The sequence below is a fragment of the Lytechinus variegatus genome, chromosome 13 (assembly GCF_018143015.1).
Source record: "Lytechinus variegatus isolate NC3 chromosome 13, Lvar_3.0, whole genome shotgun sequence".
Taxonomy (NCBI): domain Eukaryota; kingdom Metazoa; phylum Echinodermata; class Echinoidea; order Temnopleuroida; family Toxopneustidae; genus Lytechinus; species Lytechinus variegatus.
Window position 1 is genome coordinate 18,503,183 of NC_054752.1, and position 276,474 is coordinate 18,779,656.

The 276,474-nt window shown below is 36.2% G+C and overlaps 6 protein-coding genes across 6 annotated transcripts; 3 read left to right on the forward strand and 3 right to left on the reverse strand.

Moving 5' to 3' along the window:
• Positions 1–342: 342 nt before the first annotated feature.
• LOC121426836 (sodium-coupled monocarboxylate transporter 1-like) lies at positions 343–46,619 on the reverse strand. Its single transcript, XM_041623230.1, has 15 exons — positions 46,436–46,619; positions 44,051–44,116; positions 43,273–43,324; positions 39,183–39,250; positions 38,321–38,475; positions 17,706–17,843; positions 16,077–16,206; positions 11,271–11,359; positions 8,458–8,570; positions 7,998–8,068; positions 7,058–7,144; positions 5,276–5,493; positions 3,837–3,937; positions 2,847–2,971; positions 343–1,213 (listed from the first exon to the last, which is right to left on the reverse strand). The coding sequence occupies exons 1-15, from the start codon at positions 46,610–46,612 to the stop codon at positions 1,076–1,078; spliced, it is 1,728 nt and encodes a 575-aa protein (XP_041479164.1). The 5' UTR covers positions 46,613–46,619; the 3' UTR covers positions 343–1,075.
• Positions 46,620–64,441: 17,822 nt separating this feature from the next.
• Positions 64,442–94,806, forward strand: LOC121426683 (sodium-coupled monocarboxylate transporter 1-like). Its single transcript, XM_041623057.1, has 15 exons — positions 64,442–64,783; positions 65,221–65,286; positions 66,207–66,258; positions 69,467–69,534; positions 71,013–71,167; positions 71,714–71,851; positions 76,898–77,027; positions 79,790–79,878; positions 81,933–82,045; positions 85,550–85,620; positions 86,206–86,292; positions 87,975–88,204; positions 92,771–92,865; positions 93,635–93,774; positions 94,735–94,806. The coding sequence occupies exons 1-15, from the start codon at positions 64,442–64,444 to the stop codon at positions 94,804–94,806; spliced, it is 1,848 nt and encodes a 615-aa protein (XP_041478991.1).
• Positions 94,807–98,638: 3,832 nt separating this feature from the next.
• On the reverse strand, positions 98,639–103,666 carry LOC447798 (bindin). The gene is given in 6 exon segments (XM_041622683.1): positions 98,639–98,795; positions 98,797–99,092; positions 100,006–100,590; positions 101,437–101,603; positions 102,687–102,758; positions 103,464–103,666. Coding segments are annotated over 6 exon segments (1,389 nt in total). The 3' UTR covers positions 98,639–98,729.
• A 5,266-nt stretch (positions 103,667–108,932) lies between these two features.
• Positions 108,933–123,068, forward strand: LOC121426383 (inner centromere protein A-like). Its single transcript, XM_041622670.1, has 8 exons — positions 108,933–109,350; positions 112,414–112,495; positions 114,162–114,377; positions 114,865–114,942; positions 115,845–115,923; positions 116,321–116,367; positions 117,332–117,396; positions 121,839–123,068. The coding sequence occupies exons 1-8, from the start codon at positions 109,307–109,309 to the stop codon at positions 122,767–122,769; spliced, it is 1,542 nt and encodes a 513-aa protein (XP_041478604.1). The 5' UTR covers positions 108,933–109,306; the 3' UTR covers positions 122,770–123,068.
• A 7,426-nt stretch (positions 123,069–130,494) lies between these two features.
• LOC121426158 (sushi, von Willebrand factor type A, EGF and pentraxin domain-containing protein 1-like) lies at positions 130,495–214,882 on the reverse strand. The gene is given in 58 exon segments (XM_041622342.1): positions 130,495–130,689; positions 132,483–132,612; positions 133,981–134,142; positions 134,511–134,687; positions 135,682–135,855; positions 136,272–136,454; positions 140,779–140,949; positions 142,898–142,979; positions 143,960–144,126; positions 144,565–144,771; positions 145,456–145,626; positions 146,473–146,709; positions 147,325–147,498; positions 147,846–148,042; positions 148,595–148,805; positions 149,361–149,494; positions 151,119–151,239; positions 152,441–152,585; positions 152,911–153,198; positions 154,745–155,018; positions 156,571–156,726; positions 159,430–159,583; positions 160,460–160,690; positions 162,537–163,235; positions 163,952–164,161; positions 164,951–165,112; positions 166,765–166,926; positions 168,059–168,220; positions 170,292–170,542; positions 170,689–170,986; positions 172,946–173,140; positions 173,440–173,632; positions 173,634–173,689; positions 175,553–175,603; positions 175,606–175,803; positions 177,580–177,775; positions 177,777–177,793; positions 183,923–184,111; positions 185,358–185,597; positions 186,427–186,630; positions 187,397–187,588; positions 187,790–187,984; positions 188,608–188,723; positions 190,591–190,735; positions 192,017–192,214; positions 192,860–193,045; positions 194,187–194,420; positions 197,140–197,308; positions 197,823–197,926; positions 201,013–201,219; positions 201,840–202,049; positions 203,137–203,328; positions 205,767–205,967; positions 206,624–206,818; positions 210,659–210,922; positions 211,501–211,683; positions 212,873–213,070; positions 214,778–214,882. Coding segments are annotated over 57 exon segments (10,512 nt in total). The 5' UTR covers positions 212,895–213,070; positions 214,778–214,882; the 3' UTR covers positions 130,495–130,619.
• Positions 214,883–260,700: 45,818 nt separating this feature from the next.
• Positions 260,701–273,119, forward strand: LOC121426685 (P-selectin-like). Its single transcript, XM_041623058.1, has 4 exons — positions 260,701–260,719; positions 261,417–261,543; positions 262,442–262,566; positions 272,899–273,119. The coding sequence occupies exons 1-4, from the start codon at positions 260,701–260,703 to the stop codon at positions 273,117–273,119; spliced, it is 492 nt and encodes a 163-aa protein (XP_041478992.1).
• The last annotated feature ends 3,355 nt before the right edge of the window (positions 273,120–276,474 follow it).

Genomic DNA, 276,474 nt, shown 5'->3' on the forward strand with positions numbered 1-276,474 from the left:
TTATTAACTCCAGATCTCAAAGATATCTTAATCCTACAAGGTTTACATTAAAATCCATTGTAAAACACCTTTTCAATAATTAACATTAAAATCATGTTTAACAAACTTTTTATTTTGTATCATTTCTCAAGTTATTTTTCTTGAAAAGGGATTTGCACATAGGTTTACTAACTCCCGTGGGATTATGACATTATTGGCATCTGAATCCATTCATCGCAGCCATGCCTTATTTTGGCGCGAAAAAACTTTACATCACATTACATCAGGAAGCACTTGTAGTCATTGTAATCATGATTAACATACGCATCTCACTAATCAAATATTGCGAGCGCGTAGCGCGAGCTGAAACTTTAGGAAATTCAGACCTGAAGAGGTGCATTTTAAGGCTTGTTTGTAGGAATTCACGAAGGCGATACGCGTTTCACTAATTAAGCTGGAAAATATTTATATTCAGATAAAAAAAGTGACATTTTAAGGACTGATTTTAGGAATTCATGAAGAGCAGACATGTCTCACCAATCCACTAATGCGAACGTTACCATGAGAGGAAATGTTTTATATGAAGACCTTAGAATGGGGCAATCATTGTAAGAAGTCATGAAAAAGAAGCCTATGTCACTACATCAAGCAATGATAACTTGAAGTGCGAGGAATTATATTTGGTGTATATTGACTTGATTTGATAACGTCGGGTCTCTCAAATATATATGAAAACTATAGTGTCTCGAAAAAATATTTGATCTATTATATCTAGTAAAAAATGCGAGCATCAGGAACAATGAAGACATAGGCAAATTGTGTTTCATAAAGTTATGAACAATTGTTTCTTATGTTTCTTAATATACGGTAACATAACATAATTATAATATAACATTCTAATGAACAATAATTTCTTCTTTCCCACTTTCTTATTTTCCTCTCTTCATTTTCTCTCTTTTTTGCCAGCCGATATTTACGCCACGATGTATGTCCATAGAAAGTAAGATGACTGTACAAAAAAGCAATTTACAGTTGCATTTAATGACATCAGCTGGTAACGAATAATTCATATTAGTTTTCAATGAAAACTAATGCTTTACACTGGTGTACCGGAGTGTTTGTGGTCATCTGGCACGAACCCCATTTTGTTCTCATCGGCGTTTATTTCTTTCATTTTCCCATTTGTGCCGCTGAAGTCAGCACTATCCTTGACTTCGTCAGTGTCATCTTCGTCCTTCGAAAGTGGAATAAAAAACAACCACAAATATTATTGGCAGTTATGATAAAACAAAAACAGTTTATGTACGGCACACAAGGGTAATTCATGCGCGCAGAGCTCTGCACTATGTTTTGTGCACAGGCCTATAAAAAGTCTCGTAATATTATTGAACACGACGATTGACTTTGTACAAAACGTTTGTACAGTGCGTATCAAAAAAAAGTTTACACTTTGAAAAAATCCTGTAAAATTATACATTTGTAATATCCTGAAGATTGTTCCACATTTTAACATTGGTACAGGTCCATTAAAGCAAATGACGATATATAGCTTGAGTGAGCACCACTTACTTTTGAAAAGTTAGTGAAAAATGATTTGCGCAGAAATTTAAAATAGTTATGCGAATAAAAGTAGCCCTTAATCATGAAGAACACATGGAATTTAGCTAGTAAAATTGATTTGAAGATATCTTCTACATTGTTTGACTTGTTTTCTTGCCCAAAACACTTCGAAGAGTGCATTTTGCCCCACCCCACTGACTCCCCCACACACCGAGGCCATCGTGACGATATTGCTTTACACTGAGCTGTGATTTTCATGGAATGGCTTAAGCTTGATTTCCATTTTGTTAATCATTGCTAAGCTTGGGAAAAGTGTGGAGAAACAAATGTTAAATGAAAAATGAAATGTAAACCAACTTTCAATGACAAAAACTTAGTAAAAAATGCTGGAGATATCTGATATAAACTTTTGTTCAGATTCAGTTATGTCCTCAGATCCAGCTGGCACAAATAGGGTAAAGGTTGTGCTTATTGAGTGTTGAAATTTCAATTTGGGTGGCAAAATTGTCACAAAATGCTTGAATGTATCCGTTTTATTCCAATTGCCTAAAAGTGCAAGGAAAATGTATGATAAATTTTTCGTAGTGTCAGTTTGATTTCGTCCTTTCCCCTTGACACAGCATGAAAACGAGCATTTCTGCGCAAACAGATTTCTGCGAGCTTTACAAAAATGAACAGTGCTCACTCAAGTGTAACATTCTGACAAAACTTTTACTTTCATTAGATAGATGAGACCCAAACCCAAGATTATATGTGAAAAAATTACCAACGTGTTGTGTATTTTTTGATTCCCTTGACTTTTTCAAAGTGTAAACTTTTTTTGATACGCACTGTATAATTATATGAAATTATGTCAAGATTAAAATGGGGCCTGTATAGATATTTATTAATTATTTTGCCTTCTTAGAAAGCTAGGACGTGTTTTACTTTTGAAATGTTTCAATGCGAACATGTATCATGTGCGTATTAACTGACCAATATGTGATATTCCCAATTCAACTGAAAGTTAATTTCGATTCTTTAGTCACACTTGAATATGAAACACCCCCACATGGTTGCAAATAAATCTACGAAACGTTATCTTAATGGCTCTTTTATAAACATATGGCAGTGATTCAGGCATCATTTGTACCAACTTTTAGTATTTTTCTTTTACGTTTTCTTATGTGACTTTGCCATGGTTCTTAATATCCGAAGTTTGATTTCAGACCAGGCACTTTTGCCTTTGAGCAACGCATTCGGTAAAAACAAAATATTGTCTTATGCATGGACAAAAATAGAATGAATTAAAGATAAACTTTCCTTACATCATAAATGACTTTCTCCATTCCACATCGCATCCTAGTTTTCATTGATTCTGGGAACCACCAAAAGAGGGCGTCTGTCAAGTTGTTCTTTAGTCTCGGGTCGATGGTATTTGGGTCAGTGAAACCTGTGGATCAAGGAGAGATAGAGAACAGGATGGGGAGGGGGCTAGAAAAATGTAGGGAGAATTATGAAATGGGAGGGGGAGGGAGAACTTTTTTCACTCTAGCTTGTACTCGGCCATTTGGGGAGTAATTTTAAATTCAAAAAATGAATTTGGAAATACACGCAATCGTTTTCGATTGCTAATTTGCTGGAAATGGGTGTCACCTGGGGGGTGTTTCATGAACATTTTTGTCTGACAAGTTGTCAGATCTGACATCTTTCCTTGATTCTGATTGGCTGAGAGGCACTGTTGCTATAGTAACTGTCGGATAAAACTTCTGACAAGTTCTTTCATGAAACGCTCCCCAGGTGTTGTTGGGGTAGCCCTATAGTACGTGCCCAACCCCCATCAAAAACGTACATTAGTCTTTATAACTCAACCTGTGTTGGAGCCCAAAACATTATATTAAAATGAAATCCGTTTAGGAGATATTATAAAAACAGATATTTTCCTCTCAAAACATTTTTGTTTCTCTACACAATTTTAGGTCAATTTATTCTCTGTAGAATTAGTAGATATCTGAAAACGTATATTCTAAGACTGTGTATTTATAACACACAACTGGCGTTGTGGCGTGCGCCTGTAATCCAGGCTGTGGGGAAAGTTACAAATTGATGCAGACTGAGGTTCGAACCCTGGTCACGTCTGTCGGATGATGACCTTAAAGGTCGGTCCAGACGTAAATAATCATTACTGACTGTTTTTATTTATTTTGTTTTGTTTTGATACACGTCTGACAAAACTCAAACACACACACACAGTCAATGAGAGATCACACACAGTTCACTCCCTATTTAAACTAGCTGAAAAATAAAGAAAATGGTACCTGTGATCTTGCTTGCTATACCTCCTACAACAGTGCAGACGATTAGGCCAATGATGGAATAGTACAGAAACGATATAGCGTACAAATCAGCCATGCCGGGCCTGTATGATTTAAAAAAAAATTGAACAATATACAAGGCGACCGCACACATTGGGTTTGGTTTGAGACGCGATTTTAGAATAAAATTGAGTACAATTTGATGGTAATATTGACACTTGAAATATCTTACTGTTTGATGTTCTAAATAATCGTACGAATTCCTACGTTCAAATCTGTGACTATGCTCCTTTCCTCATAAGAATAAAAGAGAATTTAATATCTAGTCGTAATGACGTCATAGCAGCCGTACGATTGGCTTCGATTTGAAACAAATTTGGCCTATACTCCAAAAATAAAGGCTTGCGATCTTTCAAAATGGTTATTCTTTCAATTGATTTTAACTTCAAATAAAATGATATGTTCCATTCACATTTTCAGAAAATGAGCAAAATGCGATTTGTTCCAAAATCGGATCACGGACAGTCGTAAGGTGCGGTGGCCTTAATGAGGTGTTGCAAAAGTTACACACAACTTTACGCGCGACTTTCACAGGATTAATTTTCTTGGTTGTTTAGTCAGCTACTGTAACACAGGGATGGTATCTTATAGTAAAAGAAAGGGTCACCAGTCGTCCGCAAAGTCATTCGTAACAAACGAACAGCTTGATGAAACACCCACCCGATGCCCCTAATAGCCAATTCACACTTCGAATGAAAAGTAAGAACGCGATATGTTCAATTTAAAAACATGTGTTAACATTTTTATGGATTTCAACTTCGACGAAATTAGATTTTTTTACAGTTTACTTTTACTTTTAAATGCGTGGGCAAACTACCTCTGCTACTACAACTACTACTACTACTATTACTACTACTACTCATTCTACTATACTACCACTACTACTACTACTACTACTCATTCTACAAATACTAATACTACTACACATTCTACTACTACTACTACTACTACTACTACTACTACCACTACTACTTCTTCTTCTACTACTACTACTACTACTACTACTATTACTACTCATTCTACTACAACTACTACTACTACTACTACTATTACTACTCATTCTACCATGTTCTACTACTACTATTACTACTACTACTACTACTACTCATTCTGCTACTATTGCTACTACTACTACTACTACTTCCACTACTATTACTACTTCTACTACTACTACTACTACTATTACTCATTCTACTACTACTACAACCACTAATTATACTTCTACTACTCCCACTACTCCTACTACTACTACTACTACAACCACTAAATATACTACTCCTGCTTGCCCTGCTACTACTGCTTCTCCTACACTGTACTACGACACCTCACCTGGGTTGAGTGAACCACAATCTTGCTAAATGATGGGTGGGCGTCGGGCTTACCTTGATTCTGGTTTATCCTCTTGCAGTGAAAACACGTCTGTAATCTGTGTTGTAATCATGGTAACCGGTTCGCCGGTAACCATTGACTCGGTATTATTTGGGACCGGACAGCCTTCTACGGAGAGGAAATTCTTTCCTCTAGATGACGGATAAAGTATGGCACCGACTTTTATCCAACCGACGAAAAGCACGCTAGTCACGAGACCCGTGAGTGCACCCTACAAGAGACAAAACACGCAAACCATGATGGGTGGATTTTCAATATTACTCAATCCAGGAAGCTGTTAGGAATGAGCCGTAATTCTTGTAATTTATATAACACGCAAAAGTGGTCTAAAGCAGCGCTTCTCATCCGAGTGCCAGCGAAAAGCTCCAGAGGGAGAATAAAATAGGGGAAAAAACTATAGTATACTTCACAGACCTGTCCGAACATGTTATGTTCGATTGGTCTACGGGTGTCAAACAAAACTAATGCACGGTTATAGGTATCATGCATGATTGTTTCAATCTAACTTTGATGTGAACCTCGCGTGCATGCACATTAGTGTCGTCCATTTACCGGACATTAATTTTGCGAATGCAGATTTGTTCTCAAACTGTTATATCGAATGTGCTTCAGAGATTTGTGTTCAAATTTCGCGATCTTTCATTAAAATGGACGTTATCTGAAAATTTTTGGTAGTTGGCCTAAAAAAAATCTGAAAGTCAAGGTGGTCCTCGAGTAAAAAAAAAGGTTGAGAACTGCTGGTCTAAATGTAATGGTGGTATATGGCACTTGGCTTTCAAGTCCATGCGACATGCCGTCCTACTCCTGAATTATACCCCTTTCATAAACCCAATTATGCGGCTAATAGCAGCATAATTTGATCGTAAAATTGGAGGAGGACCAGAGTTATCCGCATTATTTTGATGCTGCTATTATCCGCATAATAGCAGCATCGGGACAAGATTTGGAGTTTATGAACGCATTTCCAAATAATGCGGATAATTGCCATGGTGCGGTCACAAGGTCACCCTTTTCCAACACAACCGCATCGGAGGGGGCGTGTCCAGTTGTCATGACGATTATCCGCCTTTTTCAGGACGGGCGCTCGTAAAAATAATGCGGCTTATTTTCGGAGTTTGTGAACGCAATTTTTATTGAATTATCCGCATTACTCTTAGGCGGCTAATTGGAGGATAGGTTTATTAAAAGGGTATAATACCCTTTTCATAAACCTATCCTCGAATTAGCCGCCTAATGCGGATCAGCTTAAATCACAGGAGAAAATCTGAAACTTATGAATGGGTTGTGCAGTTTGGCGCTGAAATCAGACATCAAACACCTTATCAAATTCAGTACTATAGGCCTTCCCATATTCTTAATTAGCTTAAAAATATTTCTTTACAAAAACTCAATATTTTAGTATGTTAAATGCGTTCCGATAACCTGCGACAATTAAACAATTTAATGCATGCTTACTCGGTCATTTGTCTTGAAAAAGTAATCAGATTTTTACGCAGACACCCGTTAGTGTAGACTCTTTTTTTTTTGGGGGGGGGTCAAAATTTATCGTATTTCTAAAGTAAAGAATTGATCCATTGCTGGGGTTAAACTTCTTGTTCGTGGAAACTTGATTATAATTATTGTCAGAGATTGCATTTTTATGACACTCCAATACTTCAATCCTTCCACTTATTTTGCTTTTAATGTACTTGATCGATAAAATGGAATATATATCATATCTATTGGTGTTTTGAACCAAATGAGATACCCCCCCCCAAAAAAAAATCAGTTTTCACCTTGGCGTTGCTCCGGTGCATGTAAATACCCAGTAAGAATACTCCAATTATTGAACCAGATGTGATACCGATGAGCGAAAGACACAGCTACAAGAAGAAAAGAAAAAGACGAAATAATATTGAATTATATTAAGAGTACATGTTATAAACTATTTGTTCTATTATAAAAAATAATGGTAAATATATTTCGTTTGTATTTAAATAGGTTTTTGCTATAATTCCAAGGGTTTTCACTGAGCCAGCGAAAATAAATTTAAGTGTATGCATGCATGTTATAAAAAGCTAGTCTCAAATATACTTTTTAAAGATACTCATCAATAATAGAGTGAGTAAATGAGCATAGATCTTTATTTCCAAATGGAAACTAAAAGTTTTGATTAAGAAGGCATTTTTTAATGTCATGATTATTGAGGTATGAATTTAAGGATTAATGAATTCAAATAATGTGCTATCATTCAAGTGGGCATAGCTTGTGCAGGTGCCGTGGCCAATTGGTCTAAGGCGCATGGTTATACATGGAAAGTCTGGGGTTCCATCCCCGGCCGCGGCACCTATGCCCGTGAGCAAGGCATTTAATCAACAATGCTCTTTTATCCTGCTTTCTATATTAAATGGAAATGCTATATGGTAACAAGGTGTGCACTTGTTTAAAAAATCAAACAATATGAATATATATATTTTGTGAAAGAAAGTTGCCAAAGCTGTTGTACATGTACAATTTTTCACATATACATATACATATATAAATATATATATATATATATATATATATATATATATATATATATATATATATATTACGAGACTACAGTACTCAGTTTTGAGTAGTTAAGGATTGTAGGTGGTGCAATTAAAAGCTGCTTATTCGTTTGTGCTTCACACTGTTTTTCCTGTATGACATCACAGTTTGTATTTTATATCATTGTTTTTTTTTCCTTACCTCTAATACACCTTGTCCTAATTTACTAGCAATGAAGGCAAATCCGATACTCACAACACCGTACAGTACAGCTGCAACATAAGACATAAGAACATACATGTAACTTAAGATGAAAGTTTTTTAAAGTAGCACATTATTTGGAATAGATTTAGGAGCAGGAAATTATATCTCTTATAAAAAGAACAATTGAACTACATCTACAACTAATCACTTCAAACGTGTGTATTCTAAATGGAAATACTTATGATTACAACAATAATACTATAATGATAATAATAATATGAATGTTAATTATTATAATATTGATAATTATAATGATTGTGGTAATGATAAAAATAATGATAATGATACAATAATGATAATGATAAAAATAATAATGGTGATGGTGATGATGATAGTTGAAAAAAACTACATAAAAAGAGCGTAAGGGAACATCAAAACTACTCCTGTGTTTAAGTACCGAGTAATTTGATAACCCTGGCGTAGTTCTTCTCGCTGATGTTAGGCCAGAAGACCTTCACGCCATCCTCGCCGGATATAGCTGCCAATGAGTTCACACCAGAAGACAATGTGCTGCCAAAAGAAAAAAAAATGAACGAGTCGAATTTTAGTCAGGCTTACCATCTTTTTTGTTTTTCTTTATGTGTAAAATCTCATTTACAGTTAAAAAAAAAGGTTTGATTTGTTAACATCCATGTAAACTTCTGTTTGATTTACTTTAATGTATGTATTTTTTCTTATTTTTCTTCTATTCCTCTACTTTTCCCAGACCATATAAACTTTATATGACTTAGGAGCAATTTCGAAATTAAAAGAAATATAGCTTTATTGTCAGTACACGTGTACAAGACACAGGCTCTTACACATATAAACAATAAAAAAGTATTTTTTCATTGCCGAACAGGTTCAACTTTGCGAGCATTTTGATAAAATGAAGTTTGACAGGAACCTGGACTATAATGTTGAAACTTGCACCCCAACAGCCCCTGCGGGCCTGCGCAGGCGCGGTGGCGAGTGAAAGGTGCTCGAATATTGATCGAATACTCGCTCTGCACCTTTCTTGCACTCATATTTCATAGTGTACTTTAGGTAGCTCGTCCTTGTCTTATTCATAATTGCCATACACATTAGTGGAATTAAGATGAAAATTGTGAATGAATACCGTGGGGGAAGTAATCATACATTAATTTTAAGTGGTTACCAGGCGCGGATCCAGGAGGGGGCCGAGCCGGCCCCGCCCCCCTGTTTTGTGACAACCTGCAGAAAAAGGTGTACTCTCTACCTTGATAGAAACTACGAAAAAAAATAAAGAAAAGTAAGAAAGAGGTATTTTACCCATGATGTGTAATTTACAGCCTCGTAACGACCGGCCCGACCCCGAAAGGAAACCAAAAAAAGGTGAGGGGAAGAATTGGAAAATAGACTTTATATAAAAAATTTCGCTCGCGCTTCGCGCTCGCATTGCCTGTGTAATTAATCCCATTCAAGAGGGTTAAATGACACTAATATATAACCAATATATATACAATATACAATATATCCAGTTCTCAATTTGGACAAAATTTCTTAGCTCGCACATCAAGCTTTCATTATTTTGTTTGATTTACACAAATTGTTAATGTGTATCAAAATGTTCAGCTCGCGCTGCGCGCTCGCATTGTTTGATTTGTGAGAAACCTATGCTTTTTAGAAATTCTTACCAAAATTTGTCAAAATGCTCCTTTATCATGTCAGTATATCAAAAAATTAAGCTCATGCTTCGCGCTCGCATTTAATTGTTTGAGACACACAGCTTGTTTATTTAAATAAAAACGCGCTTAGACTGTTCATTTTTTCAGGTCGGAATATCAGAAATTTTGAACTCGCGCTTCGCACTCTCATTATTTAATTGGTGATACTTGTATCCTCTTCATTAATCACTATAAACAGTCCTAATTGAGTCACTTTTCACGTTACTATATGATAAAATTTCGGCTCGCGCTCGCATTGTTTAGTTGGATACTTATCTTTGTTCATGATTATAAAAACTGCCCTGAATGTTCAGTTCTTAGGACATAAAATATAAAAGATTTTTAGCTCGCGCTCGCATTATGTATTAAGACCACATGAGATACCTTATATTGTTTATAGCAATAAAAACTAACATATACTTAAAACTTCAGTGTTTAGTTAGGACTACCCCCTGAAAAACCAACCCCCAAAAAAGCCAGATTGTAGCGGCCAATCGAGAAAAATGTTGATCAAAATATTTTTCGGCCCCCCTATTGGCGAAAGCTGGATCTGCCCCTGGTTACAGCATTGATACGGATAAAATCCCGGGATTCACATATGTGGACATTATACCTGTATGATACAAATTTGCACTTTTGTTGTGTCTGTCTTGCTTACTTTACGGTCACAAAGATCCGTACAAACGATGCCTTCGTACGACTATAATTTCACTATTCGTAGAGATTGTATAGTTAGAGATTGGGGTATAAATTCTTACGCCATCTTTTAGAACAACTTATGACCGTCTTGAGAAACGAAATGATACATTTAATGCCTCTAGAATTCTCATTTTTTTCGTCAAAACATCTCGAATTATTCTTTTGCCAAATGACAATCTTACCTTTTCAGTTGCACGATCGTCGTATGTAAAACTAACGGCACGCTCAAATCATTCGCAAGACGATTTACTTAAAAGTTGCACAAATTGTGTACCGACGCATTTTCAGTCCCTTATGTAAGTCTTGCAAACCCAAAGGGTCATTCGTGAGAGAGCCGTCCGAATCTTCATTCGTAATGCGTTCTCACGAACGCCGTAAGAGCCCTCTAAAAACAACCTTCATGACGAGTCCTTTCCATTATTGCAAGAAATTTAATGGCTCTAGAATTGTCTCTCGACCATACAAAATATTGTATGGTTCTCTTTACGATGTTCACATACGGACGCCTTACATCAAGAGAGTTTCGCACGACGCTACAAAAAGGAAATAAATCCTGGAGAAGACCACGGACCGATCAAGCTACACTCTTACGAAGGTCTACGGACGGTCTGCAAATACTAGTTTCGTATATACGGCCTTCTTAGGAAGATCTTGCGGAAAGGGCTAAATCGTTCGTACGGCGTTATTTTGTGACCGAGCAATGTTAATTTTATTGCCATTAACACTATAAGCAAAGGAAATAAGAAGGACTTCGATCGTGGATCTCATATGAAATTAGGCATATACATTCACTATTATTGAGATCCCGGGGATATTAGATACTATGTGCATTGATGTAAATTACCTGATGGAAGCACTGACCACAGCTGAAAGGAAGAGTCCCGGGAGGCCAGGCATATCACCAAGCAAATCCATAACCATCAATGGCATGATCTAAGAAGATGTTGGCATAAGACAAATAAAAAAAATGTGCTTTAAAAATAACCTGACCACTTCATGGAAAATGTGGTGCATTACCGATGGCCCAACGCCTGCTTGTGCATCTTCAGATATGGTCTATTCCTACTGCACTTTGACTTATTTCAGTTTGGCTATACCTATTTCGTCTCACGTCAACTTGATTTGACGCAATTTATTCTATAAGGGTTAGTTAAATGAACTTGAAGTTTATTTGACAAAGTAAAAATATGAATTACACGATTTATCACAAAATTGTGAATTACACTACCCCAATTTGCCTATGTCAGTTTAAAACAATTGGTAATAGACTAAATGGCTTGTGGCCATCTGGCCAAATGAATGTGAGTATTTCTCAGAAGTAGACCAATTTAGGGAGCTTGTCAAAATTCCATGCGCTGTTCTTCATCGTTCTTCCCGCATCCGGGTTTTCGCTTCGGCTTTCCCGCCCAACGTTCCCTTGTCTTCAAAGGAACGGCCTCCATCAAAGGCCCTTTAATGCCACCGTTCTTTTGTTCGTCTTTCCTGCAAGTCTTAATTTCTGTCGAAAGGCCGAATAATCTATTCTAAATAGCTCCCTCTACGACCAAAACAAATGTGTGCCTTCATCATGCAGTCAGTCGGCAAGCCCCTGTGTTAATGAGCAAATGGGCAAGATTTATCCAAGTCCTCTCGTGGCTGAATTCATGTCCCTGCAAAATCTCGTGAATTGTGAGACTTTCTTTCTCAAAGAATTTAACCACTTTCTCCTGGAGTAAAATTGATTATTTTTGTACCATTGGGAAGAGTAAATGTTACTCTTTCATATTAGTTATTTCTTTTGAATACAATATTTTGATAAATAAGTGAATTCGTTACCAGAAAAGATGCATCAAACAGAATTTTCTTCCTCTGTTTTCACTTGCAAATTGTGCAACATTTTGTGTTTTAGGTACCAACATTATTTATATCATCAGAAAGCTCAAACTCTATACTTTCTTACAATGTCACTCTTGATATGTGGCATCTTTTAGATGGGTCAGCAGCCAGCTTTTTCCATCAAGATGCAAGACGAGATTTCTAAAATTTCTGAGTAACATAAAATCCAGAGTTCTGATTGGCTGAATAATGTTTTCACAACAACAGGCGCGGGTTATTTGAAGAGATTACCACATGGTGAGTGTGACCTTGCAGAGGCCCAGTGTGGGGAACATTGGAATTTGCGTGGGTGTGTGGTCTCTGTGACCAATCAGAGTGCAGTATTCTTGTTTTTGAGATGCTAAATGTACGTGGCCTATGAAAAGCTGGCTGCTGACCCATCTAAGATACATCTTTTTGTACAAATTATATCATATTTAAGCGTAGATCTTCAGCTTTAATATGATCTAAAAATCATTTGTGCTCAAACAAAAATCAAGTGTGAAATCAACAACATTTGTTGCATGAAAAAAATTCATTTTGTTTCATGTTTTATATCAAAAGTTTTCCCTATATTACAACATTTCTTAAAAATTCCAAACACATGACCTAAAAGAATGATACTTCTTCTTTACAAAGATACCAAAAACATGAAATTTTGTTAATATTTAGAGCAGCAATGGCAGAATAAAAAGAGGTGTTTTGGTTCGCACCAAGCTCATTAATAATGCAAAAACCCTATAGTCATGAATATCACTTGGATAAAAGAAGCTACTTTTTCAGGGCTTGCCGACTGACTGCATGTTCATATTGGATCGAGAGTTCGGGTCACTGTTCTGAACTGTGGTTCGCATCTATCGGGTGCATTCATAAAGCCACGGTAGCTTAATAAAAAAACACGCACGTGTCAGAAATCGTTACTATCTTTCGAATTAGAGAGTCAATTCATGATGTTTTAGGTGGGAAAATAAGATTCCACATATTTTCGTTTCGTAGGCCCAAGCCATTCGTAGAAATCACGTCGACTTTGAATATTAATTATTACTCGCATCTAAAACAAGTGTCGAGAGCCCCCCCCCCCCCATAAAAAAGGAAATAGAATTATAAAATATACATGACTGGAACAGCTTGACGCTATTAGGCATAGAAAGATCAAAGATTTACAAAGAATTATTAGAAACTGTTTTAAATAGTTTCAAATTTTTGACGGGCAACCATTTCCCAGGAAAGCATCTTGTCTTTTAATTTTCTTTATCTCCATGTTTTAAAAAAGCGGAACCAAAAGGGATTGTGAAAAGAGGAAAAAGAAAACTAAGAAGTCAAAGGGAGAGAAAAGAAAGGGAAGCAGAGAGAAATAAGAAAATAATATTGGGATGGAATAAGAGGAAGGTAAAAAAAATGGAGGAAATGCAGTTGAAAGAGCGGAAAAAACTCGGAAATTTGAGAGGGGTTCTCCAGATGAGCGATTCCATGTCCCTCAACGTCAATGTCCGATTGTGTTAAAAACGACTGTCATCGAATAATATTAATCTTTTTCTTTTTTAGTTTGACCAAATGCGTGCGCATCCCGATTTCTGCCTCTGCATCGAAATCAATATTCATGAGAAAGCAGAGTTGTGTTCTCGCAGAGGCCGTGATCAGGTGGGGGAGGGGGGGGGGGTTGAAATTATTTTTTCCAATATTAATGACTTGCGTCTTCGGAATGAGAGTACGCATGCGCGTGGACTGGATATTTACGAAATTGTGGTCGTCTATTTCGAAAATTGTATGCCATGAATGAATCAGTATCCTCAAATTTCCGGTACCCTTCTATCACTGGGGGATTCAGGGGGGGGGGAGCCGCCATTTGCCCCCTCCCCCATTATGAGAAGCACAATTAAAATTTGTAATGCAAAATGCAGCCAAAACAGAAGAGTGCCCCCTCCCCTTGAAAGCGTAACTCTCCCCCCCCCCCTGTCACGTATCCGCCCCTGACCTTTAGACATTATGTTGTATAGACCCAATTCTTGGTTGGATTCACATTTACATAGGCCCCCCCCCATTGGCGGAGCAAAAAAAGGGAAAGAAAGAAAGAGAGAGGAGAAAAAAGAAGGGGGAAACATAAGAGGAGGAAGGCGAGTGAATAAGATAAGGCGAAGACTTAGAAAATAACTTTAATAATCATTACGTCATTATCATCAATTCAATATCTTAACGGTATGTTCTTCAAAATAAAACAACATGCTCGTGCTAAAGGGCTAAAGCTTAATTGTTCTATTAAAGAAATGAACCTTAATCTAATTGAATTTTGTCATATACTGAAACCCGAAAGGAAAAATTATCAAAAAAATGTGAAAGCGTAACTTTCGAAAATATATACCCTACCGGACTACGCACACCGATACAAGGACACAACGATATTCAGATCAGTGACTAGAGATCGCTCGTTTAATAGTTTGCCTAAGACGCCGATATCGTGGACATAGAGGGCGCTCATACAGAAACATCTTATCGGAGAGCCGACCGGGGTGTCAAAAGAAAAGATAAAAGCGCACGCTTCCGTTTTCGCTGCAAAAGGGCACGCTGGCGTCTTGAATGACAAGAGCAGCAGCACTGACCATGCTGACCCGTAGGAAAGAAAAATGGACAATGGCACGCTGAGCGGGTTCGCCGTAGAATATAAAGGTAAAGACGCACGCACACCTTTGACAAGCCGCCTTAAAGGGGAATGAAACCTTTGGAACAAATAGGCTTGTGTAGAAACAGAAAAATCAAAGAATAAGAATAAAGAAAGTTGGAGAAAAATCGGAAAAAATAATGACAAAATTATGAGCATTTGAATATTGCAATCACTAATGCTATGAAAATCTTCCTATTGGCAATGCGACAAGGATGTGTGATGTCACTGATGAACAACTTTCCCTTTGGTGGACTATAAAATAACCTCAAAATGTCTCTTTGCTTTTTCTTATGATGATACAAACTCTTTATCCATGATGTATTCTTAAAAAATATGTATTACACGCCCTCATGTAAAAATAACACATGATCTATGGATAGATGTGATAAAAGAGGCAATTCAAGTGAAATATATACTAAAGTAATGGGGAGAGTTGTTCACAAGTGACATCACACATCTTTGTCGCATTGCCAATTTGCTATCTCCATAGCATTAGTGATTGCAATATTCAGATGCTCATAACTTTCTCATTATTTGTCCGATTTTCTCAAACTTTCGTTGATCTGTTTGTTTGATTTTTCTGTTTTCACACAAGCTATCTTGTTCCAATGGTTTCATTCTCCTTTAAGTGAATATATAAAACCGAAAATGTGATGCGAAATACGGACTCCGCTATAATAGCAAGGACCTTTGTAGTTCCGATGGGTCCATCCCGAATGGCTAATAATATCGACCTTTATTGACATGAATAAATTGCTGAAGGTAGGCCATAATTTTTAATTTTATTTATTCTTATCTTTGCTCCAAGAAAGTAAAAGTAGGAATGATGTAACTTATGTTGTGAGAAGGGGGATATTTTCTTAAAATAGGGGAGCTGTGGAAGCGACGCGTCGTGATGTAATAGCGGTTCGGACTCAAGAGGGTCATGTGTTCGAATCCCGCCGTGGCCTAGAATCATTTGGTAAGGAGGTCAACCCACATTTCCACCTTGAACAAAAGAATCTTTAAGACAACTTATTTTTCCACTTGGCATTTCAGAAGATTGTAGTGTAGTTGTTTTTATAACAAGTTTCATGACATGGGCTCCTGATTGAAAACGGATATAATTCATTTAAGGATTAGTTTCATCAAACCTACCTGATCCCTTGACTTCACGAGTCCTTGTGTGTAGGGGTCACAGTCTACGTAGTACGCGTACATGACTACTCCGGAGAAGATGCATAGTCCCACAGTAATGAATTTGATGATGGTAGCTAGTATAAGCGCCCTACGAATTATCCAACATTACAATTAATAATGTACCATCATATATATTATTCGAAATGTACTTTGCATCTTATTAAAGGGATGGTCCAGGCTGAAAGTATGTATGGCTTGATAAATAGAGTAGAATTCACTGAGCAAAATGCCGAAAATTTCATCAAAATCGGAAAACAAATAACAAAGTAATTGAATTTTTAAGTTTAGCAATATTTTGTGAAAACAGTCGTCATGAATATTCATTGGGTGGGCTAATGATGTCACATCTGCAATTGTTCTTTTGTATTTTATTATATGAGATTAGGTCTATTCAAATGTTTTCCTCCAAGAACTACTAGAAAGCCAGTAGCAAAATTGGATTGACAACTGAATTAGTGCATTAGATATTTATTGCTGTAACTCATTTCATTATAAGAGAGACATATTATTCACACAAGTAGAAAATAATGAAAAAAAATGATTTTATGTAATAACATAAGAAAACGGAAAGTGGAGATGTGACATCAACAGCCCACCTATATTCTTGACGGCTGTTTTCACAAAATATTGACTTAAATAACTTTATTATTTGTAATCCGATTTTGATGAAATTTTTGGCATTTTGCTCAGTGAATTCTACTCTATGTATTAAGATATAAATATTTTCAGCCCGGATCATCCCTTTAAGAAACAAAACGTTATCATTTTTTATTTCCGATTCAGCATGCTCATTTCGGTAGAGTATTATTACAACCGAAATCCACAGCCAAACTTGGAATTAGTTCATGGGGTCCGGAGATGTTATCAAATAAATAGGTGCCTACATATAGGCCTCATTGAATTCAGTGTGCTGTATAGTGGCAATGGCCCTTGGATGTGGTACCCAAAAGATTTTCCTTGCCGGCGGCTGCGTATATTATTCTCCATAGGTAGCACACCTGGGATAATTCTCGTAGGTGATTTAAACGATGGAATGTAACCAAAATCACATACATTTTGTAGTGAAACCGTTTCTTGCTTGTCAAATTTCTCGGGAACACAATAACATTCCTTTGTAGTGAAACTTTTTTTTGGTGGGGGAGGGATTGCTTGTCAAATTTACATCACACTGCAAAAACTCCGGTGTTTATTTAACACCAGCCTGAAATCTATTATGTTAACACTAGAGCTCAAGTGTTAAACAACACCAATTTGGTTATGGTCTAACACCATATAGGCCCTATGTGTTTATACCACACCAATTAGTGTTAAAACAGCATCGGTTTGATTCCAAACTGGCGATGTTTTAATGCTTCTCTCGTGTGGACACACACACATAAATATATATATTCCGGTCTTGTGTTAAATCAACACCGGAGTTTCTGCAGTGCAGCAAAACAAAAAAGAGAAAAAGAATCGTTCCCAGCGGGCAGCCAGTTCGTAATTCTTTCTAACCGGGTAAATTTACACTGATTGAGATCGGGCTATATTTTTTATTTTATGCAAATCTCATGCAACGCCCTACAGCCCTAAAAGTACAGTACTCACTGTGCAGCCCTCCTTCTTGATCCACATGAAAAGAGTCTCTGGATGACAGTTTGGTGTACACCTTTCCCAATATTCGTTGTTAACATCCCCAACATCATACTCCAAACTGAGTAGCGGATTCGTGGGTCGACACTAAACCTGCATGAAGAATCATTGAACGGTAACAATTGTTCATATATCCTAAAACTGGATAGGCCCATGGATGGAAACCCTACTTTTTGGAAGGGGGCACAATAACATATCCCCCCCCCCCCTTGTTTGTGGAAGGAGCAAAAAGGAAAAAAAAGGAGGGATAGAAAGACCAAAAAAGGAACAAGAGAGGAGAAAAAAGGACGAGAAAAATAAAAATGAGGACGAGTTAATAAAATAAGGTGAGGGAAAAATATGTTTCAAGTCACTATCTAGCTTTGATCCAGCTGAGGCATGGCGGCTTGCCATTGTTCAAAACCCAACTTCACCCGACAAAGGAAATTCTAATTGGTATGGTGTCGAAAATCTGTCCATCTGACGGTCAATTGGATCAGGGTCGGCCTAACCACTAACCCGTCTCTGTGGTCTAGTGGTTAAGGCACCGGCGTTTAAAGCTGGGGGCCCGGGTTCGATTCCCGGCAGAGGCATTTTTTCGGCATCACCAATTTTTCCAAAGGGTAGATAGCTCTGGGGAACTTTGATTTAAGCTACGCCTACCATTGTTCTCTTCATCCATTTCTTTACACAATATTTAAAATAAAAAAGAGTTGCCAAAGCTGTTGTACATGTATACCCTTATGGAACAAACACAGTGTTACCACAGTGTGTTCACATAGTTGACTATGTGTAAACTATGTGTTAACTATGTGGTCACAGTGTTGTCACAGTGTGAGACTTCAGATCACATAGTTAATCACATAATTGCCCACATAGTTGGGTAACAAACACAGTGTTACCACAGTGTGTTCACATAGTTGACTATGTGTAAACTATGTGGACACAGTATTAGACTTCAGATCACATAGTTAATCACATAATTGCCCACATAGTTGGGTAACAAACACAGTGTTACCACAGTGTGTTCACATAGTTGACTATGTGTAAACTATGTGGACACAGTGTTAGACTTCAGATCACATAGTTAATCATAATTGTCCACATAGTTGGGCAACAAACACAGTGTTGCCACAGTGTGTTCACATAGTTGACTATGTGTAAACTATGTGGTCACAGTGTGAGACTCAGATCACATAGTTAATCACATAATTGCCCACATAGTTGGGTAACAAACACAATGTTACCACAGTGTGTTCACATAGTTCACTATGTGTAAACTATGTGGACACAGTGTTAGACTTCAGATCACATAGTTAATCACAAATTTTGCTCACATAGTTGGGTAACAAACACAGTGTTACCACAGTGTGTTCACATAGTTGACTATGTGTAAACTATGTGGTCACAGTGTTCGGACTTCAGATCACATTGTTAATCACATAATTGCCTACATAGTTGGGTAACAAACACAGTGTTACCACAGTAAGTTCTTCAATCATACCCGAGAAAAATTTAACAAGCAAGAACAAGGGTCTTCAAGCTCGCGCAGGGCGGGGGGGGAGCAGGGAGGAGTACTAAACTTGAAAAATTGTTTGATGCACTATTCCCAATACAATCTCCATTTAGTTTTTAATTTACACTGAAATTTTGCCGGTAATTTTGATATTTGATGATTTTTTATTTTCTTTTAAGATCATCATCGCAATGGATAAACTATCAGTAATGGCTATAACGTTAATAGAGTTATAGATCTATACTAGATATCCGGAACTCTTCGGTAAATCTCGGCCTCGGAAATCTATTTTCGGCGAGGCATGCTAGCGCGCTAGTGTAGTCATGTGCGTTTCAAATTCACTCGCTAAAGCTCACCGACGCCCGTTACAGTTTATCGCTTCATCCAATATTTACGCCCGTTAGAATCTGATCTTACTGCACTTTGTCTTAATCTTCTTGAATTGATAAGAATATCAACCATGTGCGTCTTAGTACACTGGGTGGAAACAAGGAACTGTTACTTCTAGCGATTTTGTAACAAACAAAAAGATGTCGGTCAACTTGGTGGACCCGAAGTTTGAGGGCCTGGTGGAGTCCGGAACCCCGCAGAGAAACGGCCGAAACATTGGCTGGGATGTGGAAGGCCAAGGTGTTAGTGGCCAGTGGTAAATATACATTATTATATCCTGATTTGTACCTAATATGTAATTATTTATGCTCTCCCTTTGTCCAGGGGTAATTGCCGAAGAACCGTATGTATATAGATCTATAGGCTATGTGGTGCTCGACTAGCCTGGAGGCGTCTGAAACTGAAAGTCATGATTTAATTTAGGCAGTGTATACAGCCACACGCGTGTGTCTTTACCATCCAGCCACACGCGTGTGGTTATATCCAGAACACCTATCTGTGGATACCGCCACACGCCGCCAGTAATAACAGTAAAACACGTGTGTAGGTCTGACCGTCTATATCACGATCAAAATAACCTCATTTCTTCATTAAATTCTTACATTCTAAACCCCTTTGATATCCTTAGATCATTTCAATTTCATTCTCACCGTCTTCTCTCCTTGCTTTTCTTGTCTTGTTACAAACGGTCGTCTGTTTAACAGCAAATTCTCTTTTTCTACTTGTGTCGATTCTGGCTTCCTTCGCGGTACGGTGGCAGACCCATACAGCGTTAGCGCAGCGCAGTAGACATATACAGTTTGGGTTACGTTTACGTTTGGTACGAATAATTTTCGTACCAAGCGTTAAGCATGCACGAATCCCGAGTTTCGTACGTACGCACGTACACGCACATAGCCTAGAGTCAGTAGAGAATCGACACAAGTAGAAAAAGTGTGGAAATTTGCTATTTAACAGGCGGCCTTTTGTAACGACAAGAAAAGCAAGGAAAGAAGACGGTGAGAATGAAATTGAAACGATTTAAAGAAATCAGAGTGGTTTAGAATGTAAGAATTTAATGAAGAAATGAGGTTATTTTGATCGTGATATAGACGGTCAGACCTACATACGCGTTTTACTGTTATTACTGGCGGCGTGTGGCGGTATCCACAAATAGGTGTTCTGGATATAACCACACGCGTGTGGCTGGATGGTAAAGACACACGCGTGTGGCTGTATGGTAAAGACACACGCGTGTGGCTGTATACACTCCCTGGACCAAAATCCAGTTGAAACCAATTAGAGCAAAACCAATTGAAACCAGTTGGCCAACTGGTTTCAATAGGGAAATTGGAACAACTGGTTCCAATTGAAAACCAGTTGCCAACTGGTTCCAATTGAAAACCAGTTGCCAACTGGTTCCAATTGAAAACCAGTTGCCAACTGGTTCCAGTTAAAACCAATTGGGCAACTGGAACCAGTTGGCTATTGGTTTCAATTGGTTTTCAATTGGCTTTCAATTGGTTCAAGTTGTTCCAATTTCCCTATTAAAACCAGTTGAATCCAATTGGAGGCAACTGGTTTCAATTGGTTCCAGTTGAAACCAGTTGGAGGCAACTGGTTTTCAACTGGAACCAGTTGAAACCAATTGGTTTCCAACTGGATCCAATTGGAACTTCCAGTTGGAATGAACTTAATTAGTTACAAATTAATTAGCATTTGCACTAACGATTGCTCATGCCAACACAGAAGCAGTGTTATTTGTCTATTAATACCAATGTAAAGGGCATTGATAAAATACAGACTTTCATATGCATATATTCATCTTGGAGTTCTTCAAATATATGTATTTTTATTTAATGTAATTTGGTAACAGTTAGTGGTGTACTAATTATCTTTGAATCTGTTTTAATTATAATCTTTAACATTTATGAACATGGTTTTCACTGCTAAGTATTGGAAACACTTATCTGAAAAAAGTGTGGAACTTCAAATCGAAAAAAAAATAAATAGATACATTGTAAATTATGATTAATCCCATAAAACATTAATCTGTGCACACTGGCAGAAAATATGAAATTAACTGGTTTCAATTGGATCCAGTTGGGTAACTGGAAAATTTCCAATTGGAAACCAATTGGAAATAATTTCCAGTTACCCAACTGGATCCAGTTAGGATTTCCAGTTACCCAACGGGATCCAGTTAGGATTTCCAGTTACCCAACTGGTTCCAGTTTTATTTCATACCCAACTGGTTCCAATTAGAATTCAGTTACCCATCTTTCCATCTCCAGTTATACCTAATTGGTTCCATTTAGGATTTCCGGTTACCCAACTGGTTCCAGTTATAAATCATTTCCAGTTGGAAGTCATTTCCAGTTACCCAACTGGTTCCAGTTAGGATTTCCAGTTGCCAACTGGTTCCAGTTAGGATTTCCAGTTACCCAACTGGTTCCAGTTAGAAATCATTTCCAGTTGGAAGTCATTTCCAGTTACCCAACTGGTTCCAGTTAGGATTTCCAGTTGCCAACTGGTTCCAGTTAGGATTTCCAGTTACCCAACTGGTTCCAGTTAGAAATCATTTCCAGTTGGAAGTCATTTCCAGTTACCCAACTGGTTTCAGTTAGGATTTCCAGTTGCCAACTGGTTCCAGTTAGGATTTCCAGTTGCCAACTGGTTCCAGTTAGGATTTCCAGTTACCCAACTGGTTCCAGTTAGAAATCATTTCCAGTTGGAAGTCATTTCCAGTTACCCAACTGGTTCCAGTTAGGATTTCCAGTTGCCCAACTGGTTTCAATTGGTTTCAACTGGAAATTGTTAAATTCCAGTTAAAACCAATTGAAACCAGTTGAAACCAATTGAAACCAATTGAAACCAGTTGGAAATCCAACTGGTTTCAATTGGATTTTGGTCCTGGGCTGCCTTGAATTTAACCCAGGGAACTCCCGCCCGCGTAGCGGGCGGAGTTCCCTGGCCTGGGTTACTATGAATTTAGCTCTACGTAGTCGTAGGGTTACTCCCCACTGACACCTGGGATCACGAGCTATATTCACCCACGTACTGGTACAAAACCTGAAACTTTCGCCCCCGAGATTTCTACTTTCCCTCTAAATCTAGCCCTAAAACATGTACATGTAGGCCTACCTGTCATGGGGTTCAACTTATTTTCCAAGTGAAGTAGATTACCGGGTGTAACATTTCTGCGATATTGATTTCATTTTTAAAGAAGAATTCATAAAAAACGAATCGCGCGATTTGCGTGCTGTCGCCAAGCGAAAGACAACAAAATCAAGATGGCCACATAAACACGGCCGTAAGCTCTTTCCATCTTTTCTACTAGCCAGGAGGCTTCTAAAGAGTAAAAAATCATTTACTAATACTATACTTACGTAGTCTTGAGGAAGCAATGATGATGATTTTTTTTAGATATGTCATATACTTCATCATTGACGTCTTGACACTCTCTCCATAGTGTCTTAAGCGAAGGACCAAAACAAAGATGGATTTCCCTAGAAAATCCATCTTTTTAAACCAAAATCACAAGAATTCTATTAATTCTATTCATTCTTACACCTTCCTACGCCTAAGGCGTAGGGACATGGGTGTCGATCGGTATTCTTGGTTGGGGGGGATGATTGACACAAATGTTCTTGTGGATGGGGATATTTTAACATTACCCCCTCTAAAATCACAAGTTAGGACATTTGGGAGTGGTTGATATGCATGGTGTTCTTGAAATTCCTTCATTGTTGTAGTGTACTATACTTGTAAAAAAAAAAATTTGAAATTCAATTTGTGTTACAAGTAAGCCTATTCTAAACTCATACCGAGAAAAAAATGACAAAAATTGACTGGACCATGTACATAGTGATCTGTTTATTGAGCATGATGTATACACAGGGGCGTCGATCCATTTTTCAGACGGGGGAGGGGCCAAATTATGAATCAACGTTCCAAAGGCGCTCGATCACAATATATATATATATATATATATAACTCATGAGAAAGAGACACATATCTCACCTTCACCAACAATGCGAGCGCGAAGCGCGAGCTAAATTTTTTTAGTATGTCGTGAAAACAGGAAAAATGTACCTGTTTAGGTTTGTTTGTAGTAACTCATGAGGAGGGTCGATACATGTATCTCACAAGAGAGCGAGCTGAAATTTCTTTATATTCTGACCTGAAAGCTTGATATTCTAAGCATTTTTGGTACCACTGATTAAGATGGGTATCTAGAAGAACAATAGATGCGAGCGCCAGCTGAAAATTTTGATATTTTGATCTGGAAAAAAAGACACTTTCATGGAAGATATATTATTAATCCAACAAAAGATTATTGCAAAATCAAAGTTCTTTTGAGGTTTAGAATTGAAAACTGGACATTATATTCACCTATATAATCATGAAAAGTATGGGATTTGGTACATGATGCGAGCGCGAAGCGCGAGCTGAAATTTTTATATTCCAGTCTGAAAAGCAGACATTTTGAGCACGATTTTAAATCAAAATCAAGTTGGTATCTCAATCTCGCTTGCTGATTTCAGTGTAGCATTACAATCTTATTTTATTCTTTAGTTGCACATGCGGAATTATTGGGGGGGGGGGCAAAACGATATGTTCCCCCCCAATATTTTCATTGGTGGGGCGATCGCCCCCTGCCCCCCCCCCCCACCCAGGATCGACGCCTCTGTGTATACAACTTCTCTCTTAAATCTAACCTGACTGGCAATATCTTTATTCTTCTTAATGCATGATGATAAAATGCAGATTCGGACCAATTAAGACTAGCACAAATTACAACCTGTGTGGCTTCTCGTGCGCCATCGGGCTTACCGTCATTCCTTTATTTATCTTGCCACCCTTTTACTCCCGTTTATTTTTCCACCCTTTTCAGTTAATGATTTATTTAAAATAATTTATTCACCACTGGTGGGATGGAACACCCTATCAACAAAAGTTGATTTTCGTTGGGGTCCTTTTATGTCATGTGTTAAAAAATATCAGATACATAAACATTTAATTCTTTTTCATCTTGAACCTCCACCAATCTGTTTAATAGTCCTGAAAAAGAATGTTTTCATTTAATAGCAATATACACAAATTGCGAGGGAAACAAACTGATTGATGGCATACTATAATCATCATGATCAAACTTTTCATTTTTTCATCATCATTATAATTTTTCTACCCTAAATTATTGGGGGGATGATAATACAGGCCATCCCCCCACTTGAAATATTGGGGGGATATATCCCCCCCATCCCCCCCGTGATCGACACCCATGCGTAGGGAGGTGTTAAATATTATTATATAAAAATATAAAATTTAGAGATAGAAATTAGAGATGAAAATTCTTATTCAACAAATCTTAAAATTTATTTCGTGATCATAAATAATTTATATATATAATATGAATTATTTATAATGAAAATATAAATTTTAATGGTTAGTTAATGATTTGTTAAATAAGAATTTTCATCTCTAAATGTTAAGACGGGATTGCTTTCCGGAAGTACGTCATACATAAGCGGTTCAAGGGTCGACGCTATTGTATTTCCATTGTTTACATGTGGAACGGGGTCTACGCGGCATCAGTTAGGTAAGAAATCTTCATTTTTTTATATTGTTTATAATATTTAAAACCTTCCAACGCATTAGGCGTAGGAAGATGTAAGAATGAATAGAATTCTTGTGATTTTGGTTTAAAAAGATGGATTTTCTAGGGAAATCCATCTTTGTTTTGGTCCTTCGCTTAAGACACTATGAGAGAGTGTCAATACGTCAATGATGAAGAAGTATATGACATATCTAAAAAAAATCATCATCATTGCGTCCTCAAGACTAATACTAACGTATCTTATGGTGTGTTTATGCTTCCATTGCGAGGACAGAATCAGCGATTTCAAACGTCGATTCAAAACGCCGATCGTAAACGTGGTTCTGGGAGTGCTGTTTATGCTTAACTTTTCAGAGCATATCATGATCTCCAGCTGGCTTCGCATCGTAAAGCGAGGTCAAACTGGGCGCGCCTTTTTTCAAAAGTTTTTTTTTTCCGATTGTTGTTTTTACGTAGAGATAACAAGGAGCAATACGACTGTATTTGCCCGCGGATTTTCATCTCACTGGAAGCATATACCAAATGACGTCATTTAAACACGTTTATGATCGTGGTTCTGTTTATACTTCCCCAGAAAGCCTGATTCTGGTCAAACAACGTTTACAAACGCACCTTTTGTGAGTTTACGATCGGCGTTTTGAAACAGCGTTTAAATGAAAGTAAGCATGGACGCAACCGTGTTTTGGACTAATCACGTTTGGAAACGCTGATTCTGGCCTGAAAAGTGGAAGCATAAACACGGCCTTACTCTCACCTAGCCAGGCGGCTTCTAGTTCTAGAGAGTAAAAATCAGTTACTAACGTAAGGTTACTCTCATCCGAAGCCAGGTCTTCCTTCTCATTGACCCACACGACGGAAGCCAAACCACCTGAAACTTTCACCCCCAAGATTTCTACTTTCCTTTATAGAAAAGATCTAGGCCTAAATCATGTACATTGAAAAAACTTCATTTCCGACATTTCTACGCTCTCGTTATTTTTGAACAAGAATTCATCAAAAAAAATGAGAGAAATATTGTGAAAAGACGGAAGAGACTTGCCCGATGTTTACGCCGCCATCATACTTCCTATTGTTCTTCGCCAACGTTACCCGACGCACGCGTCTATGAGAAGGAAGACCTGGCTTCGTATGAGAGTAACCTTACGTTAGTAAGTGGGCAATTCCATGGAAATGTTCACTTTAGAGAAAAAATGAATTTTCAGATTTCACTCAAGCAGTCAAATTTTCTTAAAAAGTAATCTATAAAGTCTCAATTTCCAATAGAAAAATCGCAATATTGATAAAATTTTGTAGTTTTTTTCCATCATCAAAAAATAGAATAGTATATTGCAAAATGTAAAAAATGTGGCTATTTTTAAACAATTCATCTTTCATGTCTCTACTAAAAGCAAACAAGGTCCCAGAGGTCTCTTTTAACTTTTGAATAGTTGATTAATGTTTAAATCAACAGAAAATAATCGTTAAATTTTATGCCATTCATCAATTTTACAGAAATCTGTCTTCAGATTTGTGTGATTTCTTTACCATTATCAGTGTCATGTCCGTTACGTGTTCACTTAAAGTTATCACAGCTTACAGAAAATTTGTCTAAAGGTACTGCAGATTCAGATTCTATGTTAGAATTAAACCCCCTACCATGTGTAGCAATCATTTTCCCTTACCACTTCTCATTTTCATAAAAATGGCGTAACGGACATGACAATTCGCGTAACGGACATGACGCCTTATATATGGCAAATGGCAACATTTACAAAAACAAAATATTAGGCTCAGTGTCACAGACTGAGGTTAGTCTCAATTGTTTGAGGATAGCTGAATGTAATATTTCCTAGAATCTGCATATCATTCAAGCTATTTTTAGAAACTGGTGAATGATGAAAGTTCAGCTCTTGTTCTGGTAGATTTTTCTGAGAATTAACGGTATGCCACATAATATTAGGATTAGATGCAGCTAGATCTGGCAACATACTCAGATCACAATCTGCATCATTCGTGTTTGAACAAACATTTGATTATCTTAGGTTCTTGCACTGACAGTTTGGAGCATGATAAAACTTGTGAATTCATGATCATTGATGATATTACTTCAAAGTATCTGACTTTCACCAACCTCTACATGTACTTCTTCAGTGATGGCATGGGATCACATTTAAAAGCAAGTTTGTATTTGGATATCTGTGTTTCATGATGTAGCTCTATGAATCCATGAATCTACAGTGGCACTTCTTTGCAGTATCACAAAGCAAAGGGGCCGTGGAAAGAATGTGGCGCGATCAATAAATTATGTCATCATAGTATTTTGGTCAGCCATAATCACGATTTGAATGATGTATCTTCAATTGTACACAAGCAGCGCGGACAATACAACAAAATTAGATACAGCCACATTTGTCAGCAAGCAAGATTGTAAGATTTAGAACATCCAAGACTTGATGAAAGGATGATTATACTCAGGATGATAGTTTATATTTTGAATGAAAAAAAATCTCAGAAGCTATTTACAAACATTCCGATTACCTTTCAACTCATACATAATCGATAATGAAAGACCGGTTTCCAGGTACTGCTATTAAATTTTAATACCATTTTTTGTAATCTTAAAACTGACATTAATACTAGTACATGTTCTTTATCATACAATACATTCCATAATATGTTCATCTTGGATTTATACAGGTCTGGTAAATTTTGTTTTCTTCTCACAAAAACTGAGAGTTGGTCTTCTCAGTGTGTCGTAGTGGTACGATAAACATTGTATTTTATATATAAAATTATCATGTAGGCTATAGCTATTAAATTAATGATACCTGCCAATTATATCTACATATTTTCTTTAGAGTGTTAGTAAAGGTACTTTGCTGTTACATAATTACATTCATTATTCATATTTCTTTCATTTTCAAACTAAGAAGTACTGATTAAGTTCACTTCGTAAGGGTCATGTCCGTTACGCTAGTATATTATCAAATATTAGGGCATGAATAAAAAATAATCTTTTCTATCAACTTTTTCTCCTTTAATTAGGTGTGGTGGATGGTAGTAACTGGAAAATATTCATTAACTGTTGTTAACCGGTGTAAAATAATTTTTTCTAAATATTTTTTTGTTTTATAAATATTGTACAAAAAGACCCCCTCTCAAATTGCAAAATAATAGGAGATATTACAGATTACCAGTTATGATATGTGTCTCTAACCTCTAGCCTTAACATGTAAACAATTAGACTTGTACCATATCTTGTAATAAAATAATTATATTCGCTTACAAAAAGTGGACGAAACTGTCATGTCCGTTACGCTTCCTGTGTCATGTCCGTTACGCTACATTTTGAGCTAGGAATACAGAATGCACTGCAAAACTGTTGTTAAACACCATTTTATGGATAGAGCATGATCTTAAGGTTAAATTAACACCAATTTCAGGTGCATGCAATCTAAGAATTCACAGGAATTTTGATAAGCAATAGGAGGTAAAAATGCTTCGTCCATTTCGTGTCATGTCCGTTACGCTCACAAAGAGTGCAATTTCTCCGCAACTGTTCAACGAAACGATTTGAAATTTTATGTGTATGTAACTGATACTTAAATGTGTCTGATAAGCTTAGTAACAATTATCAAAAGACTGCTAATTCTACTGTATCAACATTTGAATTAAAAAAAATTGTCTGAACGTCATGTCCGTTACGCTGGAATTGACCAAATGATTTTTACTCTCTAGAAGCCGCCTGGCTACTCTCACCCACGTTACGCGACTCAAGCGTCCGTATCGTGGGTGAAGAACAATAGAAAACAAGATGGCGGTGTAAACATCGGCATGTCTCTTTTTTTTCATGACAATTTTTCATTTTTTTAATGAATTCTTGTCTAAAAATAAAATCCATAGCATAGAAATGTCGGAAATGAAGTTGTATCCCAGGTACATGATTTAGGGCTAGATCTTTTAGAGAGAAAGTAGAAATCTCGGGGGCAAAGTTTCAGGTTTTGGCTGCCTACATGCACATGTATACATAGAAGCCCTGGCTTCGTATGAGAGTAAGTTACGTTAGTAAATGATTTTTACTCTCTAGAAGCCTCCTGGCTAGACTGGATTAGCATTACATCGGCTAATTAACAAATTTGGGGACAAATTTAATGATGTGAAAGATTCTTACTAGTTTTTAAATAATAATTATCTTATTTAGATCTACTGAAAAATATGTCTACAACTCAAAATAGTTTGTGTGTACAGAATTCAGATAAAATTATTTACGTCTATAACTTAAAAACTGGTGTCTGAATTCTGATTTGATAACTTGTCTATACTCTGTAGTAATAATTCTAATAATGCTAAAACCCCATTTTTACAATGCATTTCATAAATGGCTCTTTGAAATTACTCTGATTATTTATGTCTGTCCTTAATGTGCCTGTCCCTTACAGAAAAAAAAGCTGATGTACTAAAGAAAGAGAAGGAGTTCCTAAACACCGCAACCAGAGTAGATGAGGCTATGGATGAGTCTGATGCCACAGATGAGGACATGGAGGATGAGGCTTCAACCTCAAAAAAAAGATGTGAGAGAGAGGTACGTTGAAACTTTACATTCAACTTAAATTTTTAAGACGTGCATGGATCAGGAAATTTTGAAGCATACTAGCCAGGAAATTTAGTCCAAAGTGATAAGTGTTTACCTGAAGCAGGCCAGACTTTATTCTGTGATTTGCAAAAAAAAAAAGACTTATACATAACTTGATATCGCTGCCAGTGGTGATTCAAAAATTGCTCTTAAATTTCTACTTGAAAAAAAAATTGATGGAATTGGAAAGTATTGGTGGTACTACTTCAATAAAAGAAAATTCATTAGAAAAACTAAAAATAATGATACACTTATGAATTTTGTCTGGATTCCTAGTCTAGATACAGAATTGCATTGGGATTTGCACATGACCGCGTACCCAGGTGTCGCAAATTTGAACTCAGAAGATATGCGAGACTTAAATGTGAGTGGCGCGGCGCGGTCACCCCAAAAAAATCGTAGCTGGATGGTCTTGAAAAATGTTGAGCGGGGAGGGGGGGGGGGGGGGCTACATTAAATTTTAATTTTAAAAATTCTAAACATATTCCATATCTGTTCATATTTTATTTCCATTTTTGGTTGCAGGTTGGGAAAGCTGACAGATCTGCTATGGCAGAGCTTCTAAAGAAGAAAAAGACTGAAGACCAGCGGAACCATAAAGGTCAGTTTAAAAGTTTATTATTTACGGCAAGATTCTGTGGCCAATTAAATGAAAAATCATGACCAGAAAACAAAATTCTCATATGTCCAGAAAGAGTATCTTCTCCAGAGCATTGCATTCATGCTTTTGGTGCAAATAGAATTTTACATCACAACAAAGAATACCTCTTAATTATCGAAGGTTAAACATATACCACATAAAAAATGTATCTGAAATTATGATGGAGTAGATGCTCTTTCAGGACATACATCTATATGAGATGAGAGTTATGTTTTCCGGACATGCTTTTTCATTAAATTGGTGATTTTTTTTAAATGTTAAAGTTTTTTTCTGACTCTCTTGGTATATCATTGTAGGATATTGGCACTCTAAATGGATGAATTTCCATTGCTAGCCCTGGCATATCAACATTCACAAATAACACTGTGTCTCACACACAGATTTGCGTTATGGTAAATTCTAGCAGAAGGGGCTATGAAATGATGTGTCTGAGGATATATCCACCGCAAAAATAAAAAAAAAATCACTTTCAATTTTTGAAAAAATTGCATTTTGGCCAATTCATATCGTCTGTGATGTCATAAAATCATATTCTAAAAAAATCTCTGTTCTTTAATGATATTTATCAAACCTTCACTGATATATTTCTCAATTTTTTTTTGTTTCTTATTACAACCAATTATTCATCAGGGTGAACTTCCCCTTTGATAGCTTTTACATTTTCTTGTGTATTTTGCCAAGAATGATTGTCTCTGCGTGAATCTACAAATGAATTCAGAATATCACAATTACTGTAAATAGGAAGATGCTCTGTAATTTCTCATATTACCAAGCTTGTCAATAATTTCAAGGCGGAGGGTTAGGGTGAATCTCCCTGAAAGAAAAACTACATGTACTAGAATAGCACAGTCTCTCCAAATGGTAATCTACGGTGAAAATAATTTTTGATGTGGAAACAAAAACAAACTAACAGAAAACGGAGGAAAAGGACACCGACTTTGATTTGAATCTACGTAACCATAGAAAACATTTTAATGTTTTAAGTAAGTGATTGATCTTCACAAATGTCTTGTCATTTTACATTTTACAATGATGCTGCATGTCACCGGTACAATTTCTTCCAGAGCGGCGGACCAAAAAAATTAGAAATTCACAGAGTCAAAGGCTTAGACAATCAACCAGTTTAAGAACTTAATTTCCTTTAAGTCACTTCCTTGTCATTTCATAAGATATTTTCAATCAAGTAGGACTATAGAAATAAGATTACCGAGCCTGAAATCTTGATTTTCTTGCTTTAACTTATCCGCCCCTAATATTATAATCCTGTTTCATGGTATGCATGTTTTTTTTTGTTGTGTTTGTGACTCTTAGATACTCCACTGCAGCTGAGTAACCAACAGTCACAAACAGACGGAACTTGACTTGGCTTTAATTAATATTTATATATGATGTAGAGTCTTTGATAAAAGTTTGAGACTTTGAGCCAGTTTTTGTGTCCTTTCATTTTCTTATATTCAGCACACACAACAAGCATGACAACAATTTCCCTGCACTTCCACGGGCCAAGTACGTGCACGCATGGGCCAGAAGCTGAAAGATGTCCGTGCATCTCGAAGACGTGCAGAAAAGCAGGTTTAAGTGTGATACCTTTTTTTTGTTTGGAAATAAGCCTTAATATTGCCTCATACGAGTCATTAAAAAACCCATTTTATTCTGATCATGGGTATATATTACACGAAAATGTCTTTCATGTATTATGACATGTCTGCTAATACAGCCAACTCAGGTTTATATAGTGTGTGCTTTCAAAATTTATCATGACATGCCAACTCCTGCTTTATCACCTTGTGATATTCATCAAACTCAGATTGATATATTTTTATATTTATACTATGACAAATCATTTTCTTGCCATGTGCCTTCCGTTTGATACTGTTTCCAAGTTCCAACTAATACAAAGGAATACTTATATGCAGCTATATGGACGCTAGTATATGCACTTCATGCAAGAGATTTGTGGACATTTTTTGGCTCTTGTTCATATTTTTCTGATATTTGTATATAGGTGTGAAAAGGCAAAATATATGCAAAGTGTTCTTATTTTTGAAAAATAAATGTTGGTTACTTGTTCCTGTTTCGAAATTTCACAACTCTCTGTGATGGTAGGGATTTGCTTTACTACATGTATAGGCGTTGCTTTTCCGACTACGGCGGCGTCGTCGTCAACATTGAAATCTTAACCAAGGTTAAGTTTTTGAAATGTCATAACTTAGGAGTTAGGAAGTATATGGACCTAGTTCATCAAACTTGGACATAAGTGTAACGAAGTATCACTGATCATCTTGCATGAGTGTCCAGGTTGAATGATCAAGTTCATTTAGGGTCTAAGTTTTTTTTATGTCATAACTTTAAAAATATAAGGGCCTATTTTATGAAACTTGTACAAAAGTTAAATTGCTGATAATCTTACATTAGTGTCAGCCTGTCAGGTCACATGATCAAAGTCAAAGGTCACAGCACTGAAACCTGAACTGTTAATTTTTTTAACTGTCATCATCATGATCCTATTTCATGAACTTGAACATAAGGGTAATCAAGTACCACTGACAATGAGTTTCAGGTCACATTGTCAAGGCCAATGATCATTTATGGTCAATAAAATTTGACCATGTTTGGTTATCAAAATTGAAATCTTTAACCAAAGTTTTTGAGACATGTCATCTTAACTTTGGAATTTTATCGACCTAGTTTAGGAAAATTGGACATGAGTATTTAAAGCCTGTGTATAGCTTTGGTAAAGGGTCAATAATGTGATTGATAATCGAATATCATCTAATATGACAGTCTTACTGAAGCGTAGAGACCGTTAGATATTTTTCCAACTGCACTTCTCTGAGAGAAGATGCTTGTTTTAAATTTAAAAAATGGGCATTCAAGCGCTTATTTCATAAATTTAGTGATGAGATATCCAAAAGTTACAGACAAAGAACATATCTTGAAAGTTTAAGCCCATTCCATGATTTGGAATAGGATTTAATTGAAAGACAAAAACGCACAGATATTTTAATTTGATCGGGTGACCCGATCAAGTTAAATTTCCATGTAAAATTGCAAAATTTATCCTGTAAAACACATTTTCATTTCATATCCTCCACATCATAACTGTTATAGGGCATATCCATTCATATTAGCTAGCAATGAATTGGAATAGTGATAGGTGCATTTTGGTGGATTTACCAAAACTATACACAAGCTTTAAGTTTCACTTATCATCTTGCATGAGTTTTAGGTCACATGATTAAGGTCAAAGGTCACTTAGGGTCAATGAACTGTGACCATGCTCGAGATATTTTTTAAATGTCATAACTTTGAAAGATTATGGATCTGGTATTCTGGTTCATGAAACTTGGATATAAGGGTAATCAAGTATCATTGATAGTCTTACACTAGTTTTTAGTCAAATGATTAAGGTCAAATGTCATTTAACTTTGACTATGTTGGGAGTGATTTTAGAAATGTCTTCATAACTTTGAAAGTAAACTTGAACATTAGGGTAATCAAGTATCACTGTTTTTATTCAAAGTCAGCATTGTTGCTATATTGAATTGCGTGACGCAGGCGAGACTGTCAGAGGCGTTCCACTTGTTTTTTTTTTTCAAGTAACCTTTTCTTTTAAGGTTAAACAGTTATTTTAGTTCGGTGTTTTCATCACTTGTAACCTTGCAAATCTTGTTTCGAATGAAGATACTTGCATTTGAATGAAAGAACAACCTCAAAGATAAATTTGTCAGAATATAGACTCATAAATGTTAGATACCTTAAAGGGGTACATATCAAAATAAATATAGTAAAATCCACCGAGCAAAACGCTGAAAATCTGACAGCAAATAGTGAAGTTATAGAATTTCAAGCTTAGCAATATTTTGTGAAAATAGTCATATGCAAGTCATCATGAATGTGCAATAGGTTGACTAATGATGTCATGTCCCCACCTTCCTTTTTCTTATTTTATTTAATAAAATCATGATCATTTCATATTTTCCTACATGTGTACACGACATGTCTCCCTTGTAACAAAATAAGTTGGCACAATGATTTTCTTACAAACTAAATCAGTTGTCAATCCAATTTTTGTAATTATATTTGGTGACAAAATTTGACTAAATATAATTTTTTGAAATAAAATACAAAAGATTACGTGGGATATCATCAGCTTGCTCATTGCATATTCATGAAGACATGCATAGCACTGTTTTGCCCTAGTAATCCTTGTCAGATTTTTATGAAATTTTCAGTATTTTGTTTGTCTCATTTTACTTTATTTGTTAAAATTGTATTATGTCAGCCTGGAGTACCCCGTTAATATGTTTACATTTAAGAAATATTTCATACCAGGCTTGTTTTCCCAAACAATTTCATTCCACAACGTATGTTTACTTGTGAAAATCGAGGAGAAAAATTCATGTTTGTATTCACTGTGCTGGTATTTATGACCCAGTTATTTTCATGTTGCTTTTATTTTATTACTGTTTATTAAACTGAACGAAATGAATTTTTTCATTTTTTATTTCTAATTATATTTTCTCGTGTCTTGTGGATTGCTCTCCCTACTCTTCAGATTGGGACCAAAGCACAATGTCTACCATGATACAACCACCCAAGTACCTACAGCCAGTGACAACAGACAAATTCTCAAATCAATTATGTTGATCAGGAGGATGGAAATTTTTAGTGTTGATTTTTTTTTTCTTTTTTTACAACTGGGTATGCAAAATGATGAAAGATATATTCTAAAATTTGATTTGAATTGGTGACACTATTATTAGCTTCCACTCCTATTGAGATCAGCACTAATTGGCAATGATGGTATACTTTTGTGGTCAAGATTGCGGGACACTGTGCTTCGTTCCAGTTGGCCTATGTTGCAGTGGTCTACATGGTATGTGCTGCATGGGTATGTAGTGGACTGCATGTGGTAAATGAGCTAGTGGCACATGCATACCACAGTTTGGTGGATTGTGTAGTCAATGTCCGTGTGGTGGACTGTGTGGTAGACATCACAGTAAGATGAGCACCATAGTGTGGGGGACTATGTGGTGTATGTCATAGTGTGGTGGACTCTGTGGTATATGTCATAGTGGGATGGACTCTGTGGTATATGTCATAGTGTGGTGGACTCTGTGGTATATGTCATAGTGTGGTGGACTATGTGGTATATGTCATAGTGTGGTGGACTATGTGGTATATGTCATAGTGTGGTGGACTATGTGGTGTATGTCATAGTGTGGTGGACTATGTGGTGCATGTCATAGTGTGGTGGACTCTGTGGTATGTCATAGTGTGGTGGACTCTGTGGTATATGTCATAGTGTGGTGGACTATGTGGTTGATGTCATAGTGTGGTGGACTATGTGGTGTATGTCATAGTGTGGTGGACTATGTGGTGAATGCCACAGTGTAAAGGACTATGTGGTTATAAACGTGTGGTACACAGTGTGTTTAATATGTGTTTCGGACTATGTGGCGACTGTGTGGCAACACTGTGTTACACAGTGTTGTAAACACAGTGTTACCACACGTCCCAAAATAATATATTAAACACATGTGGTACACGCTGTGAACACACTGTGGTACACACTGTGTTACACACTGTGGTACACACTGTGTTACACACTGTGGTACACACTGTGTTACACACTGTGGTACACACTGTGTTACACACTGTGGTACACACTGTGGTAACACTGTGTTTGTTCCATAAGGGTAGCTTCACACATTTAAATATAATATATATATATATATATATATATATGTATATACATATTTGTATAGAGTTGCCAAAAGCTGTTGTACATGTATAACTTTACACATTTGTATTTCTTCTCCCATATGTGTACTGTATCGAAGCAATAGCTTTGATCCAGCTGAGGCATGGCGGCTTGTCATTGTTCAAAACTCACCTTCACCCGACAAAGGAATATATAATTGGTATAGTGTCGAAAATCTGTCTATCTGACGGTCAATCGGATCGGGCTCGCCCTAGCTACTAACCGTCTCTGTGGTCTAGTGGTTAAGGCACCGGCGTTCAAAGCTGGGGGCCCGGGTTCGATTCCCGGCAGGGACATTTTTTCGGCATCACCAATTTTTCCAAAGGGTAGATAGCTCTGGGGAACCTTGATTTAAGCTACGCCTACCATTGTTCTCTTCCCATTTCTTTACAATATTTAAATAAAAAAGAGTTGCCAAAAGCTGTTGTACATGTATAACTTTACACATTTACATGTATATGTTATATACATACATATATATATATATATATATATATATATATATATATATATATATATATATATATAATATATATATATATATATTTGTATGTATATACGCACGCACACACAACACACCCACACATGGGTTGGTGTGCGTAAGTGTATAAGAGTAAAAACAATGGAAAATTTGATTGTGTCCCCTCACCTTTGAGGAGGAATTTCCGTTCAAGAATATGCCCATGTCTGACTAAAGATTAAAAAAAATATATAATAATTTCGGTGATGTGAGTTTATGTTGCATGGCCATGGGAACGATTTTATTTCAAAGGGGTTGCTGATGTAAATTTTAAATGAAAAAAGGGGTTTCACGTCAAAATGAAGGTCATCTTGGTCCTGACAAACATGACAAATGTGACAAGCAAAGTTTCTTTACAAAATTTAGGCCATTTTAGTTAAATTGTCCATTTTGTCATTCCTACTATATAGATTTCCAGGGAGTGCTGCCTATATACACGTAGCACCCCTAGGTAAAGTTCAAGGCTGCTTCAGCACCCCCGCTTCCCAGGGCCATGTTATGTTGCGTACTAATTTTATCAAATAAAGAGATCGAAAGAAAATATATTCGAAGACAAATCCCCTGGAAATGCCATGCAGGAATCGAACTCTAGTATGTTTGAATATCATGGATATATATTGGACTCTCACTCGGTAAAATAATGTTTCAGTGTGTTCGGAAAAAGTTCAAGGGTATTGCGGTACGATATCAGGGTTATTCATGCCAATGTCATTAAATATAAACAGATGACCCAATTGAAAAGGAAATTGCCTCGTAGAATCACATTTCCCTCAACCTTACTGTATTTATCAACGGGAACATGACAGTGAATCAACTTACACCATTAGAGGCAATATAAAACCAAGAAAATTGATCGCTATTTTCATTACGACCAAGAGACATACACGCTAGCAAAACGGGGCGGGTGCTACCGTTTTGTTTTTTTCAATGATTACCCCTCCCCCCAAATATATATTTAAAGATAAAAATACAACAAAAAGTGATGAATAAAATAATTTAAAATATAACTCAATAAGGTTACGGGGAAGGGGGTGAATACTTTGTTTACGAGATGCATACGCTTACACCTTTTATATTTCCGTGCTACCAACGATGTATAGACGTTCCATGTACCTTCATATCTTTCCTCCCTCTTTCCGTTGTTCAGCTTCAGTGGGTCTGATTTGCGTGGATGCACAGAGGATACAGCGGACGTTTAATGGATGATAACTGACATGCAATGTTTCTTGTTCGGATTTGCATCGTACCGGCGTTCTATAATTTTTGTGCAGCTCAAACTTTTTCACAGTGAACGGATGCTCGATGGATAGAGCGCATGTAACACGTATGCAATGAGAAAACACAGGATGGTAAGATTTTTGTTTAGGTTTCATATCCGCTTTGCATCCGTAAGTGCAATGGAACCGAGCCTTGAGTATCAATTACGTGTGAATAAGTCCAACATGTAACACACTGTGAACACGTGTACGGCGCCTTTTTTCCAGCAGGGGTGGCCAAGTATTTGTTATATAATATTAAAAACTCACTGATCAAGCTTGATCCTTCCTCCTTGATGACCAATGCGGAAGACTTCCCCTACGCCACCGACGTCGATTGATCCTTTGACGATGACGGCGATCACGCCGAGCAGGATGATGACCGTCTGTAGTGTGTCGGTCCACAACACGGCCTTCATGCCGCCCTAGTTAATATTGAACACAATTGGAAAATGCCAGTAATAATCACGATGCTATGGCTTTTTGATGATGGTGATGATAAGGAAGAGGAAAATAAACGTGTGATGATGAAGAAGATGATGGTGATGTTGTTGTTGTTGTTGTTGTTGTTGATGATGATGATAATGATGGTATGTTGATGAGGATGCTGACATTAATGTTGTTGTTGATGATAATGATATGTTGATGACGTTGATGATGATGCTGATATTACTGTTGTTGTTGGTGATATGGTGATGGTGATACTGAGAAAGATGATGATTTTAGCAACGTTGTTGATGATAATGTTGGTGATTATTAGGATTTCATTTATACGCATGGAATTTGATATTATATTTATCTATGATATAAAACCGAACGAAAATGCTACAATGGTAAAACAAATTATTAGGAACAAGCATAATTTGATCATGATAACAATAGCGAGAAGTTCAAAGAGTGGCGCCATTAGGAAAAAAACAAGGAAGAACACGAAGTAGAACTTAGAAGAAATTAAAAACGTAGTACCATAATAGTAAAATTGAATAAGATTATTCAACCATCACTAACATTTTCTATAAGCACAAGTTAATCAAATATGCTACCTTCTTTATCAATCCTCTTTAATTTTCTGATCTGCATGAAAGCATACAAAATGCATAAGTGTATTCTTAAGAAAATACTAATAACTTACCACTGATGTGTAAAATATGCAAATGACACCAGTAGAAACAACGCAAGCCCACAGATCCATTCCAGTAACTGCATTTTGTACAAGAAATTGAATTTAAGGTTTAAATTGAATTCAAAGTTTAAATGAAACTATAGATACTAGATAAATACAAATCAAATGAGATTCAATTCATTTCAATTTTATTCAATTCAATTTTATTCATTTCACTTCCATCAAACAAAAACAAATTGTATACCATATATAAACATAAGTATTTGTATCCGTGCAAAGAAACAAAAATAATAATACATATGTTGTGAAAAACACTTACACAATTTGGACTACACATTGGAGGTTTTAAATAAGTATACTATTTTTCAATAGAAATTAAATTAAGATGGAAATGGAGCGACCCACTAAAAGGCAATGCTTGTACAATGTGGGTCCCTCAAAAATAGATAACAAAACCAATAACAAAGTACAAATACAGACATATGTAATCAAATGAGAAAAAATAAATAAATGATAGAGAAATAATACTCACAAAATAAATACGAAGTTATCAAATAATATAGTTTGTATAGGACAAAACAACCCGTCCTAAAATATATCCACCCTTCCCCACCCCCCCCCCCCCCGAAAAATAAAATAGAAAGGGGAGAATGCCCTGAGAAGATGGATAGGTGCTGCTGAATGTAGGTAGAACACATGCCATCGTGGACTCAAGCAAACTGGATTCAATGATGTGTATAAAAGGAGAAAAAATATATATAAAATGACCTGGAAAGAATATAATGCGCGAAAAATGTGATTGATGCCGTAAATAAATAAGCAGTAGGAAGGCGGATAAGCGGACAGGAGAGAAAGAGAAAATAGATGAGGATAGACACAAATTTTATAATGTATGAGGTGCAAAACCGAGCACAACTGAGAAGGACTTGTGTCAGATTTTTTTTTCAATTAAAAAAAGATTATTTATGTTTTAATTATAGTCTTGATAGTAAAAATGATGACTTGACAGAGATGATGAATTAGATTTAATTTGAGGATACATTATAAGATTTTAATAGATATAATTTGAATTTAGTCTTAAAAGAGTTCAAAGATTTTGCAGTTCTTATATCATTATGAAGTGAGTTCCATAACTTCGGTCCGTCATATATAAATGTGTTCTGAGCCAGCAAAGTTCTTAAAAGTGGTAAATGGAATTCACCCAATCGCCTTGTTGGATAGTTATGAATGGATTGATTTTTTTGGAAAGATTGAATTAAATACATTTGGGAGGTTGCTGTTGTTATAATTGTACATTATTACAATTTATTACATAATTGGTAGGTTTCGTGGCATAGTTAGCGTGACCGACATAACAACGGGTAGGAACTAATAAAGAATTCCAATTTCACCTCCTTTTAAATGATGGAGATTAATTATTATCATGAAATCGGGAAATATCATTTTAAAGAGTACCATAAACATCATTACATGTGTAAGAAAAATCGAGTTTTTATTTGTATTTGCCAGAATTATTAAAACTTGATACACCGTGTTCATCATGGCGGGAAGAGGCGATAATGAGGGTGTTATCAACAATATGCAGCACCTCCTGGAAATCAGTATCGACCGCACAGAAACGCTGTTAGCGTAACATTTCACCAACACTGCGCTAATAATCGGCCCCTGTTACAACGGTAATCAAGCCGTGATGGATATACTGCATTATTTAAATCTGAGATCAACGCTTGACATCACAATCTGTATAGTATTATCCATTAACAAATCAGCTCTTAACAACATGGGTAGAATTACCACACAGAAGGCAGAGAAAGCTGTTGTTAGGGGATTAGAGTTAGGCAAAATCTATAATTTGTGCGTAGTCTTGGTAGCGATCTAATTTTAACTTAGATTTAGTTATAATTATTTGCACATCCTACAAGTTTAAAATCATTTTTAGGAACGTGTAAAGGGATGTTTTTCATTATCATAATATAGGCCTACACAATTGAATTATTATTACATATCAAACATGAAATGGCATCAGGTAGTATTACTAATTTAATTTTTTTAATATCGAATACGCTTAAGAAAGATCAACAAAATTGCCTATCATGATATTACGATGGAGATTCTGTAAAAAAAATGCAATCCCACTTTTCATCAGTTTCTTTTGTTTGAAAATGCTCTTCACAGACTTCACCCATCATGCTCATGATAGAGTATTTGCCAATGATGGTTATCATGCGATAAATTTCATCAGCTATTTTTCTTCTTTCTAATGTAGGTTCTGTTCATAAAAATTTCTTTAAACACCTAAATAAATGATATATCTTGAATTATCTTGGCACTAATCAACATCCCCTGCTATATACTTATTCCCAAAGGGGTACTCCAGGCTGAAAAAAAGGTTCGAACAGTAAAGTGAGACAAACAAAACACTGACAAATTGATAGAAATTGGAAATTAGTAAAAAAAAATATGGTTTCTTAAAATTTTGCATTAGGCCCTATTTCGGTGAAATTTAATTCATGTCTCCAAGAATTTGCAATGAGGGTCTGTTGTTTCATACAAAGTTAGGTTTAATTAAATTTTGTCCACACAGAATATTGCTTCAAAGATCATCGTTTTGTTACTCGGGCGACATACATACATTTGAGTCAATTACGAGTTCCTTTCAATAAAATCAGAAAAAGGGGAAAGAGCTAGAGGATATGGCATTGTCGTTCAATTTATATTGCATACTCATGGCCACATGCTGCTCAATGATATCAGTTGCAAAATACAGTGTTTGATTTCTAATATTCAAGAATTTTGTCAGTATTTTTTACCAGATTTTGAGGAATTTTCAACTGTTTCCTCATCTAATTTTACTCAATTCATTCATATATTGTTTGGCTCAGAATACCCCTTTAATTCGGTCGTGGTATATTACAACTGTATAAGAAAGGGAGAAAAGTTTTAAAGAGAGAAATTATTCACTAACATCATCACTATTGGTGCCTTGGCACTATTAGTGATTTGTATTAACATTAGCACCACTGTTAGCCAAGTTCTGCTAAAGATTATTAGGAATTCGACTAAACTTATGTGAGTTTATCGGTACCGATAAGCCTATACTTCTAGTGCTCTGTTAGTAAAAACAATGCGTCTAGCGTTGGTCGCCCGTGAAAGGGAGCCTCGCTGAATCTTTCATAGATGAGTTGCTTAAACGTTTTTTTATTTTTTTTATTTTGGACTTTACGTTAAGCATAATTTGTAAGGAATTTGTCAGAATAGGCCTACATACATGACATATATCTGACGCTGTTTTGTTTTTGCTTCACTCACTTGAGATATGCACTTGCACTTGTATGCAGCGTTATTGTGCATGCAAAGCACTTTCGGATAAGGTCTCCGGATCGACACGGACCAGGTACACGAAGTGAGTGTAGGCCTTGCCCAGATGTTGGGTTAATAACTTTATTAAAAAGTTGGGCAAATTAATGTCCCCCAAAATGTAGTTCAAAATATTACCCAACAGTTGGGCACATTAATGCCCCAACAACGTTGGGTAAAATATTGCCCAGTAGTTGGTAGGGTTGACTATCGGCCCAACGTTGGGCAAAATATTGGGTAAAAATATTGCCCAATTTTTTTCACAGTGTATGTAATTAAAAAGAACATAATAAGTTTCGCATATTTTTCACTGCAAAAGGAAATAAAACTGGGGCTTAAGTCTTTCTTGTCATAAAATTTTATCAGATATCTTTGTGGGCTTTGCGCAGACAATTTAAACGCAACATTATGAGGAAGCGCTTGAAACATTTTGTTTACGACAAATAACATAAGACACTCATGAAATCATAATAGGGAAATGATATGACATATCATTATTATGATATTGATTTGTTTGATTTATGAGACCGTCGTTTTTATTTCTTATCAACAGAGCGATTTGGGCCATTTATGCACTAATAAAACAACATGCAATAAAAATGAAATGGTGTATGCTAAATCATGCACTACGACTATGGTGTTCGGATTTGATAAAGTCGTTTTTATATGACCCTTTTTAAGATAATCCATTTTGCGACTTCGTTTATTTCCATTTATGGCTTTAATATCTCAATCAACTGACCTGCATTGATCGCGAGTGCGGGTGTGTACATTGCAATCCCCATGTAGAGTACCTGCAAATAAAATCGTTGCCAAAACAAATACGATTAAAACTCATCCAAAATCAAACCTGACCTTGGCATCCTGTCGTACCGATTTGATCAACTATGATAAATGAAATGAATGCTTTCAGATTCACGACGAGGACGTTACCCTCGGTATGAAATACCATGATAGCAGCTGAGTTCGCACCCTAAGCTATTTTCAATTATTATCATATATAAGATTAGAAAATACAATTTAAATTGAGAAAACCACATGCTAGGAGCTATCCATCACCCTGTCTGTACTCCTAGATCTTGAAAAGCAGCCCATGAGATATTTGTTACATTGTGCGGATTCAACCAAGAATGTAACTCCAGTCCTTGATTCAATTGACACTCCCTTGCAAACATTATGATGCACCATTTTTATCTATTACATTCATAAACAAAAAATTTCCTATTTTGGTTAAAAATTTTCAACAAGGGTATGCCATCTAATTGAATGCTCCTTCGACAAACACTTCACTGAGATGTACGAATTATAACTCTTTTGTCCCGTATTTGGAACCCTCAAGAAAAAAAGGGGGTTTAAATTATTTTCTACGGGCTTAAGAATCTTAAATAGCTCTAGAAAGAACCTTAGAACTAAGGTTCCAAAGTGACTTTTTAGAATATGTTAGGAAACCCCTAAAAGGTACAAATACGGGACAAGCATGGAACTATCTAAGAACCAATTTTGCCTAGACTGTCGCTTACTGTTTGGATGGAGAATATAATTGTGCAGGCAGTTTTTACTGTTCGATTGAACCTCATCTCGAGATACTGTATGAAAAGAAAAGAAATGTCATGAAACATTAACTGGAATTTGGTCAGAACTTCATTCGATGAGAAACCTAGATGGGCTGCACAGGGGGAGGAAGTCTGACAATACTCATGTATAGAAAGATTATCTTGTTTCCTGTTACAGTTGCATGTTTATTAGAAAAAAAGTATATTAAGCTCTTTTTGATCTTACGATATAAAATGATCATATCTAAATAATAGCAATGAGCAACTAAACAGTAGAAAATTTGTGAATCAAACAGCAGTTTTGTCCTTGTTGATAATGGACAAACAACAAATTTGCAAATTTTCGCCACCTCCGAAACTTTGGACGAGACACTTCTGTTTGGATTCATCAACTGTCGACAAACACTTCTTTGTTGTTCTTTGTCATCATGTGCATTTCACAATAGATTTAAATTGTTCCTGAATCATCCGCATGTCGCTGAGCAAAATTAAAAACAAGAACTCCATCATGAAGTTTTTTTCCGCGATGCACGACGGATTTAAGAACACCGTGAAGTGTATTGTCATGTGACAAAGACAACTGGGGCCCGTTGCAGAAAGAGTTACGTTTAAACGCAAATCAAAAAATCAATGGCAAGTCAAAAATGCGCACTGTTGATTGGTTGAAAACCAAGTTGCGCATGATTTTTGGAATTGCGATTGATTGCAACTCTTTTTGCAACGGGCCCCTGATAATTCTTTGTCGAAAATTGGTGAAACGGAAGAGCAGCTAGTTTCATCATCGTTTAAGAGCTGTCGTTTTGTTTTTGTTTCCATGAATGGCATTTGACAATACATTTTATCTGTACTTGAACCCTCCCTGAGTCCCTGAGCGGAAACTGCATTGATAGTAAAGTCCGACAAAGTCGTTAATCAAGACTTCGATCTACACGTACACTAGCGGAAGTAACGTTAGTAAGTCTGTTTTGCGTTCACGAAACAAAGTAGGTGGAGGGACTCAGCGCATGCGCAAAATTACAATGCCTATCTAGTTTACATGGAATTTATTTTGATGAAGGGTAGGTTCTATTAAAGAAACATGTCTCATGTTTCGTCAAACTGGTCATTCAACTGGTCATCTCTGCCAATCAAATTGGAAATGTAAATTATAAAAAACAGAGGCGTCGATCCTGGGGGGGGGGGGCGATCGCCCCGCCAATGAAAGTATTGGGGGCAAACATATCATTTTGCCCCCCCCCCCAATAATTCCGAATATGCATAAAAAAAATGTCAAATGTTCAGCAAGCGAGATTGAGATACACAACTCGTTCTTTATTTAAAATCGTGATCAAATATCCGCTTTTCATATTGGAATGTAAAAATTTTTAGCTCGCGCTTCACGTTCGCATTATTTCTGTAGCAAAACACCATACTTCTCTAATTAAATACGTGAATGTAAATGTCCCGTTTTCAGATAAGCCTCGAAAGAACACCTGCTTCGATTAAGCATCTTTTCTTGGATATATATCTTGTTCTTTATCAAAAACGTCAATTAAGCTGTCATTTTTTCAGATCGAAATATCAAAATTTTCAGCTCGCGCTTCGCGCTCGCATCTATTCTTCTTTTAGACACCAATCTTAATCATTGGTACCAAAAATGATTAGAATATCAGGTTTTCAGGTCAGAATATAAAGAAATTTAAGCTCACTCTCGGCACTCGTACTATCTGTGTATGCTCCCCATGACTTACTTAGGGCTACAGGCACGCTTTTCCTGTCAGTATACTAAAAAAAAAATCAGTTCGCGCTTCGCATTAATTTGTTGGTGAGATACGTGTCTGTATCTCATGAGTCATACATATATATATGTATGTATGTATGTATGTGTGTGTGTGTTTTGTACGATCGAGTGCCTTTGGAACGTTAATGATTTTGCCCCCCCCCCCCAATCTGAAAAATGGATCGACGCCCCTGAATCAAATTGAACTGAAAGAAGCGAATTCAAATTATATAATAAAGACTTTTGAGCATCGACAATTTGTCGAGCGATAGTAAAGCTAAAATAAGGGACACGATGTCAGTAGGCATGGAAGGGAGATCGTACGATGTGGCATAATCAAGTTTAGCGTCGTCCGGAATCGTATTGGACTACTATGACATAAGCTTTATAATAATAATAATAATAATATGTCCATTTATATAGCGCAGTTACTATGTGCATATACTCAACTGCGCTTTGATACTTGGTATCATATTATTACATGAATAGCGAACTGTATTTTTAGGACATTAATTGATATAACACCTGTCATTTACCAATAATTAAGAAACAATATCTACATAGTGGGGGATAGTTCCATTTCAGTTTTATACCTGGTAAACACTGGTAATGCGTAAACGAAAGAGAATTGGAAGAAAGAGGCGTATGACGAGGCAGTTTGAAACCGCGTATGACACCAGTGACCAAGCAAACATAGTGTCATACATATAGATCTCGCCTGGAGTTCCGATGACCGATATGGCAGACACGAAACTGACAACGACCGACATCGCAACTGGTATCATGCCCATTTTTCGATCTCCTAGAAAGAACTCTTCGGCCGTACGCTGGCGTCCACCGGAAAAGGCGAAATAGATGCCGATCGCTGCCGAGAAGAGTAGCATCACCCCGAAGATGACATAATCCCATATTGCAAAATGACGTGCGGTTTCCATCGTAGGTCAAGAATATGTTACTGGGAATGAAAACAATCAAATATATACATAAAATTATGGATATTGTTCTGCTCGGAGTCAGTCAGTCATTCAATTATATAAATTTGGTTTTAACCTACCCCTCTTTTGTATAATAGCCTGTCGCACAGAACTGACTTCTATCCGAGTTTGGCGAAGAGGAAGAAGGCGGGGGGGGGGGGGGTGTATTTATGGCAGCTATTAATATCGGTATCATTATCACCATCATCATCCTAATCACAGTTGGCATTATCATTACTTTCATGTCTTTATTGTTTTATTCTGAGATATACACAATGATGCTAGAATGATAAGGCTGGAGACAAAATACAGAAGAAATATAAATATATAAAAGAATTAAATGGCAGGTTGATAAGGAGATGAAAATGTGAGAGTTTGGCATAATCATTATCAATTTGAATGCTAACTGGATGGTTCACACTAGGATTTTTGAAAAGCAGATGTATTTATCCATGCGAAAAAAAGTCGAAAATTTCACACTCATATTTTGACAAGTTTCAGGGTTTTATCACGAATATTTTTTGTTCTAATCGCCGATTAACATAGCTTACTTATTTACATATTCGTGAACACAATTGCATCAATATAATGTTCAGGTATTCTTAATCTCACACACTTATGATATGATTCTCGTAGTAACATCGAAATAAAAAAAATGCAAGCCGGTTACAGCCTTTATTCCAATCATTTCACTTATTTTCGCAATCAATTCTGATCTAAAAAAGAGTTACAGGTTATTTCCAGTGTTAGGACACCATATTGAACATCAATAAACTATAATGGTAAGCTACTTTAGTACAAAACATTCACACTTAAAATGTTTGGCAACATACAGATTAACCGATTAAAATTTATTTGGTAAGATAAAAATGACAACAGAATAATTGATATAAACAATGTAGCGCATGAAATACCAGGATTGCTAACAAAAAGTTAAAAACTTGAAAACAAGCAAGCCTCGACATGAACAATAATGAAATACAACGAGAATATAATAAATTTACATACAAAATAATATAAACTAGATAACAATAGAAATATACCAAAAAGTCGTATGAAAACTTAGGAATTTAACGAACATTAAAGAAATAATCACAATCATTAAAATAATCCAAGTGGCAATCATTATGCTCTTTAATTTATTTTTGAATGAAGTGTAATTCGAAGTACCCTTTAAATTACAGTTTAAAGAATTCAATTTTTTTCCTGAAATCTAAATGATCTATTTTGCAAAAAGGATTTGTAAATTTTGGAAGACGAAAATCACCCTTTTTTCTTGTATTAGGCCCTAATTGTGTGATAACATACTTTCCACGGTGTTGGGTAATATATGTTGGTAAAAAAATAGATTATAATTCTGGGAAATAATGATCCAATCGAGCTAATTTATTAACCAATTATTAGTTTTATTACCCAATTTGGACAGATTTTAACCAATAGTTGTGTGGACAGTATGTTGCCCAGGGATGGTTAAGAATTGGGCCTTGTTTTGCCAACCTTTTTAAGAGTGTATAGGTCCATTGTGCAAAGAAATCAAATTTGAGAAAGATAAACATTTTGTTTTACTTACGATAAAACTTGCAAGTGATGAACCTCAGTTCGATGGAATTTCTTGACTAAGTTGCTGCAGTCCCTGTCTTATATTGTCTACATTCATACGTGAATGACATCGAATGTAAACACGTTACTTATTTTATATGCATGGACTACGCCCACATCAAATACGTTTTAATGGTCCAGTAGATAAGGTGGATCATAAAAATATTAAAATAGGTAACAGGTAGACTCTAAACAAGGCCTTGTGTCTGTTGTGATATTTTACATACCTACCGACTGGAAAAAGACTATTCGCAAAAAGCCGACTGAGTACGACGATTTGGTGCTCAGTCACAGGGCCTTTAAAGGTCAATTCTACCTCAGAATAATGTTGATTTGAATCAATATAGAAAAATTAGACAAGCACAATGCTGAAAATTTCATCAAAATCAGATTCAAAGTTTCGCTTAATTTTTGACAAAGTGGTTATATGAACGAGCCCGTTACATCCAAATGAGAGAATCGATGATGTCACTCACTATTTCTTTTTTTTTCTATTGTTCGAATTATACAATATTTTATTTTTATGAATTTGATGATTAGGACCTCCTTGCCTGAAGCGCAAAATGTTAAAACAATGGAATCACACGTGTTCAGGGAGAAATTAAACTTCATTTCACATGACAATGACGAGAAAATAAAAATATTTCATATAATAAAATACAAAAGAGATAGTGAGTGAGTGATGTCATCAGTTCCTCATTTGCATACCGACCGAGATGTGCATATAACTGTTTTGTGAAATGAAGCGAAACTTTAAAGATAAAGTCCACCTCAAAAAATGATGATTTGAATCAATAGAGGAAAATCAGACAAGCACAATGCTGAAAATTTCATCAAAATCGGATGTAAAATAAGAAAGTTATGACATTTCAAAGTTTGGCTTATTTTCAAGAAAATAGTTATATGAACTAGCCAGTTACATCCAAATGAGAGAGTTGATAATGTCACTCACTCACTATTTCTTTTGTTTTTTATTGTTTGAATTATACAATGTTTCAATTTTTACGAATTTGACGATTAGGACCTCCTTGCCTGAAGCACAAAATGTTAAAATAATGGAATTCCACATGTTCAGGGAGGAATGAAACTTCATTTCACATGACAATGACGAGAAAATAAAAATATTTCATATTTCATATAATAAAATACAAAAGCAATAGTGAGTGAGTGATGTCATCAACTCTCTCATTTTGATGTAACTGGCTCGTTCATATAACTATTTTGTTGAAAATAAACGAAACTCTAAAATGCCATAACTTTCTTATTTTACGTCCGATTTTGATCAAATTTTCAGTGTTATGCTTGTTGGATTTTTTCTCTGTTTATGCAAATCAAGTTTTTGTTGGGGTGGACTTGTCCTTTAAAATGTCATAACTTTCTTATTATACATCCGATTTTGATGAAATTTTCAGAGCTATGCTTGTTGAATTTTCTCTGTTTATTCAAATCAAGTTTTAGCTGGGGTGGATTTGTCCTTTAATAGGAATCTGATTTGGTTTCTTATTTCCGAATCCGAATCGCTACCTGAGAGGTAGCGGCCAATCAGCGAACCCTGTACGACCCTGTGCCGCAGAAATGAACGAACTCGGTCCCTTGACGTCATAGCTACCGACGGTGCGGATTGGCGCAACGGCCGCATCGGGATGCTCACATTTCATGTCTTCACCAGAATCGAAAAGGCCTCGCGACTTAAGTCGCTCGCTCTCGCGCTCACTCGGGTATCGCCAATTCTCTTCGTCTGCCACTAGTCTTGTCTCAGCCACTGATTGACGAGGAATAGAGCCACGTCGCGAGTCCTTTAAAGAGGCTAGGTAAAAGGTGGCATTTAGGGCAACGGAAGAGAGAAGTTTTCGCCCATGACCTTATTTTGTTTTTATTTCAATTGCAGATTTGCAGGAAGTTTAATGATGCCTTATCATTTACCTTGTTTTTAACGTATATACTTGATGAAGGCATTGAACTTGCACATTGACAGAGATTAGTTGCCATTTCAAAACAAAACGAAAGTCTTTTCATTTACGTCATGTTTTTCTTTAAAAAAATAGAAAGTAAACTTGAAACCTGAAAGTTGAAGTGTTTAATATTTTTTTTTCTCCTGTATGTGGCAAGTGTACATGGTAAGCAAATTTACATCCTCTCTCTCTTTCCTTATATAATCCAATCATTATTGCAGGAAAAGAGTTGATAAAAATTGAAGTGGATCCCGTGGGTAATTACTAAATGATTTTATTTTGACACTTTCTGCTTTAATAAAAAAATGTCTTTAGGTTCAGCTCTGCCTTAAAAAATATTATTTCACTTCTGCAGTGTTAATGATAACAGGGACAACTACAACAATTATAATAATGAAGACAATAATAACATTAATAATGATAAAATGATAACAATAGAACAGAAATAAAATTAAAGCCTGTGTATAGCTTTGGTAAAGGGTTAATAATGTGATTGATAATTGAATACCATCTAATATGACAGTCTTACTGAAGCGTAGAGACCGTTAGGTTTTTTTTCAACTGCACTTCTCTGAGAAAATTTCAAATATTCAAATCTTGAATATATATCGCCCTCTCTCGGCGATGCTTGTTTTAAATTAAAAAAATGGGCATTCAAGCACTTATCTTATAAATGTAGTGATAAGATATCTAAAAGTTACAGACAAAGAACATATCTTGAAAGTTTCAGCCCATTCCATGATTTGGAATAGGATTTAATTGAAAGACAAAAACACACAGATATTTTAATTTGATCTGGTGACCCGATCAAGTTAAATTTCCATGTAAAATCGCAAAATTTATCCTGTAAAAACACATTTTCATTTCATATCCTCCACATCCTAACTGTTATAGGGCATATCCATTCATATTAGCTAGCAATGAATTAGAATAGTGATAGGTGCATTTTGGTGGATTTACCAAAACTATACACAAGCTTTAATGAGTGTTTCAGTAGTAATGACAATGATGACAAAATAACAACAATAATAATGATAAAGATCATACCCATCCGACCAAAAATAAAGAACAATACACATGACAAAATTGCATCTAATATAATACGCGGCTGATCCCCCCCCCCCCCGAGAGTGGTGGGTTTTCTTTGACCGCGTACTTAGATCCAATGTAGCGCCCTCTTTAAAGATGATACGTGTAGAGCATGTATACCTATATTCAAAAATTGATATTTATCTTCTTATCTATGTGAGCGGAAGACCTAAATAATCTCACAAAAAGTATAAATTAAATTAAACAATTAAGTTTTGACGCTGGTAGTAGGAAGTACATTTCTTTCAATAAAGTGTAAAAAATGATTAAGATGTATCTGTTTCCGTCCCTTGACGTTTAATCACCAGCATCTGGTTGTCGCGTACGTTTGAGTTTAGGGGCCAAACGCTAAACTTTTGGTAGTGTGCTTTTGAGACAAGGGTGTTGATATCCAAACTTTCAAGTTTGAGTTTGAATACTTTTATGTCTTTGGAATTTCAAACATCTCTACCAAGAAGGTTCCATTGTGGGATGGTCTTGAGATACTGGGAGTGTCGGTAGCAGTCCTAACTTGGCTTATAACGTTGTATTTGAGTTGTTGTTTTTTTGCAGGAGTTACTGCATTTATTGTATAGTCAAAATAAATTTACAATACATAAAACATAATCGTAGTATGACATGAAAGTACATTGTAATGTGACAAATTTATAGTAGTGTCATAACAAAATTTAGACATGAATACAATTTAAGGATAAGACAAAGTAATGAAAAACTAATGCAGGGGCAAACTATATTTATAAGCAAAATAAATGCTTGAGTAATAGCAGCCAAAGGGGGAAAGGTTTCTTTTGTCTAGTTTGACAACTGGTTGTGTTTTGAGATTGAAGGTGGGCTGATATCTAGGCGGCCACAAATCCATGTGTCTCTCTCTGTTCAAGGTTGTCAGTCTAGCCTTATTTATGCGGACTTTCAGTGTGTCCCACTTTGGTTTTTGTAGCATCTTGGTGACACTAAGCTCCCTGCTGTAATCCTTCAAAATGAATCTTTGCTGAACCCGTTCTGATTTGCCCTGGTCTGATTTGTGTTGTGGATCGATCCCAAACTACTGTGCGGTATTCCAACCTTGGACGTATTAGATAGTTGTGTGCAATGTCATTAATACGAGTGCTGCAAGAGTGCAGATTTCTCTTTAAGAGTCCCAACATCTTAATGGCATTTAATGAGCTTTGGTTAAGATGAGTTGACAACTGATTAGGGCTTCAGTTTAGTACGAAATGTCACATGACGGACCATAATATTCACATGTTTGCTTATTCTCTTAAGTGATTTATAAATCCGTCTGTCTACATATTTTGTGAGCGTTGACTAGTTCATTCATATGAGTGATTTGTGTATGTAAAACAAAAGAAACTTCTTCCATATGTGTTTCAATTGTCCCGATAGGGACTTGTCGAATCACCTTGAGTTTTAGGGGCGACTTTAATTGTGGTTTGATATTAACCAAGGTGCCTAGGGTAAATTCAGTCATGAACGTTCAACCATAAACATAAATAAAAATGTTTCAATCATGCAACACAAACAATCAATATTCTAATATTCCCGTGGGGCAAAATGCCCCATCCCTTCTGTCATTTTTGTCGGTACTTCCTAATGTCTCAAGATGTCATGACTTTTTTTCTAATCCTTCCCGCACATTTTGATACCAAATTCACGGCGATCAGAATTACCGTGTGGGTGTCAGATTACGTTTCCCGAACACGTGTCACTGAAATTTTGCTATTTATCCATATGACTGTGTATAACCCTATATGGACCAAAATCAGGAGCTTTTCCAATTCATGTAAATAGGACAACTTTTTTTGGTAAGGTATCATCTTTGTTTCAAATAGTGTAAATAATTGCCACACACACACACACCCTCACACACCCACATATGCACATCTGAAAAAAACTTGACGAAAACAAAGAAATACATAAGAAAATGAAAAACAATGAAATGCGTGATAAATTATTGCCACAACCTATCTTTTTGTTTCAGGAATTGATGGAGTTATGATAGACATTTTGTACCAGAAAATGACATTCCAGAGGGTTTACTTTGTGAAAAATACTAAAATGTAGGATATTTCGCATGCATTAGCATAAACTGATTAATTGAAAAAAATTAAAGAACTTTGCAAATTTAGCTATACAGGTGTGTAGATTGCGTATTTTTTACCCTTGTGCAATTTTTGAGGTAATCGGATGACCCATGGCCGAGCTGCGGGGGGGGGGGGGAGTGTATATCAGGAAAGAATTATAATTATAGATATGATTCAGTTAAAGTTTTAACATGTGTTAAACATATTTACTTGGTCCAGATTAGGGTAGGCTTATAGATAAGCATTTACATATGTTTTGAATATTTCAAAAGCAAGCGTTGGAAACGTTTGATGCCACCCCCCCCCCCTTGGAGTACAAGTGTACCAGATTGATGTCATATTTTGTAAAGATGTTAGAAATATTTCTGATTAGGTGAAGCATTTTCATACAGGTGTCACAAATAGCCAATACAGTGCTCTGGAATTGATGAATGTAGGTGTACAGATGCACAGGAAGTGTCTTTTATTAATAAAAATGTGTTTTATGCACTCATCCGTTATCAAAATTCTTTGAATTACTTAAAAGAAATTTTACAATTAGTCCTAGTAACGGTAGGGTATATGAGGTGGTTAATTTTAGTAATTCAGGGAGAACCACCTAAGCTAGAATAAACCACAGTTGTAAGTGTAGGCAGTCGAAGTTAAAACTGAGGGACTACGTCGGTGACGAGATAACTAGGACCTTTTGCAATCCTCAAGGACGCTAATATTAGGGTCTTATGACACAAAAGTTAACGCTCAATCATACACTCGATTTTAAAGATTGATTGTACATTATAGTCAATAGAATCAAACGTAGAAAACTGCTCTACAATCAATGCTAAGCTTTGTGTTACAGGGGGGTTACAAGCCCTACAGATCTGCTTTTCGTGTGCAAAATTCTTTCCCGCGACACCCGCACCATACACGCAGTACAGTACGACTGATGGCTGGAGATATTCGAAATGCAGGACCTAAAATAAATTATGACATGGAGATAAGAAAGTGGTTTTTCAAACAAATCGACTACATAATTGAGTGAGGGAAAACTTACTGAATTAAGGCTTAGATATAGATCATTACAGTCCATCGAATCGATATTGCATTTAATGTGGATCGTTGGTGGATTACTGGCAATAGATTCCATGGACAGATCAACCACTCCATCCGAAACCATTTCGCATGCGTTGATACGTACACAACATATGCAATACGTTTGAACTTGCGTTTTTTCTTTTGTTTAGTTTGTTTACTCCTACACAAACGATATGCCTCTTGCACACGATGTAATGGGCATTATGTTTTACTTTCCCCAGCAATGGCGGATTAGATTCAAATTCCGGGGGGACCACTTTCATTGATGAGTGGATGCCAGGTTCGACCATGGGGTTTCGAAAAGTATCCTAAAAAGGGAAGCAAGTCTTTTCCAGATTATGAAAATGCATCTCTTATCAACTAATTGACTTGTGAAACCCTACAAGTATTGGATATATATCAATTTTTCCAGTATTTTAAACATCGTTTTGATACCCTTATAAAGTTATATAGGCCTATACGTAACATGCATGCCCACTCTGTCCCCACTTACGCGTGGTCGCTCCTGGTATCCACTAATCAATGGAAGTGGGCCCCCGGGCGGCCTCTCGAGCTCTAGGAGGAGCCAAATGTGGCTTTGGAAAATCGTCCTCAATCGGATATATCGCTGTTACCGTAGTAGCAACCAGAATTTTGCACACGAGACGCATATTCCAAATGCGAAACGAAAAAAAATCTAATGCCACACAATTTGCATTGCAGGAGAGAGTTTTATGACCATAATGACGGACCCAAGAAGTCTCTTCCAAAATCAACCGTCTTAAAAAAGCGTCCGTGTTCTCCAACGAAAGGTCGGGAACGACCCAAGCTGCCGCCGGTTCTCCACCGACATGATTGGTCAAAATTCATGTCATCGTCGGGGGTTCGATCTCGTCCACTAATTCGTTGAAGACACATCTCTCTGATCTAGGGGCTGTACCCATCAAGGGGCAGCACTGTCTGCGGAGGCCGAGTGGAAGTGAGACATCGCTAGGCGGAGGCCAGGAACTGGACCGACCACCGAGCTGCGTGGGGCATGTCAGGCCAGAAAAGATGATGGGGGTTCGAGTCAACTATTATTATTAAGTTAAGTTATATTTAGTTAGCAATATTATTGTTTATTGACATGTTATCAAATCAAAAGGAAACACAACATAATAAATGAGATTTGATTTAATCTTTTATTAACCGTATTTATCAGTTTTACGCATTCCTTATTTTGGTGTCGAGCAGCAGTAGATAAATGAATATAAAAAAAGTCACTCCCACGTGATAATGGGTATAATGGCCCCTCCTCGGTAATAACAAGTTTTGCAATACCACGGGAGTATTAGGTTAGGGGCCGAAACCTATGCGTTTTCTAATGATAGTATACAGACTTTAAACTGACTGATTCTGGTTCAATAAGTTAGTCTTATAATATTTCAAATGGCATCCGATTGGGTTACAATTCCTAAATGAGGAGTATTTTGAATATCAAATCAAATAAATTACTGAATGATAAAGACATTGGCGATAAAATAAGATATAATTTTATAACAATAAGAAAAAAATACAAAGAACAACAAAAAAGAAACAATGACGAACTTCTTTAATTGTTGTTTGAAATTGCGTTTCAGAAATATCATGATTTTCGTCACGCGACGTTAAAGGAGAATGAACCCTTTGGAACAAGATAGCTTGTGTGAAATCAGAAAAATCACTTGTGAACAACTCTCCCCATTACTTTAGTATATATTTCATTTAAACTGCCTCTTTTGTCATATCTCTCAGTAGATCATGTGTTCTTTCTACAGGAGGGAATTTAATACAGATTTTTAAAGAATACGTCATGGATAAAGAGTTTGTATCACCATAAGAAAAGCAAAAAGAGACATTTGGGGGGTATTTCATAGTCCATCGAAGAGAAAGTAGTTCACATGTGACATTATACATCCTTGTCGCATTTGCCAATGGGAGGATCGCCTTGGCAATAGTGATTGCAGTATTGAAATGCTCATAACTTTCTCACTATTTGTCCGATTTTTCTTAACTTTCTTTGTGATTATTCTTTGATTTTCTGTCTTGACACAAGCCTCGTTGTTTCAAAGGTTTCATTCCCCCTAAAGGGTGTAGCTTCCTATCCTTTTATATCCCCTGGTTTCTCTGCTGGCTTTAGAGATTTTAGTTTTGTGGTCATGAAACTGATGGAGTTTAAAAATCATCTTGTTTATTATTTATGTGCATTATGTTTTAAATAATAATGTAGAGGGATATCATGAAGCGATGGAGTATCAGTTGTGTGATTTTGATTCTGTTATTATATTAGGTTTAGCCTTCATCTCAATAAACCACGTCGACTGTTGCTATTGTAAGATTGTTAAAGCAGAGAGGTATAAACGAAGAAATGTGTGCACGCTGCTTTCCTTTGATGTCATGTTCGACACCGCCGATCTGTTATGCGCACCGTACTCGCCAGAAAAAAAATCACGCATGTCGGGGACTTGTGCTGCCACTCCTGGGGGTGGGTACGGGAGGGGGGTTCACCCCTCCCGCGCGGAGCGCGGAAGCGACGGCCTTTTCATCAAATAGAGACGCTGAGGAAGCCCCATTGTGGCGTATTTTTAAGCCCACACAAATGCACATAAATGCACAGATACTTGCCGTTCAGTAGGCTTGGGAGCCAGCGCCGAATCCAAGCACTGAGATAGAAAAAACATGGAATTTGGAGCTGACAGAATGATTTACTTCGAGCAGAGGACAAACTTTCTCTGCTTGGAGCCTGCAGTGTGTGCCGTGATGCATCGTGTGTGTTGTGTGTATTTCTGTGACTGTGCAAAGCCAGTACAGAGCACGTGCGTTGCGTTAAGCAACACTTGTGATTGTATCATCAAAGTACATAGGGATTTGTGTGTGTGCTTGTGTGAGAAGGTTTTTTTTGGGGGGGGGTTTTCATTCCAGAACCCCCCCCCCACCATCATTTGCTCGCTAGTCTTAAATGGGAGTCTTGTCATATTGGAATATTGACCAGAAGTTAATAAAACACATATTATTGTTCTGTCAGTAATGAAATTAGCGATTGAACTATGGATATTTTTCAGTCATATTTCCTTTAATCTTAGTCTTTTCATTCCAAACAATCAGTTTTTAATGATGTATTTCACCTTTATCCAGTTTGCCATTTTCTTAAGTGACTGAAAACAAAGACTAGTCCCAACCCTCCGCGAGTTGTTTACATAACTTTCTTTGTCTCCGCTAGTATTGCACAATCTTGAGAAGCACATGTTTGGAAATCTGATATTCTTGCGGAGGGGGGGGGGGGGGTTACAAGATTGTCGCCCTTTTCATTCTGTGTTGGGTTTGGCTGCTACATGGCCTGTGTTGAGAAATTAGGTCAGGGTAAATTTAATTGCAAAGAGAGGCTTTGGACGGCATTCATGATGGATAGTCTTTTTTTTAAATGCATCATTTAAATTTCAACTTCACATTTGCAGGCTTGCAGGTATATTGTTAGTCTAGATTCTATCCGTTGGTAGTTCATTTCTCTCCCCCCTCTCTTCTTTCTCCACCATGTACCAAACCCCATTGATCGCGATATTCCCTATTTTTGTGGGGGAAGGATAATTCGAGGGTTGTTTATATTTAGGGCGTAGAGGTCGATTGTGTAGTATAGGGGCCAGAGTAAAAAAAAACACACACACAACAGTCCTGACAAAGGACTAGTATATTGTATGATAAAATTACTTTTCTCAGAATTGTACGAAAGTTCTACAAAAACTTTATCTTTTTACATTGCATTTGGACACGAATGCAGATCTTTCTTGACAAATAATGGGCTATATAAAAATACTAAACAGTAAACATACAGACCTCAAGTAAACTAAGTACCACACATTCAAACTTGGATTAAATCAAAGTCAATAAAACACATATTATTGTTCTGTCAGTAATGAAATGAGCGATTGAACTATGAATATTTTTCAGTCATATTTCCTTTAATCTTAGTCTTTTCATTCCAAACAATCATTTTTTAAATGATGTATTTCACCTTTATCCAGTTTGCCATTTCTTAAGTGACTGAAAACAAAGACTAGTCCCAACCCTCCGCGAGTTGTTTACATAACTTTCTTGTCTCCGCTAGTATTGCACAATCTTGAGAAGCACATGTTTGGAAATCTGGGGCCGATTGCACGAAATGGTCTTTCCAAGGACCGTCTTTCGTGTCGCCCATCTTTTATGATACGCTATAAGCGGGGTATTTCTGAAATTTATGATGAAGAATAAGATTCGTTAGCTTGCTTTTAAATCAAATTTTATACAATTTCATGATATATCACATCATTTTATAAACAAATATTTTGTTTATTCTAATGAACGAATGAAATGTTTGCAGATGATTTATTTAAAATGCGTTTCACATGGCGCATCATAAAAGATGGGCGACACGGAAGACGGTCCTTGCAAAGACCCTTTCGTGCAATCGGCCCCAGATATTCTTGCGGAGGGGGGGGGGGGGTTACAAGATTGTCGCCCTTTTTATTCTGTGTTGGGTTTGGCTGCTACATGGCCTGTAGTGAGAAATTAGGTCAGGGTAAATTTAATTGCAAAGAGAGGCTTTGGACGGCATTCATGATGGATAGTCTTTTTTTTAAATGCATCATTTAAATAATTTCAACTTCACATTTGCAGGCTTGCAGGTATATTCTATGATAAAATTACTTTTCTCAGAATTGTACGAAAGTTCTACAAAAACTTTATCTTTTTACATTGTATTTGGACACGAATGCAGATCTTTCTTGACAAATAATGGGCTAAAAATACTAAACAGTAAACATACAGACCTCAAGTAAACCAAGTACCACACATTCAAACTTGGATTAAATCAAATCAGATATCAGTCAAGCACGGAAATCACTCTCTCTCATCACAGCACTAAAAATTATAAACAATCACTTCGAAGAAACAATTGCCAGGGTCAAACCACGGTCAAACATGTGCTTGCGTTGTGTCCTGTGTGTGTATAATGTTTGCAGTGAGTTGATCTTGTGATGATGGGGAAGAATTTGTGTGTGTGGTTTTTATCTGCAGTGAGTTGGGTCATGGATGACTGGGAGAGAATGAAAGGACCAGGGAGTCGGGAGGAGAACCGTAGCGAGCAGCCGCGAGCTAGCTGGGCGCCTTGCCACTTTCCTAGCCGTGGCGTAGGAGGCCTGTAAGTGGTCTTAAGTTGGTGGGACTTCGGCGCAACCCGATAAATTACGTTGATATCACTAAGATGAGTTCAGGAGTGTATTTTTTTTAATGAATATTTCCATTTAATTTTTCCACGCATGTCGCTGAAATTTTACGCATGGTTCCACTTGGTCTCCATTTCCGCACGCATGGTGTTTGCACCATGCGTATTATACACTGGCGAGAACGCTGGTTATGCGCTTATCTGCATCTGTTAACTAACTTTCCAAATAATAGCACGCATGAATTATAAATCAATTCATCAGGACATCCTGTTTATGCAACTGTTCATTGCTCAATATAATTCCTTCTTATCAACGTTAAAGGTTGTGTTTCGTGAGCGAACGCCTCCTTTTGTAATATTATACTATTTTCAATTGCAAAGTACAAAACGATAAAGAGAGAAAACAAAAAGCGGAAACACGCACCAGCAAAATACGTGATATCGAATATTCTTAAATCAAGGGTTGAATGACATGAATTCAATGGATAGGATGGTAGCCTACTAAAATATTAATACTTTGCAAGAATTTTATTTCCCTTGGATCGACAACCTTGGTAAACAAATCAATTAAATGGCATCGTGCTAAATTTCAGTAACGCGCTTGGTGTCTTTACACACACCCTTAATGATCTGTATAATTTCTATAGTAACTTAACCACTTTTCAACCCCATCAGCTTCAGAACCCATCAATGAAATCTCAATAAAATGCAGGAGTTGCAGCTACTTTCTAACAATTTAGAAGTTTTTTATTTAATGTTGTTAATAGTGGTGAGTGACACGATGGGAAAGAACAGAGATGATTAATGTCCTCTCTATGTTTCAAACTCAGCTGGGCGAATTGATGACGACGATTATAATTTTAGTTTAAAATAATACTTTTTATATATTCTCTTATTTCTGAGATTTAAAATATGACTCTGGCGCCAGCTTTGAAGTTTTTTTGACAAGTTTCAGTGACTCGATTCTGATTCCGATTTTTTTAGATGATGTCATACATGTACCATTCCAAGTCGAATCCATTCGGTGTCTGAGTCACTTTAGATCCAAGCTAGTGACATTCTATGTCAAATTCTGCTTCGAAAAAAACCTCGGAGTGCATACGCCTAAAAATAAGTTCCGCATAACATAGTTTGAATTTAGTGACAATTGTATACACGTTTTTTTTTACTATTGTCCATAAAGCACTTTATTGCATTTTTAAAAGGGATTTACTGGATATAATTCACTTTACTGTCTTTACACCAAAGCAAGACTATAAATCTTCGTTCATCATGTTCATGAAAAGGGCTGACAGCTCGTCAATTTCGAATAGTGTAGATAGAATCAAGACTTTATCTATTTGCTAACGCAGTCACCGATGCGAGATACCACCTTTACTTTTTTTTTACAAATTTGGTGCTGCAAAATATCATTTGGTTAGCAGTCGTAACTTAGTGAATTTATAATATTTTTATTTTCATTTTATGAGGTTTCATTTGACTACTTCAAAGCGAGAGAGAAAGACCTACCTGCCGCGTCAGTAAATGTCTTAAGATTTATTCAATTCATCATTTTCTTCCCAGATGCGCAGGGTAAGTTAAAATATTTCAACCAAATTTTCAAACATAGATATCATCTTTAAAATCAATCGAATTATATATGTATATATACTTCATATATATATATATATATTTATAGTGTGACAGAAATGAATGAAGAGAACAAAGGTAGGCGTAGCTTAATTCAAGGTTCCCTAGAGCTATCTACCCTTTTTTGAAAAATTGGTGATGCCGAAAAATGTCTCTACCGGGAATCGAACCCGGGCTCCCAGCTTTGAACGCCGGTGATTTAACCACTAGACCGCAGGGACGGGTTAGTGCCTAGGGCGACCCCGATTCCATTGACCGTCAGATAGACAGATTTTCGACACAATACCAATTATAATTTCCTTTGTCGGGTGAAGTTGGGATTTGAACAATGACAAGCCGCCATGGATGAGCTGGATCAAAGCTATTGCTTTGATACAGTACACGTATGGGAGAAAGTATGCAAATGTGTGAAGTTATACACGTACTACAGCTTCGGCAACTCTATTGTATTTAAATATTGTGTGACAGAAATGGATGAAGAGAACAAAGGTAGGCGTAGCTGGGGGCCCGGGTTCGATTCCCGGCAGAGACATTCTTTCGGCATCACCAATTTTTCCAAAAAGGGTAGATAGCTCTGGGGACATTTTTTCGGCATCACCAATTTTTCCAAAAAGAGTAGAAAGCTCTGGGGAACCTTAAATTAAGGTAGGCCTACCTTTGTTCTCTTCATCCATTTCTGTAACACAATATTTAGATAAAAAGAGTTGCCAAAGCTGTAGTTTGTGTATATATATATATATTATATATATAATATATATAATATATATATATATATATATAATTTATATATATATATATTGTAATGTGAATGTATATGTGGGTCTTTCCATGAAGTTGGTCATTTCATCATAACTCAAGACTGATTGTATTATATTTTCATTGTTTTTAGACTTTACATTTGTATTAAACGCATACATTTTACTGGAAATTTGGAGCCATTCAAATTAATTTTCCATAAAATAATTGAGCAAAACATAGAATGATGCTGTTACAGGCGCACGGTGTCCGTGCAGCCTCGGGATATTCTCATTTGGTCAAAAAAGGTCAAATTATGGCAATTAGGTTGACCAACACTTGCTACAATATATGCACATTATCTTAAGTCAGGTAGCTACATACCTCAGATTTACTTTGAATATAGGTATATTTTCAAAAGAAAATTGATAAATTGTCACTATGCTACTTGGTGTCCACCAAATGTGAAATTTTCCAATGCTACATGGACACCGAGACGATAAAAAAATAGATTTTGAAACTATGCATAAGAAATCTGAGGTAGTTAGTTAACTGACTTAACAAGTACATATACATATTGTTCCAAGTTTTAGTCAGTCTAATTGCATTAATTCAACACTTTGGACCAGATGTAAGTATCCCGTTGATACACGGACACCGTGTCCATTAAACAGCATTATACACTGTTTTGATTTATAACTTCATGGAAAATTATTCTAAATGTCCCCCAAATTCTAGTATGGTCTTAATTTAAATGTAAAACCTACAAACAATAAATGTATAATATATTTAGTATTGAGTTATGCGGAAATGTCATGAATTTTCCCCAAACTTCATGGACAGGCCCATGTGCATTTTTATTAATTTTAACATACTGCCAATGAAGTTTTGTGCTTTTCCTGTATATGAAGGCTTGATTTAGCTTTAACTTCTCAGCCTGTATTTAGTTAGTTTTACTCAATAAAAAAACATGCATATATATATATATGTATGTATGTATGGATGTATGTATGTATGTATGTACATATATAATAGAGAGAGGGGAGAGAGAGAGAGAGGGGGGGGGGGGGTAGAGGGTCGAAGGTGTTGTGCATTCTTATTGTAACCGAATGAACCAGCTCCTCATGAAGTCATAACCTTAAATGAGATGCAGAAGATTTTATTCCAAATGCCTCCTCCAATGAACTTACCATGGGGAATGACCCTAGCTTGATACCTGTAGCATGCTAATATCATGCTAATTTTAAGGAAAACTAGTTTGCGATGAATTTTACCATGTTTATCGCATCTCTTTGGATGACTAAGGCTTACTTTGGCAGAAATCGAATTTACATCACAGCATAAATACCACCGGGCTATCCAATCGTAAACTATCTAACAGTTTTTTCATGTCATAAAACAAAATTGCTAGAAGATACCCTTTCAGAACACAACATACTAATTGTGTGTTAATGACAAGGGCTTTATGAAATTTGCAATTATTGAGGTGTACATTTTTCCTTATTAACTAGGTATATCTGTATGTGTGGGTGGGTGTGCGTGTATGCGTGAGTATGTGTAAACCGGATTTAAAAAAATGTATACGTATTGCGATTCAGGTGTTTTTAGTTGGTTGACTTGCCCAAAACAAAACGCTAAACAAATTCGAAAAGAAAAGTGGGGGGGGATTTATGTCAACTTTAACTTGGAACATTGACTATATACATAGCGCCAAGAAACCAAAAGAAAGAAAAAAGTAAGAAAAAAAAGGTAGAAAACAGTGTTCACTCCACTCTTATCTTGTGGTTTCCCTTGGCTAGCTTTTTAAAGTTCCTTTGCCACTTAAATACGGCATTGTACCACCCCAATTCCACCCCTCCCCAATCTCCCAATGTTTAGAAACTCTCGCATTTTGTCCCTTTTGCAGCTATGAAAGGGTCCATAGTACACAAGCTATGTTTTTCCACGGGCATGTAGGAAGGATGGAAGTTCATCACTTGTATAGTTTTTCCTTTTGTATCATTTGATAGGTTTAGGGGTGGATATTTGAACTTTGGAGTATACTTACTAAACAGGAGGGTCAACGAAAGTAGTGTAATACAAGCGAAGTGATGTCAAAAGATTGAAAAGAATGGTTGATTTCCGACATTGTTACTAGAATACAGTCTTTGTTCTAGAGCATTTCGTCTTACATCCTTCAAGTAAATAGCGATTCAACAATACATTGTTGGTGCATGAACAGTTTCCAGGTTTCTTTTTTAAAGCAACCATTGTTTCTGTTTCAGTTCTAGACATGGCCGAGGTACTCCGATTTTCCGTGTGGGATTATGTCGTGTTCGGCGTCATGCTCGTGCTTTCGGCAGCAATCGGCGTTTATTCGGCATTTACCGACGGACGACAACGAACCTCTGAAGAAATAATCCTGGGCAATCGCAAGTTGAATCCCATCCCCGTGGGACTTTCGATCATGGCTACGCTTATCTCTGCTGTAGCAATCATTGGGACACCAGGCGAGATCTATAGCTACAACACGATGTTGATGTGGGGCTTGGTAGCCTATGTTCCTGCTTGCATCCTCGTAGCGCTTCTATTCCTACCGTTGTACTTTCGAATTCAAATTACCAGCGTTAACGAGGTAACAATAGGGACTTTTCGCACAGCAGCGCAAAATGAATCCTGTATGACGCGGTGAATGCGTTGAAAAGTCAAATCACAATTAAGTCTTTGTCGAGGGTCGGTAAATCGAAATATCTCACTGTAAACGACACATTTTCAATTTTTCCTCAGCTCTGCTACGTCGGACGAATCTGCTGTTCCGATTCACCGACCATCGACAAAGACTTCACTGTACTTTCCTTTTCAATGTATTTGTTGCGTTGTGGGATTCATTATTGGCCTCTGTGCACAGACTAAAATTTAAAATAGCCTTAATGGTATCCTCTTCCATTATTTTAATTGGTGTAATGTTTCGACTGGATAAAAAGAATCATAACAATGTAATCAATAAGATTAACACTAATGAACCAATGAATAACTGAATTGACTTTTCCATTTTCCGTTTATTATTGACAGTATTTGGAGTTCCGATTCAACAGAGCATTGAGGGTTCTCGCCACCTGTAGCCTGTTATTGTCAACCGTAAGTATATATATATATATATATATATATATATATATATACACACACACACACACACACACACACACACACACTTATAAAATCGTAAGTTTCATGTTCACTTGGATGTTAAGATCTTTTTCCTTTCTTTTTCTTCTTTCTTAAGTTCTTTCATACTTCTTTGTGATAAGCGGGATAGAAGTATTGTTACTTATTATTATTAAATAGGAAATCATCGTGATTAAATATATACTTGTTCCTGCAAGGAGCTCCCTGTTTCCTGTCACCTCTTGTTGTTTTCATATAGGGACGTCCAACTTCCACAATATCAAACCCATAAAACATATTCTATGTTTGGGAAGCAATATAAAAAAGGCAGATGCATTTTGTTGCTTCAACAAACTTGAAAAAAGGAAAATAAATGGTATATTACATGAGGTACAATTTCCACTCCTGTATCAAAAAGCATTTTCTACAGTATATTGCAATACAAATAACGATATATCAAAGGGCGTACAAGTACCTGTGTAAAATTTAACAGGGAACGAAGCACCGATAGGCGTAAAAAAATAGCAGAGGATTTTTAATTTGAAATCGCTACTTTTTGAAAATTTACATTGAAAACATTCCTATTCAACGAAAAATACCAACTAGGCCAAATGGCGCAAAGCAAGTTAAGGCGTTTTTGGTAGACGAATTCAAATTCAAATTCAATTCGGTTTTATTAAAAAATACTCATCAAAATGTCCGAGGACTAACAATGTGAGTTTACATTTTAAAAAATACATAACAAAGAAATAAATAAATACATAACATGCAGTGACCATTAAAGAAGACGAGCATGAGTAGCGCGAGATACAATCAGATCAGTCATTCTAGAATAAGTACGTTTTATTCATTACACTCGACAGACCCAAATACCTAATTTGTTTTCCTCACAGGGACTCTATATGGGAATAGCTACCTATGCCCCAGCTGTTGCGATAAGTGCAGGTGAGAATATAAACATATTTATACATTCATATCCCTCTTATTCAATTCAGTTCAATTCAATAATGGTTTATTAAAAACATGCCTCGCAGCCAAAGGCTGAATAAAAAAAAACATGTGTACAATTTACAACAATAGAAAAATACTTAAATACAAACATGCAATGACATAAAATTACTAGAACTTCTTATTGTAATACAAGGAAATAAATTTTGGAAGTAAATTAAATCATAATTGTATTAAACATAATAAATATTAAGTATGCAAATTATAACCACTATAATGAGGCACATTGTACATGCATGAATGAAAAGTGTTAGAAAAGAGAAGATGGGCAAGGATAAAGCAAGCATAGGGAGACAGACAGAAAAAGTGAGTAAGGGAAAAGGGTAATTAAACGGAGATATAGATAGAAAGTACAGAGAGAGGATTGGCCAGAAAGATGAAGATTAAACAAAATGTATCAATGTTCATAAGATTATCCTCGATAAACGATAGGTCAATTCGTGATCATGTGACAAATATAATTTCAATTGGAAAATCACATTGCTGCAAATAGCTCCGTATAGTATTGCTATACGTTTACACGATGTTCGCGTTTGGCTCACGATGAACTATTTTATCAACTAATTTATGAAAAAAAAACCTACTCATCTAATCTGGGAAACTTTCAACATCTTTGATCGTGAGCCAACAACACCACAACTATTTTAAGAACACTATGCAAGTGAAAGCATATTTAAGTAGAGACAAGAACCGAACCTAATTCTCCTGCGTTACCTGTTGAATATAAGATTATATAAAAGGAAAATTGCAGAATCTGAAATATGTACAGTAGCTTTTGCAAATTGGGAGAAGAAACTCCAGAGCACATATTTGTACAAGGTCAACATGCTTGTAAACTTGGGGTAGAGTTTTTGAAATGTGGGCATAGAAAATATGATATTGACCTACGATAAAGGCTCTCTTCAATCTATGTTTGGTGTTGGGCACTGGCGTAAATCCCGGGGGGGGGGGGGTGGCCTGTACAAACATCCCCCCATTTTTTACGAAAGAAATGAAAAAAATCACAAGAGATAATTGTTCTATTGGTGAAATTTCTTCCTAAAATACCGCTTAACAAATAAAACAATATCATTGAATCATAAAATGCAAATAAAGAGCCAGTTTACCATTTCCAAACGAAAAAGCCTACTTATGTCCTAATTATAACATTCAAAGTGAAACCCCTGTTTCTTCCAATTCATCAATGTTGGGATCTTTGGGAAGGGATTAAGATGGAATGTCAAAAATTTTTGAATATAATCTCTAATAAAACCATTAAACCATCATGGGGTAAAAAGATAATAATATTGAAGGGGTATTTGCCATATGGACATACATTGGGGTAACTACGGGGGCATGGGGGGCACATGCCCCGCCCCCCCCATCGGCTGACCCCGCCCCCCAAAAAAAACAAACAAACAAACAAACAAAAACGGGGGAAAGGAGAAAAGAGGGAGAAAGGAAGAGAAACGTAGTGGGAATATGAAATATATTCATTATCATGTTATATTATAATTATAATTATTATGTAACATTACATAAGAAACATTTTTGTCATAACTTTATGAAGCAAAATTTGCCCAGGGCCTAAGTCTTCATTGTTCCTGGTGCTCGCATTGTCTGTTTAACAAGATATATAATCCTGTTGTACTAAAATAATCCCGCTTTCAAGTCAATATATCCAAATATATTTCCTAGCACTTGAGTTATCATTGTTTTATGTAGTAACATATGCTTCTTTTACACGACTCAAAAGTGATTGCCCAATGTTAAGGTCTTCGTATACATGTATATGGTTACGTTCGCATTAGTGGATTGGTGAGATATGTCTGCTCTTCATGAATTCCTAAAATCAGTCCTTAAAATGTCCCTTCTTCTGATCTGAATATCAAAATTTTTCAGCTCGCGCTTCGCGCTCACATCTTTTGGTTAATGAATTACGTATGGTCCTAGTTAATTCCTACAAAGAAACCTTAGAATGCCCCACTTCAGGTCTGAATTGTCAAAATATTCAGCTCGCGCTTCGCGCTCGCAATATTTGATTAGTGAGATGCGCATGATGATCATGATTGCAATGACTAAAAAAGGTATTTCATGTGTTTAGATGTAATTCTAATAAAATCAGCAAGCGCTTGGCACTTGCATTAGATGACTGTGGTGAGATCTATGCATACTCTTAATGGATTCCCGAAATATATTCCTTAAAAATCTCGCTGTTTGGGGTCAAAATATACGAAAATCTTCGCACTCGCATTGTTTAGCGAGACAGGTATACCAATAATGATTACACAAATTTGATTATAATGTCCCTTTTTAGGTGTGAATATAAAAACATTTCAGCTCGCGCTTCACGCTTGCATTATTTGATCAGTGAGATACATATCCATTTAATGTCATTGTCCTTAGAATGTCTCTATTAAGCCAGTATAACTGGTAACTGAGCGAGGTACGCCACTGTGGACATATTAATGACAATTTCTTGTATATCTAAAAAACATGATTGCAAAAAAATGCCAAAATATTTCAGTCACCCCCCCCCCCCCATCAATACGGATTTACGCCAGTGGTATTGGGTAAACAAATGATATATATACCTGCAGACATTTAAATATTTTTCCTATTTTGATGTGTTCTGGTCTAAGCTGAAACAAATTAATTATATCGAAAACAGGTGGGTATTAAACATAGACAAATTCCAAATTCAAATTTACATATCATGTAAACTTGAAAATAAATGGAATATTCCTCAAACATTTTTTCTTGCTTTGTTTTCTTGGAATGTGTGTGAGTGTATATATACATATATATATATATATATATATATAACTAACACCTCTTAAAAATATGAAATGTCTGTCTTCCTTTTTTAGAATTTAAATAACAAAATGAGAACGATTTCAGAAAAAGTCGAATTCCATGGTTGGCCACCGAATGGGGAGGGGGGGGGGGGGTTCATATTCCCCTCATACCTTAAATTTTTCATTAACGTGTACAAAAACGTATACAAAATTACCATCTTTTTCTGATGAATTGCATAATATGCCTCCCCACACTGCCACTTACAAAACTCTTCTACGGCGCCTGTAAATATATACAAGCACAAAATAGATAATCATAAGTAATTACTTTCCCTTCTCTTTCACGCATTTTTTTTCTTTTATAAAAGTTACTGGAATGAGTTTGTGGGCAAGTATATTAACGACAGGAGCAGCATGCACATTCTATACTTCGTTGGTAAGTTCATACACGCAAAGAAATGTGCAATAAATTGCAACACTTGCCAAACCATTTCCGTTAAACGCTCAGTGCATGATAAACGTGGATGACTTATATAGCAAACCAAACGTTCTAAAAAAAATTGAGGTGATAAAACCAGGGTTCCCTAAATGACCATCCCTTGAAGTGATCAAAATTACACTCTCTAATCTGAACATATCACCGGGGAAAGTTGAAGTAGCAACCACTGGCATTTTAATATATCAAAATAATAATATACATTTCAATATGGATTACCTATGAGGGAGACTTACTGCCCTGAGCGGGGCCCTGAGCAGTAATGCTTACGGCCTGGTCATGCACATCTCCCGAGCGTTGTTGGCGCGGTCGTGGAGCGGAGAGAAAAAATCATCACCGCTCGCTCCGTTCACCATTTTAGATTTCGATTTTTTTTCCGATTTTTTGTTTTCGATTTTTTCCCTAGTTTTGTGAGTAAAATTCGATCCTCTTTCCCTATCGCTCCACGACCGTTCCAATAACGCTCGGGCGGTGTGACCATGCCTTTAGCTGTTAATTAAAGCAATTTACTTTTTGCTATTTTACATGGTAAGTCACATTGACTTTGTCAGCGGACAATTAAAATATTGTTCTGACGGCTCATTTGGGGATTTGTTGAAATCGGTCAATAAAATCAATTTCAAATAATTATGATCATTTCCCTTCCGTACTTACGTTCGCATTAGTGGATTAGTGAGATATGTCTGCTCTCCATGATTTCCTAAAATCCCAGTCCTTAAAATGTCCCTTTTCTGATCTGAATATCAAACATTTCAGCTTGCGCTCGCATCATTTGGTTAGTGGAGTACGCATGGTCTACGTGAATTCCTACAAACAAGCCTTAGAATGCCCCTCTTATGGTGTGAATTTCCTAATTTTTCAGCTCGCGCTTCGCAATCGCAATATTTGAATAGTGAGATGCGTATGATAATCATGACTACAATGACTACAAAAAGTATGTCTTTAGGTGTAATTCTAGCAAAAGAAGCATGCGCTTGGCACTCGCATTAGATGACTATGGTGAGATATGTGTACTCTTAATGGATTCTTTTAAAAAATAGTCCTTAAAATATCCATGTTTAGGGTCAATATATACGAAAATTTCAGCTCGCGCTTCGGGCTCGCATTGTTTGTTTAGCGAGACAGGTACATATAATTACAAAACTTTGCTTATAATGTCCCTTTTAAGGTCTGAATATACAAAATTTTCAGCTCGAGCTTCGCGCTCGCATTATGTGATCAGTGACATACATATCCGTTTAATGACACTGTCCTTAAAATGTCTCTATTAGGTCAGCATACCTAGCAACTCAGCGCGCTTCGCGCGCTCACTAGGTGACTAAAATTTTACTGGTGCTCCCCACCCCATGCCGTGACCCACGGTACGCCACTGGATGATGAAACACTTTATCTAAACACTGTTTCTGTCATTGTACCAGGGTGGGATAAAGGCAATAATTTGGACGGACACAATGCAGTCGGTAATCATGATTGCTGGCGTTGTTGCAGTGATTGTCAAGGGAACTTTTGATATCGGTAGCATTGATGAAGTCTGGAGACGCGGGGTGGAAGGAAAGAGAATACGATTTCTCGAGTAAGTATTTTCCAAAATTGTATCATTCATTCCCTTACAGAAATCGCCTATGGTATTTCAATACTATTGAAATACCATTGAAATATTTCATATGCATAGAATGCTAGAATAACTCGGTAGAGCAAATCTTTGCCCAAACTCTTGGAATATTTATAATATTTCATTCTTAGCCATCCAATATAATATATTCATACACATACATGCATCTTTTAATGCATTCAGAGAAATAATTCCATGATATACCTGCTTTCAGATTATTCTTTCTTTAATCCGTCAAATCTCCTCTCACAAAAAAGTAATTACTTCCTACCAAAGTTATTGAATAAATTTTTTTTCGAACTTTCCCCTATCTTCGTGCTTACTAACTGTATGTTAGTATCAGTATACAATTCTTTAAACCATTTGTGAAAAGCGTTAAAGAATACAATCTCTTTCATTAGGGGATTATGGCATCGAATTTTAACAAAACTCATTAAAATCATCAAGCGTTGAATTCGCCTTCTACATGGTTTTGATATCAGTTATATTCCCTATATTTTTCTGTAGGCTTAACCCGGATCCTACTATTATATACTCTGTCTGGACTGTTCTGATTGGATTGTCAGTAGGTCAGGCGAGACTTGGTATTACTCAGATCATGGCCCAGCGGTTGATCTCCTGCGGTAACCGGACTAAAGCCGCTCAGTTAGTATTGCTTCCATCAACTTCAAATACGGCGGTTAACATGGACTAGACTTTTAGTATTACTATCAGTAATAGTAGAAGAAGCAGTAATAGTCCAGTCAATCTAGCCAGAATAGGGGGGTGACCCGCCACTAATTGCAACACTTGATTTTCCACTGCAATGATTTCCAGGAAGGTCCCCTTAACAACATACTAAAAGTCCTCAAAAATCCAAGCAGTGGAAATTTCTGAAATTTGCATATTATGCAAATTAGCCACAAAATTAAGTTAGAAAAATAAGGAAAATAGTCCAAAAATTACACATTAAGTGTCCAAAACAATTTAATTTGAGCGAAAGGTAATGATAAATAACTGTATTCAATGTTTTTATTCAAAAGCGCCAGCGAATCTACCTAATTCGCATATTATGCAAATAAGCATCCTTATATGGAAAAATGTCAAGCCGGATGTCAAGATATTGTGATTGTTCTCATATAGACTGCTTGAAAACATTTCATTGATGTAGACATTTTTGCTACTATCACTAAGCATGATAATTCATCACAATGCCTGAAAATTAATTTGCATATTATGCAAATTAGCCATTAAAAATAGAAATTAACACAAAGATTATGAATTAAATGTCAAAAGCAAGTAATTTGAACAAAATTTTATGATGAATAAATAAGTACAATGTTTTTATTTTAAAAAGCTAGCCAATCTGCCTCATTTGCATATTATGCAAATAAGTATCCATGTATGAAAAATGTCAACAAATTTTGTGTTTCTCACATTGACTGTTGTTCAAATCAATATGCTGCTATCACTAAGCATGCATACTTATCCTAATATAATTTGTATTTAAGGTAAAATACTGGAAATGTGTTCTTCACGTCCTAAAGCCATGTTGTTAGTCTGACAAGATGATGGGATTGGCAAGAACAAAGCACAGTATTTGAAATTGGTGAGTAGTTTGTTAGAGCTGACATCCCGTTGTTATATGTATGGGAACGACAGAAGGAAGGCCAAGAAAAGCAAACTTATGGCAGGTGAGATCTGATGAGTAGTCTCATTAAGAAGTGTAGCAGAGATTCCATCTGGTCTAGTAGCTTCATGCAGGTTGTTTTTTTTAACAATTTCTTCAGTAGTTTGGCTACACCCTCTTGACTAAAAAAACATGTTTTCTGGCCATGTCTGGGTCAGAACAGGATTCCAGGACTTGCAGAGCAGCGTCAAAATCATCATGATCAGTGGTAAACAGGTAAATACTAAGACTAAAAATCAGTTGTCTTCCAACGTAGTCATAGCGCATGATATTAAGGGCTTCCAACATGCTAGTTGTTACAACCTGGATCATTACCGGGATCATTGCCAGTCCGGTCAACAAATTGTGTATTATATAGGCTTGTCTACAAAGCATTCTGTGGTCCTAGTGTAGCAATTCTGAGCTTCACCTTACTGATGCTTTAGGAGCTCAACATGCGCAAGCCTTCCAATAAAACTTTTCTTCCGACACAACTTATGTCCAGTGTCTAATTGAGGCATCTTGTGTCGGAAGAAGACATGGGTAATGGTTTGGTTCTTGTCAAAGTCCTCTTGATTGACATTCAGTCTCCTATGCTCGACTTGTCAGATTTCAGTACAGAGAGTTGTATGATTGTCCAAAGTACATCTGCATGACACTATAAAGGTCAGTATTCCTCCAGACTTACATCCTTAGTCGTACCATAATTTCTGAAAGGTTTATTCCTCTGTATACCCTCACAGTATACCAATGAGTAACAGAAAGTGGCAAACAAATCCTAGAATGGGTACACACTGTTTAATCAATGTTGGATGGTATTTGATGGTGATGTTAAGGGTGTTCCGTTATGTTGTGTCCTCTTGTTGGAAAGACAATAATCTGGCTTAGTCCTTCATCTGTTAACGTCTACTTGGTTGTTCATTGTCTCACTGAGGAATTTCCATTTGCCATAAATATCAGGAAATTGATATTATTTGCATACGATTTGATTAGAATAGCTACAATGTTTGGAGATAGTTGCCATCGTTAGGAGATCCATTAAAGAGGAAAGAACAGAAAATGGATGCTTAATCCTGAAGCAGCAACTTGATTCAGCAAGAACGTCTAATCATGATTCCTGTATCTGGGAAAGATGTCTATATACACTTTAGGCCTTTACCATGACTTTATGAATGGCTTTCATGTCGCTCGTATGGGCAAATACTTATTGGTACTCTTATAAACCATGCCCAGAGATCTCGTGATTCAAGCAAGTACTCATATTCACCACTAAGACAAGTGGTTTGCTACAAGGACCAAATATTCGAAGCTAACGAGCTTTTATTTGTATTGGGTGTGACATCTTGTGCTGATCACTTGACAATCAAGGAGCATGCTAGCGTGGACTATACCAGCAAGAAACGCAAAGACTCTACCAAGTCAAGGAGAGAGCAAGACTTGGATAGAAATATGAAGCATTCAAACAGTGGGGCCCATGTAGAACTGACTCATCATTGCACAATTTGAGTGGGGTATCTGCTCCGGTAGTAACTGCTCATGAAAAAAGTCAATATCAACCAAGCAAGGTCATCAAGGTTACAAAATCTACGTGGAATTTTAGAGGAAAATATCACAAGTTTCCTTGATTATTTATAACATGCCGGATGCTTATTTGCATAACATGTACATTCCACTTCAGATATTAAGCTGATAAAAATAGTAAACATATATTGATCTAGATCAACAGAGGGGAGACCTTTGAAGGACCTTTCAAAGACAAGAAAATGGGCAAGGTCTTATAAAGCAGTCTCCAAGATCACTGAAATTTGTCATCTCTGGTGTGGAATGGCTTAGAAAGACCCCTTAAAGAACTCTGAAAGACACCTGTCCTATAGAGATCTTTCAATGGTATTTCAATGGTTTATGCATCAAGTGATCTTTCAAAATTCTTTCCATAGACTTTTCCTGGTCTTTCAATTATCTCTCATGAGTCTTACAGTAATCTCCGAAAAAATCTTGAGAGACCGCCGAAAGATCATAAAAAGACTAATAAGAACTTAACTTAAAGTTTATTGAAAGACCACTGAAAAATCATCAAAAAACAATTTTCCTGTAAGACCACTGAAAGACTGTTTTGAACCGTTTCAAAAAGTTTTGGGACTCATGCGGAACATAAAGACCTTTGAAAGATCTATCAGGAATCGTGAAAGACACCGGAGATCTTTGAAAGTTCGTTGAAAGACCCTTGAAAGATCAAGCAAGTTTTAAGGTCTTACAGCAGTCTTTCAGAGGTCTTGCTCTCTGTTGAATGGGGGTTTAACTGTTTGTGTGAGAAAAATCAAAATTTCTGGGGGGGGGTTCATACAAGGATGCTCATAATCATTATATGATGTAGATTTATTTTCAATTTCTTATTTGAAGAATTATTAAAGATTACCATGAGCTTCCGTTCAATTTATATTGTTTTCCGCACTTGATTCCCAATTTTTTTTTATTATTTTCCTCATTTGCAAATTATTATGGCTAATGTGCATAAAATGCAAATTTTGTGATTTTCCTATGCTTGTCTATTTAATGACTTTTAATATGGTGTTAACTTCCTGTAAGGCATTGCCATATTCCAATTTCAATAGATAATCTACTTATAATTTTTGAGGAATGTATCACCAGTGTGTTTTCTTGAATATTTATTACATGTTAGATACTTATTTGGATAATTAGCAAATGACAATACAGACACTAAGCTTAATATAAATGTATTCAACGTCTTTAGTGATAGCAGAATAGTCATTTCAACATTGAAATTTTCAAGCAGTCAATAAGAGTAAAATCACAATATCTTGACATTTTTTCCATATAAGGATGCTTATTTGCATATTATGCAAATGGGGTAGATTTGATTGCATTTTGATTAAAAACATTGATTAAAGTTATTTATCATGATTTTTGCTCAAATAAAAATGTTTCGGAGACTTAATTTGTAATTTTTGGACTATTTTCCTTATTTTTCTAACTTTTTATGGCTAATTTGCGTAATATGCAAATTTCATAAATTCCCACTGCTTGGATTTTTTGGGACTTTTAGTATGTTGTTTCGGGGACCTTCCTGGAAAGCATTGCAGTGGAATATCAAGTGTTGCAATTAGTGGTGGGTCAAACCCTATATTGACTGGACTATAATAGCAGAGGTAGTTGTAGTAGTAGTAATAGAAGTAGTAGTAGTTGTTGTTGTAGTAGTAGTATTAGTGGTGGTAGTAGCAGCAGAAATAGTAGAAGTAGCAGTAGTAGTAATAGTAATAATAATAGCAGTAGTAGTAGTAGTAGTAGTAATGGTAGTAGAATAAAGTAGTAATAGTAGTAGTCGTCGTCGTCGTCTTTGTATAGTAGCATAATGCAGTAATAGAAATACATGTATGACGCCATTTGTTGGAAACTACACCTTCTGTTAACAATTATGTTATAAATTCTATTCTTGACAAAATGATAATTCATATCAAAGAATGATATTTTGTGAATAATGGAAAATGCAAATTGTTATGTTAACTGAGTAATAGCGTTAATATCGTCATTGTATCATTGGTAAATTAATACAATAAGTGTCATCCTTATCATCATCATGACGATTACTGTTATCATCATCATCATCACCACCACCAAGATCATCACCAGCTGCGTCACACTGTTAGAAAGTTTATCTTTAAAATAAAAGAAGTTCCTGCGGAGTCTCTAGAACACCTGAAATCCTATCAGACTGTGTAATCTTACATTATATCATGTAAAATTACAGGTAATTGGTATTTGGTGCATGGAACCTTAAAATTTCCCTTAAATAAAACACCCTTTTCCCCCTTTTAAACAAACTTGTTCTGTTAAATTGCAAAAAAAAAATCTGTTTTATGAATTTACAGAATGATTCTGTTATTGCTTTCTGCAAATTTTAAATTTTTCCCTGTAAAATCAGGATTTTTTAACAGTGCATATCTCTCATATGATCATTTAGAAAACGAAAAATATATATATTTCAATTATACTTTCTTAATTTTCTATTGATTTTGCTTTGCAAGAGCACTCTTCATATCGACCATTGGCTATTGCGTCCTCATGCTATTGATGGAGATATCAGGTGTAGTGATGTACGCATATTACTACGGATGTGACCCCCTTACTTCAGGCAGGGTTCAGTCTCAGGATCAGGTATATTTGTTATGATTAATTTCTATTTTCAAGCGGCGGCAGAGCTTTTTTTTTGGGGGGGGGAGGGAGGGCACTTATAATATAAGTGCCCCTTTGCACCAAATGTCAATTTCAAATTGACATTTGGTGCAATCGGATATTTTCACCATGAGATTATCATCTGCGTGAAGTAGTTGTGTGTTTTGTAGCAATTCAGTCGAGCTGTCTGTTTGAAGTTATTTCTTATTGATATTGAAGTTATATATTCAGGCTTTTTTCCGCGAGAGAATTTAGTGAGCAAATCTGAAGTTTTAAATCTTGCTTTGGGCAATTATGACCATAATTACTGTGAAAAGGGCATCCCTGCGAGATATTCCGAGCGCGAATCGCGATTTTAATATTTTGACATTTCATGTAGACATGCGAGCAATTTTTGTGATCATAAAAGAGATGTGTATATAACTAAAAAAATAAACACGAGTGCGAAGCAGTGAGTCCAAACTTCGCAGTCGGTCATTATCTAAAAAAACTAGCCAATATCCTTAAAATCTGACATCATCAAAGTGAAAAGCGACCTAGAATTATCCTTTGGCCTAAGTTTCTTTAGGATGAGTTCAGTATTCATGAAAACATTGACAAAAGATCGGCAAATTTGTCACCGTTAGCGCCCGTTCCGAAGAAATATGATTTCTCAACAAGCATCACGATATCAGCATTTTGCAAGCAGATATCATCAAAAATGTGAGTTAAATGTGTTACTGACTGATTCTATACCATTTTGTCGTCAATCTGTATTTCACCTTTTGAGCTTGAGTTTTTGTTTGAACCTCAAAACCTTTGGTCCGCGAAGTTAGGTCACACTTTTTCAGAACGCTTTTCCAGCACAGCGCACATTCGTCGATCGGACTAGAATTTTGAGATTGCGATACAGCCGAACCCCTTGACCTACTTCACATCTTCTTTCAATTATTTTATATTTTACGATCGTGCCGTCAATGTGATAACTATTTCTTGAATTTTTTTAAAATATAGATTGTGAATATTTTGTGAACAAATATCAGTCAGATGAATATTTATGAAAAGTACGCAAAGTTTGGACACCCCATCATACTGAACAGAAAATGAGCCTTTTAAGGACGGCATTTATTGACTCATAGTACATATCTCACCAATCAAACAATGCGAAGCTCGAGCTGAATATTTGTGATATTCCAACCTGAAAACTGGAAATTCTAAGCATATTTTGTAACCAGGAACACAATGAGTACCTTAATAAAACAAGAACTAACTGATGCAAGCGCAAAACGCGAGCCAAATTGTGTAATATTTTAACCTGAAAACTGGACCTTGAACAGGATGAGTACCTGATAAGTGATGCGAGCGCAAAGTGCGAGCGAAACATGTTGTGAATTTGTAACCTAAAATTTATCATTTTTGAAAAAGGTATTGCATTTTTAAAAAAGGGCATGTTTCACTTGTTTAAAAGTATTTTCCAAATCGTAAAAGGGCATTTTCCTACGGGAATTATTATAATTATTTTATTTTCCGCCGCCCCCGATGTGAACTTTACTCCAGTATCGTCAAACTATATAAAACTAAAGACATTTTCAACAATTAGAATTTGAATGTGCCATTATTTCCGGCCGTTATGATTTTTCACTAAATCTAGCGGTAATGTTTTATCTTTATCACTCGTAATAGACGTTTGAGCACTTACATTACGTATATAGTCATTAGATATTAGAAAACTATTAACAGAGATCATATCTTGAAAAATATTCAGCCCATTCCAAGCTTCAGAGGGTCTTAAGCCCCTTTTACACCTTCACGGAAGCAACACGGATCATCCCGGATTGTCAATCCGGGGTCATCCGTGTACAGTCCGGGACTACCGTGTACACTCCGGCTACTCATCTGGCGCCATCCTTGATGTACCGGCATGTCCGGGAAAAAAATTGATCATGTTCAATTTTTCATCCCGGAGTACACGGACTGATAATCATCCGTGTTCATCCTTGTACATCCGTGTAGCTACCGAATGCATCCGGGAGGCTCCTTGTAAGAACCGGGTAATCCTTGTTAATACCGGCTTTATCCGGGGTCAAATGTTTGTATTGTTTGCGTAGGCCTACATGAACAATAGTCCGTATTCATAACCAAGCATAAGCATGATCCAGATGCTGCAAAAAGGGACGAAACTTCATTCTAGCAAGATGCCGGCGACAAGAAGTGGTAAGGTCCGTGTAAAGAACCAGTAACATCCGTCATCATCCGGGTATTCCGTGTTGGCTCCGGGAGCATATCAAACAGGATCCATATTGCTACCTTGCCTATCCTTGTAGACTCTGTACTTTTCCGTACATATCCGTGTTAATAACCAGTTAACTCCGTAATCATTCCGGGAATGCTAGAAAAATACAAATTTGGCACCCCGGATCATCACGGACTGAGATCCGTGATGATCCGTGTTGCATCCGTGAAGGTGTAAAAGGGGCTTAAAACAAGACAAAACACACAGATAATTTATGTTGATCGGGCACCAAATCGAATTAAAGCTCGATCTAAAATCGGCCATTTTACATTAAAAAACACAATGGACAGAATACTTCATTCGGTGAAAGAAGAAATGAATGGTTCATTAATTTCATCTTTCACCTTATGAAGTATTTTGTCCATTGCACTCATAAACATTCATTATTTGCATAATAGACCATGAGGAAATGCGTCAATACATTCATGATGCGCACCAAAATAAATGTATCTGTCCTTCATTAAACTTGCAGATAATGCCCTTGATGGTAATGGAACTGTTTAGAGACATGCCAGGGATACCTGGATTATTCTTATCAGCTGTGGCCGCCGGTTCACTAAGGTTTGTTCTGAGGATTAGTTGAGGTGGCTGTCACCCGTGTACGATTCACACCGAGGCCTACGTGTGCATGGCCGGCTTGCCCGGCTATATTTTCTTTTCATCAAATTTCTTGATATTAATGGACCCTAACCCTAAGTCCATCCCAACATTAATGATTTGGATAAAAAAAGAAAATCCATAAAGGGATAACACTAAAAATTTCATTAAAATCGGATGTAAAATAAGAAAGTTATGACATTTCAAAAGTTTCGCATAATTTCACAAAACATATATACGTATATATACATTTGTGGTCGGTATGCAAATGAGGGGACTGATGCTCACTCACTATTTCTTTTGTATTTTATTATATGACATATGAAATATTGTACAATTAACAAAATAAAAATAAAACAAAAAAGGAATAGTGTGTGGGGGTTTCTCATCAAGTCTCTCATTTGTATGCTATTGAGTTGTGCATAATTGCTGTTTTGTGAAAAATAAAGCGAAACTTAAAATTGTAACTTTTTTTTATTTTACATCCGATTTTAATGAAATTTTCAGTGTTATGCTTGTTTGAGTTTTCACTATTGATTGAAATAAACATTTCTCCGGGGTCGAATTGACTTTTAAGTATATACCTTTTTATATCGAAAGTTGCATGTTTGTTAACAACAAAAATATCAAGAAATCATAAGGAATCCTTTATATCAAGAGCTTACTTGCAAAAGGGGTTAGGTCCATTTTTCATCAAATTTGATTTTTTTTGTCTCAATGTATAGATTTTTAGTAGCTCTATAAGATGATACGACAGAAAGTTGAAATTCCCATTAAAAAGTGATCTAAATGGCAAGAAAAATCACTTTTTTCAAAAGGGGTTAGGTCCATTTAAGTTTAGTTGCAAAAGGGGTTAGGTCCACACATAATTTTTTTTGGAAAAGAATATTTCAAAAAAAAGAATTAAAAAAAAAAAATGATTTTTTTGGGAGTGTCCCTAAACCCTTTTGCAAACAAACTCTTCTGAAGAGGTCATTTGTAAAAAGGGGTTATAGGTCCATTGCTTATATTTTTTTGTCTTCTGTCCCAAAACCTCTAAATTTTTGGTCGCTCTGGTGAAAACAAAGGAAATTTGAAATTCAAACGAAAACGTGAATAAAAGTGGCGAAGAAAAGTCACTTTTTTAAATCCAAATAGTTTAGATTGATGCATTTCAGTTTACTTGCAAAAAGGGTTAGGTCCACAATGATAATTTTCAAAAGAATATATAGAAAAATCTTGAAGACATGTAGATTTTTTTTACCCAATTTCATATTCACATGATAGGCAATTTAGTTTCTCATAAGGTTATTGCAGGAAGTGAGAATTAAAAGAAAACATGATTTTCTCGGATTGGTCCAAAGTGGACCTAACCCCTTTTGCAACTAAACTCTTCATATTGTAAAGAAGATGCAATTCTTGATGTCAAGAAAAAGGAATAGGAAAACTACATGACGTTCCCTACGGATACACGCACATACGTCATCATACGTTGGCTAGAACGTTTAGATGTGCCAGTTCCTTACCTATGCAAATAGACCCATCTCCCATTAGATTTTCAGCATACACTATTTAAATTTCGTCAGACGTTTTTATTTTATTTTGGATTAAGAATTTTAAATTACATTTCCTGGTGTTAAATGGTATGATACGGAAGGCTATCTTCAAGTCTTGGCTGTTGCTTCACAGCGCATGGAGTGGAGAATGTGCATAAGTATATTGTGTGTGGATAAGCAATGACCCGATGACTGGGTAGTACTATAGGCATAGTGCTCAGAAACACTCAGTATCAAACGTGATATGAATGTAACTATCATTATTCTTACTATTATCATTATCGTTATTATTATAAGAATGACTTGCATGTATTTCGTGTGTGTGTGTGTTCGAGGTCTGTATGCGTGTTATGTTGTGAGTCAGTAACGTTTCCTTGAGCGTTGCTGGGCTGCATGACAGTCTACACATGACGACTGATTTGGTGTTGTACTTTATTATTAGTATGATAATCATCATCACCGTCATTATTATTGTATTCCTAGTACTCTGTCGTCTGGAATGAATGCTCTGGCGACAGTGACTGCTGAGGATATCATAAAACCTTTATTTCCAAAAATGAAACCAGATCATTACGCAAGGCTTCTTAAAGGATTGAGTAAGTCAATATTCTTTATTCTTAATTATTAAAACAAAAGCTTTGGAACATTTGCGAAATTCCTTTGTCCTCTTCTCCATCCGCAAGTACAGTAATCTCACCATCTTTTTTTCTTTTCTGATCTTTTCTACCTGACGATCTTCTTTACTTATCGTCTTTACTTTTACACTTTTATTAAAAACCATTACCTTACCCTGAAGAATTTCCCTCGTATTTGTCGCTTTTTAATGCAAGTTTGTTTAATTGCATGTGATTATGTAATATATAATGTTTTATTACAAATGTTTACAATGCAAATCTTCAATTCAATAAATACTATACATAGGCGGATCCAGCTTTTGGCGAAAGGGGGGGCGCACTGCCGAGCGGCGCACATATTTTTGCACTTCACCGGCGCCATAAAAGAAAATGTTGAAAAAGAAAAAGGGGTAATGCCTGATCCTGTCAAAACACGCACACGCACACACACACATGCATATATATATATATATATATATATATATATATATGACTCATATCATATAGATATTATGACTCATGAGATAGAGACACATATTTCACCGACAAATTAATGCGAGCGCGAAGCGCGAGCTGAAATTTTTAAAGTATACTGACCTGAAAACAGGAAAAAGGTGCCTGTTTAGGACTGTTTGTAGTAACTCATGAGGAGGATACATATCTTACTACACAGATAATGCGAGTGCCGAGGGCGAGCTGAAATTTACTTATATTCTGACCAGAAAGCTTGATATTCTAAGCATTCTTGGTACCAATGATTAAGATGGGTATCTAAAAAAAGATTATATCCAACAAAAGATTATTGCAAATCGAAGCGGGAGTTCTTTTGAGGTTCAGAACTAAAAACGGGACATTCTATTCACCTATTTAATCATGAAAAGTATGGGGTTTTGCTACAGAAATGATGCGAGCGCGAAGCGCGAGCTGAAAATTTTTATGTTCCAATCTGAAAAGCGGATAATTTGAGCACGTTTTTTATAAAGAACGAGTTGTGTAGCTCAATCTCGTTTGCTGATTTCTGTGTAACATTACCATCTTATTGTTTTTGCACATGCGGAATTATTGGGGGAGGGCAAAACGATCATTCTTGACCGCGGCGCCGATCTAGATTTGGTTAGCAATAGGCCCTTCTTCATTATTCTACCGGCGCTTATTTATTGAAATCAGGGGACGCTGATCATTCTTGACCGGCGCCGATTTAAATTTAGGTGGCGCCGGTTAAGACAAAGGCAGCGCCGATTTGTCTTGACCGGCGCCGATTTAAACAAGTAGTACTGATTATTTTTACCGACGTTACGTAAGATTCAGGCAGCGGCAATCCATAATCGACTGGCGCCGATCTAGAACCAGGAGGCGCCGATTATTCTTGACTGGCGCCGATTTATAACCAGATGACGCCGATTGTTCTTGTCCAGCGTCGATTTAGATTTAGGTGGCGCTAATTATCCTTGATCGGCGCCGGTTAAGACTCTGGCAGTGCCGATTTTTCTTGACTGGCGCCGATTTATAACTAAATAGCGCTGATTATTCTTGTCCGGCGCCGATTTAGATTAAGGTGGCGCTGATTATTCTTGATTGGCGCCAGTTATATGCAGGCAGCGCACTGCTACCGGCGAAGTTGTTGGGAAAAGGGTAGTTAAAAGAAAAAATAAGGAAGATGATATGATTACGCTTTGCTGGGGATAGTCTTTCCTTTACTGTTGCTAATGTTATATCAGTGTATATTTTTTTAAGCAGCGCCTTTTCCCTTTCTTTCCTTTATTTTTAATTTTTCAAGCGGCGCCTTTTCTTTCTTTTACTTTTTTTTATTTTTTTATTTTGAGCGGCGCCTTCGGCGCCGCTCAAATATTAGGGGGGGCGCGCGCACCCTGCGCCCCCCCTGGATCCGCCGATGCTATAGAAACAACTGTAGTTTAATTTAATCAGAGGTTTGTGAATTTTTTTTTCTGCTCTCGTGTCTCTATGTAATAGGCTCCCCGATTATCCTGGTTATACGTGTTTGTTTTGTTTTTGTTTCTTTACTTTTTATACAAATATTGCATCTTATCAACATCCGTGAATCAATTATCAAATTCTTTATGGAGGCCTATATGTGTACACACTATCTGCGTAAAGACCAACCTATTCGTCAAACTGCAAGAAGATTGTTCGATATACAGAGTGAGTCATAAAAAATGTCCCACTTTTGTAAAGTTGAATTGTTTAACATATGAATATTAAATCATTAGTTTCATGATATGCCTTGATAGAAATATCCTCCAAGTACATTCAGGTACCATTTTCATTTGATCCCGTGCACGCATGACTGAACATCGGACAATCTTTAGAAGACTGTCAGATCTCACTTGCGCCAAGTTATTGGGTGATGAATAAAACAGTGCTTTAGACAAGGACAGTCAGACAGACAGCATGCTCACACACACACACACCCACACACACACACGCACACACACACACATGGTAATAACTGGTTCATAATTTTTTCTTTTCTGATTAAGCATTGATTTTTAGTAAGATCGCTGAATATTTAAGTGGCAATTCCCGACAATCTTTCCCCTTAAAACACAATCACTACCACCATCATATCATCATCATCATCCTCATTGTCATCATGTTGATCTTGATCTTGATCATCATCATCAAGTGCTCATAAATCCAATATGCTGGTTATGTCTTTTGTTGGTTAACGATAAAAATTACAATGGATGTCTGTGATTTTGTTCCACTTACCTATAAAAGGACTTCCCTGATTTGGCAGCAGTCACTTGAGCCATTTTTACAGTAGCAAAAGTACACATTGCTAACCAACAAAAGACATAACCAGCATATTGGATTTATGTGCACTTGATGATGATGATTAAGATCAAGATCAAGATGATGACAATGAGGATGATGATATGATGGTGGTAGTGAATGTGTTTTAAGGGGAAAGATTGTCGGGAATTGCCACTTAAACATTCAGCGATCTTGCTAAAAATCAATGCTTAATCAGAAAAGAAAAAAATATGAACCAGTAATTACCATGTGTGTTGTGTGTGTTTGTGTGTGTGTGTGTATGTGTGTGAGAGCATGCCAGTCTGTCTGTCTGACTGTCTTTGTCTAAAGCACTGTTTTATTCATCACCCAGTAACTTGGCGCAAGTGAGATCTGACAGTCTTCTAAAGATTGTCCGATGTTCAGTCATGCGTGCACGGGATCAAATGAAAATGGTACCTGAATGTACTTGGAGGATACTTCTATCAAGACATATCATGAAACTAATGATTAAATATTCATATTTTAAACAATTCAACTTTACAAAAGTGGGACATTTTTTCTGACTCACTCTGTATAATAAAAAGAAGAACACTCATGGGAATACCTTACAAAAATTGATTTGTATTTTCCATTAAAGACTAATATATCTCATTGTCCAACGTCTTTACATTATTTTGTACAACAAATTCATTTTCATGTCAATAGTCATTTAGAATTTTGTACTTTCAGCTATATTTCAAGGCGGAACAACACTTATATTTGCCTATCTAACAGGACTGTTAGGTACAGGTATCGTACAGGTAAGATCAGAATGACAGACGGGACTGATCATCGTTGATATTTTTTGTTTGCAAATTGGAGCAAATGTTTCCATCGTTTCAAAGCATTTTTGAGGAAAAATGCGAAAAAAGGAAGCATATTAAACATATTTTATCCGGTATCCCCCCCCCCCACAAAAGAGCTTTGGAAATCGATCCCCCTCAAAGAATACATAAAAGGTGAACATATAACAAAAAATGAATAAATATAAATTTGATCAGAAACGCGCATGCAGTAAAATTATCATATTGTAAGGAAGAACAGGGGAGCGTTTCATGAAAGTACTCATCAGACGTTTAATCTGATAAATCCCATTTTCCGACAGTTACCAGAGTAACAGTGCTTCTCTCAGCCAATCAGATTCAAGGAAAGATGTCAGCTCCGACAACTTGTTGGACAAAAATGTTGATGAAACCGTCCCCAGAAATAAATATATATAAAGGTGCTTTAGGACAGTAAGACGAGACGAAACAAAGGTATCCTGTCTACTTATTGTAATCAAATTCCAGAATTAATGTTTAAGTTAACATATAATATTCACCTTGACTATTGTCGTTTGGACATAGGTCTCCTTTTCCGTGGCTGGTATACCCGTTGGATCGCTCCTTGGGGTCTTTCTCCTGGGAGTATATTTCCACAGATGTAATGGAAAGGTAAGTTTCAAGGAATTGGTAACGTTGGCAAAACCATTTCATGCTGTGTCACATTAATTAACAACTCGCGATGATAATTTGTACTCGTACATCATAATCTAAACCTCCTACGCCTTTACCTAGCAACCGCAACCGTTAAAAGGAAACAAGGGAGTACTGAACATCACTCGATTTTATCAATATTATCATCAATAATTAATTGCAAAATGATTACTAAAATGCGTACTTAGAATAACACAGAAGAAATCCAAATTAGTGTACATCGTAACACTGCCTACACTCATGATGGTTGGTTATAGATCTTAAACTCTGTAAAAACTATTTTAAATAGAATACATCGTTGTTTTTGGGTTTTGACAAAAACTTTGCACTTCACGCATAATAAATATCAAGGTCAATTTGGCAACATGAGCATGAGAAGATGCTACCCAATCTGTTCGTCCTATTCTTGGCGTATGTGGTCGCTTCATGTTGGACACATTTCCTCTTCTTTTGTCCAGTCTTTTCAGGTATACTTAAGTTTGGAAAACAGCATGTTTCTTAGGTGTTGGCCAGTGGGAGGAGGGGGGATTATCACCCAAAGGTTGCATACGTTTAGTGTCCAAATATTGAATTTTAAATGTTTAAGATAATTCCTAGTCATTTTAAGTGACTAATTATGTCTGTTATTTAAAAGTGAGACAGTGTAAATTAGGTGGCAACGCTTCAGAGTACAGAAGTGTGACATCATCAAATTTCCTCTTTTTGGGGCAGTTTTTACCATTTTCGATACCATATTTCGGTTGAGCGTGATGAAACGGGCCAAAAGCCCGTCTCACTCTGTGATTCGTTGCGGTCCGAATTTCAAGATGATAAAGATAACATTTGCATGAATAATCCAAATAATAAAATATTACGGATCAGAGTTTAGAATTGTAGTAGGACTACTGAAATCGAATTTCAGTCCATTAAGAGCCTCCCTGAATGAATAAAAACAAATTTGTTACGATACTGCCACAAATAACAAAATCGTTCATTAAAACAGGTTGATGATTTCGATGAGAACTGAGAATTCCTCTCTCAAAGTAACTGCAAACAGTTTATTGATGGCGGGCAAATAATTCCACAGAAGATAAATATTCCAGGTGGAAATAAAGTCTGCTCTGACATAAAGTCTGGCGTGAAACTTTGAGTTCTGATCTGATATTATGAAGAAACTGTCAGCTTATATATATATATATATATATATATATATATATATATATATATATATATATATATATATATATATATTATTCACTATTCTGGAAGTTTCTAGCATTCACTATTCTGGAAGCTTCTGGTATTGTTTTAAACAGGACATTCTCCTTCTTTCAGGAGCAGTCAAATTCTAGAAGACTCTTGAATGACCTCAGTGAAATGAACAATAATTGTAAACAAAATAGCTACATGTAATAGGTAGGTATTTTTCGTCATACCCTGCCAAGGTATGGTATAAAAAAATCAGAAATTCAAAAAAGAAAAAGATTTTTTGTGAGGTCGGCACTTCAGTACTCTATGGTATAAATGCATTTTTTTGCATTTTTATTGTCATGTTATATCATCATGGTTATGAACCTTATTATGTTTTAATTGTAAAATAACAATAATTTATAATTACGATAATCATCTCGATCCGGTGTCCCTGATTTTCATGTTGACAGGGTGCTTTGGCGGGCTTCCTGGGGAGTATAATGTTCGTTTGTTGGATGAGGATTGGGGCCATCTTTTACCCCAATATCAGAGGAAGAAGCCCGGTTTCAATCGATGATTGTCCCTCTCTTAACGAATCCACGACAGAACTTTACACCACTCTGGGGCCTGAGTTCATGACCTTATCATCTGACCCAATGCAGAGTGCAGCAACCACGGTGGTTCCAGAAGAACCATCAGGGTATGTCGTTTTTTTTTTCCACAAGTCTTCTTGAAAATTTTCGGCCTAAACAAAATAGTCCCTTTCTGACTATTAGTCTTAAGCGCATTATATGCCTTTATTGCTGCGCTTTGCAAGTTGACATTTTATAATACTATAGAAAAACCGATGTATATTAGATAAAAAGGCACTATATATATTTTTTATGCGAAAATTGTTTCATTATACGAACAATGAAGCAAGAAAAGATATGAGTGCCCTGGTCGAGTCGCAACATTGATGAAATGAAGAGAATCAATATATAAAGCATTATAGTCAACACATTTCTAAATCTATAGCTTATGATTGGTCAAAGGTTAATCACGTGATAGAGTATAGTTCTATTATCACTTGTGGTCATAAAACGTTTGGTGTTCGCGAAATTCAAGCACATTGTAACTCGATTACTCCTTGGTTTAATTTTTTTTCATCACATGCAGTGATCATGAAATTTTTTTGGCGTAACAATATGTTCACTGAAAATGATCGAAACTGTCTGCAACAGTAATAAGTAGAATTAGTATTGAATTATTTGTACAATATTAAGATTTAGTTAAGTTTATTGTTTAAACTATGATAATGACATTTTTGGGGGTTTAATACTCGATTAGCATCTTGCTATTATGTTAGCTCCAATTACCAAATGTTTTGTTTATATGTGATGTACTATTCCTTGTAATTGTACCTGACAGTAATATTTGGTAATAAAAATTCAATTCAAATACAATATCCGTCGTGGAGCAAGCTGCACGCGCACAGATTACATACCGATCCGAATAGACATAATAGTAACTGTTAATCGTCTTGCATTTAATAAAGAGAACTTTACTTCTTTACCAGATTTTTGCATCGATTTATTTTTCAGCACTATATTTTCTCCTTGATTTTTAGATTGCTAAGACACGAATTATGAAGCAAAAACTCACTTCTTGATATCATCTGAAGCGGCGAGCTATCACCTTATTGGAAAGCTGGATGGTCACAGCATCTTTCCTCTATGGTGGCCCTGAAGGGGCATCGCATATATAGACCAAATCGCGAATATTCACGACGAAATTCACGACGTCGCCAATTTCATCGCAAATTTGAATATTGACGACAAAATTCACGACGAAATTCGCGACATCGTGAATTTCGTCGTGAATCTGTTTTGCTTGCCTGGGCGGTATGCGCGTTTCCGTTTTACACCCTGGCGAAGGCATTTTCCGGAAAAGTAGCCAAAAAGCGACTAGTGAAGAGTCTACGTCTACGTTTGTTTACGTTATCAGCTGGGCGCGCGATCCAAAGTCCGCACCGAAGTTATCCGCAGAACATACCGTACTTGCAAATGTAGCTGAGCTTATACTTTCCAGGTTCAATACGAATGTTTGCCTTCATCATTTGCCTTGCCGATTTGCTGATGTCTGTCTTTCTCTCTAATGTCTATATATCTGATATCTATCTCTCAAATTCTATCTCTATCTATCTATCTCATGCAGTATCTATCTATCTAATAATCTTCTCTGTCTCTCTCATTCTTTATCTAACATCTATCTATCTCAAATTCTCTATCTCTCTCTATCTATCCATCCATCTGTGATCTGTCTGTCTTTCTCTATTTCTCTCTCTCTACCTACCTATGTATAAACTACAGTATCTATCTGTTAATGTGTCGCTCTTCTCTCTCATTCTTGATCTATCTGACATCTATCTATCTCTCAAATTCTCTATCTATCTCTCTATCCATCTATCTATCCATCTGTCTGTCTTTCTCTATTTCTATCTATTAATCTATTTTTTAACTAGAGTATCTATCTATCTGTTAATTTGTTAATAATTCTCTGTCTCTCTCATTCTTTAATTTTATTCAACATCTCTCTCTCTCTATCTATCTATCTATCTATCCATCTGTCTGTCTTTCTCTTATTCTCTCTATCTATTTATCTATCTATTTTTTAACTTATCTTTCTGTTAATTTGTTAATATTATTTGTCTCTCTCCCTCTTTATCTATCTAACATCTATCTATCTCTCATCTATCTATCTCTATCTATCCATCTGTCTGTCTTTCTCTATTTCTCTCTATCTATATGTATATCTATCTATCTGTCACTTGTCTATCGATCTTCTCTGTCTCTCTCATTCTTTATCTTTCTATCTAACATCTATCTATCTGTCTCTCAAATTCTCTATCTCTCTCCTCTAGCATCTGTCTGTCTTTTTTCTCTCTTTCTCTTTGTCCGTCCATATTTCTATCTACAACTCTCTTCTCTCTCTCTATCTATCTAAGTTTCTCTCTCTCCCCTCTCCCTCTATATATCAACCTCTCTTCTCTCCCCCTCTCTATCTATCCATCCATCTCTCACTCTTTCTCTCTCTTTCTATCTCTCTATCCACCTCTCTCTCTCTCTCTCTCTATTTCTATATCTATCTATCTATCTGTCACTTGTTCTATCTAATTATCAGTCTTCTATATCTATCTTTCGGCAGCTTCTCAGTGTATCAATCCATCAAACTTCAATTTGTCTTTCCATTATAAGTATCTGTTTATTTTGATTTTGTCTGTCACTCTATTCATTTAGTTAATAATTTATTTTTAGAAAAAAACTATCATAAACAACGCGACTGCAAAGGCATGTTCGGATTTCACTCCTGACTGCCGCTCTCTCTGTACATGAAGTGCCGAGGAACTCTGTGCTCTGATCAGTAATTGTACGTGCAAATTGCATGCGGTGGTGGACTCGCCTGTGTCGCACGCTGCATGCAACCAGCGACGTGTGTAGACTCTTCACTAGTCGCTTTTTGGCTACTTTTCCGGAAAATGCCTTCGCCAGGGTGTAAAACGGAAACGCGCTGCCTGGGCGGTATGCGGCCGGGTTGAAACCAACTCGCCTGCTGCTAATTCGTCCACTCACAACAGGGTCTAAATTCATTTACTATAATGCAAGTCTGTCCATTAACTTTTCGCCTAACAACCATGGTCCAATAAACATTTGGTCCATCATCACTTCGTCTTATCACCAGTTCGTCTTTGACAATTTCGTCTCATAACTAGTTGGTCTAATATCAATTTTATTTTCCTTAATTTCGCCCAATTAACACTTACTTCAATTAGACCAAATGGCACGTGGAATAAATGGCAAATGGACCGACTTGGTTATTAGACGAAATGGCAGTTAGACCATAATAATAATAATAGACAATTCTTGTATAGCGCATAACACATATAAATAACGTCTCTATGCGCTTCCAAAGGACTTGGATATTATTACCCTGGCTTTAGCCCGCAGCCTTTTACAGCGCGGTGGCATTTCAAGGAATAAATCCTGCCAGGTACCATTCACCTCACCTGGGTTGAGTGCAGCACAATGTGGATAAATTTCTTGCTGAAGGAAACTACGCCATGGCTGGGATTTGAACCCACGACCCTCTGTTTCAAAGTCCGGAGACTAATCCACTGGGCCACAACGCTCACAAATATATCCACCATGTGGATATATAGTGGACGAACTGATGGTAGACCAAATGATAGCAGACGAGTTGGCATTAGACCAATTGAAAGTAAACCATTGAAACGACAGAAGGACGTCCACTGCTATCCATATTCATAGGCGGATCCTGGGGGACGAGGCCGGGCCGCCTCCCCCCCCCCCTATTGGCGGAGCAATAAAATATGAAAAGGGAAGGAAGAAATAAAGAAAAAAAAGAGGGAATTAAAAGAGAGGAGAAAAAAGAGGAGGAAGACGAGTGAAAAAAATAAGATGAGGGGAAGACATGGAAATAAAAAGAATCTTTCATGTCACTATATCAAATTTTCGCTGGCGCTCGCATTGCCTAGAGGTGTTCCAGGGGCGGATCCACTATATATCCACATGGTCTAACTGCCATTTCGTCTAATAACCAAGTTGGTCCAATTGCCATTTATTCCACGTGCCATTTGGTCTAATTGAAGTAAGTGTTAATTGGGCGAAATTAAGGAAAATAAAATTGATATTAGACCAACTAGTTATGAGACGAAATTGTCAAAGACGAACTGGTGATAAGACGAAGTGATGATGGACCAAAAAGTTTATTGGACCATGGTTGTTAGGCGAAAAGTTAATGGACAGACTTGCATTATACTAAATGAATGTAGACCCTGTTGTGAGTGGACGAATTAGCAGCAGGCGAGTTGGTTTCAACCCGGCCGCATACCGCCCAGGCAAGCAAAACAAATTCACGACGAAATTGGCGACGAAATTCACGACGTCGTGAATTTCGTCGTGAATAATTCGCGACGAAATTGGCAACGAAATTCACGATGTCGCGAATTTCGTTGTGAATTTCGTCGTCAATATTCAAATTTGACGAAATTGGCGACGTTGTGATTTCGTCGTGAATATTCGCGATGTGGTCTATATGCGATGTCCCTTCAGGGCCACCATATTCCTCAGCTTCAGTTCATAAAGATATATCTAGCATGCCTCAAAATTGACATGCAGTCTTCCCATCATTTTGCTTTTCTGATCTGATATGAGACTTTGTTCTATTGAATCCCTCATCTGCTCTTTATTCTTTCTCTCTTCGTTAGCTTGGTCCACCTCTACCACGTATCATTCTACTATTACTACCCTATTGCACTTATCCTGACGATTGTAATAGCCATGGTAGTAAGTGCAATTACAGGTAAGTAGTAGCAAAATAGCTATTGTGTGCGTGGTGTGTGTGTGTGTGTGTGTGGGGGGGGGGGTGAGTTTGTGTGTGTTAGGGTGTGTGTGTGGAGGGGGGGGGGAGGTATTGTTTGGGTGCACTCGCGTTTGCATATGTAAGGGGGATGTGGGATGCAATGACGAATAAGTACCCTGTCGAAAGCCCCCAAAACTATTTAAAGCCTGAAGAATCAGTACCATTTATTTTCAGTTCTTAGCAGCTATACAGTATTTTTATGAGATTCGTTGTGCTTCTCAACAGCCTAAATTTCATGACGTCATCTCATGATAATGGTTTTGAGATTACAAACGTATGTATGTAAAAACGATTTTATTCCTCGAAATTTCCAACTAAAGGTGAGAAATCTGTTGTATGATATCAGTTCGAGTGCCTCAAGGAGCTGTTCTTGGCCATCTTATATTAATTTATATCAATGACACTGAAAGTAAATACCCGACATTTTTGCTGATGATCCACCAAAGTTCCACCGCATACGTTCCCAAAAATATGCTGAATTGCTCGACAGAGGCACAAAACTGGTCATACGAATGGAAATCTGAAAAAAAAGAAATGATGCACCGATTTCCACAACTGGCGCCGCGCAATGTGTAATCACGCACGCTTAAACAAAAATGGAAATCGTACGGCGCAACATTTTAATGGAATATTGTTTGGAATCCGTTGCAATTGTGATCAAGATATTTACATGATTATGAACTGAATAACTTTGCCATGTATATATTAGGTTTCCAAGATCCTTCCACCATCGATCCGAATCTGATAGAGCATTTTACAGATGCCCTCTTTTGGTACTTACCGGAATCCATGAAGTTTAGAATGCGCTGTGGAAGACCTCCTATCAAACGAGATTCTCCACCTCCATGGGTAAAATATGTTTCTTCATTGATAAGTCTTCCATTGACATCCCTTCGAATCAAAAGCTTTAAATTGGATCAAATTAATGATGTCTCCTCTTGCATTTCACCTTATTTTACCGAATAAATAAAAAATGATGATATCTTTAAACACACATTAGATTCCATACTGACATGACTGATATCTTATTTTATTAATAAACATTCTCAAAGTAGATGGCATATGTCGTTTCCAAGTTGGTCAATTCATGTTCCATCTAAGTAAGGATGATCTTCCCGTTATTTTTTACAATAAATTCCATGCATATGTCCACAAATACTCAACAATGCAACGACATTATTATCACCTTCCATTAAAAAGAACTTTATTTGCAAATGAAATAGTTTGTCTTCTCTGGGACTGCCCTATGGAAATCTCTGCTTCAATATTTTAAGAATCGCAAACTGAAAAAAAAATTGATTTTTTTTATAATACTAACTAATAGGTCAAGCTGATTAAATGATTTACTGATACTAAATATGTATACATGGATGACTGTGTGTGTGTGTGGGGGGGGGGTATGTCATGTATAAACGAGATAGTCGGGCTTCGATATTGAAAAAAATAAAAAAAATAATAGGTGATCTGTCATATTTCATGACAGACCACCTAACAAATTCACCATTCAAAAGACTACCGATCCCTGAAGTAGTAAAATTTCATTATACATGCGAGCTTGGGCTAATTTTCAGCGTATATAAAACCAATAACAGCCAAAGCACCATAAATCACCACCAATCCCCAACATAATGTTACCTTTAACTGAAAAATAGCTCCATGTCTCATACTACCCATTCACCGTCATTTATTGACTGGTCTTATAGAAGACAGCGCACATCAGTTTAATTATCAATGCATTTGAAATACAGAAATATAAAATGCACTTGTGATTATGATTTTTCTTCCCGTTATTTTTCGCTTGACATGTAGGAAATCAAAGAAGCACATACCAAAGAAGCTACGGCAAATGGAACAGAAATGAAAGAAATCAACGGACAATGATTCAATAAGGCTTTCGTGAATGATGGTGAACAAAATGAGATCTAGACCAAAAGATCTCGTGGCATTTACTGAGAATGTCCGTGTGTCAGCACGACATGACTGACTTTATTGCAACTTCTGATCATGGTCCGATTCATCTAGCAAATATTTTTTTTAAATGTAGGCCTATGCAAAAATGGATTTCATGTATAGGAACTAGTTTAGCCCTATGATAACCGTGGGATAATGCATGTCAAATTAGGAAAAAGACACAAACAGGTTGAATCTACCATTATACTGCCATTAGATGGCGTGGAATAATTCAGACGTTAAATTAACTCATACAATAATTTAAAAGCTAATGTGTACAATAGCTGTATTGGTTAATTGAAGGAGACCTGGCGCCCGTTGCAGAAAGAGTTGCAATCAATCGCAACTCTAAAAATCTTGCGCAACTTGATATTCAACCAATCAACAGCGCATTTGGGACTAGCGATTGATTTTTTGACTTGTGTTTAAACGCAACTCTTTCTGCAGCGGGCCCCAGGTTGCACAAACAAGAGCCTACCGCTCTCTGTATTAAAAGTTGCCATCGTAGACTTTCATATTAATTAAACTGCGATTATTATCCATATTTATAATACAGTCATTATTACTATGATGCCTCTAGAACACTGTTTCACCCGACATTCATGATAATGCTGCTGACAGAATATATTCAATGATGGTACTGTATTTACCGCCAAAAACAAATATTTTCAGTATAAACATTTTGTGAATAATTGAGATAATTTGTTCGTAAATAATGTAACTATGTTCACTGAAAATGGCCCCAGTTGTCTGTAACAGTAAAAAAGAATTAACACTAGATTTTATGTACAATATTGTGAATTTGTGATTTAATTAAAATTATTGTTTAAGGACGTACCAAAGTTAAAATGAAATCCATTTCATTTTCACCAAATTTGCCACAGTTACTTTAGCACCTTATTATTCCAGATACAAAAAACGACATGGGTTCATGTGCTCGATTTTTTTTTGTATCGAGCATGTCGAGCATGTCGAGCTTTGAAGTTCTCCATTTGCAAGGTCTCGAAAAATACGCAATTAAAATAATTTTGCGTTTTGAAACCCGACGAGATCACAACATTGAGAGTAAACCTATATCAATCAGTCAAAATCCAAGTAAATTTCACAAAATTTTACTTTGTAAATGTATAAGGATCTACTCATATTGCTATTCGTTTGAATAGTAGCATCTTCAATTTTAAAAATAGGGTGTGAAAGGTGAGAAAACACATATCTAACAAAAATTTGAATCTGTATAAAAATTTAAAAGTACAATAAATGCTGCTTTGTATTGAAAACCCATGTCATTTTTTCCAAATTGTGCATGGTTGTAGAGAAAGGTATACTAAAGAGGTGTGAAATTAAAATTTTGGGGTTCATGTGCTTGTTTTGAAAAATATCAGCACTTTTATATGAGCCAATGTGCTTTAAAAAAAGAACGCGTCAAAAGGCTTTTATCTTCAAAAGGGAAAATTCTACACCACTGTCCCATTAAATCAAACACGAGGTCATATTTGTCATCCTTTGCAGCACTGCAGAGTAAAGTATTCTGAAGAGGTAAAAGCGTATATAGAAGCGTAGGGATGCGCACAAACAGAGGCGTCGATATTGGGAGGGGGGAGGGGGGACAGGGGTGGGGGCGATCGCCCCACTAATGAAAATATTGAGGTGGGTAAACATATCGTTTTGCCCCCCCCCCATAATTCCGGATGTGCAAAAATTAAACAAGATTGTTGTGTTACACAGATATCGGCAAACGAAATTGAGATACACAACCTGTTCTTTATTTAAAATCGTGCTCAAAATGTCCGCTTTTCAGATTGGAATATCACAACTTTCAGTTCGCGCATCATTTCTTTAGCAGAAACCCATACTTTTCATGAATGAATAGTTGACTTGAATGTCCCTTTCTCAATTCTAAACCTTAAACATGTTAAAAAGATCTCCAGCTTCAATATGCAGTATTTTTTTGTTGGATATAATCTTGTTCTTTATCAAAAAGATCCATTCAACTGTATTTTTTTAGATCAAATTATCAAAATTTTCAGCTCGCGCTCGCATCTGTTCTTACATTATATCAAGTTTTCAGGCCAGAATATAAATAAATCTCAGCTCTTTCTCGGCACTTGCATTATCTGTGTAGTGAGATTACATCCTCCTCATGAGTTACTACAAATAGTCCTAAACCGATACATTTTCCCCGTTTCTAGGGGTGGTATTCTGAGATCCATTTTATCTAAGATAAATTAAAATATTTTATCTCCGTTAAAATACCCTTGAAATTTCTTCGAATTGGTATTCTGAGAACAATTTTATCTTCATTTTATCTCTGTAAGACACACTTATTTCGAATCAATGTCCAATTAGAAACGCGCTTTTATAGCTTTCTCGTGTCACTTAACCAATTGAAATCCATTCCGCCATGAGGTGTGGCAAAGGAGTGAGATTGCGCCAATCCATTGACTTCAAATGTTGACTTCAATGTTGTCATGATTAAGTACGCTGTTTTATTCATGAGTCCACTGCTTGATGAGTGGACACAGAGTTGATCATGAATAAAATATCTTGGACAAACCACGGCAACGGGAGATTCCTGTTAATGGAAAGGCTACATAATATGTCTTACTAATCAGATAACGCAATCGCGAAGCGCGAACTGATTTTTTTTTATTCAGAATTAAAAACGGGAAATTAAAAGCAAATTTGTGTAATATGTAATTTCGTCATTAAAGGAAATATGGAAAACTAGTTTTGAAACTATCACCAGTTATAAGCATTGGAAAAACACAGACAGGTTTTCTTATACTTGTGGAAAATTGTATCCATGTTTATTATCGATAACTAAGGCAACACAAAAATATCCACCTTCGGACAATGATCGTCATTACACAGTGTTCATACAGTACAATGATTGCAATAATGAAACCACATTGGATGTATCAGTTCGTCCGCTCCATCTCAATAGGTTCGTTAATCCGAAAACGAAATAAGGTTCGTTGTTCCAAAGGTCCGTTAGTCCGGAAACGAAATAAGGTTCGTAAATCATTTAGTTTTCGGACGAACGAACCTTCGGATTACGAACCTCATTTCGTTTTCGGACTAATGACCCTTCGGAATTACGAACCTCATTTCGTTTTCGGACTTACGATTCTTCGGAAATACGAACCTTCGAAATAACGAACCTTTGGAATATCCGAACCTTCGGAATAACGAAGCTTCGGAATTACGAATGTATGCGGATATTTGGTATTAAATTCATATTCAATCAAGATATTTGTAATTTTTGGTTGAGCTCAGATAATCATAAGATGATCAGCTGTCCCGGCTCGGCAATTTTCGACTAATACCTCTCAGCTATTAATTTGATTTCATGGGCATTTCCAAAAGATTATCTGTGTTGTAGATGTGTTGCTTTTATATCCCGCACCCACCATTATCCGTCCTTTCTTTTCAAATGTGATGAACTCTCTCATAAATATCTTGTAATAATCAGTGCTCCCTTCAGTATTTTATACCCAGTATCCCCGTCTTACTGCTGTAACAATATATTTGTTCTTAAGTATCACATCTCCGTCATCCCACTTCTGTAAACCTTTTGACTACCGAATTATATAATTGACCAAAGATTTTTACTGGGGCCACTCGGTTCCAATAGCCAGTTGGTTAATGTCGTTCTAATTCAGGGTTGACTTTGGAGACAAAGCAAAACTTATGCTTCTCCAAGAAGTTTTCGTGAAAAACGTTGATTCTTTTCCTCCACTAAATAGAAAGTGGGAAGCCAATTCATATAATGATTTTCATTTTAAAGGACGGCAGCCTCTTCATCTTGCAAACGTCTTGAGACTGATCTGCATTCCCGGTATGTGACCTAAGGTTTACCCTTGCATGTAACCCTGGTTGTAACCTTGTCCACCCATTCCTTGATTGCCCATCATGCCCCCCACCTGCCCCGCCACGCATCCCTCCCTGAGTACCACCATAGCCTCCTTGGCCTGGTGCATTCAGGTTGTTCAAGACATTCTCCCTGACACCATTGGCGGCATCATTTTCCTCTTCCTCTTCTTCCTCCTGCATCGCACTGAGGACCTGTTCCCTGACCTCAGGGTCACCGATATTCGCTAAAAGGTTCGAATGATGCCTGAGATGGCGTAGCAAAAGTCCAAGATCGTACGGGTCGTTGATGTCAACTGGTAGGTCAATCTTCGTGGCACCGAGCACCGCCTTAATGTCCTGCATAACTGCAGTGAAAAAATGAAAAGCTCACATTTGTACAGGGGAAACAATTATTAATCATATAGTGTGGTATACTTTCGGCATGAATTTTAACAATAAATCGACAGTGACAGAATTCATCTTCATCAAAAAAGTCACCGACAATGTACTATTTGAAAAAACCCACATGCTTGGTGAATATGCTATGTCTTTGAAAACTAAAAGGTGCAGTTATGAGAATAAGTGCACGTACATTGAAACTCTGCTAATTCATGTAAGCCATTGGTGAAAAAACAAACAATATCGGTGAGACCTTTGCATTCGGGGTTCGATAGCCGGTAAGGCTCTTGACCAAGGCATTAAAAAATTATCAACAGTACGGCTAGTGCTCTTTTATCCTGCATCAAATAGATACAAATGCTTTATTCATTACTTGATACAAACTTGTGTACGTGTTTTTATTATTATTTTTACAGTGCACCAACAAGTAGCCAGAATCCCATCATCTACCCTGCTTGACATTTCCCTGGTGGGTGCTTCATAGAGCTGTTCGTAAGTTAAGAGCGACTTCAAGAACAACTGGTGATCCCTTCTTGCGGTAAGTTGTGTATTGAGTCGGCGATGGTTTAGCGCGTATGAAAGGATCACCAGTCGTTCTTCAAGTCGCTCTTAACTTACGAACAGCTTTTTTTTCTTTATATGAAATTGCACCCTGATTAAGCTGCCGAAAAGACACATAAGTACCTTGGTCAAGGTACCTTATGTGAGTTTTTCGTTTCATTTCGTTACAATTATTATAAAAATATTACATTGTGCAAAATGAGTATCATGAATCTGAATAATTAAGTGTTTAACGTGTTTCGAGAGTAGGCAAATGTTGTTCTCGCTCTATATATTTGGTGGAAAGAAAAAATTGTTTTCAACAAACGTAGAACATACCTTTTGCACTGATTGTTGTTTCACCTCCTAAGCTACTGTAATCAGAATCAACTGACATTTCATCTTCAACTGATTCACCAATACCATTAGCTCCTCCCACGGGTCCGCCCATGCCTCCTCCTCCTCCTCCTACTGGACCACCCATGGCTCCTGCACCCACTGCTCCACCCATGCCACCTCCACCTACTGGTCCACCCATTCCTTGAGGAGCGTAATTTTGTTGCGGTGGTTGTCCAGGGTAGTTACCACCGCCCATTGGTTGATTCATCGGTTGTGGGTAGTTCATGTTGCCGTAACGCTTTTTACGAGCGCTTCGTCCAGAATCGTCCGAGACTTCCTCGTTGGTACCTGTTGAACGTCGAGTCCGACGATGTCCAGAGATGAAGTTGAAGAAATCGGTAGCGGGGTGTTTTTCGACATCATCGATGCTGACAAGGTGATGCGTGTCTTTAGGAGCAAGATCTTTGAGCTTGTGTCCAGCTGGTTTGTCGCCTTTCCGAGGACTTGCCCTTTTAGTGACATCATCACTGTCCTGTTCAGCATCTCTCCTTTTACGTCTGTCGTCGTCTTGGATGCGAAAACGGCCTGAATTTAATTTTAAAAATATGCAAACACATATTGTTGCACATGTACAAAGAAGTTCAATTAGTAGGCCCCTCCACTTTTTTCTTTTCATTGTACGTTTCAGTCCTGCATGTGTTATGCATTTTTTTCATTGTAAACATGATTTATCACGAAATGTACTTTGATGATTGTGGAATATGAATTTATCAATAAATAAATAAATAAAAAATAAAAGTAATACGACTGATGGTCAATATGCAACTGACCCGAGTCTTTCGCTTTTTTGCAAAGATACTTGAAAAAAAAAACGATTAAGGCAAAAGGATAAGTGTGAATATATTATATTATTTTCAGAATATCATGTACAAATCGATGATCACAAACTTTTTTGGTAATAATAATGATGATAATAATGCTTGCTCGCTTCGGAAGCTCGCAACTTTTTATCAATTTTACCCGATACGCCATATCGAGCCCCTTCAAATTTTGGGCTCATTTCGCCACCGACTCTAGATTATAGTTTGAGATGGTTTATCTATTTTTCATTCTCCAAGACTGTTATTTGTATGAGCTTGAACGTTGGGCAGCGTGGGGGTAATACTAGGGCACTTTTTGTTCCGCGATGTATGGATGATTCCAATAACAAAGACCACTGGGAGGCCTTTGTCAGCAGTTCCGGAGCCGTCGAAAGATTGCAAACATGTCGTTTGTCCAGAGTCCTGACGAAACTACTGTTTCGATTTACAAATTTTCGTCAAAAACTTCTTGGTTGTTCAGCGTCGCGTAGGGCATTTAAACAACACATTTTCTCCGCTCTTAAATACTCCTTACGTCGTTGTGCAAAGAATTATCCTATTGTAAACTTACGGCAATCGATAAGGAAAGGGCGGGCGGTCATTGTATCACGTGACCAACCCTGCTGGCGGCAGTTACGGATCTCGAGTTCATCCTGGTTGACGAGTGTTATCCCTTTATCATCCATGGCGTCTACAAGGTCACAAGAACAGTCTAAGCTCATTCCGTCTTCTGAAATTCTGTGAGGGGTGTATTTTGAAACATGTGAAGTGTATAAAGAAGAAGATAATGAATGCAACATCAATAATCATAAGTAGAATATATTGACTGGGAACATTTAGAATGGATATGATAACATTGCAGAAAACCGATCGTCATTCGAGAATTCATCGAAATAAAGCATTTTTATGAAATTCCTAAATTCTCTGAGGGATCACTACTATTGGACAGTAAACAACATCCGCCAGGAAAAAAAATATGGAAAAGAGGGTGTTTTTCCTTTTCCAGGAACCTTTTTTTTCAGGACGATTATCTCGTGAGCTTCAAGATGATGATCGAAGATGTTCAAATAGCCCAAATTCACCTCCACCCTCCCCTTCCGGAAAAAAAAGAATTCTAAAACTCTGTTTTCCAGCAACTCGTAAAACGTGGGATTTGTGTGAACGTGAAATGAACAAAAATCGCCACTCATTGGGCCGATTTGATCCGCAGGAGTTAAATGTCTTCTTTGCTTTTGATTTGAAAAAGCAATAAAGTATTGGTCAGCCTCTAACCACAGAAAAAAAACACAATGAAACTCTAGCAATTATGATGAATAAAGCTCAATGCTCGATGGAATCAACTATATTTTAATTGCGGCTGCTGAGCCCGTATATATGTATATAGTACATGTACGAGGGAGCCAAATTGGTGTCTGGATGGGGGGGGGGGGTGAGCAAGACTGGGTCGTGGATGCCCTTTTGAGTGGCATCAACACCACCCTGTGCCATTTACATTTTTTTCATCTGTGATATCCAATAGAACTAAAGATAGAAACATGGTTATTTTTTCGTAAAATTATCGAAAGGTTAAGGTGGTGGCTTCAACACATGCTTCTTTGAACCCTTCTGAGCTTCGAACGGCGGAGCGTGTTTTCCACTGAGTATCTGTAGGACTTCATGTAACCTTTCAGTTATAAACAGACATACTTGTATTTCGTGCCAATAGGTTATTCATTCCTTGTTCCATTTCACCGTTTTCTTTTTAATTGACATATAAAAATTCATTATGTTATTACCATTTAACAAGTAAATTTGATACACTCTTTTGTTTTGAAAACTTACCTAATTTCCCTCAAAGCGCTCATACGTCTTATGTAGGTCACAACTTCTTCGTTTGGCTGGTACAACAACTCTCTGTGGTAATAATGTATTAAAAAAAAAGAAAATGAATTGTGTTTTTTTCTATATTGCTTTGATAATAAGCGTCCTTAAAGTATGATGAATTTATTAATTTTGGGTTGATGTATATAAGTATGTTGCTATTGTGTCAGCTCCAATCAACAGTTAACTAATGTTTTTGAGTGACAGTGATATTTTGTAATTGATTGAACTATCATTAATATCTTTTTCATTATCATTCTATGTTTCATATGACATGCATCGATTATTTCATAATAGTCATTTATCATAATTATGAATTATATTTTTGTTGCTATCATCATCATTATCTTTATCATCATCATAAATATAACCATCTGAATACATTCTTTTGGACAAAAGGGTGCAAATTTAAACTTTTATGTCCCGTATTGGCCCTCGATAAAAAGGGTTCCTAATAAGGTTCTTAACGTGCTCAAATTAAACGATTTTATAGAGAACCTAAAAAAGTGAGAGCCTTTGCGGAACCTTTATACGGGACAAGTGCAGAACTCTCTAAGAACCCTAAGAGGGAGTGAATCATCATCGTCATTATCATCATTTTCATTATTACCATTTACCGGCATCGCCGTACTTATTATGGCTGAGGATTATTATCATTGTTATTTTGACAATGGAATACAATCATTATCATCAAGTATGTGTTATTGATACCCGAGGATTGTTAGTACATGCACTTACAATCGAGTAATCCTGCTCCCAATTTCTTCCGTTAATCTGGAATCGTCATACGTTCTCCAACATTGTGCAAAGTTTTTATGGCACCAGCACCCCTGATCCGCTTGGGGGCAGTCAGATGGCGCCGATGTGCGAGTTGGGAAGTTTTCCGCTAGGGCAGTGGTCAAGGTCAAAGCAACCAGAATGACTGATAATTGACGAGCCATGATGCTGAAATATATGAAATATACAGAAAAGAGAACTTATAATTGAGCATTATGATGCGATGTAGCTTATATCACGACTGTTTTTTACCCATATTCTTCTTCATCGTAATCATTGGTCATGTGTGGATCAAGTGGGACAGGGCGGGGGGGGGGGGGGTGCTGTCTCAAAACATAGAGATAAACCCGGGAGATCTATTACTAGTTTGCTATCACATCATAGATACCAACATTACAACTGTTGCCACTGTCAGCCATGCACCATTCACCACCATCAACATCATCAGAATGATTTTATTCCATTCAGTTAATGTTTACAATTAGTAAATTATACGCATAAAAAACGTAGGATGTGGAGGGGGTGGGGTGTCCGGACATTTTAAAATCGTGAAGTCATATGGCAGGTTCCGGGGGGGGGGCACTCGACCAAAAAAGTGGTAGGGGTGTGCCGCGGGCGAGACAAAAAAAAAACGGTGGCCTTGGAGAGGGCTCATTGTAAAAAGGATCGAGGGTCCTCGGAACGGGCTTCGGAACTACAAATGTTTGCAGTGGCGTAGCTAGGATTTTTTTCCGGGGGGGGGGCACTTGGGGGTCCTTGCCTTTAAGTTTCAGGGGGGGGGACCGGCTATTTTTTCCGGTGTGTGTGTATGTGTCACAAGGGCGGATCCGACTTTGGCCAATAGAGGACGGGGCCCGAAATTATCTTCACCTATATTTTCCTCGATCAGTCACTTCTTAGTTTTTATTCTTATGAAAAAACATAAACATGAAATAATCTCATAAGCATTATGAAAAGCGCGAGCGCGAAGCGCGAGCGATTTTTTTAAAATTTTTATGTATTTTTCTGAAAATTTAATTTTCTGGGCAATGTTATGTGTGATCCTGCACAAGATTCGTATGTAACAAGATGGTTACTGCGAACGCCAATATATTTCAATAATGCAAGCGCGAAGCACGAGCAAATTCTTTTGGACATTCCGACCTAAAAATTGGCCCCTTCCAATATTTGTATTAATAAATGGGATAGTTATGTAACTAAACAATTGATGCGAGCGCGAGAAGAAAATTGAGATTTTAGACCTAAAAGCAGGACACTCTATTCATCTTTTGTAAACCATAACTAGGATATAGTCAAATGGGTATCATTAATAATACGATCGTGAAGCCTGGTCAGAAAATTAATGATATTCTAATGTGAAACTGGATAATTTAAGTACATTTTGAATAAAGGCTATCGCGCATGTTTTAGATTTAGACCTAGAATCTGGGCATTCTGAATACATTTGTTTAATGGAACATTATGGAATACATATGATCTTGGCAAATCAAACAATGTGACCACGCAACGTGAGCTTATAATGCTGATATGTAGACCATAAAACGGACATTTTACAGACCACTTCAATTTGTAAATGAAAAAAAATGAAAGCTCGATGTCCGAGCTAAAATGTGTTTTGTATATTGACTGCAAAACTTGCCTCATATCAGGCTATTGAGCAAGATATGAATCTCATCCTACAGGCAATTCTGGCACGAAGCGCAAGCAAAAATTTTATATAGTAACATGAAAGATTTGTTTTTTTAATTGCAAGTCTTCCCCTCACATTCAGGCGCGCCGGAACACTTTCAGTTTGGGGGGGGGGGGCAAAATCCCGAAGGGGGCACAATATATTTTACAGCGTGAGATACCGAAGCGATCGAGCGGGAGAGGGTGTGGGACCCCCCCCCCTACGGTAAGGACTTTGTGTAAAAACTGAGTATAAAATTTGCGTTTTTAAGAGCGTTCAAAAATGAATTTCTTGAAATTCAAACATAGAATTCACTACGAAAGACTATACTCACGATATGAGAACCTATGAAATCTACGCGCAAAACGATCGCTTCGGAATGTGTTTTTTGTGTCTGATCAATTAAATTTCCTATATTGACTCAAAATACCAGAAATTACATTTTTCATGCAATATCCTTTCAGTAATATTTATATGTACATATACATAAACGGACGACACGAGAGATCACAATCATCATAAGTTTAAAAAAAAGAAAAAAATGTGAATAAACCTATTTTCATATAATAAATACAAAAGAACAAGTGGAGATGTGACATCAGCCCACCTTATGAATATACATGTAAATAAATAAATAAATGACGACTGTTTTCACAAAATATTGCTAAACTTTTTAAATTCAATAAACTTGTTATTTGTTATCCGATTTTGATGAAATTTTCAACATTTTGCTCAGTGAATTCTATTCTAACTATAAATGGCCTCAAAATGCAGCCTTTCTCATCAAAATCTCCGAATCGCGTGCAAAGTGAATCGGTGCGCAGACATGGGGCACCATCTTTTTTCAAAGTGAAAATGACTGCCCGAGGTTTTTTCCAAGAAAATCATATATTTTTATCATATTTTTATGAGATATTTGGCACACTAGCTCATAATGATGTAAGGAACATTATCAACTGAAAGTTTTTGTGAAAAAAAATGCCCGTTAAATCTTAACTCAAATCGTTAGGTGCGCAGACTTTTTTGGCTTTTGATATATAACTGGGTAGAGATCTAGGCCTTTATAATTTAAGGACAAGTCCATCCCAACAAAAAGTTGATTTGAATAAAAAGATAAAAATCTAACAAACATAACACTGAAAATTTCATCAAAATCGGATGTGAAATAAGAAGTTTCGCTTTTTCACAAAACACTTATAATATTATGCACATCCTGGTCGGTAAGCAAATGAGGAGACTGATGACATCATCCACTCACTATTTCTTTTGTATTTTATCATATGAAATATTCTAATTTTCTCCTCATTGTCAAGTGAAACAACAATAATTCCTCCCTGAACATATAGAATTAGCATTGTTTAATACTTTATGGTTCAGTCAACTTGGTCCTTATTGTCAAATCTGTAAAAAAATGAAATATTGTAGATCTATAATTAAAACAATAAAAAATAAAAGAAAAAGTGAGTGATGGACATCATCGACTGACTCATTTGCATGACATTAATTGAGCATATCACTGTTTTGTGAAAAATAAGCGAAACTTTAAAATGCTATAACTTTCTTATCTTACATCCGATTTTGATGAAATTTTCAGCGTTATGCTAGTTTGATTATTCAATTCAACATTTTTCTTGTGGTTGACTGACCTTTAATAGGTCTATGTAAAACAATAAACATATCAAAATCAATAAACATATTATCGAAATTCCGATCGATGTGAAGAAAAATACATGAATATGCTCAGAATAAAAGTCTATTCGTGCACCCTGACACAAAAAGTAGTAGATCTAGGCCTACATAGATCTAGACCTATGCAACATTGTGTATTGTTAATTTGCAATAAGACCTAGATCTACATCAAAGTCATCACCATCATCATCATCCTCACAAAATCATACCGATATCAAATAACCAACACCAACCATAATCATCGGCACCACAAATTACGGTGGGCCCTCTTTAGCGTGATCCGCTCAGTGAAGCCGAACATTAACGTTTTTTTCTGTATATATTTTTTGTCATCAAGATCATTCTTTATTCAACCTGACACCACCGCCCCCCCTTCCCCCTCACTGGCACTGCATAAAAAAACACGTTACAATTGGGTTTGATCGACATACTGACCTCGTATTTTTCTGAGAGGATTATTAATTCTTTGGCTAACTGATAAGAACACCAACGTCTTTTTAAGAAGTCCACTAGTCTTTTGTTATTCTCGTTTCGGTTCCGCAGCTGTGTGTCTCGCAAACTCTCTCAACTCAGCCTCGCCTCGTGATTGCAGTGCCGTTTGAAAATTTTGTTGTCATTTTTTGGCGCATAATTTGTTTCTATGGCAAGTAATCATTACCACATGCGCTGCAGCGTTCATTTGCATAATTACGTTTGGTGAATATATTTCGCGCAATCACGTATGTGCGCATTCACCCATTTACAAGTAATGTGACGTCATTCGAGCCACTAAAAGTAAACAAACGTAACGCGCTTGCATATTGTGATGTCACAAAAGGAATGCGCAGGTGCCAATTCAGTTTAAAATTTCACTGTGTGGTAGCACATAGCAGAAGGAAATAAAGTGGCCGTAAAGAAATAACGATACGTGTTTATTTCATACCATAATCCTATTAAGGAAGGAGAGGAAGAGGTCAGTTATATAGGGATGCATGCCTCATGTGTTTATTGTACATGTACGGCAACTTTTAGTTATTAATGAATTTGGGGGTAATAAATGAAAAGGCATTATAGGCCTATGCCTTTAAATACCCTGGCCGCTGACGCCACCCCTGCATATACGCACTGATCAACTTTGTCCCTCAATATTTTCAGTCAGTTTTGTTCCTCGATCCTTGTACCTCTCATTTCCGACCTCCCGTATTTAGGCCACGATGCTTAAGTTTTTTTTTCTTCTGAATCAATAGAAGATTCTTAAAAAAATGAAATGATTTTATTCGTATCGAGATAGTAGGTTTACTTTTCTTCATGATAAGGAAAACTTTCCATTTGTTTCAATTGTATAAAGGGCTCCTCAGGGGAATAAGTTATTGATTTAAAATTGAGTTGATTGATTTAGAGTGTATGGCCATATAGCTTGTCCGTTTGTTCACACCTCATATGCCTATTATAGGCCCTGATTAATTTTGACACTTATATTTGAAACACTTCACCTCTGTCAAAGTCGTTTTTGCCAGTTTGTTTAAAAACGGATTTCTTATTATTATATCATTATTATCATTATTTGCTGTTATTTGGCTTTATTTGATTGTTCCTTATTTATATTTTTTCCCTTTTCTTACTCTAGTACCATTTCCCCTTTTCATCTTTCTTTCTTTCTTTCTGTCTTCCTTCCTTCCTTCCTTCTTTCTTTCTTTCTTTGTTTCTTTTTACAGGAGAATGAATAAATTCTTTCCGTAATTGTTTATTTTTCTCATGTCTTTCTCTCGATCCTCGCATTATTATAAAGCGTCGATCTCATTTGACCCTGATGCGTAATAGCTGGAAAATGATCGAGAAAATGGAAATTGTTTTGTTTGTGGCAGACCGTTACACATGTATGTGTACTGAATTGCCTAGCTATATTTGGACAGACAATTTTTTTTTTCATTTATTGCACACAGAAATAGCATATTGGAACTGATCGAGGGCCGTGGATCCCGGCCGTAGAGATTATAGAACCTAGCATCTTCGATTTAGAGGGGGTGGGGCCGGGGTGGACGGGCGGAAGTCTGAGGCCCGAATTCACGAAAAACCTAGCTCCTGGTTTTTGGTGGTTACTTCAAACCCCCTCCTGGTTTAAACCTCGTTTGTGAATCGGGCCTGAGGGTCTGAGGTGAGGTACCAGGCCGGTGTAACGGCAGATTTAGTCCTGGCAGATACTAGGCACAGTATCAGCCTGGACCATCCATATAAACGTAGTCAAACTGAACCAAATCTGCATACATCAAAACGCGGCAAACCCGGCAGATATACGGTTCCAAGTATGAACGATATTCGCCGTAGAACGATATGCGCCGGCGGATGAAACCCGTCGCTACACCAGCGCACAGGTCAAAGGTTGTTGGTATCAGCAACAAATGACGCGAAGTCGAAGAATGTGGGCAAAGAGAAAAGTTTGATAGTCTACTTTGTTTCCCCAAACAATATGAATGAGCAGCCAAAAGTTTCAAAGCGGATTACGCGTGAACTGTGAGTAGTCTATTCTAAATTAATGTTATTCGTATTTTTAGAGTTTTTAACGTAAAATTTTAGTTTACAATTTCGTCGATATTTTTTATTGCCAGTCCCACATACTTGAATTTGTGTTAGGACAATGGAAATGAACGAAACGTCTGCATGCCGTAACGTATTTAGACTCTTAACGTTACTTACGCCGATAAAAAAGAAAGACAGAAAGAACGAAAGAAAAGGAAAGGAAGAAAAACGAAAGAAAGAAAGAAAAGGAACAGAAGGAAGGAAGGGAAGAAAGGGAAACTGAGAAAAGAAGTAGGCCTAGAGTCTAGAGAAAGAAAGAAAGATGATGAATCATGAAGAAAGGGGGTTTAAATTGCCTTGGAATTGGATTAGTACGAAGGAAAGAAAGAAAATAAAGAAGGGGAGGGGAGAAAACTAAACTCTAGTACCAGTTAATAAGTTATTAAACTGTGATGTGAAATTCTAAATTGTCAAGCAGCACTGCTGGTGCCAGGTTTGTCAATCATTCATTGTCAGAAAGAACTAAAGTAAAGAAGGAAAGGAAGGAAGGAGTAAAGAAGGAACTAAAATAAAGAAAGAAAGAAAGGAAGAAAGAAAGGAAGGAAAGAAAGAAAAGAAATGAAGCAAGCAATACAGAAAGAACAAATCCGGAAAGTAGTAAAGGAAAAAAAGAAGAAGCAATAAAAAAAGAAAGGGTTAAAAGAAAGATGGAAAGAAGGACAAAAGAAAGAAAGAGAGGAAGGAAGGATTGAAAGAAGGAAGAAAGGAATTAAGGAAGAAATAAAGGAAAGGTAAAAGGATAGAAGGAAAGAAAGAAATAAAGGAAGGAAGGAAAGAAGCAAGCAATATATGAAAAAAGAAAAGGGAAAAGAATAGATGAAAGGAAGAAAAAAGAAAGACTGAGAGACAAAGAAAGGAAGAAATAAGAAAAAGGTAAATAAATGATCGATGGATGGAAGGAAGAAAGAAAAAAAAAAGTAATGAAGAATGAAGGAAAGAAAAGGGTAAAAGGAAGGAAAGAAAGGAAGAAGAGAAGAGATGAATATAGCATGGATGGACTCAAGAATTAAAGAAAGAAAACTATCAAAAAGAAAGGAAGGAAGGAAAGAAGGAAGGATGAAAGAAAGAAAGAAAGAAAGAAGAGACAAAAAAGGAAATAGCGAACAATATTTTTAAAAGGATAGAAAGAATGAAAGAACGAAATAAAGAAAAAAAGGAAATAAAAAGAAAGACAGTAACAAAAAAATGAAAGAAGAGAGGGAAGAAACAAAGATTGAAAAGAAAGAAGGAAAGAAAGATAGGAAGGAAACAGAGGAAGAAAGCTAGAACTATCATCATAAATAATTTATCAATTTCTTTTGGCTCAATTAAAATAGCTACGAATGAAAGTCAGAGTGTATCAACACACACATAAATGCATGTGTGGGGCTAATATGTATTCAGACGATATCACCAGAAACCGGGGGGGGGGGGGGGGCACTTCCATTCACGAGTGGATACCATGCGCGACCATGGGGTCTCAAAAAGCACCCTAAACACGTAATTTCCATATTCTGAAAATGCACCCCTTAACAAGTATTGGCGTGTGAAACCCTACCCTTAACAAGTATTGGAAACAAAACAATACTCTTGGCAAATATTCCCTGAAATGAACCCCTAAACAAGTACAGGAATGTTTTATTGTTACGGGTCCTTCGGTCGTTGGCTTTACCTTATTTGGTTTAGTACGACCCAACCTTCTACACCTCCCGCAAATAGGACTCTAAACACTTAGTGTTGGGGCAAAAAGGACATCCTTTATAAAACATCTTAATTTTGTTTTATCATCCCTGCAAATTCGACCCTAAACATGTAATTAGCGAAATAGATACCCTTTTTTCATTATATTTGTGTTTTTGACACCCTTATCACGTTACGTACGGTACGTAACGTGCCCTATCGTGAAAAGGACATCCTTTTTACGTGTTTTTTGGTCGCGCATGGTATCCACTCGTCAATGTAAGTGGCCCCCCCCCCCCCCTGGGCCAGAAACCTGATCTGTTTCAACCAAACAGAAGTGGAAATTTATCCTTTTACTGCTTACAAATGACAGAGTTACTCCAATTTTTAGGAAATATGAACATTATAAGAGCCTTTCATGAGTATGAACCGTGAATTTTGACAGTTCTGTGAGAGATTTCTGCCAGAGTTTAGCCAAGCTTCGTTCGCGCAGCCAGTAGAGAATTTACCAAGTGGGTTGTGTAGCTGGCTACATGTACACTGTATCTACTCTAGTAGCAATTACGTGCGATTCATTCTTTGTGTATTCTGTGTGTGATTGACAGAATTTATCGGGGGGAAATGTTTTGCAGTGAATTTGACCATTTCTTTCATTTTTTTTTTATGTTCTTTTCCCTGAAAAAAAATCAGAAAGTAATTGCCTTTCAGCACTCTCTTCTGTGCAAAAGTAAATTTTAGAATGGTCAAACAGTTGCATGCATAGATGCGAATTCACAGGAATTGTGTTTGCTTCTGTCACCCGAGTCCTGGCACAGTAGACCTACAAGAGAATTCCCCCATCTCAACAAAATTAAAAAAGAAGACTTGTTGTGTAGCAGTGTACAAAATGATTGAAGCAAATATATACCAGGAAAACTACATGTATTTTCTGGATTGACCAATCAATTCTTGATTCCGACCAAGTTCTTTTCCATGGAAAAACAAGGAAAATTAGCTATGAGGAACCATACCATAAATATACTGTACATGTAGTTGATAAAATAGCTTATCAAATTATAAATTAGCAATGCAATCACTGTTTAATAAAAATGCAACCTGTAAATATTTTGCTATTTCTCCAGTTTATCCTTATTCAATTTCTTCAATGTAATAGATGAAGAGAAAAATAATTTTTTTTTTGTAATTCAAGTACTGAAACTTCTTTTAAGAGTAGATAAAGTTTGGCTAATAAAATAAGTGTACCCTGCATGGGTTAAGCTTGTCTTGTTTGTAAAAAAATGAAGAAAAAAAGACTTGTTCATCTGGATTGTATTTTTGTTTCATCTTTATTTTTCACAGGGAGAGATATTTAAACAGAGAGAGGGTTCAACATAGATTTGACCCATCTGGGCAAGGACTAGCCAGGACACATCCACTGGTGGTTAGTAATTTACTATTAACTATATAATAAAATACATGAATTACTTGGCGTTTACATGTATAGCCCATTTTCTGAAGTCTGGTTTTACGGGAACGTTGTAGCCCAGTGGATTAAAAGTAGTCTCCGGACTTTGAATCAGAGGTTCGTGGGTTCGAATCCCAGCAATGGCGTAGTTTCCTTCAGCAGGAAATTTATCCACATTGTGCTTCAACCCAGGTGAGGTGAATGGGTACCCGGCAGGAATTTATTCCTTGAAATGCAGCATTTAAACAGAGAGAGGGTTTAACATTTAAACAGCGATCAGCAGCTGATCGCTGGAAAGGCTGCAAATATGAAAGAACCGCACTAATTGGTTCCCAGGCAGTATTTTGAACAGAGTGCGCATGCAACGATGATCATGATTGGTCATTGGTACATATATTTAGCAATTGATTGCAAACCTTTGTGTTACGGAGCCTTGTTTAAATACCAAGTTTTCATTTGTATGCATTGGTATGTAAGGTATCACTTTGGTTAGATCATACTCAGAGAATGATTATTATTCTCAGGTTCCCACAGTCGTGGAAAATTCTGGACCATCCTGGAAAAAATTAGTGGTCACAGAAAATTCAGGGAATAATGGAAAATTTGTGAAAAGTCATGGAATTGCATTTCCCTCTTGGCTATGACAGCTTCCCAGTTTGTTGTGTCTTGCAACTCTCATACTCTGTGATCATAAATGGTGTTCATGATTTCCATTTTTATTGTCTCACCTGCATAACAGAGTGAGACTATAGGCGCCGCTTTTCCGACGGCAGCGGGGCCGTCAACATCAAATCTGAACCTGAGGTTAAGTTTTTGAAATGACATAACTTAGAAAGTATATGGGCCTAGTTCATGAAACTTGGCCATAAGGTTAATCAAGTATTACTGAAGATCCGTTTAGAGTTTCATGTCACATGACCAAGGTCAAAGGTCATTTAGGGTCAATGAATTTAGACCTTGTTGGGGGAATCAACATCAAAATCTTAACCTGAGGTTAAGTTTTTGAAATGTCATCATGGACCTAGTTCATTAAACTTGGACATAAGGTTAATCAAGTATCATCAAACATCCTGCATGAGTTTCACGTCACATGACCAAGGTCAAAGGTCATTTAGGGTCAATGAACTTTGGCCGATTTGGGGGTATCTGTTGAATTACAATCAAAACTTTAAAAGTTTTTGGATCTCATTCATGAAACTTGGACATAATACACAGCATGCATCCATGACTCTAAGTTGCAAGAAAGGTTTGTAAACCCCCACCTTAATCAGATATCAACTGAGATAATTGATTGCTTCTTTCCCCAGATCATTTTGATTAATGTACTAAATTAAAGCAGGGACGTAAACTTAAAGCACGTCACTGATTTAAGGTACAGGTATATTGATGCTTGGCAAGGGTTAAATATATGCTCCTTTTGCGGCCCTTTGAGTGTAAAGTTTGGTTTACAAGATTCACGCCTAATTTTGGAACCACTATTGTTATTGATGTCATGTGGAAGGTACATGTATACTTGTTTTTTTCTTTAGATAATTAGTATATTTATATTTGTGTACACTTCCATAGTATGGCTGATAACTATCATGAGTCAATGTTAGTTTGTGTTTATTTTTTCTCTCTCAATCTATCTCTCTTTATTCAGGTAAACTTGGAGTTGGCTTATTTGATTGCCAGTGAGGATGAAAAGCAGAAAGAAAGAGAGAAGCGTGGAGCAGAATCACCTCGAGATGAGGGGAAGAAAAACAAGATTTTATTGGAACAAGATGCGATGCCAAGGATCAAGTCACTCCCAAAGAAAAAAATTAGAGTTCAAGCATCTGAGATAGAGAGACTAGCCAAAAATGCTCAATCTACTTTGGTAAAAACAAAAGAAGGAAGTTTCTTGGTTTCGTTATTTCACTCTCAATTTGTCTATCCATCCCTCCTTCTTTTTCCAATCTTTTCTCTATCTTTCCTTCTCACCTTAATCTCTCTCTCCTCCCTCCCTCCAGGTATCCTCTCCCTCATAACCACTTCTCTCTCTCTCTTTCTTTCTTTCTTTCTCTCTTTCTTTCTTTCTTTCTTTCTTTCTCTCTCTCTTTCATTCTTATGCGCTATCCTCCCTTTCTCTGATAGTGTTACTTTGTTTATTTCCCTTGCATTTCATTTTGCTTTATACTGTGTATACATGGATTTTTTTTTATCAGTACATTTTTGTATCTTATCTGCATTTTCTTATTCATTATTGAGCATGTTCTAAGATCATATATCAGGTTTTCTGGGGAAACTTCAATTTTACTGTTTATTTTGATTTGTGTATTTAATCTTCCTAACAAATTGTTTCTTTCTCTCATTTTATCTTCCAGAAAAGCATTGATGCAGACAAGATAAGTACAGTCTATCGCTTCAGGCAACAAATGATTCCATATGAAGTTAGACATCAGGTTAGTATGTTTTCACCTATATACCAATGAATATTTTTTCTCTTTTTAAAAATTGTATTTATTAAAGCTAATATACATGTATCATCAGGATGAACTCTCCTGATTAGTATTAAATAACTTCTCTTGGCTTGTTTAGATTTTTGTAATGCTTTACTGCATGCATAACAGCTCATCCTGACGATTAGATCTTAAGCTTAAACACTTATGGAACTGCCACTAGAGCTATAGAACTGTAGCTTTGTACACACAATCCTCCCTGGAACATCAGAACCATCTATACTTGCTTTAGGGATCAATCAAACCTATATTTTGGGCCATTCCTGTTATTTCCACAAGAGATAGCTGTGATGTTTTCTCTCTTAATAGCACCTTCATAATCTTACTTCAAAAATAATATAGTAATTCATACAAGCTTCCAGTAAAGTCAATGTTGTTAGTTTACAATTGTTCCTCTTTTCTGGAATACTCCCCATGGAGTGGTGGATGTACATGTATGTAGAATGTATTTAATTAAGAGAAAGTTAGAATAAGATTAATGGATGGCATGATGTGTTTTTGGAGAGCATTTCATCAACATGTTTGTCGGACCAGTTGTTGGATCTGATATCTTTCTTTGAATATGATTGGCTGAGGAGAACAGTCCTGTTGTAACTATCAGATAAACATACTTTGTAAACTTTTTATGAGATGAACATGTATCTATTAAATGCAGAATGATTTATAAAAAGTACATTCATAACCTGCTAAACCGACCTCCTGTCTGTAATTATTAAGACCACTTTTATTTCCCTTGTTATCTATATAGAATCTTTCGATATAAACACCTGCACATGAAGACTAATTGTTGGCTTAGGGTTGTAGGTTTCACTGTATAATACTTTCTGTAATGTTCTTTGTTGCAGGGCAAAGTGAAGCAGATCTCCACGAATGTCCATGCCATGTTGAATGCAGAAGAAGCATGGAGGTATAGGAAAGAAAATGGTGAGATATACTTGGTATATTTTATGTTTAGTTTCCTTGTGTAGTGTTTCTGACTTTCACCTTGTAATCAGAGTGTTGTGTCTTCATATCCTGCTTCTGCAAAATCAGACAGGGTTTGCAGTTGTCCAGAATGTGAAATATGATCCCCGGGAAGCATATAAACGTACAGGGAAGTTCTGACAAATGAGGTTTGGTTTAAAAACGGTTGTATTGCAATTGTACATCGATATAGTTTAGTCACCCCCCCCACCCCTCCTGCCATACACACCCCCACATACACCCCAGTGGACTTACCAGACTTACCCCAACTCCTTGCATACAGGAACTGTAAACTGTGGTGAATCGTTTTTCTTGCATGTTAATGAAAGTGGGATCATATTCTCCCCTTTAATTTCAGATGAAAGAGAAAAAGTAAAGAAATATCGAGAGCAGCAGAAAGCTAAGGTGAGCTGATTAAAGTTGATATATTTGATATATATAGGCTTTACCTAAAATAATTGCTACTTGTACTACATATACAGGTATTTTCTTTGTGTGTTTTTTTTCCCTCTGTCTCTTTGAGATGAAATATTAATGCCACCCTTTTACCTTTTTTAAATGGTAGTTTTGCCATTGTAGTAACTTTGTATTCAGGAATCAGCAGGTCGACAATCAAAATTTTAAGTTTACTTGAGATACCATAGCATCTAACAACAAAATTTGCAAAGTTGATATTAAAATAAGGTGAAATTATAAAAATCTTAAAACTGGGCACCAAGATTGCATCTTGAAGCCATTACCTTAAAGGCCTCAGACTTCATACAAGCTACACATCATGATTCTCTTCGTTGTGATCTGCATGTGTAATATTTCTTTTGTATTTGACAGCGCAACATGTCACATCAACATGTACTTTTTCATATGTCTTCTTTGGAATTGCCATACTCCGTGACTGTTTATTCCGCATACATTCGTAATTCCGAAGCTTCGTTATTCCGAAGGTTCGGATATTCCAAAATCCGAAGGTTCGATATTCCGAAGGTTCGTAATTCTGAAGGTTCGTTAGTCCGAAAACAAAATGAGGTTCGTAATTCCGAAGATTTGTTAATCCTAAAACGAAATGAGGTTAATTCCGAAGATTCGTTAGTCTGAAAACTAAATGATTAACGAACCTTATTTCGTTTTGGGACTAACGAACCTTCGGAACAACGAATCATACTTCGTTTTTGGATTAACGAACTTTCTGAACATCAAACCTTATTTCGTTTTCGGAATATCGAACCTTCGGAATAATGCCACAAATGTTCGGATTAACAAACCCTTTTACGTTTTTTGATTAACGAACATCGAGGTATAGGCAATTTACGTGTTTCGGAATTACGAAGTATAACTGTTTATTCAATAGTTATTTTCGTTTTTCTTGACACAGGCAAAGGAGAAGGTTGCTCAGGAGGCTAAGGAGAGGGAAATGGCAAAGCTACCACCAGGAATCAGGTCAGAGATCTTTGTTAATTACCTCTTGACCCGGGGGGGGGGGGCACTTACATCGTCGAGTGAATACCATGCGAGACCCCCAAAAACATGTAAAAAGGATGTCTTTTTCAAGATAGGGCACGTTACGTACGTAACGTGATAAGGGTGTCAAAAACACAAAAATAATGAAAAAAGGTATCTATCTCGCTAGGAAAGTTACGTGCTGAGGGTCAAATTTGTGGGGATGATAAAACAAAATGAAGTGTTTTAAAGGATGTCCTTTTTGCCCCAACACTATGTGTTTAGAGTCCGATTTGCACGAGGTGTGGAAGGTGGGGTCGTACTTAATCAAATGATGTGTGAAGGTAAAACCGACGACCGAAGGATCTAACACTGACATTACCTGACATAACAATAAAATATGGCTGTACTTGTTTATAGGGGTTCATTTCATGGAATACTTGCCAAGAATATCGTTTTGTTTCCAATACTTGTTAATGGTAGGATTTTACACACCAATACTTGTTAAGGGGTGCATTTTCAGTAAATGGAAAATATGTGTTTAGGGTGCTTTTCGAGACCCCATGGTCGCGCATGGTATCCACTCGTGAATGGAAGTGGCCATCCCCCGGGTCTTGATCCACACATGCTCTTGTCTAACTCAGTCAGACCGCAGGTCCCTATGCTAATGAGCAAAAAGGCCAGATTCATCCAAATCATCTTGTGGCTGAATCCTCCTCCTTGCAAAATCTTGTGATTTGTGAGATTTTCTTTCTCTAAGAATTTACCTGTTTTAACCTCAAGTTAAATGAAATATTATTGCACCATCAGATAGAGTAAAAGTTACCCTTTCATATTGGTCATTTATTTTGTATACAATATTTTGTTAAATAAGTAAATTTCTGGCCTGAAAGTGTGCCTCAAAACTGAATTTTCTTCCTCTGTTTTCTTTTGCAAATTGTGCAAAACTTTTTATTTTGAGCCTCAATGATATCTATATCACCATAAAGCTGAACTTCTGTACTTTCTCACAATGCCACTCTTGATATGCGGCACCTTTTAATCGGGTCAAGATCACACTTTTCCCACCAAGGTACAAGACGAGATTTCTGAAATTTTGTACTTGCATAAAAAACCAGAGTCCTGATTGGCTGGATAAGGTTCACAGAACAACAAGCGCGGGGTATTTGAGGAGATTACCACATGGGAAGTGTGACCTTCCCACAAACCCAGGCACTGGAACCGTTGGAATTTGAAACTGGGTGGTCTCTTTGACCAATCAGAGTGCAGTATTCTTGTTTTCAAACTGCTTTATGTACTTGGTAAATGAAAAGTGTGATCTTGACCCGATGAAACCAATTCTTATTTTGAAACCTATATCATTTTAAAGCATACATATTCAGCTTTATCATGATATAGAAATCATTTGGGCTCAAACATAAATAAGTGTGAAAATAGCAGCTTTTGTCAGGTGAAAATAGTTATTTTGTAGCATATTTTAGATCAAAATTTTAACCTATATTACAAAATCTTTAAATAAATCCAAACACATGACGTAAAAGAATGATTCTTCTTCTTTACAATGGTACCAAATTCATGAAATTCGATGGACAATTAGAGCAGCAATGACCGAATGAAAAGAGGTGTTTTGGTCCGCATCAAGCTCATTAAATATGCAAAACAACTCAAGTCATGAATATCACTTGGATGAAAGAAGCCACTTTCATGGGACCTGCAGTCTGACTGAACTCTCGTTCAGTTTGATCCCACATGGTCTAATCCTCATTCATGTGCAACCATTCTGTGTGCCATCCATCTGGTTTAATTTTAATTCATTCCTTTTATCATTTTATTTTGTTTTCAGTTAGGCTATCCCCAAATATAATATCAACTCGGTCAAATACCCCATTTAGTCTATATGTTAAGAGTTTGGTCGCAAAAGGGGTTAGATCCACTTTGGACCATTCAGAGAAAATCATGTTTTTGTATTCTCCCATATTGCAATATTCGTATGAGAAACTAAATTTTCATGATGTACTACCCTGCCGTGTGAACATAAATTTGAGTATAAAATAAATGTACCCATCTTAATTTTTTCTAATTATTTTTTTCTCAGAAAAATACCACTATGGATCTAGCCCTTTTTGAAAGCAAACTGAATGGATCCAATCCCTTTAAACAAAAGAGTGATTTTTCTTTGCCACTTTTATTCATGATTGGTATCATCAGAGTGACTAAAAATCTATAAGTTTTGAGACAAAAGCAATAAAATTTTGTGAAAAATGGATCTGACCCCTTTTGACAAATGAGCTCTTCAGAAAAGTTTGTTTGCAAAAGGGGTTGGATCCACTCCAAGAAAATCATATTTTTTTTTAAATTCTCCCTTATTGCAATATACTTATGCGAAAGTAAATTTTCATGATAGTGATGCCCTACAATGTGAACATAAAATTGACAAAATCTACCCCCGTATGGATCTAACCCCTTTTGCTAGCAAACTGAAATGGGTCTAACCCGTTTTGAAAAAAAGTGATTTTTCTTTGTCATTTTTGTTCACTTTTTAATGGAATTCAACTTTCTTTAGGTATCATCTTATAAAGCTACTAAAAGTCTATACATTGAGACAAAAACAAACAATATTTGATGAAAAATGGGTCTAACCCCTTTTGAAAAAAAAGAGAATTTTCTTTGTCATTTTTGTTCACCTTTTAATGGGAATTTCAACTTTTCTTTTTGGTATCATCTTGTAAAGCTACTAAAAGTCTATACATTGAGATAAAAACAAACCGTATTTGATGAAAAATTGGTCTAACCCCTTTTGAAAAAAAAGTGATTTTTCTTTGTCATTTTTGTTTACTTTTTAATGGGAAAACTCACTTCTTTTGGTATCATCTTTTAGAGCTACTAAAAATCTATGCTTTGAGACAAAATCAAATTAAATTTGTGAAAAATGGGTCTAACCCCTTTTGCAACTTCCAATGATGAAAGGACTAATAAGGAATTAAGTAAAGAAGATCATGAGGGTATTAGATGAAATGAGAATTAGACCAAGTGTGTTTAAGTGTAGTGTATACCAAACGGCAAATTCAACAAAATGGATACTAGACCAAATGGCCGGTATTCTGAAGTCAGGTTTAACTTAAACAGTGGTCTAATTCTGTGCTAAAATTATGGGGAGCCAAAAATTATGTTTATATTTTATAGTTCTTTACGTTTACTATTGTTTCCTTATGCTTTCATAATGAAGGAAAATAATTCAGTTATCATTCCCAGACAATTACAGTGTCAAATTTGACAATTTGAGTGTCAAATGAGTTAATAAATTGGATGTGTACCGTTAAGGATTTGTGCCCCAGTTGGCTCTCCATAATTAAACTACAACAAGCTAGGGTTTAATTCAAACCGGAGTTCAGAATACAGGCAAATGGGTTTAGCCCATGTGGTATTTGAATATCAGAGAAGTAGAACTGCAGTGAATGTAAATCCAAACCAGGATCTTTTTGGATATATATATATACATGTAGGTCTCTCTAGGTGCTATCAAAGTAGGATGATCCAGCTGAAATCGTGTGGAATAGTGACAGATACTATTAGAAGGATAATCAAGATTTGTCAAATTTTGTGCAGAAAGCAGTGGTTTCATTTTAGGGGAGTAATGAGTAATAGAAGTTCCAGCCTGCTTTTACACAAGTTTTTTTTTATTTAAAGCTGTGTGCGTTGAAGAAGTTGTGATGGGAAAGATATTGCATGCCATGTACATCTACAGGTGATTCAAAAGGGACTGTATTACTACTTTGCCTTAGACCAGCCGGCTATTTACAGCCTGCAAGTTTTTCAAGGTATAAATTATGGCCTGGTATCCATCATCACCTAGGTCGAGTGCAGCAGAATGTAGATTATGTTTTGCTGAAAGAAATAGAGTACCGAAGTGTGACATCAATGTCATGAGAACGAACCAGCTGGTTCTAAACAGAGTCACAGCTGACGATCGTCTTTACACATCTGTATTTGCAAAAATGGTGATCTTTTTCCCTGGTTGTAATACCAACTGCAGTTTTTGTAAGTTTTCAAAAGATGAAAGTGAAAAGGAAAAATGGATTAGGACATTAAGGTTGGTATACATTTTTGATCTCATTTAGTGATCAAAACGATGTTGATCAATTTGCGTTTTGAGGCAATGAATTTGGCTCCTCTGAAAAATAGATTGCAACTGATGAAATTCCAATAGCATCCATTTTCTCCTATGAGAAACACACGCTATATACATGTAGACCAATCAGTTGTTTAGAACCAGGCAGCCATGACATCATGGCAACTGACATCATCGCTTCGGTACACTATTACAACATGACTGGGATTTGAACCTACAACTTTCTGTTTTAAAGTCCCGAGGCTAATCCATTGAGCCATTACACCCCCATGTTTCCACATGTCCTAATTTCCTTTTTACTTTAATATTGTAGGATGGAGATAAAGCGCCAGCAGGAGAAGCAAAGTAAAACTGCTGTACTTGAAAAACTCCTTGAGCCTGATCGAAGCAAAACAAGTTCACCTCGGTGCAGCGCTCCCATAGAATCTGAGGATGGCTTTGCTGATGCAGAGGAAAGCCTGTACGAGGATGATTTTGAAGAGGAGGAAGAGGGTGCAGATGATGAGAGGGTAGAATGCTCCTCTGGAAAAGAACTTGAGATGGTTGATGGAGATGACATGACGAGTGAAGATACTATCAGTAGGAAAACAGATGGCACCGAATATGAAGCCCCCATTGCTGCTGTCACTACGGCCAACGATGCAGGAAGTGTTTCCTCATTTCCATCTACCACCTTGACCTCGGCCACCTCTAGACCACAGAGCAAAAGATCAACCCACCAGGATCAAGAAGCAGCCGAAGCATATGAGGACGACAGCTTCGAGAGCGATAACGACGATGCGGATGATCAGAGCGTGTTCATGACAGATGTCAACCCAGGCAGTATTACTGGAAGTAGAAACAGTTCAAGAGCTCCATCACCTACAAAGTCATCAGGTAGGCTGCACAAGGAGGACATTACTGTCACTGAAGAGAAAAGCACCTCAGAATCAAGCTGGAAGCATGGTCACCAGGACCATATCGGAGGTCAGAGAGGCGATAACCCTGGGTCAGGAGATGTGAAGCGGCTGGCCAATCAGCTTGCTCGAGCTGTTGTTAGGAATACGGCTGAAGAGGAAGGTGTGTCCTACTCATCCATGTCTTCAATCCAGACTGATAGGTCAAAGGTCAAAGTTGTAGATGTTGAACAGGCTGAAGATGAACAAAGAAATAGGCAGATGACCCAAGAGTACACCAGAACGGAAAGCGTTGTCTCGTTGAGTGATAGAGTGAAGATGGACCTAGCGAAGGAAAGAGATACTTGAAACATATTTAAAGTCACACTCGGGTTGAAGATACTTAGTCACCCATTGAGTGATGGTTCTGATGGATATCTGGGCCTAGTGACACAAATGTTAGCAATTACATCATTGCATGTGCCTTTTCCTCAGTAGACTGAGGAACCAGTCAGAAATGTTCTTTCAAATAAGCAATTAATCGCTATCCTTTGTGTTACGGGGCCCTGAGCAACAAAGAGCTAAAGATGTTGATATTGTTACAAATATAGGCTGAACATTTTGTCAAAGATTAAAAGCTCAAGGTCAAAACTGGTTGCTGTTTACATCTCTCTCTAATAAATTGTAATCAGTAGACTAGTAGATTTTCTAATTACCATAGGCTGAACACATTGTGCAAGATTCAAATCCTGGTTTGCAATGTTCACTAGACATCTCTGGTTTTCTGATTGACCAGTAGATTTTATTTTTCCATTGGCTGAACATGTGGATATTCTTTTTAACTTACAGTGTATAACCCAATTTTCTCAGGAGATTGCTTTTCACATATGCTGAACGAATTGCCCAATATTCTGAACTGTGTTTTAACTATTTTGATATGAATCTCAAACTCTTAAATTTAATCCATGATGGGGTCATATTTTACGTTAGATATTTGGCTGAATCTGTACAATAGGCAAATTCAGATCTTTTAACCATGGCCAAAATACATGTATGACAGGGTAATAGTTATTTATTTTTATATGAGAATGTTTTTATTTAGAGGCACTCTAATGCATGTAATCATGGGATATTGATACTGAGTGGTCTTTGTGTTTTAGGTTGAAGATAAAGTATAGGATTGTAGCCCAATCTTCCTAATAACTTGCCAATTATCATTATTTTGTCTTTTTCAATCAAACTTTTTTACTGTTAATAGCCATTTTTTAACAAGGCATTTTAAGAGCAATTTACTTGGAGGGCAGGTAAATTTTGCACCCCGGCCCCTTAGATGTGGTCCGTGAAAGATCCAATTGACACAAAACTTGTTTCAGACAATCATGCTTGATATTTTCACTAAACAAAGTTAATTTTGTATTTCATATCCATAAAATAAAGCATGCATTTCTACCTATGTTATTCCTCAGATTAGGTCTTTTGAAAATGCAAATCCATTGTAAAGCCTGAGGGAAAACATTACCAACATTATCGTTCATGAAAAAGGTAAATCTTGAGGTTATCCTTGTACTCTTGGATGTGTTATCTTCTTTTTAAAGTTATTAGTTTTTATTGATTTATATTATATTGCTTATATGTGTATTTCAGATTTTGATTTCACTCAAGTTCAAAAGAGAAAATATGATTTAAAATGTTTAAAAGTTTTTCTAAATTGATTTTAACAAATCCATTCGTCTGTACTGAAAAAGTGCTGTTGTTTTTTTATTCAAAGCCAATTATGTGATTATTTTACATATTTCATCAGAGTTGATGAGTATTAAAACATGCTTTAGAATTGTGATGTAAATTGACCTCATCAGATTTTCCTCAAAATGTATCACATCTTGAGAAATAAATCAGAATATACATTTATAATATATTATATGAATATTTAAATTATCTGGTAATTTAGATAATCATGAGTCTACTTGCTTTTTCTTCAGATATAATATGTTTGTATCATATACATTTAATATAATGTAAATATGTAAGTAAAATATGTATAAATTAATTATTAAGTTTTTATATTAGTAGTATATTGTGACAAAAAAAGTGAATTGAATATGTCAATGTAGTAACTTTTAACATACTAGCTGCAATTTAATGGGTAAAGGAAATTACTTCCAAGTGTTCTTCCATTGGTTTCCACTAACCTTAAAAGTAGTCAGGGATTTAATGTATTTTGATACACAAACCTCATTTTATAAATTACATACTTGCATTTTTCTATTTTGTAAAGATAAATCATTTTAATTTCAAGTAAAACTTGGACTTGGATTATTCATTGTCACATATTATTTTTTAAATGTGTGAGTCTTGATCAAAAATAAATTTCTTGCATGATAATGTAATTGGTGGACTGAATGTTGATGTTATGGTCAAGAGTGTCTGGTGCACCCACCTTTAAATGAGCAAGTTTTTGCTCAGCGACGTACACAGCTTTCAACAATGCGGGCTTATGTCAAGCTCGAATAATTATTTCTATCTTTTGGTATATATATCAAGAATTTAATTTCTTGATACCAAGAAATCGGAACACTTGTTACAGTGCTTGACATATGCCAGCATCGCTGAAAGTCCATTACGTCACTTAGCGAAATTAGAGATTATTCCCATGGGGTCAATTCCAGACTAAACATTTTTTTTTTTCAGAATACTACATGAATATTGTATCTGGGCAGTTCCATAAAATAGTAAACCTTTTGGTCAAAATTTCAAAATCCTACAAACAGAACAAATTAGAAATCACATGAAAGCTAAGACACTGAAATGTATAAATCTGAAAGAAATAATTTCAAACAATGTATCGTTTCATTTTGACAAGGCATTGAAATCACCATAGCAACAAAATAGAATTTTACTTATTTTCAAAGGTCAAATTTGCAACAAATTTTAAACCTTTTATAAGCTTTGAAATAATCAAAGTTGGATGTTGTCCAAGTTGTTATTATGTCAGGTTTCTAAAAAATAATTTAGGTTTTTTTTCTATTTTTCTTAAATTTCTCAAACCAAATATATTAAAAGCAGGCACTTTCAAATGTACGTCCGACCCCTTTTCACATACACTTTTTTTCTTACAAGCAAAACAAAAGCAGATAAATTTTCCCAAAGTCAGATGCAAAGCAAGCTTGGTTTGTTTAATATATACACCAGAAGGTAGCTCACCACTAGTCCGGGATTTCAAGTTAAGTGGGGGTCGGACGTACAACTTTTTTGTACGTCCGACCCCTTTGAAACTTTTTTTTATGAAGTTATCTTTCACTGCTCAGATGTTTTTTGCAAAAGTTTAATATCATAACATCTTTTACTCATATCAATCTTTCAAATTTGAATACAAATTTCAATTTCAATCTAGTTTAAAATGACCTTTTTTGTATTTCTTTACCCAACAAATACTGGGGGCAAAATTCACCTTCCATCTTTAACATTTTGCATGATAGTTCTTTAACACACCTTGATATCGCTGTATAGTTTTATTGGTTTTTTCTTTGAAGTCTTGCACAAGTTTTGAGACCAATTTCACAAAGAATACCTCACATTTTTGACAACATGTAGATTTTTAAATGATGATATCATCTTCAAGAAATGGTGATTTATTTGTGTATTGTGTGCATATTCAATGGAAACTGCCTTCCTTCATCTCAAATTATCACATAACTTAATGAATTTAGTGGTAATTATGACTGAATAATAGCCTGCAGAAAATTAAAAAAAGAAAATAAAAATTAAAACCTAAAAATACATGAGAAATTTAATAAACAAAGAAGTTCCATATAAAAGTAGAAATTGCCCCTTCCCCTCAATCTCAGGTACAGCAATTGCCCCTCTATGAGAAATAGATCTGCCCATTTGCTATAATGAAACATGGATGTCTAGACTATTCTACTTTTGCCTATAGGGGTGTAAGTTAAGAAAATGTGAAGGGTTATTCATTTAATTTTGACTTGTTCTCATTTCTTTATTTCTGCATCAACCTTGTTCAAACTTGGTACAAATGATCCTTGGTTGATACCATGTGTGTGTTGATGAGGTCAAAGGTCATCTAGGGGTCAAAAGATAGGCCAATTAGTCATTTTTTGACAGATTTTGTTTAAATCAATTTTTTTGTTTGCATCAATATTGTTCAAACTTGAAATACAAAATCAGAGGGTAATACAATATTTTTGTTGATGAAGATTATAATAGGGTCAAAAGGTCACTTTTGCTCATTTTGTTATTCAAGGTCAATTGTTCAAGCTTTCTAGGGGTCAAAAGTTAACTTTTGATACCGGTAGTTTTTTTTAATGTGTATTGTATTCAAATGTATTCGAACTTGGAACAAATTATCAGTGGGTAGTACCACATATTTGTTAAAGAGGATGGAGAGGTCAAATGTCATCTAGGTGTAAAAATGTCAAATGACATATTTCTGCATTAATTTTGCCCAAACTTGGAACAAAACGATCAGTGGGAAAAATTACATGTGTTCTTGAGGATGGAGAGATCAAAGGTCATCTAGGGGTCAAAAGGTCATATTGCATGTTTTTTTATTGCAACATCAGGGAAGACTCATGGTTCGTAACCCACCTTGTAAAAACAAAGTTTGTAACAGAACAAGTTTTTTTAATGTTGAAGAAATTCTTTGTCATGTCTTTTGCAAACCATTAAAAAAAATACATTTTACTTGAAGTTTAACAGTATCCTGCATTGCGTGAATAGCCGAGTTGTTTCATTAATGCTGTGATCTAAAAATGTAGATATCAAAATGGAAACAGTTTAAACCCACTGACTCATTCGTAATAGATATGAGGTGCATTTTGCTTTACTTTAAGAAAATCAGTATGGGGGTCGGACGTACACTGTCTGAATGCATGTCAACTTTAATCAAGCATAACTCTTCACCAGCATCAGATTCATTTGTTAATTCCGTCTTATGTGAAAGACAACTAACCAAACAGGATGTATATTAAAAAAATCCAGTTTAGAATGTCAATGTTTTGTGTAACTGATCTTCATAGGGGGTCGGACGTACAGTGTGCAAATATTTTGCACAATGTACGTTCGACCCCTTCAAAGTGTACGTCCGACCCCAAATAGATCAGCCTGTAACTAAAACAAGGCAATGCCTATCAATTTCTGTGCTTCATTTCTTGTAAGATTCATCCTTTAGCTAACAGCTCATATTAGAATTTTAGTACCTGCAACACAAAAATCACAGAGATTTTGACATGAAATCTAAAAGCATAAAACCTGCTTTCGTCTGACGTACGTCCGACCCCTCACATTTTGCCCATATTTTCTATTCTTGATATTGCAGCCTGGTCCTGTCATGGTGTAATGATAACCTAGGTCACATGTTATGATATACTAAAATAAATAAAACACTGCTATCAAATTAAAGGAGATACAGCTCTTAAATTTGTCCGAATGTACGTCCGGCCTTTATGGAATGACCCATGTGGATATTCAAGTTTGAGCTACAAGTATGCCAAAGAAGTCATCGCATAACCCTGACAAAACTTTTGTTGTAAAATATACCAGAAAAAGTAGAAAATAATTGACTAAGGTTTGAGAAAAATCCAGTAAAGATTAAGAAATTTATTAGAAATTTTAGGTTTAGACCATTAATGAACAGCTGCCCCAAATGATATGATGTAGAAAAAAACTAACTCTTTGAATATTTGAAGGATTTTCCTCAAACCTTCACCGATATATTATATTATTTTTCTGCTATTTTACATAAAAAAATTTGTTGGGTAGAACCCTGTATAAAATATTTTCTTTAGATAATTGTACTTTTTATTGAGTTTTAAAAAAGCACACTGATTTTGGTCTAATATTTACAAACATACAAACCAGACCGGTGTGTTTCAGGACCATGGGACCTACATGTATTTCTTTTTCTTTTTCAGTGGGGGTTTGTGGCATATGTAATTAATATAGTGTATGTGAGGGGCAAATCCAGGATTTTGCAATAAGGGGGAATTTTGTGGGGTGGGGGCTAGAGTAGCGTTTGTCCCCACCCACCCCTAACGGTGATGCTGCCCCTATTCTCAAATAGACAACTTTTATGTATAGGCTTACACATATAAATCCAGATGAATAATCAACAATTTGGTTTATGTATCAGCTAGTCTTACTGCTTAACCACATAATAAGTGTCGTGTAGATCTTTATTTTAATGAAACGATGGAAAAAAAAGTTATTCAAATAACATATTTTGATGTCATCAAAAGTACAATTTTCAGTAAATAGCTGTATCATATAAAGTCCTTTAAATCCATATATCTTTTCATGGTCATTTTGTAACACAAATAACAAATTCATTAAACATATTTTTATCATATTCATGATTTTAATAGATTTACCATATAATTTTCTGGAATGATATCCCACATGATATACTCTTTTCATCAGGTCTAAAAACTGATTACTTTTTAAGTTTAATCCCACTGAGAATCTATGATAATCTGAGTACTCAAGTGACTATAAAAAACACTGCATATTACTGATTGTTAGAACATTGATCTAACAGGGGGAAAATGTAATATCCCTTTTAATACATAGGGGTATATGGGTGGTAATATGATTCATGATTTCAATATATTACATACTTAGGCTATGTAAATTCGAATCAGTGATAGGTCAATACGCGGCGGCTACGCCATTACAGATCTCCGTCGAGGAAATGAAATGTTATATTCAAACTCTAGGTAGGCAATATCTCTATATTATTTAACGTTTGATTTTCTGGAATAATATCCCACGTACAATACACTGTCTACATCCGGTCTGAAGACAGATTATGATGTTTAAGTTAACATAGTCTATTCTGGGAGTCTATCAGACTGAAAACCTACAGGTATATGCTATAAAGCAGAGTACTAAAGCGACTATACAAACACTACAAATTCTTGATTAACTGATTGTTAGAACAATGATCTATACAGGGCAAAAACGTAATAGCCCTTAAGTATATCTTAGGAATATAGGGGTGGTAATATGATACATGATATTTGATTTTCTGGAATACTATCCTACATATAATACATTGTCTACTCCGAGTCTGAAGACCCGATTATTATGTCAAAGCAGGGAATTGAGAGGCCATAAAAAAAACACAGGCCCGTATTCTGAAGTCATGTTCAACTTAGACCATTATGTAAATCTGAACTAAAATTATGGGAAGCCAAATGTGTCAAAATTTTGTATTAAGTTGTATGTTTCTCATATTTACTGTGCTCTTTCCTGATTCATCGAAGGTGAAGACAATTATCTATTTATACTTCCTAGACAATAATGAATGATTTGAGAGCCAAAATGAGCTGAAATATGATATCACTATTGTTAATGATTTATGTAAAAAATGGCTTTCCATACTTAAACCACAACTTTAAACCCGAGTTCAAGTTAAACCCGACTTCAGAATACGGGCCTTAGTCTATCATACTGCCAATGTATAGTAACCAGGGGTGGTATTCTGGAACACTCATAACTTTTGTCATAAATTTTGTCATTTCTCTCCAAGATGTGACACCACTATGATTGTCACAAGTCTGTATTCTGAACATTGTGTTTTCCCTGTCATATCTCTCAAAGTCCTCGCCCATCTTTTCGGAAGCAAACCGATCAAAATCATCATTAGTTCCCAATGTGGGGGAGTGGAGTGGGGCGCAATGCACTCTTCGAAGTGTCTTGGGCGAGGAAACAAGTTAAAAAATCATAAAAGATGTCTTTAAATCAATTGTAATAGCTCAATTCCACGTGTTATTCATGATTAAGATCTACTTCTATTAGAATAACTATTTCAAAGTTCTGCGCAAATCACTTTTATCTAGCTTTTCAAAATCGGTGCTCACTCAAGCAAAAATATTTTTGCTTAAATGGATCTGCACCAATGTTAAATTGTGGGAAAACTTTAGGATATTACAAATGTAAAATTTTATAGAATTTTTTTCTAAGTCTAAACTTTTTCTATATGCACTGTATAACACTGAAAATTCACAAATAAACCGAGTGATAAAGCATTGAACTAAAAAGGGTCAAAATGGAGTGGCCTGTTGGATTTTCCTTGAGTGGCAGATATGCATTGAAGTAGTGAAGGTGGTGTGAGTGTTCAGAATTTGGTTGAGCCTGACATCTTATCTCTTCAATCTGGATAGCCTTTCTGAATATGAACTTCTTTCCAAAGGAAGACTTAGCACTTAACCATTACTTTCCCCACTTGTGCCTTCAATCGTCTTCATCGCCATGGTTGTCTCATGGAACTTTACTCTAAAGGTAGTGTAAAAAGATAAATGAAAACAATTTTACAAAGACCTTACTTTTGAAAAGATAACGTTTTATGATTTGTCTTTGTGGGAAGTGGTATATATCTCCTTTCACTAAGCTATCACAGGGCAATTAAGTCAAAACAAGACAGTGCCAATAAATACAAAAAAATTGTAATATGAATCCTAATCAAATGGCTGAAATATGTCATGTAACCAGTTGCTGACATTTAGTTAAAATCCATCAAGTTCATCCTATCATTGTTAATCTGATATTCACGAATGAAAAATCTTTCTTATTCATTGAAAGTAAGAGTCTCAAATGAGTTCAACGTGGTCTGAGAGCTTGACCTTTCACCGATTGACACTACGAACTAACAAGATCAAATCCACTCTTAATGCATAGTAATTTATAAAGGTTGAAGCTTTACAGACATCATTTTATTTCCCTCAGTAGTTTCAGGGTTTATTGTCCTTACAGGGTAAAACCAATTGGAACCAAACATCCATATAGTACAGTAACGAAGGAGTAGTAAGAAAAGGATGAAAAGAACACATGGGAATAAATTTATATGTACATAAGAATAGGCTGTAGACTTCACTATTCCAGATTGAACTAGAAAAGGGGTTTGGAGAAAGGTATAACTTGATAGACGTAGGATGAGAAGAGAAGCAAATATCTGTTATTTTTGCTTGGTGATATAAACATAGATTATTCATTTTAGAGTTGCTCTTTTTTAATAGCCACTTTTAATTGATGAGAGATTCAGGGTAGTAAATGTTTTGTTCTAGTTTTCTATTCTCCAAGAAAAGTACGCCCACAAAATCTTTTGATATATTACCAAATATCATTCCTATATGCTTGCATACATAATCTATAAAAAAAATGTCCACATTGTTTTTCTTTCAGAAATGATTGTTTTCCCACTATGTTGTCTGGACTTCTTTCCCCTTTCCTTTAAAGGCCTCCATCAATTTCACGCCCCAATTTTAAGATTGTGGTCTCCCATCTTACAACTGTAAAATGTTCAGGGTTCCCAGCCCATCAGGGAAAATTATTTCATTTTTTTCCAGTCGGGGAGAAATCAGGGAATTTTGATAAAAATACCTCAAATCAGGGAAAATGCCTCAAAACGCACTCTAATGAGGAAAAAATCAGGGAATTTTAATTGCCCAGAGTCAAAAGAACGGTAGTCAGTCAGATCGACTGATCGATAAATACCGGTTATGGTGGCTTTTTAGTAGTAGGATTGCCTTGAATCAACCTCTTACTGTATAAGGTGAGGAAAGGATAGCTGTATGGGGAGAAGGGAGGCCATTACATGGCTGTGCAATAGTACTAATTAGTTTTACATTATTTCTTTTATACTGAAAATACATGTCTTCACTGCAACAACTTAAAAAACATGCGAAATTGGGAGGGGATTTAAATAATTATCCGGGAATTTCGTTTTCTTGAAAAGCTGGCAACCCTGATGTTGATATGATAAATGTGTCAATAATTAAAAAACAAAAGAAATCTTTCAAGGATAATTATATATCAATTAGAATAATGTTGCGAATGTTAATCTTTTGTGTTGTTTGCTTATTGTTGTGTGCTAGTAATAATGGAAAATGGTTATACTTGTATATTCTTTTGTTATCGGACTGTAGAAATCAAGACAATTAAATGTTGACAGTTTTCAGAACACTGCATGTCAACATTCCAAAAAAAAGTGAATATTCATTAGTGAATGTAATTGCTCATGACACTATCAAGTACTTAGTAGTAGAATGAAGACAATATTCAATGCATACCGAGCTCCCCTTTTCAATCTAAACAGGACAGCCACAACAAGGATAACTAGTAGAAGGCCAATGACAGCGGCTACAATGATGCCGATAAGTAGACCCTGGCTCATGCCTAATTGAGAAGTATCAGGCTCTTCTGTAAAAAAATATATATATAATAAAGAGTGAATTAGTTAGCATTAAACTTATGTCAAAATTTTGTTATTGCACATAATTTGTCAAATACAATGGCTTTACCAGTCTCTCTTGAGATAAGAACTATGACTTTTAACATTGGGATCAATAGAGTAGCTCAAATTGTGAATTTTACTGTTTAAATATTGCATCTCTGACTTGAAAAAAAATGTATGCATCAGTAAGAACAAGTTTTACCAATGAGATCTATAGAGATCAGTCAAATATGCACATCTGCCAAAACACACCTACAAACTTGCACCCACACAGAGCACACCTGTTCGACTCCTCAAATAATACTATAGAAAATTTTGGGTTTAAACAATGTCATTCGCCCAGGCATTCGGCACATGTTCAATTTTCCCCAGAATCAATTTTATTTAATCTGATTGTACATACATATGAAACAAGAAATGTACCTGCCAATCTGACCAAAAACATTTCAGTATTTTAAAAGCTGAAAATCAACAGGTGAGGAAATATGTATTTTTGTCTCGCCTGGATAGCAAAGTCAGACTATGGGCGCTGTTTTTCCGACAGCAGTGGCTTCGTCAACATTGACATCTTAATCAAAGATTAAGGTTAAGATTTTGAAATTTTATCATAACTTAGAAAGTCTACGGACCTAGTTCTTGAAATGTGGGCATAAGGTTCATCATTGATCAGGTAATACACGACCAAGGTCAAATGTCATTTAGGGTCATTGAACTTGGATCATGTTTTCAGTAATTAAATCTTAACCGTGGTTAGGTTTTTGAAATATCATCATAACTTAGAAAGTTTACAGATCTAGTTCATGAAAGTTGGACATAAGGGTAATCGAGTATCACTCATTGTCTCAAGATTCAGGTCACATGATTTAGGTCATATGTCAAATCTTAATCAAGGTCTAAATTTTTGAAATGTTATCGGAACTTTCAAAGAAAATAAATCCATTGAATGAAAATTGGACATAAGTGTAATCAAGTACATGTATCACTGATTATATTGGACAAGTGTCAGGTCATAGGATCAAGGTCAAAGGTCATTTAGGGTCAATGAACTTAGTATTTCAATATCATATGAATGTTCTTTACTGTGGATAATTATTCATCTTGGCTGTTTTCAAAGTTTGCACAGCTGCTATATTGAATCACATAAAAAAAATATCATAGCTCAACACAAAAAAAATTAAACTTGAGAAATCCTGAGGAAACCAACAGCATTCTTCTCATTTTTCAGTACTTATATTATCAGTACTACTCGGGAGAAATTCTGTTGCTTGATAATAGCTCTTCAAGGAGTCGCTTTGGTTAAAAAGGAAGGAATAAAACTTGCTCTCTCTAGATACCTTCACAGTCTTCTTTGTTTTCTGAACCCTCGTGAAGAGTAACAAGGTTCCCAGTACAATTGATGCATGAACCTTCACGATGACTGGTCTGGTCCTGGTAGGTGTTTAAAGGGCATGGAATGCAAGATGAACTTTCTAGATAGGTCCCTGGCTGACAAACGACTGTAAAAAAGAAACAGAAAAAAATGGGCTGAACAAAGAATGTTGCTGCAAAGGCTGCAAAACACATTTAAATTAAAATGGCATTTTGAGGCAACAACTATATACATGCAGTGTACAAGTTCAATGATGGAATCAGTAGAAGTGTGTCAGTGATATAGCCCATTATATTGAATTCTCAATTCATTTATGATTAAACATTTTTTATTTAATCCCATTTTCCCCTTTATACTTTTCTTCCATTATATTAATCTTTTTTAAAATTCACATTGATTTGACCCTGCTGTAAGTGGTTCCTTGGTATCCCTGCCCCTCCTAAATATTCATTATCACAAAGTTAGGATTACTGTCCCCCTACAACTCTGTCTTACCAAGGCAATCAGCACTTCGAGAACTTCCATTCCGAACAGTAATCATTCCTGTTGGACATGGCAAGCATTCTTGTTTTTTATGCAAATCAAGATCTATGAATGTGTTGAGTGGACACGGAGGACATTGTGGATTGGTCTCGTTTGAAAGATCAACATAATGCCCAGCATCACACAGAGCTGGTGCACAAGAAAAGAAAAAAACATGTTACAACCTGATTTTCAAAATCAAAGTTTGTAAAATCATGGAATAAATATACTCTGAAGAAAAATAAATATGCATTTGTAAATCAGGAATACACAAAATAAAGAATCATTCCCAATATGTCCTGGTTTTCTATTAAAGGTGACTGTCCACTAGAGCGAGGCCAAGACTAGGAAGGGTTGCATTGAGAGGCATATTGTGTCATGGGGAGGTAATCTTGGTTTCTAAGCATACTCCCAGCAATGTAAGCAGATCATCCATAGATTGTCCTGGGAGAGACTTGGCATGGACCATGGTCCTAAGAATCAGTCAAGAAAGTCGTGGTTGGCACTTGCCTTGATTTCAATCATTGGTATCAATTACAATATCATGGCTGCCTCAAGAAATTTACTTCATTTCTTCTTGATTGATATTTAAAAGTACATCATATTTTCTTTTCTAAATTGGGTAGCCAGCATATACGATTTCATGCAAATACATGTTAGTCTCCAAAGCTTCCAGAATTAACTTTCTAAAAATATCTACAATCATGATATATAAATACGGCATTTAGGTCAAGCCTAATTGTGGACAAGCTCCCACGTGTTTGTCAGGGAAAGGTCCGGAAGTCAAATTCTGCATCCAAATTTTAATCGAAACCAAATATGGTTGTGGAAATTGTTGGCCACCTTGCATACCAGGAACTGTTTAGCAGCGACATAGACAGTGCATGTACAGACTATTTTAGCTATGTACGGACAGGATGCAAATGGGATGTGGATCAATATTGCATTCTGTACCTTGTCCTGCTGTACTCCTGGCCCAAGTGGACACCTGATTTTGATAGCGTGCAATATGTACTATAGGCATATTGAAAATAAATGTAAAACATATAAAATGGTCCGATACAATGACACTGGGAAAAGCAAATGCAGTGAAGATACTGTAACAAGTGAAAATGGCAAGAGAAGAAGATAAACCAAAACTCACCAACACAATCAGACAAGTCTGTTGATCCCTGTTCCAGAGTTACATATTTATCAGGGCATGGTATACAGCTCTCCTTTCCAGTTTCGTTTTGGTAGGAATCATGAGGACATTTTATACATACTGTTTCATTGGAATCAGCCCAAACATCTTGGTAATGACCAACTGGACATGGTTCTAAAACAGATAAGAATATTGAAATATTGAAAAATTTCTAATTGATATCAGATTAAAAAGGGGAGGAAACTGTCATTCCAAGGTCTTGAAGAGTAAAGAAAATAGAGGTCTGTGTTGTGTAACACAAGTACACTACCTCACATCACTTTGAGGGGGGGTAATTATGTATTCTAGGTTGTAGTGTCCCTTCCCTGTAGAGTACCCTGCCGCCATCACTGAGTGACGTCTGAACTTACTTTGTCAAAATGTTAATTCATTTTCCCTTTTTACCAATCCCTATTAAAATTTCTTCATAATCATAACAAATTTAAGAACATGATATATTGCCCTATCGGTCCTTATTAAGAATAACATTTCTTCTATATTTTTTTTTACAAAAACAAACTTATTATTTTTTTGTAAATGAACTTACCTACGGTCCGGATCAATGCAGAAGTGGATACCATCAGCCCCTGGATCGTTTGTTATCAAACCTGAAGGGCATGGAAGACAATCATCTTGGCCGTCTTGATTCTGGTAGGTATGTAAAGCACATGGTGCACATACAGCTTCAGTTGTGTTTGGCAGCACGTAATGATAATTACCGGCCGGGCATACAACTATTAGGAAAAAAAGAGAATATAACTTACAGTTAGATTTATTCATTTTTTGTCATTACTACTTCAATTAGTCGCTATAAAGGAAGGTATATGAACTGTGTACCCAATGGTAAAGAGACTTGCTTCCTGGCATGCACTGATGCCACATTCCCTCTCATGATGGCCTCTAGGGCCCGTATTCTGAAATCGGGTTTAACTTAAACTCAGGTTTAAAGTTGTGGTTTAAGTATGGATAGCCACATGACGAAAATCTTGCTTTGAAGAGCAGTATACCCCAGTTTTCCTTATCATCAATTCTCTTCTCCGAGTACGTACTACAAACCCTATTGCCCTCAAGCATGAAATTTAAGTATAGAAACACCTGTTTCTTGACCTTGGTCCGAAGATAACACACCCCAGCATCAACGGTCACAGCAGGGGGCCACACACGATGGATTGCAATGTGTGTAGTTCTGGTGAGTGCATGGAGTTCCATGTATACACGCGTTGATAGAAACTATTTTCTTCCTTTCTTTCTTTCTTTCTTTCTTTCTTCCTTCCTTCCTTCCTTCCTTCCTTTCTTTCTTTCTTTCTTCTACAGGCAGACAAGTCTTATGTAATAGCACAGCTGTTGTTTATCATTTCGTCCTTGGCTCAACGCTCGTTTACTGGCCCGTGGTGGTGAAATTTAGACAAGGGGATTACCTGGCCAAGATGGGTTTATCGGGGTTGGAAATGTTGTTGAGATTTTTCAAATGAAAAATTGGGTATAGGATCGCAGTTTGCAGTCCGAAGTGCAGTCGAGAATCAAACGGGAGATTCACGTAATGAATTGATACATAAATCAGTAACTGTAGATAAATCATGTTTCAGCTCATATGGCTCTCAAATCATTCATGTCTCCAGGAAGTATAGACAAATGATTGTCTTCACCATCGATGAAACAGGAAAGAGCACAGTAAACATAAGAAACATTCAACTTAATTGCCAGGCTTGTTATATGTGTGATTATTTGTTTGATGAGGCTTCAGCTTAGCAATTGATCCAGGGGCAAATTCTACAAATGATGTCATTGATTATTGTGTAATTTCAATCATATAAAGTTGACCATGAGAATGTGCAAATATGACATGATCACATACACGTACATGTACTGTATCTTGAGGTTCTGTACGTCCTGTGACAGCATAGCATTACGAAAATTTCCCGTTGGATTCTCGACCGCACTTCGGACTGCAAACTGCGGTCGGATACCCCGTTTTTGATTTGGAAACTCTCAAACAACATTTCCAGCCCCGATAAACCCATCTTGGCCAGGTAATCCCCTTGTCTCAATCTCACCACCACGGGCCAGCCAAACGAGCGTTGAGCCAAGGACGAAATGATAAACAACAGCTGTGCTATTATGTAAGACTTGTCTGCCTGTAGAAGGATCTTTGGAATGAAATTATTGTATTCGATATTAGTCACGTTTTCAAAGGCATATTACATTCAGACATCCAATACTAGTCCATTTTCAATTTCGAACGAAGAAAATCGACCTCGAAATAAGGAAAGTAAGCGAATAAAAATGACGGCATGTTTTGCAGAAACCGAGCTCAGCGCTGCGCATGCATCCCGTCGTGTGTGGCCCCCTACTGTGACTGTATATGCCGGGCTCTTGCGTTATCTTCGGACCGACGTCAAGAAACAGGTGTTTTGAAACTTAAATTGCTTGGGGCATGTTAGAGTTTGTCGTATTTGGAGAAGAGAATTGATAAGAAGGGAAACCAGGGTATAGTGATCTCAAATGGAAGTTTTTCGTCATGAGTGTAGGTAGTGCTATATGTATGTGAAGGCAGAGTCACATTCGTTAGTTTTACATTTGCGGGAATTTCATTTCCTTTTGTGTGTGTATGTCAGGTGTCTGTGGCAGAATTATTACCGTTTGATGGTTGTTTCTCATTTGCATTTTTGTCTGGATCTGTGACATTGTGCCATAAACAAATCAGCAGCCAAGTGTTCTACCTCGTCAAGAGGATGGGTGCTCTGTGGAAGAGCAGTGGATCACATTTCCTAATATGAGGATGTTCATCAAAGATGGAGGTGCCGGGGGGGGGGGGGCACACTTCCATTTGACGAGTGGATACCATGTGTGACCATAGGGTTTTGAAAATTAATTTCAGGATAATTTCATGATACAGGAGGTGTTTTTTTTATGTTTAGAAACCATTTTGGTAATGTAATGCAGGCCTGTGAGACATGTGTAGTGACAATTTCTGAGTTTATTTTAGGATATCAAAAAAGCCTGAAATACGTTCTTGGGATACTATGTAAAAAACAACATGTTTATCTCGTTTATGTGATACTGTATAAAAAAAGAATCAAAAGCAATTTAGCTTTTTTAGTTGGACGTAAAGAAATATCCACCTGTTAATTTTAAAGACAGTATTTCCGAACAGCAGGTGAATTTTCAAAAGAAAGAAATTCCAATACGTGTTGAACCCTAAGAGACACGAACTTAGTAATAATATGTAAATAATGTTTTTCTTGGTTACAAAAAATGACCAATTAGATCTCGCCCTGTAAGGGCATTTCGTGCGTTCTTAATTGACGATACGGGACTCTTAAAAAAAGCCCGGTTGCTGATACTTCAGCAGAGTCGTCAGTGTTCAATTTTGGTTACATCTTTCTCTATGGGGATTTGAACCAATATCTCCCCGAGATCGTCGGCTTAGCTCCCAACAGCGTACCTCACCGATGCTGTCTGGGCTGGTCTTTTTGTAGAGGAGAAATGGACTCCTGTTATAGCTGACTTTTTACCTACGTCTTTTTCCTGATATTTATCGGGTATGTACTCTGATATTTATAATAACGTTTCTAGTAAAAAGAGAAAAGAGATATTTGATATAACTAATTTCTTGACAAAGTATTTGTACTGAAGAAATTATGCTGAGTACGTTTGTAGACGACTTTATTTTTGTATAAAGTGTCATCCACACGAAATGTCGAATAATTATTATTAACAAAAAAAATAGATCTTTGAAATTATTTAGGTTGATTTACATGTCACTGTAGACAGCTTAGTATTTAAGCGATCTTCACTTGTTGGTATTTTAGAGTTTTCTAATGTACTAGTGAACATTATTATGTAACCTTGACATTATGAAAGTCATTCTCGTCGAATTTCTTAAAGGCTTATAGCCTGGTTTTACATGATGTACTTGCATTTTTATTTAGAATTGTTGCTAAATAGACAATTCTCATTGTCATTTTTATGAGATGTTACACGTTTTGAGGTCGTTTATCTGTATTCGACGACGATAAGTGTATTAGGACACTGTTTTATTTTGATAATTGTCAGGTTCCACTGAGACCCTCACCATTGACGAGTTTTGTCCTGATATCGATGATTCATCTCGTTTCCACTCTCCGATGTAAACGGCAGGCCTAGCTACGTATTTCATCATTCCAAGTTCAGGTCGAACAACTCAATTCGCCAAGTAGACACCAACTTTTGTAGACAAGTCAACTTCTCAACGCTTTGGCCTAGTTTGGAGTTTATATCCTATTTTGTCACTTAATCAATTACTCTGTTTTAAACTGATAGAGCTCCTATATATTTCTTTGAATATTCGACATAACTTGTACTGTCTTCAATTTATTGGATAAACCATACAGGCATTTCTTTGAGTTGTAAACACTCTGTAAAATTGTCAAAGAAAGCATTCGAATCATTTTAATTATAAATTGAAGTCATCGAACCGCAATTATTTTGTCAAGTGCTTATTTTTCTTGAATGATCACGTATATAGCTAAAAAGTTGGGATGTTTGAGTCGCCGTGCTTGTTGTTGCTTGTTTAGTTTTTTCCCCTTTTTTTTCCTAGTCTGATTGATTGGTGTGTTTGATTTGTCTTTGCTTTTAGAAAGAAACAGCATTTTCTCCACCAAATTCTCCAAAATATTCAGATCCGTCCCAACACATGTCTCCCGTTTGTTGAGATGGTAAACTTGTACTATCATCACTGGATCAGATTTGGCTAAAAAGGTAGATTGACCAAATGCTACACTAAGAAAGTTTACAGTGCCAAAAACTGGGGTAGAAGACAAATGATAGGTACATGTCAATTAGCTTTGGTTTCCTTTCTTTTTTGAAAGCTAGCTCTGTATGAATCACTGCAATATAAAAATACTCAAGAATATTCAAAGAGATATGAACTTGCCTCTAATTACCAGTAATTGTGTAAAACACACACCTACAGAACACATACATGAACTTAAGCACATCTACATTATGAAGTATGTAACATTGCCTCTAATAATGTTATGGCACATGGCGTCAATGACATTGAATTGCCTGACCTACCGCATCTACCCTCCAATGTTAGGCCAGTTCCAATTGGACAAGCTATCGTGACATCACCAGTGGTTCTGTTAACGTCAACTGCGATGACTACACCATCCAGTTCAAGAGAAAATGATCCATTTTCTAAACGTTGCTGGAAACTGCTTCCAAAGTCAGTGATAGTCTCAGTAGCTTAGGGGAAATTAAACAAAGGACGTGACACATTTGTTAAAGTGATTGGTTGACATTGGTTTGACTTTAAAAAATCTGAGCTAGAAGGTCACACTTGTCACCTCTGTCTGTAATATGTTACAAAAATGAAGCCCAGAAAAAATTGCGTTCGAAAATGATTATTTAGTGCTTCAAAAATTGAAATATAAAGTGACCGGAAACACCATCTTAATTTTATCCCATAAACTTATGTGTACTATTTAGGTGTCTATAAGACGCCTATTTATAAAATCAGGGTTTGCCTTGTAGTTTTAGCTTTTCATTCTCAATAATGGTTGTTTTCAGGGTTTATTAGTTCTAATACATGCACTTGTACACATGTTTCATCTTGATTTGAGAATTTTTTAAATCGGCTGCTCACAAAGTTAAACAATACCTTTAATGTACTACATCATTTCCAATCTTAATCCTTTATTCTTTTACATTTTGCATCTCGCTAACCTTCTTCGTCTTCTACAAATCCTACACATAAATAATATATTTATGGCACCGTGACCTCTTTCAACCATCTATTTTAATAATTTCATTTGTCACATACCTATCAAAGACGATACTCATAGCCATTTGGAAATGATTACCGAACTCTTTATGAATGAATTAATTATTCATAGATGTATCATTTATCTATTAATTCAAACATATAAAATCAGGATTACAAGAACAGCTTTAAAACTGTGAAACCTTCTAGTGCACAACTATCAATTTTTGAAAACATACAGCATGACATCACACCACAGCTGTGTCACTCTTATGACCTTAGTCTGGCATATTTTGGACCCTGAGCAAGGTGTGCCACAAATAGACCCTGTTTCTGGGTCAATCTTTCTTTTAAAAAGTAGGGATATGCATACAAAAAATACTTTTACCATGTTAGAATACACATGTGACGGGATACGATTGTACAGGTTAACTTTATGACAAGCTTTCGGCCTTCCGCAGGTTATGCGCTTAGAGACGTGTTCTCTTTTGCGCAGGACACATAGGCCAACGTACTTGTACTTAAAAATGACAATATTTGAAGATATAATGCGACAACAGCTGGCTCCCCCCTCCCATTGACAGACACTGATACTGAAGCACCTACTACATGTATAAAGTGTCAAACCATCAAAAAACAGTTAATCTCTGTCAGTATCTCAGATGAATGAGAACATCTGCCACTAGCTTTCGTTAAAGAGGTAGAAGCACTTGAGAAAAAAAATCATGGACAGTATATACATTCATGTAACATACATTATTAATTAAATGATATATTATACAAATAGCGAATAGGCATGAGTGCGATGGTGCGAAATTTCGCATGAGGTGAAAGAAAGATGCTCTATTCAACGAGGCGTTAGCTGAGTTGAATAGAGCGTTTCTTTCTTTCACCGAATGCGAAATCTCGAACCATGGCACGAATAAGAATATTCGCTATCTGTGTTGTACAACGCCTCGGAATCTAGCGAAAATATGAAAAAACAAGAGTTTTTCCTTCCAGTAATCTATGAAAAGGGAGCAAAAATATTGAAAGCAAAAAGCAAAATCCCACAAGCCGGGCCCACAAGCGCACATGATCTTGGACAGCATTGCGCATTTAGCCAGTGGGCTGTACGTGCCTTATCATCTTATTCACTGAAATCGCATTGTGACGTCACCTTCTAAGGCCGTGCAATGTTAAATTTTGGACGGTACATTTTGGATGGTACGTCTTGTGTGCAACGGTACGAATGTGTGACATTCAGCCTCCCATTTGATCGCGTACAACAAGCTAAGTAGGCGTTGTACAATTTTCAATACTGCACATGTTACTCACTGTTGCTAAAATCTACTAGTATGTCAAATGAAATAGTGATGGTATATACCCTCATATAAACTATATATCATTATTAAAGTAATATATTTTTTCAATATTGCATTTGTTACTTACCATTGCTAAGATCTATGTCAAAGGAAATAGTGACCGGAGATTCTTCAAGTGATCGCTTTCTTGATAGCCCACAATTGCTGACCTGGACATTTATAAAATAAAAAATAAAAAGTGTTTACACTAATTATTTGTGCACTACACATGAAAACACTGGAAATGAAGAAAACAATGTAACCATATGGTCATAAAAGTATTAAATTGCATAATACATGTATATGAAAGTTATATCCTTTGTTTTTCAACTAGCTTCAAACTGATCAGTTATGCATGAATTAAATCATATGCAACACTAGGCATCTTCATACTGATGATGCAAAAATCGCAATGCTTTTAATGATCATGCCATATTGTTTATTTTTTAAGAGACGGCTTAATTGTATGTTGTATGCAGTTAACAGGTTACATTAACTATATAATACACGTGAACCCTTAATATTCAAAGCAAATCGAACTGCAATATTTGTTCGAATGGTCACTGTGTACCTCAATTCATATACATTTTCAACTGTTTAACACTTCAGGAAAAAATTAAAAACTTTTTCAATAATGTTCAGTACAAGCTACATGAATTTCTTTTCTGCGTGCACAAAATTTTTGAAAATCAGCCCCAAGCTCTGTCATATCAGGGACTTAAATTGCACCGTTTCAAACATGGCAACATAAGTAAGAGCATTGTCATTGTCTCATCAATAGTTAGACAGATGCATTTGATCGGTAATCACATTGGAAGAGCAGCCAACACATGTAACTTTAACCCTAACTAATCTGGGCTATTCAGGTCTTGGCCACTGATTGAACGATTGTCTTAAAAATGTACATGTGCATATGGTTGGATGTAGACTTCAAGACTGTATGGTAATATTTTCAACAAAAATAATTGTAAATATTTTATTTTTTTTAATCAATCAATTATGCAAACAAGCATATGAGATTTGCCCAAAATAATTTGGGGGTATACAATTGCCTTTATCTCACTTTATATCTGCAGTAGAAAATCTTTATTCACAATCATTTTAAAAAACTTTGCTCACTCCTCGTTCGCTCACAACATTTTATACCTACCTGTACATTGGAAACAGCACAATTTTCACAGCCAATCGCATAAACATTATCCAAAATATTAGAGGTGGCTATTACTAGAATATTCTCTTCTTGAACAGATGAAACACAGGTTGCTGCAGGAAAAGGCAAGCTGACTTGAGCATCCAGCGAATCTGCGGGTATTGTTTCTACGAATTTAATACCAAAATATGATACAAGTTAAAAATGATGTAGAAAAATTAAAAAAAGAGTTTATGTGACAAGGATGCACCATCATCATCAGGTGGTTGGATGAGACAGTCAAATTTGTAGATGCATTTTGAATGACATCCGATTAACATGTGGCCCACTCCCTTTTCGAATCGGTGCTTGACACGCATCAAGATCTTTTTTATGAGGTTCGAGATTGTTTTTTGAAGAGGCATCCACATTGATAACAGTATTGCTCCCCACTTTTTCATATACTCACATGTGGAAAGTCCTTCAGTGGGGGGAAAACGGGATATCAAAAAGTTACATGAAAAGGTATATCTACAGTGTATTATAAGAACCTGGCTATCAGGTCTTCGGAAGGGTAATCATTGTTTGGTGGAACTCGTCAAAAGTGGGTTCCCTTTTAAACTTACCCTTGCATGGAGGAAGGATGGCTCTACGATTGTAATCATGTTGATGATCCCATTTATAGTCTGTCTCTGGACCACAGGAATACAAGTCCAGCGTGGGCTGAACAAAGCCAAAGTCAGTTGAGTTGCACTTAACAGTACATCTCTTGGTTTCATCTTCACTCCAACAGCTCACTGTGCCATTCTCAGGATTCTGCAGATGAAGGCAACCTTAACCAACAAAAGGGTAGAATGACCTTCTTTCAATCAAATACACCACAAATTGGTAGACCTTTTCTTTATGCAAACCCATTTTTAATTTTATTCCCGGAATAAGATGGGAATCATCACGTACAAATTAATTTTTGACAAACTGTATCTGAGAGCAATTATGGTTTCCCATAATTGGATCCAAATAAAAAGTCATGAAATCATTCAATAAAGGACAAGTCTTATCAAGTCAAGGAGATAGCACAATCTGTTTGTAATTTGAGGCACTATGATGACCTTTGCATCTTCCGTACGGACTTGGAGTGATATTTGTACCTTGAACAATTTTTTTTTAATAAGCAAAGTGATGAACAGAGCAACCACAATTTGGCAAATTTGTATTGGACTAAATGATTTTAGGTGTAGTTGTTTCTATACAAAACAGTGAGTGGAGGTTGTGGCCAACAGATGTATGCCATAATATAGGAAAATTTGGTAGTAATCCAAATGACATTGAATGATTTGGACATTGGACCTCATGGCTTTAAAATGGCAATAAACCACTCTTCTTTCATCTACCATCTCTTTTCCCCCCAACCCTCTATCTGTGCCTACTATAATGCTCATAATATAGCATTTTTTCAAATCGATCTGGAAATATGGACATTATGAATAAGGAGATAGGTTTAGATAGATTTTTTTTACCAGGGCAATCCTGAGGGTTACAGGGTTCTTCTTTTGCACTTTCGCCTGTACAAGGTTGACCATATTCATTAGGTGGTGGGTTAGTACACTCCCTTGAAGTATTTCGAGTTCCACCTTCACAAGATGCGCTACATGGACTCCATGGCAACCAGTCACTCCAACCACCATCAACTGAAGAAATATAGGAATATTTCAGTCATGCAATTGCAACAAAATCCAAGGGCATCATATTTGATCCTACAAGTAGAACTTTTATCCAATGGACTTAATTGCATGTATTTTAATTATTCATATTTTTTTTGCAAATTTGAAAAAAAATAAGAAGTCAGCGGCAAGCTGCAGACTACTATTAAAATGATGTATATATCCTGATGTGGGGACTTGATGAAGACAACTCCACTTTCTCATTGTGCAAAGCGTCCAAGAAAGGAAAGGAAAAAAAAACAGGAGTTATTCATCTCACTTTGTACGAAGTTGCTGATAAACATTCTGCTTTCTATATTTACAAAATATTGAGGGTTGATTCAAAACATTGTGAAGATTATGGAGTTTATTGCAATTAATTAATTACCCCAAAAATCATTGTGTTAAAACTTCTTTGTTTTGTTTCTTCAATATGCACTGTATAAGAATAAGCACAGAACAAGCATATCATAACCAACAAACGAGGGAGACAATCCCATTTTTAGTATTAACTCCACACATTGCACATTGATATATTTGTATATGCTCTTACAAACCCTTATAACCATGCAACTGTAATAATGTTAAGTGTCAGAGAAATTCACCATTTTCACTGTCTTTGCAGATCTAGTTTGAAATTAAGTGGGCCTACCCTGATGCCAACATGGAACAGTCCACATGGGAAGGGCATGATATACCTTTTTTTGAAAATGTACATTCAAAATTGTCCAATACTTTATGAGGAAAGAACAATTGGAATGTTTGATCAGTTCAAGGCTTCTCATACACTTTGATGACTTGTCATTAGGTACATGTATGTTGAAATACACTTACTTATCTCATGCTCACAAAACTCTCCGAAGAATCTATCTGGACATGAACAATGAGTAGTCCCATTCATGGTTGTACAGGTTCCTCCATGTTCACAGCTATCGGTGTTGCACAGCTCTATGAACCTCTCACAGTGAATTCCGGTATAATCCGTAAGACATACACAAGTATAAGAACGGAGTTCGTCCACACATGTTGCTCCATTCAGACAAGGATCCAGCACTTTGCATTCATCCGTATCTTAATAATAATAATCAAAGATTTATGTAGCATACAATTAACTGCTTATATAATACCGAAACCATTTCATGAAATACAAGACTCATTTGAATCTTGATAAAGTATCCTCTCTCAATAATATCATTAATTTGTTTAAGCACTGGTGGGATAATGGAGCATGATGCCTTCATTATAACTGCCTTTGCCAAGCAGAAAAGTCGCATCAGATTAATAAAACCTCTTATTCTACACTATTTCCCTTTTTCATCACTCTCATTATTTTCATTTCTTTCTTGAAATCAATTCAACATACAAAACACACGTATGTACTATTCTTGTTATGAAAGTCGATTGACTTGAAGTGCACTTCAAGCCAGGGACCTCGCATGATTGCTGATACTTTTCAACAGTTATATACCACTTTCATGAAATTTGAACCGATAAGACTTCAAATAATTCTACAAATTTAGAATCTTCCCACTGCCTATTAGAAAAATGATACAGATACCTCAATGGCCATTTCATTTAATAGTCATCACTTTAATATTGCACTTCTCATCAAATAGGAAATGAAACATTCCTACCATGGTGAAAAATTACGATTGTTGTGGAAATATCTGAAAATGAGACCCTTACCATCACACACTGAAGGAGTCGCTGAAGATGTCGAAAAATCCTGGTGCGAGTCAAAGTCTGTCCATGAAATAATGTTCCCATATAGCTGTGGCAAACACTCTGATTTGACTCTTGACATCACATCCTCTGGAATATCCCCAGTCCAAACATTGATACCAGTCATTGTGATTGAATCTTCAAACAAATAATAGCACAGAAAATATCCAAAGTATGCTACGTAGAACACTGAATAATCATTATCCAGCATATTAAGAGGTTCTTGAAGATTTAATTATTAAATTTCATATAGTCAAGGACCATTTTTTTCAACATAATGGTGATCATGCAAAACCATTTACCTGAAAAAGGGTCATCCTCTTCATTATACAAAATCACAACTATAATATCATATGCTATGTTAAATTAAAAGGAAGAAAAGGGTCAGTATTGATTGTTTGTGAATGAAAAACAGCCTTGTGGACCTTGTTACGGCCACGCCATTTATACATATATATATATTTTCTTCATGTGGGTGTTTGTACCATTTCTGTCCAGCTCAATTACTCCAACTTCAAGCTGCAATTTTCCTGAGAGACGATAATCAGATCCATCGCCATCGTCACTTGCAGCCTCAGAACCATCAAAAAGAACAGACCATCCCCCAGTTCGGATAAATACAAGCAACAGATGATGCCAACGACCATCACAAACGGAAAGACCATCAGATGAATAATTCCGACTGTAAAGGAACAGTTATAAAAAGCTAATGACCATATGGAATAGTTTGACCACGGCTTTTATTGAGCATCCGTGTATGTTATTTCCTAATATCTAGTAATCAATGATGCCCAACAATCTTTATTTGAAAATTTTTAACATATCTCAGCTTTTCTTGGAAAAGAAGATTACCAAATAAATAACCCTTAAGTATGGAACATCTTTTATTGTTCAAATAATGGCACCACATGCTGAAATTGTTCAAAGTTTTCTTGGAAATGTAGAATTAAAAACAAATTAAACCACTTTTTTACAAAACTAAATTCAAATGTAATACAATTGTTGCTCATAGAAATTATCATTTAGCGGTAAAATCTATGGGCAGCTTTGGAAAGCCACTTTGAAATTACTCATCAACCACAATGTCTTCCACCCACAATACAAGACTGTTTTTCTAAAATTAGATCATTAACATGCATTCTTATACCTAACATTAGAAAATCATTGATATATCATTGATATATCATTGATATATCAGATATTTCTCACAAAATCAGAATTGAGAAACACTCACACTGCCTCCATGAAAATAAGACTGCAGGGGTTGTAAATACCAAAGTGAAGATTGCCCATTTGAAGGTTGAAGAATTGCTTGTTGGGTGATGTCATCTCTGCCATCATCCAGAGTGATACAGTTACATTTTCTAAGTCGGTGCTGACATTAGCAGAAAACACAGTGGACGATGTTTGATGATCCAATTTAAGATCATAGTTGTCAGGAATAACTGAGAGATAACAAATAATTTGCCTAATTACAAACTTAATGGGAACATATGTACTTATTGCTCAGATCAGCATTGTGCTGCCAATTATTATCAAATTTCTCGGTTTTGTAACTGATTAAGTTTTTTCGTCAAAGAGGAGTTCCCCTGACTTGACATAAATTTAGGAAGTACAAAATGCCATTCAAAAGAGTCAATAATTGCAGAGTCGTAATTTCTAGCAACACAGTCATCATGCACCATACGTATTGAATTACACTCTATATGATCAGATCTGATTACCGGCGAATCATTTTTTGTTCAAGACTTTGGGTACTTCAGTCCAGGGGCACTACATATATTAAGCAAACATAAAAACATATATTTTAAGAGAATAATTACTCCAGCACAATAACGAAACACAATTTAAAGGGAAATGACATATCATTAATTTGTTGACTAAATGATAAATGGGGAAGCTGCTCGCAAATGACATTACAAATCAAAAAATTAAAATTGTGATAATGGATTGTAATACAAACTCACAGAGGTTGTGATATTCCCTCAAAATTTTCATACCTGTTCCACATGTGTCTCCTGTATACCCTGGAGGACATGTGCAGATGAAATTTCTGAGGACGTCTATGCAGGTTCCATTGTTCTTGCATGGGCTCGACACACATGAACTAACAAGCTCTTCACAAGTTGTACCACTAAAACCAGAGAAAAATACATACACCACATGCCTAGCTTGTACTGTAATCAAGTTTGACAATAAAATCTGTGATTTTCTCCATAGATATGTAGCTTTTTCTCGCTTGATGGGCTTTGATCCTCAGTATGATAATTAACATGAAAATTATTGTGACATAGTTAGCTCTGAAAAATATATAGGGTTATCTGCTAGAAAGATCATATTGCCACACAGTATGTTTGCATAGTAGCCAATGTGGAAATATAATGAAATGTTGAAATGTGAATGTAATTTTCCACTCTGGGCACCTTAACAGTTTGAGTGTTAACAGTTTCTTCACACAGTGGACTTTGTAAAGAATGAGTTTCACAATGTTACACTTTAAGGTCAAATCCGACCCAGGAAAATGCTGACTAAAATAAATAGAAAAAATCAAACTAGCATAGTGCTGAAAATTTCATCAAAATCAGATGTAAAATAAGAAAGTTATGATATTTTAAAGTTTTGCTTATTTTTCACCAAACAGAGATTATGCACAAGGTGAGTCAGTCGATAATGTCCATCACTCACTACTTCATTTATATTTATTGTTTGAATTATACAATATTTCATTTGTTATAGATTTGACAATAATGACCAACTTGACTGAACCATATAGGATTAAACAATGCTAATTCCATATGTTCAGTGAAGAATAAATCATTGTATCACTTGACAATGAGGAGAAAATTAGAATATTTCATATTTCATATGATAAAATACAAAAGAAATGTGATTGGATGATGTCATAGTCTCCTCATTTGCATACCAGCCTGGAAGTGCAAATAACTGTTTTGTGAAATTAACTGAAACTGCAAAATATCATAACTTTTTATTTTACATCCGGCGATTTGATGAAATTTTTAGTGTTATGCTTGTTGGATTTTTCTCTTTTTATTCAAATCAACTTTTGTTGGAGTGGACTTGTCCTTTAAATAAACATGTTCAGATGATCTCACAATGTTTTCCACATTGAGAGACACACTGTGGGCACCACTGATATTTCCAACATGGAATACTCAATCATTACATGCTTAAAAATAAGACTTAATTAGCAAGGCAGGTTATTTACCAACTTTATCTCAAAGAAAAACATAATTGGTTCTGTCAATTGATTTTAATTTTTTTTTAAACTGAACTCATTGTTACCAAAACTTACCAAAAGCTCTGCCATTTTGTATCATAATCATGCTTATCCTGTTTTCCCTTAATTTCATTTTTTTTTTGGGGGGGGGGTGGAAGAGGCTCATTTGGCCAATGTTACTTAGTCTTGAAATATGCACAACATTCAAATAAAATGATCATAAATGGTACCTGTGAGATGTCACAGCAAAGCATCGATTTTAACCTCCATCCCCCTTCCTTCACCCAACATCTTACAATAAGAACCAGCCACGTATTGATTTTAAAAAGTCCATTGTCTTGCATGAGCGGAATGCAGAAAGTACTATAAGCAGATATCTGTTTGGGATATCTAATAGTTTTTGGATTTGATTTTTTTTTATTCCCATTTTTCTCTAAATGACAAACACTGCATTTGACCAAACTTCAATATTTCCTATTTATGTTAAACTGTATACACTTATAAGACAGAGACTTCTTACCGATAACCTTCAGGGCACTGGCAATCAAATCTGTTTGTTCCTTCTATACATGTACCAAAGTTGTGACAAGGTGAGGAAGAACATTCCAAGATGTCAACTTCACACAACCTTCCCATGAATCCTTTAAACCATAATAATCAAAGCAATAATAACAAATAATAAGAAGAAAACAATGATAAATAGTAATTGCTATTATTATGATATTGACTTCCTCTCCTAATTTACTAGGGTAAACAACATGCCATTTTTAGAAACAACTGTTTGTAAGAGTTTAAATGATTATAACTATTTTTAGCTCTGTCACATAATACCTCACAATTCCAAAATGCTAAGACATGACAACTATAGTTAGAACAATGCGAGTAAAATATTGTGACAGTCCACCTACTCAATTGTAACAACACATATAAATGGGCACATCTGCGCCTATAGCTGTAAATCTGTAACATCTCTTATGTACATGTTTATCACGAAAAATGTTGAAGGGAGGGAAGGTTAGTAAGCACCATCTCCCTGCCCTTCACTTCAAGATACAGTTTTAACCCTAAATAGACTGGGCTATTTCGACGCCTAAGAAGACTGGGGGGGGGGTCAGCCCCCCCCCTTATGATCTCGGCCGTTGATGGCGCGATCAAGAAGAAAATTGGCACATGCGTTACCCATAGCATTATCTACAAAACTATAACATCAAATTCTGCAGAAAATCTCATGTCTCATTAATTATGCTAATTTATGCGTAAAATCATAGTTTGCTTTAATTAATAAAATAAAGCCCCTGAAATGCTAATTTTTGTTTCACATACTCTAGATAGCCATCTGATCAAATTTATAAAAAAAAATTTCAACATCACTTTTATTTTCTTATGTATTCTATTGTTTTCTAAATTTCTTATGTATGTATGTATTTCTTTGTATTTCGACTTTTTGTTTTTATTGTTTTCTCAATGGAAATTGTCAGGGACTTTATTTTGACCATAAAAAAGATAAAATTAATTTAAGCAGTAAAAGGAAAAATAATGATACATTTATGAATTTTGGCTAAAAACACTATTTGCATTGGATTTGTACATAATTTCACGTTTTTGAGTAATTTTGGAACCGCGTACCCGGGGATCACAATTTTGGTCTCCAAAGTTGCGCGAGACTTGAAAGTAAAAAGTCAGCGAGCAACGCCGTCAAAAAATTTCGCGCGCCGGACTTATTGCGAAAAATGCCGAGGGGGGGCTGAATCAACCCCATCCCAAGTCTATCTAGGGTAAAGCCAGAATTAACTATTCATTTGTATTAATATGTATACTCATATTTAATTTTTTTCAATTTACCGTTTGCACAAGCACACGTAAATCTTGATCTTCCATCTATGCATGTCGATCCATGTTGGCAAGGATTCAACAGACAGTTGTCGATCTCTTCATCGCAAAGCCTGCCAGTGACGCCTAGTGGACACATACAGCGGTAGCTATTCCACTATATAAAGTTTGAGAAAAAAGTCTAAAATACTGACAACCATAACCTGTCATGAAGTTTTATTGATGCATGTTGAAACACAGTCCACAAAAAGAAAAATAGCCATGACACAGCAAAGAAAAAAAAATTACTGTTCATGCTGTATTGCAAATCCCTTCCAAAATATCCTATCCCAAGAGTATACAGTACATTAATAAAATCATACACAAAATTGTGACAAACATGGATGGTTTGTAAAAACAGTGGCAGATCAAGGAGTGGTGTGGGGGACCCACCCTCAGTCATCAGAAAGGCAAAAAAAAAAAAAATGAAACAGATTATATACCTGGTCTTGGCACGTGGAGCCATGAGCGCAGAGATGATTTTTGCAGTCATCAATGTCATATTCGCAGGTTTCACCTTTGAAACCAGACAGACATTCACACTGGAAGCCATCTTCATTGAGAATGCACAAACCTCCATTGCGGCAAGGGTTGTTATCACAGAGTGTTGACCTCAGCTGACAATGTGACCCATACGATCCTTGGGTACACTGGCAGCTATATCTATTGATCTCATCGACACAGGTCCCATTATTTTCACAATTGTGATTGACACAATCATCAATGTTTTCCTGTCAAAACATTGAAATCATGGTGACACTTCGTAATTCTGAAGGTTCTTAATTCCGAAGGTTCATAATTCCGAAACACGTATATTGCCTATACCTCGATGTTCGTTAATCCAAAAACGTAAAAGGGTTTGTTAATGCGAACATTTGTGGCATTCTTTCGAAGGCTCGATAATCCGAAAACGAAATAAGGTTCGATGTTCCGAAGGTTCGTTAGTCCTAAAACGAAATAAGGTTCGGTATATTACCTTTTCGGACTAACAAACCTTCAGAATTACGAACCTTCGGAAATACGAATCTTCGGAATAACGAACATTCAGAATATCCAAACCTTCGGTATTACGAATGTATGCCAAAATTATATGGTGTGTGTGCATGTGGATGGGATGAGCAAGGGGGGGGGGATATTCACCTACACAATAACAAAACTGTTTAAAAGTTTACAACATTGGGTACTATGTGAACTTTACAGTAGTTGTTTCACTGTAATAACCATGCTTGATTTATTGATTAGAAACATGATGATAAACACTATTTTATTAAACTCTTGAACAATTACTTGAAAATCTATATAATAACACTATTGTGTAAAAAAAATAAGCAGCTTTATTCCTGTGTATTATCCTTAAGACCAAGACTGGACCAAAATGTGAAACAGATAAGTGGGAACTACATGTACATAACCTACATGTACACTTGATCAACATGTGAAACAGACACGTGGGAACTACATGTACATATTAAAGCTACATGTACACTTGATAAAAAAATTGACAAGTCAGAATCATATACACTACATGTATATAGTACAAAAATATAAGATTTATGCATACATGTATCTATACTATTTTGCTTAAGAAAAACTCGAAATACTGGGTTTTGACAGTAAGTTTTATTGCGCTTTTTAATAGCCTTAATTATGAGATGTGAGGTTTCTACATAAAATATCACTTTTTTAATCCCAGATCATGCAATCATTTTTTCTTATTTGCAAGGGAAAATGGCACTAATTATTATTCAGTGCTCAAATTCAGGTAAACCAACAACTCTTCAATAGACTTGTGATTTCTTTTGAAAAGCTGTTACACATAATTTGAGTTGGAAAGCTCCACTAAAATTAGCGAGAAACAAAATATGGCATAAACTATTCCCAAGCTGTAAATTTCATCACCTTAATAAGCGTGGATGTAAAAACATAATCATGTTATCTATGTGATAGCAATGAAGAACATAAAATGCATAATCTGAAAAGATAAACTTATCACCCAGTTTTTCTCTGTGTTAAAAAACCTGTAGAATCACAACACTTTCAATCAGAATGACTTATTTTCAATGCCCGATAATTGGAGCTATCATTGAGCAAAATAATTAGCTGGGATGCAATGAAAACACATAAACCTTGCATAGCTGTGTCTGTTAGGTTTAAAACTTTCAATTGATATATCTGATTTCTTAATTTTGTTTTTTGGTCCAGTCAGGGTCTCTAAGTCTTTAAATTTTATTGGTGATTACATAAAAGGAGACAAACTGTATTCAAAACTATACTTACATCGCAACGGTCACCTGTGAAGCCCGGTTGACATTGGCATGTGAAACTCCCCCATTGGTTGATGCAGCTTCCACCATTCAGACACGGGGACATTGCACACTCGTCAATCTCTGTCTCACATCGTGATCCTGAGAATCCAATCTTACAGGTACACAGGTAACTACCAACTAGATTCTCGCAGTGGTCAGTGTTTTGACCGATGCAAGGGTTTTGTCGACAGTAGTCTATTTGGGTACCGCACGTTCTTCCTCTGAATCCTAAGGCACATTCGCAACTAATAGAAAATGTATAATTCATAAGTCTGGTGGTCAGAAATAATGAAACCTGATCGAAAGTGGTCTCCCCTACTCCTGAAACCTTTGTGTACATGTAACATACACACTAATGGAATGACCCATTCAAACCCTGGATTTAACTTTTCACTATCCTAAACCTCACCCTAAACCTAACATAAAACACTATTGCTGCCCATACATGCTCTTAGACAAAATACGGCTGGGAGGAATTGTCACTGGAGCAAATGTCATGATACCCCCCAAAAAAATAATAATAAAAAAATAAACAATGATAATGAAGATTTTAAAAAATATCATAGCAATCATTAATATTCACTAACATATTGTCAGTGTGTTGTTTACCAGTATTCAATGGTATTGCAAAGATTAGTTCCAATGTGTTTTTGATAATGTGTTTAATATGTTTTTAGATACATTTTTATATAACACAAATAGCTACCACAAAGATAGTTAATTACTTTTGTAGAGAATTCACTACGTTATATTCGAAGTGTTATCTGGAATACCATAATATGTGCCATAAAATCTAATTCTAAAATGCATCATCTGAAAAATACCAAGGAAATTGACAAGTTAACATGAAAGAAATTAGAAATATCAATATATAATTTTACTATTAATATCAATATTAGTATTAATATCATTACTATCAAAATATGTAATAAACTTCATGTATGAATTTTCACTGTATTAGGATTGGACTTGACTAATTTCTTTTTTTTCAAAGATTTGAGTTATGGTGTCATAACTTTTGCATTTGCTCTGAATTTGTACATTGAAATGTGGGAGACAAACCTTAATTAGGAATATTCATGCAAAACAAATTATTGATATAATTGCTTTAATTGTGGAGCATTGTGGCCTAGTGGATTAGTCTTCCGACTTTGAAATGGAGGGTCATGGCTTCGAATCCCATGGCTGGGATTCGAAGCCAAAAAATTATCCACATTTTCATCATCCAGATGAGGCAGAAATTTATCCCTTAAAATGCCATCACCTTGTACAAGGCTGCAGGGCTAAAGCCATGGTAATACTATCCAATTGAGTGGGATGAATGGGATTTGGGATGTATTTGGCGTGTGATATGCAATATATAAGCATGTTGGTATTATTATTATTACTATTACTTTTACTGCGAAAGGTGAGATTGCATTTGCTGAAAGTTTTTTTTTATTGTTTCAAAGTCATACAAAGTAAATAAGTTTTTTCTTGGATACAAGCTTGGATACCTCTCAAGGCAATCAATGCCCGTCAAGCTCTTGGATTGGGCACAACGATTTAATATCAACAAAGGGCCCTTTCCTTATCTAAAATCATCTTGTGACAATATTCTGCAATATCATACATTACACAACAAAGGCGTAAAACTTAATTTTCATCAATGATCATTCATTTGTATTTTGTAATAGCAATGAATTACAACTCGATAATTTCTTGTATGAATATTATTCCATCCTTTGCTCTTCGCCATAACAATCTATCCCTTTCCAAGAAAAATAAAGGAGGAAGTAGAGTGTCAATGTAAATTACCGATATCTTGTGTTCAGGTTCTCACAGACTCCTCCATTTTCACAAGGATTTGGGCTGCATAGGACATCTTCTGAACAGGTAACCCCAGTGTACCCTGCTTCACATTCGCATTCAAAAGAGCCTGGGGTATTGGTGCAGGTTCCATGCTCACATGGACTATAGGAGAGGAACACATAATGATTATACCAATAAATGGAAATACACATTTGAAAGAACACCTCGATATGACAACACTCCAAATTCATTACAAATACATTACGAGATGGTGGGGGGATGAGATTTATACAGATGCACTTGCAAGTATACATACAAACAAAATAAATTTATAATGAAGATTATTAGTTCACATAACATCACCTCTGTAATATGCAACAATAAACGTCTATAAAATAACCGTATATAAAATAAACATAATTGTTTTATTCCTATGACTAAAGACTGCATATTCTAACCCTGAATAGACTGGGCTGTTTTGATGCCTAATAAGACAGAGGGGGGGGGGGGAGGGGGCTTGATTCAACCTTCCCCTCATGATCTCGGCCATCCATCGTGCGATCACAACAAAAGTTGGCAGGCCTAATACCCAAGGCATAATCTACAAAACCATGAGATCAAATTCTGCCGAAAATCTTGTTGCTAATTAACTATGCTAATTTATGCATAAATTAAGAGTTTGTTCTTATTAACTAGTGACACCCCTAAAATGCTATTTTTGGGGTTCACAGACTATTTATAGAAATCTGATCAAATATAATCTTTAAACAAATTCAGCATCACATTTATTTTCTTATGTTTATTGTTTTCTAAATTTCTTATGTATTTCTTTGTTTTTTTAATTTTCTTCAATGGAAATTATTGGGGACTTTATAACCAACAAGTGGAATGCCTCTGGCCGTCTCACCTGCATCACGCGGTTCAATAAAGCAGCAGTGCTGACATTGAATACTACTCTAACTCGCACAAGATGTTCAGTGATACATGGTTACTCTTTTGTCCACTTTTTATGAACTAGACCAATAAACTTACAGAGATATGATGGTAATTCAACAAAAAAACCAACATCGCCAAAGTTCATTGACCTTACATGACCTTTGACCTTGATCATGTGACCTGAAACTCGCACAGGATGTTCAGTGATACTTGATTACTCTTATGTACAAGTTTCATGAATCAGATCGATAAACTTTTAAAGTTATGATGGTAATTCAACAGATACACCCAATTCGGCCAAAGTTCATTGACCTTTGACCTTGGTTATGTGACCTGAAACGCGCACAAAATGTTCAGTGATGCTTGATTACTATTATGTCCAAGTTTCATGAATCAGATCCATAAACTTTCAAAGTTATGATGGGAATTCAACAGATATCCCAATTCGGCCGAAGTTCATTGACCCTAAATGACCTTTGACCTTGGTCATGTGACGTGAAACTCGTGCAGGATGTTCAGTGATACTTGATTAACCTTATGTCCAAGTTACATGAACTAGGTCCATATATTTTCTAAGTTATGATGACATTTCAAAAACTTAAACTCGGGTTAAGATTTCGATGTTGATCCCTCCAACATGGTCTAAGTTCATTGACCCTAAATGACCTTTGACCTTGATCATGTGACATGAAACTCTAAAAGGATGTTCAGTAATACTTGATTAACCTTATGGCCAAGTTTTATTAACTAGGTCCATATACTTTCTAAGTTATGACGTCATTTCAAAAACTTAACCTCAGGTTAAGATTTGATGTTGACGCCGCCTCCGTCGGAAAAGCGGCGCCTATAGTCTCACTCTGCTTCGCAGGTGAGACAAAAATGAAATTAATTGATTTCAGCTAGTAAAAGGAAAAATGATACGTTTGTGAATTTTGGCTGAAAACACTTCTTGCATTGAATTTGTTCACAAATTCATGTTTTTGAGCAATTTTTGGTCTACACGCACTTACAACTGTTTAGTAAATATGGAACCATGTATCCGGGGGTTGCAATTTTATTATCAAAAGTTGCATGAGATCAGAAAGTAAAGAGTCAGCGAGGGGATTTATAGTGACAAATATTAAGGGTGTGTTTGTGTGATGCCTAATTAATATGTTTCTTTAATCAAAAACGTCCTTCAAGATTAAATTAATATGAATTTGTTTCTAAATGAGCCTAAAAACTATTACTTGTTAAAAATATTTTAAGCTCTCCTTATTAAGCTCACCTTACAAATAGCTCTGTAAGGTAATATTGTGGCATTATTGTCAGAACTGTCAGACTTTACCTTAAGAAAAACAAATCAAATATAATATCTCCTTTTTATTATTAATTTAATATTTGAGAATACTATTGAAGGTGTGCCTTTTATACATTTAATACATGTATTGTATCACTAAAAGTGAAATATTATTTTTGTACAAATGTACTTTGGTGTGCATGGGGTGCCTAAAGGCCACCACACACCTTACGACTGTTTGCAATACGATTTTGAAACAAATGGCATTTTTGCTAATTTTCTGAAAATGTAAATGGAACATATCATTATATTTGAGGTTAAAATTAATTGAAAATACTTATATAACCATTTTGAAAGATTGCAAGCCTTTATTTTCGAGTAAAGGCCAAATTAGTTTCAAATCATAGCCAATCGTACAACTGCTATGACGTCATGACTAGATATTAAATTTGCTTTTATTCTATGAAGGATGATGGCATAGTCATGGATTTGAACATGGGTATTCGTATGATGATTTCGAACATTACACAGTAAGATATTCCATGTCTCAATATTGGCATCAAATTCTACTATGTTTTATTCGAAAATCGGATTGCAAACAGTCGTAAGGTGTGTGTTGGTCTTTAAAGAAATGCAGAATATTCTCTTACTTGCTGTTACATTCATTTTGATCAACTTCGCAGTGAATTCCTTCAAATCCTTGCAAACAGTCGCACTGATACGAAAGCTGTTCCTGAACACATGTACCACCATTCAGGCAGGGTGAAGCAGCACAAGGGTCGATCATATGCTCACATAACATACCTGCAGCAAAATATAGTTGTAAATGAATTTAATACTAATTAGGCATATTTCAATGCCTCCATCTCCTCCTTGATACTTTGTGCATTAAGAAGTCAGAAAAGCATGTCACTGCAATGTCTCATGACTAATTTACTCTCATGCAACTTTCGAGTACAAATTTGTGATCAAGATTTACAAAAATATTGTATTTTGTTCATAGATCTATATCGAGATGGGATCTTTTATGCCTGTATGAGTGTAGCATTTGGATATCTTTAACCCTAAAAAGACTGGGCTATTTCAATGACTAGGAAGACCTGGCGGGTGGCCATGATCACGGCTGTTGATCGCGTAATCATGACGGAAATCGGCATAAGCTTTGCCAAGGGCATAATCTACCGAACTCTAAGATCAAAGTCTTTGTAAAATCTAATTTCTAATTAATTTTACTAATTTATGCTTGAAATCAATAGTTGCTCTAATTCACTAAATTAAGGCCCCTTAAATGCTAATTTTTGTTCACATACCCCTAATAGGATTCTGACCAAATGTACTTTAATTTCAATATCACAATAATTTTCTAATGTATTCTATTGTTTTCTACATATGTATTTCTAAGTTTGTCGACTTTTTTACTGTTTTTTTTTCAATGTATAATGTCAGGGACTTGAGTTTAATCAGTGAAAGGAGAAATAACGATACATTTCATGAATTTCGGCTAAAAACATTATTTGTATTAGATTTTTACATAATAAAATCAACTTTTTTGAGATTTTCTTTGTCTATAATACGCACTTACGAAATGTTGCGTAATATTGAAACCGCATACCCGGGTCGCAATTTTGGTAAAAAAATCAGCCCCCCATCTTATTTGGGTTATAAAACACAGGGAATTACCGTTGTATGCAGGTGGGCAATGGCACTCAAATGTATCCGGGTCTCCACTGCAAGTAGCTCCATTGCGGCAGGGGTTTTGGGAATTGCAGAACGTTAGTACGTCCTCACATCTCGGTCCAGTGTAACCCACACTGCATAGGCAGGTGAAGGAATCAGTCTCTTCAATGCAGGTTGCATTCAGTCCACATGGAGTGTCATCGCACCATCGTATTACTTCAGAACAGGTTTCCCCTTTAGAATGCAAATGACACCCCTTTAATATTAGTTCAATATCATGCAGTGTTGCAATCATAGTAGTTAGACAAAGAATTAATTGCTTGAGTTGAATTGAGCCCCAAAGTAAATTACTTGTACAGTGTAGCATACTATGGCTTGCCAGTTAAAGAGGTCCAGTGGCACCCATGGTTCTATTGTGGCAGCTTATTCCACTTGTTGGTTACTCTTTTAAGTTAAGTTTACTCTTTTATGTTTAACTCTATTATGTTCAGAAGTGTTTCCTAACCCTAAGGTCTTAACCATTCATATCACAATAAGTGAGAATTGGTTTAAACTTAAATTGCTAATTGAACCACTGCCCTAAGGATTACGATGAGGATGCTGAAATTAATAAATGAATAAATAATAGATGAATATCAAATAAATAAATGAATAAATAATAAACTAATAACAACAATAATAATAAGTTATAATAATAACATTAATAATAAATGCAATTAATAAGGCTCAATATGTATCTGGGTAAAGATAAGGAACACAGAAATATTATATTAAAACCATTGATAGAAATTAAACAGGTAAGTTTTTGGTTTGATCTTAAATGTACCGGAGACTGGCAATCTCTCTTAGGAAGGCATTGCATGCTTATGATGAAATTTTGAATCCACAGCATGCAAACAAGCAACAAGTATTCCGCAATAGAACGATAATATGAAAATGACTAATTACCTGAAAACAATAATTATATTAATGATAATAATACTACCAATGAAAGTAAATAAAAATAATCATAATAAAGGCAATTAATAAGGCCTCATATCTAGCCCATTACAGAGGCTCAAGGTGCTAGCGAGGAGGAGCAAACAAAATAGCAAAGGAACACAGAAATACTATACTAAAACTATTCATAAAAAAATTATGAAAGTGTTTAGTTTAATCTTAGAGGTAACCATGGCCTATCACAGATCTTTTAGAAAGGGATTGCACTTAAACTATTTTCCTATTCAATTTAATGTGCTTATGATTAGATTTTGAATCCACAGCATATAAAAATCAACATGTATTCAGTGATAAAACAATAACATGAAACTGACTTAATATTGATTGGTTTTGTTTTGTTTACCATATAAAAACTACAACAAAATATATTGCACAAATATTACAAATAAATATAGAAACACTTAAAAAGATACAAATGAACTACTCTATTCAGAATCATTGATATAATGGCTCTTTCCTTCCGTGAGCTTCAAAACTACCTAAGAGATGTTCATTATTTGACATACATTCAGTGAAAGATTAAGTCGGGAAGGCAAGGATACAATTATCAAAAGACTAATAAAGTTTCCTCTAAGAATTCAATATAATACCATTAATTTTGTAGTGTTTCATATCCTATCAATTACTTGATGTTTTCTAAGAAGATAAATTTCATAAAACAAAGACAGTTCACAGTATATCATATATTTCAAGGTTTCAAACTTTTCAGATAATCTTTCAAAAAGTAATACATGTGAAAAGTGTAACTGAACATTTCACATTTTTAATTTCTGTATTTCATATTGTATATGACACATGCCCTATCATAAAACTGTCATATTTAGAGGCAAGTAAATCAAATGCTTAGAGTCTGTATTATATCAACAAATTATCAATTAGTTCACAAGAGCATAGCTAATTTTATCGCAAATATAAAAACAGACCATAAAATCATTAAAATACAGGATATCTAAAAAGTTGTGCCTTTTGAAATGCAATATAAATAACACAGTTTGAACAAACACAATGTGAAGCTTCAATTGACTGTTATACCCTAGAGATATGTCATGTGCTCATGTTATTGGCAACTTAAACCACATACCTTGATATCCAGCAGGACAATGGCAGATGTAGCTAAAGACGTCATCCTCACAGGTGGCTCCATTTCTACAAGGATCGGACAGACAGAAGTTCACTTTGGTTTCACACATTTGTCCTATGAATCGCTCAGTACAAGAGCATTCGTATGCCAATGTTGTGTCGTCAACAGCTGAGCATGTTCCTCCATTTCTGCAGGGGGAGTCACTGCAAGCTGTTCTAACTTCTTCACAGTGCTGCCCAGCATAGGCTTCAGCACATGCACAGATTACGCTGTCGCCTAGATCCTTGCATGTACCACCATTCTGGCAGTTCCAATCAGCACATAGATCAATGTCTCCTTCACATTCCACACCATTAAATCCAGTTGTACATGAACAGGTAAAACTGTTGATACCATCGATGCAAACACCACCATGTAAGCAAGGGCTACTCTTACATTCGTCAATGTTGATAGAACAGGTCAATCCTGTAAATCCTGCGTTACATTCACAGAAGTACCCACCTAATGCAAGTTCAGAAACTATGCATCTTCCATTTTCGCACTGATTTTCTGGACAGTAGTCTATTTCGTCTGCGCAGGTTTTACCACCAAATCCAAATGGGCAAGAACACTCAAAATCACCTTCGTTGTTCATACAAGTTCCATCATTCATGCATGGTAGTGGATCACAGTAGTCTACTTCTATCTCGCATAAGTAGCCTGTCAACATGAAAGAATGATGAAATTATTCAGATGCAGTTGCAGTGTATGAACATTAAACAACATTAAACCTTATTGAACAAATTTTGTCACTACGCCGTCGTATGATCTTTATGAACTAGACCAACATACTTTCAAAGTTATGATGGTAATTCAACAAATACCCCCAATTTGGCCAAAGTTCATTGACCCTAAATGACCTTTGACCTTTATCATGTGACCTGAAACTCGCACAGGATGTTCAGTGATACTTGATTATTCTTATGTTAAGTTTCACAAGTCAGATCCATAAACTTTCAAAGTTACTATTTTAATTCAACAGATACCCCCACGATGGCCTAAGTTCAATTTGACCCCCCCCCAGTATATACTGGTCTGAAATAGCCCAGTTAAGATAAGGATGTGATGCTCATAATGCATAAATTTAGATACTTACTTGTCGGCTTAAATGAAAATGGCTACATAAAAAAACACATAGTGCTACATAATAGGGCAAATACAGAATGTAACCATAAAAAGGTCAAGTTGCTCGGATCCGACAGAAAGTATGTGCATTCTGTGTCCCCCATCGATCTGAACACCTGGGGGACCAACATTTTGAACTCCAAGATGGCTACCATGAAAAATGAGGTACAACATCTTGAGTTTCACAAAACCCGTGGCACTAAACCAATTATATTGTGGGCACAATACCCCCGGGAGTAAACATACCATACCTGTATATCCAGGAGCACAAATGCATGAGAACCCGTCACCTTCCTCCACACAAGATCCTCCGTTGAGGCAAGGACCAGAGTCGCACCACAGAATACGATCGGCACACAAACGCCCTCTATAACCTTTCCTACATAAGCATGTGTATGAGTTGATTCCATCAACGCAGGATGCACCCTGTTGGCATGGGAGGCTTGCACATTCATCAATATCTGTGAGAAAAATGAAATTGGGTGATTGAAAATTGTATAAATATTTGTTATTTGATGAAAAATGCACCTCCTCCAACAGCGTTATGATGGAAGTAAAATAAAGATCAACAATTGTTCAGGTTCATGGTGAGATGGCCATTGATCTAGGCTCCAGTTCAGTACATGAATATATGATTATCAAAATAACAATGTAATGGCATACCTCGAGTGTTACTAAATATCACCAATATGATATATAGATCCTGATGAAGCAGCATGTAGAAGAAAACACATGGCATAACTTGTAATGCACACTAAACAATGTAAAGAATTTTGAACCAGGATATAGTATAATCTTACACAGTTTGAAGCTAATGCATAATCCCTACATAGCCATAGTTTAAAAAGATATATATGCTAAGTCATTAGTTCTTCAGACAAAAAAAAATTGTCATTCAGTAACCCTACAGGCTTGTTAGGCAAGTTCGAGAAATAACCTAATCCCAATGGATAATCAACTGATTTTTTTATCAGCAGCATATATGAGCCAAATTATTGAGGGGCCAGACAGGGCATATGGGACAAAATTTGTAAAGAAATTGTGAGTGAACAAAAATTTGACCTTTCAACTACAAAAAATTAATAAATTGTGCTGGATTTTTGTTATATTCATAAAAAGTTTTACAACCTTTCATTTTATCTTAATCTCCCATATTTCTCCCCTGTGATTTCTTTTAATCATTAAAAAAAATCTTCATTGTATTCTATTCATTTATTTATGTACGCCAGTGATTTAGACACAGTTCTTACCAACACACATAGATGCATCAGTTGAACCCGTCTGCAGTGTTGTAGTCTCGCCTGGACACTCATGGCATTGACTTCGTTGAGTTCCACTCTGGTAAGTACCAAGAGGACACAACGTGCAAGGAACGAATCCTGATGGGGAGTACTCTCCTGCTTCACAAATCTCTAAATGATACAAATTAAAAAAGAGTGTTGCAGGAAGAAATTTAATTATTACACGGGTCCAAAGTTTGAAAATACATGTGGTTCCTCAGAGTCACAATCTCCTTGCTGACTGTACAATCATTGCCTTTTTTATACTGGTTCTCTCAAACTTTCCATACCTCAAATTGTTTTTTAATTCATATTGTTGCATCATTTAATTTTGATGAATGATGCTAGCATGTTGTTTGTGGATGATGTTTACTTGTGAAGTACGTAAAATTAAGTCTAATACAAATGCAATTATTAGATGGGCCCACTTGTATTCCAACAACTCATTTCAATTATATGCTGTTAGTTTTGCATATCTTAACGATTCAAGACATACATTCTCTTACCTTTCTCATGGGGTATATACAAATGTTTCTTCCTTTTCTTAAAGGATTTGCAATAGTATCCGATTTAAAGGTATTGATATTGTTTCCCAATTACTTTTCAGTACAATATTGATATTGCATGATTAATTAAATTATTACTTCCTTGTCTCTTTAGATTGTGCCTTTTGTATTGCTTTCTATGGAGGAGAGTCATGGTTAGAATGATCTGTGTTCTATACGTGTAGACAGACAATGGGAAGTGCATATATGTTTTTGTGCCTCATGACAGTGCATGGGGGCAAACAACTCAATGTATACAGGTATCACATGCCTAATTCATTTCCCATAGACTCGTGTCTTAAAGTGGCACTTTAAAAAAATTAATAAAAAAATAAGGAGGAAGTTCGAGGGTTGAATGTTTACTACTAGTGGATAGGATATATGTCTGACATTCCATATCTGACCAGAAAAGGTACCTCAACCAGCTCATTTTAAAAATAAATCAGCATTTATGAAGACTACACCTGACGGGATCAAATTCATCACTTCAGAGTTGGCTCTTAATCTTCCGCCAGTAAAAATAGTTCCAAAGTGGTGATATATAATTCCAATGTGGAAAAAGGAAGTTCAGTAGGTACCTTCCCTAGAATCAGTGTTAGATTGTCAGTCATATTCATTCAATTTTGTCAATCAGCAATATCAAATTTAAAAATTGAGAATGGGTTGGCTGGAATGAATATCTTTTGCATGCCAGTTGTAATTAGGCACGTGTAACCTGTACCACTTCCGGTTTCTGTTTGGACACAGTAGCGTTTATAAACACTATTGTGTCTAAAATGGTTTACCATTTTTACCATGGACATAAAGCCTATGAAGGGGATAATAATAATGCTAACATTTATATGGCGCTTTATAAGGGTGTTTCAAAGCGCACAGGTGGGCTGACTAAAGGAAACAATGAATCCATTAAAAAAAGCTAGACTATGCTGGTGTTGAGAAAAGGTGTGTTTTGTGTGAGGATTTGATGCTCCATAAGGCTGTTCATAAATAAACAACTTTAAATAGGCGAAATTGGAACTTGTACAGCCAAAACATGATTCCATTTAGCACGCAGTATGCTTACATCAAATTGTCAGGCTCTTTGGGACTTCATCTTCAATTTGCAGTGAACGATCTGAAGAATAGGACCCCAATTACGCTTATATGATTTATGCATTAAAACTATTTCATCTACATATCAATACTGAATAAAGACTGGGCAAAGCATTGGGTGAAACTTATAGGAGAATGTTTACATACCAATACAATCAAGATGCGAATTGGAACCTTTGCTTTCAGTTGACGTTCCATTGGGGCAGGTGACACATTCAGTAGAATATAATTCATCTTGGTAGCTACCTATCTGGCAAGGATTGCATGGTGCTAGTCCAGAGTCTGAACTTTGGCCGGGCTGGCAAATATCTACAGAACATGATATCAATGTATGTGGAGCAATAGCAATGTAGTTAATACAGGAAATAGCAATATCATAACAAAACAATGAAAATGATAGTGTTGATTTATTTACTATTATATGGGGAAAGGTAGGCAGAGGGCCCGTCCCAGGCCCCAGGTATGAAGGTAAAAAACATTATTCAAGAATCATAAAATGCTACAGAAGTTTTATACATGAATACATTTACATTATTTTATGTTTTTTACTATTTAACAAAACCTATAGTTTTTCCATTCTGGTGATACAATTATATTGTTATATACTTAAATTTCATACTTTATATCTTTTAATGGAATGACACATCATTTCAGAGAGAAAATGAAATAAGTGCATAACTTTGCAATGTGCATATCTAAGCACTCTATTTCCACAACAATTCATTGCAAAAAGGCTAAAATTCTGTAATGATGAAGTCATGGATAATGACTGATGGCCTGAAAATGGTAATAGTCTGGAAGATTTTTTAAATATCTTATTTATCCATAGAAGTTTGTATCGCTAGATCATACAGTGTGTCCCCCAAATGTTCTGTTGACCCTTATTCCATCAACCGACTTCTCCCACTTCAGTTTCAACCCAATTCTCCCGACTACCATGAAAACATTGCTGACATCCACATGATAAAGTTGAATTGCTACCCAAAAAGTGTAATTTGTGTTCACTCATACATTAAAGTTCAATTAAATAATTTAAGAAATATGCTTTAACAACCAAAACTGGTCCTGGTTGATCATTAATTTATCACAATGCCCTTAAGTTTGCAAGTTCCAAAGGATTTGCCTCTCAAAAACTGGCATAAATTGGAAGGCTCATTCCGGCCCAGCCTAATTGTCATACCCTTTCTTTCAATGGGCAGTGCTCACTTAAGCATGAATAGTTTTCCAATTTGTTGGTGTCATTTGAAAGCTGACTTTATTGACTTCCATATTATGTGTTTTCCCCAAAATTGATAGTTTAATTACTTGATAGTTGGCAGCCATTTCAAAAGTGTAGTTTTGGGGGGACGCACTGTACATCTTCAGCTAGATGCATATGGCTCTTACTGACTTCCTACAAATAAAGGCAAACAGTTGCAAAAAAAAAATCACATGTATGTACCTCTGCATTGGGTCATGTTCACAGATCCAACATCAAGTGTAGACTGTCCTTCAGGGCACTGTTGACATGTGAACTGGGCATGGGAGTCTTGGTAGGACCCCACTTCACACTGTAGACACTCCTGAGTTTCATTGTCATAATGAAAACCCCTTCCACATGGTACTACGCATTACAAAAATACAAATACAAATTACTTACATTAAATTTGATATCTGAATCAAAGAAATTACTTTTTGTTTTTAAACAAGTAGTTTTCTAGAAATATTTGTATTCAAATGAAGATATATATCATTTGTTTTAATAGTGAAAAATTGGTTTGGGATATGTTTCATGTCCTTGTAGGAACACAAAGTTCACATCTCATTTGTTAATCATTTATCGTGATCAGGAAAATGTTTGGATTCACTTCACAAATGACTGTGTAGAAAGGCCACAAGAATATTTGCTTAATTGTTTTTGGCATTTAATGACGCAGATGGAGATGATGAAGATTTTGAAGATGTGATCATAATGATATCAATAATAATATTATTAATAATAATTATAGAAGTAATGATGATAATAATGTAATGATGATAATGTACATACAGGTATGGCATAATTTCTTTTGGGAACAAGTTGATCGACAGTGTACCACACATACTCAACCTAGTTAAGGAAAATGGGTACCTGCCAGAAATTAATTTTCTTGAAACCCCTTGAAACGCGGTGTAATAGCTGCTCTGCTAAAGCCAGGGTAATTACACTAAATTACTGCACAACTCTTAACCCTAAAAAGACTGGGGGGGGCTGAATGCGATAAATCCGCCGCGCAAAATTTTTTGACCGTGTCACTCGCTGACTTTTTACTTTCAGGTCTCGCGCTTTTGAGACCATAATTGTGACCCCCGGGTACGCGGTTCCAAAATTACGCAACATTTCGTAAGTGCATGCAGACCCCAAATTACTCCAAAACGTGAATTTGTGTACAAATCCAATGCAAATAGTGTTCTTAGCCATAATTCATAAATGTATCATTATTTTCCTTTTACTGCTTAAAATTAATTAATTTTATCTTGTTTATGTCATAATAAAGTCCCCGACAATTTCCATTGAAAAAACAATAAAAAACAAAAAGTCGAAAAACAAAGAAATACATAAGAAATTTAGAAAACAATAGAATACATAAAAAATAAATGTGATTTTGAATTTTAAAAAAAATTAATTTGATCAGATGCCTATCTAGAGTAGGTGAAACAAAAATTCGCATTTCAGGGGCATTATTTTATTAATTAGAGCAAACTTATGATTTTACGCATAAATTAGCATAATTAATGAGACATGAAATTTTTGCAGAATTTGATGTTATAGTTTTGTAGATAATGCCATGGGTAACGCGTGTGCCAATTTTTGTTGCGATCGGGCGATCGACGGCCGAGATCATAAGGGGGGCTGAATCAGCCCCCCCCCCCCAGTCTTCTTAGGCGTCGAAATAGCCCAGTCTATTTAGGGTTAAGAGACTTCTCATAAAGGATGTGTTAGGCTGGTATTTTCCCTATATAATTTATTATTTACATAATAACAAATGTCATATAAAACAAGAGTGTCGCTGGGGCGAGCACATAAATACGCCCGCCTGTAATATGGAAAATTGAGTTATTGGTCAACCAAGAAAAGTGGAAGGTGGCGAATTGAATTTTGACCTTTCGACCTCACAATCAACAGAATTACTGGGATCCATGCTAGTATCATACAATAAATTACATGAGACTAGTTTAAGTAAAACTAAAGTTATTGCATTATTTACAAGGACTTCAGAGGGGAAGATGAAAACATATAACTGTGACCTTGACCTTTAACCTTTTGACCTCAAAATCAATAGGCTTAGAACTTGGAATCCATGCTAGTATCATACACATTAAATAATATGAATCTAGGCTAAGTTAAACTAAAGTCATCGCGCTTACAAGGACTTTAGAACGGTAAGATGAAAACATATCACTGTGACCTTGACCTTTGACCATTTGACCTCACATTCAATAAACTTCCTGGGATCTATGCCAGTATCGTACACATCATATTATACAAGTCTAGTTTAAGTGAAACTGAAGTTATCACATTCGCAAAGAAAAGATAATGGACGGACACCGAGCATGATACCATAATACGTCCCATAGGAAGGGCGTATAAAAAGAAACTATAGTACCTTCTTATGTCGATAATAATTAAGATAATTTATAAAGTCTAATCTTACCACAAAGATAATCATCATTGTCCACTGTGTATGGAGGATCGCACACCAGTTCTGCATAATCAAATGAGATAGATGATTTGTCTAGATCTAAAGAAACATCAGAAACAGTGGAGTTCAGGTCCAGATCGCCATTTTCAACAAGAGTTTCCACAACCTTGATCATTTCACCCTCTGAGTCCAAAACTGCATCAAAGGGGTCTTGGTCTTCAGCAATCGTCAGATTACGTCCAAACCAAAATCTGACAGTAAACCTGATGGAGAAAATTTGCCAGCAATTACATAAATGTTTACTTGAATTGAATTGAACATCCAGAATAACAAATAACATTTGAAAGATTCATGGCTAAATTTGGCCATATGGTTAAATAAATTTGGTTAAAATATGAATGTATTCTACCTATATTCAGAAATGTCTCTCTTCTCTATTTTCCTCACAGGGCCTTCCTTATGTCCATACTTCCTTTGTACAAGACCCCGCTTCCGTCGTTCGTTTGCTCCATCGATGGGTCCACATGTAACTAGTACATTTTCCACTGCACATCCATCATTATCCGTGCAGACGCTTGAAAATCCTGAAAGCTGAAAGGCATTGAGGAATGCACTTGCGATCTGCAGATTGGTTTGATTAGTACCGCAGGTGCCACTATAGTAATGTACTTCACTTGGAAGGTTGATTCGATTTCCATTCCTTGTCTCTATTCAAGGGGGAAAAAAAACTTAGAATCATGGCCTCACTTGTTCTAGATTATGAACCTAACTCTGTTCAGTTGGAGAAGAGAAAAAAAAAAACAATTGAAAATTGTTCCTAACCAAAAGGATTATCTGAAAACAAATGAAAATGTTTTCTGATTTTAGATAATTGTAATAAATATGTTTTGTGGCATTAGGTCAAACTTCACCATTAAAACTGATTTGAATGGACATAGACAAAATTCAAGCAAGTAGAGTAAACAATGAAAATTGCATTCAAAAGAGATTTTTTTCTTCACAAAGCAATCCATCTTGGATGGTGATCAAGCGATGAAGCCAATGACATTACACTCTAAAAACAGAGAGTAAAAATTTATTCAATAATGGGTAGAAAGCGAACATGCATGCTTCCTGGGTTATTTATACCCCAATATTGGCCAAATGCATGTTTGACCGGAAATTTCAATGCAACATTGCGCAAAATTTACAAAATGTTTGGTATCATTTTACCAATATGGCGTAAATTTTCTATTTAGTCTACACACTCAATATTGATCAAATATACTATATTGGGAAAGCGGGGTAAGTTGAGCATAGGGGCAAGTTGAGCCACCACCCCCAGGCTAATAATGAATGAGTCAGACATTGTGGTGGTGTCATGCATTGTTGACCCATTACATAACTCTTTACTCAACCATATTGTTTTCGACTTTGAAACAAAAAGTACCTTTTAGATGGAAAAATACAAATTTTAGCCAAAAAAGTAAAAGAGGTTGTAAAATAGAGGAGTGCTTTTTACCCACACACGACTTTAATTATAATAAAGAAATAAGAACAATATTTTTATTCAAGGTATGGATCTTCATTTTTTGTCACAGTCTTTTAAATGATGGATGCATAAGAAATGTGTGGATGTGAAATATCACATTAAGTTCGGACTGGGGTACTTTGAGCCAGCCACCATGGGGCAAGTTGAGCCATGGTAATTCTTATGGTAATAAGAATGAAAATTAAAAAAAAATGAAAAGCCATTAATATGCAGGCAAAAGATGTAAATTCACATGACAGCTCTTTTACTCTTAGAGGATGTCAGTATTTATAGAGAATTAGCAAGTGAAAAAACTTGAAAATAAAAAATTGACATGCTGATTCCTCCCGCATACATTTTGTACATAGTTTTTGTGGCTCAACTTACCCCAGAAGTGTCACAACCCCCCATATGGGGCAAGTTGAGCCATTTGACCTCATTTTTTCAAAGGTCACAATGAATTTCAATGTGGGGGTAGAAAGTTATATATAGGTGAAAAATATGTCCCAAGAAAAAGCAAGGTACTCATTTCTAAAATATTATTAGTCATATTGATTCTAACATGCAAAAAGTGTCACAACTAACCCGCCTTCCCGTATTCAAAATCTGAAGAGTCTCAAACGATAAGTGTAACAAGATGGGTCTAATGAAAAACAAAAACAATATGGATTAGTTTATTTAGATCTACTGCTAAATATCAGGGGCAGTAGATTGAGTTTTAGATTTTGTGGGATGTGAAATATTATTTGAAGAGTAAAAAGGAAGGGGGCGGGTTCTTAAAAAAAATCAGGTCTAATTTAATTTTACTCACTTTCGAACAGGGAGTAAAATATGGCGGGAGGCCCACTAATTTATTTTACCAATGTCCTCTGTTTTTCCATTCATAATTGTTCAATTATTCAATTTTTTTTGTATTTTGTCATATCAAATATTTTTTTTTTCAAATCACCAGTGTACAATTATATAACTTTGATGTTGTCTGATTATTGCCCTCTTAGAATAAAGTATTGGTTGGCCCTCAGTTTTAAAGGGTTGTGCGAAACATGCCAGGCAGCAGTGTTGATTACCCTCCGATATTCAAGTGGACAGAAACCGGAAAGTATTATTTTCTATAAGGGCAGGGCACCCTTGGAAAATATGATGATGGATAAATTACCTGTGCAGTCTGGTACTGTGTCATGTGGATTCCATTGGCCAGATATATCACACACATAAAACTCAGGGATATCCAGAAATGATGTTGGAATGTCAAAAGCTTTGTTACAATAGATCGAGCAAAATGTGCCACCGGACCAACCGCTACAACTCAGAGCTCCATTCACCGGGGGATCTAGGCCTTGGCAGGGAACTCCTGTGAGAAAACAAAAACAAAAAAAAACATTTATTTCTGATTAAAAAATGTTTTCAACAATCATACAGACAAAGAATGCTATTCATATTCTCGACCTGTTCACTCATATTTTAATTGAGACAATGAGAGACCAATGATTGAGAAAATCACAGGGGTGATGGGGTGGTGTTGTTTACTGATACATAAAGATATGTGTCTGATAAAATGGCTTGTCCTGAAATATAAAGTATACTACTATTTAAAAACAAAAGCATTTTATCAATAGGCCATGATCACTGTTGATCTGAAATATAGCTTACTTTTAACGCTTATGATGAAGCTGCAGGTAGAAGTTTTAGAATTATCAAGATTTGTTGCCTTGCATTCTACCAAGTGATCCTTGTCAATAGCAAGGGTTGCCATGCCGTCCTCATAGTTGCAGGAAATATCCAAGGGGTCCCCCGTAGGTTCGGAAAATATGGGCAGATCCCAGGTGACTTCAGTTAATTGTTGGGCTGGTGCTGACTTCAGTGTTGTTGGGACAGTACTCCACAACTGGGTAAAGTTCGTCTGAATTTGGAAGGAAATGTTACAAGGAAGGTCTATCTTTGAAAGTTAGCAAAATCTAACTTTTTGTAAATACTTGTAAGAAAAAACTTTCTCTAACAGAAACCAGTTAGGAAACCGGGGGAAAACGTACTGCTGAATATAGCACCATTTCTGAATAACTGAATCTCATTTGTTTTGTTTTTTAAAGACTTATCCAAGGAAGAATTCTAAAAAAAGCCATATCTGGCATGAAGCTGCCCGAAGTGAATCCTATTTTCAATGAGACCCATCAGCATTATACCAAAACCCCAACTCCTTTGTCTTCTTGAACCCAACAAATGCGTTATATAATTCACATAAGCATAGTACAAGGAGGCGAAGGGTTAAATCAATTTAATCTGAGGGCTCTATCTGGTCATCTCAGCCTGGTTCGTCCAATTAACATAAAAATTTCAACTGACTGGAGCAATCACGCAGCCACATGCGAACCCCACTGGGAAAGTCCCGGTCAGCTAGGGATTATCTGAACACGGTGTGTGTTTGCGTGTATCTCACCGTGTCCAGATTATCCCCCGCTGAACGGGACATCTCAGGAGATCTGTGTGTGGCTGTGTGATTGTTCCAGCCATTCAAAATTTTGACTTCAACTTCCTGTAGCTTCTTTGTGACCAAGCCAATCACTTCAAGCATGCATTTGAAGAACATGTATGATGAACTCGGAATGAATTTGGATTCTGAAAGTCAAAATCGGCTTCAAATCGCAGCTGATGACAATGCCATTACGAGTTGAAATTGAATTTGCTTTTATTCCTACAGCGAGGCTTGAACTAGACTAAATTTTGAATTCTGAACTCTAATTGCTAAGATATAACGTCGAAAGTCTGTCTATCTGACGGTCAATCGGATCGGGCTTACCCTAGCCACTAACCCGTCTCTGTGGTCTAGTGGTTAAGGCCGGCGTTCAAAGCTGGGGGCTCAGGTTCGCTTCCCGGCAGAGACATTTTTTCGGCATCACCAATTTTTCCAAAGGGTACATAGCTCTGGGGAACCTTGATTTAAGCTACGCCTACCATTGTTCTCTTCATCCATTTCTTTACAATATTTAAATAAAAAAAGAGTTGCCAAAAAGCTTTTGTACATGTAAAGCTTTACAAATTTGTATTTCTTCTCTCATACATGTACTGTATCAAAGCAATAGCTTTGGTCCAGCTGAGGCATGGCGGCTTGTCATTGTTCAAAACTCACCTTCACCCGACAAAGGAAAATATAATTGGTATAGTGGTGAAAATCTGTCTATCTGACGGTCAATCGGATCGGGCTTACCCTAGCCACTAACCCGTCTCTGTGGTCTAGTGGTTAAGGCACCGGCGTTCAAAGCTGGGGGCCCGGGTTCGATTCCCGGAAGAGATATTTTTTCGGCATCACCAATTTTTCCAAAGGGTAGATAGCTCTGGGGAACCTTGATTTAAGCTACGCCTACCATTGTTCTCTTCATCCATTTCTTTACAATATTTAAATAAAAAAAGAGTTGCCAAAAAGCTGTTATACATGTAAAGCTTTACAAATTATATATACATATTATATATATATATATATATACATGTAATAGTTGGTGGTGACAGAATCCTCTCACATAGGCTACTGCAAATATTATTGAAATAAAAATAATGGCAGAATGCAAAAAGTGTTGTACAGAAGAGGGCATCGCTTATATGATTGAATTATCTGCTCAGGACTGTTCAATCTTATAAACCTACCCGTGCATTTATGCCATGTTGATAACACATTTAGGCAAAGTGTTGTTTTAACATGTAATTGTTCTCTCTTTATTCAATTGATATTAATGAAAGAAAATGTGCAATATTCTGAATTAAACTGACTTACCTTGAACATAAATTATAAAAGAACATGATACATTATTTCCAGCCATGTCAAGAAGGTGTAGATGAGTGTGGAGTCTTCAGTGAGGTTGTATGGGGATGCAAGATCAGATGGTAACGTTAAGACAATTAGATCACTACCGTCTACAGAATCAGTAGCTGTAGGAGCAACAAAAGTTGCTGTCACACCCCAGGCCTCGGTCCTTGTAAGAGTAAGGGGAGATGGACAGGATTTCAAGATTGGTGCGGTGATGTCTGTGAAGGATAAAACAAGAAAAGGTGTGAAGTTGGTGCGAAGTCATTGTAGAAGAATCAAATACAGTTCTCAAAAGGACATTCACTTTTGCATTTTGCTTCGTAAAGTTTATACAGGATGAACCAGTGTTTCATTTTTCACAATTAACGTGCCTTCAAAAAGTGCCCTTGGCAATATGCAGTTCATGGTCTGGAACTAAACTGTATTGCCGTACAAATTTAAAAGGCCTGAATTCACAAAGGTGGTTTTGAAAACCCAAGGATGAGTCCATGGTTTATGCAGGTTTGCTGTATAAATTACGTTTATTTTACCGCGTATATTAAAAATTCCAATGCTGATGCATGCTTTTGTGACATTGCGCCAAATTGCCATGGTTTTCCATGCTATCTTATTCATGAGTCCACTCTTCAAACAGTTTTTGATACACGCGCCCGACACGCGCTAAATTAAGCTTAATTTATATAGGAAATCTCCATAAACCAGATTCAACCGTTTGTTTTCAAAACCACCTTTTTGAATTCCGGCCATGTCTCTCCGCTTGACTGTACACCTCCATGATTCGTCGACCACCTCTCGCTCAAGTAACTAAGAAACTAAACGGGTCTGAATTGGGGTCATTTGGGAGACTGGTATAGGCCAGCAACTGTGCACAGATCATATGAAGCAAATGGGTATTCAATATAACAACCCTTCTAGTTCATAGATTAATTAAAAGTTTGTTTTTGACTTGAAGGGCATCATTTTGAAGGGAGAAAACTAGAACCACACTGCATTTCTTCCAAACAACTGGAATGCCTCTGGCAATTTTGCGGTTTATGCGATTCAATATAACAGCAATGCTGACACTAAAACAACTACTGAATATTAAAGAATGCCACTCATATGATAACAAGATACTATCTTCATTTAACTTTGACCTTTATCGTGTGACCTGAAACCCATGCAAGATACTTGATTGCTCTTATTTCTCAGTTTCATTAACTAAATTCATGGCAATTGAACAAATACCACCGATATGGCTTTTGACATAAATTACATTTGACCTGGTAACGTGGCCCAAAACCCAGGCAGGATGTTCAGTAATACTTGATTATCCTTACGTCCCAGTTTCATAAACTAGTTCAATACACTTTCTAAGTTATAAGAACATTTTAAAGAACTTAACCTTAGATTAAGATTTCAATGCCGACAGCCCTACCGCCATTGGAAGAGCAGTGCCTATAGCCTCAGTCTAGCTTCTATGCAGTCATGACAAAAAGCAATAAACTTTCTAGATATTCAAGTCCTGCTACTTTTTGTTTACTTCTCACCTATCCCATAGTACTGTCTGTATTGCAAAGATCCCTCCCATCCCAATAAAGACAATTAAGAAGGATATATAATACTAAAAAGTTAAAGTTTTGATGAATCCCAATTACCTCAATCTTTTAAACTATACTGTATAATTGTAGTATAATTATATTACATAATGCACCTAGTCGATTACAAATCCATATGAATGTTTCCTTAACAAACCCAGAATAGCCTAGACAGGAAACCTTCATTTCCTATAATAGAATCCTTAGAACATGAAAATAATTTCTAATTGCCTGAATGATCCCCTATACCTAGACATGCATGTCCCAGAACCCTTGCTAGCCCTTTCAACACAGGCAAGAAAAATTACAACTGAAGAAAAAAAACAATGCAGCTAATAACTTCTCAATAGATCAAATACTCACTTTATGATAATTAAGGCAAAATGGTTTTCAGAATACCTGTTTAAAAAGTCTAACCTTTACATGCAAAATCTTCCGATGAACTGTTAATGAATCTGCTCCATTGACCATTATCTTCACAAACGATGGGCAGCCCATTACCTTGTAGATCTCTACCAGTTGGGCAATATGGTGTGCACATTATCCTTGCATTGACAGGTACAGGGCCAGCACACAACGGTGGATTGATGTTGACATGTTCAGGCAGTTCTAAAAGGATCACACTGGATTGCTAATTAACAAGAACAGCAAATAAAACTCATGTTCAAGTGCTAATAGGTGCTAGGCCATCAAAAATTGTGACGCTTCATGCTGTTGTTCAGCCATAGCAGGTCTACAAATACAACATGCTTGTCAATGAATGATCTGTTTCAACTTTGATTCGGTGATCACATTTTGAGCAATACGTTTTTTCAGCAACATAGATAATCTGTCTTCCAGCAAATAGAAGATTGTTAACTTTGTGGGTCACCTCCTTTTTCCTGGCTACATTACTTTTGCAATACAGAGGGTGTTTCACAAAGATTAGAGCGGTACTTAAATACCTAGTTGCGTGTAGTATAAAAGACATCACCGCATTGGTGAGATTATGAGAAGTGGACGCATACTACTGCGTTTCGATCAATGAGATTGCACATTGCATATCATGTACTTGTCAGTATTTAAGTGTGAATTAAGTCATACTTAAATCTTTGTGAAACATCCCCCGAACGTTGTTCTTAAATTGGGACTATAACACTAAACGTTATCATTAAGGCAAAAACAATTACTAATACAGGTAGTCTAAAACTGTTCACATATGTAATCTGTTTTCAATTTATTTTCATAATGATCAATGAGGTATATCCAAACTGTCACATACTGATATGACAATGTGGGCAGTATCTACTCAAAGAAAATTAAGTTTTGAATGTAGCACTATTTCCACTGTTTAAAAACACATAAACATTGTCAGACAAGATCTTGCCGCAAATAGAATGACTTCCAAATAGATATTGGGCAACAATCTCAAAAATTTATAATCTGGCCCCTATATCAACAAATGAATTAGTTCAAATTAGCAAAGGCAAAATATTGTTGTAACAAAACATCATACCCTATCATAATATTCAGGAGAAAAATCTTTTTGAATGTTTATAGTCTAAAAAATTGGTACCAAAAATATGGTCAAGTGATTATAGCAATCAACTCATATCAATTCTCCAGTTTGAAACCAATCTTAGACATTTATCTCCACTTTAACCGAAAATACCCATAAGTAATTGCTGTCATCTATAAGGTCAACCACTATGGCTGAATAACTTTAGACGTTGAATGCTAATATGTAATTTGTTATACCAGCTTAGCGTTAATGCAACAGAAAGCTGTTCTGCCAAGTTCCTTCTGGAGTTATTTTATCAGAAATAGAAATAGAAACCACCTAGTCTGTATTATCTAGTGGATCCATGCCTAAGGTATAAACAATAATAGTTCAAATTATTATTGCAATGTTAGAGAGTCAAAAGGGGCCTAAGCGTTCGATCCTAGCAGAATCTTTGTCGGAGGCAAAATGACAAACATATGAAGTGGAAGAATGATCATATAGACCACGGACATGCAACACCAACACTAGAAACAAGGAGACAAAAAGGGCATTAGAGAGTTGTGATGACCAATCAGGTTAGAGAAGGGGATGAAAGCAAAGGATTAGGCAGACACAAAGGTAAGTTATTGTAAGTAAGGCCAGGGAAAGACCTTAAGCTATGAGGGATTAAGATAACTGGGCAGGCAACATCAAACAGGATCTGGAACAAAACAGTGATAGGGGGTATGAGGAAGAGATGAATAACAACAGAATTAGTGAGAGGTGGGTCAAACAGGTTACAAAGTAAGGCATAATAAACTGGTGCATAAGAGGGGGGGGGGGGGGGGAGGGAAAAAGGAAAAGAAGGGAACAACTGATAATGTGCAAAAGAAATACAGTATAAGTATATGATAAAGCATTATACAAACTAGAGATGAAAATAAGTGTAAATATATATCTATAAGTATATATGTATAAATAAATATAAAATAAACAATACAAATAAATATAAAAAATCAATACTATATAATATAAAACATATATGAAAAGGAGAAGCATATTGCCTATTAACAACGGTAAAGCAAATATAGAAGATTAGCTAGGTTGTATGAGAGGGGGAATGTGTGTGAAGAAACTATAGTATACATGTAACTAAAAAAATAAATATGTAGTACATCTAAAAGAGGTGAGTGGAGAAAAGAAAAGAAAAAAAAATATTTATTATATCCCCTGAATGTGGGAAGCAACTAGCACATCAATGATGTGGAGCTCATCCGGCATCGCAACACAATTTTAATTTCAGCCCAGTTGACACTGTAGTGAATTATATTGGTGACATAAATTGAGGATATAGAATTGAAATTGATGAAGAAATGACATAGATTTTTTTGTGGTCTATGAATAAATTTCATTTGAATTAAGTATTAATTATTATCTAGTCAAAGTTTCTTAACTCTGTGTAAAACCTTGGTGAACCTAATGTAGCTCTCAGATGGAACAAAAATAACCAAAGTCAATCAACAAATAAGTAAGCAATTTTTGTGAGTTTTGAAAATATATGAATAAATAGCAGATTCAATGAGTTTCAAAATTCTATGTTTAAATTTTGTATCACCACCTCGAGCTATCATATAAAGCAAACAAAACTGAAATTGATCAAGAAATGAAGAAGAAAAAACATTTTTTGTGATTTATGAATAAATTTTTCATAAATTAGAATAATTTTCCAGAAAAAAATTTGTGTACAAGTTTGGTGAACCTCATGCAGCTCTACCAGATGGAAGAAAAAAATCAAAATCTGTCAACAAATAAAGAAGAGGAATTTTCTGTGATTTATGAATACATTTTGCATAAATTAGCATTAATAATTTTCTACTGAAAATTTTCAAAATTCTGTGTAGAAGTTTGGTGGGCCTCATGAAGTTCTACCGGATGGAAGAAAAAATATCAAAATCTGTCAACAAATAAAGAAGAAAAGATAATTTCTGTGATTTCTGAATAAATTTCGCATAAATTAGCATAAGTAATTTTCTACTGAAAATTTCAAAAATCTGTGTAGAAGTTTGGTGAACCTCAGAAAGTTCTACAAGATGGAAGAAGAAAAAAAGTAAAAATCGGTCAACAATTGAAGAAGAAAAAGCATTTTATGTGAAATTTTAAAAATCTGAATAAATTGGCATAAAAATTGTTCTGGTCAAATTTCAAAATTCTGTGTACAAGATTGGTGAACCTCATGAAGCTCTACCAGATGGAAGCAAAAAATTCAAAATCGGTCAACAAATAAAGAAGAAGCATTTTATGTGAATTTTTGAAAATATGCATAAATTAATTTCGCATGAATTAGCATAAAAATTGTTCTGGTCAAAATTTCAAAATTCTGTGTAGAAGTTTGGTGAACCTCATGAAGCTCTACCGGATGGAAGCAAAAAAAATCAAAACAAATAAAGAAGAAGTAGCATTTTTTGTGAATTTTGAAAAATGCGCATAAATTAGCATATTTAATAAATTTCAAAATTCTGTGTAGAAGTTTTGAATGCCCCACATAGTGCTATCATATAAAGCAAACAGAATTGAAATCGGACTTGAAATGGCAAAGTAGTAGCATTTTGAAATTGTGGACGGACGACAGACGATGGTCGACGGACGACAGACGACGGACGGCATAAGCTCATCTTGCCCTTCGGGCCGGATGAGCTAAAAATTGGAGCTGAGCTTATATGAGATATGGGAGGAATGTAGAGGAAGAAACTACAATATAACTAATGTAAAAGAGCTGAGGGGGAATATATTATATATATACATGTATATATATATATATATATATATATATAAAGGAAGAGGGCCCTTCGCAGAACGTGTATTGCAGCGCATCATGTTCTATGTACAGACGTAAATAACTCAATCATTGATGCAAGACGTAGCTTCAAGTATCTCTTTATTTCGGCTAGCTTTCGGCCAGAATTAGGGCCTTCATCAGGCCTACAATGCATTGAAACAAAGTGGAACAAAACCATACAAATAAAATCGTAATACCAACAAAGTAAATAATGGGTACAGAACAGAATGATTACACTAGGATAACTAAATGGCAAAGTAACAACAGAGGGGGTTGAGTACTGAACAGAAGGATTACAATAAGATTACAAAAAGATAACAACAGAGAGGGTAATGGCTTAAACGAGACGGTGGAATACAATGGAAATGATGGAGGACAAGGTATTTACCGGCAATGAGATTAACTGTGGATTCTGTTCATCTGAAGTAGTAGTAGATCTTGTGTAGGTAATACTGTGAAAAGGAGGATAATTTTTCAAGTAAAATTACAATTCGTTTCAATATTATACTATATCTGTGTTTGAGTACATTGTCAGTTTTCGGGATTATATTGATCCGTTAATATGGTATACAAGTAACTGTTGATACAGGTAATATTTGAGAGATTGACATAAAAAGTACATTGTATTGCACATGAAGATATATACGTAGGATAAATATGGATGTTTGAACGGTAAGCAACATGATAAACATAAAGAGCAAAATAAATATACGGCAATAAGGGGCAACGAAATAATCAATCAATATAGTCAATCATGATCAGGATACTAAGCATATACTGAACTGTATGGGTAAAAAAACGTAGCTATAAAACTATATAAAGTGGCTTGTTGGGGCGGGTGAGACTGTAAGAATGAGTCGAAAGGTATGTACAGGGTTCAATAATTGTCAAAGATATTTATGCATATATATGTATATATTCAAAATGTATATATAATTAGATAAAAGAAGTGGTTACCTATCATTCCAGTGTCTGGGAGTGTGTCGGCTCGGTGTGCAGGTAAGAGGAAAAGTGAAGTGAAGTGCATGTGTGGGCGTGCGTGTGTGTGCGTGTGTAGGGGGCATGTAATGGGTCAATGGATCTAATTATCAACATTGATTCCGTTTGGGGCGAGGGTGCGTAGAGTGGTGATCCAATATGATTCTCGGTGCAAGATGATTGAACGGTATTTATTGTCTATGTGTTCTATGGCCATGATTGAAACATCGTTTATAGAGTGATCAGGGAGGTTAAAGTGGAGGACATAAGGATGATTTTAGTGTTGTGATTGTGTGGGGGTTGTAGTTGTAGTTGTAGTTGCGCACGCCCACACATGCACTTCACTTCACTTTTCCTCTTACCTGCACACCGAGCCGACACACTCCCAGACACTGGAATGATAGGTAACCACTTCTTTTATCTAATTATATATACATTTTGAATATATACATATATATGCATAAATATCTTTGACAATTATTGAACCCTGTACATACCTTTTCGACTCATTCTTACAGTCTCACCCGCCCCAACAAGCCACTTTATATAGTTTTATAGCTACGTCTTTTTACCCCCATACAGTTCAGTATATGCTTAGTATCCTGATCACTTGACTATATTTGATTGATTATTTCGTTGCCCCTTATTGCCGTATATTTATTTTGCTCTTTATGTTTATCATGTTGCTTACCGTTCAAACATCCATATTTATCCTACGTATATATCTTCATGTGCAATACAATGTACTTTTTATGTCAATCTCTCAAATATTACCTGTATCAACAGTTACTTGTATACCATATTAACGGATCAATATAATCCCGAAAACTGACAATGTACTCAAACACAGATATAGTATAATATTGAAACGAATTGTAATTTTACTTGAAAAATTATCCTCCTTTTCACAGTATTACCTACACAAGATCTACTACTACTTCAGATGAACAGAATCCACAGTTAATCTCATTGCCGGTAAATACCTTGTCCTCCATCATTTCCATTGTATTCCACCGTCTCGTTTAAGCCATTACCCTCTCTGTTGTTATCTTTTTGTAATCTTATTGTAATCCTTCTGTTCAGTACTCAACCCCCTCTGTTGTTACTTTGCCATTTAGTTATCCTAGTGTAATCATTCTGTTCTGTACCCATTATTTACTTTGTTGGTATTACGATTTTATTTGTATGGTTTTGTTCCACTTTGTTTCAATGCATTGTAGGCCTGATGAAGGCCCTAATTCTGGCCGAAAGCTAGCCGAAATAAAGAGATACTTGAAGCTACGTCTTGCATCAATGATTGAGTTATTTACGTCTATATATATTATATATATATATATTGAAAGTGGATACATTTTACATTTTAAAAGAACTGATTATAATGATATCCATTCCAAGCACTTGTGAGTAGGAAATTATTCTGCAAGAACTTTTGTTTTGAATTATGTAATCTCTACAAAGAAAATATCATTACGAACCATATTTACCTTCACATGTAGGTGTCGTTTCTGCATTCCAGCTTGTTTTAGAGCCATCATACTCACACGTGACCTTACTAGACCCTATCAGCTGGTAGCCATAAGAGCAAGCTATATTGCACTCGGCACCCCAAATGGTTTCACAGGCACCAACAAATTCAGCGAACGGTGGAAGCCAATATTGACGGCATCTGTGAACTTTTTTTATTAGGATTAAAAAAAAATCAACGGAACACATGTCATAGGAATATACATACCTATTTGGCTTATCAATCATACTAAACATGATAATCATCATAATAACCCATTCATGTATAATCATTAATACTTGGATAATCAATATGAGGTCTTTACAGCATGAACAAAAATCAACATTAAGTGAGAAATAAAGATCCAGGAGTGGTATTCTGGAACTCTGTCATAACTTTTGTCATAAATTTTGTCATTTCTCCCCGAGATATGACACCGCTATGATTGTCGCAAATCGGTATTCTGAACATTGTCTTTTCCCTGTCATATCTCTCAAAGTTCCCGCCCATCTTTTCGGAAGCGAACCAATCAAAATCATCATTAGTTCCCAGTTGGAGCCCTTCTAGCCAATAGGAAAGCCCCGTGGCAGGTAGGGCGTATCCCCAAAACAGTTGCTGGCATCGCGCAACTACGCGTATATTGATGCGCTTAATTACAAAGAGAGACAGGGAGCTGTGAAGGATTTTAGAGAAGTAGAAAGTAAGGAAAACAGAAAAAAAGGAGGAATAAATATGTAGGGCCTAACTAATTGTAGCATGAAAAAATGATTTTGAAAATTGTCATGGAAGATGAGTGAAACTAATACCACAATCTAATCTAAATAATATAATTATTTGCTTGACATTCAGTCGGCAGGGTATCGGGATATTTGGTACTAAAAGATATGACAAAATTTATGACTGCTACCCCCTGTCATAACTTTTGCTTGTGTAAAACGATTACACGCATTTAAAGCCGCGTATTTTGGTGCGCGCTAAAGAGAAGAGACAAAATTTATGACAATTTTTGTGACAAAAGTTATGACATCCACCAGAATACCGATTTTGTCATATCTCTGAGATAAGATAAAATATGGAGAAAAGACAATTTTCAGAATACCGCCCCTGGTTAAGATCATGAAATTGAAGATTTATAAATAAGAGTAGCAGAGATATGACTTTATTCCCATTATTCACTAGCATGAGGACAAAATGAAGAAGCAACCTATTCAAAGCGTGTCAAACCTTATTCCTTAAATATTTGTTGGCATTGTGTACACAAATGACACTTTTTAAGAAATGCATTGTGCTGTAGGTATACACTGTTTATACTAGGGCAGTTTTTAATATGGCTATTCAAGGACATCTTAACAGTGTACTTTCTATCCAAAGATATGACCAATCTTACGATCATTCGCTTGGACACAATAACTTACTCTGCACTTCGATGTCAAATGTACACACTCTGCTATTCCCTGTGGCATCCGAGGCAGCACATCTCACCTGGTAGTCACCTTCCGCCATAGGGCCTTGGTCCTTGTCACACGAAATAGTGGGTTCTTCCCCACTATTGTCTGTAGCTGAAACATTCCAGGACACGTTAGCAAGCGTTTCCCCCCTTGGAGGATTGAAAGTCAGGTATTGGGGACACTGAGAGAACGATGGGCTCAGTATGTCTGTAAGAGGAATAAATAGAAATAGATTTACTCTCAATAGAAGCTTCTTCAACCACAATTTGTCAATATAAAAGTCATGTAAAATTGCACTTTACAAAAAACAGTTCAATGTCATTTGGTATGGACAATCACAGGAGTGGTTAACAGTAAATCATGTGTGAGTCTTTAAAGAACTGAGGAAAGTGGATAAAGTTAGAAGTAGACTGAAGAGGCACGGAAGTGAAAGTTGTGAAAGTAGATTATTCTTTTCTGAAATTGGCCGGTGTAGTTCTTAAAAGGACTTTAAACCAAAAAAATACGAGGCTTGAGTTGGAGAGATGAGTCAGGTGAAAGCTGGCTTGTGTCGGCGAGTGGAATTGCAGAGCAGGAGTTGAGCAGGAGAGAAGACTCAACGTGTCGAGCACGTTGACTGTCCATCTTTAGGAGACGTTAACCTTCCAGAGTAAGTGTATGCTGTTGTACATTAGGAAAGTCATTTTTGTTTATGAGAAATCATTTTTTGGTTAAAAATTAGTGATTATTAATGTCAATAAATATTATCAAATCTCACTGATTTGACGATCAAGTTATTTTCAGAACCACCTAATTGGTGACAGCTAACTTTACTTTCACATTTTTATGAATTTAATGCTATTCAAGTTTTCAGATTGAGAAAATAAAACACACACTCTTTAAGTGTCATGCATGAATGGATAAATCCTTGCCATCATCCATAATACCAGTTTTGCAAGGATTAGGAGTATAGAGCCTTGCATGTTATTTGATTTTCTATTGCTGTGGCAAGAATCAGAATCTAAGGTTAAGAGTGAATTCTTTTATAAAGACTTACCTTTGCATGTTGTAAACGTTGTGTTGCCTGGAGCCCACTTGCCATTTCCGAGGCATGACAACAAAGAGAAGTTTGGAGGAGAAAGCTGGTATCCTTCTTGATTGCATGATACAACGCACGACTGGCCAAAAACAGGATCGACGGCACAATTTTCTGGTGCAACCGAAGACCCATGTGGAATATCCAAGGCTGCACATAATGTAGCTAAACAAAACCGACACTAACTTTGTGATTATGCATGAAAGTAGGGCCTAAGTAAAGATATATCTTAAGAATTAGTAATCAGTAAACCTATTTCTACATACATGTATGATCATAGATAATTATGCCAATTTACCATTTACAAGTTTACATTACGGAAAGGGAATCTGATTTAATTCAGGTCAGTGAACAATATAAGAAACTGTCAGTAAAGAAAGCACAATAGAATACTCCGGGGGGGGGGGGGGTTCACAAAGATTTAAGTATGACTTATGTCACACTTAAATGCTGACGTGTATCTGATATGCAACGCGCAATCTTATTGATCAATACGCAGTAGTGCGCGTCCTCTTTGCATGATCTGACGCAATGCAGTCAAGCCTTTTATACCTCACGCAACTAGGCACTTAAGTGCAAATCTAAGTCATACTTAAATCTTTGTGTAACACCCCCCTGATCATTCGCTGCCAAACAGTGAGAACCTGGTTTTCATGGCATTTTACATCAATAAATGGACAGAAAAAAAAACGGTGCTACTAAAAATACACAGACAACGAAAATCAAACCTTAAACACAAAATAACCTTGCACATAGGAACTGAAAGACACCAGTATCCAGTTGCATATAATCTACTATTATGTTAATATTCAGTACTTACTTCCCTTAAAACCTGAATATGGTTGTTGAACATTTTTTACCAAGGAAGTTACCATTGGAGGGTGAGTTTTCATAATGGTAAATATTATGGAACACATTCGTTTGGACATACCTCTGCAAGTGAAATTAGTACTTGTCCATGTTCCATCTGCTTGGCACAAAGAGCCACTTTCGCCAATCCCTTCAAAACCATACACACAGAAGAAGAAACATTGTGTGCCATAAACTTCAACGCTTGGTGGGTTGTTGATGCAGCCAGATTTTACAGCATTTTGAGGGGTCATCAGTGCAGGACAGGTCTTTGCTGCAAATAACAGGTGCAGTAAAAAATGAGAGTACAATGATTGTAGTCAATGTATCATCTACTGTCTCAAAGGAAAGGTTCAGATAATTAACCCTAATGAAATATGTGTATTGCATTAGAATATAAACTTTGTGTTCAAACGTTTACTCCTGGAACTGTTGGATACTACATGTATAATTTCAAACTCCTTATTTTACAAACCTTGGCACACTGGTTCATCACCGGTCCAACTTGCAGGCCCATGATTGCCACTCAGTTCACAAGTTCTTCTTTCAGATCCTTCAAGTTCATATCCTTCATTACACATGTAGGAACATTCAGATCCATACACAGGGCTAACACTACAGTTGATAATAGATCCATGGAAAGGAGCTTGAAGCCGAGGACATCGAAACACTGGAAACACACATATAGAAGGGGAAAATAGGCATGAAGAATGAGTCCATTGGTTTGATCGAACTCCCTTTCATGTAGAACAGACGATCTAGGGCCTATCTTTCTCTTGTGTTTTTTTTCTTCAAATTCTGTCTTAGTAACATGCAATTCAAATTTTTAAAGACCCCTGACATGCTTGGGGATCATTTCAGCTTGAGCACCAAGCGCTAATTGCCAAGCATACTTGTTTGACGTTTTCATCCTCCTGTATACGTGTTTATACACTCTAAAAAAAAACAAGGGCTAATTTAGCTCTCAAAGAGTGTGTACAGTGCTGACTTGCCAAGTTCAAATTTGAATGAGTACAATCAGCACTCTGAAGTGCAGTCACTATACACGCTCTTTAAGAGCTAAATTAGCTCTTCGTTTTATAGAGTGTACATTTTTACAGGTCAACAATAGGTTGCAGGAAATTAAATTTGATCTAAAAGATCTGCAACTTTGTTTAACTAAGAATTCAATTTTGATTTATCAACAGTACGTACATTCAAGTCTCTCTCTTTTTCTTATATCCATAATGTCAATACTGCAAAAAAAAGAACTAGACATGAACTAATATCATGGATATGAAAACAAAAATGTACCTGTTACATGAATAATTACGTGACAGACAGCTAGATTGCCCTCTGCATCAACGGCCATGTAGACCAATCTCGTTGGGTTCTCGGGAAACAGGTTATTGGCTGGTATCATTGAATTCCTTAACAAAGTAATGAAATGTGTGATATTTATAATAATGATAATAATATGGACCATTTATATTCCGCAGCTACTATATTAATATGCTCTACTGCGCTTTACACTTGGTATATCATAATACTATTACCCCAGCTGTAGCTGAGCCGCCATTTAGGTGCTCAAGCATTCAAGGAATGCCTTCCTACCGAGTACACATTCACCTCACCTAGGTTGAGTGCAGCACTAAGTGGGTACATTACTTGCTGAAGGAAAACATGCCATGGTTGGGAATTGAGCCCATGTCCCTCAGAATCAAAGACGAGAGTAGTAACCACCAAAACACTCCTACAATTTATCATTTAACAACCTAGCATATCATAAATTTTGGCCCTGTTTTTTAAGCTTATCAAAGGTTATTTTTTATCATTCAAGGAACATTACTTTTTTTTCAATTTTTGTTCATACATATCAAATACTCATGGTTGCCCAGTATCCAGACACCTAAGATGAAAGCAATCTAATCACTTCTTTTAACACCATCGATCACCATGTTTTGATAAGTAAATAAGAAAATTATGGTATGAGAGCAGTTCCACTACAGTGGTTCACCAGTTATTTGTTACATAGAAGGCAACAAGTGGTGTTCGATGGTGTCAAATCTAATCTAAGTTATACATCCTGCGAAATTCCTCAGGGGTTTGTGTTAGGCCCCCTCCTCTTCTTTTATACATAAATGATATAATTAATTGCTCTTCAGTTTTATGCTTTTGGTTGTTTTTTTTTGCTGAGGATACTACTTTTACACTTACAAAACAAAATAACAAACTTATATCATCAGCAAACTACATGTACATAAATGGTTTGCTTGTAATAAATTGCTTTTAAATTTTCATTTTACCAGGTATATAATTTTCAGAGGAAGAGGCAGGATGATTCCTTTGAATATCATAAATCTTATCATTGGTGGAAATATCTCTTAAGTTGATAGCATCCAATTTTTAGGTGTCTGTGTAAATGAATATCTTTCTTGGAAACCCCATCTCAACTCAGTTTGTACTAAAGTTTCAAGATCTATTGGGGTTCTCTGCAGACTTAGACATTTTATACCTCAGGTGATTTTGACATCTTCATATTTAACAGTATTATTCTTCCACACTTAAATGATAGCAATATTGTCTGGGGTCACACATTTAAAACTCACCAAGATAAATTATATATTTTACAAACGAAAGCAATCTGCAGTATATATAATGCTACATTCAATAATCCAGACCGCTATTTTACCCAATTAAAAATTTTACCATTAAAATAATTAACATCACTGAATTCACTTGTTTTCACGTACAAGTTCTATACTAAAATTTTATCTCCTACCTTAAGAGATATTTTTGCCCCAAAGTCATCAATTCATACAATACTTGTCAGAATGATCTCATTTACCTCCCTCAAATTTGAACTTCTGTTATGTTTAATTCTTTTTAAAATGACTTTCCCAAAACTATGGAGTAAACTTATCAATGAGATTAAAGACAGCAATTTTAACCTCTTAATCTCCCTGAATTGCTTATGTCTTCTTTTTCCCTGCATCAGTGTGTTATTTATAGATAAGCATATTTTTGGTAGATAGTTATGTTGTATTTTGGACGATTTATGATATTTTTGTTACCCGGTGGCCCCTTTTTATAAGCCTTGCTTCTCCAGGGTCACCTTACCATCATAACATATTATATTTTCCCTTAATTTTACTGTCAACTTGTTTGTATTTTTTTGGTATTTGATGGTTAAACAATACAACTGAATTGAATTGAATTGGAAATTGAATTTTATGTGTTATACATTTTGTATAGTGTCACTTTTAAATGTTTAGTAATTGCTTAAATTCAGCTTACAGGGTAATATTGAATTCTCCAGAGTTGTCAGATGCGTCTGGTTCAAGGTCACTTATCTCTGGTATGAAGGCATATGAAAGACCCCTCTCAGCGTTGTAGTAGTGGTTCATTGGACATGGAGATGAGAAAACAGGAGCCTCGTTGTCTGAAAATGCAATTTAAGAAAACAAAATTAAACCACATTCAAGGCACTATAACTCACCACAGGAAATTCCAGATTTCAACTCCAGAATCCATTAAAAATGCGGAATTTGTGCCATATTTCTGGAGCACGTGCTATGTTCAATTGAAGAAATCTGTTGCTTTGTTCTGAGTTTGCCAACATTCTCGCAACTTTAGCAACGTATCTTAAAAATGACAAATCATTGAATTTGCACAGAAATACAGATCAACGGCATGCAAGCGAGAAAGTAGCGAGGACTGGTGCCCAGCTCTGCAACACGTAGCTCTATTTCATAAAAATCAGAATAATATACAAGAGATTTTGAAAAAAAAATAGGAATTTCAAAAAACAATCAGAGATTTAATAGGCCTGTCATGTTGATGTAAATGTTGAACTGCAACTTCAAAACAACTTGATATTAAGTCTTATATATCATTGGGTTGATCATGTTATTCAGTCTAATTTGTTACATTATCATGGTTTGAATTGCATTTTTATTGTTATATCCAATGAATCCCTACAATAATATCCCTGTATTGCTGCAATGTATTGAAATATGAATTAAACATAGTTAAAATTTAATCACTCTTTTAAGCTATTGGAATGTTGGGCAATACTGAAGTATGATCCATATCACTGACCATTTACCAAAGCTTTAGACTGGATTTATGGAAAAATAAAACAATAATTGTTTCATCCACCTGAGACATGGGCCCGTATTCTGAAGTCAGGTTTAACTCAGACCATGGTCTAACTCTGTGCTAAAATTATGGGAAGCCAAAAGTGTCAAATTTTTTATTAAGTTGTATGTTTCTTGTATTTACTGTGCTCTTTCCTGATTCTTCAATGGTGAAGACAATCATCTATTTATACTTCCTAGACAATTATGAATGATTTGAGAGCCAAATGAGCTGAAATATGATTTCTCTACTGTTGTGATTTATGTAACAATTGGCTATCCATATTAAAACCACAACTTTAAACCTGAGTTTAAGTTAAACCCAACTTCAGAATACAGGCCATAAAGAGCAAATAAGACCTACACAGTAAAAATGCAGTTTAAACATATTATAGAACGTGGTTTAACTGCATGAAGTTTCCAGTAGTAGTGTAACAGTTTAAACATTACAGTTTCATTTTCAATATTTAATCTTCAATGAATTAAACCATGGTTGTTTAAAACTCTTAAACTACTGTAAAGTACAAATGGTAAACAGTTTTGAATAAAAAAAGTTTAAAAAGCATTTTTATTGTGTGATCTACCTGTGCATGTTACTTCACGTGTGTCACTCCACATTCCAGTAGGAAGGCATGTCTTGTAATAAACTCCATTTTGTAGGTAGCCACGATTGCAGGAGAATGAGCAATGTGTATCGTAGGGGACACCTCCAGATTGAGTACATATAGGTGGTAAAACAGACCCATGCTTGGGTTCCATCAGTGCAGGACATGATATTTGAACTAGATGACAGATATGAAGAAAACAATGATAAATTAATCTACACATTTGGTGAGGGACGCATACCAGATTTCTCTTTATCTATTCCATTTGTGTTTCCATACGACAATTACTAAAATTGCTTGATTTTTGTAATTGTCATTTTAGCAAATCTCTAAGTGTAACATGTTACAATTCTGGTAAAGAGAAATGCTTCAAATGGAGTGTTGTGGCCCAGTGAATAAGTGACTTTGAAACTGAGGGTGGAGGGTTCGAATCCCAGCCATGGGGTAATTCCCTTCAGCAAAAAATTGATCCACATTTTGATGAACTCAATCCAAGTGAGCTAAGTGGGTGACAATAATTCATTCTCTGAAATGCTCCGTGCTGTAAAAGGTTAAGGGCTAACGCCAGGGAAATGATATCCAAGAAATATGCACTATTCAAGGACTGTGTCATTATTAGAAATAGTATTAAATATGGACAGTGGGAAGACAGGATGAAATTGATCTTGCAATGGCATTATTTTTTTGCTACTATAATCATCATAACAATGCCAAACATTTATAAACAAAAATATTAATAGGACAAAACCTTAAGGTTATAACTTATCAGAAGTTGATAACAATACCACAAACAGTACTTTATATAAACATTCTGGAATTTACCATCACAGTTGAGGTCTTGTCCATCAAATGTTCCATTGGCCTGGCAAACTCTGGTAATAGACTTCTTTCCTTCGCTGCTCTCGAATCCACTGTTGCACCTGAAGTAGCATGAATCGCCATAGACAGCAGATAATGGGCAACCAGAAACGGATCCATTGGATACCATTGGAATGTCACATTCAATTTCTGTGCATTACAGTGAAACATGATGTTATTCTATAATTTATCAGAATATCTTGAACTTATTACTATTATCATCACAACAAGCATCGCCTTGCAAAATCTTCCCAGAAAAATTATTCACGATCAATACAAAATAAAAATAATCATTCTAATATAGCACAAATCAAAGTTACATTAAACAATTATCACATCAGATAGAATTTTCACAGATTCATATGACATTATCGATTAAACAAAAGAAAAAAACACACTTTATTTCATGATATAAAAGTTGGTAATAATTCCTTGCTTACTGTTGCAAGATAGCAATTGTCCACTCCAGACGTACAGGCTTTGAACATACAGTGCCGGCCGCGGGAAACGTCACAGTGCCCCCTAGGGCGGACGCGGTAGCCCGTAGCGGGCATTTGAGGGGAGTGGACGCGGGAAGACATCCGCGTCCGCTCCCCTAGAAAATGAGTGCCCTAGGGAACCGCCCGCGTCTATCCCGGGGCACTGTGACGTTTCCCGCGGCCGGCACTGTAACACTAAAACTTTTCGAAAACTATCTTTCAAATCGGAAGCAAAAGGTAATAAGAGGCTGATAAAAAAAATAGAAAACTGGGAGCCCGGTCTGAGAGAAGGGGAAAGGGGAGAAAGAGAATAGAGGGGGGGGGGGCCGGGGAGGGAGTATATAATGCATAGTGGGTATGTGCCGCGGAGGGGACCCCCATTTTCACACCCAAATTTCCGTTCCAAGGCATAGCATTTTTGTGTTATTGAAAAAAAAAACAAAGAAAGCCGCTCCAAGGCATAGCGTTTTGTTCTTAACGAGAAAAAAGAAGAAAGAAATCCTCTCCAAGGCTTCGCATATTTTTCGTTGCGCCGTTCCGGTCGCATTGATCTGCTGCAAGTTTGGTGAAAAGCGGCCGCAGAGCGCTGGAGGCCGCGCTAGCTGCATCATGCATGAGGGTAAATGTTATTCATTCAATTAATGAATTCACCTTTCCCTTGTGTTAAAATTATTCACAATCAATATGAAATAATGCTTAATTAATCATTCTAATGATAAGGCGCAAAAGAATACTTACAATACATTATCGATGCAACAAAAGAAAAAAAAACTATATATCATGATAAAAATTTGTTATAATTCCTTGCTTACTGTTGCAATATGGCAATTGTCCACTCCAGATTCCAACTGTGGAAAGTGAACTGGATCTGTTGCAAACGAGGGTGACAAAAGACTGATCCCCTGTGTCTTCAGAGAGTACATGACCATCCAGACAAGAAACCAGGCACTCCGATCCATATACTGCCCCGCCGGTACAACTGCCACTGCCAGAGTTCATCAGAATTTCACCATTCGCAGGAATAAATAAAGGAGGGCATCTGGTTACTGAAATCAAAACAAGTGGAATGCCTCTGGCCGTCTCACCTGCATCACGCGGTTCAATATAGCAGCAGTGCTGAATACTACTCTAACTCGCACAAGATGTTCAGTGATACATGGTTACTCTTATGTCCACTTTTTATGAACTAGACCAATAAACTTACAGAGATATGATGGTTATTCAACAAAAAAACCCAACATCGCCAAAGTTCATTGACCTTACATGACCTTTGACCTTGATCATGTGACCTGAAACTCGCACAGGATGTTCAGTGATACTTGATTACTCTTATGTACAAGTTTCATGAATCAGATCCATAAACTTTCAAAGTTATGATGGTAATTCAACAGATACCCCGATTCGGCCAAAGTTCATTGACCTATGACCTTGGTCATGTGACCTGAAACGTGCACAGGATGTTCAGTGATACTTGATTACTCTAATGTCCAAGTTTAATGAACTAGACCAATAAACTTTCAAAGTTATGATGGTAATTCAACAGATACCCCTGATTCGGCCAAAGTTCATTGACCCTAAATGACCTTTGACCTTAATCATGAGACCTGAAACTTCATATCAATTTGTTTGCGCTCCTTTTTTGCAGTGCGTAGCGTGTTAAATTATTTCCCTATGGAGAATAATAGAAAAATACGCCTTTTTTGACGGATTTGCTAAGATATCTCCCAAACGCGTCAACAAGGTGATCTATCAAAACAGAATAGAATAGAGCAGATTCTCACCTTGAACATGATATGATTTTCATTTAATTTTAGTCAAATTAAGTTCTGTCACTTTTGAGGTTTTTGGAACCTTTCTTGATGATTTTGGAAATCCATTTGTACATGAGCCAATGGGCAAGTGCAGGAAACGAAACGTTTGGTGCGACTTCACATTGTTGTAAAAAATATATACGTCACAATAGACCCTATCAAAAAAAGACATTTTGCAGAAAATGCTGTAGATTGCGAATACCTAAGAATTATTTTGATTGGATAAAAAAAACCTCTGTCACTTTTCACATTTGCAAAAGCTTTTGCAATAATTGGTCACTATAGTTTGGCGGGTTCAGCCGATGGCATTGTGTGTACACAGTACACACGCATAGCTAGGCAACGCAACGCGTGAAGAATTTTGCACGTTTTCATTATTCGTACAGCGACGACTTGAGTGTGTGTTGGATAGGACCGTACCATTTTTGACCGGGGGGTGTACCAATGAATGCAAGTGATCAAGAAGAGTTACAAAACTGAAGGGAGTGAGAAAACAAGGAAAGTGAGAGGGAAATTTATGAAAACAAGTAATGCGAGGAAAAATGACAAGAAAAGGAGAGAAAGGAGAAGTGAAAACACGCAGCTGAGTGCGCTCACGATATGTATAAGTTGAACACCCTGCACCGCAATGTAGCAGCCCGCCACTATACACGTAGATTGCCTGCACGATGCGAAGACAGCGGCGCGTATTAGTGACTGGTGCGTTAAACGTCCCATTTCTATGCCCTGTAAAAGGAGCGTTTTTTGTACACAACAAATTGATATGGCACAAAATTTTTAGTGATGCTTGATTACTATTATGTCCAAGTTTCATGAATCAGATCCATAAACTTTCAAAGTTATGGGAATTCAACAGATATCCCCATTTCAGCCAAAGTTCATTGACCCTAAATGACCTTTGACCTTGGTCATGTGACGTGAAACTCATGCAATATCATCAGTGATACTTGATTAACCTTATGCTCAAGTTTCATGAACTAGGTCCATATATTTTCTAAGTTATGATGACATTTCAAAAACTTAACCTCAGGTTAAGATTTCGATGTTGATTCCTCCAACATGGTCTAAGTTCATTGACCCTAAATGACCTTTGACCTTGGTCATGTGACATGAAACTCTAATAGGATGTTTAGTAATACTTGATTAACCTTATGGCCAAGATTTATTAACTAGGTCCATATACTTTCTAAGTTATGACGTCATTTCAAAAACTTAACCTCAGGCTAAGATTTGATGTTGACGCCGCCGCCGCCGTCGGAAAAGCGGCGCCTATAGTCTCACTTTGCTTCGCAGGTGAGACAAAAACAAAGAAAGGGGGAATGATGCAAAGTGAGGACCGAAATTTGAAGACAAAAAATAATATAGAATTATACAATGCACCTTGTTTGTAAAGAGAAATTTCAGAATAATTGTAAGATAAAAAACATACCTTACACACACGTTCTATACCATTTCATTGGGATCCATAAATAGGAATGCAGTGATTTCACCAGATAACCAACACCAACCCAAGGGGGGGGGGCAGAAAATTCACAGAATGAAAAAAATAACCATTCTCCTATTAAGCAATGATTCTTGGGCAGCTATTTACATGGAATCAATAATATTTATTCCTTTTGAATTAATACTTTTCATAAAGATCTGATGTTTCCATCTTCTCCTGCTCTTTTGTGAAATGACTTTTTAAAATGTCAATTAAAAAATATCAGTCAATTATTCAACCCTCCCCCCCCTCCCAAAAAAGGGGAAATTATTACCTGGGATAGAAATATAAACTTGACGCAATCATACATGTTTATACAAACAACAATTAAGTGAATTGAAATACTGAGTTTGGACCTTTAGACTGCTACTTGTATCTGTGCTGTGGGGGGTGTGTGGGTGATTTTGTGTGTGTGGGTGTGTGTGGGTGCATGTAATCACAAATGATATATTCTTTGCATTGGAATCAAACCTTTGACATCTAGAGTGAATGAACAGGATTCATGATTCCCTGCAACATCAGTAGCCCGGTACTCTATTGTATGTTCTCCTTCTGCCACAGTTGTTGGTATGGTTCCATTTACAGTCTCTGAGTTTATGCTGTGCAGGTAAGCGGTCAGACTATTTCCAGCATCAGTTGCCTTAATATTGCAAATAAAGATATTATAATCATCACTTGCTACATCATCATTACTAGGCACCTATTATATATATGGAGTTATTACCTGTCGCCTGGAAAAAATCTAAAAAATGAAGTGCTAATTTAGCAGTTTATGTCCTTGTATAGTAACTGCACTTTGAGTGCTGATTTTCTAGTTCAAATTTGAATGTGTAAAACCAAGCATCTGTAACAATGTACATGTAAAAGCTCTGTACAAGATTTGTATAGAACACTGTTTGATGTATGAACCATAGGCCTTCAGTAGTTGTTTACAAGTTTGTAATCACAATCATTAAAAAACATGACCAGCAAAATTTATTTTTCATATATAATCTTCAATGAATTATTTAATTGTTGTTTGAAGTTTTTAAATACTGTAAGGTTCATGTATAAAAAACAACATTGCATTAAATGTTGAACAGCAGCTATTTTACTTGCAACAAAGTAAACATTACTTTTGAAGATAATAAATACCATGAAATTATTTTACTTACAAGAACAGGCTCCCAAAGGCTAGCTTCAAATGTTGCCTCAAGTTGGTTGAAGTCTGCATACAAAATTCTGTCTGATGGACAGTTTATATCCGGACTGGTTTCATCTAACAGTGAAATGGAGTGAGCCAGTTTCATGAGAGATATATTCTTGCCGTTATATTTTACATTTATATAAAAAAAACACTGGATGAAACAATCCAAAATAACTAACAAGCTCTTGCTCATGTTTTTTTTATGTGCTGGCAACTGGGGAAGAAGAGGGGGCAGCACTTATAAATGGCAAGCTAGTTCTGTAGAGAACCCCCCCCCTCCAATCAAACACACACACACCCACACATCCACAAACAACAAGGCAAACGCCAAGCGTTGTCTCGCCTGCAGATTGCAGTCATGAAGAGACTGCATGTCAAAACTATTAGTATGCTATATGACTTCTGAGGCTGTCAGCAGTTTAGGGGTAAATTGTGGTTCTGACAGTTTATGGTATAGGCTTATTTATCCCTAGAAAGTCAGATGACACTAAGAATGCTGTTAGTACTATGAAGATATAATTATTTCCATGCAAGTAAGGAAATGAATGTTAGTGATAAAGAATGTAATTGATAATAATGTGAGTAAAATTGTAAAATTAAATCAATTATTAAGGTGTTATGGAAACTTATTGTTTGAAAAAAATGGAGGAAAGGTTGTGCATGAAAGATAAATATAAAAACTTATTGTGTGTGATTTTTAGCAATCTTGCATTCACTTTAGCAGTAGGGTTTTCTAAATTGATCTGTGTGCATATCATAAGTAAATGATACAAGAGTGAAGTACTACAAGCTATAAAAGGTTATTGTGTGTACAACACAGCACAGTGCCAGTCATGGAAAGTTCATTGACCTTTGACCTTATTCAAATTCAACTCACATTCGAACTTGACCTGTGCCTTCAGGAGATGGACCTCTGGTATGAATTTGGTGGTCCCAACTCAGAGCTATAGAAAGTTATTGGGTGTACAACACAGCACAGTGCCAGTCATGGATAGTTCATTGACCTTTGACCTTAATCAAAAGTCAACTCACATTCGAACTTGACCTGCACCTTCAAAAGATGGACCTCTTGTATGAATTTGGCAATTCTACCTCGAAGATATAGAAAGTTATTGTGTGTACAGCACAGCACAGTGCCAGTCATGGAAAGCTAATTGACCTTTGACCTTATTCAAATTTGGCTCACATTTGAATTTGACCTGCATCTTCAAGAGATGGACCTCTGGTATGAATTTGGTGATTCCACCACAAAGCTATAGAAAGTTATTGGGTGTACAAAACATCACAGTGCCAGTCATGGATAGTTCATTGACCTTTGACCTTAATCAAAAGTCAACTCACATTCGAACTTGACCTGCACCTTCAAAAGATGGACCTCTTGTATGAATTTGGCAATTCTACCTCGAAGATATAGAAAGTTATTGTGTGTACAGCACAGCACAGTGCCAGTCATGGAAAGCTAATTGACCTTTGACCTTATTCAAATTCAACTCACATTCGAACTTGACCTGCACCTTCAAAAGATGGACCTCTTGTATGAATTTGGCAATTCTACCTCGAAGATATAGAAAGTTATTGTGTGTACAGCACAGCACAGTGCCAGTCATGGAAAGCTAATTGACCTTTGACCTTAATCAAATTCAACTCACATTCGAACTTGACATGCACCTTCAAGAGATGGACCTCTGTTATGAATTTGGCCTTTGACATTGACCTTATTCAAATTTGACTCATATTTGAACTTGACCTGTGTCTTCAGGAGATGGACCTCTGGTTATGAATTTGGTGATCCCACTTTGAAGCTATAAAAAGTTATTGTGTGTACAACAAATCACAGTGCCAGTCATGACAAGTTCATTGACCTTTGACCTTAATCAAATTCAACTCACATTCGAACTTGACATGCACCTTCAAGAGATGGACCTCTGTTATGAATTTGGCCTTTGACCTTAATCAAATTCAACTCACATTCAAACTTGACCTGCACCTTCAAGAGATGGACCTCTTGTATGAATTTGGCAATCCTACCTCGAAAATATATAAAAGTTATTATGCGTACAACACAGCAAAGTGCCAGTCATGGATAGTTCATTGACCATTGACCTTAATCAAAAGTCAACTCACATTCGAACTTGACCTGCAGCTTCAAAAGATGGACCTCTGGTATGAATTTGGTGATTCCACCACAGAGCTATAGAAAGTTATTGGGTGTACAAAACATCACAGTGCCAGTCATGGAAAGTTCATTGACCTTTGACCTTAATCAAATTCAACTCACATTCGAACTTGACATGCACCTTCAAGAGATGGACCTCTGTTATGAATTTGGCCTTTGACATTGACCTTATTCAAATTTGACTCATATTTGAACTTGACCTGTGTCTTCAGGAGATGGACCTCTGGTTATGAATTTGGTGATCCCACTTTGAAGCTATAAAAAGTTATTGTGTGTACAACAAATCTCAGTGCCAGTCATGAAAAGTTCATTGACCTTTGACCTTAATCAAATTCAACTCACATTCGAACTTGACCTGCACCTTCAAGAGATGGACCTCTTGTATGAATTTGGCAATCCTACCTCGAAGATATAAAAAGTTATTATAAGTACAACACCACAGTGCTAGTCATGGAAAGTTCATTGACATTTGACCTTAATCAAATTCAACTCACATTCGAACTTAATTGACCTGCACCTTCAGGAGATGGACCATTGTTATTTATTTGATGATCTCACCTCGAACATATAGAAAGTTATTATGTGTAAAACATAGCACAGTGCCAGTCATGGAAAGTTCATTGACCTTTGACCTTATTCAAATTCGACTCATATTTGAACTTGACCTGTGCCTTCAGGAGATGGACCTCTGGTATGAATATGGTGATCCCACCTCAAAGCTATAGAAAGTTTATTGGGTGTACAACGCAGCGTGGCGGAAATAGTGATACCTATGTCTTGCTCCGCTACGCAGGCGAGACAAAAATGGGTGTTTGTATATAACTTTACTTTCTAGTTATTATACAGGCATCCTGATTTTTTCATTTATATTTCATTTTCGCTATTATATGACTAACCATCATGGACTTGTGGATGAGGGTTACATGATGTCTAACTTGATTTAATGTTTTACTTAATGTATCAAGGAAGGAATAAAAAAAACCTTGGCAGAGCTGATCGATGCCATCCCAAGATCCATCCTCTATACATCTACGAGTGATGCTGTACTGTGCGGTGTAGCCAAGGTTGCAGGAAGACTTGCAAACTGTATTGTAACGTTGAATGTGACTGGTGTTGGTGCTAGATCCATCAATTGTACACGATTCTATTTCACCGTTGACGGGATCAGACAGTGGGAGGCAGGTCACAGCTGGAAACAGAATAAGAATACAAAATGCATTTAAATTACATAAATTCTCGAAATTGTCATGTTGAACTGCCATAATTCATGTGTGCTGTATTCATGTTGGAATCCTTGAGCTAAATGCTTTAATACATCACAGTATACTTACACCGGTGTCTTAATTGACTTGCTTTGTAGAGTGTGCGCCTCCTAACCAGATGGGCGCAAGTTCAAGTCTAGGCCACATCAGACTTATTTGGCATTCGATAATTTACTGTCTAGATAGACCAATATCGTCCTGTTCAATTGGGCATGATTGATGCATTTTTAAAGGATTCCTGTTTTTTATTCCGTTCCGTGCAAAAATGTATTATGTAGTTTTATGATGATGTATTATTATCATTATAATTAGTAATATTATCATTGTTATTATTAATATTATCATAATCATCATTATCATGATAATCATTATTATTATCATTATCATCATTATCATTATCATTGCAGTATTATTATCATCATCATTACTATTTAAATTAGATCAATTACAAATTGAAATTAGAGAAAGAACCTAATTATTATAAATTTTTTGCATCACATATGCCACAGGGTAAGATGTTACAAGCTAAATGGAATTTAGAACTCACCAGCACATGCTACTATTCCACCCTCATTCCAAAACCCTATGTCATCTTCATCTTTGTCACAGGTACGGTGAACAGGGTCGCTTTCATTGATAGGCTTGAACCCAACGTCACAGAAGACACTGCAGGTAGATCCATACTCAACATTTATCTGCAGAGGGCATCCATTAATTCCTCCGTTTATAGGCTCCGGTATTGGGGGACAAGTGATAGCTATAAATACAGTTAGGGAATTTACCTCAGATTTGGCAAAGCTATTTCATCGCATACTGTTGATTACTTGAAGACAGAGATATGTATTTTTATTTCTAAATTACTGTTAGTTTTATTTTTTGCAGGAGTTTCTGCAGTACATTCATGAATCAATAATGAATAGTTTGTCATTCACTCAACAAGGCAAAAGCAATTTTGTGTCTCGCCCACTTATGAAAGTAACCAGAAATATCGTGATTTGCGAGGGCACGCAAGAGAATTATACTGAAACTTCATTGTGAAATGACTGGGATGGAATAACACTTGTCATAAGAGCCTTGCACGTAAACTTTAACGTTGATCTCAAAATGACCTTTGACCTTATCGTGTGACCTCTGACTGCAGCATAACATGCAGGTCCCCCAAGTCCATCTACCATCAAAGTTTGGTTGAAGAGCAACTTACGGTTGCAGAGTTAGGTGTAATAGAGTCTTGCATGTAAACTTTAACGTTGACCTGAAAATGACCTTTGACCTTACCATGTGTCCTCCGAATGCAGCGTAACATGCAGGTCCCCACGTCCATCTACCATCTAAGATTGGTCGAAAAGCGACTTACGGTTGTGACATTAGGTGTAATTACAGGTTTGTGATGGACGGACGATGGAGGGATGACGGACGGACGACATTTGAATTCCTAAGTCTCGGCTTCACCTCTGGTAGGCGAGACAATAAAACCAGTATTTACTCTTCTAAGCTTTTAGCATCAAACAAATTTTGATGGAAAATTTGAAGCAAGCATTGAAGTAAGAATTTCAAAAGCATATCCAAATTTAATAATCTAGTTTTATTACATAGAGAATAACAAGAAAAAATTGTTCTTTTCTTTACATCATATAAAGCCCATGGTTTCTGAACCAGTAAAAACTGGATTGGATATCTTTTATTTTCTTTAAAGCTAATATTATTTAATCTATCAGTGAAATCTTCACTTGCACCCAACTCGCCAAAGATTTAGATTTGACTGCAATTTTTTCATTAGAATAAAAGTGCAATAACTGTCAAACTAGTTATCCTGTTACGCAAAAAATAAAGTATGCCTTAATTACGTTCACATTCTGGGATTGGTTGCAACCACGATCCATCCAGGCCACACTGAATAACGCCATCCCCTTTCAAAGCGTATCCATTCACGCATCCAAAGGAACATATTTCATTGACTGGAACAGAGGAAGATTCTTCGCACGTTCCGTTGGTCACCTCAAGGATACTATAAAGCGGCGGTATGTCACAAGTTTGTACTAGAAATAAAGATAAAATGCAGAAAATTGCAACAATCATTTTTCTGAACCCAGCTCTCCCCACCCCTTCTTTCACTTGTACGTACGTGGTTGTGTGAAAGGTGGGCTGTGATAATGGTGCAAGTGGGTACAGGGGCATCTGATCAACTTGCCTTAAAGTTATCCCAGTCAACCTGGGATAACATTTGATTTGAATCTGATATTGAAAAAGTCATGAAATCTTGATTATCCTATTTTTACAAAACTTTCTCTTTATATTTGTTACAATTGTGTGGGGTTTTTTTTGTTTTACTATTTTGATTTTGTTTTTCTCTATTGATTTATTTATGTTTTGTTTCATCCTCCCTCTTTGGTTTTGTATATAGATTTTTGTTTTACTTTGTTATGATTTGTTATTCTTTCTATTGTTTGTATATTGCACAGCCTCTCTGAAAACCAGCCACTGGCTGATCGAGGGCTTTTTACCATGTTCAATTAAATAAATCAAAATAAATCAAATCAAACCTTTGTGTCAGGTGGCACTGGCAGGCCTATCTCTTTCAATCCACTAGCCATAATGATAATCTATTGCATACCCCAACCCCCCCCCCCAAAAAAAATGAATAAATAACAAATAAATGAATAAATAAATGAATAACACATAAATAAATAAATAAATGAATAAATAAATAATAAAATCTTTGCAGAATTTTAAAGAGATGCATTAAATTTTCTAGTGTATTTGTTTTTCTAGATTTCACTGACATCCAAGCTCCATCATATTTTTCAAACATTTCCCAGAAAAATTGCAAGTTCTCTTCTTTTTCTCCTAATAATCAGTTGCGTAAGGAGCCAAAACTTTTGAGGTCAGATATACTATATCAGGTAAAATCTAATGAAAAGGTGTTTACATGCAAACAAACATTTCAACATTTTTATTACAAAGAATTGGAATGCCTCTGGCAGTCTCGCCCGCATTACGCGATTCGATATAGCAGCAATGTTGACTTTGAAAACAGATAATTATTCACAAAAGAAAACATGATAATGAAATACTATGTCCATTAACCCAAATTGACCATGATAATGTGGTAAAAGATGTGTGCAAAACAATACACTTGATTACCCTAATGTGACATGTTATGTTGCTAATTCAACAAATACTGCCAACATTACCAAAATTCATTGACCCTAAATGACCTTTGGTCATGTGACCTGAACTCGGGCAGGATAATTAGTAATACTTCATTACCTTAAGTTTCATGAACAAGGTCCATATACTTTTTATGTTATGGTGACATTCAAAAACATAACCTTAGGTTAAGATTTTGAAATTGATTCCCCCCCCCCCCATATGGCCTAAATTCATTGACCTGTAGTCTCGCTCTGCTATGCAGGCAAGACAAACATCAATAATATTGTATGAGATGTTGACACAATATTTCACCCTTCTCCCTTTTCTTTTCCTTTTTCTTGGTCGTAAATTCAGTAATTTTTTTCGGAGGGGGGGGGGCACCAAAAGACCTTGGCCTCCCCATCTGTACATTGCTAGTAATTATATTGTACTTATTATCTGATCAATAATTTTCATAGAACTGGTTAAGAAGACTACTAAACACAGACTTTCGTAAAAATACCCCTCTCCCTCAACCAATACTTTTGAGAAAGATCCCCAATGCAATTTTCTCGAAAGGGTGCGGCCATCACCGCTCCACAAACAAAGACGATCCTCATTTAAGTGCATGCCTAGCATCTTGTTGTAGAAATAAAGCTAAAAATAATACTTAAAACTTCAGTCTTAAGGACTACCCCTCCCCCTACAAGTTTGTATACAGATCAATGTTAGGCTTGGGGGCCATGGACCACCCCCCCCCAAAAAAAAAAAAAAAAATGATAGTAATAATAAGTAAAGTTCCATAACCAAAAAAGTAGGATACAACTACAAGGAAATAAAAGGGCAAGATATAATATATTCATATAAGAATATAATATATAATCCAAAATATCATGTCAAAAACTATTTTATCCCGATTATAAAAATTAGATTTTGTGATAGAAAACGTGAAATTTTTGCTGGCTCACTTCTCTCATTCTTCATGTTCTTACTTTCTGTTGTAAATTTTGCCCTACAAGCAAAATGTCTTACCCCTCAAAATTTTAGAATCGTGCATGAAGTCCCTGATCCCCCTCCTTAAAATAAAAGAACAAAAAAATATGTCATCCCCCCCCTCCCACCATCTACGCCAATCGACACCCATCATGCCCATGAACATAATAATTGTTTACTTCAATCTACATGTATCTGTTTAAAGGATACTCACCTGTGCTGCAAAATAAAATAAGGGGAAATAGATTCGTCAGGTAGCAGGGATCGGGAGTGATATCAAAACACTCCAATTATCATAGGAGAATGCAGCACCATGCACCACAAACCAATGGAAATGGACTGATAACTATACCTTCGCACACCGGTCCATCACCCCCTGGTGGTATCCATGAAGCGGAGTTGGTTCCCGGCACACCAATGCACTGGAGTATGCGATTCCTAATGGTGTATCCCTCAGAACAATCGTAGACACATAGGGATAGATATCTCGTGTCACAAAATCCAAATGATAAAAAGCCATTTTCTAGTTCTGGGGCTGAATCACAATGGACCTCTACAATTGATTTTTAAAAGAAATAAACAGGAAAAGAAAGATGTTATCAGAGACTACAAGATCGCTTCCGAAGTTCCGAATCTAACGAGGCACGATAATAAACACGGTGTCCTCGAGAACCGCATTGCGTCTTTGCGAGGCGGCTTTTTTTTAGAGACTTGAGTGTTTCCACTTAAAATCAACTGTAAGTCACGCATTCCGTTGTAATTTGCAATCGATTGATGGTCTGCTTTGCTTCAGTTCAAATCTCCCATAAATTTGCATTTGAAATTTTTAATATGATGGCGCAAACCGGCGCAAAAAAACGTTTCCTTGCAAGAACCCAGCCGGGGGGGGGGGGGGTACTCGACCCCAAAAAGTTGTAGGTATCTGCCGCGGGATAGACCGGGGGCCTTGGAGAGGGCTTATTTTAAAAAGGAGGGACTTCGGCACGATCGAGCTTTGGAACTACAAATGTTTATGAGAACGATCAACGGGTCGCCTGCGTGTGAGTGCGAATGCATCCCTATGGAACAGGCATACGTGAATGCAGCTAGCCCCGCGGCACATACCCACTATGCAATATATACTGAGTGTCCCCCCCCCAGAACTCCACAGGCTAATCATGCATGACAATGAAAGACAGGGACAACCAGATCAGTGGGGACAACATATACCTGTGCATTTGGGAGTTGGATTTGACCAATCGCCTTGCTTAGAACCCGAGTTCCTTCGCTGGCACTTGGCATGGTTGTTCCCCTCCAGGTAGTATCCGTCAATGCAAGAGAAATGGCAGAAAGAACCCATCAGGTTTCCATGACTGCAGAAGGCTTGGAGACCTGCTTGGATTGGCAGAGGATCACAGCGAATTTCTGCAGATTTTAATGACAATCAAAATCTAAAATGATTATAGTGATGAAAATTATGGTGATAAATAATTACGATTATGCAAGCAGAAGGTCTTTATAGTATGTGGGTCGGTCGATCAGGAATCACAAAAAAGGAATATCCAGATGCAAATCTAAGCCCATGCAAATATTCAACGAGTCAGTGGCTTAAGTATGGGCGGGGGGCACGTGCCCCCCCCTCCCTCCTACGGAGGAAAGGAGAAAAAAGGAGAAAGAAGAAAAACATAGCGGGGGGAAGAAACTGATTCAATCATATATACTAATGTTTTCTTCTCCTTCTATGTCTATAATCATAATATACTATGATATACAATCATTGTATATCATAGTATATTGTAATATATCGTGTTATATTATTATATGATATATAATATGTCATGTTATTTTATATTATATATATATATATATATATACATATTATATCATATTATATTACGTAAGATATTTTTTCATATCTTTATAAAACATGGGTTGCTTGCTATGTGTTCATCATTCCTGCTGCTTGCATTGTCTGTTGTTGTTATTTTTCAATATATATATTAAGACCTTTTTTGTAGGAATTCATAAGGACCATAAACTATGATTTCACTAACCAATTTTTTTTTATATTCAGATCAGGAATTCACGGGCAGATATTTCTCACCAATCCACTAATGCGAACATAAGCATTGAACGGAAATGTTTTATATTCAGACCTTAATGGGGGCAATCATGCACAGTATGTTCTACGTAGAATAATTGAAGCTCGAAGTGCGAGGAAAAATAATGGGTGTATATTGACTTGAAAACGGGAGTATCATTTAATCCCTTTGAACAGGATTATTTATCTCATTAAAGGTCAAGTCCACCTCAGAAAAATGTTGATTTGAATCAATAGAGAAAATTCAGACAAGCACAATGCTGAAGATTTCATCAAAATCGGATGTAAATAAGAAAGTTTTGACATTTCAAAGTTTCGCTTATTTTTAACAAAATAGTTATATGAACGAGCCAGTTACATCCAAATGAGAGAGTTGATGATGTCACTCACTATTTCTTTTGTTTTTTATTGTTTGAATTATACAATATTTCAATTTTTACGAATTTGACGATTAGGACCTCCTTGCCTTAAGCACAAATGTTAAAATAATGGAATTCCACGTGTTCAGGGAGGAATGAAACTTCATTTCACATGACAATGACGAGAAAATCAAAATATTTCATATTTCAAACAATAAAAAATCAAAAGAAATAGTGAGTTAATGACATCATCAACTCTCTCATTTGGATGCAGCTGGCTCGTTCATATAGCAATTTTTGTGAAATGAAGCGAAATTTTGAAATGTCATAACTTTCTTATTTTACATCCGATTTAGATGAAATTTTCAGTGTTATGCTTGTTGAATTTTCTCTTTTTATTCAAATCAAGTTTTTGTTGGGGTGGACTTGTCCTTTAAATAGACAATATACAGCGAGCAAAATAGTGATGACCACACAGGCCTTAAGTAAAATATGTTTCATAAAGTTAGAAAAAAGGTTATGTAATATATGTAATATGTAGGCCTACTAACTTAGTACATCTTTGTGCTTTTTGCCAACTGCAAAACTTGTTGACTTGGCATCATGAATTTGTCAACTGCACATGGCTGAACATGATTTACCAGTCTTTAAGTCTTGTCATTCTTTTCTTTCCAGATCTAAAGCACTTGACCGACTGGTAGAGCCTATAGATTTTGCCACTTTACTTAATAACCCACTCCATGATTTACCAACTATACTATGGCTTTAATAATTTAACTTCAACTTTGGAAATTCACCCAAACCCATTTTTTTACCTAGTCCTGCATGCCTCTCATTATTTTACAAAACTCAAATCGTCCTATTTGTGGTATAATTTCTAAACTCTTAGGTTTTTTTTAGGGGGGGGGCTTACTTTGTATTTTATAGCTCCGTCTTTTTCCCCTTTGTATTCTTGCTGATTTGCTGATATTTTAAGCCTGCCTACATGGACTTGGGGTTGGCAACTGGTAGTATTTTTATAGAAAATAAATCTACATTCTGTAACCTTTGCGTTGAACTTATCATGCAAATAACAGACCAGTAGTCGGTTCTTTATAACGTATATACAACAGACATTTATTAGGTTAGCCTTGCAACAACATCATCACATCAGTGCTCCGTCATCTTGCTAGCAGCCATAGCTTTTTCAGTACAAGTAGTCACGTGTAATAACAAACCTACAGTCTACCCTTGCAGTTTTCACCACAACCTTCTTTGAATGTTCTTTCTTTCCTTTCTATCCTTTTCACATTCCTTCCTCCTTCCTACTTTGTTTCTTTCTTTCTTTCCCCTTCTTTCTCTTTTTTTTTTCTCCTCTATCCTTCATTTTGCCAACAATGAATTTTCCGACTGCCATGAATGTTGGGGGTGTCACATCCCCGGGGGCAGTGGCGGACCGTGACCCCGAGGATACAAAGCATGGGGGGCACGGCATTGTTCACAAACAATACAGTACCCCCCCCCAATGTTTTGTCTCCTCCGGCCGGGTCACGGTCCGCTACTGCCCGGGGGACACTTACATTGACGAGAGGATACCATGCGCGACCCAAAAACACGTAAAAAGGATGTCTTTTTCACGATAGGGCATGTTACGTACGTAACGTGATAAGGGTATCAAAAACACAAAAATAATGAAAAAATGGTATCTATTTCGCTAAGAAAATTACGTGTTCAGGGTCGAATTTGCGGGGTTGATAAAACAAAATCATTTTTTTTTTATAAAGGATGTCCTTTTTGCCCCAACACTTCGTATTTAGATTCCGTGTTGCGCGAGGTGTAGAAGGTGGGGTCGAACAAAACCAAATAAGGTAAAGCCGACGACCAAAGGACCCGTAACAATAAAACATTCCTGTACTTGTTTAGGGGTTCATTTCAGGGTATATTTGCCAAGAGTATCGTTTAATTTGTTTCCAATACTTGTTAAGGGTAGGGTTTCACACGCCAATACTTGTTAAGGGGTGCATTTTCAGAATATGGAAATTACGTGTTAAGGGTGCTTTTCGAGACCCCATGGTCGTGAATGGAAGTGGCCCCCTGGGGTCACACCCCATACACCCCCCCCCCCCCCCCCCCCCCGCTACGGCCACCCTGCAAGCGTTTGGCGTTCGCATGCAACTCTGATTGTATGCTCTTCATGAATTTTATTTTTAAAATAGTCCTTAAAATTTCCCTAGCTGTTTGAGGTAAATATATACAAACATTTCCTCGCATTGTTGTTTTGTCAGTGAGACAAGTACGTATCAACGGTATCATGATTACAAAAATTGTTTATAATGTCCCCGTTTTTAGGTTAGAATATCAAAAATTTCAGCTCGCGCTGGCATTATTTGATCAATGAGAAACATATCCCTTTAGTGGCAGTCCTTAAAATGTATCTATTTATTAGGTCAGTATACTTGACAATTGACTCAATTTTTTTGCTGTGACCCGCGGCGCGCCACTATAATGAGTATATGAAAGCAAATAAATTGTTCTTTTTATGACTCAAGTGCACACCTAGTTACCAATATTAATGCATATAGCATTTCAATTTGTTTGAAAGCAGGATAAAAGAGCATTGTAGATTTAATGCCTAGCTTAAATTGCTAACGGGCAAAGGTGCCGCGGCCGGAGATCGAACGTTCGTTCGATAACCGACTTTCCATGTATAGCCACTCGGCCACGGCACCTTTATAAAGTTAATACAAAAGCGATAGCAATTTATACTTTTTTTCAAATTTGAATTTGATTAGGCCTGCATGTTAGGGGTGTGCGTCTTTTTATTACCTGACACAATGAGAAGTACACTACATGTCCCGATGTTGCCATTGCCATCTGTGACTGAGTAGATTAAATTGTAATAGTCAGCCTCCAGTTCATCTACGCCGGGTTTGGGATAATTTGGCTCATTAACGTTTAGCTCTTCACCACCATTGTCAGAAGCGATTGGGACAGTCCAATTGAAGACTGACGCACTTTCATTGGCCGGGAGGAAAAATCGGTGAATCAAAGGTTGAGATTCGCATCCAGATAATACCGGACTTTCATTATCTAAACGGAAATATAGATTTTAATTACATTAATGGTGAATATGGATAAATTTCATTGACTGCGATAATTAATCAAAATGAGCATATCAAGGACATTCAGTCCTACCCCCGTGACAAACACAATTGTCCACTCTTTCTGTGCAGACAAGATGATAGTTGTAACAAAGTATTTAAGCATGAGCATATTTTCCAAAGTAAAATACATAATATTTATATCCAGTACTTACCAGACAACAACCATCTTATTATGATAAGCCACTCGGATAAACAGCCGCGGCGTTAATAAAGGAACAACAATTTAAATGTCCTTTTAGATTTTGTTATTTTATTATAATGCTGAAAGGGGATGTTCACCCCCGACAAAAAAGGTTTATTGCAAAATAGGTAGAAAAATTAACAAAAGAAAATATTGCCGAAGGCTTAAGAAAAATCCATAAAAGAGTGAAAAGGTTATTTATAGAATTTTGATTTATTTTTTTAATTTGTGAGTTGTGACGCAACGTGCGAGCGACTTTCCGACGTATCTTATGGCCAAAAAATCAAATGTCACCATCATGATCGTTGTTTTCACTAACCCACCTGTGCATTCTGTAGCTGGCACTCCAGACCAACCATATGACAGGCAAACGAGATTTGACACCACTCCTGGTTCGAGACCATATCCTTGCTCACAACTATAAGAACATATGCTGAAGTAATAGTCACCCTGTGTGCATGATACCGAACCATGCAAAGGGTGTTCCAATGGACCACAAGTTATTCCTGTTTGCCAAAATAAGAAGACAGAAAGAGTCAAATAAATAAATAAATAAATAAAAGTCGGGATTAATGCAAATGTTTCTGACAATGTGGGAGGGATTTCATTTCTAATGGAAAAAACAATCGGCATCAAACTAGTAATTTTATATTGAATCAAGTCGACTATGTAAATGTACCAAGACATAAGGTTGAATTGATTCCTAGATTAAAAGAGTTATTCCCATTCAAATGTGCAGAATAAGAAATCAATATCATATTCTCGCTTCTATAGAATTCATTGATCTCGCTAACGACGGTTTTGAGTGCACAGTTTAGTGTAAAAGAGAGCTGCATTTCAACCCATTCCAAATGCAGAACTGCTGTACTGTGTTCAATGGACATCTGCTGGCACCTTAAACCAACATTTTTTTCTAAAAGAATCTAAAAAGATACTCCACCTTGTAACGGTATACTTTGCTTTAAAAAATACTAGTTTGTTACCAGAATGCGCAATTTACCAACATTTGAAATCAAATAAGTGTCATGTTTATAACCAGAATATCGCGGTAACATAATCGAGCGCATGTCTCTACTCGATAGAACACAGTATCGCACAGTGTGAACACAATGTAAAATCACATCAATATGTATTCACATAGTCGAAAATGTGAAAGTACACGATGTAAACAGTATCCCGTTGTTTAGGAGTCACTGTCGAATTTGAGCATTTTAACAGAGTGAATAGTATTTTCACATACTCCACTATGAGAGATTCTGTGTGACACTGTCATGGCTATGTTCTTTCAAGCAGGGGTGGTTGAGTGATCAACTGTTACCAAAATATGCAGTTATTCTATGATTACTCATGTTACATTCGAAGGTACATTGACTCAGTAGCTACTTAAATAGTATTTTTACATCAATCACTATACTATTTGAATGTGTAGTCCCAGAGGGAGTAGTTTGCGTCTTCTAATTATAGAGAAAGTGACGAGAAAATAATCAGGCTAGAATAAAGCATAACGGAAGATGGGCTGAACATTTATTACTCATACTGGAAACAGGAAAATAGAAGGTTAGCCCCCCCCCTCCCCGCTAATTCCCTGTATGTATAAACTATCGTAGAGACCTTGATTCGAGACTAAAAACTGTCATTTAACATGTTCCAGAAATTGCATTTATCTGACATAATAGAAAGATGACTATCACTTACTTTGGCAGATCGGTGCTTGCATTGGTGTCCAGCTTAATGTGGCTACTGTTCCATCACATTCCTGACGAGATGGGCCTTGCAATTTATAACCTTCATTGCAGAAGTATCGGCAAGTTGTCCCTAAAACCAGGTACTCCGTTATCCGAGGACAGTCATGAAAGCCGTTGTGTGGATGACCGATAACCGAACACGTCTTGACTGCACAAGAGAAATAATTGACAAACGTAGAAATCGTTCTATTCTCCATAAGTATTAGAAATATAGATGGTACTACTCCAAATCGGACGCATCCGAGAATGTATGAACTAAGTTTTATTACTACTAGTGGTGGAGATAGGTGGAAGATCTCCATAAATTTCATCTTTTCTTTTGTGATCTCTCAAACAATTTTTTTTTAACCTCATTAAAAGTCGAGTAGTGTGCCATGATGCCATCCAGTCTATCTTGCTTATGATCCATGTTTTTGAACCATGCAAATTAAAGGGTAGATATTGAACCTTTTGGGCATGTGATTGTCTTTTTGAAATTTTGATACCCCCGCCAAATGACATTTTGCTATCCTTTCTTCAAATTGATTTTACTCACTCATGCGTGGATGAAAAATATTGTAAGTTATATCAGCTGAAAGAAGACACTCTAAGCTTTAAAATTATAAATCATTTGTATATTTCATTTGTGATTAAGTTATGATAAAACATCGCTAAACCTCGGTTTCGTTTTTTTGTGGGACGCCCTGTATAGCTTCTTTGATAACGGCTACCAAACCTCATCGTTTATTATGGACTCAATAGCAACTCTAATTAATGGAGACCCTGATGAGTATTTGACTAGTCGTATAGCCCTCCTAATATTAAGCATTTGCAACCTTCACCAGCAGCTAAGACATGGCGAGCTAAATAGACATAATTAGCATGGCACGGACATTTTCAGGGGCCGCGGAAGCGGGGTACAAAAAACGTAAAAATGACCATGTGATTGTGATTTTTGCATGGTCAGCCCCCCCCCACCCCCTCCACTTTGAAAACCATTCCGCGGTCCCTGATTTTTCAATATTAGATTTGTAGGGAATCATTTTCCATATTTAATTTCGTTAACATGAAACTGCACCTTTTACCATTAATTGCTTTTGAGTACAATACCGGTGCTTAACCATGATGGTAAGAAAACCATCATGCACAAATAAAAGATCGGTTCAAGTGCCTTACAAATTATATAAATCGTTTTAATATTATTATGTAACATTATTTCAGAGTGTGGTCTAGTATAGATTCATGATAATAGAAGAGATTTAGTTCGATTTCTGTACGATTAAAGGAAACATGGGGGGGGGGGGCACTCGACCAAAAAGTGGTAGGGGTGTGCCGCGGCCGAGACAAAAAACGGGGGCCTAATTGGAGCGGGCACATTGTAAAAAGGAGGGTCCTCGGAACGGGCTTCGGAACTACAAATGTTTGTGAAAACGGGGGTCCTTGGAATGGGTCGCCTGCGTATGCATCCCTATGAAACGTACATGCAGCTAGCCCGGCGGCATGACTTACGGGCGCGCTAGCGCAGAGGCGATGGTCGGAAAGCGAGCTGCAGCCGCTTTTCACCCAAATTGTGACCGGAGAGGCGTAGCGGAAAATATGCGAAGCCCTGGAGTGGATTTTTTTTTTCTTCTTTTTTTTCTCGAGAAGAAGAAAATGCTATGCTCTGGAGCGGCTTTCTTTGTTCTTATTCTCAATAAGACAAAAATGCTATGCCTCGGAACGGAAATTTGAGTGTAAAAATGGGGGTCCCCTCCGCGGCACATACCCACTATGCATTATATACTGAGTGCCCCCCCTCTGCGCGCTACACATGGTACAACTTTATTTGGGTATATTTAAGCAAAGTAATAAAGTATATCAAACGTGTCAAACATACCTTCAACTTTGAATCGTACTTTACATATGTTTGTGTTCCGACTGAGAGCGCTGTCCTTTGCAACATACGCAAATTCATATAGGCCAGTTCCAAACTCCGTTGGCAGAAATGGTCTATTTAAGATAAAGGCAGAGAGAAAGACAGTAGAAGTCAGCTTGGAAAATGATTATTAGAACAGACTGTAGGGGCGCTTGATATGAAATTGGTCTGGTCATCAATCCCCCAACAGAATATTCGGTTACACTTTGTAATTCCGAAGATTCGTTATTCCAAAGGTTCGTTATTCCGAATGTTCCTAATTCCGAAACACGTAAATTGCCTATATACGGTATACCTCGATGTTCTTTAAGCCGAAAACGAAAAAGGGTTCGTTATTCCGAACATTTGTAGCGTTATTCCGAAGGTTCGTCAGTCCAAAAACGAAATAAAGTTCCTTATTACGAAGGTTCGTTGGTCCGAAAACGAAAAAGGGTTCGTTATTCCGACGGTTGATAATCCGAAAACGAAATAAGGTTCGTTGTTCCGAAGGTTCGATAATCCGAAAACGAAATAAGGTTCGTTGTTCCGAAGGTTCGTTAATCCGAAGAAATGAAATAATTAGTGGCGAAGCCGGAAAAAACGGAATGGTAAGCGTGGTGGAGGGGGGGGCACGTAAGTTGCTGTTCAATTGGTATATGAGGATGGGGAGACAAAAAGAAGGGCGGCGGAGCAAAGTATATACAGTAAAATAGAGCAAAACCTTTTTGAAGTGATTTCTGATTACGGTAAGATATATTTAGGCTTTATTTTTCGTGAGAGAGCATGCAGAGCATTATGGTCCTTTATCAATCGACGGACAATTGTGTATAGTCGAGTAACAATCGATAATTGTCCTGAATCATTTTTTAGCGATCGAGATGTTAATGAAACCTGGTCTTTTGGGGATCTAGTTGATCAAAAAAAGATCGTGTAGTGTTCGAGTATAAATCAAGGTGATCGGGAACCAGGCGTTTTGAGAAATGCATCACGACCGAAATAGATTCTTATACGACCGCTTCTCGATCAACTCAACCGGTTCTCGATCACTACTCGAGTTGTTAGTGCTCGCGCCCTCCTATTCGAATATTTTTGACATGTCAAAAATTATCGGATAGATAGCAAGAGTGAAGCCGATCAAGGTAAACTGAACCCGAGTTTCCTTGCCGACCGAGCCTGATCAGGCAAAAATGGCTTTATCGGGTTTGATCGAGTTGATCTGATCGGCAGTGTCAACCTAGCATTATAGTGACTAGGGCGAACCTTGTGATTTTTCTTATAATGTTGTAATGTTGAGAGGAAGCTTTAATCAAGTTTTATTGATATGCTTCATGTTGTTTTAAAATGTTTTCTTTATTATACTGACCAAATATTTAGCATTTTGTTTAACCATATCTCTATAATATTCTATATTATGATATTTGTATTATATTTTGTCCTACCTGGATAGACTTATATACATGAAAAAAAAAACATAAAATTGGACTTACTCGTCGATTTGGACAGGTGGGCTCTCTTTATCACTTGCCTCCGGATTATCCCAGAATTTTGTTATTGGTCTCACAGCTTTTCGAATTCCCAAATGCTTAGTAGAAGATGGCATATCACAGATCTCATACACTCCTTTGTAATTTGGAGGAGTGGTATCTGCAAATAGTCCAATATTAATAAAATTTTATCAACATGATCAAATATGATGTTGATAACTGCATACTAAAATACACAATGAACTGATCAATGGGACCACATTTTGCGTGTTATAATGCACCCTGCACCCTAAAGGCCTGGTCCCACTGGCTGATGGACGCAAAAATGAATTCACAAAGGACATGGCGGACGAGCAAAATTTCTGGCGAGGCTCCTTCCGTTTCATCCGTTCCAAAAATGGACTAAATTAGCGCAGAATTCGCGAAAACATAACAGAACAAGTGGAATGCCTCTGGCCGTCTCACCTGCATCACGCAGTACAACATAGCAGCAGTGCTGACTTTGAAAACTACTATAACTCGCACAAGATGTTCAGTGATACTTGGTTACTCTTATTTCCACGTTTTTATGAACTAGACCAATACACTTACAGAGATAGGATGATAATTCAACAAATACCCCCAAAATATGTCACGGTGGCCAAAGTTCATTGACCTCACATGTCCTTTGACCTTGATCATGTGACCTGAATCTTACACAGGATATTCAGTGATACTTGATTGCTCTTATGTCCAAGTTTCAAAAGTCAGATCAATAAACTTGTAAAGTTATGATGGTAATTCAGCAGATACCTCATTATGGCCAAAGTTCATTGACCTTTGACCTTGTTCATGTGACCTAAAATGCGCACAGGATGTTCAGTGATACTTGATAACTCTTATGTCCAAGTTTTATGAACTAGACCAACATACTTTCAAAGTTATGATGGTAATTCAACAGATACCTCATTATGGCCAAAGTTCATTGACCTTTGACCTTGGTCATGTGACCTAAAATGCGCACAGGATGTTCAGTGATACTTGATAACTCTTATGTCCAAGTTTTATGAACTAGACCAACATACTTTCAAAGTTATGATGGTAATTCAACAAATACCCCAAAATCGGCCAAAGTTCATTGACCTTACATGACCTTTGACCTTGATCATGTGACCTGAAACTCGCACAGGATGTTCAGTGATACTTGATTACTCTTATGTACAAGTTTCATGAATCAGATCCATAAACTTTCAAAGTTATAATGGTAATTCAACAGATACACCCAGTTCGGCCAAAGTTCATTGGCCTTTGACCTTGGTCATGTGACCTGAAACGCGCACAGGATGTTCAAAGATACTTGATTACTATAATATCCAAGTTTAATGAACTAGACCAATAAACTTTCAAAGTTATGATGGTAATTCAACAGATACCCCCAATTCGGCCAAAGTTCATTGACCCTAAATGACCTTTGACCTTCCTTAATCATGAGACCTGAAACTTGCACAAAATGTTCAGTGATGCTTGATTACTATTATGTCCAAGTTTCATGAATCAGATCCATAAACTTTCAAAGTTATGATGGGAATTCAACAGATATCCGCAATTCGGCCAAAGTTCATTGACCCTAAATGACCTTTGACCTTGGTCATGTGACGTGAAACTCGTGCAGGATGTTCAGTGATACTTGATTAACCTTATGTCCAAGTTTCATGAACTAGTCCATAAATTTCTAAGTTTATGATGACATTTCAAAAACATAACCTCAGGTTAAGATTTCGATGTTGATCCCTCCAACATGGTCTAAGTTCATTGACCCTAAATGACCTTTGACCTTGGTCATGTGACATGAAACTCTAATAGGATGTTCAGTAATACTTGATTAACTTTATGGCCAAGTTTTATTAACTAGGTCCATATACTTTCTAAGTTATGACGTCATTTCAAAAACTTAACCTCAGGTTAAGATTTGATGTTGACGGCCGGCCGCCCGCCGCCGCCGTCGAAAAGCGGCGCCTATAGTCTCACTCTGCTTCGCAGGTGAGACAAAAACTGTGCAAGTCACTCGGTTTAGGATTGAAATTTTTGGTAATTAACTAAAATATAGATAATTTGAATTAAAAATTCTTACCATATATGGGTGATGAATGCTCTTCTCTTACTACTATAGTTGTAATTAGTTTCAATAAAAACCTAATTTTTAAGAAAAAACAACTTTAGTGACATTTTTGCAAGTTTGTTGCAGTCACCCCTGCAGCAATTTTGTTTTGTTAAGAAGGTCGCTGAAGGTCATATAATCTGAGACTTTTTAAAATTTATAGAATATCGTTAGGGAAGATTTCTTAGACAAGCAAAATGCTAAGACAAATTGCTAAGACTATCTTGTTTATGGAATACGGGCCCAGGGATCTAGTCCATGGAAAGAATTATGAAAGATCGCTTGTTGCTTAACAGATCTCTGAAGACCATTGACAGATATCTATAGAACTTGTTAAACCACCCTTTCACACGGTAAAAAAAATCGTAATTTGAATAATGATTCCAGTGATAAATAAAGCTAATGGCGAATATCATTTAGCACATGTGAAACCAAACTAGAATAAGATTAGAATCACGAACGCTAATCACAGTCACGAGTAATCATAGTAATCATAATTACAACGATGATTCAAGATTCAAGTGTGAAAAGGCCTTAAGTCCAGTAAGGCAAGAAGTAGTCTAGCTTTCACAATTCTTTTAGGAGTCTTTCTGAGCCATTCCACAAATTTCAGTGATCTTGGAGACTGATGTAAGGCCTTGCCAATTTTTTGGTCTTTCAAAGGTCCTTCGAAGGTCTCCCCTCTGTGGAATGGGAGCCTTAGATTTAGCTATGAATATCATGAAATCATTTGTTAGATTAAAAAGCAAAAATAATTCTTACCTGGCATGCCTCCAGGGGGCCCAAAATCACAGTAAATAATGCACACTACGCCTGATGCGAAGGCCGTCGCTACCGCAGTTATCAACAAGAATGACTCTGTTAAAAAGATCATAAAATTAAGAATGAATGAATATATAAATTAATGTATTAATTAGTCAATCAATTAATCAATGGTGAAATGAATGGGTCAGTGAACGGGATATAGTTGTAATGAAAATCAAGTGCGGCACTAGTCTTACTACAATTTAGTGAGTGCAATTAGGAAATAAAGTTCACCTTTGTTTTGCCTGTCTTCGGTATTTTTTTCAGGGAAAACTCTATACTTAATTATTTTCAGTTCATATGAATGTGCCTACTAGTATCTATAATTTGTTATTTATTACCTTCTACAGATGGCCCTCTGTCCATCCTCTCAAAGCAGATACGTACCAATAGCGCCATCTTGAGTCCTCAACTACTCATACCTGTCCAGTTTCCTTACCCATAATGCTAGTATAATCTAGTAATATAAGTCCACTTGAATGTAACATGCTTATTAACTACTCCATACATTTATACTGCAATAATTATGTTACCAAGTAACAAAACTATTACTTTTTCTCTCAAAACATTTTAGTTTCCCTATACAAATACAATTATAGGTCAATGTAATCTCTGTAGTATAAGTACATGTCTGAAAAATGTATATTTTAAGACTATGTATTTATGACACACAGTCAGTGAGAGACCACACACTGTTCACTTCCCCTTTAAAGCCTTGCTAAGGCTTTAGCAAAGGATCAATGATGGGAATAATACTTTGGTATTCGATTTGCTAATCTTACCAAAAATAAATTCAAGAAGTGTTAAGTCTATTCTTAAAGCCAGAAGACTGAATCATTAAATTCTTGGATATTTAGCGACCATCTTCGTTGATTACAATTGTAAAACAAAAAAAAAGTGCAATAAAAAAAAGCTTATTGCTGAAAATATTACAATTGGATGCAAAATGAGAAATTTCGGACTAAAAAATATAATATTTCCACAAAACAATTGCATGCACATCACACTCTTAAAAGTGTTGGGCAACATACTCTCCTCGTAATTTTGGTCAAAACTTTATCTGGGCAATTTCAAACGAATAATGTGTGCTTTTGGTGAAAACTACACAGTATTGCTGAACCACCCAGATTTGGATAATCTTTTAACCAATAACGTGTGGACAGTATGTTGCCCAACATTTTAAGAATGCACGATAATAATTATGCAAATGAAAAGGCTAATGGTGTAGCTCACTAACTCACTCGCTGTTCTTTTGTGTGTGTATTTTAAAGAATAAATCATACACTGCTTCAATTTTTGCAAATTAAATAATAAGGTTTGTCATCACATGACGATACGAAGCGTTGTTGGCTCATTCGGTAACGCGTCTGCCCGTCGAACCATAGATCGTGGGTTCGAGTCCACCCCGGGCGCGTCTTTCTTTTCCCTACCGTACTGCGTAAAATTGCAGAACTTCACTCAGGAAGCGACTACTGAGTGCGAGAGGATATTATCAATATAGAGAATATGATTTACGCAGTACACCCGCACTACGCTTGCGCGTAGGCTTGCAGTACATGTGATATGGGCTAGCTGCGTACACATAATGTAGGCTAGATGAGTACAGTGCATGCAGTGGCAATATAATAGTATCCATGGTACGTGGTGTGGTCGAAATACTAAGTACAAATTACTCAGCTCAGCTCAGCGCTTATGATTCTTCGACGTACATGTAGTTAGTAATCTATAGGTAGCTAAAGTTAGACGCGGATTTGAAGAAAAATAACTATATCAAAAGTCATTCATACTTTGTGGTAGAGAATTATGAGAGGTTTATATAGTTTTGGATGGAATTGTTCATTTATTGAAGTGCAGCTGACACCGCGATAGTTGGTTGATTGACGCCCGAAGCTTCGGGCGAAAAGCAGTAATTAACCCTGATAAGCCCAAGGGCAATTAGGGGGGGGGGCACATTGTGCCCCCCCTACCATAAATCTGTTCGTCACTCGTAGAGTTTTCGTCCGATTCCCACCAAATTTGGTGACTTTTCCTAAAATCTTATTGCGGATAATATCCGATCATAATTTAGTGTCCTAGGACAAGCCCGTTGCCATGGCAACCATATTTAGGAATGCATGTTTTTCAAATTTTGAATAATTTTTTGTTTTTCTTCATAATGCAGGCATAAAATGCAACCAAATAATTGGCTCTTTTTTTTAGATTTAAGATTGAAATAAGCATTCTGTATGCTTCTGTCATAATATTTTGGTGGAAAAAAATGTTCTTTTGTTTTTCTTTGTTTTTATAAAAATGTATGGCAAAAATAAAAAAATATGGAAAAATTATTCAATTCCCCAAATTGCAGTTAAAAAGTAACTCTTAATAAATTTGAGGATCATTGCAACATGACCAATTCATTTTCATTCATACACAAATGATTTTTAAAGGAATGATTCTTTTATTAAAATATAAATGGCGCCACCTTGTGACGAGTAGGATTATTTATGTGGAAATTTGCACTTCTGTGTTAAGTTTGGACCTTTAAATTTACTAGATATCTTTATTTAAGATATGGGATGGCTTCTCCAATCATTTAAGTTATGCAATATCACATATTGAAGTAATAAACACTTCTAATTTTAGATTTACTGCCTCCAGAGTAAGTGCATGTCATACTTGATTTTTGCATTTTCCATAATATTGGCCATATTTTATGCAACTGCGCCCCCACATGGTGACCTTGAGAAATTGTAACGACACTAACTTTTAGATTATGACCTGTTCTACATCTGTGCCAAGTTTTAGCGCAATCGGCTGAAAAATATAGAAATTACGGAGGGGGGCACAATGTGCCCCTTGAGCCACGGAGACCTCAAAATAGCTTGGGCTTTTTAGGGTTAAGTAAGTTAGATACCAGTAGGCCTAAGCTAAAGGAGGCCACCTCCCTGATATGATACAGCAAGCTAGCGCATAAACTAGCGAGGTTCGCTCTACTTTTTTGTCCGAAGCTATGGGCGTCGTATAGACCATGTCGATATCTAGACCATGCAACTATGAACGCTGTCAGGATTTGTGCTTCTTCTGGACTTGGAGTTGTACACGTAACAGACGTAGTAGTACTTGTAGTGAAGTGCCTTTCACTGTCAGTGTCACTGACATCGACCGTGATCAAGTTCTCCATGGCAGGGTCCATAGTGTTCCAGGGCTGCCAACTCTCACGCAATCTGCGTGAGTCTCACGCATTTCACCCGATTCTCACACTCTCACGGCTGATCATAGGAATTCTCACGCTGAACCCCGAAAATAGAGAGAAAAAAGTTTATTAGCCTATATCGGATATTCAATAACATTATAACCCGGCCAGGCGAAAGTTTCAAAGTTTTTAACCACACAAGCGCAAAGCTAATATACCATCAATGCAAATTGGTTTCGGTTTGCCGCGCAAAGACAAGATATTGAGTTGCGATTGGCTTACTGTATTCCGCGTGTGAGTGCGGGTGGCGTCGAAATTTTACTATGACGCGGGGGTTTTGTGCGCACGAGGCACAACGAGCGATCGAGTGTCAATGCAACGCCAGCAGCCATGCCATGCGATAGCCCGCCGGCCCGGCCGGCACCGGCACGGCGCTGAGATGCCGCGCCGGCGCCCGCGCAACTCAGTATACTTCTACTTCAGATTTCAGCCGGTAGGTAAGTTGTCTCTTGTCTTGTCTTGAAAATATGTTTTGATCAGATCCTTTATATGCCATTATTATGATAGTAAGAATGACTTTGGAAGGATGCTTGTATAAATTGATATAGTGCTATGAACTATGTTGTGTGTATTCTATTGAGAACGAAATTTTGATTACATTTTTTTCTAAAACGAGTGTGATTGAGGTGACACTGACTGTCTCTGTACCACTACACGAGCGCCGACTTAACTTAGATCGACGGTGTGGCTGACGATCTGCGTTAGATGTTAAAGTATTTTAATTTTTATTTAGTCTGTGTGACTGTGCATGTTGGGTGTATTCATAATAATGCACTTACAAATGTGGATTTTTTTTCAAGGTAAGTGAACTTCATTAAAAATAATCAATTAACCTATTTGAATCCTGCCTTATGTATTTATGGAATCAGAGTTAAAAGTATGTGCCAGATTGCACCATTTAAATTGCAAAATTGTAAAAGCTCCCTACCGTGGAAGGGGGGACACCCCCCTTCCACACCATCCCCAAGGAAGTGGGTCGCCAGTCATAAGAAGGAAAATGGTTCTTGATCATAAGGGTCGCCAGTCATAATAGTAGACATGGGAGAAAAGAGTCCCATTAAAAATGATAGGAACATTTTTTTCCATTCGTTGTTGTTGTATCGTATCTAATCTGCTGTTTCATTGGACTTGACTATGATTATTCGCTATGATTATTCATTATTGTTATTGTCATTGTGCTCCTTAAAAACAAGAAAGAAAAAGAAAGGGTAATGCTTTCCGTAGTATTAGCTCATTATCACGATCATCATAATTCCACTGAACGAGGCAATTATCAATTTAATCAATGTGCTCATTTTGTCAGGTTATTTATGGATTGGTTGGTAATGACTTACAAAAGTTATTGGTGTTTGTGAGCAAGCACTCAGACGAGTAAAAGCTCCGAGGAACCTGGTAATTAAAATAAATGCTTTACTTATGAACGGTAACAAATCCATTTGTGGTTTTGTTGTTGTTGTTGTTTTGGTCTCGCCTACATAGCAGACGTGACACACAGGCGCCGTTATTTTCAGACGGATGCAACGGCGTTGGCGTCGTCAACAATAAAATTTTAAGTTTTTGACATGTCAGAATCGAAAGTATAAAGTTCTATTCCCTGAAACTTGAAAATAAAGGCAAATCAAGTATCTTTGATCATCTTAATAATGGATCAGTTTCAGGTCACATTATCAAGTCCAACGTAGTCATAAGGTATACCTTTGTCCATGCAGCAGAATAACCACTGAAATGTGTACGTTAGTTGTATAGGTATGTATTATATGTGAAAAGATTGTCCACATGTATTTTTTTTAATTCACAGGGATTTTTCAAAGTGTAAACTTTCTTTGATACGCACTGTATAATCCATGAATTATCGATTTTCTGTATGATAGAGCAAGTATTGCGAAAACAGTTGGGGAAGTTGTAAAAGCCGGACGAAAAAAAGAGAATTCATTCGTCAGTTTTTTCAAAAATAACATCTAGTTATAATGATTTTTCCGAATATTCAAACGATTCTCCTGAACATTCTTTATTTGTAATCCAACAAATACGAACGAGATTTTAGAAATTGTTAGGTCCATGAAACCGACTTAATTCTCTGGGCATGATGGAATAAGTGTCTATCTACTGGAAATAAAATAATTCATTTCATAGCCTCCCCGTTTTCGCATATTTTCAAATTTTCACTCTCATGTGGTATTATCCCCGATCTACTGAAAATTAAAAAATAATAATTCCAATATATAAAAAAGATGATCCATGTCTTATCTCAAACTATCGTTCAATTTCTTTATTGCCGGGTATTTCTAAAACACTTGAGAGAATAAACATTTATATTCTTTTTTGAACAGTAATAATTTATTGATTCCTATAGCTGTGGTTTCGAAGATAATCTTTCAACGGACCTTGAAATTTTGCAATTGTGTATAGAAAATTTCTGATTTTCTATCTAAAAAGGAACACACTGTTGCGGTTTTATGGATTTATCGAAAGTATTTCGATACAATAGATCATTATATTTTACTTTGTAAGTTAATGAAATATGGAGTTAGGGGAGTTTCTCGCTTGGTTTAAAAATTACTTAAGCAATCGACGCCATTATGTTTGTTTTAAATCTAAATCATCTAATATTTGCACGTTGCAATAGGGAGTACCACAGGGATCTATTTTAGATCACTTGCAATTTTGATATATGAATGATTTAACATCTAAGCTTCGAATCAGTCCAAATCATAATCAGTCATTCCTCAGACATGCCACTTCTTAGTTCACGCGACTGAATAACTCAGTTCTAGGCTTGAAATATAAGTTCCATAACTTTACTTGTGTGTTTGCAATTACAACGTCACTGTACACAATCGTGGCAAGGCTATTAGTATGCAGTTCTTTGTGTTAGTCTTTGCATTCAGACTTTTCATTACTTTCTAGTCAGGGATAATCACATTTCTCCTTTTTTTCAAAGATAATAATTTTCATCTTTATCAAATTAATGTTTCCAGATCTAACATAATAAATGAGTTGTGTGGTTATCTCAAAATGTTGTATATTTGTTTTGGTATAAAATCAACGCTCTTTTTGTTATGTTTTTTTTCAAATTGTTTAAAACTCCTGAGTTCAAAAGTTTGCTTCAGGCGAAATTGTCACATTTTTCTCTTTCAATTTTCATGCAATTGGTTTTTCTTTTTGTATGTGTTATGAGCTGCATTAAACTATATACATCAACATATAATACAACATGATATAAACTTAAACAAAAAATGTCCTTCTGTCCTTCATCCGAATCTTTTGGTTTGGTGAAGAGTCCTTTCCATTTCCATCGATTGAATTATTCCATCGACAAAGTTTGTTTTTTTTTGTAGTGTCTCTCATCTTACAGGTTTGTGACATATTCTTTTAGATATGATGGCGTTCTCCTCATTCTCTTTGGTCGTGGTGTGGGTGTCACTGTAGGTATGTCATTGTCGTTATTTTGTACTGGACTTATCTCCTCACTGATGTCGTCCATTTGTTTTGGGTCTTCAATGTCTCTTTGAGTGTTCATGAGAAGCTTTTCTCTCCATTCTTCCTCCTGATTTTCTCCATCCATGTTCAAAACTATGTTGTTGGCAAGTTTGAAATGACTCGAATCTCGATACATCTCTCTTCCATCTGACATTCTGCGTGCTGCAATTGATGAACCATCGATTCTAAATACAACATAAAATACTGGCTCATACGCAGTTGTCCACTTGGTCTTCTTTGTCTGGCGTAGCAATACAAAGTCACCAACAACAAAGTTGTGTGTCTTGGTGTTTCTGTTCTCCCGTAACTTCTTTCCTCTTCTCTTGGGTATTTGTGGTCAAGTTTGGATCTAACTGACCTGCCCATCAGTGCTTCATACGGTGGTGTGCTTGTTGCTGGGTGTGATGTTGATCTATAACCCATCAACATATCTTGTATAGCAATCTCTCGATCTTGCTTCTGGAGATGTGCTATTTGCTCCGTCTTGTTAAGCACTTTCATGAAGCTTTCGGCTTCACCGTTGGCTCTTGGGTGGCCTGGTGTGACTCTGTGATGTTCAAAACCTTCTTCCTTTGCGAAATCTTGGAATTCTTTCGAATTGAATGGCGGTCCGTTGTCGCTTTCAACTCTTCTGGGAACTCCATGCGTAGCAAAGATTCTCTTCAGTTTTGTCTTGGTTGGATATCTGGTTCTCTTGTCAATGACAACAAGATTATAATGACCATCTGGGTATGGACCTCAAAAATCCATTGAGACTATATCCCATGGCTTCTCTGGGATTGGTGTTGACTTGACAGGTTCTGCCCTGTGATCCTTTGTAGTTACTTGACATTCATAACACTGACTCAAGTGTTCCTCAGTCATTCTGTTTATTTCCGGGAACTAGTACTTGCTTCTCAGTAGTTGCTTGGTTCTTGTTATGCCAAAGTGACCTAGTTTGTGTGCTTTCTCGATCACTTTTTTCTGCAAGGACCTGGGTATCACTATACATTCTAGTCTGAAGATTACTTCTTGTGCAATGTATAGTTCATCACGAAGTGGGTAATATGGTTTGATATCTTCATCCTTCCTGAATTCCCACCAATCATTATTCATGATTCTTTCTTTCACTTTCTGCAACTGTTTGTCTTTTCTTGTCTCTTCTTGGATTCTGTCTATGAATATAGCATGTTCACTTTCTATGATCTACTTGATTACTTTCTCTGTGTCATCTGAATCAGTCTCTGGTAGTGGATGTCTGGACAAGTAATCCAGTGGATCAGCTTCATTTCTTCCTGGCTCATAGATTATTTCATAATCCACATTTTGCATTTCCATCACCCATTTCTCAATTCTAGGTGGAAGTTTTGCTGTGGGTTTGTTGAACATTGGGATCAATGGCTTACGTGCTGTGACTATCTTGAACTTTGGTGCTCCTAGTAGGTACACTCTGAATCAGTTCTTTGCCCATTTTATAGCCAAGGCATCTTTCTCAGCTTGGCTGTATTTCTTCTCTGCTTTTGTCATGCTTCTACTGGCGAAATGGACAGGCTGCAATCCCTTCTCAGTTTGCTGGAATAATCCTGCTGATAAGCCTTCATTGAAACTTGCTTCTGTTCTCAGAATGATGGGCTTATTGGGGTCAAAGTATGTAATAGTATCTTCACTTGTGATACTTTGTTTCAGTTTCTGGAATGCATTTTCTTCTTCGTCTCCCCAAACAAACTTAGTATCTTTCTTGGTCAGTTCTCTTAGGGGGGCAGTAAGAGTAGAGTATCTGGGTATAAATTTGGATAAATACCCGATCATACCAAGAAAACTTCTCACTTCTTCCTTGGACCTTGGTTGTGAGCTTTCCTTGACTGCTCTGACCTTTTCTTCAGTTAGCTTTAGTCCACCTTTGGTGAAGAGGTAGCCATAGAATTCTAGCTGGTCTACTCCAAACTCACACTTGTCAGAATTGAAAGTGATATTGAAATCTGCAGCTCTCTTCAGGACTTGTTCTAGAGTTGCATTGTGCTCCTCAAGAGTTTTCCCTCCTATCAAGATGTCATCTCTTTGATTTAGGCAGTATGGGATGTCTCCAAAGATGCGAGTGATTGTTTCATCAAACAGGTCTTGTGATGATTTTGCTCCAAAGATCAGTCTTTTAGGTCTCATGTTTCCCCATGGGGTGCTGAAAGTTGCTATGTGTCTGGATTCTGGTGCGAGCATCAACTGGTGGTATCCATTCTTCATGTCTAACTTGGAGAAGACTTTACACTCATGAAACTCCTCTACCACAGGATTTTGGTTTATCCTGCTCCTTTCCATCTCTTTGTTTTGTATTCTTAGATCAATGCTTGCTCTTATCATGTTCTGTGTAAGACTCTCTTTTGGTTTGTCCTTAAACCTTGGCTTTGGTTGTATCACTAATGGTGAACACCATGTAACCGGCTCATCTTCTGGTAGTGGCTCAAATATGTCTTCAGCAACACAGTGATCCAACCATTCCTTCAGCGATTTCTGGAGATAGTATGGAACAGGGCGTGGCTTTTGAGCAACTGGCACTGCACCTTCTTTCATATGGAAATGCGCATAAATATCCTTGTTGTTTCTTTATCTTTCCAATGCCCTTGAATGCCTGAGCATTCTTCTTGATTATCTCGTCCATAGAATCTGGTGGCTTGCTAACTTTCTTGGCTTGCAGAGTACCATTGGGTCTTATCTCCAACATTCCTAGTTTGATTGCGGATGCTCTTCCTAGTAGTGGTACACTGTCTATCTTCCCTCTTATCACATAGAATTCTGTTTCTATACCTAAGGTTTCATTCTCCACAGTTGTTGTGAATTTTCCTTTGACATCAAGTTCAGTTCTCAATGCACTGAGCTGAACCTCTGTGGGATGTAACTTCAACTCTCTATCGGATCTGTTAGATAATGCTTTAAACTGGTGCTCATCCATAAGGTTGACCTCGGAACCACTATCTACTTCAACCTTCGCGTCTAGATTAGCAATTCTTATTCTGACATGCTTATCCTGGATGCCTATCTTCCGAATTCGAACTGTTTTGGCTTGCTTGGTACTCAAGTGTTGCATAAACTCGTCATCAGAACTTGTATCTCCTTCCTGTTTCTTGGCAGTTTTCTTGACAAAGCTTTTGTGTTTTCCTTTCGTTTCTTTACCAACCTTGAAAGAACTTGTTGCCTTCTTTTTGTCATCTGATTTTACCTTGGAGTTGGAACTTGATTTACACACTGAGGCGAAGTGGCTGTACTTGCGAAATTTATTACACTGCCTCCCATAAGCTGGACAATCTTTCCCTGGGGGATGTTTGTCAATCATGCCACAAAATGAACAGGCTCTCTGGTTCTGCTTGTTTGATTTTGGGTATATCTTTCCAACTTTACGTACATCCTGCGTACTCATGTCTGCCACTTGAAGTGAAACATCTTCTTGCTGCGTGGCTTCACTCAATAATTCGTTTAAGTTCCACCCTTTACTGATTGCCTTTTGAATTAGAGATGTGCTCTTGAGGGTTTGAATCAAATGCTCTAGGATCCTCTCCTCCAGTGAACTTCCAAATTCACACTCTACAGCTTTCTCCCGAACACGAGCAACATAGGCAGCAGTGGTTTCTCCTTCTTGCATTCTTGTTTTCGAGAACAGGTAACGAGCATGATGCTTGTTTTTCTTAGGCTTGTAATACTCATCAAGTTTCCTCTTTAGCTTTTGGTATTCATTCATTGGATTGTTTACATCCGTTTCTATTGGGTCTGGGAGTGATCTTGCTAACCTGGCGATATCCTTTCCCCCATAGATGATTAGTGCATCAGCTTTGTCAACAGGATTCACTATCCGGAAATACCTGAATTCCCTTTCTAATCCTTCTAACCATTCCTCCCAAGCTTTCCCAGTTGAAAGTTGGTTATCTAAGTGGGTAAATGGACCAGTTTTCAGGTTTCTTGTTTCACTAACCACTGTTATGTTTTGACTCTGCCCAGTAGCCAGTACACTCTCTCACCATATACAGTCACAAAAGAAATCTCCGTACAGGTTTAGTATAACAGCGAAGTGGGGTCAAAACAAGCGGGAAAGTTGTGGCAGGACACAGCTACTCACCGTTGGGCAATGCGATGGCTGGGCACACATCCATCTCGTCGTCATGTTCTGTGGCGATTCAAAATTTTGGCAGGGTCGCCAATTTAACATCTAAGCTTCGAATCAGTCCAAATCATAATGGCCAAATCGTGGTTTTGGGAACCACTCGTACTACGTCGTAGATTTGTGTACGAGCACTTGTGTACAAAGTGAATGGAGGTGGAAATAAGGAACCGTGCGTGTGACTGAATAAAGCGCTGCTGTATGAAGTGAACGGTGGTTCCCAATATCACGATAATGCCATCATAATCAGTCATTCCTAAGACATGCCACTTCATAGTTCACGCGACTGAATAACTCAGTTCTAGGCTTGAAATATAAGTTCCATAACTTTACTTGTGTGTTTGCAATTACAACGTCACTGTACACAATCGTGGCAAGGCTATTAGCATGCAGTTCTTTGTGTTAGTCTTTGCATTCAGACTTTTCATTACTTTCTAGTCAGGGATATCACAAATGACATTGTGAATGCATATATAAAATTAACGTTTGTTTTAAAAAGTCACTTCATGTATTCTATTCACAGAAAGACTTAAATAGAATTGTTCCGACACTTAATCTAGAATTGAATAAATTATTAATGTGGTTTAGAGCTAATAAGCTCTCTTTAATCAGTAAGCAAAACGAATTTTATAGAAGCAACATGTTTATAGATGGTATTTCCATCACTGAAAACAAGAAACCAAATTTTTAGGTGTTTTGATTGATTCAAATTTGATTTGGAACAGTCACATTTGTAGTATTTGTATGTTGACATCCAGTACCGGCCGTACATAAATAAACAGAGCACAAACAGCACTGTTAGCGAGGTTTTGCCCGCACAGAAGCATAATGTTAGCCCATATCATAAGCTAGCGCTGTTAGACTAACATTTCAAGGTTGCAGAGATGCTAACATTAGCGCTAATGTTTGAACTATTCACTAACAGTGCCAAGGGCACCGATAGTGACAATGTTAGTTAATATCTGCTGCGTTTCTTGCGTAAAACTTGTCTCCTTTTTATAACAAGTGCTTTAAAATAGACCTAGATCGAATTAAAAGGGTAATCCAGCCATAGGGGCGGATCCAGTTTCTTCCAGAAAATTTTTGACAAACAAAACAAAGTTTACATCTAAAAGATAGAAGTTAATATTGTCCAACAAAAATTGACAAACTAAAAAAAAAAGGGTCCTTGCTTGCTTCCAAAGGGGGCGGGAGGCACACTTGGGTAAAAATTAAAAATTTGGGTTATTGCTTTGGATCCGCCAGTGCTCCAGCCCCCGATACATATGAAAGCAAATACACTGAAATTAGATGAGAAGACTGTAACTTTAATCAGAATTCTTCAATGGAAATGATGAAGAAAAATAAATAAAGGAACTGAATGAAGTAAACTCTGTACAGTATTTTTGAAAACATTGATGCCTATCCATGCAACCATGAATTTCCTACAATGGAATTACGAAGCCAAGTCCCATGTCCTTTTTTTAAATAATATTATTACTGGTTCTATAACATTATTACTGGTTTTATTACCTTGTTCTCCCCCATTAATTATACCAATGATATGTAAATGTTGTGATTATGCTTGTGATTGCAAAACCAATCAAAGCCTAAATAATAAAGGTCCGAACCTCATTCCCCTTTTCCTGATTTTACCATGAACTGGTAAATTTATGTTTTAACATAACATGCAGTCCTATGTACAAGTTGTTAATGATAATGGAGATTACTGAAGCAGGGGTCATATTGACTTTTCCACTGTTAGGACAAATTCAGTTTAAATGAACATAATTTCATATAAGGCAAATGAATAAGTGGGGGAAATGACAGATGACATCATAAGCTCGCCTACTGTGCATTCTTTCTGACATTGACTTAAATATTAATTTTACAAAAGTTATGCAAAACTCTTTAAATTTTTTGAAAAATCTGTTTTTATTTTTTTTTAATAATATTCAATTGTTTTTATGACTATATACTCCACATCCTGCTTCCTTATATACACCTCCATAATCTTTCTTCCACTCTACATAGTGGCCTTCAACCAAAAATATAGGATGTCGTACCAAAAAAAATATGACAAGCAAAAAAAAATATGATTTCGTTTCTTTATTATGTTTAAAGACGTTTGTGGTTAAAAAAAAACCACTGCTATATTTCACACCCTTTTTTACTTTTTTGGCTGAAATTTGTATTTTTCCCTCTAAAAAGTACTTTTGTTTCAAAGTTGAAAACAATATGGTGGGGTTAAGAATTATGCAATGTGTCATCAATACATGACACCACCACATTGTCTGACTCATTCATTATTGGCCGGGGAGGTGGCTCAACTTGTCCCTATGCTCAACTTACCCCGCCTTCCCCTATATGGGATAAAGGCCCTAACATTGTATCAATCAACACATGGATCACTATTGTACGTCATAGATTTTGCCCAACTATAAGGCTCAAACCCACTAACAACATCTGTGCCTAACAGCGCTTTCTATGCGTCCATTCTGCTCATGGTGTTAGTGGCTGATCTGTTAGTGACTTGTTAGCGCTAACAACACCTTCACTATCAGTGTTTCTGTGCGGCCTCTACAGAGGGATAGGGACCTTATTTAAATTTAGATTGAAAAATTAATGAATCTCAAAATTCATTGTCTATGCTTTATAATTCGTTCATTGTTTGGGGATATAGTAGTACGTCGAGAATAGAAACGATATTCCGTCTTAAAAAAAAACACTTCGCATCTGTACACATTATATTGCACATACTAATCCAATATTTCGCGACTTATAGTCCGGCAGCCCAGGAGGTTTATTCAACCGAAAGCCGGACAAGCAAATGACCCCATAGCTGGATAGCATGGACCTTGAAGTTTACAAAAATGCATTGCTGCCGGGTTCTATGCGTGGTCTTCCCTCCGAAATGACGTAATATATGACGTCACTACAAAATGGCCCTATTTTACCATTTTTCAGACATTGTACACATAGCATGAAGTCAAGGGAAAATCTCAGCCAAATCATGCTTATTTTGTATGAAACTTTCACAATATATTGTTCAAGTAGTGCACAAGAGATATGCAAAATTTCACGAACAGAAATTATTGTTTACATATGCAAATTACGTAATGAAATTTGCATATCATTAGTTTTGGAGATTTCTTGCATTAAAAATTGTCGAAAATCGATTCAGAAATTTATTTTCTTTTTTAGTGTACTTTATTTGATATTTTTCCTCTCAAGCATAATATCATTGTCTTTATCTATATCTCTACTTTAAGAAAATATATGTCAGTAATTGGAAATGACATTATAGACTGTGATTTCAGCCCCCTTTTCAATATGGTGCGCACATAGAAATCGTGCGTTTTTGGCCTATTTTCACCATATAGCTGAGGTGGGCGACCGATATGCCTACTTTATTAGTGCTTCTTCCAAACAACATATTTTCATCTTCATTTTGACTCTGGTGATACATCAATGATTTCAGCACAGATTGATTGCCCATTGGGCAGTCTATAGGCTACGTTTTCAGCCTAGTTTTCAACAACGAACGTATACCATGTAAGACTGCATCGTTGTAGTCGAGTCGGATAAGAGGTTCCTGTGTACCATCAAAATATTTTTCACTCAATTTTTCAATCAAAATTTTGGTATTTGTCTAAACTGTCTCGTTAATGAATCTTGATGTTCCCTTTCTTTCGTGTCCAACGGGGTTCAAAATTGATATCTTTGGCGGCCCTCTTGGACTTTTTTAACATGAAAATCAATTATTTTCATTTTTTATTGCACAGAGTCTGACAATGGGACGATCTTTTAATCATAACCCATTTCTCTATGATTGGGATAGTAGAAATCGATTTAATTCGTTTTCTGATGATATATTTTGAAATAAAATTTAACCCGAAATGGGCACGATTTTGGTCAAAAATTTGCATGTGCATTGATATCTATCTGTTCAATCATTAACATCAACAACTATTTCAAAATATCAGCATTCGACACGAAAGAGGATATAATATACCGATAATACTGTAACGCTTCATGACAGTATGTATGTCTTTATTTGCTTAGTTAAAGGGCAAATACCATTATTACCCATTTATTGGAAAGTATGCCACTTTGGAGCCCATAATAAGGCAAAAAAAAAACGATTCTAATATGGAATAAAGCCACTTTCATTCTTTTTAAACTACATGGAGATAAGAAGGGTAGAGTTTCCTCTATCTGCTACTAGCATACTGAAGCATACCCCCTTCAGGGAGCGTCGAAATCACCCACCCTTTTTCATATTTTACCTATTTGTGGGAAAATATGCTTTTTCAAGCCCCCATTGAGGCAAAAAGTGTTGCTGCTATGTAGTACGGCCACTTTCATTGTTTTAAACTATGTGGAGACAAGAGTAGAGTTTTCTCTATCTGCTACATATAAAGATGTGTTGGTATATTGGAACATACCCCCTTGGGGGGTCACCAAATTGACCTAACCTTTTTCCATATTTACCTATTTATGGGAAAATATGCTATTTTCGAGCCCCCATTGAGGCAAAAGGTGTTTCTGCTATGTGGTAAAACTACTCTTATTGCTTTTAAAATATATGGAGACGCTAGAGTAGAGTTTTCTCTATCTGCTACATATAAAGAGGTGTTGGCATATTGGAACATACCCCCCTTGGGGGGTCGCCAAATTGACCTAACCTTTTTCCATACTTACCTATTTATGGGAAAATATGCTATTTTCGAGCCCCCATTGAGGCAAAAGGTGTTTCTGCTATGTGGTAAAACTACTCTTATTGCTTTTAAGCTATATGGAAACGAAAGAGTAGAGTTTCCTCTATCTGCTACATATAAAGATGTGTTGGTATATTGGAACATACCCCCTTGGGGGGTCGCCAAATTCAAGTACCCTATTTCATATTTTAACTATTTATGGGAAAATATGCTATTTTCGAGCCCCCATTGAGGCAAAAGGTGTTTCTGCTATGTAGTAAAACTACTCTTATTGCTTTTAAGCTATATGGAAACGAAAGAGTAGAGTTTCCTCTATCTGCTACATATAAAGATGTGTTGGTATATTGGAACATACCCCCTTGGGGGGTCGCCAAATTCAAGTACCCTATTTCATATTTTAACTATTTATGGGAAAATATGCTATTTTCGAGCCCCCATTGAGGCAAAAGGTGTTTCTGCTATGTAGTAAAACTACTCTTATTGCTTTTAAACTATATGGAGACGAAAGAGTAGAGTTTCCTCTATCTGCTACATATAAAGAGGTGTTGGCATATTGGAACATACCCCCCTTATGGGGTCGCCGAAATCACCTACCCTTTTTCCATACTTTACCTGTTTATGGGAAAATGTGCTATTTTCGAGCCCCCATTCAGGCAAAAAGCGTTTCTGCTATATGGTGAAGCCAGTTTCATTCTTTTGAAACTACATTTAAAGGAGTAGACTTTCTTCAATCTGCTGCTAATAAGTGGTTGCACAGCAAAGTCTATCCCCTCCGGGGGTCCCGAAAGTCACCCACCCCTTTTCCATATTTTTTCCAATATGGGGAAAATCTGCCAATGTTGGAGCCTCTGAAGAAGGTAGCAGTCGATGTGCCAGCACTTTTTTTTACATGTAGCTGATAGAAAAAATGCCTCTTCTTTTATTTCCAAGTGGTTTCCAAAATCATAGCTAGCTTTACTATATAGCAGAAATGCCCTTTTGTCTGAATGGGGGCTCAAACATTGCATATTTTTACAATAAAGAATGAAAATAGACATATGTAACTGATAAAGAAGATCCTACTTTGTCATCTTTATGTGGTTACAAAACAAAAACAAGGGCTTTACCGCAAGGCAGAAACACTGTTTGCCTCAAAATGACTAATTATCCGATAAACTGGCAAGATACGAAAAAAAGATTGGGTGACTTTGGCAGCCCCCTGAGGGGTAGGCTTTGTGCTATGCCCAAATTTCTTTATATGTAGCTGATAGAGAAAAGTGATTTAAAGGAAAAAATTACATACTCAAAACAAAATTTTACCACATTGGGGGCTCCGAAAAGCACGATATCATAATAGTCAAGCTATGGATAATGGTAAGGTATACAGTAATATTTTACTGGTTCTTGTGGGACTATGCTTTAAGGTGCCCGAGAGTAATTGCATGCAAAATGAAAATGCAGAGCAATGCCTCGAACTTCTATCTTTTTCAAGAGATTTAATTATCATAAAAATTGCTTTGTGTAGAAAATGCCTTTTACCCTCATACACATGATACAAGCAAGTAATACATACCTTTCTATCGATCGCTAAGGACGTTATTTTCTGCATGTTAGGCACATCAACAAAGGCGATCGGATGCAAGACGAAACAGATAGATGTCAATGCACATGAACATTTTGGTTCAAAATTTTTGATGAATTTTTTTTTGATATATTAACCGGACTATTCAGAAAACAATTTCAACCGATTTCTACTATCCAAATCCTAGAGAAATGCGTATTGATTTAAAATTTCCCATTGTCAGACTTTGTGCAATAAAATATGAAAATAATTTATTTTCATTAAAAAAAGTCCAAGAAGGCCGCCAAAGATATCAATTTTGAACTCCGTTGGACACGATTTTGGGAAGGGAACATCAAGATTCATTAACTAGACACTTTAGGCAAATACCAAAACATTGAGTGAAAAATATTTTGATGTACATAGAAACTCCCTTATCCGACTCGACTACAACGATGCAGTCATGCATGGTATAGGTTCGTTGTTGAAAACTAGGCTGAAAACGTAGCCTATAGACTGCCCAGTGGGCAATCAATTTTTGCTGAAATCATTGATTGATCACCAGAGACATAATGAAGAGGAAAATATGTTGTTTGGAAGATTTAATATCATGCAAAATGCAGGAGACATCAATAAAGTAGGCATATCGTTCGCACACCTCAGCCATATGGTGAAAATAGGCCAAAAACGCACGATTTCTACGTGCGCACCATATGAAAAGGGGGCTGAAATCACAGTCTATAATGTCTTTTTCAATTTCTGTTATATATTTTCTTAAAGTAGAGATATAGAAAAAGACAATGATATTATGCTTGAGAGGAAAAATATCAAATAAAGTACACTAAAAAAGAAAATAAATTTCTAAATCGATTTTCGACAATTTTTAATGCAAGAAATCTCCAAAACTAATGATATGCAAACTTCATTACGTAATTTGCATATGTAAACAATAATTTCTGTTCGTGAAATTTTGCATATCTCTTGTGCACTACTTGAACAATATATTGTGAAAGTTTCATACAAAATAAGCATGATTTGCCTGAGATATTCTCCCTTGACTTCATGCTATGTGTACAATGTCTGAAAAATGGTAAAATAAGGCCATTTTGTAGTGACGTCATATATTACGTCATTTCGGAGGGAAGACCACGCATAGAACCCGGCAGCAATGCATTTTTGTAAACTTCAAGGTCCATGCTATCCAGCTATGGGGTCATTTGCTTGTCCGGCTTTCGGTTGAATAAACCTCCTGGGCTGCCGGACTATTAAAGACATTGAAAAATCTATGATATTAACACATACCAAATAACCATATTTATGATAAAATTCTCTTCAAATACTGTTTAATTCCATTTCGCAATCTCCTTAATAACAGAGACATACGTACGTATCCAACGTGTCAGTCAACAGATATCCACTTAACCAACCTCAGAATATTGATCACTTATAGTACAATACGCCGCCATGGTCCAGATATTTGGAATGCCTTGTCACGTAAACAGTCCGCCTCTCCTATTTCTATCAAAGCTTCATTGAAAAAGTTTCTTATTTCTAAGTATACTTAAATGTATCACTTGCACTCACTCACTTGCACTCTTCTCGCTGGTTGTTGGTTTTTTTTTACACTTTATCTTATCTCTCCCCATTAAATCTCTAAACTTTAATACTTTTTATTTCGTGACATCATTTTATCAAAATAGATTTATAACCTATTACAGTTCCCATGTAGCCCTCCCTCATGGTTGCTATTGTTTCAAGCAGTTACCTGCTTACTATAGCTGGCCCCTGCATTTTTACCCAACTTACTATTTTACATGCTTTATTTATGTAGTTTTCATTCTTATATACATGTATTATATATACCTATCTTTTCGATTTTCACGCAGAAATGTGCTCATTTACGTCACGTTATTGTATCAATTTTTTCATTTGTTAATGATTTATGAATAAAAGGTAAAAACTCCTGTAAAAAAAATATATAGACTTACGATGCCAACCCTATACCTCATTCCTTTTTCCTTATTTTACCGTGTGAATTGATACATGTTTCAACGTTACATGCATCTAAAGCATTATGGTCATGATGATCTTTAAATCAGTGGTCTTATCTATTTTTAACCCTGGAGATCAATGCAGTAAAAATGAACATAATTTCATATATAATAGTAATAATAATATAGGATTTGTATAGCGCGCGTATCCACCTTGCTAGGTGCTCAAGGCGCTCCTATATTACCCCGGCTAAGCTAGTCTACCGATTCTGGTGCGCACAGCTTTTTGAGGAATTACTTCCTGCTCGTACACTTTTACCTCACCTGGGTCGATATACAAACCAATAAGTGTGATATAACAAATGACATCATCAGCACACGTACAATTATCTAGACATTGATTTTAATTTTGATTTTTGTTTAACATCGACTTAAATTCAACTTTTTTAAAAACTTAATTTTCGTTCTGTGTTTGATGAATGCTTGTTTCGAGTCATGTTTTGTTAAACGAATTACTTTAAAAGATGGTATTTTAGGGACCCTGCACTTTAATTCTTTTTTTGTTTATGCTAAGTTCCCACCATGTATTATTATTATCAATTCAACATTACATTCTGCCAATTTATTCTTGTTATGCATGGTGAAAAGTAGAACATACAAACAAAACTCTATCATAATTTGGTAATTCCTTTTCTTTTTTATGTTTAATTGTTTTGTATGACTATACTCCATTTTTGTCTACGTCCTGCTTCCATGCACCTCCATAGACGGAAGTCATTCTTCTATTCGGGTACGAGGAAGCTATATCCATCAATGATTAATTAATTATTGGTTTTTGCCGTTAAAAGAACATTTTCATCGGAATTAAGGTCTATTAATCATGTTGAAATAATAACACCGCGATACAGTTTCATCACAAAGTAAGAATCAACGTAGGAAATCCAAGCCCCGGTTTAATGCGAATAATGCATTGAGCCATTACCAAGGGCTCTAAACCAATCAAAGTTTGGGACCACTACGTCATCGGTATGATGTCATGATCACGATGTCACGATATCTGTAATCTTAATTTATTCATAATTTGTGCATAATCATGATGTCATATCCATATCTATATTTCATACACGTCATGGATTTACATATTTCATACTCCATCATTCATATTCATAAAAAAAATAAAAAAGTTATGACGGTATAGACATCACTATACTACTAACGTTGTTCAAATGTCATCATAACTTTGAAAGTAGAAGGGCCTATTCCATTATCTCATGGCAGAGTGAACAAATAGGCCTACCCTCCGATTCAACGGTATAGGGCGATTCCACACTAGAACATCAAGAAATATAAATTTCAACATGCTTTCAATAAGTCATTAGAAGTGTAATATTTTACTATGCTACCTAGATTTTATGAAAAGTATGAGTTTTAACCAAAAGTGAAGTCAGACATAGTTTTTTTTTTTTTTTGGGGGGGGGACAATGGAGTTTTCAATTTTCAATAATTTTGCTGATTAAATAGTTAAGTGCAAACACTGCCTCAAACCATTATTTGCAAAGCACAAGAGGATTGAAAATATTGCAGGTCAATTTTTATATTTGATGGTTCCAAAAAATATCTACAACATTTTCATGATCCATAATTGGAGCAGCCCTGATTTTTCCGAACCTTTTTGTGGCAATGTCCCGTACGACACATAAAAAAGCAAATGTTTTTCCTACATTTTTATTTTTGATGATGCAGTCTTACAATATCAGTTTCTCTCTCTTTGACCTAATTGCTGCCCTTCATTTTTCAATAATTGTCCTAATAAGAGTTATATAAACAGAAGCCCTATTTTAATTCAAGTAATTGATTTGACATTAAGTGAACTGAATAATGATTTTCAAAATCTCCATAGAACATGAAATAGGTGATTCTAACCATTTTAATTGACTTCATGTATAGGCTTATTCTTTTGTAAATCCCTTCAGCTGTACTGGTGATTTTCACGGGGTCCCGATTTTCACTGGTCAGAGCTGGTAAATTTCTTTGTCATTGAGCATGAAAAGAAAATCCTTTATAATAAATTCACCCTAGCATGGAAAATGATTTCTACTTGAATGCTATTGTGAAATTGTTAATAGATGTAAGAAAACAAATCTTTACATATCAATCATGTTTTTGGACCTACCTTGATTACCACTATTTTTTATATATAGGCCTACAGTATTGAAACTCCTTACTTTTCCCAAGTTGTTAAAAAAATCGGGAAAATAAGACAATCCATGTAAAAAAAACCCTGGAAAATAAAAAAAATCATACGGTTTCATGAAATGCAGAAAAGTTTCTTTAGAAAAAAAAATATTTTTGGGAATTACTAGTGACAGTTGTGACATATATCATATATATACATTTTATATAAAAATCATAAGATTTTATCTCCATAATTTACACAAATTGTTTCATTCAATCATTGTTTAAATAGTGTATTGGAAACCATCACTTAATTCACTGAAATTTAACTTCATACAAAACCTCAATTTTTTAAGCTCTTAAAAATGCTGTGAACCATTGTACATTTAGGGCAATGCTCCCTTTCTAATTGATAAAAAGTTCATTGTTTTATACAGGCTGTCCAGTGCAACACGCAAGTATCCCGTACGACAAAGTATCTTGTTCATGATAAACCCCTCAAAAAAAGTTTGGAAATCTGAGTTTGACCATTCCTTTCTCCCAACTCCCAATTTTACACAATGCATATATTACATCATTCAAAAGATAATTTAATTTTCTTTAAAATGATACCATGCTTGTTATTATCATATCATCACGAAAAAAGCAGGATTCAATTGTGTTGGATAAGGTCTGAATTGAAAAGCTGCAAAACGATCAAAAAAAGGTTTGGAAATCTGAGTTTGACGATTCCTTTTTCCCAACTCCCAATTTTACACAATGCATCTTTGATATCATTCAAAAGATCATTTAATATTCTTTAAAATGATACCATGTTTGTTATGATCATGCAATCACAAAATGAACAGGATTCAAAAGTGTTGGATGAGGTCTGAATTGAAAAGCTGGAAAACGAGCAGAAATAGTCATGAAGGGTCAAGTCAGTGTCAGTGTCAATAGAGATGAAAATCCATTCAAATCAAGCCCCTGCTTCTGGAGTGATAGTTCTGTGAGATAAAATTACATGATTTGAATCGCGGTTTGAAATACCCATGCATGTTTGTTTGTTAGTGATGTTTTTGCTTGTACAGAGGTATGTTTGATTTCAAGTTAATGTTGATGTTAAGGTGCATGAAAACAATTAAAAGAAATTGCTGAGAAACTCACTCATCACCACTGAAAAAGGAACAGTGACTTTCAATATTGTGTCATTTTGCAACTTTTGAATTTTGACCTTGCCCCACATTACAAGGCACTGCACCTCCATGTGAACGATAAACACATCATGTAGGGTATCATTTTAAAGAAATTGAGATGATCTATTCATTGCAATTAATAAAACATTGATATATAGTAAAACTGATGAGGAATTATCGGTGAAAGTAAACAAAAAACGGCTGAGAAACTCACTTATCACCACGGAAAAAAGAACAGTGACTTTCAATAATGTGTCATTTTGCAACTTTTGAATGTTGACTTTGCCCCACATTTCAAGGCACTGCACCTCCATGTGAACCAAAATCATATCATGTAGGGTATCATTTTAAAGAAAATTAAATGTTCTATTCATTGCTATTTATTACACATTGATATTTACTAAAACCGAAGAGGGATTATCGATCAAAGTCAGATTTCCAAACTTTTTTTTTGAGGAGTTTATATTGACAGAAATATTCAGCCAATAGCAGTTTCTAACATAATAAATGTATTTAGTTTAATAGGACTATCATTATCATCAGCCAAGTTAAGTGATTGAAGAAGTCAAAGAGACATAAAGTAAGAAAGTTCGGCTTCAATTTAGAGATGTCCTTACGACACATTTTGAGTGTCCCGTACGACACATTTTGAGTGTCCCGTACGACACAATGTTCAGGAAAATCTATCATATACGTGTTTGCTTTGCTTTGTGGTAATATCAATTGGAGTTCAAGTTTATGAAAATTATCTGTCCAACTCACAAACTTTAGAGTACAAAAAGATTTCCAAAAAGCCACTTTTTCTGCGTCCCGTACGACACATTACAATTTTTAATATGTATTATACAGGATGTAAATTCAAGTCATATTAAGTCTTGGATTTCCTAACACTCTGGTACAGTGGCGTACCTAGGCTTTTTCACAGAGGGGGGGGCAAAACCGTCCGCCAAAAAATTTGACAAGCAAAAAAAAAGGGTCTTCAAGCTCGTCAAGGGGGGGGCAATAAAGGTCATCAAGCTCGTCAGGAGGGGGCAAAAAAGGTCTTTCAAGCTCGTCAGGGGGGCAGGGATACGTCCTTTGCATGGCTTGTGGGTCGTCAGGGGGGCAGACTGCCCCCTGATCCCCCCGTAGGTACGCTAGTGCTCTGGTAGTACTTGATGATCACCTTTTATTTACTGGAATATTTTTGGTTTTCTTGTCGAAAAACTGTCAAATGTGGTCTGAATGTCCCGTACGACACGTATGGAATCACCCTATACGACAAGACTGGATCTCACCCACATAAAAAAACTGACTCAATTCGATGTCATGCTTTCCCTTTGCGCAGTCCAAATATATTTATGTCAGATGTTTAATTGCATATATTTATATTGCATAAATTATGTCTTTGATTATTTTACAGTGGGTTGTAAAGAGGAAAGAATGCAAAGAGATATAGAAGTGACTAAGACCACCTGTGTGTGCCAAACAGTTCATATACCATGCATACAGGTTAAGGAGGGATACATATTAGTTTTAGTTGGTTAGATAACATATAAAATCATTTGGATGGAATTAATGGGCGAATGAACATACAAATAAGGCCTATAAAATGGGGAAAAGGGGCACGTTACGAAAATAACATTTGCAAATGAATTCTAACATATCGCGTTTTAACTCACCGCATTGTTGTATAACAGCCGTACATATGATGAGAAAGAGGAGGACCTGTACCGCCTGCAATTTCATGTTCCTAAACTGTACAAAACTTGTCGCCAAAATATTCGTTCTCTCAGCAGTGCAGAGAGAAGTTCAAATGGACTGTTCGTCAAAAGCCTATACAACGATTCTCTAGAGTCTAGAGCCTCTCAAGCTCAAGATCAAGCATTACGCGCACGTATGGCAAGCCGTTTTCACATTTATTAACATTTCTGATTTGACGGGTCAATATATGGTTTGACCCGGAACTAATTGCAACAAATGATTTTTGCAAATATTTTTGGCAGTATTTGAACTCAAGAATAACACACTAAAAATCTACCAAAATCCGCAAATTGGAAAGTAGAAAGAAGTAGTCAAGATGGCGTCCAAGATGGCCGCCGTGTGGAGCGTTGTGGCCCAGTGAATTAGTCTTCGGACTTTGAAACAGAGGGTCGTGGGTTCGAATCCCAGCCATGGCGTAATTTCCTTCGGCAAGAAATTTATCCACATTGTGCTGCACTCGACCCAGGTGAGGTGAATGGGTACTCGGAGGGATTTATTCCTTGAACGCTTTAGCGCCTATATGACCGCTCAGCTACAGCCGGGGTAATAATAATATACCAAAGTATATTTTCAGCGCCTTGAGCACATAATCAATGTGGATTTGGCGCTTTATAAATACTCTATATTATTATTATTATTCACTGAAAATGGATATAACTCAATCATTATCAACCCTAGAATCCTACTTCGGTTAATATATTCCATGGTCCAGTGGGTAAACGTATTCATTTATACAAGTTAGAGTGAGTATTACCACTCCAGGGTACCAGGAAAATCCAAGATGGCGCCCAAAATGGCTGCCGTAGGCTAAAAAAAATCCACAATACATCTATTACTTACTTGAGGGGCTTTAATTTGGTATCTATTCAATGGTTTTAATGGTGAAGTAGTACATAGCAACAAGTTACAAGGACAGCAAGTGGTCTTGTGTGTCCAAAAATCCAAGATGGCTCCCAAAAATTGAGTTAAAATGGCTTTTAATACTTAAAATGGATATAGATCATATCATATTCACCCCAGAGATATGATTTTGGCGTGTAGACCATGGTTCTAATTGTCAAAAAATACATTATGACAAGTTACAAGGACAGTCAGTGGTCCTGTATGTTAAAAAAATCCAAGATGGCTTCCAAAATGGAGTAAACTAATGTTGTTGCTACTAAAAAAAAAACGGACACAGTTTGTTCAATATCCGGGAATATGATTTTTGTTCCTATACCATGGTTAAATGGGTCAAATAATACATTGGGATAAGTTACAAGGACGATGGGTGGTCAAGAATGTCCAAGAGTCCACGGTGGCTTTAAAAAATAGTATATATTAGCCGCTGGTATTTACAAATGGACATAGTCCATGTTATATCCGTCAAGGGCATATGATTTGATGTCTTTAGCATGGTTTTAAAAGTCAGAAAATTAGGAACAAGGACAGTCAGTGGTCCAGTATGTCAAAAACGCAAGATACTTCAAAAAATCGGAGTTTAAAATTACTGCTGTTACTTTAAAAATGGACATTAATTAATCTAATTTAAAATCCATCAAGGAGATGTGATTTCGGTGTCTACGTTATTGTTTCATGGTTAGAATAATACGTTTGGACTGGTTACATTGATATGCAGTTGTCCAGTTTGCCTAAAAATCCAAGAGGGCTTCCAAAATAGGCATCTAAAACGACTCATATCACTCAATAATAGTCAGAGTTCTACAATATCTATCTGTAGGAAATAATGTTAGTGTGTAAATTGTGGTATGGAGGGTCAAATAATACATTAGGGCAAGTAGCAAGGATGGTTAGTATTACATTTTGTAAAAATTCCATGGTGGATTCTAAATTTTCATAAAAATGGGTGCTGTTACCAACTCATGAAACAATATGATAACTTATCCCCATGCATTTGATTTAAGTGTAGACGCCAAGATTATTTCTCACAGAAGGATATTGTTTGAACTATGTCCATTTTAAGTAACAACAATCACTTTGGAACCCATTTTTTAAACCCAACTTGGATTTAAGGCAAAATGGATAACTTCATATCATGGTAACTAGTCCCAAAGTAGTTTTTACCTTTGAAACCCCGGTGAAGACACCAAAAATATCCCCAAGTAAAAACAGTCATTGAAACCCCCATTTTCTAAAGCTCTCTTTTTGGACATACCTGACACCTGACTGTCCTTTCAAATTTACCCAATATATTATTTGACCCTTTAAAGTCTAGTGCATACACCAAAATCATACATCCAATGTGTATTTCTAATAAACTACAGTATGCATACTTTTAAGTGACAACAGTGAATTTACACTCCAATTTTTGAAGTCACTTTTTTAACAGACAACTGACTGGTCTTGTAACTTACCCTAGTGTTTTACTTGACCCTTTAATCCATGGTTTCGACACAAAACGCATATTCCCCAGACAGATATTGAACAAACTATGTCCTTTTGTTCCTTTATAAGTAACATCAGAAATTTTTTACTCCTTTTTGGGGAGCCATCTTGGAATTTTTGACATACTAGACCACTGACTGTCATTGTAAATTATATCATTTGACCCTTGAAACCATATTATAGACACCGAAATCAAATCTCACAGGCGGATATAAAATGAGCTATGCCACTTTTAATTATCAGCAGCCATTCTATAATCATTCCTTTTGAAAACATATTGGATTTCTGGTCATACCAGACCACTGACTGTCCTTAAAACTAGTCCTAATGTATTATTTTGACCCTTAGACACCAAAACCGCATGTCCCAGACCGATATGAAATAAATGTCTGCTCTAAGTAACAGCAGTCATTTTAGAATCAGTTTTTGGAAGTCAACAGAGATTTTTGAAATACCAAGCCACTGACTGTCCTTGTAACTTGCCCTAATGTATTATTTGACTCTTGAAACCAGTGGTTTAGGCATCAAAATCACATCTCCCAGGCCAAATTGAACTAAGCTTTGTCCGCCTTAAGTATTAGCAGCCATTCCAGAATCAATCTTTGGAATCCATCGCTGATTTTTGGCCCATTTTTGCACATACCAGACCACTGACTTTCCTTGTAACTTGCCCCAATGTATTATTTGCCCAATTTAATCATGGTATAGACACAAAAACCATATTTTTGGGAATTGAATAAACTATGTCGGTTTTTTATAAGTAGCAACAACAATTTTAGACTCCATTTTTGGAAGCCATCTTGGATTTTTAACATACTGGACCACTAACTGTCCTTGTCACTTGTCCTAACGTCTTATTTGACATTGAAAACATGGTCTAGATACCAAAATTATTATGTCCTAGGTGGATATGAAATGAACTATGTCAATTTTAATTATCAACAGCAATTTAAACTCCATTTTTGGAAGCCATCTCGGATTTTTTGACACCATCTTGGATTTTTTGACACACCAGACCACTGGCTGTCCTTGTAACTTGTTCCAAATTACTGCTTCACCCTTTAAACCCTTGAATAAAAATCAAATTAAAGCCATTTAGATGAATTGTAGATATTCAGCCTACGGCAGCCATTTTGGGCGCCATCTTGGATTTTCCAGGTACACTGGAGGGCTTATAATTCACTTTAGCCTGTATGAACAATATTTTTTTACCCCTGAGACCATGGAATGTGAATCGAAAAAGGATTCTAGGGTGGATAGTGAGTCAGTTGTATCCATTACGGTGAATGGCGGCCATCTTGAAAATAACAACTTTCCCGGATGCGGATTTGGGTAGATTTTGAAATGTGGGGCGAAGTCAAAATTCACAAAGTTGGAAAATGACACATTGAAAGTCACTGTTCTTTTTTTTCGTGGTAATGAGTGAGTTTCTCAGCGGTTTCTTTTGTTTTCATGCTCCTTAACATCAACATTAACATGGAATCAAACACATTCCTGCTCAAGCAAACACATAACAAACACGCATGCATGGGTATTTCAAACCATGTTATCTCCCAGAACAATCATTATATAAACCCAACATAAAAAAAATGAAGAAGCTTGATTTGAATGGATTTTCATTTCTATTGACACGGACAAAATAATCGTGTTCTTTAGTGACCCTTTTGTAAAATATCTTTAGTGACCCTTCATGACTATTTCTCCTCGTTTTGCAGATTTTCAATTCAGACCTCATCCAACACTTTTGAATCCCATTCTTTTCGTGAGGGCATGATCATTAGAAGCATGGTATCATTTTAAAGAAAATTAAATGATCTTTTGAATGATATCAAATTTGTATTGTGCAAAATTGGGAGTTGGGAGAAATTAATGGCCAAACTCAGATTTCCAAACTTTTTTTGAAGGGTTTATATTGAAACCGATCCGACTTCCTTTCCTGACGAACTGGTTTGTTTCGGCTGTAATATACGACTAGCTGGTGTCCGTCTTTTTCACTTCTGACTCCTTGCTCCACTCTAGATTAAGAGGAGGGGTGCAATAGATGTCCCCAAACCATTTCAGATGGGGGATGTCTAGTCAGGCACAGGCACTGATTGAAACTTTGATCAAGTGTGTCTCCACGCAAAGACTAGCAAATACAAAATTTGCTGTTGGGAGGGGCATCAGTACACAAGGCATTACAGGCTTCACACACATACCAATATTTGGAGTGTAAAGTTTGCACCGCAGACTAGGGGATGGTCTGTGTTGATGATAACAATAATAATAATGATTGCTGCAATTAGCGCTTTTTGCTTTGGAATACAAAGCGCTGCCAATAACCAGACACTCAGAGGATGCAATGAATTTATACTGTCAAGTAGCCATTCAACTCACCTGGGTCGAGTGCAGCACAGTGTGGACAAATTTCTTGCTGAAATAGAGCATGTCATAGTTTGGATTCGAACCCACGACCCTCTGTTTGAAAGACGAAAGTCAGAACCACTAGACCACGACGCGCACACAATAATCCCAAATAATGTACGGTCCAACATCTGTCACAATGTTTATGATTCGTTTGATTACATAATCCTGATGTTAATGCTGGAGTACACGATGATATTGTAATATCTGTTGTCGTATATACGCATGTTGATCATTTCCCCCCTCATTTTAGATGTTTATTGTTTTGAATGAATACATTATGTTTTTATTGGAAACAACTGGATGGAAAGAGTAAACAGAGTGAAATGAAATAAAACCATGTTTGTATTTTTTATCGTTTTAAGATCTACTCCTACCCGCAAACAAGCTCGGGAGTGTACCCAGTTTATTTTAGCACCCTTTCGCATGTCATCTATTCAAACTATTTATTAAAAATAGGGGAAAGGAGAATACTGATCTAGATCTACATACTTATTTGAAACAGTTGAGTTAGGCCTAATGCCAGACCTGAATCAGATTCAAAGGTTAATATTCAAGTAAAGTTTAGCGCTAACATTTGGACCCTAAATATTTTAATGTATATTGTACATACTGATTAGTCTAGATCAAGGACAGTTCTAGGTTTTGTCTAGATTTGATTGTAGTTTAATGTTATGTTAAATTTATGAATTTTAGATTGAGTTCTATAATCATTTATATACTTAGGATCTAACATAGATCCATTATAGAACCTACAATCAAGTTCCATCATGCCTGACGTCGATCTATACACTCTAAACATAACTGCTTAATAGGGTCAGCTTTGTGCAACTGTCATTCTAGTCATATTTGAATATTTTCCAGTCGAACTTTACTAGAACGGAGTTATTTCTGACTAGAATGGATGTGAGAAATATGACTAGACGTATCAGTTGCACGCAGCTGACTACTGGTCCAGTCAATTTCAATGATTTGTTTTAAGAGTGAATAGATATGGTCTATTTAAGTGTGTAACGGATCAGCGGATCTTCATTCTATCTAGATAGTCCAGGATAGAAAAGACATTACCTTGTTTTTTCATAAATACAATATTTTTGGATGGTGTATTGTCAGTTCGAGGGTGCTGATTACGAATCTGGATTGCCATTGTACGCAATACTGTTTGGGCCAGTGGCGGCCATTTTATATATCAAAATACAGAAATGTTCCCACATATGACATAATAAATGATATATCTCGTTAGCAATGATGATTTGCATATTACTTCATTCATACATCGCGATTTTTTGCAGTTTAGTGCTCATTTTTTCGAAAATAAGTTTTCCCTATTCATATTGTACATAATAGAGTAAACAAGGGCCTATGGCGACCATTTTGAATATCAGGAAAATAAATATTTTGTCAAAAATTATTTTTTAATAGAGTATTTCACTCCTGATAGCCCATGTGTGGACAATTTTAGGATTTTCATGGGTAATTTGCATATTTTGGTGGCCATATTGGATTTTGCCCATTTGCGGAAAATGTTCAAGGTTACACGAGTGGTATCATCCTGATTTGTAATCAGTACCCTCGAATTGACAAGAAACCATAAAAAATATTGTATATATACAAAACAAGGTTTGGTCAAATTTCTATGGGGCCTATCCTGGACTAAGACTGCACAATACCCCCGAAACCGAAGAGTAAGAACTAGCTTACTGAAAAAAAAAATGTTATTCGAAATGTTGGAAAAGGGACTCTTCAATACGTCATTAGCTATCAACTTTTTCAAGCAAAAGACCTTCATGAAGAATAAAATATATTAGTACTTGGAATCACAATGTCATTGTTCTACTTAAATGGGGGAATTGCCAAGGGATTCGTATTTTGCTCACATTTTTTATATTAATAAATTACTTGATACTTATTTGTACATGGCAGTGCATCATTCTGCTGTCCTTTTCTTTAATCCCTACTTTCCCCTTTTCACCTCCTTTACTTCGTATTATTGTGGTGGGATAAAAAACTTTGAAAAACTTTTAACAATGATCCCAGTTTACAAGAATATAAAATTTACATAATTACAGGTCAGAGATTAAGTTTTGAAGAAAAGTGAAGAAAGAAAAAGGAAATGAGGCAGGTACAAAGTATGTAACTATAATTCATTGGGCAATAAATTCTCTTTGAAAATACTTTTGAAAAACAGTTTTGATAGTTAGATATTTTGTATTACGTGGTATGTTATTCCAGAGAAATGGACCTTAACATGTTACAAATAATATGTAAAAAGAGGTATAACCATAATTAACACGATAATCCAATCTGTTTCTTGTTTTATTACTATGAATGTTTTTGTTTCGTATAAAGATGGAATCAACAATTATTTTATAATACATTATTATACAAATACATAAAAATACAAAATTTGTAGTTATGGAGTTAATACTCATTTAAAATATGATTTTTTTATTAGCTTTGAATGACTACGAAAATGTGAGTGTGTTATAATTCTAATTATTCTTTTTTTTGTAGTTTGAATAAACTTTAAAGTAATATATGTTACTTGAACCCCATAAACTATCCCATAATTCAGATTTGGTGAATTCAAAGCAGTATATAAATTAAAATTCTCTTCATCTATGAAATATACGTATATATTTTGAAATTCTATTGGATATGTTAATTTGATTTGTCATTACAAATCATCATATATTATGAGTCCTAGAAATTTTAGAGTTTTGACTTTTCCAATGGATTTATCATCGATATTTGAGGAGCTCAATCGCAAAAGAGGTTGGATTTTATTTTCATCAAATTTGATTTTTTTTTCGGTCTCAATGTACATGTATAGACTGTTAGTAGCTCTATACGATGAAACCAAAGAAAATTAAAGTTGCCATTAAAAAATGAACAAAAATGTACCCAGCACCTAGGGCCCTGCACACCATGAAGAACATGGAAATTAGCATGCATAACAAAATTCACAACAGACAAAAGCCAAATTCATCGTCGCACTAAAGACGCACTTGTCGTTACGTGGGCGTGGTGGGTAGAAAATAAACCATAGAATAACGCATTCCCACTTCTTCGTGCAGTTATTGTTAGGTGTACCATAAGCCATTTACAAACGTGGGACCACTATGGTAGCTTGTTAGCCTCTCACTGTTTACAAGAGAACAGGTTTCCGATCCCGTTGGTTGCCTGTCACTTAAGTTGACGAATTTGCAAAATCAGTCGGAAGAATTATCGCCAAGCCGTTATTGTAAGTTTGTATCTGAAGTAAACTATTGAAATGAGTGTTCATTAATGTTCTGTTTTTACATCATTATCATCCTTATCATCTTGATTTGTCCCTTGCACTTTGACTACTGGTGAGGATTATTGCCATAACCAGTGATTAAGGAAAATTTTAAATATTTTGGTTATGAGTCCTGCATTATATGTTATGTTATGCATTACATGTTATTATATATATATATATATATATATATATATATATATATATATAATGAGAGGGGCATGGATGTATGTACCATTCGCTTTGATCATTGTTTATAATATCTTCACACACACACACCCACACCCACGCACACATATGTATATATATATATATATATATATATATATATATATATATATATATATATATACATATATATATAATATATATTATATATAAACCCCTCAAAAAGAGTTTTGCAACTCAGTTTTGGGGGATGATATCTTTTTGGTTAATGAAGTATAAAAAATGAAACTGGTATCATTGGGAAGCTGGATTATTGCTCTTTACAATGACATGCCATTTGCTGTGATTATGTAATCATGGAAGATGCAGTCACCCTGAACATTGAGAAAAGTCAGAAGTGAAATGTTGCAAAATGCATTGATTTCTAACAAGAGCCTCCATTTCTATAGAATTTCCACCATGGAGGTAACAGTGAATGCACTCGGTCCATCCTAGAAACAATTTGAAATTCGCGATTGGAAACGACGCATTTTGCAACATTTAATTTCTAACATTGCTGCGTATTATCATGTCTGTGTATTTCATGATAACACTAGCATTACAAATGACACATGATTGTAAAGAAGAATCATGCTTTCTAAAGATATCACTTTTACACATGGTGATGGCACATTAAGAAATTTATTAGCACTCAAACTTGCAGTTTGAGTTGCAGAACTCAAACATGACATGGCAACGAATTTTGCAACATTTCATTTTTTACATTGCGGCATATTTATCATGTCTGTGTATTTCATGATAACACTAGCATTACAAATGACACATGATCGTAAAGAGGAATAATCATACGTTCCAATGATATCACTTTTACATATGATGATGGCACACTAAGAAATTTATTAGCACTCAAACTTGAGTTGCAAAACTTTTTTGAGGGGTTTATATGTGTATATATATATATATATATGTATAATATATATATATGTGTGTGTGTGTGTATGTGTGTGTGTAAAGTTATACATGTACAACAGCTTTTGGCAACTCTTTTTTATTTAAATATTGTAAAGAAATGGATGAAGAGAACAATGGTAGGCGTAGCTTAAATCAAGGTTCCCCAGAGCTATCTACCCTTTGGAAAAATTGGTGATGCCGAAAAAATGTCTCTGCCGGGAATCGAACCCGGCCCCCAGCTTTGAACGCCATCATTTCGGCATCACCAATTTTTCCAAAGGGTAAATAGCTCTGGGGAACCTTGATTTAAGCGAGGCCTACCATTGTTCTCTTCATCCATTTCTTTACAATATTTAAATAAAAAAGAGTTGCCAAAAGCTGTTGTACATGTATAACTTTACACATTTGTATTTCTTCTCCCATATGTGTACTGTATCGAAGCAATAGCTTTGATCCAGCTGAGGCATGGCGGCTTGTCATTGTTCAAAACTCACCTTCACCCGACAAAGGAATATATAATTGGTATAGTGTCGAAAATCTGTCTATCTGACGGTCAATCGGATCGGGCTCGCCCTAGCTACTAACCGTCTCTGTGGTCTAGTGGTTAAGGCACCGGCGTTCAAAGCTGGGGGCCCGGGTTCGATTCCCGGCAGAGACATTTTTTCGGCATCACCAATTTTTCCAAAGGGTAGATAGCTCTGGGGAACCTTGATTTAAGCTACGCCTACCATTGTTCTCTTCATCCATTTCTTTACAATATATATATGTTAGAAATTGTACATGTACAACAGCTTTGGCAACTCTTGTATTGAAAAAATGTTGTGAAAGAAATGAATAAGGAGAATGATCGTAGGCGTAGTTTAAATTAAGGTTCCCAAGAGTTATCTACCCTACGGTGATGCCAAAAATGTGCCTTTTCCGGGAACCGAACCCGGGCCCCCAGTTTTGAACGCCGGTGTTTTAACCACGAGACCATGGAGACGGGCTAGTGGCTAGCGCGTCCCCGATCCAATTGAATGTCAGATAACAGATTTTCGACACCAAAAATTAAATTTCCTTTGTCGGGTGAAGGTAAGTCTTAAACAATGACAAGCCGCCATAAATGCAAGTACATTTGTGTGTGTGTGTGTGAAATAGTGTGTTTGGTGGAAGGGCGAGGGTGCTTGTGTGTGTGTTCCAAACCACAGTGATATTGTATTTAACCGTTGGTGAGTTTCATACAAAATGTGCACATACTTATGTATAATTCTGTTACTTAAGATGTATGAATAATCAAATAGGCAACCCTGTAAAGAAAACTGTAGATTTATTTTTTCAAGTCATGTTAAATTTTCGTCAGTTCTAGGATTGAGTAGAAACATGCGTTACTAGCAAATAACAAGGAAATAACAACTGGATTCCAGATGATACTATTATTCCAATTTTTATATTAAAACCAGTTCCCAAAGTGGAAACAACTGGTAGCAGTAGTGATCTTAGAATGGTATGGAGGATAAGAATGTTTAGTAAATTAATCTTTATGCTGTGATTTGAAATATGGCACATTTTCATTGTAGAGTATTTTACAGACTTGAGATTTTTGTTCTTCCTGTTAGAAAATAATGGGTAACAATGTATGGCTGTTTATATTCTAATGCTGTTTTTTTTTTCCTTTTCATGAAATGAAGATACACGAATGGGGTTAATTATGTGATTTGCATCATTAGCATTACTGGAATCCATTTGAGTCCAGTTTGAGTCCAGTTGATAAATTGTAACCGGTACCAGTTTTGATACCAATTGTCAATTGCTGAGATAAAAAAATAAATATCTGATGCCATTTTGGACCATTCAAACACCAATTTGGGACAGATTTCCGCCCATGGTTATACCAGTACGTATAATGAGTTTCCAGTGGAATCAGCTAGTAAATACCGTGACACTTCAAGTTCAAATGAGTTCCGATTGGTATCAAATGATCCAGTTTGGTTTATGGGCTTTAAACTGGAATCTACATTGTATATACTAGATAAACAAGACGCATGCATATACATGAAGCTTGTTAATAGTATTAATTGGAGCACTAATAAACGCCATTACGACTAATTGGTTTCAACTGAAATCCACTTCCATGTTTATAGTATGTGCTAGTTGGATCAATGGGTTTCAACTGGAATATACTGCTATAATGGGAGTATACACGTTTTAAAATAAATATGCTCAATTTCATGATTTCTACTACTACCAGTTGAATCAAACAGTTTGAAGTTTGCCAGTATGATCAACGGTTTTACAGTGGAATCAGCTGATAAATACGGTTACACTTTGAAATTCCGAAGGTTCTTTATTCCGAAGGTTCGTAATTCCGAAACACGTAAATTGCCTTTACCTCGATGTTCGTTAATCCAAAAACGTAAAAGGGTTCGTTAATCCGAACATTTGTGGCGTTATTCCGAAGGTTCGATAATCCGAAAACGAAATAAGGTTCGATGTTCCGAAGGTTCGTTAATCCGAAAACGAAATAAGGTTCGTTGTTCCGAAGGTTTGTTAATCCGAAAACAACATAAGTTTCCTTGTTCCGAAGGTTCTTAAGTCCGAAAACGAAATAAGGTTCGTTAATCATTTAGTTTTCGGACTAACGAACCTTCGGAATTACGAACCTCTTTTCGTTTTCGTATTAACGAACTTTCGGAATTACGAACCTCACTTCGTTTTCGGACTAACAAACCTTCGGAATTACGAACCTCATTTCGTTTTCGGACTAACGAACCTTCGGACTAACGAACCTTCGGAATATCCGAACCTTCGGAATAACGAAGCTTTGGAATTACGAATATATGCGGGTAAGTTTTACACGCTTCGAGTCCTAATTAGTTCCAACTGGTATCAGATGGTCCAGTTGGGTTTATGGGTTTTGAACCAGGAACGTCGTGGTCTAGTGGCCATGACTCTAGTCTTTCGTCAGAGGTATGTGGGTTCGATTCCTAGTCATGAACTGGGGTTGTGCATATCCTAGGACATGAGGGAGTGGTGTGCACATCTTGGATAGGTGGAATTAAAGTTTTGAAAATTAGTTCTTAATAGGAGAAGAAAGGTGCAAATTTCGTTTTGCTTGCCAGTTTCGGAACGCCTGTGCCTCAGTGGGAGGGTGCACGTGCTCCCAGTGCACCCCAGCCTACGCCCTTGGGTGTTTTGGTGAATGGTTACCCGGTAGGAAGAAATACCTTGTACCTTGAATGCTTGAGCGCCTGTAGGTAATACCTCGGTCACATTTGCTCTACGGCGGCTGTACGGCGCGGCGAGTCGAAAATTGCCTTTTTATTCATTTTTATTCAAACAACCTATATTAAGCTGGTACAAAAATCTTAAAACTGCTGTTTTCAACTCGTCGTATGGCCGCCGTAGAGCAAATGTGACCGAGGTATAACAGAGTTGAAGCCGGGATGATAATAATAGCAAGGCCCACCGGGTAGCTGGGAGAATAGTTTTCGGAACTGAAGTGACTACCCTTGGTAAATATACCATTATTAATATTATTGTTATCATTATTGTTGTTGTTGTTATTACTACTATTATCATCATCATTATTATTATTGTTATTGTCATAATTATTAATCCAGTTCAAGCTACATAAAAATCCAACGGCTTCAAACTTCCAGATATTGTAGAAATGTCAGAGATGAACAGTTGTTTAGGAGGGAATTTGTAGGAAAAGGAAATGTTGGTGAAAAACTAAAATTGAATAATCATTTCAGTTTCTTACTCTATGCTATTTTCTTAGGTGTGTATGTGTGTGGTGTGTGCATGTGTGGTAAGAGAGAGAGAGAGAGAGAGCACGCGTGTGCACGGGGAAGGAGTGATCACACATATTGTTTAGTTAAAAATTGAATTGAATCAGGTCGTTGATACTCTCCATGATTTTTAAATTAAAGACACAATATATATATTTTTTGATAGCACGATTTCCTTAAGGCCTGGTCACACCACCCAAGCGTTGATGGGAGGTCGTGGAGCGGTGGGGAGAGAGGGTCGAATTTCGCTCACAAAATTGGGGGGAAAAACGAAAACAAAAATCGAAAACAAAACAAAAAACAATCGAAATCGAAAATGGTGAACGGTAGCGAGCGGTGAGGATTTTTCTCTCCGCTCCACGACCGCTCTTACAACGCTCGGGCGGTGTGAACAGGCCTTTAGTTAAAATAACTGATACATGTAGCTTTTGATCATGCTCTTTGAAACGGGTAAAAAGCGTTCGTTTTAATTTTTGATTTCATGCTTTTGCTCGTTTATAGAATCAGAAATGGTGAACCAAGGAAAGTACACCAAACTACTCATTTTATTAATCTTGCTAATGACCTTGGTTCCAGAAAATGACGGTAAGTGTACTGTAATGACAAAGAGAAGTGTTGTTTTGGTAATGTTTGCCCCCAATCGAATTGTATATTAATAGAATAAATCAATTTCCCATCATTAATCGAGCATGCAAACGTCTTAACCAGACCACGTCAGTTGGTGAACATACAACAAAGATGAAATGGGTTGCAACAAATGATATTTTTTTTTATAACAGGCATTGTAATGTAATTTGTTATAGTTTTATATCAATATTGAACTCATTAGACAAAATTATTTATTTTTATTGTATTATTCAACCAGATGACATTCATAGTTATGAAATACTTCACTCTTTCAATTGAAAGCTTATCAACAATTGTAGACAATATGGGCTTAATTGGTATTGTTATTAACGATTTATTCTCAGTTGGAATATGTTTTTATTTATGAGTCTATTCTTCGATAATGTAATGTTTGCCCGCAATCGAATTGTACATGTATATTAAAAGAATAAATCTATTTCCCATCATTAATCGAGCATGCAAGCATCATAACCAGACCACGTCAGTTGGTGAACATACAACAAAGAGGAAATGGGTTGCAACAAATGATATTTTTTATAACAGGCATTGTAATGTAATTTGTTATAGTTTGATATAAATATTGAACACATTAGACAAAATTATTTATTTTTATTGTATTATTCAAGCAGATGACATTCATAGTTATGAAATACTTCACTCTTTCAATTAAAAGCTTATCAACAATTGTAGACAATATGGGCTTAATTGGTATTGTTATTAACGATTTATTCTCAGTTGGAATATGTTTTTATCAAATGCGTCTATTATCCGATAAAATAAAAGGATCAAATTGACGCTTATTAAACAAATTAGTGAAACAGTGAACAAAATAAGGAAATAAAGAAATTTGGGAAAAGGCAAAGAATGGAAAAGCAAGACGTTCCAAGGGAATGAAAGAAATTAGGAAGAAAGAAAATGAGAAATGGCATTATCAGAAATATAAAGAACGAAAGGAAGAAACAAAACGGAATGACGAAATTCATAGAATCGTTATGATGTTTACTTGCGCATTGTGTCACGGGCAAATGAAAAAGAGGATTATCGACAACTAAATGATAACACTTATTATAATTCTCTATATTTGCCCAAGTCATGATACAAATATAAATGACATGTATACATGGTAAAAACAAACGATACAGAATTGAGTATTGCTTCATGTTAGGTCAATATTTCGTAAAAACAGATATATGCACGACGTCAGGTTGCAGCAAATTAACTACAAAGTGCATATTACAAAGGAATCCAAGTGGACTGCAGTTTGGAACCATTCGAATTTGGGATTTACTTTCAATCCTTAAAAAATATTCTCAGTGGATACGAACGAGAATCCCTTAAGATTAAAAAATGAATCATTGGGATTAAAACTAATCCCGAATTCGATCAGTCCCTGGATTCATTTTAAATCCTGTAATCTAGAGTGTATTATGTTACCAGTACCTGGATTTATTTTAAATCCTGTAAACTATAGTGTATTATATTACCAGAGTATGGTTGTTGGAGGCTGAACCAATATGTTATGTGTTATGTACTCGTTATTTCTGTTTCTTCATAAACAATTAGCCTGGTGGAGACGTCGACGACGAAGAAGAAGCCCTCCACCACCACCTCCACCTCCACCTCCAGGTATGATTACTTTTTACAACTCTGAAATATGACCACCATGTAGAGTGTCAATGCAAATTTTGTTGTTTAATGCATCGTAGACATGGCTGGATGTCACGAAAGCCTACAGTGTTTATATCGTGCACCTACGATAAGAATATGTACCCTTTTCGTATCGTTTGCACTTTTTTGTACCATGTGTTCACCCCAAAATAGTGCAAATGTCCATACTTTAATATTTAGTGGCACAAATATGTCTCAATTTCAGACGGGTGCAAATTTAACCTTTCCTGAAGGGTATAACTTGAGATCATTTAGTGTGCAGGAAAAACTAGTTAGTTAAATCCCTACATGTACCAAAAAATGCACTCGAAAGCCACCTCCGGGAGACATTTGTTGAATTATAAGATTATTAATCGAACCTGCATTCCTTAGTGTGTCAATGCCAAAACATCCTATTTGAGCGGGGTGTGGTAACATCAAGACTTTTAATTTAAAAAAAAGAGGTTGTTGGACTGAAGATGTTCGATAACCCGATTTCCAAGCAACGTTTTCGTGTTTAAAAAAGAAAATATCAGGGTGTTATTACAGGAAACCGAACGGCTTCACTTCCACTATTACCACTTTGAACTACGAGAGCAATGATTAACCCTATTTTCGCGATATATCTGCTGCGCGAAATTTTTTCACCTCGCAGCTCACTGACTTTTTACATTCAAGTCTCGCGCAAATTTTGAGACCAAATTTGTGACGCCCGGGTACGCGGTTACGACATTACGCAACATTATGCAAGTGCATGTCAGACCCAAAATTGCTCATAAACGTGATTTCATGTACAAATCCAATGCAAATTGCATATTTAGCCAAAATTCATAAATGTATCATTATTTCTACTTTTACTGATTAAACTTAATTAATTTTGCCTTGTTTATGATCAGAATTATGTCTGGAACAATTTCCATTGAAAAAACAATAAAAAACAAAAATAAAAAAACAAAGAAATACATAAGAAATTCATAAAACAATAAAATACATAAGAAATTTATTTCCAAACCAAAGTTTTTTTGAATTACGATTGTTAAGAATGCTACAAAGAAAATTTTTACCAAAAATTAGCATTCTAGGAGCTTTATTTAGTGAATTAGAGCAAAAAGTATGACTTATGCATAAATTAGCATAATTAATTCATATAAAATAAAATCTCATTATTTTGGAAAATTTTACCATACAGCCTGGTAGATTACATCGCACACTACCAGCGTGCAAATTTTTGCGTCGCTCGCGCGATCGGCGGCCGAGATCTTCAGGGGGGGGGGGGCCATAATGGCCCCCCCGGGAATGACAAGAATCAAAATACCCCGGAGATTTAGGGTTAAGTACAGTAGTTGTATATATATATATATATATATATATATATATATATATATATATATATATATATAGTTTACGCCAAAAACTTACATACACCAATGGAATTCAGTAAAATTTGTTCTCTTGCAAAACATTGTGGAATTTACCATATCTTCAGAAATATAATTACTACCGTGACGATTTGGTATCAAATGAAAGAGCGGTTTGGCTTTATTAAAGCTTGTGTATAGTTTTGGTAAATCCACCAAAATGCACCTATCACTATTCCAATTCATTGCTAGCTAATATGAATGGATATGCCCTATAACAGTTATGATGAGGAGGATATGATATGAAAATGTGTTTTACAGGATAAATTTTGCGATTTTACATGGAAATTTAACTTGATCGGGTCACCCGATCAAATTAAAATATCTGTGTGTTTTTGTCTTTCAATTAAATCCTATTCCAAATCATGGAATGGGCTGAAACTTTCAAGATATGTTCTTTGTCTGTAACTTTTGGATATCTAATCAATAAATTTATAAGATAAGTGCTTGAATGCCCATTTTTTAATTTAAAACAAGCATCGCCGAGAGAGGGCGCTATATATCCAAGATTTGAATATTTGAAATTTTCTCAGAGAAGTGCAGTTGGAAAAATATCTAACGGTATCTACGCTTCAGTAAGACTGTCATATTAGATGATATTCGATTATCAATCACATTATTGACCCTTTACCAAAGCTATACACAGGCTTTAAGCTTTTTCATATGATTCGGATGCCATTCGGATTAGAGTGTATTTTAGGTGGATTTTTAAAAGAAAACAAGTAATATTCATGCCAAATGTATTCTATTGTTTATTATAATTTCAAACAACGTTTCTTAGAAATACATAAATGTCAAATCTATGATTTATATTACATTTTCTATCATGATATGTCACCACTGAATATCAAAAATGTAATCTGAAATGTTTGTGTTGAGAAATAACTAGCACAAATATGAAATGTTTTGGTCAAGTTTTTGTTTTTGATTTGTCTAAAGTATGATTTTGGGGGAAAATGACACCTAAATATTTTTCAGCTCCTTATGACAAAACAATGTGATTAAGGGGCATGACATACTCATTTGTTTGATATCAAATATGTCATGATAGCACTAATATATTATAACATAAATTTTAGTAAATTGTATGATGTTTGGCAAGTGTTCAACTTTCCTGTGAATTTCCTAGGTGTATGTAAACTTCTGGCTTCAACTGTATCTCATCCAATAAAAATAGTTTTAATTAAAAGAATGAAGGAATGATATACCCACTTCAAATGCTAGTATTATGGTAATATATTACTGATTCGCATATGGTTTATATATACTTGTACATATTACTTGTACGTGTATTTCACAGTCTTAAAAGATGGGGAATGAAGAGGATAAAGTGAACCTACTACTATTTGAATTAAAAAAAAACCCAAAACATTATTCTTCCTGCACAGATACAACGGACCCAACATTTACGTATTGCCCTGGGAATCTTGGAAACAAATACACAACTGGTACATCCCGCTCAGTAAGCTGGGGCACACCGACAGCTACAGATAACAGTGGATCTGTAACCGTCTCGTAAGTATTAAAAAAGGGAAGAAAGGAATAATTTGAATTGTATAGACCAGTTTGTAGTTACTTCATGGGCAATTTTTTGTCAAATGACCTTTTATTCCTTTCATTATGATAACAAAGCAAAATATTATGTAAGCATGCCTTACATAGCAGGGTGAAGAGATTGAATAGACCAGGTTACTAGAATAGCACACCCCTGAACACTCTATCACTGTGAAGTTATTTGTTGCATTTCTACTTTGAATGCAGTAGCATATCATAACATTGTACTTGGCCGACTGTGAAATACTATTGGACATTATTTTCATTCTTGTTGAACCCGATGACAAACAAATTTAGAACAATATATGAATAATCAAGACATCAAACTTGGTACTTGTCTCATTTAATTTTAAACTGTAGTATGTCACTTTGGTACATACGACCTTCTTCTCATCATGCGCAGAATGGAACTACGAAATGGCTCATTACATGTACGTCCACTAATGTCGCTGACTGAATCAACAGGGAATAAATTTATTATTCAAATCTCTGACCGAAGAAAAAAAAGATGGGAAATATTTTTCACCTATTCCCGAGGACCTTGTTGTAATCTTAATGTGAAAAATAATGACGTGAGAGAAAATATAAAATGAAGCATGAATAATAATAATTTGCACTGAGGTGTTCAAAAGAGGTTTACATGAGCGGCTGATGAGCCTACCTGTCTGGAACTGAACCACCTTCAAGGCTAAGGTCATTGAAGAAGACGCTAAAAGGTACATATATTGTGCGATCGGACTCGTGGCATCGACAAATTTTAAGTTCTATAAATCAAGGAATATAAAGTTCTAAGGAAAAACCCACTACCCGGCGTACTCGCCTTCTCATCAATCTCCTCATTCTGTTGTTCATATTACAGAAGAGTATCTGGCCAAAGCTCTGGGTCTTCATTCTTTGTTTCCAGCAACCAATACACCATTCAGTACAGAGCAAGTGACAGTGCTGGAAATTCTGCTAATTGTTACATAACCTTCATGGTTATTGGTAAAATATTTTTTTCCTCTCTCTAATAGTTCTTTGACAATTGCAACTTTATTCAGTTTTCGTTCGCACACCAACAAGTTGATATAGATAGAGAAAAATCAATCAAGCCAACTTGTTTTGGAAGAACAAAATAATGCTGATTGTTTATATAAGACTCCGTGGCCCGTATTCTGATAGCGTGGTTTAACTTAACCCTGGTCTAAGTGTGGTACTAAACTTCCGTAAACCAATTCTCATGAAACTTCTTCTTTCCTTGGTTGGCAACCAGTCAGGATTGACTATTTTTGCCACAGCTTTTGTTCATTTTCAGTAGCTTATTATATATTTTTTCCATTCCTTTTTTTCTTCTCTCTCTAATTCTTTTTTTCCCTTTTTTCTTCCTTTTCTTTTCTGTTATTTTCTTTGTCATTTTTTCTCTCTTTTTTCTTTTCTTTTTCATGTTAATTTTTTTTCTTTTCTTTTTGTCTTCTCTTTCCTTTTTTTTCTTTTCTTTTTTTCTTCTGGTTTCTTTGCTTTTCTTCTTATATTTCTTCTTTTTTCTCTTTTTTAAAAATTCTTTTTCTTTTTTCTTTTCTTTTCTCTTTTTTCCTTTTTATTTCTTTTTTGTTTCCCTTCCTTTAAAAAAAAAATGATTTATTTTTCTTTTGTATGCGTTCTGATTCTTGCAGCACCGTTGATTTTCTTCTGCTACAGTAAGCTGTAACAGAAAAAGCAAAAGTAAACTGGATTTGTGGCCTGATAAAACTCCAGGTTTCGGGAAACCGAAACTAAAGTATAGGATGAAAGTGCAAAAACAAACAAAAACAAAACAAAAACAAAAATTGAAAGTAGAACCAAACAAACTAACAAATAAACAATCTCTCCTCATCATTATCACCTTTCTGTCCCCGGCGAATCGCCAAATTAAAGAAAACTCGGATAATCAGCCAAGGGTAAGAAAGGAGAAAAATCTCCTCTCTTCCTCCTTATTCAGACTTTATATAGTCGTTTCGTTCTGAGAACAAAACGGACCAGTGCAGATTGGGTTTCTACCTTAGTACTCTTTGAGAGATCCATCATTTTTTGGGAGGTTGAAAGATTTGTTTCTGTAAGTAGCATGGCCCTCTCTATTATACAGTGCGTATCAAAAAAAGTTTACACTTTGAAAAAGCCTTGGGAATTAAAGAATATACAATATGTGGGTAATTTTTTCACATATAATCTTGGGTTTGGGTCTCATCTATTTAATGAAAGTAAAAGTTTTGACGGAATGTTACACTTGAGTGAGCACTGTCCATTTTTGTAAAGCTCGCAGAAATCTGTTTGGCAGAAATGCTTGTTTTCACGCTGTGTCAAGGGGAAAGGGTGAAATCAAACTTTCGCTGCTAAACATTTCTCATACATTTCCCTTGCACTTTAAGTCAATTGAAATAAAAGGGATACATTCAAGCATTTTGCAACAATTTTGCCACCCAAATTGAAATTTCAGCACTTGGTAAGCACAACCTTTACACTTTTTGTGCCAGCTGGATCTGAGGACATAACTGAATCTGAACAAAAGTTTATATCAGACATCCCCAGCATTTTTTCACTAAGTTTTTATCATTTAAAGTGGGTTTACATTTCATTTTTCACTTAATACTTGTTTCTCCACACTTTTCCCAAGCTTGACAATGATTAACAAAATGAAAATCAAGCCTAAGCCATTTCATGTAAATCACAGCTCAGTGTAAAGCAAATATCGTCACGATGGCCTCGGTGTATGGGGGAGTGGGGTGGGGTGAAATGCACTTTTAGAAGTGTTTTGGGCAAAGAAACAAGTCAAGAAAGGTAAAAGATATCTTCAAATCAGTTCAACTAGCTAAATTCCACGTGTTCTTCATGATTAAGGTCTACTTTTATTCGCATAACTATTTCAAAGTTCTGCGCAAATCATTTTTCACTAACTTTTCAAAAGTAAGTGGTGCTCACTCGAGCAGAAATATTTTTTGACAGTTATATCGTCATTTGCTTAAATGGATCTGTACCAATGTTAAAATGTGGAAAAATCTTCAGGATATTACAAATGTATAATTTTACAGAATTTTTTCAAAGTGAAAACCTTTTTTTTTTATACGCACTGTATATTTGGGACATTCGATTAAGAAATGCTCAACTGTTTCAAATTTGTTAGGCCTACATGTATCACAAAGTCCCGTTGGGTGTATATTAAGTCTTTTTAAATCGTAGTTCAATCCTATTACACCAAAACGGAGTCTGTGGATAATGGTTTCGTGGAATCTAATTAGGGAACAAAAAAGGGAGAATTAACAGTGGGATGGTATAATTTGAATAGGCTGTGGGATTCATTCCATCTTTTTTGCCATTCTAGATTGTATCTTTTGAAAATGAGATGTTTTATTTCTGTTAAAGATAATTTGTTGTTGATTTCAATTTTTTTCTGCAATGCATTTTTTGCTTTCATGTCCGCCATCTCGTTTCCACTAATACCGCAGTTGCTGGGGGTCCATTCAAAGTTTATATCTATGCCTAAATATGTTAAATTTGTTAATAGGGTAAGATTTTCTGAGACAAAAGATGCTTCTTTTTGTTCCGATATTGCTACGAGGGAGCTTAATGAGTCACTAAATGTTACTACTCCTACGTATACATCAAGATTTTCTAACCAGTTGAGGGCTAAGATAATTGCTGCTAATTCAGCTCTATATGATGAAGTATAATCAGTGAGGCGTTTAGACTGGGAGTAATGGAAAGCTGGAACGTAAAAGGAGGCAGCACAGGCTCCAGTGACGGGTTTTTGGGATCCATCCGTGTAAATATGGAGTTGATTTGACCATTTCAGTTAATAAGATCGAGGCTCTTTTGTTTTTGTTATAAAGGATGGTCATGTTTATTCAATTCCTTGGTCAGTTCTACTGAAACATTCGGGCGCTGAAAAAGCCATGGAGGAAAAGCGTATTTATATGATTCTACAGAGTAGTTTATTTTTCCGCTCTGATTCCAAAAGGTTTATTATTTTTTTGAGTTTTGGATAAATCGAATTGCCAGCACGGTTTTATATTAAGCAAAATTGGATGGTCTTCATGTGTTTCAATCTTTGTTCTGAACTTATCTGTGAGTACTCTTCTTCTCAGGTCGAGGGGCATTTCCCCGAGTTCAGCTTGCAGGGCTGCTAGTGAGGTAAGAGGGAGCCCTCCAACACATATCCTTAATGCTTGATATTAAATTGCATCTAATTTTGCTTTCATTGTTTGGGATACACTATCATAGGCCTCGCACCCATAATCCATTAGCGATCTTATTATTGCCCTATAAACAATGAGGAGGGATTTGGAGGAGCTTCCAAATGAAGTTCCAGTAAGGCTTCTGAGAATGTTAAGTTTCCTTTTACACCTTGTCACTATATCCTCGATATGGGCATGCCATGTAAGTCGGTGATCAAAAGTGACACCTAAAAACTTTTTAACAGAGTTGAAAGTTAAACGATTTTCTCCTAGTTTTATCTCAGGGCAATTATTTTTGGGGGCTTTTGTAAATAATACCAGAGCGGTTTTATGAGAGGAAAGACGGAAGCCCCATTTATTAAACCATTCGTGTAAATTATTAAGATATTCTTGAATTTTGTTTGAGGTTACATCTAATTGATTACCGGACATCCAGACTGCTATATCATCTGCATATATAGATGTGGTGACTGGATTGATGATAGGGATGTCCCTCATCATGATATTATATAATATTGAACTAAGAGTACTTCCTTGTGGGAGTCCGTTTTGCATTACATATATTTTTGATTCACTCTTTCCAATTGTAACTTGGAATGTTCTATTTGAAAGGTAGTTGTAGAGAAAAGTTAGCATTTTACCCTTTATACCACACTGCAATAATTTGTAAATTAGACCTTTTATCCACAATCTATCGTACGCCTTTTCGACGTCTAAAAATAGAGCCAAAGTATGTTCACCATTAATAGTTTTTTTTAATAGTGTTTTCCAAATCAACAATACTATCAGTGGTGTAATGGTTTTTTCGGAAGCCGCTGATTATGGGAGGCAAAATATTATGTTTTTCAATGTACCATTCAAGTCTTCCTTTAACCATGCGTTCAAATATTTTGGGAAAGCACGAATAAAGAGCTATACATGTAGGTCTATATGAAGAGACAAGTTTGGGATCTTTCTTTTCCGTAAGAATCGGAACGAGAGTAGAATGTTTCATTTCATGGGATATATCTCCCGAGTCCCAAATTTTGTTCATTATTTTCAACATTACTTTTTTAGATTTAAGAGGAAGATTTTGATAAACGATATAAGGTATGTTGTCTTTACCTGGGGCTGAATTTTTGCAGGTTTTGAGAACCTTTTCTAGTTCTAAAATTGTAAAAGATTCATTTATTACATGATCTAAACCTTAAGATTATGCCTGAAGTATCTCAAATTCAAGGTTGGGTAATAGGTTTTTTGTTGGAAAGGTAAATGATCCTATTTCCTGAAAATGGGTCCCTAATAATTCTGATTTGTCTGGATCTTTTGTTATTACCTTATCCTTTTCAATAAGTGCCGACATTCTGTTTGATTTCTTGCTAGTGAAGCCGTTCATCCGTTTGATTGTTGCCCATATTTTGCCTTCGGGGACGAAACGGTTGAGTTTCTTGCAGGATAAATCCCAATATTCCTTTTTCGTTTTACGTAGAATTTGTTTGTGCTTCTGCCTTTGTTTCCTTGAAAGAGGCAAGATTTTCTACAGATATATGTCTTGTTAATTCATTTTTAGCTCTTTTCCTCGCTTTGATGCTTTTGGTACATTCGGGAGTCCACCAAGGTATTATGGTTATGCTGCCTTTTTGTGTTAGAAGGAACTGTCTTAAGAATAATATCTGTAAGACTTTTTATGAAAAAAGTATAAAATTCTTGAGGACTTTCAAAATTTATGAATTCATCCATCAATTCTTCACACTTCTTTGCGAAATCAGCCCATTTTGTATTTTTGAAAGACCAAAATTTCATACGACTAGAATTATCTTTTTGAGGAGCGGTGTCTTTAGAGATATCCATAAAAAGCTCTATCGATATAGGAAAATGATCACTGCCAAAGGAATTGTTGAGGACCTCCCAGGAGCATCGGTTTGATAAAGCTGGGGAAGTTAAAGTAAGATCCAAATTGGACAATTTTCCAGAGAGAGGATCAAGTCTTGTTCCTGAAAGATCGTTTAATATAACTAAATTGTGTTTATTAATGAAATCTTCTATGATAAGACCGTTATGATCATTTTTTACACTGCCCAAAAGGCTGTTGTGGGAATTAAAATCCCTAGTATGAGAAACCTATCAGTACCACAGGCTACAGTTAGTAATTTATTTAAAATATTTTCATTTAATTTTTGACATGGATTGTAAAAGTTGACTATGCCAATATGGGACTCGCCAAAATACACTTTAATATGTTGGATTTCATGTTCTTCATCAAAATGAGGGGTTAAATAGTCGACTGTGTTGTGGATGTAAAATGCACACCCTCCTCTATTTTGATTTATACGGTTCCTGGGTATACATGTATAATTGGGAATGTTAAAAATATGATCTTCCCCAAACCAAGTTTCTTGTATGCAAATAATGTGATAGAATAAATTGTGAGGGTAACTTAGGTATCTTATAAGTTCACTGCCATGGCAGTGTAGGCCCTGTGCGTTCCACTGCAATATTGCTAGGGACGCCATAATAAGAAGACTAGCTACCTCCTTCTGCCTGTGGGGTAGGGGTGGATCCACTTTTAAGCAATCGTCCAGTTACCGATTCGACCAGAGCTAAAATTTCATTCTTTGTTTTTCCTTCCGCAAAAATGAATATAAGATAAGTAATAAAATTTATAATCTGTTCATTGTCTGCTGTTGTTAAAAAATTACTTTTCGTTTGAGGCTCGTATCTATGTTCTTCTTTTCTTGTTTGTTCATAATTAAAATCCATTGGTACTTCTGTTTGTGGTGCCGTCTTTTGGGGGAGGGGTTCTTTTGGACGGACCACTGAAGGGGCGGATTTAGTTTGAGCTACACGGGGATCAATTTGGTGCTTGTTGGTTGAGTCTACATTATGAGGCGTGGTCAAGTTATTTTCTGTTGTTTTTTCTTCATTAGCGAGCATTTTTGCGGCGTTAGCATAAGTTGTGTTCTTAGTTACTTTTATGTGCTGTATTTTCTGTGCCTTTTTTGCCACGGCACAGCCGTTGTATGCTGCAGAATGTCTACCCCCGCAATTGATACACTTCCTATCTTCTTTCTTTTGACATTCCTCAAAGGTATGTGCTTCTCCGCACCTAACACAACGTATCTTTGCTCTGCATTGGGCTATGCCGTGGCCAAAACGTTGACATTTGAAGCATCTTGAAGCACGGGGTACAAAGACCTTAACTGGGAAAATTTGAAAACATAAGTTTACTTGTTGGGGGAGATTTGTTGAATGTCAAAATTACACTTTTGAGGGGTACCTCTTCGATGGGACCATTTTCATTTTGTTTTGCTTTCTTAGTAATTCTCTTTGCAAAAGAAACTCCTTGGGTCTTTAGCTCCTGCTTGATTTCCTCTTCTGAGATAGCTGTAGAAACCCCATAAATAACACCCTTCACACCGGCTCGCTTTTCTTCTATTTTTACTGGGATGTTGCCAATTTGGGTTATTTGTTGAATAGCGGTCATTTGCTTTTGGTTTTTGCACTTGACAATAATGCTGTGAGGGAGAGAGATAATATTGTCAATTGGATTGGGACAAGTGCTTTTAATTGCTCTTGCTATTTCTATGGGATTTACGTTATTGAAATTCTTGTTTTTTTCTATTGGGCTAATATACAGAGTAAAATTGGCCCTTCTGTTTGTGGATGGGGTGCTATGTATCGTAAAAGTTGTGTTGCTTGTACTATCTGACGAAGATTCCGCCCTGGGCGTGATATTTTCCACGTCCAAGCTTCCTTCACGTCTTCATTTGCCGCGAAATTTGATTTTAGGTGCGTACGTGACAGTCCGGAATTCATCGTCAGTGGTATCTTGCAATGGCGGTCCCATTTTCGCGTGACCCTCTGCCATGATTGGTCCGCCGCTATAGGGCGGGGTTTTTTGAAATTACGTGTTAGCCTATGCGTTAGTGTGTGCGGAATGGAAAACAGTTAAAGGCCAACAAATCCTGCTTACCTTTGCTTTCTCTTTGCAGAAGAAATCCAAATATTGGTCCGAAAATATCCCTAAAAGATGCGGCTTGATGAAAATTAGCAATTCTGATAAAGAAAACCAAAATGAAGGAAAGGAAGAGCTCGGCGAGAACCCTTCCTCGGCGAGGAAGGGTGATGTGACATAATCATTAGTCTTGATGTGAAGATGTGCAAACTATATTTTATGACTTTATAAGAAATCATGTTGCCATGGTAACAAATCAAATATCAAAGTTAGATGAAAATCAAGTGTTATGAACTACCTTATCAGTTTCCAACTGGTCAATTCTCTTAAAAATTTGGCACATACATTAATGTTGAGGTTAAGATGTCTAAGATATATTTCTGTCTGTATCAGAAATCGTGTTGCCATGGTAACAACATATCAAATAACGAAAATAAGGTGAAAATTTGGTAGGTCGAACGCCATCTTTTTTCAAATGCTCATAAAATATGGCACACACATTTATAGTCTTGAGTTGAAGATGTGCAAAACATATTCCTGTATGTATCAGCAATCGTGTTGCCACGGTAACAACATATTACATAATGAAATTAGGTGAAAATCTGAACTCCTTCATTAGTTTTCAACCAATTCTTATCAAAGTTGGCTCACACATTGGTTTTGAGGTATAGATCTGCAAGACATATATTTGTGTGTGTCGGAAACTGTGTTGCCATGGTGACAGCATATTAAATCAATAAATGTGTAAACACATTTAATGGATTGAACTACTTCTTCATTTTATGACATAGGCCTATTCTCATGAAATTTAGAACACTAGGTTTTGACTTGAGGTAAAATAATCTGCAAGGCACATTTTTTCATTCATAAAAATATGTGTTTGTATGGTAACTACACAGTCACACCAAAATAAGATTATGACAATGCTAACTGTTGTTAGGCTACAGAGAACTACATGATGTAGCTGTAGGCTTAGTACTAGTTTTAAGGGGGTGCTAGACCTCTAGATCTCGAGCTACAGTCCCTAGCTGTAGATGTAGACCTAGATCCTTTAGACCTAGTAATAGAAATAATCCAACGTTAGATTGTTTAGCATACTTCATTTAAAGGTCTAACGTTAGATGAGTAGATCTACTGTAGACTAACCTACATTTATATTTTTTTATTTAGAATGTACATTGAGCATATTGAGAGTCTACAAATCTCTAGATCTAGACCTATACATACCTAGATTGAAATAGATCTAGTTCTAGGTATATATAGGGTCTAAGTTTTAGTCTAGTTATTTAGTCTAAATCTAGGCCAGCGCTTTTAACTACAGTAGACTAGATCAGCCAGTTAGGGCTACCGGCTAGGCTAGATTACTAGAAATAGAATCTAGAATGAATTATATATAGCACAGACTAACTTTAGACCTGGATCTAAATTCTTACATAAATCTAGGCCAGACCTAGTCTCTAGTCAAGACTGAGCTATTGGTCTAGGTTTAGGCCTGTCTTCTATTCCTGGAAATGAAAACCTAAGTAAACTAGTCCCCAAAAATGACTAATTCTAAATTTAGCCAGGCCTATTTCCTTGGCAAGCAATGCAGCGATAGTCGGATCTATAACACTGTAGACAGGAATAACCGTTGTTTCTGGGGATTTATTTTAAAAATTCTGACATTTTTAATACTGTCATATCACATTGCTTTGGTGAGAGAGGCCAACACAGACTGTCAATTCAGCGGAACAACCAATAGGCAATACAGAGACTGTTCAAAGCTTTTTGTCTAAGATAAATCACATCTATTCCACTAGGCCTAAATCTAAGGTTAGAATAATAATCTATATCTATCCCTGTCCCTAAGCTAATCCAGCCTGAGTCCTGAATGCTATTCTAGGCCTAGATCTATACCAATATGTACTTCAGTCTCGGTTGCTCCACTAACTCACTAGACTACGTTTTACTTCAGGAAAGTAAAAAAGTCAAAACAATGTTCAATTCTCCTCCAAACAATTTGTCATAGGCTAGATCTAACTATAGGCCTAATGGTAGACCCAAGACTACTCTCAAAAGTTACAAAAATGTTCCCTTGCTTAAAATTAGAATAAAGACGTCGACCTCTTAACTTATTGTTAGATCTAGGACTAGAGTCTAGACTCTAGTCTAGAGGAGAGTGGTTGAGGGGAATCTATTCAATTTAGATTTTGACAAACATGAAAAGCAATAAATGGGACTGATACACAAAAAACTGTGCAGGTCACTCGGTTTGGGGTTGAAATGTTATAGTAATTAACAAAATTAGACATAATCTAAATTAAAATTTATTACCGTATATGGGTGATGAATGCTTTTCTTTCACTACAATAGTTGTAATTAGTTTCCATAAAATCCAAATTTTAAAGAAAAAACAACTTTAGTGCCATTTTTTCAACTTTGTTGCAATCATCCCTGCAGCAGTAATTTACCAAAAAGGTGCTAGTCTTGGTTAAAAGAGGATTAATATTTCTAAAAAGAATTTAAACCCGGGTTTAACTCAGGTTTAGTTAAACTACACTTAGACCAGAGGTGAGGTTTTGAGGTTTATTTAAACCAGGGTTAACTTTAGACTAGGGTTAAATTAAACCTGCTATCAGAATACGGGCCCGTATCTTTTGTTTGCGTGGTCAGTCGAAGAATAACTTTGAGAAGATGTTGGATTCTTCAATAGAGACAAGACAGGAACTTGGCTTATGTTATTCATGTTATTAGAAGCGTTGGCGTATCTATACGGCTTAAACTAGGAAGTTACATTTCACCTACACCGCATGCAATTATCTGTCATATCATAATTACATTTTAGGAAAATCAACGCAGCTAAAAAAATATATATTCATGTCTACTTTTACTTTTAGTTTAATTACATGCAAATTCACATTGAATGTATTTTTATTATTTGGGTATATAACAACGAAGTCAATGTTCTCTTTATCGTAAAGGCCAACTTTATCGGCATGATGTCGTGTATAATGCAAAGATAAGATTGAAAGTTGTAGATTGAAACCAGCAATTATATCCCATCTTCGTATAACTTCAAAATGATTTGAACAGATGCAGTTTTTGTTTCGCCTGCATAGCAGAGCGAGACTATAGGAGCCGCTTTTCGAGTATTAGCACCGCAATTGTTGCTTTGGGGGGAATTGATATTTCTGTCACTGTTGATTGTATTCAAAGGTGTCCGTTGCAGTACTTTGTCAGCCCCTTCTCATGGTAGTGTGGGGTGCACCAACACCAACTTCATTTCATCTGTCTGCACCATCTCCTGTGACCTGGGCTATCATGTTGTTGGCTCTAAGATTAGAACATGCACACAATCGGGGAACACTGGATACTGGGATGGCTCAACAACGACTTGCTCACGTAAGATTTGTGCGTGTGTGTGTGTGTTTAAGTAGAATCATTGGTTTTAAAACCATGGTTTCTGTACATTTCATACTATAATAGGACCACTAATTAATCACTTTGCGCTAAATTGACAATTGTTATTCCGGTCATGGCATTACCGAATCAATTAATTTAAATAAATGTTAATGGGTACACTTTTAATTTTGATCAATTTGATTTTATCAATGGACTCATTAATCCAGCCTTAATTGCAAATTATTTAGGTCATGTCGCAAAGTGTACGCACTTTAATGGAAGCATTCTTATCAAACGTACCAAATCCCGATAAATAAATGATGAAATTTGCATAAGGCATAGTTTAAAACCATCGATTGAAAAGCACCTTTTTAAAACCGGGCATCAGTGTGTTTCTAAGTGCTTAAGCAAGACATTTTGGTTTGGTAATAGAACCCGAATCACACCTGGTCTTTATATCATGATTAAGAAAATTGTTGTGATCAGGCCACCTGATATCAGTAATTTTTAATGTAAGAATATAAGTAAAATATATCCTGTGAAACACACATTTTCATTCCCATTATCCAAATCACAACTGTTTCAAGGCCAACATAATGTGATGTAGTAATGAATTAGAATGGCGATATACACATTTATAATTTTCTTTTAAGGAACCACGTGCAATACGTTAAGTGCCCCAGAGAATGGAGAATTGAGCTGCACGAATGGTTGGTATTTTGGTAGTTCATGCACGTTCTCTTGCAACTCTGGCTACTCCCTCAACACCTCGCAGCCGACATTGACCTGCTTGCAGAATGGCATGTGGTCTTCTTCAGGAGAAAACATGCAGTGTTTAGGTAAGGTATGAAGTTCGACTTCATTATTAGATATATATATATATACATATATATATATACATATATATTAATGTACCTTGGAAGCTATGCTAACTTGGGTTTCAAGCTTTGATGCGGTCGTAAGAGGGTCGGAAATTCAAGTGACATTTTCCCATGTGGCGTGCAATATGGTCCAATCAAGGAGATACCACCTCTATCTCCTTGGCTGAAAGGTCTTGAGTGTCTGCATATTGAAATTAGCTCCGATTTTTTAGGGATTTACCGTGTGAGTAAAAAAAAATGACACCTCACAAATCCTAATCTTAAAGAAATATATGTCAAGAACATGAAATATTTATATATGGCCTGAAAGAGTATGTATTTATCTGTTGGATGATCGGGAGGTACTCTTTGCAGTATTGTTGATTTGCGCCAAAGTAAGGCATGACTGCAATGAATGAATTCAGATATCAATGATGTAGTCCTACAAGGGTTGCATTAAAATCAATTTTACACCTTTTTCAATGATTTACATTACAATTGTTTAATAAACACTTTTTAGTATCAATTATCAAGTATGTTTACTAACTCATGGAGGAATGACATAATTGCAGTCATGCCTCACTTTGGTGCAAATCAAAATTTACATCACTGCAAATAATACCTAATGATTATCCAAGCATGAAGATATACCGCATAAATATGGTATCAAATTATTTGGGAGAAAGTACTCTTCCCAGCCATATATAACGATCATGCATTCATGATATATTTCTTCCTTAAATTGGGGAATTTGTGAGGTGTCGATTTTTTGTTACTTACACGGTATATGTATGTATAAACAAACAAAAGAGTCAAGCAAGTTAACTTTAATAAATGACTTCACATGCCTTGGACAACCTACGACACATGCAGCTCCACTAGGACATCAGCTATCACCAAAGTTAAGTTGAAAACTGTGTGGCGGTTGCAAAGTTATTTGCCAGAAGGTTGTCTTGCAGGGGTCTTGCAGCGTTGTCTGCAAAGCCACAGTTACATGGGTGGACAACAACAAAACTGAATAGTGCAAGTGTGCATTGGTCACAGCGAAAGCACGTTGTAAAGAAGATATCAGTAACGGACTCAAACGTAGCGTCCACAACAAACAGTACAGGAACAGGAACTCAACCGCCCGAGGCCAATACGTATTAAAAGACAGCAAGATACCTGTGGCAATATTCATCCTGTAAATTATCAAAGAAATGCAAAACTTATACTCAAGATGTAACCTCTGCATTACCGAGAAGTTACTCGTAATCCGTCACACGGATTTAGAAATGACTGTGACGACAGCAGCTTCCCAACATGGGATCAAATATCTCCCGCCAAATAAATAGCGAGCGAAAATCAAATACGACCCAACAGATTACTTTAATCCCCGAACTGTCAATAATGGACCTTAAATCTCTAGCTGTAATCTATTATGTACTGTTCATGCTTTCTTAGTCACAGTCATTCATGATCTTTCTGTACTTCACTTTGTACCACATCGAAGAGAAGGAGCAGCTTTCTTGCATGCTGTTTCTATGAAACACATATGTAGTGCATGAGGTTATACTATTTATATTTTGTTTGTCTATTGCTCCTATGCATGTGTAGTCGAGCACTATTACCATGGTGCTTTGTACTAATCATACGTGAATAACTGGATATTATATATATATTTGCATCAGTTTCATTATTACTAATTCTCCAAACTTGTAATACGATCTGTCTAAATTAAATTTAGACATCGCCAAGCTCACCCATATAATTTTCATTCTGGAACAACGTCCTTCAGCCCATTACAACATGCCCTATATTTTATTATATTTCATCATTTAATTTCATCAACACATACGCGGTTTTCTTTTCATCCAGACGTGCAGGCGCCAACCTTTACAGGATGTCCTGTTTCACAGACGGTTACTGCCGCGCCTCTGGAAATATCTGCCGTTGTGACATGGAACACACCATCATCGTCGGACAACTCTGGAGAATCAATCCCTGTTATCCAAGAACAGGGTCCTCTATCTGGGAGTGCGCTTCAGGAAGGCGATCACATGGTTATGTTCACTGCAACGGACAGTTCAGGAAATAAAGCAACGTGTACATTTACTATTACTGTAAGAGGTAGGACTACATTACAAAGAAAGTAAGACGTTCTTATTGGTTTTCAAATGTGTTTGTATCCCATGAGCCTCGTGTATTGTAAACAAAACATAATTTTCCTTGATTTCAAAATAAAACAATCCATCAGTTTCATGACAAATTGATCGTTTTTTTTATGTGCACATATATTTCAAGCTCGGAATGTTCTCGATTGAAGCACCAGCAGGTGCTACAATGTAGGTCGGTCGCAATCCCACCAAAGCTGTAAGATCTTTGTAAAAGAAAATGAACATTTCACGATGATGAACAATGACAAAGCGATGAACGACTGCATCAATCAATGTCCGCTGACAAAACACCAACCTGTTTCCGAATCGTTACTTGTGGTTAATTGGTCCTTAATTTCAGGATATTTAGATGAGAAAACTTAAGTTCTTTTACC

Coding starts and splice junctions, on each gene's coding strand:
- LOC121426836 (XM_041623230.1), bottom strand. CDS start 46,612: ATGTCGGTCGTTGTCAGTTTCGTGTCTGCCATATCGGTCATCGGAACT. Junction 39,251..43,272: donor CGCACTCGCGATCAATGCAG/GTCAGTTGATTG, acceptor TACAAAATGCAG/TTACTGGAATGGATCTGTGG. Junction 8,571..11,270: donor GTGGTCAGTGCTTCCATCAG/GTAATTTACATC, acceptor TTCTTTTGGCAG/CACATTGTCTTCTGGTGTGA.
- LOC121426383 (XM_041622670.1), top strand. CDS start 109,307: ATGAATGAGCAGCCAAAAGTTTCAAAGCGGATTACGCGTGAACT. Junction 115,924..116,320: donor GAGGTATAGGAAAGAAAATG/GTGAGATATACT, acceptor CTTTAATTTCAG/ATGAAAGAGAAAAAGTAAAG. Junction 117,397..121,838: donor AAGCTACCACCAGGAATCAG/GTCAGAGATCTT, acceptor TTAATATTGTAG/GATGGAGATAAAGCGCCAGC.
- LOC121426683 (XM_041623057.1), top strand. CDS start 64,442: ATGGCCGAGGTACTCCGATTTTCCGTGTGGGATTATGTCGTGTTCGGC. Junction 65,287..66,206: donor GTAGCCTGTTATTGTCAACC/GTAAGTATATAT, acceptor TTTTCCTCACAG/GGACTCTATATGGGAATAGC. Junction 85,621..86,205: donor TAGGTACAGGTATCGTACAG/GTAAGATCAGAA, acceptor GTTTGGACATAG/GTCTCCTTTTCCGTGGCTGG.
- LOC121426685 (XM_041623058.1), top strand. Junction 261,544..262,441: donor AGTGGATCTGTAACCGTCTC/GTAAGTATTAAA, acceptor TTCATATTACAG/AAGAGTATCTGGCCAAAGCT. Junction 262,567..272,898: donor CATAACCTTCATGGTTATTG/GTAAAATATTTT, acceptor TTGTATTCAAAG/GTGTCCGTTGCAGTACTTTG.